This window comes from Scyliorhinus canicula, chromosome 12, assembly GCF_902713615.1.
Source record: "Scyliorhinus canicula chromosome 12, sScyCan1.1, whole genome shotgun sequence".
Classification (NCBI taxonomy): Eukaryota; Metazoa; Chordata; class Chondrichthyes; order Carcharhiniformes; family Scyliorhinidae; genus Scyliorhinus; species Scyliorhinus canicula.
Genome location: NC_052157.1, coordinates 93,711,879 through 94,000,236, shown reverse-complemented (window position 1 = coordinate 94,000,236; position 288,358 = coordinate 93,711,879). Strand labels below are relative to the sequence as shown.

At 45.4% G+C, this 288,358-nt stretch overlaps 1 protein-coding gene across 1 annotated transcript; it reads right to left on the bottom strand.

Moving 5' to 3' along the window:
* Nucleotides 1–72,693: 72,693 nt before the first annotated feature.
* Nucleotides 72,694–261,681, bottom strand: LOC119974298 (trichohyalin-like). The gene is made up of 25 exons (XM_038813070.1): nucleotides 259,308–261,681; nucleotides 255,295–255,330; nucleotides 249,635–249,661; nucleotides 249,503–249,529; nucleotides 233,508–233,534; nucleotides 208,110–208,145; nucleotides 205,616–205,642; nucleotides 205,479–205,505; nucleotides 166,705–166,731; nucleotides 166,408–166,440; nucleotides 164,303–164,329; nucleotides 162,815–162,841; nucleotides 161,659–161,685; nucleotides 142,737–142,772; nucleotides 140,341–140,367; nucleotides 139,411–139,437; nucleotides 124,306–124,341; nucleotides 122,540–122,566; nucleotides 110,533–110,559; nucleotides 101,647–101,673; nucleotides 100,418–100,444; nucleotides 95,030–95,065; nucleotides 78,120–78,143; nucleotides 77,752–77,778; nucleotides 72,694–72,764 (listed from the first exon to the last, which is right to left on the bottom strand). The coding sequence occupies exons 1-25, from the start codon at nucleotides 259,315–259,317 to the stop codon at nucleotides 72,694–72,696; spliced, it is 750 nt and encodes a 249-aa protein (XP_038668998.1). The 5' UTR covers nucleotides 259,318–261,681.
* Between the last annotated feature and the right edge of the window lie 26,677 nt (nucleotides 261,682–288,358).

Genomic DNA, 288,358 nt, shown 5'->3' with positions numbered 1-288,358 from the left:
TATTCTGCTAATCCCCTCTGTTTGAATACATTGATCCACTCCTCAGTCCAAAATAACTTTCCCTTATTTTGAGGTGGAGGATGGCACTGTGGCACAGTCGGCTGCACTACTGCCTCACAATAGCAGAAATTAGGATCCAATTCCATCACTCAATCACTGTCTGTGTGAAGTTTGTAGGTTCTTCCTAACTGAGTGGGTTTCCTCCCACAGACCAAAGGTGTGCCAGTTAACTGGTTGGCCTTGCTACAGTGCCCCTTGGTGACCAAAACGTCAGGTGCGGTTATTGGGTTTTGGGAATGTGATGCGGGCGTGCGCCGAGGTAGGGTGGTCTTTCAGAGCGTTGATGCAGACTCGATGAGCCTAATTGCCTTTTCCTACTCTGTATTGATTCTGTGGTTCGACCACATATTCTAAACTACCCCTTCATCCCAAGCCACGGAGGAGAAATATTCTCCATGGGTTCATTACGCCCAAGATTCTCACAATTGTATGTGTGTTTGGTCTCTCTCATTGTTCAGACTCTAGTTGCGCTAGACCTCGTTGGCCCCATCACACGTCGTACGGCAATGCTCCCCGCCATAGGAATCAGCCTGCTTAACCGTTGCTGACCTCCATTTGTTAAAAGCATACATTTTTTTGATTGACGGGCCAAAACTGCACATAATACACAAAGTATGGTTTTAGCAAGGACATATACAGCTAATGTAAGATATCATTGCTCCTGTAGTCGGCTTTACAATTTGCTTTCCCAACAGACTGTTGCATCGTCATGTTCAATTTAACGTTGTCAGTGCTTACGCTGTTATGATTCCCTTGTGTATTTTGCTTACCTGTAAGTCTGAGGGAATTCGCTATTTCCTTTAGTTCTGAAAACATAAAAATACATGTTTCAATCATCGCCTATTAGGAAATACGAGAAATGGCACTAAGTACTAAGCGCAATCAAGTGGAAACTAATGTACAGCTTAATAGATAAAACATCAAAATAAAGTTTAAAATCGGTTCGCGACAAAACAAGTAACCTCCGTGAGTAAGCTGGGCACCCGTCTACACTTCTTGATGGGCGGCAATGTCGTAAAGTTTCTATCACTGTTGCTTCACAGCGCCAGGGTCCCGGATTCAATTATCCCTGTGCTTCGTCTGCACGTTCTCCCCGTGTCTGCGTGGATTTCCTCCGGGTGATCTGGTTTCCTCCCACAAGTACTGAAAAACCTGCTATTAGGTAATTTGAACATTCTGCATTCTCCCTCAGAGTACCTGAACAGGCGCCAGTGCGTGGCAACTATGGGATTTTCACAGTACCTCCATTGCAGTGTGAATGTAAGTCTACTTGTGACAGTGATAAAAATGATTATGAACACTTCCTGAACGTTTGCAGGATGAGGTGGAGTATGGAAGACAAACAAACATTTGTGGTTAAAGGGATATAGAGGTCTTCGTGGGATGATTCAATTGGCATCGTGGAAGGAATGTGAAATATGTGAGGGCTTATAAATTGTTCTCCATCCTTGACGTCACGAGGAGACCTGCCGCTTTGACATATGCCCCAGATAGTTAATTGTGAAAATGGATGCAGATATTGCACCTCTTTGAAACTCAGTTGGTAAGTTTTTCTGTACATGCATGGCGTTAGAGGACTTGCACTGTGCTACAGTTGAACTTTTTACAAATAGCAGAAATACACCACATCCGAACAGGCCTTCAACCTTTAAATAAAAGGCAAGATAAACATTCTGTCCATGAACAAGTATTGGCGCATTGTAGAGATTGGGACATCGACTTGCAGGCTTCATGCAGATAGCAGTAGGATATTTCAAGACAGGATAGAGAGAAACATGGCGTTCTGTCCAGTGAAATATGATATAACAAATTTGGGAGCAAACTCATGAACATAAAATCCATCTTACCCCAGGTTACGTCCCGACACACCCTCCCGTCTGCATCAATGGCTCCGAAGTGGAGTTGGCCCATGACATTAAGTTCCTGGGATCCACCTTCATCAAAAGTCTGTCCTGGTCCACTCACGTTGACTCAACAGTCTAGGAAGCCCAACAACGTCTCTACCTCCTCCAGAAGCTAAAGAAATTTGGCATGTCTGCATCTACTGTCAGAAATGTCTACAGATGTGCGACAGAGAGCACCCTATCTGGTTGTATCACAGCCAGGTATGGCAACTACTCGGTCCAAAACCGCAAGAAACTGCAGAGTGTGGTGAACTCAGTACAACGCATAACACAAGCTTGTAACCCACGAATTGCTTCTGTATACATCTCCTACTGCTTCAGGAAGGCATACAGCATTATAAGAGACCCCTCCCACCCAGTCATTGCCTTCTCCCAAGATCCTTCCATCAGGCAGAAGGTACATAAGTCTGAAGACTCGTAAATCCAGACAGAGAAACAGCGTCTTTCCCACTGCTACAAGACTCCTCAATGACCCCCCCCCCCTCTCGGACTGGCCTTGTCCCTGTGCCAACACTATTTATGGTGCCCGATGCTGCTCTTGCTCCCTCGGCCGCAGATAAATGTGACAATAAGTCAAATCAAATTAAATCAAATCAAATGTAAGTGCAGAGTAGCAGGCACAAATTTGAGAACACGGTCATGTATCGTTGAAGGCATCAAGGAAGGTTGATGGAACGATTCAAGAGGCGACCAGAATTATTTCCTTTATTAGCCAACGTATGCCATGGGCCAAAACACTGGAGTGGGTATATTCTGGCTGTATAGTTCAAATATGAATCATAGATTTCATAGAATGTACAGTGCAGAAGGAGGCCATTTGGTCCATCAAGTCTGCACCGGCTCTTGGAAAGAGCACCCTACCCAAGGTCAACTCCTTCACCCTATCCCCATAACCCAGTAACCCCACCCAACGCTAAATGCAATTTTGGACACTATGGGCAATTTATCATGGCCAACCCACCCAACCTGCACATCTTTGGACTGTGGGAGGAAAACCGAGCACCAGGAGGAAACCCACACACACACGGAGAGGATGTGCAGACTCCGCACAGACAGTGACCCAAACCAGAATAGAGCCTGGGACCCTGGAGCTGTGAAGCAACAATGCTAACGTGCTGAGCGATCAAATAATCTGATCACCAATTGGCATGAAGAATGTGATATAACGAGAGCGAATACCAAGGTGATTGATATGAATGATAACAGAGCAGTAAAACTTTAGCTCCAATGATAATTCGGATAAGGCCAACGTTCTTGATGGATTGTTTCGATACATAGACGGTTGTTATTTGTGAAGTGTATAATGTTACGCGGGCTGTTGACAGAGAAGGCAGACACTTTTCCTCGGCATAGATTGAACAAAAAACTGTCTAATTAGTGTTAAGCAATGGTTGGATGAAATATTAGTAAATTCAATTGTTTTTTTTCCAAGAGAACGCTGCTCATTATTATGCTTTAAAAGCAGGCACTTTCACCAACGCTAAAACATTATTCGAATTTGCGCTTGCCGTACAATAATCCACCAAATTCCCGACAAAGAGGTAAAAATTGATTTGACTGGATTTTTATTTTGCAGTCTGCACATACCCAACTGGAGGAATACACTAATTCTTTGGGAACTAATTCTATATTTCGTTATAATCGAACATTTTACAATTTGAATGTTGCAATGCGAACCATGCAATGACATGGTGTGTTGTTTTAAGAACAGACCACATGCTCTTTTAAGACGTATTGTTCACGCTACTCTAATGTTTCCAAAGTAAAACGTTGTATATGTATCCCTTCTATGCTGATCTGTACTTACTTTTATCCATCATTTTTGTTCACCTGGACGAGGAAGGGTTATCGCAAATTTCACGATCTTACCACGCAATAATTTAAGCTGAAGCTATTGAATTGACGGCTGGATATATTGTATCTGATTTCAAAGCTAAACACAAAAGACAAGCAGAAGTTAACGTTGTGTGGGTAGGGAATTTGACGTTTTAAACATTTTGTGACATTCAGGAAAACAATCGAAGCTTTTCATATATCGAAAGCGACGATTCCACGGTGAAGGACTTAGTAAAATTGAGTTAGTGAGCAGAGAGTGGCAGGCGAACCAAAGAGTATACATGATAAAGAAAGCCAGACACCTGCTGAATTTGCAACATGTGACTGCATGCACATTAAGTGATGGGGACAGCATGTTGAAGATACCTCGAAGCAATACAGCAAACTATGAATCAAATAAATGTTGTGCTATCCTGGCACCTCCAGCTATGAATTTCAGTAGACCATAAAACTTCCAATCAGAAGGAGGAACTGCACCAATTTCCCATCTTTAATGTCAGAGAAGGCCCAGCCATCAGTTAAAAATAAATAATTGAAGCATTTGTGAGGAACGTTATGCAAAATGCAACTTCGATAATGCATCTAGCATTGTTCTTGAGATTCCCATGATCAACGATACCAGTGGTCAGAACGCTGTTTTGACTTGGTATGATCTTTTCGGAGGTCAAAGCTCCTGGATGCTGCAAAATTCCTGTTTTTGACCACATCTTGTCCACATAACGTGCGCCCAGTACATAACTAGTGCCGGTCCACCGCAGGTACTAAAATGGCATCTGTGCAATGTTTTTAAAATGTTAGTTACTTTCAGAAAAATGAGGACAAATAGATTGCAGACAATTATCGTCCTATCCATCTACTTTGGATCATCGACAAAATGATGGAATACATTTGGTATCAGTGGCACTAAGCTGGCAACATATTTTTCACGAAAACCCAGGCTGTGTTCCACCAGTGACTCACTGCTCATTAGACGTTTGAGCGTTGGTGGTCCTGGTCAAAAAAGCTCAATAAAAACTGTGATGCGAGCATAACGTTCCTTGGCCCCAACATATTACTTTTCCAAGTGTGAGATGAAGGAGCCCGAGTAAAATTAAATAAAATTGGAATTTAACTGTTCCTTTGTCGCACTTGAGATCTCAGATTTTATTACATTAGTATGTTCCCCCCAAAAATGGCCTAATCAGAAACTGCGCAACTCGCAGATCAACTGAAGTGAAGCTCTAATTTTCCTTTTGTTGAATTATGAAATATTATGATATTTTACAATGCGTACAAAATGATAAACATTTAGCAAAATAAATAAATACCACAATTTTGAAAAAATCGTGACGTGCAAGTCATTGTGACTTACATGTGCATCCGTTCTTCCTTATTTTACATGCGCGACTCGATATGAAGAAGCGCCGAATTTTGCACATTTCTCTCCGTCTTCTTTGTTGAACTCCAATTATTAATCAATTACTCATATAAAATAAATCGTAGAGATTTTGGAATAATTAGCTGAATTATTAGAGAGGAAGGATTTGTTTAACACAAGTTTTTATTGTCATACTAAAAGCATTTCCAGATTATAGTGTACATACATAGATACATAGAACATGTAGTGCAGAAGGAGGCCATTCGACCCATCGAGTCTGCACTTAAATCTGCATTTCCATTCTATCATCATACACCAATAATCCTTCCCAAACATTTTGTACACTAAATACAATTTAGCATCGCCACTCCACTTAACCTGCACGTCTTTGAACTGTGGGAGGAAACTGGTTCACCCGTAGGAAACCCACACAGTCATAGGGAGAACGTGCAGACTCCGCACAGACAGTGACCCAGCGGGCAACATAACCTGGGACCTGAGCGCTGTGAAGCCACGGTGCTAGCTGCTATGTTACCGTGCTGCTCATGCAGATTAAAAATGCAGATTAAAAATGAGACTTGTACATTTTGTGCAATTGCAGCAATGGCTAAATTCTAGCAACGTAACGAATCACTTTCCCGCCGGCACTGCACTCCCATCAATTAATTTTGCCACAGATTGTGGTTGTTTCAATTCGAAATCCCATTATCAACCGAAGGAAAGCCTACAGCGAATGGATCAATATTTATCGGGGTACGGAGGAAGATTTTTTTTCCCTTTACGCAATGCATGCTATGTCCTCGAACTTTCCACCAACAGAATTTAGGAAATTGATCTAGAAAGTATATGCAGTGCAGAATGAGGCCATTCGTCCCATCGAGTCTGCACCGGCACGTGAAACGTACATTGATTATTTCAAAAGGAAATTCCATGGACACCTGTAGGCGATAATTTTAGATTCGTATCAGAAAATATGAGTTAGACTGACTACATTTAGTTATGATGAGCTGGCTTGCATTGGATAAGAGAAGAATTACTACTTTCCTGTTGTATTGACGCAAAGTGCATTAATTTCACACTTGAATCGAAGTGTGTGTTCTGAAAATTAACAACAGATACACTACGATCAAATTACCTTTTGTGTTGCTTCATGTACGTTGAATAGCACTGAAAGCTTTTCCAATGTAAAGCGGAACGTTCGCCGGCGGCACTGTGCCACCGATTTTGCGCTAACAGAGGAAATACATTAAGGTTGTGTTATAATATTTTGGTTACAATTTTCGTTTGCAACAAATGCATTGGTTGTAAGGAAACCTGCAGTTAACATATATCGTAATTGTTATTGCGTTTTGCATAAATCCACTCTTTTGCTTTGCTTTATTTTTAGAAGTTTAGAAAATTAGTCTTATACAACGGGAATGACTTTTATTGTAACATGGTGAAAGCTTTGAAATTTCCACTAAAATCAGATGAGCAGTGTAAACATCGGCCGCATTGCTGGATTAAAATTTAGCTTGATCTAAAGAGTGAAAATGTTGTGTGCTGCATGTGTTCAGGGAGATATCGAATTCACAAACTTGCACTCACTCAAAACAAGTCATATTACTTTGTACATTGATGAATAAAAGTTGTCTTTAATGTTGTAAACATGACATGATGTTTCCCCAAGAATAGTAATACATGCACACAGCCTGCGGAGTTAAGGACGTCAGTAAAAACTCTCTTGAAGTTCTTAAAGGTTCCACATTAGTAGACCTCACATTACGTCCTTTTGGCATAGTTGGCTGGAGTATCGCAATTCAACATGATTCAGTTGCCACTCAGAATGGTAAATAATATCAAGACAATTGATGATGGCGAGTTGGTAAACCAACAATGTGTGAGGATCCTGGTTGAATCATAACACAATTTGGTATCAGTTTGTCAAATGTCCCATAGCAATAAGTCTGCCTGAAAGGAGTTGTTGCACGTTACATGACTTTCTCATCTATATACCACTGTATCCACACTTTTGTTTCTTGATCCGTGTTTGTAAAAACACGGCCTGCTCAAGCACCAACGATATTTTCGAACATGTCCCTGGCTTTACAATGGAAAACTGCCATGTCTAAATATCCAGCACATAATCGAACATAATCGAACCCTGATTACGCAATTCAGACAGAACGACTATCTGATGCACCGCAACGCATTTAAGATTTGACTTGGCTGTTATAATTTAAATGTTGCCTCTGCACCTCCTTACAGGGTTTTGCAGGGCAGAGGAATACTCATTCTATTGCATCTTTGTGTTCTTCATCTGTCATTCAACCTTAATACTCAAAAATAGCATAAAGCATGTCCATACTGAATATGTGCATATCGTCCACCTCCATGGGTGCTTTCCCACATGTTTTAAAACACGTAATTAAACAAAACCATTGCATATGGTAGCTTCACTTCTTAGGAACGCTAACAACAATAGGGGGCACATATTTTCCTTAGAGTAACCTAGGTAGTCCTCGTTGGAGTGCTCTTCCGGAGTGTCGGTGCAGATCTGACGGGCCGGATAATCTCTTCCTGTGCTGTGGTTGGTCTATAATTTTATGGAAATATCCACATGCGTGCAGTAAACATGGATCTTCTGAAGTGTCTTCAGTAATGCCAACTAACGTCTGAAAACATTCTCCGGAATAATATCATTTATCCTTGCGCTCGAATTAGTACAGGTATAATTAATCAAACATACCAACATGCTTTTAACACCTAGGTTCTGAAAACAGATGTTGGTGGCATTGCATGTGTGATGAATGGCTGTTGCAGTGATAGTTTCCTCCAACAATATGTTCCAGATATAACAGGGGGGCAATCAATATTTGATTTACTTATAAGTAAATACACAAATTTAATTTGTCGACCAGCTGTGCATGAACATTTATCAGATTGTGATTACAACATTATCGAATTCAGTGGAACGTTTGAAAGTGAAAAGCACGCTTCAGCTTCGAGAACTTTGCACTTCGGGAAGGATCACTTTAACTGAATGAGACAGACTCTGCGGTAAACTGAGAAGATCTGTTCCTGGGTCAAACGATGGAAGCGTAATGGATGATATTTAAAGCAACAATAAACGAATGGGCCGCAATCCTCTGGGTTGGAAAATTGCACAAGACACTCTACATTTTAAGGAGCGTGAAAGTGGGAATCCATCAGCATAACATCGGTGGTGGGGAAATTTCTGCAGTCTATTATCACGGATAGAGTAACTGAACATCCCAAAATTGTATGGTCTATCAGGGTGAGCCAGCCGGGTTTCCCGGAGTGCAACTTATGTCTGACTAATCTGAATTAATTTTTTGAAGAGGTCATAAGGTAGTGGAAAGGGGAATGTCAATGGGTGTTATGTTAATGGACTTCCATAAGAACAAGGGCAGAAAAATGTCATATATAGCGAATGAAATTATATCCTTAATATCTAGAGAATTGGAGTAAACAGACATAGGCGTTAAGCTGCAGTTGCACAAAACGGGGTTAGACCCTATTTGGAGTATTATTGTGGGCAGTTCTGTGCACCAGAGCGTAGGAAGGGCATAGTGGTCTTAGTCAGAATGTACCGTAGGTTTACAAAACATGTACTTGCACTACACGGGTTAAGATACGGGGGTGATTACACAAATTGGGCTAGTTTTCGCGAGAATTTAGAAGAGTAAGTGGTGTTCTAATCAAAGTCTAGATGTTGTTGGGGGAACGCAGGGTAAATAAAGATAAACTAATTCCACTTATTGCAGATTGTAACACTACGTGGCAGAGTCGAAATATTATGGTGGAACGGTTCATGAGTGATGGTCGGCGCAAGCTTTTAATGCAAATGATGATAGGTATTTGGAACTTTCCAAATAAACAACTGTTGAATCACGGACTGTTGTTATCGTGAAATTAGAGCTAGAAATATGTTTTGTTCAGCAGAGATATGAAGGGGAATGGAAAAAAGGCAAAATAAATGTAGAGTTCGGACTCAGATCAGCCATGATATCACGCATGCCGGGGCGTGCTCGAAGGATCGAACGGCCACTTCTGTTCCTATGATGCATTGCAAGATGGTGGCGGACCACTCCCTTCTCAAGATGAAATAGGCATGTTCTATACATTCTCAACTTCCCATAACTGTTTTTTATGGCCGTGCAAAACAGTATATTGCCGAACTGTATCTTATTCAAAGACTGTTATGACTGACGGTTCAAATCAAATGATGGTCCGTTTCTCTATCAACCTTAGTCGACAGATCATCTACAAATTGTTATGGCTATCTGCACTAACAAGGATGATATGATTCTACCCTGCCAAAAGTTCGCTGAAGTGTTTTCGACATTCCATCATTTCAGTAACGGGGCTAAGTCCCAGCTGACATTTTTCAAAATTCAGCGAGTGACAGCCTTATACCATTTCCTACGTCGCTTCTGATGGATACCTTTCATTTGGCAACAGGGTGAGAATCGATTGTTGGAATGAATGGTGTGTTCATGAACGAATTCTCAAAGTCTTTATGACGAGGACTTGACTATATTTATCTGTATATGCAGCCAGTTCAAAACAAAGAGTGGAGTGGGCGGCACGTCAGCACAGTGGATAGCACTGTTGCTTCACAGCGCCAAGGACCCTGGTTCGGTTCGCGGCTTGGGTCACTGTCTGTGCGGAGTCTGAACGTTCCTCCCGTGTATGCGTGTGTTTCCTCCCAATGCTTCGTTTTGCTCCCACAGTCCAAAGATGAGCTGGTTAGGTGGATAACGTCATAACATTCACACACGTATATGATGGTGCACAGACAGGCATTGATTGGCACAGAGGATGACCAATGAACACACAGAACACAGCAGCCAATCACCAGACATGACACGGCCACTATAAAGCCAGGGGGGAGTAGTTTTCCCGCTCGCTTGGGATGCAGCCTCTGAGAAAGTCAGAGCCCGTGAGCAACAACTAGAACATCCACCATGTAGTAGTAAGATAGTATGATCAGTTTACCCTCAGGTCTCCAGTCAACTCAGCATTGTGTCAACCCATAGTTAAAGTACGTATTATAGTTAAGAGTTCAATAAAATAGTGTTGCATTTCTTCAAGGGTTGGGAGCCTGACACTCTCACTGCTGCAGTAAACGCAGTCCTCGCAGACCCAGCTTACCTAACACATCATGGTACCAGTGAGCCATGTTACAGTTTGATGGATATACCTTGAGATGGTCTGCCTTTGGTCAGTAATCATCCATCCGGCAACATGGACAGCGTCACCGTATCACCGGCAACTGCGGTGCAAACTGGAAGATATGAAGTAGTTGTTTCAGCTGTATCTTGAAGCCACAATTTTGAAATTGTAGAGTCAATCAATGCTTCCTTGCTCGGTGCTCAGGTCTGCAATATCCTGAATCTTTTGCAACGGGTTCACACCATGTCGCCCGCTGAGGCATCGACCTCGCCAGATGCCAACTTCCAAACCCAGTTAGATGACATCATAGCACACTACCAATACCTCAGCGTCTTAGAAGGTATGGGAATACTCCCTTACAGATACAAGATACTTCTGAAACCGAATGCCAAACTGTGGTTCATGCACCAAGCTGGGTGTCGCCAGCCCTTACGGAACGCCTCAAGCAGCAGCTGCAAGACCTCCAGGACCAGGGCATAATTTCTAAGATCACGAAACCCACGGACTGGGTCAGCTCCATGATTTGTCTCAAAACACCTTCAGGGGAACTTCGCATTTGTATCAACGCCAAAGATTTGAACCGAAGAATCATGAGGGAACACTAACCTCTCCCTATGCGAGAAGAGCTCACGCCACGTGGATGCCTCCAAGGGGTTTTGGCAAATAGAGCTGGACGCGTCCAGTTTAAAGCTCTGCACAGTTAACAACCCGTTTGGTCGTTATTGTTACAACCGGATATCCCTTTGGCATAATCTCCGCCTCGGAGGTGTTCCACTGAATAATGGAGCAAATGATGGAGGGCATCAAGGGGATACGAGTGTAGGTTGATTACATCATTGTCTGGTACACAACTCCTCAGGAGCACATCGATCACCTCAAACGAGTTTTCCAAAGGATCCACGAGCATGGCCTCCGAGTCAACAGAGCCAAATGCTGGTTCGGTGAAGCAGAAATAAAGTTCCTTGGCGAACATATTTCACAGTTCGGTGTGCAGCCAGATGCAGACAAGTTGTCGGCGATCAAGACTATGAAGACACCGGAGGAGAAGAAGGCGGTCCTCCGCTTCCATGGGATGGTCAACTTCCTTGGGAAGTTTATCTCCAACCTTGCGTCTCACACACAGCTCTCCGCAATCTTGTTATAAAAACTACCGACTTCCAGTGGCTCCCCACTCATGAGCGAGAGTGGCGTGAGCTCAGGGCGAAACTCACCAAGGCCCCGGTACTGGCGTATTTCGATGCTGCCAAGGAGACAAAGATGTCCACCGACGCGAGCCAGGCTGGCATAAGGGCAGTACTCCTCCAGCAGGACGAATCCTCCTCCTGGGCCCCAGTCGCACATGCGTCTAGAGCCATGACACCTACTGAGCAGTGATATGCTCAAATCGACAAAGAATGCCTGGGCCTCCTCACGGGGATTGACAAATTCGATGATTCCGTGCATGGCTCCCCAAATTCACGGTCAAGACTGACCACAGACCATTGGTTCACATCATCCAAAAGGACCACAATGATCTGGCGCCACGCCTGCAACATATCCTCTCCAAACTTCGATGCTACGATTTCGACCGGGCAGGAGCTCATTGTGGCCGACGCACTCTCTCGTTCCATCCCCACGCCATGCGAACAGTCCGACTTCGTCTGCCATATCGATGATCATGTTAAACTCTGTGTATCGAACTTTCCGGCCACTGATGAAAGGGTCCTGCAGATTCGTCAGGAAACGGCCAGGGATCATTAACTCCAACGGGTCATGCGCCATCTCACGGATGGCTGGCAAAAGGACCAGTGCCCACAGTTCTATAATATAAAAGAGAATCTGGCAGTAGTCGCTCATCCACTAATGAAACTGGACAGGATAGTAATCCCACAGAGTATGCGAGTGCTAGTACTCGGCCAACTCCACGAGTGTCACATGGAGGTCGAAAGATGACGCCGTCGAGCCCGAGAGGCAGCATATTGGCCTGGCATCAGTCAGAACAGCGCCTACACTGTCATCAATTTCCCTACGTGCCAAAGGTTCCAGTCGGCCCAGCCGAATGAGATGTTGCAGCCGCATGAACTGCTGTCCTCCGTTCCCCTTGGACCAAGGTTGGCATTGATCTCTTTCATGCAAAGGGCCGGGACTATGTCCTCCTCGTAGACTATTTTTCTAACTCCCAAGAGATGGTCAGACTGAATGACCTCACATCAGCAACAGTCATCAAGGCATGCAAAGAGACCTTTGCCCGCCATGGCATTCCACTTACAGTCATGACTGACAATGGCTCTTGTTTCTTCAGGCAGGAGTGGACGTACTTTGCCCAGCAGTACAATTTTACGCACGTCACTTCAAGCCCCCACTACCCCCGTTCGAATGGGAAAGCTGAAATAGGTATCCGCATTGTTATAAAACTGTTGTGCAAAGCTGCTGACTCGGGTTCAGATTTTTTTTTTCTTCTTTTTTTTAATCGGGTTCAGATTTTAACCTAGCGCCGCTAGCGTACAGAGCGACTCCTTTGTCCACTGGCCTGCCCCCAGCATAACTGCTAATGAACCGCACACTACGGACGATGGTGCCGTCTATCCACATCCCGGAACTTGACAATTTTCCAGTCCTGCAAATAATGCAAAGAAAGTCTCGGCCCCAATGCAAGTCAGCGTATGACGCCCAAGCCACGGATCTCCCTGCTCTTCTCCCTCCTCACCGAATTCGTGTTCAGCTACCTGACGGTGCTGGTCTGCAACAGCTGTGCTGATCAAGCAAGTGGCCCCCAGACCATTTCTCGTTCGCATGCATGATGGCTCTTTTCTTCAGCGTAATAGGCGGGCACTGCGGTTGCTTCCACGCTCGCCACCTGAACGCGATGCCCCGCCTCGCCTGCTGATTCCTCAGGACGCTCCCTTCCACGAGATAACCGATCTGCCATTTATCTTAACACACTCTACATTGGAGGCATTTCCGCCCGTACCAGTGCAGATGGCCTCTGACCCACCCTTGAGGCGGTCAACCAGAATTTGTCGCCCGCCACAGAGACTGAACTTATACACTGAATGTTGCATTGCCTTGTGATCCGTTTACACATCTGTACATATTGATTTTTTTCTAGTTTGTTGTATGCCCTCTGTCTGCACTAGACACCTTCCCATGTAAATACGTTCACGTACATTGTATATAGCCAGGCTCCTACTCATGTAAATACGCTCACACACCTTGTATATCATCATGCTCTGACACACACTCAATATTCATTGACCTATACACATTTTGTAAAAGAGCAGAGATGTCATAACATACACAAAAGTATGTAATGTTGCACAGACAGGCATTGATTGACACACAGGATGACCAATGAACACACAGCCAATCGCCAGACAGGACACGGCCACTATAAAGCCAGAGGGCACTAGTTTTCCCGCTCTCTTGGGATGCAGACTCTGAGACAGTCAGAGCCCGTGAGCAACAACTAGAACATCCACATTGTGGTAGTAAGATAGTCTGTTCAGGTTAGCCTCAGTTCTCCAATCAACTCAGTATATTATCAACCCACAGTTAAATTATGTATGATAGTTCAGAGTTCAATAAATAGAGTTCCATTTCTTAAAGGGTTGGAAGCCTGTCTCTCTCATTGCTACATTTAACGCAGTCCTCGTAGACCCAGCTTACTCAACACATCAGATTGGTGACGCTAAATTGCCCCATCAAGTCCAAATGTTAGGTGGGGTACTGGGTTACGGGGATAGGCTGGAGGTGTGGGCGTAGGATGGGTGCTCTTCCAGGAGCCGGTGTATTGTCGATGGGCTGAGTGGCCTATTTCTATATGTAAATTATATGATTCTATGAGTGATTCCGATAATTCATCCATGTTGTTCATTCTAATTGTCCCATGATGCTGTTGCTGCACTAGACAATCAACATAGTGTGTCTAATCACGGAAATTCCATTAGTAGCCCAAATATGTAATTGTCTTTATTCTGCACAAGGCTGCATGAACAATATGTACTAGCACAATACGTTTCAAATGTCACAGTTACATTGTACTGGATGACCAGTTTTTCATAAATGTACGCACAACCAAGAATCCCGAAATTCCCGCAGGCGTCAGTTCTGGGTCCTCTGCTGTTTGTGAGGGAGTTGAAGGGTGGGTCAGTAAATTTGCAGATGATACGAAGATTGATGGAGTTGTGGATAGTGAGGAGAGCTGTTGTCGGCTTCAAAGAGACATAGATAGAATGCAGAGCTAGGCTGAGAAGTGACAGATGGAGTTTAAACCTGACAAGTGTGAGGTTGTCAATTTTGGAAGGACAAATATGAATGCTGAATACAGGGTTAACGGTAGGGTTCTTGGCAATGTGGAGGAGCACAGAGATCTTGGGGTCTATGTCCATAGATCTTTGAAAGTTGCCACTCATGTGGATAGAGCTGTGAAGAAGGCCTATGGTGTGCTCGAGTTCATTCGCAGACGGATTGAATTTAAGAGCCGTGAGGTGATGATGCAGCTTTACAAAACCTTGGCCAGGCCACATTTGGAGTACTGTGTGCAGTTCTGGTCGCCTCATTTTAGGAAGGATGTGGAGGCTTTGGAAAAGGTGCAAAGGAGATTTACCAGGATGTTGCCTGGAATGGAGAGTAGGTCATACGAGGAAAGGTTGAGGGTGCTAGGCCTTTTCTCATTAGAACGGAGAAGGATGAGGGGCGACTTGATAGAGGTTTATAAGACGAATAGGGGAATAGATAGAGTAGACAGTCAGAGACTTTTTACCCAGGTGGAACACACCATTACAAGGGGACATAAATTTAAGATAAATGGTGGAAGACATAGAGGGGATATCAGAGGTAGGTTCTTTACCCAGAGAGTAGTGAGGGCATGGAATGCACTGCCAGTGGAAGTAGTTGAGTCGGAAACGTTAGGGACCTTCAAGCGGCTATTGGATAGGGACATGGATTAGGGTAGAATAATGGAGTGTAGGTTAACTTCTTAAGGGCAGCACGGTAGCATTGTGGATAGCACAATTGCTTCACAGCTCCAGGGTCCCAAGTTCGATTTTGACTTGGGTCACTGTCTGTGTGGAGTCTGCACATCCTCCCCGTGACTGCGTGGGTTTCCTCCGGGTACTCTGATTTCCTCCCACAGTCCAAAGATGTGCAGGTTGGGTGGATTGGCCATGAACAATTGTCCAAAATTCTATGATTAACCTAGGACAAAAGTTCGGCGCAACATTGTGGGCCGAAGGGCCTGTTCTGTGCTTTATTTCTCTATCTCTATCTATCTATCCTTCGTATGCCAGGTATATGCGGCACAGTCCTTTGTTCGGACCTGAATTTGCACCGGTTACTTGACTGAAATTTGTAAATAACCACTACTGGAGCAACTGAAGCCAATCAGTGAAATGGTCACCGAAGTCGGACCGTAGCCAGTGAAAGTGGATCATTCTAAATTGGGGCAGGGGCAATTTCGAGGGTATTCGGCGGGAAATTTCAAAAGTTCATTGGGGCTGCCTTTTTGCAGGCACGAGGGCAGCTGAAAAGTGGGAGTCTTTCAAAAATGTGTTAGCTAGGGTTGGAGTGAGCACATTTGTCTTGGAGTGACACAGGCTGGTAGAAGGACGGAACATTGGGTGACTCGGGATATTGAGGCCATGGCCAAAAGAAAGTAGTAGGAATTTTCAATGCATAGGCAGATGGGATCAAGTTGATTCTTTTAAGTGTACAGGAATTGTCGGTGTAGAGCTAAGAGCCAAATTAGGTGGGCAAAATGTGAAATGAGATTTTCTTTGCAGATAACTCAAAGGAAAATCCAAAGACATTTAAATAAAGGGTAGACGTGTGACTGCAGAGAGTGTAGGCCACTTCAGGATAATCAAGTTCGTCCATGTGCAGATCCACAAGGGATCATGCACATATTAAATAAATAAATAAATATTTCTCGTCTGTATTCGCTGTTCAGAAAAGCACGAATGTTAAGGAAATTGGGGAAATAAATGTGATGGCTTGAGGATTGTATATATTACAAAGAAGGATGTGCACGAGGTATGAAAGCGCATCAAGATAGATACATTCCTGGGACATGATGAAATCATAGAATCATAGAATTTAGAGTACATAAGGAGGCCATTCGGCCCATCGTGTCTGCACAGGCTTTTGGTAAGTGCAACCTACCCAGATCCACCCTTTCTCCATAACCCAGTAATCCCACACAACACTATGGGCAATTTTGGACACTAAGGGCAATTTAGCTTGGCCAATCCGCCTAACCTGCACATCTTTCGACTGGGGGAGGAAACCAGAGCACCCGGAGGAAATCCACGCGAACACGGGAGAACGTACAGGCTCTGCACAGACAGAAACCCAAGCTGGGAATCGAACCTGGGACACAGGAGCTGTGAATAAATTGTGCTATCCAGAATGCTATCGTGCTGTTCTAATATATGGATGTTGTGGGAGGCTGGGGAGGAAATTGCCGGACCCCCTCGCTGAGATATTTGAATAATCGACAACAAGAGACAGCTGGGGAAAGTCAGCATAGCTTTGTAAGGGGAAGGTCATGTCTCACGAATTAGATTGAGTTTATTGAAGGGGTAACTCAGAAGTTAGATAAGGGAAATGAAGTCGACGTTGTCTGCATGGCCTTTAGCAAGGCCTTTGACACTTTACCACGTGGTAGATTGTTGCAAAAGATTAAATCTCACGGAATCCAGGGCGAGGTAGCCAATTGGATACAAAATTGGCTTGGCGACCAAAGCCAAAGAGTGTTTGTAGAGGTTTGCTTTTCAAACTGGACGGCTGTGGCCAGCGGTGTGCCTCAGGGATCGTTGCTGGGTCCTCTGTTACTTGTTATAAATATTAACGATTTCGTTCAGAATGCAGGAGGTATGGTTCGTAAGCCGGCCGATGACACCAAGATTGGTGGCATAGTAGATAATGAAGAACGTGACATAAGAGTGCAACAGGAGCTTGATCAATAGGGCTAGTGGGCTGATGAATGGCAGATGGAGTTTAATTTTGATAACTGTGAGGCACTAAATTTTGGTATATCGAATCAGGGCAGGACCTGCTCAGTTTATGGTAGGGAGTTGGGGAGAGTTACAGAATAAAGAGACCTAGGGGTACAGGCTCACAGGTCCTTGAAGGTGGAGTCGCAGATGGACAGGGTGGTGAAGGCAACATTCAACATGATGGGTTCTATCGGTCAGAATATTGAATACAGAATTTTGGCCGTCTTGTTGACGTTTTCCAAGACTTTGGCCAGGCCACAAATGGAATAATGTGTTCGTTTCTGTTTAGTCTATTATAGGAAGGAAATTGTTCAACTAGAATGAGTTCAGAAGATATTTTCGAGGATCCTGACAGGACGTGATAGTCTGAGTTATAAGGAGAGACTGAGTAGTCTGGGACTTTGTACCTTGGAGGGCAGGGGGCTTAGGGCTTATCTTATATAGGTCCATAAAATATTGAGCGGCATAGATACGGGAGATAATCAACATATTTTACCAAAGATCAGGGAGTCCAGAACTCGAGTGCATACGTTTAAGCTGAGAGGCGGGATATTTAGTTGACATCAGAGGGGAAATGTTTTCACACAGAGGGTGGTGAGAATCTGAAGCGCGCTGCCAGAGGCAGTGGTACAGGTGGGTACACTGTTTTTCCTTTAAACAACAATTAGACAGTTCATGGCCAGGGTATGTATAGAGGAATCTGGCCAAATGCGGGTAAGTGGGAGCGGGTTAGTGATAAAAACTGGGCGGCATGGACAAGCTGGACAGTAGAGCTTGTTTCCTCCTCTCCTTAGAACTCACACCATCAAATCCTGGTAGCATCCATGCTCTAATCATCAATGACTCTCGGTGACCGAGCCCAAGGGCCACCATAAAATAAGATGTCAAGGTGTATGGCGCTGCACGAATATAAAATCTGCGGGATAAGAGTTGCTCTTAAAAAAAGAAATATAGCTGTATGATCACAATGACGTCATAGAAACATAGCAAATCCAAGCATCAGAGCCCAATCTGCCGTTCGGCCCGACACCACCATTCATTATCATCATGGTCGATCATAAACGTTGGCATTCTGATCCGTCCTTCCCCATATCTCGTAAAACGCTTAGCCTAAAGAGCTAATTCAAATTACTTCTTGAAGTTGCACAATGTTTGGTTTTGAACTACTTAGTGCGGTAGCGAATGCTACAGATTCTGCACTGTCTGGGTGAAGAACTATCTCCTCACCTCACTTCTCAAAGCTTTACCCCTTATTCTCAAACTACGATCCTGCGTTCTGGCCTCCCTCACCATCGGGATAATTTCTGAATCGACCCTGCCTAATCCTATTCGAATTTTATAGATTTCTATGAAATATCCAATCATTCTTCCAAACTCCAATGAATGTAACTGTAACCGATTAAGTCTCTCCTCTTGTGACAGTCCTGCCATCCCAGGAATCAACATGGCAAACCTTCGTTGCACTCCATCCATAGCAACAATATCCTTCCTCAAGTAAGAGTCGCGAAAACTGCAGACAATACTCCAGGTGTCCCCCACCAATGCCCTACAGAATTGCAGTAAAACACCTCGAACCCTTTAATCTAATTTTCTCGCTCTGAAGGCCAACATACCATTTGCCTTCTTTACTGCCTGAACGCTTACTTTCAGCGACTGGTGCATGGGGACATCAATATCTTTCTGAGTATCCATCTCTCACAGATCACATCTATTCACATTATAATCTGCCTTCCTATTTTTGCTGCAGAACGAATAACCTCATATTTATCCACATTATAATGCATGAGTCATGCATGTGCCCAATCACTCACCTTGTCCAAATCCCGCGGAGGCATTTTTGCGTCTTTCACACGGCTCATCCTCATACCCAACATCGTATCACTGCAAATTTTGAGATAATATATTTAGTTCCTTCGCCCAATTTATTAAAATATTATGTGTTTATGCCCGAGCATATATCCATGCGGGAGGCCACTAGTCACGACCTGCCAATCAGGAACAGATCATTTATTCCAACGTTTTGCTTCGTGTCTCCTAACCAGCTGTCTATCCATCGCAAGACGCGAACATAATTCCATGCGTTTTTACTTCACGTATTAATCTGTGATTTGAGACTTCACGAAAGCGTTCTAGATGTATAAGTAAACCACATTCATCCGCGGTGATCTCTACTCGTTACACCAGCACTGCTTCTTCACTGCTCCAGTGTCGGAGGTACGATTCCCGGTTTGGGCCACTGTCTGTGCTGAGTCTGCACGTTCTCGCTGTGTCGTGTGGGATTCGAATGGGTACTCCGGTTTCCTCCCAGAAAGTCCCGAAAGACGTACTTCGTCGGTAATTTGGGTATTCTGAATTCTCCCTCTGTCGAACCGAAGAGGCAGCGCATTGTGACGATTAGGGGCTTTTCACAGTGACTTAATTGCAGTGCTGATGTCATACTACTTGAGACAATAAAGGTTATTATTTATTTATTTTATTTCGAAGAATTTAAGTAGATTTGTTAAGCTTGATTTTGCTTCCGAATTTCAAGCCGACTTTGACTCAATGCTTTTGCGTTCCAAATGCTGAGTTTGAAATCCTTCATAATCGACATCTGCAACTTCCCTACGACAGACGTTAGGCGTACTGGTCTATCGTTCCCTGTTTTCTCTCAAAATTGTTTCTTGAATAGTTGGGTGACAGTTGCTGCACTCCAATCTGTTTGAAACATTCCAGAGTCGAAATAATTTTCACAAATGGACACCAATGTATCTACTATTTCCCGGGTCACTTCCTTAAGTACTCTATAATAAAGATCACAGTCCCTGGCGATTTGTCCTCCTTCAATCCCAGTAATTTCCCAAAAACAATGTATTTACTAATACTAATTTCCTTCAGAATCTGAGTAACATCTGTGCTTATCACAACTATCGGTACTTTATTGATATCGTCCTTTATGAACACAGAAGCAAAGTACGAATTCTGTTCCTTGTCCATTTATATGTTCGCTGTTATGAATTCCTCCGTATATGCCTGGAAGGTGCCGAAATTCGTTTTTATTTGTCAGTTTTCTCTGAGTATACCTAGTGAATCATTTACAGTCAGTGTTTATGGTCCCCCCCCTTGTTTATATGAAATTTAATTTTCCACTTCTTAATCAGTCCCTTGCTCTTTATTTGTTGTTCTTTTTTATCTGCTCCCAATCTTCAGGATTGTTCTTTACTCGCTAATTTGTATGCCTCTTCTTTGAAGTTAATACTATCTCTGAATGTCCTTGTCAGCCATGGTTGGACTTGAGTTACCTTTCATTTCTTTTCTAATTTGAGAGTACACAATTTGTTTTCCAATTAAGGGGAATAAAGCCTGGCCAATCCACCTATCTGCAGATAGAACATAGAACAATACAGCACAGGACAGGCCCTTCGGCCCTCAATGTTGTGCCGAGCCATGATCACCCTACTCAAACCCACGTATCCACCCTATACCCGTAACCCAACAACCCTCCCCCCCCCATTAACCTTACTTTTTTAGGACACTACGGGCAATTTAGCATGGCCAATCCACCTAACCCGCACATCTTTGGACTGTGGAAGGAAACCGGAGCACCCGGAGGAAACCCACGCACACAGGGGGAGGACGTGCAGACTCCACACAGACAGTGACCCAGCCTGGGACCCTGGAGCTGTGAAGCATTTATGCTAACCACCATGCTACCCTCCTGCCCAGGGTAAATGATGTTTGGGTTGTGGGGGCAAAACCCACGCAAACACGGGAAGAATGTGCAAATTCCACACAGACAATAACCCAGAGCCGGTATCAAACCTGGCAACCAAGTTGGAGGAAAAACGTGAACCAAAGGACACCATCCCTGATTAAAGGGACGATCCTTTAAAACAGAGATGAAGAAGATTTTTTTTTAAAGCCAGAGGGTGGTGAATCTGTGGAACTCTTTGTCCCAGAAGGCTGCGGAGGCCAATTCACTGATTGTCTTTAATGCAGAGATAGATAGGTTCTTGATTAATAAGGGGATCAGGGGTAATGGGGAGAAATCAGGAGAATGGGGATGAGAAACGTATCAGACATGATTGAATGGCGGAGCAGGCTCGATGGGCCAAGTGACCTAATTCGTCTCCTATGTTTTGTGGTCTTATGGTCTTAATCTTCTGTCGTGAGGCTAATACTAACCACTGCGCCACCATGCTGCCGTTACAGTTACCTTTCTCCTCTTGCACCAAAAAGGTATAAACAACTTTTGGAGTTCACCGTTTCATTTTTGAATGCCTGTCATTACCTATCCGCTGTCCTTTCTTTCAGCAATGTGTCCCAGTACGACGTGGCCGGCTCATTCGTCATACTATCGCAGTTACCTTTCTTGAGGTCCAGGACATTGATTTCAGAATCATTTCCCTCACTATTCACCTTGATAAAGAATTCTAATATATGTGGTCACTCATCCCCAATGGTTCTCTCACAACTGGATAGCTGCCTGATCCAATTCAAGATAGCCTGTTCCCTTCTTGGTTCCTCAACGTTCTGATTCAAAAAAGAAACCATGCCGTATACACTCCAGAAATTCATCCTCTTTTTCACAGTTGTTACTTTGCGTCACACAATTCTAAGAAAATTACATCGTTTACAATTACAGATGTTACTTTATGACATGGATCCCAGATTTCCTGTCTAATGCTATTCCCAACATTGCCGTTACAATTTAGTGACTGTATTGCACCCCTACAAATGTTATTTGCCCTTAATGCTTCTTAATTCGACGGAGACAGATTCCACATCATCTGCAGTAATACAGTTTCTTAATATTGCATGAATACCTTCTTGAATAAACAATGCATTTGCCGGGTGAATGTTTGGGAATTATTGCTGGTTGGTAACTGCATCCAGACACGTTTGAGTTTAAAATGATAAAATAATGAGCAATAATAATATTCAACATGTTGCTGACAAATAATATTTTATCGCTCTATATGCGAGGGTTATGATTACAATAATAGATTGAGGATTGTTGATGTCCGCAAGGTTTGTGAATGGCAGGAGGGTATGTCAGTATCATTAAGTTTCCTCAGCCCGTTAATGATTTATTAACAGCAGTGCGGTTAATTACTGTGATTGAAAATTGCTGAGCTGCTCTGACTTCTTTAGACTTTGGGGATGACAGGCGCTTCTCCTGTCCATGAGAGCTGTCGTGCAGGGAATGCCATAAGGTGCTGAAGCTTGGTTCTGCTTTGCAGAATCGAGCAACAAATTACGTCGTCACTGTATATCGTGAGGTTACGATTTTCACGGACAACACATTGATATATGTAGTTACACACAAACGTCAGACTTTGAATGGCATGATAGATTGAGGTATTTCATGGTATTCGTAACGGAGCCGACAGGTAATTTGGTATGCCTCTTGAATGCATCCTTTCATCCCACCAATATTCAGTTACGAATATTAATGGGACCTAGGTTTCTCTGTAGAAAGCAGGTGGAGCCAAGCCACGTTCTGCCTCGTGGGAGGAGGAGGGGGTTGTATTGCGGGACTATGTTTAGACGGAAGACGGGGCGATGAGTGATATGTGACTCGGGGCTGCATTCTATTTTAAGACTCCGTCCTTGTACCTCTGCTGGTGGGGAAAGTTAATATGGGTGCGCCATGCACTGGCGACGGGACTCTCCACAACCGCCTCTTGCCAATGGGTAGTAAGCCACCCTAGCCGCAAACAGACAGCGGGCAGGGGAGTTCTCTTAGCACAACAAAATAATGCCGCTGTCATTGAACGGCTGAATAATTCAGAATTTGATTTTTATGGAAATCGGTGCGGATCAATGTGGCTACAGATGTGAATCCAATATAACTTGGTTTCGTTGCAGTAGCAGGGTCTAGTCTGTCAATGAGCTGTCGAACAGAACCATGAGCGGGCATTGGAACAGCAAATATTCATAGTACACAGTGAATGCAGTAAATTAAGAGGGTGATTGTCCCTCCGCACGTGGCACTTGTGCTCCCTGGTTCAGCTGCAGCGAATGGGAGATCTGGCTGAGCGCCAAACTCTCCTTCCTCGCTGACGGCAGTAGCAATGCGGACAGGTATCAACGAATCTTGGCCTAAGATGTAGCAGAACACAATCTGTATCCTCTGCGTTATATCCCTCCCCATGCGACAGTGAGTATCTAAACAGGAGGAGAAATCAGACGAACCCACGGAGGAAAAGATAGTGCAGGGAAAAGTGTTTAGTAGTCGTTTAACAAAAGAAGCCACTGCGGGCAATTTGCACCTTAAAACAAGAAGTGCCTTCCTGACTGGAATTTTGGTAGCGCCATTCGGGACAATTAATCATAGAGCTCATAGAGATCATATATCATAAAGTGCAGAAGGAGGCCATTCGGCCCATCCAGTCTGCAGCGACCCACTTAAGCCCTCACTTTCACCCTCCCCCCCCCGAACCCAATAACACCTCCTAACTTTTTTCAACACTAAGGGAAACTCTGGATGGCCAATCTATCTAAGCTGCACGTGTTTGGACTGTGGGAGGCCACCGAAGCACCCGGAGGAAACCCCTGCAGACACGAGGAGAACGTTCAGACTCGGCACAGAGAGTGACCCAGCAGTGAATCGAGCCTGGGACCCTGGCGCTGTGGAGACACAGTACTAGCCACGATGCTACCGTGCTGCTCTAATTAAGCTAATTAGGCAGAGGCATGGGAACAAATACATAATTGGCGGGATTCTCCAGTCCCCAAGCAGCATGGTTCTCTGCTATGTGTGGTTTGCGGGGATATTCATTTTCCCCGTAGCCTGTCAATGGGATTACCCATATAAAACACACCACGAGCCCCGGAATCCATCGATGTGGGCTGCAGGAATACCAAAGACTGGATAATTCCGGCCAAGATAACAGAGGGATATTAATATAAATGAATTAGTTCGAGATAGTTATTGCACAAGACTAGGACATAATGACCAAATATTTCCGACCGTAGTGGTTCTCTTCTCCCGCTGGAAACCAACGACTGGCCATGGGTTTCTAGTGGCGTGCTATGCCTTGATTGGAAAATCTCACTGGCTAGTTGTGCTCAGAGAATACCTGCTCTCAGCAAATGTGTGTCGCATGGAACAACGCGGCTGGACGATTGCAAAGTCCAACCCAATAATTTATGTGCTGTGGGCAGATTGAGTGGTGCAAATAATAGGCTCCTGATTGGGCTCCGTGTGCATGTATTTCAATTCACAGTGTTATAAATAAGATGCAAATTGTAGTCAAGAAGTACTTAGGAAAGTTATTTTGTTCCCCCACCTTCAGCGGAACACTTTTCGCCAGGTGTCGGATTCGACAATCCCACCACTAATCAGTGAGATTTATCATTGATGCCACACCACGCACCCGGAATCTGCACGTAGCGGTGGTGCGACTGGTGGGAAAAGTAAATCGTAACAATGAAAGAATTTCGCGCGCCAATTAAGTTAGCAAGGACGGATTCATCACAGACGTCGGGGTCGAAGTGTTTACTAATCCTGGACAGTTCCGGAAACATGTGGGGCAGCGACGCTGCAATCGCAAGCCAGTTGAAAATTGAGATTGATGTCAGGAGTACAAAGGAACACCATTAATTAGCGCCTCGATATTAGCCTAAATAGTGGGGGGGGGGGGGGGGGTTGCTGGACGTTGCGCAGTGTGCTCCTAGACTGGCGAAAACATATGCTGTGGGCATCGACAACCTCCCAGGCACAGTGTCCCTCACAGTGCAGACGACACTCAGTAACACACTCAGCTAACCCATCTCACGGAACCTTCGGCTCACAGCTAACCCTGCCTGTCAACTGTGTCGCTAATCAAAACTTCCTGCCCGAGACAAATAAAGAAAGCTGGTACACCGCGCAAATGACTCACGTCACATAGCACATACGATCGTTAAAGGTTGACATACCCTGGCGGTACTCTAGCCGTGGGCCATGCCCGCACACTTGCATTCAGGCATGGCGATAGTGGTTGGTGCAGGGCACTCACAAGCCACATCCAGCCGCCCTCCCGCACCCTCCCCCCCCCGCACAAGCTGGCGACATACATCTGGCGGGGTAGCACACGACCCACCCAAAGTATACCCCTCAGGAGGACCGAGACCTGGGCCATAGAACATACTGCTAGAAAAGATAGCACCAGCCTCCGTTCCCCTGCCTGCGCCGATGGGTGTGTGTGTGTGTGTGTGGGGGGGGGGGGGGTTGGACAAACATTCACCAGTGCCAGACACGGGGAGGGCCCGGTGTGCCGTGCAGAGGGCGACGTGTCGTCAGCAGCTGGGTGTGGGGTTGGTATGCGTTCACAGCGGTTGAAGTGCAGGTGAGGGCCACCGTTGGGCCCCATGGACCTGGGAAGGCACTGGAGTATTCACCGTGCTAACATGTCCGCCCTTTATCTTAAGCAGAGAACGGACTTGGTATCGAGCCGGGTGTTGTTCGTATCTGCCTCGTGGAAGCACTGTGGCTGCATGAATAGGAACTGCGAGGGGCAATTCCTCACAAGAGGTGCCTAAGCCAAATGGGCTTGAGCCAGATGGTGAAGATGGAGGGCCGGCTATCAAACAGGTCGTGGTGGAGGAGGGACAGAAGTATCGCCTCAGGCTTCGTCTGTATCAATAGCAATAGCATCAGGTGAACCTGATGACCGAGAGTGCCCCTGATGATTGTGGCTGTGTACAGAGACCGTGAAACGTCTGTGCCGGATCATGCCGGATCTGGCAACATGGGCTTCAGAAGAGGCCTGCCACCCCCGCGATCTGTCAAGGCGATGGTCGCCCTATACTTCAACCGTGTTCTTCCTGGCTCTCTACAAGGAACGGTTGGGATTTTCCACACCTCCGTGCACAGGTGCATCAATGCCTTTACAGCATCCCTTATTGCCCTCATGCAAAATACATCAATTTGGATACGGACCGAGCCCACCAAGGTATCCATGCAGCGTGAGTGTCTGCCGTTGCCTGGATACGTCAAGTCAAGTGGTGACCGATGGGATGCCTGTCTCCTGACAAGAACCCCTTGCATGAGGGCGTGTCCTTAAAAAAGCTGAATGGGATTTCACTCACTGAATGTACAGCTGGCGTATTACGTTTGGCTGCACATTACGCGATACTGGGGCAGCACAATGCTTTCATCCTCGAGCACTTGAGGGTGCCCGACACAGTGAGAACGATTCCGCAGGGTGATGGGTTCTCTCCTGGATGACAGCGGTTAACTGCTTCAATCGTTGTTCACTACGCTTATCAGTCAGCTACAGACCAACGTGAAGAACGACACTCACAATGCAAATGCTGCGACGAGCAGCGTGGTTGAGCGATGTATCAGATTGTACAATATGTGGTTCCGTGAGGCGTAGACGGTCGACAACAGTATCACGCTAGAATGGCCTCCCAGATCATGGTGGCCAATTGGATCGTCACCCAAAAGTGGGGGGAAATACTATATGAGGAGAATGAATGCGAGGCCTCGTCAGAATAGTGCAATGCGGATGAGGCCTAGGACAGGAAGGACATGGGGCCCTGGCAGCCCCAGGACCATAGCACATGTGACAATCTGAACACCTACAGGTTCACCGACTAGTGACTCTGTCTACCTGCAGATCGAGCGTCATAGGTTCAATCCTACTGGATTCGAGACTTCTGTCTGTGGCTGGAAGAAAAACGCCTTAGAACTTGACCTTTGTCTGAGCCACCAGGACCTTTGATTGTGAAACTACGTTACCCAACCAGGATAGGTGGTTTAATAACTGGATCACATCATCCCTGTTACTAGGATCGTCGGTATTCGCCACCAATAGGTCACCTACTTACTGCACTGTAGTGGAACCATGCTCGAATGTCAAGGCCTGGAGTTGGGTCTGAAGACATCTGGAGAAGAGAGAAGGTGCGTTGACGAATCCCTGATGCAGTCGGGCCCAGGTATACTGCTGTCCATTGTAAGTGAAGGCTAACAAATATTGGCTTTCATATGCGAGTGAAACGGCAAAGAAAGCGTGCTGGAGGTCAACTATGGCGAGGACCTGGGCTCGAGCTGCAATATGAGCCAGTATGTTGGCAGGATTAGGGACAAGAGCATGTAACGGCTGTGCGACGGCATTGATTGAACGTAAATCCTGTACTAACCGGTACTTGTCTGGTTTGCCTGGCTTGGGCACTGCAAGTATGGGGTGTTACATTCTGATTGGGAAGGGACAAGAATATCCTGTTTCAATAGCTCTCGGATTAATTTGTCTGTAGACGGGGCAGCTTGGGGTTTCAGGGGGTATTTTAGAATGGAAGGCAGCGTTACATGGTGCTTAATCGTTAACTTAATGGGTGTAACATTTGCCTGACCCACTTGTGATGGGTATTCTGCCCAGACCTGTGGGTTGACATATTCCAAAACGTCACGTCCCAGGTGATGCTGACGTCGAGTGTTAATCGTTTCACGGACCTCAAAATATTTTATGGACGTGCCGTCTATCATGACTTGAAGTGCGCACTCTGTTGTATCTGAATAATCCACTGCCCTCCTTACCATAGGCCCCAGATCCTTTGCATGGTACTGGTCGTGGGCGTGACGTGTAATATGAGGGCCTACAGAAGCTGACTGTGGCCATAAATGTGGTGGTATTGTAACAAAATCGTCTATACCTTCTTTTCCCGTGACTGTGGCTGTAAACTTGACTGGCCATTCGGTCCCAATTAACAGCCGGTATTTGTCCTCCAACTCCCTGTTCTGCCCGGTTCTGTCATAGGCTAGGATAATGTGGTGCAGTGAATGTTCAATGTCTAACGTCCAACACTGGGGTGTGATAGAAATATAGCACTGTTGTCTCATCCTCCATGATTTGACCGTTACCCCTTCGTCTCCACACTCCAGCTGTAGCTGGAAGATGCACAGTAAATCTCGGGCCAACAAGTTACAGTCCAATCCAGTAGTCACGACAAACTGATGATCTGTAGACTTATTCTCATAAGGGACTGTCACACGTTCAGAAATAGGAGACTCACACACCTGTCCTTGAAACCCGAGAAACGCCGTGTGTGGTCGGATAGTGGTAGCCGAGGTTCTGATTGCACCGAAGACAAGGCTGCTCCAGTGTCGATTACAAATGGGTAATGTCGATCTTCTATCTGCAGAAAGATAATAGGTTCCCTGTCCGATTGGAGAGTCCTTATGACTAAATTAGCTAGTCAATCTTGTGTTGGGAAAGGGTTTCTCTGGGAGAAATCCGTGTACCTCGTCTGTCCTCACCATGGTGGGTACCCCCTCATTTGCGACGGGTAGTCTCCTTCTGCTACCCCTCTTTTAAAGGGGCATTCCTGATGCCAGTGATCTGTGCGGCCACAATTAAAAAATGCATTGTTCCCTCTATATCCGCCCCGTCCTCTTTTCCCAGTAGACCAATGGCCCCTCAGAGGGGGCGGCAGTTGTAAAGCTGTTGGTGCATACGATGGGCCATAAAGAGGGGCTGTGGGTCCATTTGAGTGGGTTTGATATCCTCCCCCGTGTTGATCCACCCACCCAAGGTCACAATATTGGGTTTCCAGCTGGTAAGCCACTGTATCTGCCGCTGGTTGGTGTCTCAGATTATCCTTTTTCATCACATACTCAGTCTTAAACCTTGTAACTGAGCCTACATCCCTCCTACACCCTCCTTCCACTAAAATCTGACTGCCTGAGCCATCTGGGAAGGGTCGTTCTCTGTCCAATTCATATTATTACATTTCACGGCAGTGGCAACGGAAGGTGGTAAGCTATGCATTAACATAGCACAATATTGAGGGGAATTCGGACCATTTTGGTACAGCAAGTGGGCTGAATGCCCACAGGAGATTTCATTAAAGCGTTCCAGAAATGTCTCTGGCTCCTCAGTCTTTATAGTTTTGAGGTATCAGATAGCAGCGATGTTTATGGGCTATAATCGTCAAAGGCATGGGCTTGCTGATGTGCGGCGTGGCTAGCATAATTCAAGTTGCTGAGGTGACTGCGGTACTCTGCTGGGGTTAAAACCTGCTGGACTATGGCCCAGAGTTCCCTAGAATCAGCTTGAAAAACTGAGATGGTAGTTGGTGACTATCTGCTCCGCGATGAGCTCTGATTCTCTACATCGTTTAAAAATGTCTGACTCCTGATCTGGTGTGGTCCCTGCAGACATGCCGGGAATTCCATCTCCCGGTCCCATCCAACCCCTGGCGTGGTTGGTTGGGGTCGGGTTCCGTAGTAGGGACGGGGGCAACGGGGAGACGGTGACCGGGAGTCGATGGGTTTGGGTAGCGGAGCGTTATGAAGGGCTGAGTCACTCATCGGATAGACCATAACACACGGCACCCCTACAGACCTGGTTGCATCCCCTGCCGCCTCCGAGTGCGACCCCGGAGGTCGCTTCAGAATACACAGGGGCCCTGGCCTCTGTCCTCCTACAACACCTGTGCCCAGCACCACCGGCATAATCTACTTGGCTCACCTTCTGAATCCATGCCAGCCCATCGCCAACACCGTTGGGGCAGAGGATCGAAGCAGTTCAAAAATGCGTGAACATATGTTTATTGAGATAGATACAAGTATTGTGACCTAGACTTAACCCTACTAATTATATTTCACCCGTGGTTAATTTTCTATTAATTTGACTTTCTAACATTACGTTCCCGAACTTTCCTTCGCGTGGGTCCCCAATGCCGTACATTAGAATTGGATGCAGCCTGCTGCGTATCAATCACTAGAACGTAGGTCCCATTTAGAAAACGTTTTTTTTTACAGAAAAAGAGAACACGAATGGCTTCCTGAATAATAACCCATAAAACTTCGGACTTCGTCTTGTCTCCCGCCACATACACATCTCGGTCTTCACCGTGTTCAGAGTCGGCATGACCTGGAAAGGAACGTGCGTTTGAAAACTGACTTCAATAATGGCAGGAGATCTATTTTCTTTGGGAGGAAAGCAATGTCGACATCGCAGGGCGGAAGTTTTAGACAACTTGCGGTCCATAAAGTCCTCAGCCGCAGAACGGGTGGTGAAAGACTACCATTGCGGGTTATTTTCGCTCCGGCAGCACACCCCTGCCGGAGGGGTTCCCGCCGGAATGATATAGCCTAAATGGGAGATTTCAATGACAAGTCTCCAGGGAACGGCGCGCCGTCTAGTAACATGTTGATCGGAGACCGGAGACCCTGCCCGACATGTCTGAATACACGTCCCCGCCGGAACAAGTTGTTGTGGTGATAAGGTGCTTTGTTACTTGGCAGATACTTGAGCAGGAAGCAGACAAGATCAAACGACAATAATGCAGCACAAAAAATGTCGAACGAAAACCTCAGTAAATTCAACCTTCACGAGTGCCGATGTGACAAGCGGCACTATGGCTGGCGATTTGCGAAGTGGGTATCACTGTAAAAGTGACCGTCTCCACTTAATCATCCTCACTTTTGGTAAATATTCTTGAAGGCCGTCCGCCCACATGTATGGATATTTCTGGGGCCAGCAACATTTCTGACTGAGGCACTGCATTTGAAGATCCCTTTGCTCACTAAACAAAAGGCATCTGAGAAACAGTGGCATAAGCAAACGCTTCGCTGCTCTCTTCCGTTCGATGTCAGCGCCAGTTCTCACCATAGTAATATTTAGCCAATCTTAAAATAGAGGCCTCCAAATCTGATTTTCCTTTACCACAGTACAATATTTCATTTAATGATGCAACCTAAGTCCCATCTTCCTTCGTCAGTACACCACGTAGCACCTCAGAATAAGAAAAGTTTAACTTGCATCAATATTTTTTTTGGAATGGAGATAAACAATGCTGCGCAAAATACCAAAGTATATTCACCTTGCCCAGACCAAGAGAAAACCTGAAACATGGCCTTCCGAGTCGGATTTCATCCAATGGTTAAAGGATTCTGAGAAGCATCTATTATTGAATTCTGGCTTAACATCCCATATTGACATGCCAATCAAGGATCAAGAATTTGAAAATTCTGCACTGCATTCGTGCGCATTGCCAAAGCATTTGACTCAGACAATCGCGTTGATCAGTGAATTGTGCTTGGATAATTGGAGTGCATTCTGGGGAAGGTGGGAACTGTACAAGCAGGATGGCTTGCATCTGAACCAGAGGGGCACCAATATCCTGGGAGGAAGGTTTTCTAGTACTCTTCGGGAGGGTTTAATCTAATTTGGCAGGGGAATGGGATCCGGATTTGTAGTCCAGCAACTAAGGGAGCCGATATTCAGGATGCCGAAGCGTGTGGAGACGCAGTGGGGTAGGTAACACTGACAATGGAGAGTACTTGCAGGCAAGCAGATGGGTTGAAGAGTGTGTACTTCAACGCAAGAAGCATCAGGAATAAGGTGGGTGAACTTAAGGCATGGATCAGTACTTGCGACTACGATGCGGTGGCCATCACGGAAACTTGGATAGAAGAGGGGCATAAATGTTTGTTGGAGGTCCCAGGTACAGATGTTCCAACAAGATTAGGGAGGATGGTAAAAGGTGGCAATATTAATTAGAGACAGTATAGCAGCTGCAGGAATGCAATTCGAGGAGGAGCTGCCTACAGAGGTAGTATGGATGGAAGTCAGAAATAGGAAAGGAGCAGTCACCTTTTTGGGAGTTTTCTATAGCCCCCCCCCCCCAAAAGCAGCAGAGATGTGGAGGAACAGCTTGAGAAACAGATTTTAGAAAGGTGCAGAAGTGACAGCGTAGTTGTCATGGGTGACTTCAACTTCCCAAACATTGAGTGGAAACTCTTGAGATGAAATAGTTTGGACGGGGTGGTGTTGTGCAGTGTGTCCAGGAACCTTTTCTAACCCAGTATGTAGATTGTCCGACCAGAGGGGAGGCCACATTGAATTAGGTACTTGGTAATTAATCAGGGCAAGTGGTAGATTTGTTAGTGGGGGAACATTTTGGAGGTAGTGACCACAATTCTGTGACTTTCACTTTCGTAATGGAGAGGGATAGGTGCGTAAAGCAGGGCAAGGTTTACAATTCGGGAAGGGAAATACAATGCAGTCAGAAAATAATTGAAGTGCATAAGTTGGAAACACAGGCTGTCAGGGATGGACACAAGTGAAATCTGGAAATGGTTCAAGGAACAGTTACTGCGTGTCTTTGATATGTGTGTCCCTGTCAGGCAGGGAAGAGATGGTCTAGTGAAGGACCCATAGTTGACAAGAGAGGTTGAATGTGTTGTTAAGAGGAAGAAGGAGACTTACGTAAGGCTGAGAAAACAAGGTTCAGAAACGGCGCTGGAGGGTGACAAGGTAGCTAGAACGGACCTGAAGAAAGGGAGTAGGAGAGCTAAGAGAGGGCATGAAACATCATTGGTGGGTAGGCTCAAGCAAAACACAAAGCCCTTTTTAACATATGTGAGAAATATGAGAATGACTAGAGCGAGGGTGGGTCCGATCAAGGACAGTAGCGGAAGATTGTATATTGAGTCCGAAGAGATAGGGGAGGTCATGAACGAGTACTTTTCTTCAGTATTTACAAACGAGAGGGGCCATATTGGTGGAGAGGACAGTGTGAAACAGACTGGTAAGCTCGAGGAGATACCTGTTAGGAAGGAAGATGTGTTGGGCGTTTTGAAAAACTTGAGGATAGACAAGTCTCCCGGGCCTGACGGGATATATCCAAGGATTATATGGGAAACAAGAAATGAAATTGCTCAGCAGTTGGCAATGATCATTTCGTCCTCATTGTCAACAGGGGTGGTACCAGGGGATTGGAGAGTGGGGAATGTCGTGCCCCTGTTCAAAAAAGGGAATAGGGATAACCCGGGAATTACAGGCCAGTTAGTCTTACTTCTGTGGCAGGCAAAGTAATGGAAACGGTACTAAGGGATAGGGTTTCTGAGCAGCTGGAAACACACTGCTTGATTAGATATAGTCAGCACGGATTTGTGAGGTGTAGGGATTGCCTTACAAGTCTTATTGACTTCTTTAGGAGGTGACCAAGCATGTGGATGAAGGTAAAGCAGTGGATGTAGAGTACGTGGATTTTAGTAAGGCATTTGATAAGGTTCCCCATGGTAGGCGTATGCAGAAAGTAAGGAGGCATGGGATAGTGGTAAATTTGTCCAGTTGGATAACTGACTGGCTAACCGATAGAAGTCAGAGAGTGGTGGCGGATGGCAAATATTCAGCCTGGATCCCATTTACTAGTCGCCTTCCGCAGGAATCAGTTCTGGGTCCTCTGCTGTTTCTGATTTTCATTAATGCCTTGGATGAGGGAGTTGAAGGGTGGGTTAGTAACTTTGCAGATGATACGAAGATTGGTGGAGTTGTGGATAGTGGAGAGGGCTGTTGTCGGCTGCAAAGAGACAATTATAGGATGCAGAGCTGGGATGAGAAGTGGCAGATGGAGTTTAACCCTGACAAGTGTGAGGTTGTCCATTCTGGAAGGACAAATATGAATGCAGAATACAGGGTTAACAGTAGGGTTCTTGGCAATGTAGAGAAGCAGAGAGTTCTTGGTGTCTATGTAAATAGACCGTTGAAAGTTGCCGGTGAAGTGGATAGAGCTGTGAAGACGGCCTATGGTGTGGTAGCGTTCATTAGCAGAGGGATTGAATTTAAGAGCTGTGAGGTGATGATGCAGCTTTACAAAACCTTGGTAAGGCTACATTTGGAGTACTGTGTGCAGTTCTGGTCACCTCATTTTAGGAAGGATGTGGAAGCTTTGGAAAAGGGGCAAGGAGATTTTCCAGGATGTTGCCTGGAATGGAGAGTAGGTCATACGAGGAAAGGTTGAGGGTGCTAGGCCTTTTCTCATTAGAACGGAGAAGGATGAGAGGGCGACTTGATAGAGGTTTTATAAGATGTTCAGGGGAAAAGATAGAGAAGACGGTCAGAGACATTTTCCAGAGGTGGAACAAACCATTACAAGGGGACATAAATTTAAGGTAAATTGAAGATATACGGGGGATGTCAGGGGTAGGTTCTTTACCTAAGAAGTAGTGGCGGCATGAAATGCGCTGCCTGTGGAACTAGTTGAGTCGGAAACGTTAGGGACCCTCAAACTTCTATTGGATAGGTACATGGATTATGGTAGAATAAAGGAGTGTAGATTAAATTGTTCTTAAGGGCAGCACGGTAGCATTGTGGATAGCACAATTGCTTCACAGCTCCTGGGTCCCAGGTTCGATTTTGGCTTGTGTCACTTTCTGTGTGGGGTCTGCACATCCTCTTTGCGTGTGCGGGGGTTTCTTCCGGGTGCTCCGGTTTCCTCCCACAGTGCAAATATGAGCAGGTTGGGTGGATTGGCCATGATAAATTGCCCTTAGTGTCCAAAATTATATGATCTATGATTAACGAAGGATAAAGTTCGGCACAACATCGTGGGCTGAATGGCCTGTTCTGTGCTGCATTTCTCTATGTGCTTCAATGATTTGAATATTTTGGGGAAACTGCAACCTGACAATGTCGTCACGATTTTCCGTATTAAGTCGAGCTGCTTTGGAAATGTGCCTTTAAAGTGGACATAGTTGAAGCAAAGGTCGCGTCGTAAATCTTGCTCTCACCCCACCCCCCCCCCCCCTCACCACCTCGCTCACCCTCATGATAGTTGATGGTGGTTGTCGAACTCGTGAAATATCATCTGGGATCCCTTCCCAGATCCGAGCCACTTAGAAAGGAAAAGGGTTCAATCCTGATAATAATAATTGCTTATTGTCTCAAGTAGGCTTCAATGAAGTAACTATGAACAGCCACGAGGCACCACATCACATCTGAGGTGCAAACTTTTGATAACTTATCATATCCCGTTTGAGCAAGAGTGAGTAACCATGGGAACTCAGACGTAATTGTGCGTCCTACGGTTATCACTTAAGCCATCCGTACAATACATAATGAACTATTGGCAAACAAGACGATTTCATAAGGCAGAACGTGGCTCAGAGGTCTTCTCATTTGCCCCGTAATCTCAAGACCGAGGCTGAAGACCAGGCTGCATGCGTTCAAAGCCCGTGGGAGCTGGTGCAATGTCACTTGAATAAACTAATTTTGAATTAAAACGCTTAGTCCGAGCAAAAAATAACCAAAAAAAGCTGGCATTAAGGATACTCTTGATTCAAAGTCTGGAAATCTGGTTTACGTTCATCAACTTAGGGATGTAGCTTCGTGCTATTGTTACTGAGTTCAGATAATCAAGTAATACTCTGAGGAAACGGTTTCGGGTTCCAACGGAGCACACAGAGAAATTTAAATTGAAGTCAATTCTGGAATTGAAAGTCTACTGATGCCACGAATCCACTGTCGATTATTGTAATGCCAGGTTAAAGTCCAACAGGTTTGTTTCGAATCAGGCGCTTTCGGAGCACTGCTTCCTCCTCAGGTGAATGCATCAAGAATATTCGCCTGAGGAAGGAGCAGTGCTCTGAAAGCTCGTGATTCGAGGAAAACCTGTTGGACTTCAACCTGGTATTGCACGACTTCTCACTGTGCTCACCCCATTCTAAACCCGGCATTTCCACATCATGATTAGTTTAATAACGCACGTTGTTCACTTACGGCCTTTCGGAAAGCAAACTCACCTGATCTTCTCTGATCGACTAATGCTTCAAGAGCAAATTAATCTGGTGCAGTCTTAACTGATCTCAGGAAAGGCACACAATTTGTGGACAATTGCGTATGGCAATAACCGCTGGCTTTGTGAGCCTCGGCAGCTTGTGTTTGACATAATAGAAAACCTACAAGAAAGCACGCATTCTACTCCACAAAGGAAATGTGATCACCACGATACTGAACACTGAGGGAAAAGATCAGCAATTCTTCTGTTGCAAGTTCCGTCCAGTTGCTCGGTTAGCTCTGGTAGGCTGTTCGACAACTATACGGGGATAGCGCCTGCAAATTAAATTCTACGGGAAGACGGTTGCGTCAAATGGCCGAGTTCTGAACAACGTGCCGAGCCTCTAATTCAATTAGTGAGAAGGACTTGATGCAATTTTTTCAGAACAGGCAAGGTTTACATTCAGAATGCACCACGTGGCGTTGCAGCACTTATACTCAAGGCAGTTCGTCAACATCACCATCGAATCAATGGATCAACAGGTGACATACCTTGGCCTGTTGTCAGTATCACCATTTTGCGTTTGAAACGCTTTGCAAAGCCTGAGATAACTTCAGTATAAATGCGAGAATTGCTCAGCGGGCTAGGCAACTTCAAAAAGGCCACGGATTGAATTTTCAAAATATATTTCTTTCAATAGTTATCAGTGACCTGCTGAGTATTTGAAGCATTTTCTAACCACAGAAAATAGGTTTCCGAATGCATGTTGTTTCCTGTAACATTGATGTTCAAATACGTGGCATTGGCATTTTAGTTGTGCAATTATATATCTTTAGCCAAGGTGATTCTTTACTTTCTCCGGCTATGCAACCATCATCACTTCGGAACATAGTAATTTGGAGTAGCATGGGGTATTTAGCCCTTCGAGTCTGTCCTGCAATTCAATAGAATTAAGGCTGATCTTGTTGCGTTGCATGTACATTTGTCCTCCTCCCATCAGTTGTTGAGTTAACTTCAGGTGAAATGCTGCTAATTCCATTATTTATGTATACATTTTGTCCAACAGAGGGGCCAAAACCGTGTAGACTATTTCATTTGTGCTGCCACCATTGCCTTTGTCACGAATTACCATTCATGAAATCAGAAAAAAAATGAGCGATTGCATTCGGGTATCAGCAGGAGGACAAATGGGCATATGTTACTTCCAATGTTAATTTGTCATGGGAACTTACACACTCGTGATCATTTAATTAATATTGAGTTTCTCCGCCAGGCCGCTGATCTGAATAATGCATGTATGGCTATGTTAATATTAGAATAACGCCCAACTTAGAAGGATGATATGCTATCATTTCCGACAATTACGGCAGCACGGTAGCATAGTAGCATAAGTGCATAGTACTGTGGCTTCACATGCGCCAGCGTCACAGGTTTCCCATTCCCCTCTGGGTCATTGGTCTGTTCTAGGGGCTGGATTAGCACAGTGGGCTAAACAGCTGGCTTGTAATGCAGATCAAGGCCAGCAGCGCGGGTTCAATTCCCGTACCGGCCTCCCCGAACAGGCGCCGGAATGTGGCGACTAGGGGCTTTTCACAGTAACTTCACTGAAGCCACTTGTGACACTAAGCAATTATTAGGGGCTGTTTAGCTCACAGGGCTAATCGCTGGCTTTGAAAGCAAACCAAGGCAAGCCAGCAGCGCGGGTTCAATTCCCGTAACAGCCTCCCCGAACAGGCGCCGGAATGTGGCGACTAGGGGCTTTTCACAGTAATTCATTTGAAGCCTACTCGTGACAATAAGCGATTTTCATTTCATTTCATTTCATTTCATTTTGTGCGGAGTTGGCACGTTCTCCCCCGTGTCTGCGTGGGTGTCCCCCAGGTGCTCCGGTTTCCTCCCACAGTCCAAAGACGAGCACGTTAGTTGGATTGGCCATGATAACTTTCCCTTAGTGACCAGAAAATATTGGTTGGGGTTATGGGATAGGGTGGAAGTCAGGGTTTATGTTCTCGTTGCAGACTCGATGGCCGAATGGGCTGAATGTGCCACAATTGTTAATTTTCAAAACTTATAGTACCCAATTCTTATTTTCCAATTGAGGGGCAATTTGGCGTGTCCAATCCACCTACTTTGCACATCTTGAGTGTGTGGCGAAATCCACGCAAACACGGAGAGAATGTGCAACATCCACATGCACAGTGACCAGAGCCGGCATCGAACCTGGGACCACGGCGCCGTGTGACCGCAATGCTACTACTTCTCAACCGTGCTGTCCCATGTTCTACAATAGTAGCCAATTGTTGTATTTGCATTTCTGTACTTATATACCATACATTATAGTTTACTACCGGTGTATTGTGAGGGATGGTGTGTCGTCTCCTTGTTAATACACCGTGTTCAGCCATAGAAAATCAATTTTGATAAATGATGCTCCCCAAACTCTGTAGGTAGAATGGAAATTACAAGAAGATCGAAATCATCGTTTGGTGGGCTCTTATCCCCCAATCGTGAATGCGGTCACGTGCCATGCATTACATCCAAATCCTTATTACTCGATACCGAGCATTCAAAAGATATTGTCATTAGTTAACTATTACATAACTAATTTTCAATTACGTCACAGTTTTCAATGTTCCAGTACATCTTCGATTCAAGACTGTGTTAGTGTTTTTTTAATCTTTAGGGATGTGTACACCTGATCAACATCACATTTCGTCACCACTAATCAGTAGCTCACTTTTGTGACAAATCACCTCACCCATCCTACATGGATTTTACGGCATTTGTGCACGTTTAGTTGGTTAATTAGGAGCTAATTATCGTTTCATTTCGCAAAATGATTAATTTTTGAAAAAAAGGTTTATTGCATATGTTTGTCGCTGGATAGATTGGCATTTATTGTCCATCGCTAGTTGCATTTGAAAGGGTGGGGAAAGTTGTCTTCTTGAACCACCGCAGCCCCTGAGTTGTATGTTAGGGAAGGAACTCCAGAAATGTGTCACAGCGCCCCTGAAGGAAAGGAACTCCAGAAATGTGTCACAGCGCCCCTGAAGGAAAGGCCGATGTACTTTAAAGTCAAGATGTTGAGTGACTTGGAGGGAAACCTCCAGAGAGTGGGCTCATAGGTGCCTGCTTTTCTCGTCCTTCTAGGTGTAACGTTCGTTTGTCTGGAAGGTGCTGTATAAGACTACTTGGTAAGTTCCAGTCGTGCGTCTTGTAGATGGTACACAGGCTGCCACTGTTAACATGTGGTGGAATGCTTGGTGTCAAGTTTCGTATGTGTTTAAGGAGCTCCGTTCATCCAGCCGCTGTGGAGAATATTCTCTATCAACTGCTCTCCCAACAGGGTATTTCTTCCATCAAAGGTAGCACAGAGTTGGTGTTGTTTACTGCATACCTTCGTATGCCATTTAATTCATCATTACAAAAAAAAACTGCGCCATTTGGATATTTTATTGATCACTCACGATTGGTGTGTGCGGGATCGTATTGCTGTTGGTCACAGAATTCGATAATTAGTATCATAGAATCATAGATATTTACAGCATGGAACCAGGTCCTTCGGTGCACCTTCTCCATACCAGAAAGTTTCCATCACTAAGCTTGTCCCACTTGCCTGCATTTGGCCGATGTCCTTCTGTGCCCAAACTGCCAATCTAACAGTCTAACTGTTTTTTAAACGACACAATCGTATCCGCCACGACGACTGTCGCTGGCAGCCTTTTCCAGCTGCTGACCACAATCTGTGTGAAGAAAATTCCCCTCTCGTCTCTTCTATATATCTCCCTTCTTACCCCACTTGTTCTAGACTCCTCTCACTTTGGGGACAGATGTCGACTATCTACCTTATCTATGTTTATCTTTACTTTATATACCTGTAGAAGATCATACGTAAGCCTCCTGCACGCCAGGGAGAAATGTCCCAGACTATCCAGCCTGTGATTATCACTCAGACCGCCACTTCCTGTTATCATTCCCGTAAATCTCTTCTGCGATCTTTATCGCTGAACAAAATCCTTCGTATAATAGGATGACAAGAACTGAATACAGTATGCCTTGTGCGGTCTTACCAATGTTTTTTTTAAAACTTCAACCAGACGTGCCAACTCTATGTATTCAATATTCTGACAAATAAAACCTAGCATGCCGAATGCCTTCCTCACCACCCTGTCCACCTGCGACTAAATCTTCAAGGAGCTATGAAGCTGTATCCTAAATCTCTTTGTTCTGTAATTCTCCCCAACTCCTTACCATTAACGGAGTACGTCCCGCACTGATCTGATCTTCCAAAATGCATCACCTCACATTTATCCAATATAAACTCTATCTGCCGTTCACCGGCACAGCTGCCCATTTGGTCCAGATCCTGGTGCAGATACATATAAACTTCTTCACTACTGTGATCAGTTTAAAATCGTACTGCAGTTACACCTGAAAATGTCTGTCGTTCGTAGCCCAGATAAAGTTTCCCATGGCAGTTGATGGAAAAAGTGAAGTCGTGTGGGGTTCAGGGTGTACTAGCTAGATGAATAGAGAACTGGCTGGGCAACAGGAGACAGAGAGTAGTGGTGGAAGGGAGTGTCTCAAAATGGAGAAAGGTGAATAGTGGCGTTCCACAGGGATCCGAGCTCGGATCACTGTTGATTGTGATATACATAAATGATCTGGACGAAGGTATAGGTTGTCCGATAAGCAAGTTTGCAGATGATACTAAGATTGGTGGAGTTGCAGATAGCGAGGAGGACTGTCAGTGAATAGAGAAAAATATAGACAGATTGGCGAGTTGGGCAGAGAAATGGCAGATGGAGTTCAATCCAGGCAAATGCGAGGTGTTTTATTTTGGAAGATCTAATTCAAGAGCGGACACTACGGTCAATTGAAGAGTCCTGGGGAAAATTGATGTACAGAGAGATCTGGGAGTTCAGGTCCATTGTACCCTGAAAGTGGCAACGCAGGTCGATAGAGTGGTCAAGAAGGAATACAGCATGCTTGCTTTCATCGGACGGGGTATTCAGTGCAAAAGTCGGCAGGCCATGTTACAGTTGTCTATATAAAAACAATTTACTGCGGATGCTGGAATCGGAAACGAAGGGGTAAATGCTGGAAAATCTCAGCAACGCAGACGCTGCCAGACTTTCTGAGATTTTCCAGCATTTTCCCTTTCGTTTCAGACAGTTGTATAGGTATTTGTTTGGGCTACATTTAGAATACTGCGTGCAGTTCTGGTCGCCACATTACCAGAAGGATGTGGATGCTTTGGAGAGGGTGCAGAGGAGGTTCACCAAATGTTGCCAAGTATGGAGGGTGCTCGCTATGAAGAAAGGTTGATTAGTTTCGGATTGTTTTTTTGGAAAGATGGAGGTTGAGGGGGACCCAATCGATGTCTACAAAATTATGAGAGCTATGGACAGTCTGGATAGCAACAAGCTGTTTCCAAGAATGGGGGTGTCAATTACAAGGGGTCACTATTTCAAGGTGAGTGGGGGAAAGTTATGGGAGATGTACGTGGACAGTTTTTTACGCAGAGGATGTTTGGGTGCCTTGAACGCTTTGCCAGCGGAGGTGGTAGTGGCGGGCAAGATAACAGCATTTAAGATGCATTTAGGCAGATATATGAACCGGCGGGGAACAGAGGGAAGTAGATCCTTGGAAAATAGACGACAGGTTTAGATAATGGATCTGGATCGGCAGAGGCTGGGAGGGCCAATGGGCCTGTTCCTGAGCTGTACTTTTCGTCTTCCTTTGTTCGTTGTTCAGATCGAGCCAGACGTTCCGTCATCGAGGGTATGTACTGTTACCTTATATGGGAACAGATCATCTGCAGCGCTTACCACTAGAGATGGTATACATGGGTCGGGCTCAGGAGGCCTGTGAAACGGTCATCAACAGGACCATTTACTGATGCGACGCCCGCCCGAGAGCTAATTGAGGCAGTTTCTGGAAAGGCGGGAAAGCGAATAAAGTAGGCATCTCAGACACCCGAAGAAGAAGACTAGCAATAGATTCGAAGCAAAGACTCGGAGCAAAGACTCGAAGAAAAAGACTATAAGCAAAGACTCTAAACAAAGACTCGGTGTGTAAGGTGGTCCTTACAGGTCCCGAAGGAAGCAAGCAACCAAGAAACAGCCAGCGAGAATAACCTTTGCAGATAGGAATAAGAGGGACTCATGGATTGTATCTACAACTTACCGAACCACCTTTGCGGATAGTATATTCGAATCCTGGGTGTTTCTTGCATGTACAGTAGGTATTTTACGGGTTAATTATATTTAATTACGTGTGTTGAACAAATAACATGGAACATAGAACAGCATAGCACAGTACAGGCACTTCGGCCGTCGGTGCTGTACCGACCATTTGCCCTAATCTAAGAGCAATCGAACGTAAACCCCTTCAATTTACTGCTGTCCATCTGCCTGTCCAAGAGTCGCTTAAATGCCCCGAATGACTCTGACTCCACCACTCCGCTGGTAGTGCAATCCACGCACGCACCTCTCTGTGTGTAAGAATCTACCACTGACATTTGCCATATATCTTCCTCCAATCACCTTATAATTATGTCCCCTTGTGACAGACATTTCTGCCCTGGGGAAAGGTCTCTGGCTATCCATTCTATCCATGCCTCTCATCACCTTGCACACCTCTATCAAGTCACCTCTCTTCCTTCTTCGCTCCAGTGAGGAAAGCCCCAGCACCCTCAATCTTTCCTCATAGGACATGCCCTCCAGTACAGGCAGCATGCTGTAAATCTCCTCTGCATCCTCTTCAAACAATCCACATCCTTCCTACAATGGGCGATTGCAACTGAATACAATATTGCACTTGAGGTTTAACGAGAGTTTGATAAACCTGCAGCAAACATCGCGAATCTTAAACTCAATCGCTCTGTTAATGAAAGTCATCATATCATATACTTTCTTAACCACCCTATCAACCTGGGTGTAGACTTTGAGGGAACTATGGACGTGGACCGCAAGAACCCCTGTTCCTCCACACTTCCAAAAATCATGTCCTTAACCTTGTATTCAGCATTTATATTCGAACGCCCAAAACAAATCAATTCACATTTATCGAGTTTGAACTTCACCTGCCTCTGTTTAGCGCAGCTCCGTCTCCTGTCATGTCCAGTTATAACCTGCAACAACCGTCGACACTATGAACAGCTCCACCAAACTCCCTGTAATCGGAAATGTCTTTACTACACTTTCACTTCCTCTTCCAAGTCATTATAAAAACCACAATGAGCAGAGCTCCCAGAACAGATCTCTGCGGGACCGGTCACCGACCTCCAGCGGAATGCTTTCCATTTCTGTTCCACTTGCTGTCTTCTTACGGCAGCCAATTCTGTGTCCAGAAAGCCAAATTTTCCATGTTTCCATGCCCCCTAACTTTCGAAATGAACCGATGGTGGGGAACCTATTCAAATTATTTACTGAAATCCATCGGCAGCAGGGTAGCATGGTGGTTAGCATAAAGCTTCACAGCTCCAGGGTCCCAGGTTCGATTCCCGGCTGGGTCACTGTCCTGTGTGGAGTCTGCACATCCTCCCCCTGTGTGCGTGGGGTTCCTCCGGGTGCTCCGGTTTCCTCCCACAGTCCAAAGATGTGCGGGTTAGGTGGATTGGCCATGCTAAATTGCCCGTAGTGTCCTAATTAAAGTAAGGTTAAGGGGGGGGGGGTTGTTGGGTTACCGGTATAGGGTGGATACGTAGGTTTGAGTAGGTGTGATCATGGCTCGGCACAACCATTGAGGGCCGAAGGGCCTGTTCTGTGCTGTGCTGTGCTGTACTGTTCTATGTTCTATGTTCTAAATACACCCACATCCACTGCCCAATTCTCATCTATGTGCATATATCTGAGTCCGTATTTCGTTTCTACTCATTCACTCAGTGCAAGTGGATGCAAAGTATTTCACCTGAAGGTCGCTGAACACTAGTGTCCCGCAGGGATCTGTTGTGTGACCTCTGCTGTTTGTGGTTTTTATAAATGACTTGGACAAGGAAGTGGAAGTGTGGTACAACACTGTCCACTATGCCACTAATCTTGATGACATCTGTAAACTTACTAACCATGCCTGCTCATGCCTTACTAACCATTCTCATCCAATTCATTTTTTATACAACAAGTAATAGTTTATCCAGCACTGATCCCTGAGGCACTCCGCTGGTCAAAGGCATCCAGTTTAAAGGACAACCTTCCATGAACACTCTTTGCCTTCGGTCGCCAAGTCAATTTTGTATCCAATTGGCTACCTCGCCCAGGCTTCCTTAACATGTAACATATTTCAAAAACCTATCATGCGGTACCTTGTCAAAGGTGTAGCTAAAGACCATGTCGACCGCACTGCCCTCATCTACCTACGTACCTACCCCTTCAAAAAACTCAATAAAAGTCGTGTGACATGGCTTTCTATTTGAAAAGCCATGTTAACCTTCCTTTATTAGCCCTTGCCAGTCTAAAGGCCTGTGGATACTGTCGCTGAGAATACCTTCTAAGAAATTACCCACTACAGAAGTGAGGCTCACCGGTCTGCAGTTCTCAGAGCTAACCCTACAGCCGTTTTTAAACAAAGGCACAACATTTGCTACCTTCTATTCTTCAGGCATCTCTCCTGTGGCTTACGAGGGTTGCAATCTATCAGCTAGGGAGCTAACAATTTCCTCTCTGGCCTCTCACAGCGTCCTGAAATGACGTTTATCAGGTCGTGGGAATTTGTATTTTTTGATCTGCTCTAATACCGCCAGCACCTCCGTCTCTGTAATATGTACACTCCTCAAGACATCACTCTTTTTAGCCAATTGCCCTAAGATTCGTGCCTTTCTCAACAGAATATACTGACGAGCAAAATCACTTCGGACCTCTGATATCGCTTGTGTGTCCGCACATAGATGAACGTGTTTATCCTTAAGAGTCCCTACTCTTTCCTATTCACACTTTTACCCTTTTTGAGGTGCTAGTTTAGCACAGTGGGCTTAACATCTGGCTTATAATACAGAACAAAGCCAGTAGCGCTGGTTCAATTCCGTACCGGCCTTCCCGAACAGGCGCCGGAATGTGCCGCCGAGTGGCTTTTTACTGTAACTTCATTAAAGCCTACTTGTAATATAAGTGATTATATTATATATATATATATCTATATATTAAATCCTTCTTGATTTCCCTTCGCCTTACCTGCCAAGACAATCTCACGTCCTCTTTTCGCCCTCCTAATTTCACTTTGAACTCTACTCCGACTAGTCCTGTGTTCTTCAAGGGATCCACTTGATCCCACCTGCCCATGCATGTAATATGACTCGTTCTTGCATTTGACCATTTCCCCAATATCATACGCTCCATAATTTATGGGTTTTCAGAATCCTACTAACTGTCCTAGCTTGAGACAATTGACACCTTGATCACCTGTGATTGTTACCCACTCCACTCGCACTGTCTATTCCTGTGATGATAGGTTTACCTGTAAAGCCTCACATTCCAACAGTTCGTCACCTTCTAACCTGCAAAGATCTTACCATTGTGTCTTTCCTATATATGCTCTGGTTGTGCATCTGCGTTCATTTCAACTGATGAAGGAACAGCGCTACGAAAAATTATTATTTCATACAAACCATATGTGAGACTCGTACAACATATGTAGTCTCCGTGGTGTAGATTCAAATACAATGCCGAGAGGAAACCCAGGTGTTTGAACTGTAGTGTTCCCATTTCGGGAATGTGCCTTAAAAAATCTCTCAGGAGTGAAATACCGATGCATTTCCACCCAAATCCGTCTCATCATATTGACAGCGTGTGCATTGTCAGTAGAATGTAACGAAAGGAAATGTGATCTGATCGAAGAGAAAACTGGTCTCAGCTTGGTCCCTTGCTTCCCAAGGTGTGGGTGCAAATAACCTCTTTATGTTTTGAATCTGGAAAAAACTGTGGGAAATAAATGTAAAGTTTTTCTCTAATGTTCTACCTTCTCCAGCATTTTAGAAGTTGCTGCACTTGGTGGAACCACAATCCAGCTCTTCTCCGTCCATTGTGTCCTGGCTAAAAACTGGAAAATAATCGCATTTCGTTCCCATATTGATAGATGACCAATTTGGCAACTCTTTCACCCGCACCTTGATTTAAATCTCATACTCTCCAATATATATTTGCATTTCCTTCGACATCGATTTAGTTTAGGTAGATTCATTGTTGGCACGAGAGCATAGTATTACTGACAAAAGCCTCACGGCTCAAAGGACCTAGGTTCAATTACAGCCTTGACTATGTGTGGAGTCCCCACTTGCTCCATGTGCTTGCACGGGTTTCCTTGGTGTTCTCCGCTTTCGTCCCACAGTTCAAAGACTTACAGGTTATGTGGATTGGCTGTCCAAAGGTGTGTAGTTTGGATGGAGTTACAGCGATGGGCCGAGCTACGGTACTGTTTTGAACGGCGATAACAGAATTAATGGACAAAATGTCCACCTCCTGTACTGCAGCAATTTGATGGTTCTTTAATGATTTTCACCCTGGTGTCTCAGTTTTACGAGCAATCTCAATAGACTGGACGCTTTGAAAATAGTGCTTTATGTTTCCTTCGAATAAGCGAATCAATCACAGGGGGGAGTTTTTTTCTAATTAGTGCACATGGCGGCAGTGACACTGGCAAGGCCTACAGTTGTTCCCAATACCGAAATGTCCTCAGAAGTGTTGAGGTTACGAACGTTTTTGCTGCCAGTGCGATGCGGGAACAAGAGTGATGTTGTGACTGCATTTGTATGAATTCAAGCCCAGTGGCAGCGATTGCCTGGTGATCGAATCCCATACTCCGTATGCTGGGGTGATTGGGAGAGGAATTTGCCGAGGACGGTGTTCTCTGCATCTTTTGTCGTTGTCTGTTGAGGGATAGAGATCACGGTTGTCGTGAGTGGTATTTCTTTAAATTATTTACTGGATGTGGGCGTCTCTGGTTAGGCCATCAATCAATGCCCATCGCTAGATGCCCTTCAGAACGTTTTGGTGTGTTTTCTTCTTGTTATTAAAGTGTTGGCACAACCGCTATGCTGTAAGGCAGGGAGTTCCAGAATTTTGCCCAAGTGACAGTGATGGAGCGGCGAAATATTTCCAAAACAAGCTGTTGAGTGACTGGTAGATGAACGTCTAGCTAGTAGGGTTCGAAGGTATCTGCTGCTCCTGTCCTTATAGATGGCAGTGGTCGAGAATTTGAAAGGTGCTGTCGAGGGAAATTGTTTTGATTCACAGAACTGCATCTTGTATAAGGTACACACAGCTGCCATAGTTCGTCGATGGCGGATGGGTTGAATCATATAATCATAGAATAATAGAATTTAGAATGCAGAAAGAGGCAATTTTTCCATTTGTGTCTGCACCAGCCCGTGGAAAGAGCATCCGAGTTAAACCTATGCCTAGGTTATTTCCCCGTAACACAACCTAATCCTTTGTATACAAAGGGCTAATTTCGCATGGACCATGGACCTCATCTGCGCATCCTTGGACTGTGAGAGGAAACCCACGCAGATACGGAGAGAATGTTCAAACTCCACACAGTCACGCAAGGCCGGAATTGAAGGCGGGTTCCTTGTTCTGTGATGCAGCTGTGTCAACAGGTGTGCCACCGGACTACTGCTTGTGGAAAGGTGATAAATCAAGCGGGCTGCCTTGTCTTGGATGCTGTCGAGCTTCTTGAGTATTGCTGCAGCAGCGCTCATCCAGGCAACTGGTGACTTTTCCATTATGCTCCTGACCTGTGCTTTGTAGATGGTGGTCAGACATTGGGGAGGGGGTGACAGAATATGAGTTACTCGCCGGAGGGTTCCTTGCCTTGGACCTGCCCTGTAGCCTTAGTATTAACATCTCTCGTCTAGAACAGTTTCTGGTCAACTGTAACTCTCCCGGATATTGATTGTGGTGGAGTCAGCCATGGCAATACCACTGAATGTCATGAGGCCACAGTGAAATCCACTCTGATAGGAGATGCTGATTGCCTGGCACTTGTATAGAGCGAATGCAATGTGCCACTTGGCAGCACAAGTCTGGATATTGCCCATGTCCTGCAGCTTTTTTGACATGGATGTTTCATTTTTTCAGGAGTCAAAAGTGGTGCTGGTCACTGTGCAGTCATCCGCTAACATCCCCACTTATATCCTCATGATGAACGAAGGTCAGGTTAACTGATGCGTTTCTTCAGTGTGCAAACTGTGGAGCTTGGTGTCCAGTTGTTTTGGATGTCAATTTCCAGGATGTCAATATTGCCTGGATCATCGGCGGGAATGTCAGCTGTATTAAAACAAGAAAGAAGAAACGTTATATCCTAGATTTATAGGGTCAAGCAACGACTGATGGTATGTCAGCCCTTGATCTGCACATGGATTAAGTGGATGAACGCGGAAGCGTGATCATAGAGCGACTGTGCTTACATCAAGCAGGATGTGAACAAGCAATGCACCAAGTAACACTACAAAAACTGCAATCAAGGTGAAACGGGGGGAAATTCTCACAGGATGGTCGTATACCACATTGACGGTTGCTTCTTTCAATCCCCAGTCATATTTGCAGGCTTTACTCAGTGTTGTACAGCAGGCCTATCGACCTTCCGCTGTTACATCAATTACTTCCATTGTCAACTGATAAATAAGAATGCTCGTTGATGACCACTGCTCCCCAAAACCTATTCACCATCCAAAAGGCATAAGTCAATAATATGATGGAAGAATTTTCGCTTGGCTGAATGAGGAAAAATTGAAAAATACTGAGGAAGCTTGGCACCTCACAAGTCAAATGAGCCTGTTGACTCGAAATTTATCCACCACAATAAATAAACATCTGCTCAATCGCGGAGGTAAGGTATTTACTCTTATTACTCAATGACTAGAGAAAGAATAGAGCCAGTCAAGGACAGTAGTGGGAAGTTGTGCATGGAGTCCGTGGAGATAGGAGCGGTGCTAAATGAATATTTTGCGTCAGTATTCCACACCAAAAAAGACAATTTGTCGTGGAGAATACTGAGATACAGGCTACTAGACTAGAAGGGCATGGGGTTCATAAGGAGGAGGTGCTAGCGATTCCGGAAAGTGTTCAAGTAGATAAGTCCCCTGGGCCGGATGGGATTTATCTTGGGATTCTCTGGGAAGCTAAGGAGGAGATTGCTGAGCATCTGGCTTTAATCTTTAACTCATCTTTGTCTACAGGAATAGTGCCAGAAGACTGGAGGATAGCACATGTTGTCCCCTTGTTCAAGAAGGGGAGTAGAGACTACCCCGTTAACAATATTCCAGTGAGCCTTACTTCTGTTGTGGGCAAAGCATTGGAAAGGTTTATAAGAGATAGGATGTATAATCATCTGGAAAGGAATAATTTGATTAGAGATAGTCAACATGGTTTTGTGAAGGGTAGGTCTTGCCTCACAAAACTTATTGTGTTCTTTGAGAAGGTGACCAAACAGGTGGATGAGGGCAAAGCAGTTGATGTGGTGTATATGGGTTTCAGTAATGCGTTTGATAAGTTTCCCCGCGGTAGGCTATTTCAGAAAATACGGAGGCAGGGGATTCAGGGTGATTTAGCAGTTTGGATCAGAAATCGGCTAGCTGGAAGAAGAGAAATGGTAGTGGTTGAGGGGAAATGTTCAGACTGGAGTACAGTTACTAGCGGTGCACCACAAGGATCTGTTTTGGAGCCACTGCTGTTTGTCATTTTTATGAATGACCTGGAGGAGGGTGTATAACAACGGGGGAATAAATTTGCAGATGACACTAACGTCGGTATTGTGGTGGACAGTGCGGAAGGATGTTACAAGCTACAGAGAAACATAGATAAGCTGCAGAGCTGGGCTGACAGGTGGCAAATCACGTTTAATGCAGAAAAGTGTGAGATGATTCACTTTGGAAGGAATAACAGGAAGATAGAGTACTGGCCTAATGGTACGATTCTTGGTAGTGTGGATGAGCAGAGAGATCTCGGTGTCCATGTACATAGATACCTGAAGGATGCCACCCAGGTTGAGTGGGTTGTTAAGAACGCGTACGGTGTGTTAGCTTTTATTGGTAGAAGGATTGAGTTTCGGAGACATGTGGTCATGATGCAGTTGTACAAATCTCTGGTCCGGCCGCATTTGGGGTGCTGCGTGCAGTTTTGGTCACCGCATTATAGGAAGGATATGGAAGCATTGGAAAGGGTGCAGAGGAGATTTACCAGGATCTAGCCTGGCATGGAGCTAAGATCTTATGAGGAAAGGCTAAGGGACTTAAGGATGTTTTCGTTAGAGAGAAGAAGGTTAAGAGGTGACTTAATTGAGGCATACTAGATGATCAGAGGATTAGATAGGGTGGATATTGAGAGCATTTTTCCTCGGATGGTGATGTCTAGCACGAGGTGACGTAGCTTTAAATTGATGGAAGATAGATATAGAACAGATGTCAGAGGTAGGTTCTTTACTCAGAGAGTAGTAAGGGCGTGGAATACCCTGGCTGCAACATTAGTGGACTCGCCAACACTAAGGGCATTCAAATGGCCAAAGGGATAGACATATGGGCGATAAGGGAATAGTGTAGATGGGCTTTCGAGGGTTTTCCCGGGTCGGCGCAACATCGAAGGCCGAAGGGCCTCTACTGCGCTGTAATGTTCTGTGTTCTATGTTTCTATACTTAACTATATGCCACCAAATACTTGCTGCCATGGCCTACAGTTGAGATGAATGAGCTGCAGCAAACAGATATTTTTTCCTATGAACGAAAGCAGTGTATATTCTTCTCTCCGTTTCTTTTGAATTCTAAGTGCTTGTGCAGCTACATGCGACACTGGGCCAGGGCAACACGGTGGCGCAGTGGGATAGCACTCCTGCCTCACGGCGCTGAGGTCCAGGTTCGATTTGTGGCTCTGCGTCACTGTCCGTGTGGAATTTACACATTCTCCCCGTGTTTGCGTGGGTTTCGCCCCACAACTCAAAGATGTGAGTCTAGATGGATTGGTCACGCTCATTTGCCCGTGAATTGGAAAAACGAATGGAATTAGGTACACTAAGTTTATTTTTTTTTCAAATGTGACACTGGGCAATATGTTGTCCTGATGTGAAGGGGATGCACCCTCAATTAACATTTTGAGTTGTGGCCTGTTCACCATGCTTGGAGCAAGACGTTAGTGATTCAGGAGTTGGGAGGCTTAGGGAAAGACCATAAATTAGGCGTTTTCAGATTTTCAAAGAATTATATGCGACTTTTCGAAACTCCACCCATTAACATGGCTATTGTTCTGATGATCGAAAGGTGGTTTGTGTTTGTTGTGCCTTTTTACTTGTTTTATTGTGACGAAGACATATCCGGGACCAGGTTTGTCTTTGGAGCAAAGGAATATTGGAACTTGTAGAGTCTATTCGGCCCCTCAAACCTCTCCCACCATTTACCAAGATCCGGACTTACCTTTTCCCTGAACGCCGATTTCCAACATTCTCCTCCTATCACTTGATATCTTAAATATCTGGAAATCTATTCATTTCGACCTTGGCCGTTTTGAATGATTTAGTCTGTTAAGCAATCTTAAATAAATACTTCTAAACATTTAGCAGTCTCAGATTTATGAACTTTCTCCGGGCATCAGTCCCTAAGTGACCTATCGTCTCGTTTGATGCTGTTTTCTCTGAATCTGGAACAGATAGCGAGGTGACATATCTGTGCTGCATCTGCTTTGTCCCGCTCTGTACGAACATGGTTCATCACCACGATATCATGATTGTTCCACTAAACTCGAGAAGAATGGCCCGTTCTCCTCAATCCCTTCTCGGAGGTCAAATAAATCGACGGAGAGAGCATACATTTAGCCTTCAGTAATCAAAAATATGTAATGTTCGTTTTGCATCACCCTGTTTCACTTTTCTGTAACCGGTCAAACGCTAACCGTTCCCTGTGGTATCATTTCATGCAAGATCAGCCGATTCAATAATGAACTTTTGCATACTCGATACAACATCAACGCTTCAAACCGATTACCCAAGTGAAACAGCCATTTAATTCTACGGCCTTCAATATGTCATTTCATATTCACTGCTCACTCAATTGTCAATATTTGGGCGAAAAAACGCAGGGATCTGCGCTGATGGAACAGGCCATTCAGTCGACGACAATCACCCTGAACTTCGTGTCGCTTCTCATTCTGGCTTTCTGCCGAGCTTCCGCCATTTTGATTTTTGAGAATTTAATTTTTGACTTACTCCAATCAATCTCAGTGCAATGTGAACCAGTAGCACCTTGTCATTCGCCTCGACACTCTATCGCTTTCTGGATTCAACACACATTTCAAGCTATCTTTGTAATCCCGTTTCCCACTTTTGTCTGGACGCCTTTCTTGGTTTCGAAAGACATTATTTCATCAATTCACATTCGAGAGGCTGTCATCGAACTATTCACGAGAAATGTTGCACATTTCATTGAATTTCTGCATTTTCCTCTTGCAAGGCGACGCCCTGTTTATTCCCTTATTTCCTTTCATATATTTTGGCCGTGGCTGTTTTGATCCATTGATCACTAATGGACAGATCTCTTTAACGCAAAATGCTGTTCATTATTTCAAGCGGAGGACTCAAGAAGTAACAGGAGAAATCACTTGCTGGTTTGAATTGGACCTGCAGGCCTGTTGGAACCAGCGTTAAAATGGAGTTGGGGCTATGGTTAATTGATTGGCTGGTAGTCAATGGATTGGTCCAACAGGTTGTGTTTTGCTTATTAAAAGCATGCTTTTCAATGTCCATAGTTTTTGGCAGTACGGAGAAAAGATCCAGCTCACTCTCCCCAGAAATCTGCTGTAAGTGTGATCTCTCCCTCTCCAGAACGCATGTAAGGCTGTATTCCTGAAATTATTGAAGCCCGAACACAAACCATGAGCTGAAAGCAATGTTTGAAGAAAAATAATGTGCCTTTCCATGAACTTTGTAAGTGCTAGAAATCTAAACTACAGAGAACTAGAATGAATGGTCTACACAGACGATCGTTACAGACGCAAACTAAAGACTTTAATCTGCAATCGTACTGCAAAGAGACGTGTGCTGGAACAATAGTGGGCAGCACGGTAGCATAGTGGTTAGCATCAATGCTTCACAGCTCCAGGGTCCCAGGTTCGGTTCCCGGCTGGGTCACTGTTTGTGCGGAGTCTGCACGTCCTCCCCGTGTGTGCATGGGTTTCCATCGGGTGCTCCGGTTTCCTCCCACAGTCCAAAGATGTGCGGGTTAGGTGAATTGGCCATGCTAAATTGGCCGTAGTGTCCTAAAATGTAAGGTTAAGTGGGAGTTGTTGGGTTACGGGTATAGGGTGGATACGTGAGTTTGAGTGGGGTGATCATTGCTCGGCACAACATCGAGGGCCAAAGGGCCTGTTCTGTGCTGTACTGTTCTAAATAATCTGTAACAAAAATTAAAGTCGATTAATGAACGACTTTCGCCATTTCCACCATTTTCTTTGCAAATTGCGTGTGCATAGAGGGGACGCCCGTTTATTCCCTTATGTCTCTTTTATATTATTGGGGCCGTTGCTGTTTTGTAAAAGCGAGAGTTATGCGTGTGTGAATAGTTAGCCGAATTTGTCTGCTGTGTATTTAATCATAATTCGTGTTATCAATAAAAAGTAGTTCTGCTTACATTTACAAACCAGATGATTTTAATATTGGGCAGCCGCGTGTCAATGCTTTCGCGCATTTTTACACGAATCATTGGTTACTCAACAGTGTTGTGAGTCCGCGGCGCATGGAGCTCAAATTCATCATGCAGTGTCGCAGCTTGCGGGAACACACTTTTGCAAGCACCTTAGTATTGGCACCATGACACCTTTCGTTATGTCATCTTTCCCGCCTTCAACCCAATCGCAAGCATTTTGGTTTGCTCTTCCCTGTTCTCCTCTCACTTCCATATACTTCTGCGCTTGAAAGGGGCGTCTAACAGATGTGAGTTTTTTTTCATCTCCAATGCTTCTCCCTGATTTTATGAGTACTACTAAGATCGTTATCTGATTAAAGTCAGATATAGTAGATTTGTGATACCACAAAGCGGGAGCCATTTCATTAAACTCTCATTTACATAAAAAGATGGAAAAATGAAGTAGGAGACGGCCATTCGGCAATTCAATCCTCCTCCGCCATTCAACAGGACTATTGCTGATCGTCCATTTCAACGCCATAATGCTGGTCTCTCGGAATATCCCATAACATTTTTAATTATAGGAAATTTACCGATTCTCTTCTTAAATATATTCAGTGAAGTGGCCTCAATGAACTTCGGTTCTCAAAAATTCAGCACGTTCAGCATCTTGTGAGTGAATAAATATATGGCTGGGCAGCACGGTGGCGCAGTGGGTTATCCCTGTTGTCTCACGTCGCTGTGGACCATGGTTCGATCCCTGGTCTGTGTCACTGTCCGTGTAGAGTTTGCATTCTCCCCGTGTTTGCGTGGGTTTCGCCCCCACAACCCAAAAAATGTGCAGGGTAGGTGAATTGGCCATGGTAAATTTCCCCATAATTGGAACAGTACAGCAACCCTCCACTTATACTCACGTCCACTTCCAAAGAATCGCAACGTACTATTTGCATTCAGAAATGCTTTCTGTTTTTGCACGTTTGCTTTATTGACTGGTTTACAAGGATGCCCTAGATTGCATTTGGATTTCAGTTTATTGTCAAGTGTATCGAGGTATAGTGAAACCAATTGTTTTGCGTATAGTTCAGACAAATCATTGCATACATGAAAATCATCGGACATACGACAGGCACACAATATAAATACATAGACACAGACATCGGGAGACGGATATTTTCAGATCCCTTTTGAAACACGACTGGATTTACTCCGAATTGATATCTTGAAAGAGGACAGGCTGTGCACAATATTAGCACTGATGCCTATCTTTATTCCCGCGGGTCGAGAGTTTAAAATCAATTAGTGTCTGTCTATATCACACAATTCTAGAATCTAGGAATTAATAATGTTCGGTGTGAATTAGCTTTGCGGGTACACTGCTTGATACAAGTTAATTACACATCCCGTCGAATAATTCGGTTAATGCTACAGTAATCTTGAGCAACGCGAATTGTGAGGTAATGACTATCTTCCCTTATCTCAATTAATTGGGTTTAAATTTCACCTTTTCATTTTTTTCCATTTCATGGTACGCATTGTGGGTATAGTGCTCTAAATATTTTAATATTTCACGTGAATCTGCATATAGCTTGTGCTCTCAGCTCAAGGCCCAATGTTTCTTAAACATCCAATGTCAGATATCTGCAATAATCAACATGTGTACCAACACGTTATTTGCCTTAAATAAATTTCCAGCGGGACGTTACCTGAATCAGGTTTGGAGGACAGGCGGCCTGTAAGGCAAAAAAAAAAACACGTTCCTGCAGCTGCAAGGTGTAACATTCTGGAAGATAGACGGATAACGTTAACATAATTGAAGTAGATAAGTTCCGAATAAAGAGGAGAAATTGATTGGCTTTGAACGGTGTTCAAGGAATAACGTAGCAGCAGGAACGTCGGATTGAATATCGCTTTGTACAACAGAATGTAATACGATATGATAGTTATTGGAAGAAAATTGGAATTATGGTATATGTCCTGCGTAATCTTAAAAATGGCAGTGTATCGCTCCGGTTTAAAAGCATCAAACCTTGACTTAGAAAAATAGCGTATTGACCAGATTTCGTGGTGTTCCTCCGAATTTGGAAGGATGAAGTGTGATGTAATCGGGATTCGAATGATACAATTCCTCAAGAAAAAAAAGAGGTAAAGTATATATTGCTTTTCGTGAAAGCACAAAAAATGGGGTCATGATCTGACATTCAGTTTCAGACTACATTGGAGGGAGATTTGAAAACAGACATTCAGACAAAGGACATTGGAATCCTGGAGAATTTGTTGTCACTCAAAATAACCTATATACGGCAGAGCACTTGGACACTTCAAAATTGACGAGAATAAATTATGTTGGAAAATCAGTGCCAAAAGGGTGCGAATCAATAGATATTTGGATTGAATTAACCAATACCTCATCCGTATATTTCTTTTCGGCATGTCCTTTTCTGCCAGCGGCATTATGTCTTTCAGCTGTTTGTCAATGGACTTTGCCATTGTGATCACCCTATGCCGCCGTGAAACTAGCGGGCAGATGTTGCCTGCGGGCGGAAAAGTAAATCGTTGCAATTGGAGAATTCGCCAATGAAGTCGAAAAAATTAGCATGTACTTTTAACCAAATGGAAAATGTGAGTTGGTTGGCTTCAACTCTTGTTCTGTTTCGTGAATTTCGTGAGAGTGTGCAAACTAAAGCAGCAACTGCTTGTATTTATGTAATGTTCTGTGACACAATTTTAAGTAAAGTGACTTTTCTCACGTACGTCGTAAATCAAGATAGCATTTCCGGACGGAGTGACTTGAGCGCTATATTTCCTGGACAAGCATTTTCGCTACTTGAGGCCTTAACGCCGTCACTATACATTGCAACATTTCAACAAAGGGAAGGCCTTGATTACCGTCTGACAGGCCACATGGGAATGTACGGAGTCTGCACATTCTCCCTGAGTCTGCGTGGGTTTTCTCCAGGTGCTACGGTTTCCTCCCACAGACCAATGCTATGCAGGTACGTGGATTGGCCATGCTAAATTGCCCTTAGCTGCGGATCTGGTGATATGGTGGAGGTGTGGGGTTAGGGAGGGTGATCTTTCCATAGGCCTGTGCAGTTTCGAACGGCCGATTGACCTCCTTCTTCCCTGTAAATTCTATGTCTACGTCTGTGTGAAAACAAACTTCTATTCGTAGTCCAGATAGAGCCAGCGTTTCTGTCACCGAGAGTATCTCCTTGTGCCTTATATGGAAACAGTTCATGTGCAGCTTAAACCACCAGAGATCGTACACCTGGGGTGGGCTCAGGTTGCCTGCCAAACAGTCATCAACCGGACCATTGGCTGCTCGGTCCCCTCTGAGAGACCTCGTTTGCCGAAAGCCAAAGAGTCTTCTGGAAAGGCGAGTGGACGGAGGATAAAAATATACATCTCAGAGACACGAGGGGGAAGATGAAAAAGAGCAGAGGAAGAAAAAGAGACAGACGGAGCAGAAGAGCAAAAGACAAACAGAAGACAATAAAAAGACTCGAAGCACAGACTCGGTGTGTGAGGTGACCCTGTCAAGACCAGAAGGGAGCTAGCATGCAAGAAACAGCCCGCGAGCATCTCCTTTCAAATAGGATCGAGAGGGACTCAGTGATCCGATCTACAAACTTACAAACCACCTTTGCGGGGAGTATAGTCGAATCCTAGGTGTTTCTTGTACGTGTAGTGGGTAATTTACGGGTTAATCATATTTAACTAATGCGTTGCATTATATCCGTGTCCTTACTTTTAAATACTCATGAAGAAAGACATCTGGGTAAATTTTAATTAAGGAGCTGGTTGAAGTTTTGAATAGGAAAGAGTCAATATTTTGGCACCCCAGAAGGTCCTTTGAAAATAAGTGATACATTGCTCCAAAATCGGACCTTCCACCCAGCATCTGCAAACTATCCATATGAGCCTGAATTAACAGGACAGATGCCCCACGTAAAGCAGCCTTAAGGGAGCGAAGGACTGATAGAGATTCGACCAGCTGATTGGGCCATAAACCAGCTGTCTGAAACATCAGTGTTACAGACTTCAGGAAATATCTCGAAGAGTTGCGGGTCTTGGAAAACGTTGTGTATGGGAATTGAGTGCAAACTACACCCTTCGCCCAAATGTTTCCTCACACGACTACCACCAAACTCGAGAAGAAGTGTGATGGGCAGTCGTGCCGAATGTGAGGATATCTTTCACGCTTATATTAATAGGGAATGGCCTAAGTGTTTACAGTGGGGCGAATCCCCACACGCGGAGCTGGATCCGAAGGTGAATATTGGTGGAGTGATTCTCTGGCTCTGCTTTTCTATCCTTCTTTGGGATTGTTGCTGGTGATGGCCATTTTTGTTGCCATTCGTCGTTCATCCAATCAAATTAAAGCAGAAAAGTATAGCCAAATAATTAATACAGGCGGAGCCGAACAAATGCCTGATTCCCGCACTAAAGGATCCCTAATGGGTCATTTCTGCCTAAACAAATGAGGAGAAAAGGGTGGATGGTGTAGAAAGCATGGTAACTAGTCAGACTCAGAACAGCTTAAATATTTATGTTGATGGATTCCACATTGTGGAGGACGAAAACATGAAAACGCGTTGTGGCGTCTATGTGGAAGACGATGAAGACAAGCCCCTGAGGGAAATAGCCCGAAAACGTCCGGCACACATGAGTGCCCAGGCGTCAGGGCAATAGTTTACATAGTCAGCCAACCCGACCTGTTTCCCACTCTAGCAGACACACATTCAGTTATTATGTATATCTGCAACAGTTTGACGAATGTTATGTACCTATGGGCCGCAAGCGGATTTATCTAGGCGGATGGAAAGCCTTTGCCATCAGCCCCGCTGTTGGGATTCATTTTCCGAACCACCCAATGCAGAGAGTATGGAAGAATACACGTCAAAGCCCACCACCGCACCACTTGGGAATGTAAGACAGGATGGATTACACAAACATGATCCCGGGCGGGGGAATGTTGGCAAACACCCGTCACTGAACGTATTGAGACAGTTAGTGCCCGTCAGACCAATGTCGAAGATCTGAAACAGGCCCAAAGAAGCAACAGGCACCTGTAACAGATTCAGGTCGGAGCATATCCCGCCCACTTTGACAAATGGCTGAGCACAAGGGCTAGTCCTCAAGGATGGCAGATACGTGGTTCCGACCAGCGGAACAAAATCAAATTATTTTCCAAAATCACGATGTCAAGGACCATCAGGGAGTGGAGGGCACAAGCGAATGAATCCTAGGATTGTGCTGGTGGCCAACTCAAGAACAGGATGTGAGACATGATGTCGACAATTGTATAATCTGCGCACAACATAATCTGAATCAATATGCCCAAAAGGCAGATATCAGGTGTCCAGCACCCGCCCAGTAGATGAGCCCTGGACAAATCTCCAAATCGACTGCTTCGGTCCTCTACCACCAGGTTCAGTGGGGTTCAAGTACATGCTGCTTGTCATGGATACTTTCATCAAGTCGGAGGAGGCTTTTCGAACCCGCACCAACACTGCCAAGGTCACGGCTGACAACCTTGTGCAACACATATTTACTGGGTGGGGTCTACCCCGCAGCATTGACTCCGACCAGGGCACTTACTTCACAGCCCAGGTAGTGCAGCGGGTGATGGGACTGTTTGGAGTAAATCAGCGGCATAGACTATTTTATAAATGGGGAAATGCTTAGGAAATCAGACGCACAAAGGGATTTGGGAGTCGTTATTCAGGATTCTCTTAAGTTTAATTCGCATGTTCAGCCGGCACTTAAGAAGGAAAATGCAATGTTGGCAGTCATGTCAAGAGGGCTAGAATACAAGACAAGAGATGTACTTCTTTGTCTGTATAAGGCTCTGGTCAGACCCCATTTGGTGTATTGCGAGCTGTTTTGTGCCCCGTATCTAAGGAAGGATGAATTGGACTTGGAGGGGGTCCAGAGGAGGTTCACAAGAATGATCCCCGGAATGTATAACTTGTCGTATGAGGAACGGCTGAGGACTCTTGGTCTGTACTGCTGAAGTTCAGAAAGTTGAGGGGGGATAGTATAGTAACATACCAGGATACTGCGAGACCGTGATAGAGTGGACGTGCAGAGGATGTTTCCACTTCTAGGACAAGAAGAACAAGAGGTCATCATCTCAGACGAACGGGACGATCCTTTAAAACAGAGATGAGGAGGAATTACTTCAGCCAGAGAGTGGTGAATCTGTGGAACTCTTTGCCGCAGTAGGCAGTGGAGGCCAAATCACTGAGTGTATTTAAGACAGAGATAGATAGGTTCTTGATTAATAAGGGGATCAGGGGTTATGGGTAGAAGGCAGGAGAATGGGGACGAGGAAATATCAGCCGTGATTGAATGGAGCAGACTCGATGACCCGAGTGGCCTAATTCTGCTCCAATGTCATACGCTTTTATGGTCTCAAGGTTTCACTCCCCACGTCATTATTACCGGGCGGTCAAAGCGGGTTGGATGTACGAGGGCCCGAAGTGACGGCCCTCACCCACGAGAATACCAACAAAGTAATAAAAAAAAACTTAAAGGCAGCAAAACAGGCCTCCGCGATAAAGGTGGGCAAACGGAAACATCTAATCAAGGACCTCTTCGACGGGAAAGTAAACCCGTCGAGTACGAGGTGGGAGAAAAGGGAATGCTTAGAGTTCTCCAGCAAGGCATCTTCTCAACCCCCAAATACCCTGGACCCTATCCGGTGACATGTTTGGCCAGCCGCTCAGTATACAAGCGATTGGCAGGCCCCAAGAAAGCCGGATGGCAGCCTATCAACCAGATGAAGGCTTTTGGTTCACAGCAGAAGTTCCACCAATGCCACATCACACTAACGGGGATCTTCGAACCCCGAGAACCACTAAACACACACCCTGTACTCCAGGCCGCAAACTTCCACTCCATACCTCCGGAATTTTTACCTCACCCCCCCCCCCCAACCCCCGATTCACCAGACGTCAGGAAGACGACAGGTCTGAGCGGACGTCGTCCAAAAGGACGAGGGGAAACCAGGAAATGTCACTTGCTGTGACGTCACTGGTACAGTGATCCGCAGAAATCCCCGACCAGGCGGTCACTACCAGAGATGGTACGCAGCGGGTACCCGGTAGCCAAAGCCCTCCAACTTCTGTTCCCTCCACTGGGAAAGACTCAGGACATCACGGTCCAAATTGTAAATAGCTTAATCCGGCTATTCCACGCATCGCCTAATTGGAAAGGGCTTTTATCAGCCACATTGTATTGTTTCCATTATCTCCCGAACAAACACAATTTGGTTGTTTGGTGTAAAAAAATATAATGTTAGTGATTACTGACCAATCCTCCCAATGACAATAGGGCCTTCATTACTTACTTTCTTATTTCGTTGGCAATTTTAAAAATGCGTCATGCGACAAAAGGGAAAAGATAACAGATATGAATAGTAATCTGCAGGTATTGGTTTTTTTTTTCACTGAATGCTGAGCTTGTTGCATTACAGTGCGACACTGAGAGATTAGTGACTGGGGGAGTGCAGAGCTGGTTGCATTTGAGTGCTACAGTGAGAGTTTGGTGACTGAGGGAGTGCTGAGCTTGTTGCTATTGAGTGCTACAGTGAGAGTTGGGTGACTGAGGGAGTTAGGTGAGGAGGGAATAAGGTGCTCCTTACATTTCATTTCCTATAATTATCGAAGAGTTTGTGTGTGTGTGCCCATGTGCCAAAGGCTGGCATCAGACATCTCTGTGCTGACATGCACGTCATGCGTGTCTTCCTGCTCGATATGTATATGTTTATGTGCCTGTGTAGCTGTCTCCCTCAGAAACAGTCTCAGAGTGTGCGTGTCTCTGAGTACGGGGGTGACTATAGTTATGAGTGTGATTGCCTCTGTGACATGATCTCTCCAACTTCCATTTTCTAAAAAAGGCTCATAAATTTAACACCAGTTTGCACGTTTGATTCTCGCTCCTCTGTTACGTTATCAAAGAGCGTGAAGGGAGCCAGGAGTTTAGAGTACAGCTGACTGGAAGCAGAATCGGAGTGCGGAGGTCCAGTTGGTCTACGGGGCAGCTAATTCTGTAATGCAAGAGGGGATGGTGGCTAGGGCAGTTGCATGCTCCTCCTGTAGGATGTGGGTGGTGAGGGATACCACTGGCGTTCCCGGTGATTATACCTGCGGGAAGTGCACCGAACTCCAGCTCCTCGGAAACCGTGTTAAGGAACTGGAGCTGGAGCTGGATGAACTTCGGATCATCCGGGAGGCAGAGGGGGTTATCGAGAAGAGTTACAGGGAGGTAGCCACACCCAAGGTACTGGACTAGAGTAGCTGGGTTACAGTCAGGGGAAAGAAAACTAACAGGCAGACAGTGCAGGGATCCCTCGTGGCCGTTCGCCTTCAAAACAAGTATATCGTTTTGGATGCTGTTGAAGGGATTACCTACCGGGGGAAGACCCCAGCGGCCAGGTCGCTGGCACTGAATCTGGCCCTGGACCTCATAAGGGAAGGAGGAAGCATAGAAAAGCAATAGTAATACGAGATTCAATGGTTAGGGGAATAGATAGGAGATTATGTGGTCGCGAGCAAGACTCCCGAAATGTATGTTGCCTCCCAGGTACCAGGGATGTCTGGGATCGTGTCTTCAGAATCCTGAAGGTGGAGGGGGAGCAGCCAGAAGTAGTGGTGCACATTGGTACCAACCACGTAGGTAGGAAAAAGTGTGTGGAGGTTATAAACAAGTTTAGGGTGTTAGGCTGGAAGTTAAAGGCCAGGACAAACAGAGTTGTCATCTCTGGTTTGTTGCCGGTGCCCCGTGATAGCGAGGCTACGAATAGGGAGAGAGTGCTGTTGAACACGTGGCTGCAGGAATGGTGTAGGAGGGAGGGCTTTAGGTATTTGGATAATTGGAGCGCATTCTGGGGAAGGTGGGATCTGCACAAGCAGGACGGGTTGTATCTGAAGCAGAGGGGCATCAATATCCTGGGGGAGGGGGGAGGTTTTCTAGTACTCTTCGGGAGGGTTTAAACTATTTTTGCAGGGGAATGGGAGCATTTGTAGTCCAGCAACTAAGGAAGCCGATATTCAGGTCGCCAAAGCACGTAGTGATGCAATGGGGAAGGTAACACTGTCAAAGGAGAGTACTTGCAGGCAAGAAGATTGGTTGAAGTGTGTATACTTTAATGCAAGAAGCATCAGGAATAAGGTGGGTGAACTTAAGGCATGGATCGGTACTTGGGACTACAATGTGGTGGCCATCACGGAAACTTGGATAGAAGAGGGGCAGAAATGGTTGTTGGAGGTCCCTGGTTATAGATGTTTCAACAAGATTAGGGAGGATGGTAACAGAGGTGGGTTGTGGCATTGTTAATTAGAGATAGTATAACAGCTGCAGAAAGGCAGTTCGAGGGGGATCTGCCTACTGAAGTAATACGGGTTGAAGACAGAAATAGGAAAGGAGCAGTCACCTTGTTGGGAGTTTTCTTTTGGCCCCACAATAGCAGCAGGAATGTGGAGGAACAGATTGGGAAACACATTTTGGAAAGGTGCAGAAGTCACAGGGTAATAGTCATGGGTGTCTTCAACTTCCCAAACATTGAGTGGAAACTCTATGGATCAAATAGTTTGGATGGGGAAGTGTTTGTGCAGTGTGTCCAGGAAGCTTTATCAACACAGTATGTACATTTTCCGAGCAGAGGGGAGGCCATATTGGAGTTAGTACTTGGTCATGAACAAGGGCAGGTGACAGATTTGTTAGTGGGGGAGAATGTTGGAGTTAGTGGCCACAATTCTGTGACTTTCACTTTAGTTATGGCGTGGGATACGTGCGTGCAACAGGGCAAGGTTTAAAATTGGGGGAAGGGTAAATACAATGCTGTCAGACAAGAATTGAAGTGCGGAAGTTGGGAACATAGGCTTTCAGGGAAGGGCACAAGTTAAATGTGGAACTTGTTCAAGGAACAGGTACTGCGTGTCTTTGATATGTCTGTCCCTGTCAGGCAGGGAAGAGATTGTCGAGTAAGGGAACCATGGGTGACAAGAGTGGTTGAATGTCTTGTTAAGAGGAAGATGGAGACTTTTGTAAGGCTGAAGAAACAAGGTTCAGACAGGGCGCTGGAGGGATACAAGATAGCCAGGAGGGAACTGAAGAAAGGGATTAGGAGAGCTAAGAGAGTACATAAAAAATATTTGGCAGGTAGGACCAACGAAAATCCCAAGGCCATTTAGACATATGTGGAAATATGAGAATGACTAGAGCGAGGGTAGGCCGGATCAAGGACAGTAGCGGGAGATTGTGTATTGAGTCTGAAGAGATTGGAGAGGTCTTGAACATTTATTTTTCTTCAGTATTTACAAACGAGAGGGGCCATATTGGTGGAGAGGACAGTGTGAAACAGACTAATAAGCTCGCGGAGATACTTGTCAGGAAGGAAGATGTGTTGCGCGTATTGAAAAACTTGACGTTAGACAAGTCCCGCGTGCCTGAAGCGAAAAATCCAAGGATTCTATGGGAATCAAGAAATGAAATTGCAGAGCCGTTGGCAATGACGTTTTCGTCCTCGCTGTCAACAGGGGTGGTACCAGAAGATTGGAGAGTGGCGAGTGTAGTGCCCCTGTTCAAAAAATGGCATACGGATAACCCTGGGAATTACAGGCCAGTTAGTCTTACTTCGATGGCAGGCAAATTAATGGTCTGGGTACTGAGGTATAGGGTTTCTGAGCATCTGGAAAGACACTGCTTGATTAGGGATAGTCAGCACGGATCTGTGAGGGGTAGATCCTGCCTTACAAGTCTTATTGACTTCTTTGAGGAGACGACCAAGCATGTGGATGAAGGTAAAACAGTGGATGAAGTGTACATGGATTTTAGTAAGGCATTTGATAAGGTTCCCCATTGTAGGCTTGTGCATGAAGTAAGGAGGCATGGGATAGTGGGAAATGTGGCCAGTTGGATAACAAACTGGCTAACTGATAGACGACACAGAGTGGTGGTGGATGGCAAATATTCGGCCTGGAGCCCAGTTATCAGTGGGTGACCGCAGGGATCTGTTTTGTGTCCTCTGCTGTTTGTGATTTTGATTAACGACTTGAATGAGGGAGTTGAAGGGTGGGTCAGTAGATTTGTAGATGATACGAAGAGCGGTGGAGTTGTGGATAGTGAGGAGGGCTGTTGTCGGCTTCAAAGGGACATAGATAGGATGCACAGCTGTGCTGAGAAGTGGCAGATTGAGTTTAACCTTGACAAGTGTGAGGTTGTCCATTTTGGAAGGCCAAAAACGAATGCGGAATACAGGGTTAACGGTAGGGTTCTTGGTAACGTGGAGGAGCAGAGAAATCTTGGGATCTATGTTCATAGATCTTTGAAAGTTGCCACTCAAGTGGATATATCTGTGAATACGGCCTATGCTGTGTCAGCGTTCATTAGCAGAGGGACTGAATTTAAGAGCAGTGAGGTGATGATGCAGCTGTACAAAACCTTGGTCAGGCCACATTTGGAGTTCTGGTGGCCTCATTTTAGGAAGGATGTGGAAGCTTTGGAAAAGGTGCAAAGGAGATTTACCAGGATGTTGCCTGGAATGGAGAGTAGGACATACGAGGAAAGGCTGAGGGTGCTAGGCATTTTCTCATTAGAATGGAGAAGGATGAGCGGCGACTTGATAGAGGTTTATAAGATGATCAGGGGAATGAAAAATGAAATGAAAATCGCTTATTGTCACGAGTTGGCTTCAATGAAGTTACTGTGAAAAGCCCCTAGTCGCCGCATTCCTGCGCCTGTCTGGGGAGGCTGGGACGGGGATCGAACTGTGCTGTTGGCCGGTTTGGTCTGCTTTAAAATCAGCGATTTAGCCGAGTGAGCTATACCAGCCCCTGGGATAGATAGAGCAGCCAGTCCGAGACTTTTTCCTCGGGTGAAACACACCATTACAAGGGGACATAAATTTAAGATAAATGGTGGAAGCTATAGAAGGGATGTTAGAGGTAGGTTCTTTACCCAAAGAGTAGTGGGGGCATGGAATGCTCTGCCTGTGGAAGTAGTTGAGTCGAAAACGTTAGGGACCTTCAAGCGGCTATTGGATAGGTACATGGAGTATGGTAGAATAATGGAGTGTAGATTAACTTCTTCTTAAGGGCAGCACGGTAGCATTGTGCGTAGCACAATTGCTTCACAGCTCCAGGGTCCCAAGTTCGATTTTGACTTGGGTCACTGTCTGTGTGGCGTCTGCGCATCCTCCCTGTGAGTGCGTGTGTTTCCACCGGGTACTCCGGTTTCCACCTGCAGTCCAAAGATGTGCAGGTTGGTTGGATTGGCCATGAAAATTAGCCCTTAGTGTCCAAAATTCTATGATTAACCTAGGACAAAAGTTCAGCACAACATCGTGTGCCTGTTCTGTGCTGTATTTCTCTATGTACCCTGATCTCGTGAGAAACGCATTCTGTCACAACTCGACCTTACATGACCACTCGAGAATGAAGAACCTTGATGCATTGTTTCTTCATTGTTTTACTTTCAATGTTTTGTTATTATTGTGTGTTCGGGATCATACTGTAAAACCCGGATTCGGGGTGCCTAAGCTTTGAGATGGTTTGACAAGTATTCTCTGATCCGGTTCACTGACGCTCACTGGATCAAGAGCAGGGGCAGTGATAATTTTAAAATCATACTGCAAACCTCAAAAAGTCTGATGTTCGGAGCCCAGATCGAGCCAGTGTTTCCGTATCTGAGAGTTTCTAATGTTGCCTCATATGAATACAGGTCATGTGCAGCCCATACTACAAGAGATAGGACAACTGGGGAGGGCTCAGGTGGATTGTCAAACAGTCATCAACCGGATCATAGGCTTCTGGGAACCCCCTCCTGAGACCTCATTGGTCGAAATTCGGAGAAGTTTCTGGAAAAGCGACTGGACGCGGGGGGGGGGGGGGGGGGGGGATAGGCTTCTCAGAGACTCCGGGGCAGAAGATGTAGAACACGTGGAAGAAGCAAAAGTGCAAGTAATGATAGCAAAGACGCAGGCAGAGCAGAAGAGCAGAAGACCAGAAGACACACAGGGGACAAGCAAAAGACTCGAAGCAAAGATTCTGTGTGAGGTGACTCTGACAACATCAGAGGTAAGCAAGCAAGGAACAGCCATTGATAATCACCTTCACAACGAGGAACCAGAGAGACTCAGAGATCGGATGTGCAGCTTACCAGACCACCTTTGCGGGTAGTGTAGTCGATTCCTGAGTGTTTCTCGACATAGTGTCTTCTGGACATAGGGGTAGATGGGGCAAGGAATGGTCTAAGTGGAATATTGTACGTCGTGCTTTAGGATAAAGCAACAAGATAACTTATTGTCATGCTTTTCTGGTTACTATCACATAGTAATGAAACCACCTGAGATTAATCCCGCATAATTTGTTGGCCATGGAGTGACATTGGAGGATATGTGCTAGGCCATTTAAAAGACAGGACAGAACCAAACACTAGGACATATATCATCTTATTTTTGCATCAATTTAACGCATTGCCCGATTTTACAACAGCTATGTGCTGTTCGTGTAGAGTGGCAAGCTGAGGTTCCTGACTGGAAGAGTCGCACATGGGAACCCGTTTGTTGTTGCGCCAAAGCAGGTTGCACGTTGGTGTGGAAAAGACGGTTTGCAACGAAACGGTATTTTTTGGCCGATAACTAAAAAGTTTTGTTTTCTAAACGAATGCGCTGAAGACGGCCGGATTAAAGGAGAAAAGGCAATGCCATGAAGGGTAGGAAAACATAAGCTAATGTGAGGATGGTTTGAAAAGCGTTTTTGCAGGCAAAGGGTCTGCCGATTATTAGTCTCATGGAAATGATGAGCTCAATGATGGGACCAGTGACGGATTGATGGCAGCTGATGTCAATATGTACTCGGGTCTCGGGCAGAAAGCTTAATTTCATGAAGTTAGCACAGGTGAACTGTGCGAACGGGCTGGGGGCGATTGTGCTTTTGGAAGCTAACGGAATTGCGCTGTGACAAAGAATGTAATGAGCACTTCGCATTTCTTCCTTTGTATTAGTTTGTAACGAATTGGGAGGAGAGCTGTAAGAATATGAATATCTTAGACTAAAACACGTGAGGCTTTATTCTGACTTTGCAAAACCTTGCTGCAATGTTTGGCTAAGATTGTGCATTGTCATTTATTGTATTCCCGTGTCCCTGCTAGATACGCAACTTCCGTGCAATTTGTGGCCTTCGTGTTTCTCCTTCCACTTGAAACACCTCATAATTATCTTTGCACATGATTTCCCATAGTTCTATTCATTCTCAAGTACCCTACTCCAATTGTTCATCGCTTCAGTGTTAATTAACTAATTTCACAGTCCCGTATCACCTGCGGATTAATAATTTGTGGTTTCAGTCGCAAATTCTGATTGGCTGTTCCGGGGAGATTTGCATACGTACAGTGCGGTCAACGTAAGTTGAAGGTGTACCTGCGCAAGTGACCTGACGAGTTCGAGGGAAAGCAAGCATCGAGCAGAGTGCAGCAGAGCTTCTGATTGGCTGTTCCTGGGAGATTTGCATATGTGCAGTGCGGTCAGCGTAATTTGAAGGTGTACTTGCGCAAGTGACCTGAGTAGTTCGAGGGAAGGCAATCATCCAGCAGATGGCAGCAGAGAAGAGCTTCTGATTGGCTGTTCCGAGGAGATGTGCACACGTGCAGTGCGGTCAGCGTAAATTGAAGGTGTACCTGCGCAAGTGACCTGAGGAGTTCGAGGGAAGGCAAGCATCCAGCAGGAGGCAGCAGACCAGAGCTTCTGATTGGCTGTTCCGGGGAGATTTGCATACGTGCAGTACGGTCAGCGTAAGTTGAAGGTGGTTTGTTAAGGGGCTGTTCTCGAGTGACAGCTTTACCCGAAGCACTACTTACGTAGTATCTCCCACCCATCCTCTTCCTCTAACGAAAAAAAAAAGTTCTGTCCGTCGGATTGCTAAACTAACAAGTTTTGTTTTTAGTTTTCAGCAGTTGGGAAGTTAGTTCAGTGGGAATGGAGGCTAGGGCAGTTGAATGTTCCTCCTGCAGAATGTGGGAGGAAAGGGTCATCTCGAGTGTCCCTCCTGACTACATCTGCTGGAAGTGCACCCAACTCCAGCTCCTCGAGAACCGGGTTAGGGACCTTGAGCTGGATGAACTTCGGATCATTCGGGAGGCAGAGGGGGTTATTGAAAGGAGTTATGGGGAGGTAGTCACACCTCAGGTAAAAGAAGAAGGTAGATGGGTTACCGTCAGGGGAGGGAGAGGAAAACGGCAGGCAGTGCAGTGATCCCCTGTAGTCGTTTCCCTCTATAACAAGTAGACCGTTTTGGATACTGTTGCGGGGGACGACTTACAAGGGGTAAGCAATGGGGCACAGGTCTCTGACACAGAGTCTGCCCCTGTTGCTCAGAAGGGAAGGGAGAAGAGGAACAGAGCATTTGTCATTGGGGACTCCATAGTTAGAGGAACAGACAGGAGGTTCTGTGGGAACAAAAGAGACTCACGGTTGGTGTGTTGCCGCCCAGGTGTCAGGGGTCGTAATGTCTCTGATCGTGTTTTTGGGATCCTTAAGGGGGAGGGGAGCAGCCCCAAGTCGTGGTCCACATAGGTACCAACGACATAGGTAGGAAGAAAGATGAGGATTTCAGACAGAAATTCAGGGAGCTAGCGTGGTAGCTGAGAGCTAGAACAAACAGTTGTTATTTCTGGGTTGTTACCCGTGCCACGAGCTAGCGAAGTGAGAAATAAGGAGAGAGAGGAGTTGAACACGTGGCTACAGGAATGATGCTGGAGAGAGGGTTTTGGCTTCCTGGATAATTGGGGCTCATTCTGAGGTAGGTCGGACCTCTACAAACAGGATGGTCTTCGCCTGAACCAGAGGGGTACAAATATCCTGGGGGGGGGGGGGAGATTTGCTTGTGCTCTTCGGGTGGGGGGGGGGGGGGTTTAAACTAATTCAGCAGGGGGATGGGAACACAAATTGTAGTCCCAGTGTACAGGATGGTGAGAGTAGTGAGGTCAGGGATAGGGTTAAAAGTTCGAAAGAGGGCACCGGCAAGGAAGACGCTGGTTTGAAGTGTGTCTACTTCAACGCCAGGAGCATCCGGAATAAGGTGGGTGAGCTTGCAGCATGGGTTGCTACCTGGGATCTCGATGATGTGGCGATTTCGGAGACATGGGTAGAGCAGGGACAGGAATGGTTGTTGCAGGTACTAGGATTTAGATGTTTCTGTAAGAACAGAGAAGATGGTAAAAGAGGGGGTGGGATGTCGCATTTTTAATCAAGGAAAGTATTACGGCGGTAGAAAGGACGTTTGAGGACTCGTCTACTGAGGTAGTATGGGCCGAGGTTAGGAACAGGAGAGGTGAGGTCACCCTGTTGGGAGTTGTCTATAGACCTCCGAATAGTTCCAGAGATGTAGTGGAAAGGATTGCAAGGCTTATTCTCGACAGGAGCGAGAGTAACAGGGTAGTTGTTATGGGGCACTTTAACTTTCCAAATATTGACTGGAAATACTATAGTTCGAGTCATATAGATGGGTCAGTTTTAGTGCAGTGTGTGCAGGAGGGTTTTCTGACACTGTATGTAGACAGGCCAACAAGGGGCGGGGCCACATTGGATTTGGTACTGGGTAATGAAACCGGTCAGGTGTTAGATTTAGATGTAGGTGAGCACTTTGGTGATTGTGAGCACAATTCGGTTATGTTTACTTTAGCGTTGGGCAGGGATAGGTACATACCGCAAGGCAAGAATTATAGCTGGGGGAAAGGTAATTATGATGCTATTCGGCAAGATTTAGGATGTATAGTATGGGGAAGGAAACTGCAGGGGATGGGTACAATCGTAATGCGGAGCTTTTTCGAGGAACAGCTACTGCGTGTCCTTGATAAGTATGTACCTGTCAGGCATGGAAGAAGTTGTCGAGCAAGGGAACCGTGGTTTACTAAGGAAGTTGAAGCACTTGTCAAGAGGACGATGAAGGCTAATGTTAGGATGAGACATGAAGGCTCAGTTAGGGCACTTGAGAGTTACAATTTAGCCAGGAAGGATCTCAAGGGAGAGTTAAGAAGAGGGAGGAGAGGACACGAAAAGTCGTTGGCGAATAGGATCAAGGAAAACCCTAAGGCTTTCTGTAGGTATATCAGGAACAAAAGAATGACTAGAGTAAGATTAGGGCCAATCAAGCATAGTAGTGGAAAGTTGTGTGTGGAATCAGAGGAGATAGGGGAAGCGTTAAATGGATATTTTTCCTCAGTGTTTACACTGGAAAAAGACAATGTTGTCGAGGAGAATACTCGGGTTCAGTCGACCAGGCTAGATGGAATTGATTTTCACAAGTAGGAGGTGTTAGCAATTTTGGAAAATGTAAAAATAGATAAGTCCCCTGGGCCAGATGGGGTTTATCCTAGGATTCTCTAGGAAGCCAGGAAGGAGATTGCAGAGAATTTGTCCTTGATCTTTATGTCGTTTTTGTCGACAGGAATAGTTCCGGAAGACTGGAGAATAACAAATGTTATCCCCTTGTTCAAGAAGGGGTGAAGAGACAACACTGGTAATTATAGACCTGTGAGCCTTACTTCGGTGGTGGGTAAAATGTTGGAAAGGTTATAAGAGATCGGTTTTATACTCATCTTGAAAAGTACAAGTTGATTAGCGATAGTCAACACGGTTTTCTGAAGGGTAGTTCATGCCTCACAAACCTTATTGAGTTTTTTGAGAATTTGACCAAACAGGTGGATGAGGGTAAAGCGGTTGATGTGGTGTATATGGATTTCAGTAAGGCGTTTGATAAGGTTCCCCACGATAGGCTATTGCAGAAAATAAGGAAGTATGGGATTGAAGGTGATTTAGCGGTTTGGATCAGTAATTGGCGAGCTGAAAGAAGACAGAGGGTGGTGGTTGATGGCAAATTTTCATCGTGGAGTTCAGTTACTACTGGTGTATCGCAAGGATCAGTTTTGGGGCCACTGCTGATTGTCATTTCTATAAATGACTTGGAAAAGGGTGTAGGAGAATGGGTTTGTAATTTTGCACATGACACGAAGGTCAGTGGAATTGTGGATAGTGCTGAAGGATGTTATAGGATACAGAGGGACATAGATAAGCTGCAGAGCTGTGCTGAGAGGTGGCAGATGGAGTTTAATGCGAAAAGGTGTGAGGTGGTTCACTTTGGAAGGAGTAACATTAATGCAGAATACTGGGCTAATGGCAATATTCTTGGTAGTGTAGATGAACAGAGAGATCTCGGCATCCAGGTACATAAATCCCTGAAAGTTGCCACCCAGGTTAATAGGGCGTTAAGAAGGCATATCGTGTGCTACCCTTTATCAATAGGGGGATTGAGTTTCGGAGCCACAAGGTCATGCTGCAGCTGTACATAACTCTGGTGCGGCCGCTCCTGGAGTACTGCGTGCAGTTCTGGTCACCACATTATAGGAAGGATGTGGAAGCTTTGGAAAGGGTTCAGCGGAGATTTAGTCGGATGTTGCCTTGTATGGATGGAAGGTCTTACGAGGAAAGGTTCAGGGACGTGAGGTTGTTTTCGTTAGAGAGGAGAAGGCTGAGAGGTGACTTAATAGAGACATATAAGGTCGTCAGAGGGTTAGATAGGGTGGACAGTAAGAGTCACTTTCCTCGGATGGTGATGAGCAACACGAGGGGCCATAGCTTTAAATTGAGGGGTGGTAGATATTGGACAGATATCAAAGGCAGTTTTACTCAGAGTAGTAGGCCTGTGGAACGCCCTGCCTGCAACAGTAGTAGACTCGCCAACTTTAAGGGCATTTAAGTGGTCACTGGATAGACATATGGATGAAAATGGAATAGTGTCGGTCAGAAAGGCTTCAGATAGGTTCACTTGTCGGCGCAACATCGAGGGCCGAAGGGCCCGTACTGCGCTGTAATGTCCCATGTTCTAAATTGCTCAGTGATTATCCATGTGCAGTGCTGAGAAAATCCAGAAAAATGAAAATGATACTCGACCACATTTATAATTGGCATAGTTACCGAACCATTTGAAAAGAGATTTAGAGTACCTAATTGATTTTATCCAATTAAGGGGCAATTTAACGTGGCCAATCTGCCTAATCTCCACATCTTTTGGTTGTGGGGGGCGAAACCCACGCCAACACGGGGAGAATGTGCGAACCCCACACGGCAGTGACCCAAAGCCGGGATCGAAACTACGACTGCGGCGCCGTGAGGCATCAGTACCATCCACTGTGTCACCGTGCTGCCCTCTACTGAATCATTTTGGGTAATAATTAGTAGGATTGAAATTTCGGATGCGGCGATGATGAGATAGCTCCAGGTTTAATACATATATTTTACGATTATATTTAGAAATCATTTATTCCAGTGCCATGTTGCGCACCAATCTCTCTTTTCTTTCTTCCAAATATGTTCATATCTGAAAATAATAGAGGAGGAAACGTTACTCATTTCCTTCAATGTTGGATTCAGTACTCGCAATCCAGTCTTGACTGGACAATTGATACACTGTGTATTGAACGTATGTTTTTGTGGAGAGTTATATTTGATGGCACTGGCTGTGTCATTACTGAGAGCGCACTGAATGACAAGATTTTTTCAAATGAATCTTTATACTTACACCATTCAGCATCGTTAGTATAAAATAAACCGTGCGATTTTGGAGACAAGCAGCTAGGCAGGATACGTCAGTCAAGCACAATTGAAACAAACAAAATAAAAACAAAAAACTGCTGACGCTAGAAATTTGAAAATAAACAAACAATGTGGTAAATCTGATCAGGTCTTGCAGCATTTGTGGGGAACTAAATAGCGTTCATGTTTCGAGAGCCTTTGTTTTATCTTTAGACCGAGATAGAGGGAGCCATGTGATGTGTTGTTTATTGTATAACCGGGGATGGAGCAACGTCGACCCATTTGTTTTTATTTCATTTTAACTGTATTTTACAATTTCTTTCTTTCTTAATATACATTTAATTCCCCCCCCCCCAATCTACTCTTTGATTCCCCCTTCCCCTCCCCCCAGACCCACAGTTCATCCTCTGATGTTAGTTTACCTGCTGTTTGATCTTTCACATATTTTGTCCTCTCTGGGGACTGTCATTAACACTCTTCCTTCTTGGTATCTGTGGCCATTAGCACCCAGTTTCCCTGGGTTTCTCTGGGTATGGCTCATCTTTCATTCTCACTCCACAGTGTAAATATTTCCCACTTTCTCTGTCTGTTAGCTTTGACAAAGAGTCATCGGACTCGAAACGTTAGCTCTTTTATCCCCCTACAGATGCTGCCAGACTTGCTGAGATTTTCCAGCATTTTCCCTTTCGTTTCTGATTTCGGCATCCGCAGTAAATTGCTTTTATATAATGGAGCAACTGGAGCAGTATAAAGGTCATTGATAGTTACAGTTGGGAGAGAGTGCACCAAATATGCATAGTTTGCGGGCACTGGAAAATTTAACGGCAGTAGATGTAAAAGGGGCCAGAAAAAGCAGCAATATGAGATATAGTACTGCATTAATAGGAGAGCAAAGTTCAGTAATCGGTGCAAGAAAAACTAATAAACAAATGACAGATGGCCCAGTGGGGGATGAGCGTGGATGCTTCATTGGGAAACCTGTATTTTTTTTTTAACAAAGGGTGAGAGTAAAACTGTTGAACTGATTGCTGAGTCCTGATGTGTTTAATCTTCGGAAACGGAAGATAAGGTGCTGTTGTTGCTGTTTACGTTAGGCTGCACTGGAGCATTTGCAGCATGCCAAGAACAGACATGTGGGAATGACAGCATGCTTCTGAGTGGAAATAGTAAGCGACAGGAAGGCTGATACCCTGCTTTCTTATGAACGTGCGTATTTTGAAAAGCGCTCATAGCGTGTAGACCTCACTCTCCTACACCCCCTCCCACACACACAAAAATGGAGAGCAGCCCGCATTGGTGCAGTCAATAATAACAACACATTGACCAAATTGATGGACGTTCAAGTGAAGTGATGCCTCATCTGACGCGAATGTTCGGTGCATTCAACTGTGAGGACCGAGGACGTAAAAGGCATAACACGTGTTTGGTGCCTTGAACGTTGAGAACTGAGGACGGAAAGGGCAGTTGGTATCACTTATTCTCCGGTGAATGCTGTAGTTTACATTGTTCGATCAAAGTGTGTGACTAGAAATAAATTATATGGCCCGCTGTATTATTGATGCGATTACACTTCAATTAGATTGAACGATATGTTAAAATACTGTGCCAACAGTTTTGGTTGGAGTATTTACGAAACCAGTTAAATGGGTTCGATATGGTTCAGAGAACGTTTACTCTGCTGGTACCTTGGCTGCCTCAAAGAGTCCGTATTTATGAAGTTGGACCTCTATGCAATGGAGTTTAGAATACTAGGTCGTGATATTATTAATAAGTGTAAGATCCAGGCGCATTAAACAGAGTGAAAACCGACATTTACGTAGGTAGGAAAACGGGTGTGGAGGTAATAAACACGTTTAGGGAGTTAGGCTGGAAGTTAAAGGCCAGGACAGACAGAGTTGTCATCTCTGGTTTGTTGCCGGTGCCACGTGATAGCGAGGCGAGGAATAGGGAGAGAGTGAAGTTGAACACATGGCTGCAGGAATGGTGTAGGAGGGAGGGCTTCAGGCATTTGGATAATTGGAGCGCATTCTGGGGAAGGTGGGACGTGTACAAGCTGGACGGGTTGCATCTGAACCAGAGGGGCACCAAAGTCCTGGGGGGGGGGGGGGGGGAGGTTTTCTAGTACTCTTCGGGAGGGTTTCAACTAATTTGGCAGGGAAATGGGAACCGGATCTGTAGTCCAGCAACTAAGGAAGCCGATATTCAGGACGCCAAAGCACATGGTGATGCAGTGGGGAAGGTAACACTGACAAAGGAGAGTACATGCAGGCAAGGAGATTGGTTGAAGTGTGTTTACTTAAATGCAAGAAGCATCAGGAATAAGGTAGGTGAACTTAAGGCATGGATCGGTACTTGGGACTACGATGTGGTGACCATCACGGAAAGTTGGATAGAAGAGGGGCGGAAATGGTTGTTGGAGGCCCCTGGTTATAGATGTTTCAACAAAATTAGGGAGGATGGGAAAAGAGGTGGACGGTGGCATTGTTAATTAGAGATAGTATAACAGCTGCAGAAAGGCAGTTCGAGGGGGATCTGCCTACCGAGGTAATATGGGTTGAAGTCAGAAATAGGAAAGGGGCAGTCACCTTGTTGGGTGTTTTCTATAGGCCCCCCAAAAGCAGCAGAGATGTGGAGGAACAGATTGGGAAACAGATTTTGGAAAGGTGCAGAAGTCAAAGGGTAGTAGTCATGGGTGACTTCAACTTCCCAAACATTGAGTGGAAACTCTTTAGATCAAATAGTTTGGATGGGGTAGTGTTTGTGCAGTGTGTCCAGGAAGCATTTCTAACACAGTATGTTGATTGTCCGACCAGAGGGGAGGCCATATTGGATTTAATACTTGGAAATGAACCAGGGCAGGTGATTTGTTAGAGGGGGAGCATTTTGGAGATAGTGACCACAATTCTGTGACTTTCACTTTAGTTATGGAGAGGGATAGGTGCGTGCAACAGGGCAAGGTTTATAATGGGGGGAAGGGTAAATACAATGCTGTCAGAAAGGAATTGAAGTGCAGAAATTGGGAACATAGGCTGTCACAGCTCCAGGGTCCTAAGTTCGATTTTGACTTGGGTCACTGTCTGTGTGGAGTCTGCACATCCTCCCCATGACTGCGTGGGTTTGCACCGGGTACTCCGGTTTCCTCCCACAGTCCAAAGATGTGCAGGTTGGGTGGATTGGCCATGAAAAATTGTCCATAATTCTATGATTAACCCAGGACAAAAGTTGGGAGCAACATCGTGTGCTGAAGGGCCTGTTCTGTGCTGTATTACTTTATCTATCTCTATGATGTTTTCCCCTCGTGAGAGAGACGATAACAAAGCGCCACTGTTGGGAAATAATAATAATCTTTATTTTGTCTAAAGTAGGCTTACTTCCACTCTGCAACGAAGTTACTATGAAGAGCCACTAGTCGCCACACTCTGGCCCCGATTCTGGTACACCGAGGGAGAATCCAGAATGTCAAATTCACCAAAAAAGCACCTCTTTCAGAACTTGTGGGAGGAAACTGGAGCGGCCTGAGGAAACCCACACAGACACAGCGAAAACGTGCAGACTCCACACAGACAGTGAACCAAGTTGGAGTCGTACCTGGTACCCTCGCGCTGTGAAGCGACAGTGATAATCACTTTGCTACTGTGCCTCTCACAGGGTCATTCAATTCATTTAAGACGATGTGGCCTGTTTTCCCCCACGTCTGTCTCAGAAAAATCGCCGGAAGGTGGTGGAGTCATTATTGTTTGATATTGTGAGGAAGTGTTGGATATATTTCAGAGATACCTATCTATCAAGTGTTAGGACGGGAGGTAAGTAGATTGTGAAATTGGCTTTCAATACTATTAACCATAACTTCAGTGACTGTTGGTCTGAGCTCTACAATCCTTCTCGCCTGATAGTCCTCCTAAATTGAATCTTGCTACTAAACGTGTCGGGTCATCCTCAGGTCGTTAGACGCGAATAACGCTCCACATTATTTTTCTAGTTCCCGTTATTGGCAATTTACATTTGGCTCATGGTCCATAAATAGGCAGATTTTCAACAGTCAATCATACACCATATTCTAAAAGCTCCTTCTGAGTTCACGTTTTCCATGGGTCTGACTTGTTGCATTCAATATATAATTCCGACGTTTAGTTTGGTGACGTTGTTGATTAAGAGAATGTTTTTTTCAGAGCTGCTGTCTTTTCCAAAATTGTCATGATCATCACTTGTCAAAGTTCCGACCTTTGTTCCCTTTGTCGACATCCACGTCTTGAATCATCCTTTCCACACCTCTCATCAGGACATTCAAATGTATTGACAGCGTGGTGGTATATATCCGCTCATTGTTTTTTCCATTTAGGAAATTCATCCCAGACTCTGTAGTACCTCTGGTCCTTGTTACAACGGAGCTAAAGCCACAACTAATAGCCGATTGAAGTGAAGTGACGTTGCCTAAAATGCATCTCTGTGCACAACTCTCATTTAGGGAGGGAAATAACAGATGTATGGGGTGAATTCAGAAAGTATGTTGCCGTTCTATTTTTTTTTGTTGCAAAGTGTGAGATTATTACCAAAGAGAAAATGCTGGAAAACATCAGCAGGTCTGGCAGGATCCACAGAGAAAAGAAAGCGCCAACCTTTCGAGTCAAGATGATTCTTTGTCAAACCTGACACTTCTCAAAGTGAAATTTTTACACATTAGTTCGGAATTATTGCACGTTAAAACATTCTATAATCACAGACGAATAAGGTACCCATTATGGCACGAGGCACAATTTTTCACCACTACTTACCATCATTCCCATTCGTTGTCTCTTCCCCTAAATTGAATTATTATGAACAAAGAAGAGAAAATAAATATCAGAGTAGTTTTAGGCACAAGTGCCCTGAATATGATTTAGCAGTGCCAGTGCTTCACGCAAATCGATATTCTGAGAAATTAATCGGGAGATTCAAAAGCTATCTGTATACTGAATGCACATTGGTCGGTTGAATTCGTCAGCTGAATCAATCAGATGTTATTTTCTTTCCCTAAGCTATGGTTTTGCATTGACTCTCACGGAGATGATTAGCAAGTAACCACATTTCTAACAACATTTAAAAATTATTTTTATTTGATTTCAACACCGCGAACAAAATGTCTCCGCCTCTTCATAATTACCTGCCGTAAATTCTCTATCTCGCTCTGTAATTTGGGATACATATTTTTAGAACACATCATAAATATGTCAAATCAATGAAGGTGTCCCCGGCCATCTGAAAATGCAGGAACATCGTCACAGCCAATGAAATAAATCAGAACAGTAGTCTTTGTCGTTAATTGAGTTTTGTGCTGAAAACATCTCACGGAAAAGGACGTGAATAAGAACAGGAAATTTAAACTTTTTGGTATTTATCACATATTGTGAACATTGAAATACGTTCATCGGTTTATTTGTTCCAAAATTAAATTCGCGACACACAAGTGCCAGACAATGGCGGCTCCAACAAGCAATCATCTAACTATCATTCAATGGCATTGCCACTGCTAAATCTACCATTATCAACATCCTGGCTGTTACCATTGACCGGAAACTGAACTGCCCGAGCCATATAACTTCTGCGGCGAGCAGAGCAGGATAAAACTTCGATTCTTGCGGTGAGGAACTCACCTCTGAACCCCAAAATCCTGTCCAACATCTACAAGGCACAAGTCATTAGTTTAATGGAATTATCTACACTTGTTTTGATGAGGGAAACCCGAAAAACATCATGAAGGACGACACCATTCACAACAAAGAAGTCGGCATGAGTGTTAACCATTCCGAAAGTATGCAGTTTCTCCACTACCAAGTCATAGCGGCAATGAGTGTACCATCTGCAAGATGGGCTACAGAAAATCAGCAAGGTTTCTTAATCAGCACCTTCCAGGCGCAGGAATATTACCATGTAGAAGGACAGAAACAGCAGATAGATGAGAACGGAACAACCCGGATGTTTGCCTCCATGTCACTCATCTTTCTGACCTGCAAATATATCGCAGCTCCTTCACTGCCGTCGGGTCAACATCCTGGGATCCCCTCCAGAAGAGCACTGTGGGAGCAGTTATGCCAACGAGACTCCAGCGATTAAACAAGGCAGCTCACCACCACTTTCTAACGGGCAATAAATGGTGGTCGAAGAAGTGACGCTCCCATTCCTGAAATACTTTTTTTCTGAAAAAGTATTGTTCGCGTTAGATAAAGGACGATTTTTCGTTTTTCCTTCTGCTCCACAGGGAGTCAACACCCAGAGATCGAAGTCCGAAATTCTGGCACTTTGAATGGCATCTGACACGTTGGACGGAATTTCAAGACCCCGTTTCTCCGGGAATGTAAGCGAAAAAGTCGCCCAACCGTTCAAACATCCTTCAACATAATTTGAGGGGATCGTTTTTTAGTTTGAGGAAGCTATTGCTGATAATGCTTTCAGTGTTATTGAAGCCATGCTCTATTGCAGGGCTGACACATAGCCAATCCCCTTCTCAGCGGTTATTAAAACTAAATATGCAACTATTATAATGCAATTAAATCGTGACTTTAAAGCTAATCCATTGACCGTGCCCATTTCTTGCCTTAATTTGTACACAATGTGGCATAAATAGTACAACATGAAGATAAATAGACAATGAAGAAACTCAAGCTTCTACTGTTGTCCAATTATAGCATAGTGCCGGTTCCGGCTCTTTGAATCAGAGATTCACACAGTAGCACTCGCCTGATGTTTGGACGTACCCCTGCACATTATTCCGTAACAAATACTGTACCAATCTCTTTTGAGTGCTTCGACTCAACCTCCCTCCATTACCCTCGAACATATGCATTCCGGATCGTAACTATGCACTGTTCGCTAATGTTTCTTCTTTGTTTTAATTACTTAATTTGACAATTACACCAAATGTGCTAATTAACCTTATTGTATTGCATATCAACCTACGGAGCCTTGCACGATAACCCATAATGTTAAAAAAATTGTAAGCCAAAAATCTAATCAAATTAGTTTTGCAATTTTGAATTCAGATAGCCTGATTTTAGATTGTAGTGGAGTTGCATATTCCATGCATTTTACAGGCTGTAAATAGTTACACTTAATAATTACTCTCATTAAGAAACGGAAGGTTTTGGAGTGAAAATTCAGGTGATGGTTAATACGTTTTGACATAAGAGTGTAATTAGGCATAATGTGGAAAATTCAAAGCTTAATTCTACTTCATGAATAACCAAATTTAACTGGACGTTTATGCGTCATTCTATTCAATCCAGAGAACATAGAACATTACAGCGCAGTACGGGCCCTTCCGCCCTCGATGTTGCGCCGACCCGTGAAACCATCTGAAGCCTATCTGACCTACACTATTCCATTTTCATCCGTATGTCTATCCAGTGACCACTTAAATGCCCTTAAAGTTGGTGAGTCTACTACTGTTGCAGGCAGGGCTTTCCACACCCCTACTACTCTCTGAGTAAAGAAACTGCCTCTGACATCTGTCCTATATCTACTACCCCTCAATTTAAAGCTATGTCCCCTCGCGTTGGTCATCAACATTCGAGGAAGGAGACTCTCACTGTCCACCCTATCTAACCCTCTGACTATCTTATATGTCTCTATTAAGTCACCTCTCAGCCTTCTCCTCTCTATCGAAAACAACCTCAAATCCCTGAGCCTTTCCTCGTAAGACCTTCCCTCCATACCAGGCAACGTCCGAGTAAATCTCCTCTGAACCCTTTCTAAAGCTTCCACGTCCTTCCAACAATGTGGTGACCAGAACTGCACGCAGTACTCCAGGAGCGGCCGCACCAGAGTTATCTACAGCTGCAGCATGACCTTGTGGCTCCGAAACTCAATCCCCCTACTGATAAAGGCTAGAACACCATATGCATTCTTTTTTTTTTTTATAAATTTAGATTACCCAATTATTTTTTCCAATTAAGGGGCAATTTAGCGTGGCCAATCCACCTACTCTGCACATTTTTGGGTTGTGGGGGCGAAACCCACGCAGACACGGGGAGAATGTGCAAACTCCACACGGACAGTGACCCAGAGCCGGGATCGAACCTGGGACCTCAGCGCCGTGAGGCGGTTGTGCTAACCACTAGGCCACCGTGCTGCCCTACCATATGCATTCTTAAGAGCCCTATTAACGTGGGTGGCAACTTTCAGGGGTTTATGTACCTGGATGCCGAGTTCTCTCTGTTCATCTACACTACCAAGAATATTGCCATTAGCCCAGTATTCTGCATTAACGTTACTCCTTCAAAGTGAACCACCTCACACCTTTCTGCATTAAACTCCATCTGCGACCTTTCAGCCCAGCTCTGCAGCTTATCAATGTCCCTCTGTATCCTATAACATCCTTCAACACCATCCACAACTCTACCGACCTTCGTGCCATCTGCAAATTTAGTAACCCATCCTTCTACTCTCTCTTCCATGACGTTTATAAAAATGACAAACAGCAGTGGCCCCAAAACAAAACATACACCACCAGTAACTGAACTCCAGGACGAACATTTTCCATCAACCACCACCCTCTGTCTTCTTTCAGCTAGCCAATTCCTGATCCACACCGCTAAATCACCTTCAATCCCATACTTCCTTATTTTCTGCCATAGCCTACCGTGTGGAACCTTATCAAACGCCAAACTGAAATCCATATACACCACATCAACCGCTTAACCCTCGTCCACCTGTTTGGTCAGCTTCTCAAAAAACTCAATAAGGTTTGTGAGGCACGACCTACCTTCACAGAACCGCGTTGACTATCGCAAATCAACTTGGTATTTTCAGATGATTATCAACTCTATCTCTTATAACCTTTTCCAACATATTACCCACAACCGAAGTAAGGCTCACCGGTCTATAATTACCAGGGTTGTCTCTACTCACTTTCTTGAACAAGGGGACAACATTTGCTATCCTCCAGTCTTCCGGCACTATTCCTGTCGACAAAGACGACATAAAGATCAAGGGCAAAGGCTCTGCAATCTCCTCCCTGGCTTCCCAGAGAATCCTAGGATAAATCCCGTCTGGCCCAGGGGACTTATCTGTTTTTACACTTTCCAAAATTTCTAACACCTCTTCCTTATGAACCTCAATTCCATCTAGCCTGGTCGACTGAACCCGAGTATTCTCCTCGACAACATTGTCTTTCTCCAGTGTAAACACTGACGAAAAATATCCATTTAACGCTTCCCCTATCTCCTCTGATTCCACACACAACTTCCCACTACTATGCTTGATTGGCCCTAATCTTACTCTCGTCATTCTTTTGTTCCTGATATACCTATAGAAAGCCTTAGGGTTTTCCTTGATCCTATCCACCAACGACTTTTCGTGTCCTCTCCTCGCTCTTCTTAACTCTCCCTTGAGGTCCTTCCTGGCTAACTTGTAACTCTCAAGTGCCCTAACTGAGCCTTCATGTCTCATCCTAACATAAGCCTTCTTCTTCCTCTTGACAAGTGTTTCAATTCTCTTAGTAAACCACGGTTCCCTTGCTCAACAACTTCCTCCCTGCCTGACAGGTACATACTAATCAAGGACACGCAGTACCTGTTCCTTGAAAAACCTCCACAATTCGATTGTACCCATCCCCTGCAGTTTCCTTCCCTATCCTATACATCCTAAATCTTGCCGAGTAGCATCATAATTGCCTTTCCCCCAGCAATCATTCTTGCCTTGCGGTATATACGTATCCCTGCCCATTGCTAAAGAAAACATAACCGAATTGTGATCACTATCACCAAAGTGCTCACCTACATCTAAATCTAACACCTGGCCGGTTTCATTACCCAGTACCAAATCCAATGTGGCATCGCCTATTGTTGGCCTGTCTACACACTGTGTCAGAAAACCCTCCTGCACACACTGCACAAAAACTGACCCATCTATATTACTCGAACTATAGTATTTCCAGTCAATATTTGTTTAGTTAACGTCCCCCATAACTACTACTTGTTACTCTCGCTCCTGTCGAGAATCATCTTTGCAATCATTTCCACTACATCTCTTAAACTATTCGGATGTCTATGGACAACTCCCAACAGGGTGACCTCTCATCCCCTGTTCCTAACCTCGGCCCATACTGCCTCAGCAGACGAGTCCTCAGACGTCCTTTCTACTGCCGTAATACTTTCCTTGATTAACAATGCCACACACCCCGCTCTTTTACCATCTTCTCTGTTCTCACAGAAACATCTAAATCCTAGGTCCCAAGTACCAACCCATGCTGCAAGCTCACCCACCTTATTCCGGATGCTCCTGGCGTTGAAGTAGACACACTTCAAATCAGCGTGTTGCTTGCCAGTGCCCTCTTTCGAACTTTTAACCCTATCCCTGACCTCACTGCTCTCAACATCCTATACACTGTGACTACAATTTAGGTTCCCACCCCCCTGCTGAATTAGTTCATTGAGTTATATATGCAAACATGGAAAAACAATTGTGGGAACTTGATGATGTTGAAATATGATCAATTCCCAGTGTCTCATAATCTACATACCAAAGCATTTAAGAATGTGGCTCTAGAAATAGCGGATGCATTGATGATTATCTTTCGAGAGTCTATAGACTATGGGACAGTTCCAACAGATTGTTAAGTAGGTAATGTAACCCCACTATTTAAAAAAAGGAAGTCGACTGAAAACAGAGAGTCATGGACTCGTCCTCCTCACGTCGCTCGTATGGAAAATGCCGAAGCCATTATCAAACACGTTTATGACAGGGAACGTTGGGAAAATTCGTATGATCGGCAGAGTCAACATGGAATGAAGGAAGGGAAATCATGCTCGACAGAACTACTGGAATTATTTGAGGATGTAACTCGTAGATTTGATGAAGGAAAGCCAGTGCAAGTGGTGTATTTGGGAGTTGAAGAGGCTTTCAATAAAATCCCAGGTAAGGTATTAGCGTGTGAAATTAAATTGAATGGAATCAGTAATATGAGCTGCCCTATTTCTTAATGGTAGCTTGCTTAAACATCCATTTTTTAAAGACACGCTCACATGACACCTCCCCCCAAGAAAAGAATAAACCAATCACTTCAAGATGGTTTCATTTTTCACTTTTGCACCATCCACTAAGAAATGTAAGCAGTAAATATAATTTGTCGTTTCACAAAAACAACAATACACTCAAACAGGCATAATAATAAATTCCGTATTTCCCGTTCAGTCTCTTTGAACAACAAAGTCCATGCACGATCACTCCATGCATCTACGCCTCGGCAGTTCCCTTTAAAGTTCGATGCTTCAGTTCAATCTGAACACAGAGTCCCTTGCAATTCTCCAATATAGGAACATCGGTTATCACAGCTTTCAGGCAGTCACATGCCTGTTGAAAGTCCACTGTCCTTTGACATTTTTAACGTTTGTTTATCAAGTCCAGCAGTGGAGTAATCACAGGAATCACGCCACAAAGCTGTTGCACATATGTTCGACCAAATCCGAAGAAATCGCATTATTTCCCTTCGTCTTGAGGGTTTTAGAAACTCCTCAGGGAATGTGATTCGGGCTTCTCCAAATTGACTTTCCGCTAGTTTCATCACCAAACCCGCCTCATGAAGTCGATCGAAGAACTTCATACGATGTTCAAATTGTTTTTCCATGTCTGTAGGTTGGAAATAAAAGCAGATTGTCCTACTTTCTCAATGCAATCCTAAACGTGGGATAGAATAAGAATCCGCTTTTATAACTGCATTCACCTTTCGATAGTCCACACACAACCTTTGGGTAACGTCTGGTTTAGGTTCCATCACTATGGGTGAGCTCCATTGGCTACAACCCACTTCAATTATGCCATTTTTCAGCACACTCTCAATCTCTCTGTCAACCTGTGCCAATTTTAAAGGATTAAGCCGATATGGATGTTGTTTGATCGGAACAGCATTTCCCACATCTACATCATGTAAAGCCATTTTCGTGCTTCCCAATGTATCTCTACAAACATACGCATGTGATATCAATAACTCTTTCAGGTCAGTTCGTTTTTCCTCTGGACGGTAACTTAACAATTCATCCCAATTTTGAAGAACATCCTAATTTTCCCATTTAATTTGAGTATGTCAAATTCACAGTCATCTGGATTTGGTTCGTCACTTTGACTGACAATCCCTAAAACTTCCTTTTTCTCTCCGTCCCTTTTAAAGTACATTTTAAGCATATTCACATGACACAGGAGTTTTTACCACATAATTAATCTCACTTAATTTCCTTTCAATCTGATACGGTCCACAGAACGTAGCTTTTAAAGGCTCGCCTACCACTGGTAACAACACTAAAACTTAATCCCCACTGATAAAACTACGAACTTTGGATTTCTTGTTCCCGACCGGTTTCATCCGATTTTGTACAACTTTCAACTGTTGTCTAGCTAATCCACATGCTCGATTTAATCTTTCCCTAAAATTTGACACGTACTCCAATAGTTCAATTTGCGATTTCTCACCCACCAATTTTTCCATCATCAATTTAAGTGGCCCTCTTACCTCATGACCAAAAATGTGTTAAAAAGGACAAAATTTGGTAGACTCATTAGGTGCATCCCTAATTGCAACCAATACGAATGGAAATCCTTTATCCCAATCCTCTGGATAATCTTGACAATACGCCCTCAACATTGCCTTTAAAATCTGATGCGACCTTTCTAACGCTCACTGCGATTCTGGATGATACGCAGTTGATTTAAATTGTTTTATTACGAAGCTATCCATAACTTCTTTGAATAACTTTGAAGTAAAATTTGATCCTTGATCGGATGAAATTTCTGTGGGTAGTCCATATCTTTTTTTTATAAATTTAGATTACCCAATTATTTTTTCTATTAAGGGGCAATTTAGTGTGACCAATCCACCTACTCTGCACATTTTTGGGTTGTGGGGGCGAAACCAACGCAGACATGGGGAGAATGTGCAAACTCCACACGGACAGTGACCCAGAGCCGGGATCAACCTGGGACCTCAGCGCCGTGAGGCGGTTGTGCTAACCACTAGGCCACCGTGCTGTCCCGGGTAGTCCATATCTAGTAAAGAATTGAAGCAGCTCCTCCACAATCCTTTCAGCTGTAATATTACGTACTGGAATGGCCTCTGGAAACCTAGGAGCCACATCCATTATAGTCAAAAGATATTGATTCAATTTTTTGTTTTATGAAGCGGTCCTACACAAACAATTAAGACCCTCGTAAAACGTTCCTCAAGTGCTGTAATGGGTATTAAGGACGCTGATTGCATCACTGACTGAGGCTTCCCTGTCACCTGACATGTGTGAGATGATTGACAAAATTTCACTACATCCAATAAAAATGTTTCTGGATTTTGGCTGGAGTTTTACTGACTCCCTAATGACCTCCCACTGGTACCTCAAAGGCAACTCGCAACAGCTAATTTCTGTACCCCACCGGCAATACTACTTGATGAACTTCTGCCCACTTTTCATCCGCCTGCATAGGTACAGGTCTTAATTTCCTCATGAAGACATCACTTTTACGGTAATAACACTCTGGTATACTCACAGACTCCTCTTCCGTATATGCTTTCTGATATAACCGTTTTATTTATACATCTTTCTGTTGTAACTCCGCCAATTTTCCTGAACTAAAAATATCCGCCTCATCCTCCACCTGTTCTTGTTCTTTTTCAACCATCTGATCAAAAATCGTTTCTCATAATTGCACTTTAACGTCATCTTTACTCTTTCATTTCTCCTCTTGTCTTAACCTGTGACGTTGCGACTGGATAACGACACAATCCGGACAAATCCCAGTATATTCGTCCTTCAACACTTCAGTTGTCTGATTTTCCACTGGCATATCAACCATAATAGGCATCATTGCCACCTGCGATCCAGCAATATATTACCCAAGATAAACTGTATTCCTGGACAGGATAGTTTCTCAATTGCTCCGAGTACCACTTCACCACTCTTCACTGGACTTTCCAACCTTATCATATATAATGGAACGCTACTCCTCTCACACTGAATTCCGCATATCACCACCTTTTCTGGCAACATTTTTCCCAAACTACATCATTCCTTATCTCTTGCCATTAAAGATTGACTAGCCCCTGTATCTCTTAAAATTGTGACTTATTTACCTGCTCGTCCTGATACACATGAACAAACTTTACCCACACAAGTAAATTATTTAAAGACAGCTGGCATGTTCTTAACAATTACTTCTTGAACAGGCTGTACAATCGTTTGCACCTCCTTAGCTTCCCTTGGACTTTCCTTTACGCTCTAACAATCCCACTGTCTTATCCTGTTTTCCCACAACAGCCTTTCCAGTGCATTTCTTCAACCACCAACACTGTGACTTTATATGGCCTAGATTATCGCAGTGAAAACATTTGAAACTTTTCATTTCATTTCCACCCTCCTGTATTTCTTTTTTAATCTGGGGTACACTCTCCTTCTTGTCTCCCATCAGATCACCATTACCTTGACATTACCTTTACCACTTGAGTGTTTCTCATGTCCCCAGTTTCGATCCCTCACCGGTTGAAACTGATGTCAGAAACCAATCTTTGATTTATGATCTAATTCGTAATCATCTGACATTTCTGCTGATAATCTTGCAGTTTTAACCCTTTGTTCTTCCACAAGAGTTCTCACTACATCAGGAATTTAATTTTTAAACTCCGCCAAAAGTATAATTTCTCTGAGAGCTTCATACGTTCGATCTATTTTCAAAGCCCTTATCCACATATCAAAATTGCTGTTTGAGCCTTTCAAAATGCAGGATGTTTGACCAAATTATTTCCTTAAATTTCTGAACCTTTGTCTGTGATCTTCAGGCACTAGCTCATATGCACTTAAGATGGATTTATTCACCTCTTCATACATTCCAGATACCTCCTTCGGCAGTGATGCAAACACTTCACAAGCTCTACCTACCAGCTTTGTTTGAGTCAGTATCACCCACATGTCCTGTGGCCATATCATTTATTTAGCTACCTTCTTAAATGAAATGTAAATGGCTTCCACTTCCTTCTCGTCAAACGTTGGCAATGCTTGGACATATTTAAATAGATTCCCACCAAGCCTTCGTCTATGACGCTTTTACTCACTATCCTCATCACTATCATCCAACTGTACGTTTCGCTTTATGTTTGCCAATTTTAATTGACTCTCATGTTTCATGGCCATTTTCTGAAGTTCAAACTCCTTCTTCTTATCTTTTTCATTGATCTAGATCTCCCTTTCTTTTTCTTTTTGTTCTGCCAGGGCTATTCATTCTTTTCTCCTTTCTTCTCACTGATTTTCTTTTTCCTCTCTCTCTCTGTCTCTCTCTCTTTCTGTTTCCTCTCTCCCTCTCTCTCTTACTTTTACCTCTCTCTCTCCCTCTATTTCGTATTCAAGCCGTTTTAATTATTGATCATGTTCCAATTGTTTAATTTGCAAAATAAATTTTACCATTTCCAATCAGCCAAACTCTATCTCAGGCAACTTCAAATACTTAACCACCGCCAGAATTACCTTATCTGTTCCCATTTTGTCAGGTGATGTTAACTGCATTGTTTTTGCCAAATCTAACAGTCTGCTTTTCGCCTCAGTCCGTAATGTACTGCGTGTGACATTCTCCACCCCCAAAAACTTCTGAGCCTCAGAAAGAGCCAATATTCACAACACTCTCCCCACTTAAACAAAAATACTACACCGGAAAAGCAACAACCCTTCTCTTACTTTAAGTTCAAAAAAGCCAATCCAATAGATAGACTTTGATCCCCCTTGAGGCCTTAATTTTTATGGGAGCCGTGTTTTCAGAACCCCAAAATGTATCATGGAGTTCAACCAACCTCTACCTTTAATGTATTGTTGCTTTTGAAGCACGTGGCTTGGTCTCCAGATGTGGTATTACAATTGTGGACACGTGGGTTATTAAACACAAAACAATGTTTATTCCATGAATTAAACTTAACCTTTTAAAATAAACATTGGATCCCTTAACACACCTTACTTCAAAGCTAACACCTAAAATAATGCAACACTAAATAATCCCTGAAAATGTTCATTCAAACCTCCAAAAGAGTTAACACCTTTAAACAGAAACACATCAGGTTAAATACATTACTATTATGAGTTTAAATCACCCAAATGATTCAGAGATATTCTTTCCTGGCAGAGATCACAGCAGATCCAGCTTACTGCAAGCACAGAAACACCCAAGCTCTTTTTAAATCAAAACTGAAACTAAAACTCCCAAAAAGCAGAAGTGCGCTAAACTCAGCTTAGCCCACCCTCTGACGTCACTTCAGTAATATCAGCTGCTCCATTTCTTAACGGTACGGTGCTTAAACATCCATTTCTTAAAGGAACGCTCTCATGACAGATAACAAATGTGTTAGTGAGGGTTCATTTACGGACCTGTGACCATAATTCCATTCGTTTTAAGATATCTACGAAGAATGATCATTCTGGCCCAAAATATACAATGCTAAATTCGAATGTGGACAATTTCGATGGTATTCGGCGGGAACGTTCAAAAAATGATTGAGCAGCCTTCGTAAAGGCAAGGGGACAGCTGGTAAGTGTGAGTATTTCAAAGGTGTGATAATTGGTGTTCAGCGTGAGATCTTTTCTCTTAGTGTGAAGAAAAGGCCAGTAGGAGGAGAGAACTTTGGATGAATCGGGATATTGAGGACATGGTCGAAAGGAAGAATGAAGCTTATACAGGCATAGGCATCTGGGACCAACTGGATCCCTCGAAGTGTATAGAGCTTGGCGAAGTACAGTAAAAAGAGAAATCACGAGGGAAAGATGGGACATGGAAAGATGGGACATGAGATTGTCTTGGCAGAAGAGTCAAAGGAAAATCCACAGAGATTTTAGACATTAATACAGGGAAAAAGAGGGACTATGTGCAGCGTTGGGTCTCTAACGGGTAAACAAGGACACATTGTGCGGGTCTACAAGGCATGGGAGAGGTCCAACATGAATATTTCTCGTCAGTATTTACTGTTCAGAAACCAACGAATGTCAGTGAAATTGGGGAAATAAAAAGTTGATGTCTTGAGGCGGTGTACATATTACAAATCAGAGGGTGCTGATATATTACAGGGGGTCATGGTAAATAAATCGCCTGGACCTGATGAAATATGTGTCAGCATATTGTGGGCGCCAAGGGAGGAAGTTGCGAATCCCGTAGTAGAAATAGTTGAATCATTGATAGCCATAGGAGAGATGCCTGAAGAATGGAGGGGAGCAAATGTTGTGCCCTTGGTTCAGAAGAGCAGTAATGATCTGGCGGGGAACTATGGACTGGTGAGCATTACTTCTGTAGCCGGTAATTTGTCAGAAGGTGTTCTTAGGAAAAGGATTTACAGGCATTTAGACAGGCAAGGGACAATTAGCAAAAGTCCAGTAAGAAGTGTGACAACACCAGGTTAAAGTCCAAAAGGTTTGTTTCGAATCACGAGCTGTTGCAGAACTGCTCCTCCCTCAGGTGAATGAAGAGGTGGGTTGTAGAAACATATATATAGACAAGTCAAAGCTGCAATACGATACTTTGAATGCTTGTTTTCTCCGGTAATTAAGTCTACATGTCCAGACGCAGACAACTGGAGAGAGGGGTAATCACAGGTTAAAGATATGTAAATTGCCTCAAGCCAGGATAGATAGTAGGATTTCGCAAGCCCAGGCCAGTTAGTCGTGGTGGATGGGGGGCGGGGGGGGGGGGGGTGTGAACGTAATGCGACATGAATCCAAGGTCCCGGTTGAAGCTTTACTCATGTGTGTGGGACGTGGCTATGCATTCCTGCTCGGCGATTCAGCATTGCAGAGCTCCCTGAGAGACGCTTTGGAGTATGCTCACCCGAAGATCAGAGGCTGAATGCTCTTGACTGCTGATATGTTCCCCGACTGGAAGGGAATATTCCTGTCTGCCTGCTTAGGAAAAGTCTGTATTTCTTTGTAAGGGGAAAGACATGTCTCACGAATTGGATTGACTATTTTGAATGGGTAACCAAGATGGTAGATGAGGGGATTGCGGTCGTCGGTGTCTAAATGGTCGCCACACTTTTGGGAAGATACTGCATGGTAGGTTGCTGAAAAACGTTCAAACTCAAAGAATCCAGGGCGCGGTGGGCAATTCGATACGAAATTGGGTTGACGATCAAAGCTAAAGTGTGGTTGTGGACGGTTGTTTTTCAAACTGTAGGCCTGTCTGCCTCAAGGATCGGTGCTGATTCACTTTTATTTGTTATGTATATACATGCTTTGCATGAAAATGTAGGAAGCATGGGTAGTAAGTTTGCAGATGACCCAACGATTGGTGGAGAGTGGGTAGTGAAGAAGGTTATATACAATTCCAACTGGATCTTTACCAATTGGGCCAATGGACTGATGAATGCCACATGGAGTTCAATATGGATACATGTGAAGTGATGCATTTTGGCATGTCAGATGAGGGCAGGACCTACTCAGTTAATGGTAGGGAGGTGGGAGAGGTACAGAAAAAACAGATCCACGAGTACAGGTTCACAGATCCTTGAAGGTGGTGTCGCAAGTCGACCGGGTGGTGAACAAGGCATTCAGCGTTCCAGGCTCTATTGGTAAGAATATTGAATATAGCGGTTGTGACGTCTTGTTGAAGTTGTGCAAGGCATTGGTAAGAACACACAAGGAATATTGTGTTCACTAATGGTTACCATATTGCAGCAAGTATATTGTTAACCCAGAACGTGTGCAGCAGAAATTTACGAGGGTGCTGCCAGGACTTTATGGTATGAGTGAGATGGAGAGTCTGGATTTTTTTCCCTGGAGCGTAGGATGATTAACGCTGATCTTGTAGTTGTCGATAAAATAATGAGTAACATAGGTGAGGTCAACATATTTTCCCAAAGATAGAGGATTCTACAGCTAGAAGGCATAGATTTAACGTGAGGGGGAGAGATACAAAAAAATGAGAACATCTTGATCGGGCTGCTGGAGACGTATTTTTTGTTTTCAAAAGTAGTTTCACATTTGCATGGGCAGGGTGGGTATAGAGCGATATTGGCCAAATGCGGGCAAGTAGGACTTGCTTAGTGATATAAAGTGGAAGGCATGGTTATGCTTGGCCTAAGGGACTGTTTCTATGCTCTAAACACCAATGACTCTATGATTGGCAGACAGGAAACAAAGGGTATGAATAACTGGATATTTTTGCAAGTGGCAAACAGTGACTAGTGGGATATCGGAAAGATCGGTTAGGACTCCTGATATTTGCAAGTTATATTCATGACTGTTATATGGAAACTAAATATATTGCCGCCTCATTTGCAGATGGCACAAAGCTGATTGGGCTGGTAAGCTGTGAGGAAGATTCAGAGGTGTTTGAGTGATTTGGGCAAGTTTACGTGTGGGGCAGATGCAGTATAATTTGGATAAATGCGAGGTTATCCACTTTGGTTGCAAAAACAAGAAAGCGGGTTATTTTCTGAAGGGCTATAAATTATGGGATGGTAATGTGCGACGATATCTGGGTGTCCTCTTACTCCAGTGCAGCTGGCGGTAAAGAAGGTAAATGGTAATTTGGCCTTCATACCGAGAAGGTGAGAGTACAGGAACAAGAATATATGTCCGCCTGCAATTGTACATGGTTGTGGCGAGGAATCACCAGGAATACTGTGTGCAGTTTTGTCTGCTTATCTGAGGAATAATTTTAATGCTTTCGAAGGAGTGCTCAGAAGGTTTGCCAACTTGTGACCGGGTATGACACAGCTGATGTGTGAGGAGAGATTGAGGAGGTTATGATTGTATTTGCTGGAGTTTTGCAGAATCAGGGGGGATCCCGTAGAAACCTAATGATATTCACGCAGGCCAGGTAGTGTGGATGCAGGACGGAGGATCCCGATTTGGTGGGGTCCCGAAGCAGAAGTCATAAGCTACCGATATGCAGTAAACCTTTGAAGATGGAGATTAGGAAAAGTCACGAAGAAAGTGTTGAGCCTGTGGAATTATCCAGCACAGACATCAGCTGAGGAAAAACATTGTATGTTTTCAAGAAGAGGTTTGGTAGATTTGAGCCAGAGGGATCAAAGTATATGAGGGAGGCAACAAGATCAGGCTATCGAATTAGATGGCCAGCCGTGATCAGAATCAATGGTGGAGCAGGCTTTCGGGACGAATGGCCTACTTATACTTATATGTTAATATCACCATTTCAAATGAATCGACCCCACCATCAGATCATCATTATAGATTTTCGTTCTAATTTTCGAATTGCAAACGATTATTTTAGCGAAATAATGTGTACAATTGGTGACACGAATTATTTACAGAACTTCAAGTGCATCACTGTTTAATTTACTATTAACAATAATCTTTATTATTTTCACAAGTAGGCTTACATTAATACTGCAATGAGGTTATTGTGAAAATCCCCCAGTTCCCACACTTGGACGCCTGTTCGGGTACTATGAGGGCCAATTCAAACTGTTCAATTCACCTAACAGCACGTCATTTGAGACCTGTGTGAGGAAACTGGAGCACCCAGATGAAACCCATTCTGACACGGGAACACTTGCACAGGGGCAGCAGGGTAGCATGGGGCAGCAGGGTAGCATGGGGGGCAGCAGGGTTGCATGGTGGTTAGCATAAATGCTTCACAGCTCCTGGGTCCCAGGTTCGATTCCCGGCTGGGTCAATGTCTGTGTGGAGTCTGCACGTCCTCCCCCTGTTTGCGTGGGTTTCCTCCGGGTGCTCCGGTTTCCTCCCACAGTCCAAAGATGAGCAGGTTAGGTGGATTGGCCATGCTAAATTGCCCGTAGTGTCCTAATAAAAAAGTAAGGTTAAGGGGGGGGGGGGGGGGGGTTGTTGGGTTACGGATATAGGGTGGGTACGTGGGTTTGAGTAGGGTGATCATGTCTCGGCACAACATTGAGGGCAGAAGGGCCTGTTCTGTGCTGTACTGTTCTATGTACTATTCTATGTTCTACAGTGACACATGCCGGGAAAAGAACCCGGAACCCTGGCGCTATGAAGCAATGTTGCTAATCACTGTGCTGCCTATTGGTGACATCAGCTTTGTGTGGGCGTGCTATCTGTATAATCTATACTGAAATTCAATGTATCCTCATCATACGTTTGTGCGCCACACTTATCTTTGCCAATGCCGTCCTCCTGAAGAACAGTTCTATTACAGAATGGAAATCAATACGCTTTTTGGGAATCTAAGCTGGCATACGTATCAATGAAACGCCTAATCCATACATTGGTATTCAACTGACTTAAGATAAATAAGTGAAATGTTCGAGAATCTGTACTGGAGTCATCGCTATTCAGATCTATGCTGTATATCTTCATGAAGGGGATACTAACATTGTTATTTTGTGGTAGCATAGAATCATGCAGGAGAGAAGCGGGCCTTCAGCGCATCAAGGCTTCACCAAACAAGCAATAACTACTCTAATCTACACCATGCACACTCCCAATTATTGTTTCCTAGTCTGAAATAGAATTATAACATCCCTACAATGCGGAACGTGGCAATTGAGCCCATCGAGTTTGGACCCCATCCCCGATAGATAACATTCCGTAGGCATATTCCACCGCCCGATCCTGTAACCAAGCGGATTGACCATGGCCAACCTATCCATCATTGGACACGAAAGGGGCAATTTGGCATGGCCAATCCACCAACGTTGGGCATTCTATGAATCCGAAGATCTGGATCACGAATATGTAGATGTAAATTGAAGCTCAATTTTTAATAACCGGTTGAATAAAAAATAAAACTGGAGTTTGAGAGGTCCAGTAATATAGGGAAACTGTCCACGAGATTATCATTGTGCCTGATGGAGAGGTTTGGGGAAAACATGTGTTGCTTTATTCATGCTACAGTTTCCGTGAATCGAAACAGCGCAGCATTTCAAAAAATAGCATTACTAGTGTCGTGTTTTATCAAGTTGATCATCTGGCACATATGCATTTCACACACAAATTGACAGCCGCTATTAGAAATTCAAAAACATGCTGTTTATTTTGCGGGCGTGCTCACAAAGTGCCGTTGCATATAATCCAACATCAAACAATGCCACTGTGATGGTCTCATCGGCCATATTCAGTCTTCACTCACCTGACTCCGCCAACTTCTTTTTCAAAATTTCAATCTCTGTAATGGAAGTATACAAGACATCGATCAGTTCTACTCAAGAACCGAAATAACAGCAAGAACAACGAATTATTTGCTCACATTCGCGTTGATAACAGCCCATGTCGTCTCTAAAGTGCTCTGCTGTTTCCAGATACATATGGCAATTTGAAAATAACAAGCATTTCAGAACAATTAACCAATTAGGACGGCGCCCGGGACTGAACATGAAGCGCAACAGCAAACGAGCGACTGACTGGATGTAGCGAGGAAAGGATTATTGCAGCGACACTGGGGAATGACAGAAACCATTATTGGAGGGCTGTTTAGCTGAATCTGGAGCGGCGAAAATAATGTTTGCGCATGGACTGGGCGAGACATGGTTGATCTGAGCACATGAGGTTCTGACCATGAAAACACTCCACAATCATCGTACAATATTGAAGGAATAGGAGAGATCAGAAAAGTATCCCGCACAGACCCTTCGCCATATTAAATGAGGGAAGGAAAGGGAAGAATGGCACTTATGCCATCGTTAGATTAATCGAGGGAACGCAATTCTTCATTTCAGCAGCCCACTTTGGGCCGACATCATCTGTAGCCCTCGCGCTCAGAAACTCTGCGAGCACAGTAATCGCAATCACTCTGATGGGATAGTCCACCATAGCCAAACACGCACACATATTCTGCAGTGAGCAACGTATTTAACTCAATCTCACTGATCAACTGTATTTACTCCCTGGCACGTTTTGAATGCAGATTTGGCTAACGATCATTTTTAGAAAACTGTGCTAATAACGCTCACTCGATTATTAACTGAGCCACACACACCAGTTCTGAAACTGTATTTCAGCTGAAACTATCCAGGTTTGACGTATTCGTTGCAATTCAACATCATGCGACTTTAGTCACACTGCGTTGCGAGAGGATAGTATTGATTTGATTCGTCAATATTCGGTTGTGTTCATCTTCGGATGTCCGTGCGTATTGCAATAAAGCTCGTCAAAGCGTGAGTTCATACATCTGAAAAAAACAGCCAATATTTCGACTGTGTGTTTAACGGAGAATGCTGAATGGACGAAATTAACGCGGGTATGCATGTGATTCGCGTGGGTAGGGTTCAGAGGAAAACTTTGAAAGACAGTGGAGGTTGTGCGATTGGCGACAATGACGTGTGAAGTCAGGAATGATCGGAAGTGTCAGGAGTGATTGAATAAAGTGATGGAGAAGGTGTCATGGGAAATCTCAGTGGCACAAGCGAACTAATAAGCGCAACGTGGAAATGGTAGGTGTGGAAGAAGACATGGATGGAGTATATATCAAGAACAGTGTATCGACACTTGTTTGCGCAACAATATACTGGGAAGCCGGAACTGAAGGAGGAATGGAATACGTGATGAGAGGGTGATCAAAGCTGGGTGAGTGGCTGGGGTTAGATTGTTTTCAACGATGCAGGAAAATGTGAATAGAGAACATCTAGAATGTATGGAAATGCTATGTGTAAAATACTTTGGTGTTGCACAAGTCGCTGGTCTGGAGATGTTGTAGGTGTTTGAACGAGTTCGGGAGGAGCACCTTGCAAATGTTAAGCAATTCAACCACGGTGTTGTGGTCCTGGAGGGACTTGATTTTTACCATGGAGAGGGAGAAGTTTCTAGCGAATTAAGCGTGTCCGTCCTGATATAGGCCTTTTACACTGCTGTCTGAGATGTCCTCATTTGCCGGTGAGGATTTTCCAGGCCGTTCTTCAAATCTCCCCTGAGATTTTGTATCCCTAATGCGCAGGCAGCTGGTTTGTTTTCCGGTGCAGAATTTCCAAATGTTGACCTCTCCCTCACTGGATATCAATACAACCGATTCAGTTAATTTTCTGTTTAGTGTTAACGAACTATACAGCAGCACTGGTCCCTTGCGGCACCGAGGATCTGGGTTCGGCCGCGGGACACTGTCAGTGCGGAGATTGCGTATTCTCCCTGCGTCTACGTGGGCCTCACATCCACAGACCAAAAGTGCGTGGTAGGTTAATTACCCATGCTAAATCGCCCCTTAATTAGAAAAAGAAGAATTAGCACTCTAAATTTAATTTTGAAAAGTGTCATATTGTTCCTGGGAGATTCATGATGCAAATGCCACTAAATGTTTCGGGCAGTTTCAGATCGTTCTTTTTGGATTTGGTAATATGTTGGCAAATTTTTGCGCGAATTTTAACTGCTCGTTGTCAGCGCATTCCGTATTACTGCACAACTCATCCTGCATGCTCGAATGGACGACGTCCCCAATGAAGGAGTGAGAACGTCAGGCGAATATTCTGAAAATCCCCACATCAAGTTCCATGCCAATGGCCATCGATCCCGCAACTGAAGATGTTTCTTCGGAGGTCAATGATATAAGATGATCAGAAAGATATCTCCCTGCAGTTAAGAGGTCTGGCATATTCGTTTATGTTCGTATTATGTCCATAATATCCCATCCCCAATAGGCCTGATAATCGTTCGTGCTTTTTGATGTCGCACTGTTTCCTTGATGTCAAGCATCGGAACATCTATAACCATAGCGAACGTTCGCATGTTCGACCTAGGAGACAAAGACGTTTGAATACGATTGTGCCCAGAGGAAATAAAAGCATGCTATCGTCGTCCATTTTTCTGCTACGTAAGTACTGTCTGATATCACTGTTCACGATACATACTTGTACTTTGTTGTTGTTATTTGCCGATACATTTGTTGGTTGATGCGAATTTGTTGGTTCATGCGATCACAGCGCCAACGAGCCATGGAGTACAAAAGTCCGACAGAACAGAAATCGCTCTTTGGCGCATCAAATATGAGCCGTTCTAAATTAACCACCTAACTTTTCTTGCACTTGTGTGCCTTTTGGACATATCTAAACACTTCTTAAATATTATGAGCGTTTTCGCCTGCACCACCCTTTCAGGTCGCGACTTCCAAATTCCCACAACCCTCTGGCTAAAACAGTTTTTTCTTCAGATCCCCTCTGAACCGCCTGCTCGTTATCATATATCTAAGCCAACTGGTCATTTATCCCTCCAGCAATAGCAAATGTTTCTCCCTGTCTACTATCTCTATGCCACTCATAATTTTGTACATCTCAATCATGTCCCGTACCCTCCTCAGATTCCTTATATGCAATCTATTTTCATGTTTAAAATTCTCCAGCAGACGCAAAATACTGGTGACTTCCCTCTTCACCCTTTCCAGTGCTATCGCATCCAGCCTATGATGTTGATTCCAGTACTGCAGACAATATTCTAGCTGTGGCCGAACCAACGTCTTGTACAGTTTTAGCTGAAGTTCTTTGCCCCAAAACCTGTTGCATTGCCTAATAATGTCAATGATACTACATGTCTTCTTAATCACTTTATCCAGCTGGTCTGCGACCGGTGTACGTGCACCGGTGTACATGCACAAACATTTATCTCTGATCCGCGGTGCTTCCCAGGTTTCTGCTGTCCATCATGCATTCCCTTGCAGTGTTTGTTCTGTCCAATCCATGACCTCACACCTCTCCTGATTGAAATCCATTGGCAAATTTCGCCGGCTGCTTCAGGATGTATTCCCCTTGAGAAGGTCTTCATCAGGTGCTTTCCTGATCCACTGAAATCTATGTGGTTGGTGCGTGAAATACGTAAAGTGTTAGGGCGTGAATTCCAGACATTTGATCCAGCGACCGTGAAGACCAGGCGATACATTTCGAAGTCCATATGTTGTGTAATGCCTAGTGGCGATCGTCAGATAGGTACTGTCCTACTCCTTGTTGATAGGAACGGACGTGGGTTTGGAAGCCTCTGTATGAGAAGCTTTGGCGACTCACTGCGTTTTGATGCGCACACTATTGCAACTGTACATTGATGAGGGAAGGAGTTGATGTTTGTGAATGGGGAGCTAATCCAGCGGGATGCTTTGCTCAGCAAAGCGTCGAGCTACTTGTGTTTTATTTGACATTCCCACATCAGGGGAAGTGGAAGGATTTCAACCACGCGAATAACGTTTGTCTTGTAGATGGAGAAATGGTGTTGATGAGTCATGTTTTCTCGCCGGAGGATTCCTAAATCGGACCGTCTCTTGCAGCGATCGAAGGTATTGCTCATTATATATGTTGGTCAATATGGGCCCCGCGGATGTTGACAGTCTGGGATTCAGAAATTGGACGCCCTGTTAATATTAAATGATGTTGGTTACATTTGTCTTGCTGGAGATAGTCATTTTCTAGCACTTGCATGTCAGGTCGGGGATGCGCTGCCGCACATTAGAGTGGCAAGCGTATTGTCTGTGACATATGCGTGATATGTTGAGAGATCATGAGTAATTAGTGACCACAATTTATACGTGAGAATTCACGTATGTATATAGAAGACGCTTATGTAACTTCGGAGAATAGGACATGCTGATTGAAAATGTATTGCCAGGATCAATTTAACATGCGACGTTCAAGAAACGTTAATGAATTAGAATTTAGCTCAATAAAGTGAATCATTCTCGGTTTGAATTAAAAGAAAAGCCTGTTTCAATAAGTTCATAGATTTTTGAATAAAGTGAAAAGTGGAAAGGCTGATCTGGGTAACGCATCTGAGGACGTCAACGTGGATTTTCAACAACCTAATCAATGGATTAATACAACGGTTGCAATGCCCACATGATGTGCAGGCAAGGCAGACTGGCCACCCTAAATTGACGTTTTGTTTCCAAATGATAAGGTGGGGTTACTACGTTACGCGGAGGAGTTCCGCAGAAGTTCAGAATTGGAAGAAAACACTGTTGCAGTAAACAATAAAATGGTAGTCAACGCTTATTGGATTTTGGACTTCATAATTGAGGTATTAACGACTGAAGCAGACCAATCTACTGAAAATTCATAATCCCTCTTTAAGCCACAATTGGAGTATTGAATCAAATTCTTATCACGACTGGTCAGGTACTAGATCATTGAAATGCGCAGCGTAATGTAGTTGAATAATTTCAGGGAGGAAATAACGCAACTGCAAGTCATACACAACGGGCTGTCGCTGTTCCTTCGAAGCTCAATTAATGAATGGAACATGTTATGGAGGTTTCCGTCAGTATGGCGGATTAGGTAATATGGGGGAAAAAGCAATGTGTTGGGGGAGGCTCTGAGGAAGAATTATGTTAGCCAGTGAGTCGCATTGGCTAAGTGGAAACAGAGACGACAAAGTGTATCAATCGAAAATGTCTGGACAAATGAAGAAATACGATGGCCTAGGAGCCGAGAAATAAATGGGGATTGAGAACTACCAGGCATTCAATGGAGAGAAAGTATGCATTCAATGAACCTGATTATCTATTGCGGTGTCACAAAGGCGACTTGACTTTATATCAAATGCAATATCCACGTACCTATCTCTTTTGCAAGGATTGATTTAGCTGAAAAGAAACAGTACAATTAATACAACAGTTCTTTCTTTTTCATTATTCTAAAGAAAATTGAAGTTATAGACTTCAGTACATTAGAGAATACAAAGCATGGAATCGCTTCAGTTGGGTCACCAGCCGCATATCCCCGTACTGCAAATATGGAACTGTATCTAATCGGGCAGTACTTTCAGAACTAATTCTGAAGGGGCGAGTACACAGGTGAAACGTGCATTTGGGTGGTGTACCGTGTGAGTCCAACTGATTTTCGATCAGAAACATGAAAGTATCAAACATAGATGCATTCAATTGCGAATAAACTGATTCATTGCTGATAGCTTTGTCGGAAGCACTCGCTCAGACAACGTTTTGACAAGTGTCACAATCTTAAAACGAATCGCACGAGGCCAAGATTCCTCGATGCCGATGTTGATCAAAACTGTCACCACGATGTTGAGCACACTGTGGCGTGTTTCTCCTGTGCCTGACTGTAATTTCCATTTCATATTCTACGGTCCAAGCTCCAGGCAACCTTATGTGTGCGCTCCCCCAATGATACGCTTGGGACACATTTCCTCATTTCATCCCCCCCCCCACCCGTAGGTCCACAGATAACGGTAGCATTGCAATGGCTCTTGAAATTGAACTGCTGCTGCACAAATTCCGTGCAATTTAAAACTTGAAAATTCGAGTTAATTGCAATGTCGCATAGTCTCAACTACCATACACTAATAGTTGCTCATAAATATTTAGAGGAAGCAGAAGCATTCCTAGCTTATGAAGAAACAATTGCAATATCGTGCTCCGAAACTCCCTGGATTCTGACCAACCACAAACGACACCGCCGCCACGACCCCCTCCCCCCCGCCCACAACCCAATGCAACGAACCGAGCAGATCCACGACGGCATAATAGCATCCCGCCACCGCAAGAGACCCCGACAGCACCGCAACATATCTCCCGATTTTTAATCTTTGAATGGAATTCCATCTTACAATGTTAACTTCTTCGCATTAGCAGAACCGCCAGTAATGCTTACTTTTCATGTATTCCAAACTATTTCAACTGGATTTCATCTTCTGGAACTTCAACTTTGTTTGCTCCATAATTCACTCTCTAACATAAAGTATCAAATAAAATTAATGAACAGCCACGTATAAATGGTCGCCAAGTAAGTACGTTGTGGAAACAAATGAAAAAATAATACTGTTTACCTGTGTCATGAAGAAGTACGTCAAGATCTTGTGAAAATGAAAGATGGAAAAATATAGTCTAAAATTAAATAGTGCAGGCACCAAAACACAATCCGTGTTGTCCATTGACTTTGAAATAATTTTTCATATGGCTTTAATGGATCAATTTCCAAATTGATGTGCAATCACTGCTTTAGTTTCTAAATTAAAATATTATTTGCCATTTGTTGTGATTAGGCAGCAGCGATATTTAAAGCCGATTAAATTGGATGCTTCAAATTAAAGAACTGGGTTCTTTAATTTGAAGCATCCAATTTAATCGGCTTTAAATATCCATTTTAAAATTATACTGCTGTCAAACCTCAAGAAGGCTGTTGTAATTCAGACTTGACAAAAGTCAAACACACAACCAACACATAAACTGTTAGAACCAGTCTTAACCTGCCCCGGCAATCACACATCAGGAGATCATGCGGAACTTATTACATTCACAGTTCTATTGACAGGAGCGCAGAACGGGCCAGAGTTTCTGTTTCCCAAAGTCTCTACTCCTTCCTTTTATGAGAACAGGTCATGTTCAGCCCAGACTGCCAGAGTTGGGAAACTAGGAGTGGCTACGGGTGTCCTGTCAAACGATCGTCGATCGGACCACTGAGTTCTCGGACAGCTTCCAGAGATATCATTGGCATCTATCCAAAGGAAATGGCAAAAATGTCCGACGGAAGGCAAATCAGCATCGAAGTTACGGAGTGCGAGGTGACCAACGCAGACCAAAACTTTGGAGGGAGGGCAGGGAGGATGCAAGAGAGGAAGGGAGGGAGAGGGGGAGAGAGGGAAGGAGCAAGTGGGTCCGTAGAAAGGCAGAAAGGCAGGAAAGAACGAATAAAGGAGGGAAGGGAGGAAGGACGGAAGGTAGGAAGGAAGGAAGGCATCTCCAGCGAGGAAGGAACGAGCCGCCAGTGAGAACCACATTCGTCAAGTTTTCTAAAGGAGTTCCAGGGCTCATATCTATTGCCGACCAAACCAGATTTGCGTGTCGTAACACAGACCTTGGGTACTTTTCGCACATTGTGGTCAATGTAAGGGTTAATTGTGTCGCAAAATATTATTGGATTTTGAACTTGTGTTTGTGATTTATTCCTCGTAAGTAAAGACACATCCAGTAATAGAATTGCATAAATAAACTAGTCAAAATGCCTGAAGTTTTTGGCAGCACGATGCATTGGTTAGCATCGCTGCCTCACGAGGTCCCAGATTCGAGAACGGTGCTGGGTCACTGTACGTCGAGAGTTTACACATTCTCGCCATGTTTGCAAAGGTTTCGCCCCCCCAAACCCAAAGATGTGCAGAGCACGTGGATTGGCCACAGTAAATTGCCCCTTATTTGGAAGAAATGAATCGGGTACTCTAAAACAAAAAAAATTTAAAGTAATTTTTATCCAAATTTTCACATTTTCACAAAAAAGAAAACAGTCACAGAAAAATCTAAGAAGAAAAAGAACGAATACACCTGTCCTCGGTCCCAAAAAAACGGCTTATCCTTGTACCGATCATATGAGCCCTATGCAGTAACTTAAACTGTATGAGTCTAACACTCGCACATGAAGAGGATGAGTTCACCCTTTCTAGGGCATCCGCCCACGTCGCCTCCTCAATCTCCTCACCCAGCTTCTCCTTCCATTTATCTTTCAGCTCCTCCACCGAGGCCTCGTCTACCTCCTGCATCACCTGGTACACTTCCGAGATCCTCCCCTCTCCAACGCATACCCCCGAGAGCACCCTGCCCTGAATCCCATGCGGCGGCAGCAGAGGGAACCCCGCCACCTGCCGCCTGACAAACGCCCTTTATTACATGTACCTAAAGGTGTTCCCCGGGTGAAGCCCAAACTTCCCCTCCAGCACATCCAGGCTCGCAAACTTCCCGTCTATGAACAGGTCCACAGCCTCCTGACACCTGCCCTGTGCCAACGCAGGAACCCGTCATCAATTCTCCCCGGAACAAACCATTAGTTCCCCGTATCGGGACCCAATCGAGGCCCCTACCTCCCCCCTTTGCCTCCTCCATTGCCCCCAAATCTTGAGGGTAGCTGCCACCACCGGGCTCGTGGTATACCTCGTCGGAGGGAGCGGCAGCGGCGCCGTTACCAGCGCTTCCAGGCTCGTGCCCGCACAGGATGCCATCTCCATCCTCTTCCATGCTGCCCCCTCCCCATCCATTACCCACTTACGCACCATTGCTGCGTTGGCAACCCAATAATACCCACAGAGGTTGGGCAACGCCAGCCTCCCCTTCCCTGCCCCGCTCCAAGAACACCCGGCTCACCCTTGGAGTCCCATGTGCCCACACAAACCCCGTAATGCTCCCGTTATCCCGCCTGATAAAGGCCTTCGGGATATGGATGGGGAGGCACTGGAATAGGAACAGAAACCTCGGGAGCACCGTCATCTTGACTGACTGCACCCTACCCGCCAAAGACAGCGGCAGCATGTCCCATCTCTTAAACTCCTCCTCTATTTGCTCGACCAGCCTTGTGAGGTTTAGCTTATGCATGGCCATCCAGCTACTGGCCACCTGAACCCCCAAGTACCTGAAGCTCCTCTCCGACCTTTTCAGTGGGAGCCTCCCAATCCACCACTCCTGGACCCCCGGGTGTACCACATACAGCTCGTTTTTCCCAAAGTTAAGCTTATACCATGAGAAATCACGAAATTCCCTGAGAATCCCCATCACCACCGGCATTCTCCCCACCGGGTCCGCCACATACAACAATAGGTCGGCCGCATAGAGCGACATTCGGTGCTCCTCCACACCCCGAAACAGCCCCCTCCAATCCCCCGACTCCCTCAGCGCCATAGCCAGGGACACCCCAGCTTCGTCCCTCGGTATAGTCGAAAATACTCCGACCACCTCTTATTCGTGGTCACACTCGGCATCGAGGCCTCATACAACAGCCTCACCCAACTGACAAACCCCACCCAAAACCCGAACCTTTCCAGCACCTCCCTCAAGTACCCCCACTCGACCCTATCAAAGGCCTTCTCCGCATCTCGCGCCACCACTATGCCCGCCTCCCCTTCCATCGCCTGCATCATAATAACGTTCAAGAACCTCCGTATATTAGTGTTCAGCTCCCTCCCCTTCACAAACCCCGTTTGATCCTCGTGGATAATCTGTGGCACACAATCTTCTATCCTCGTGGCTAAGATCTTTGACAACAACTTGGCGTCCACATTCAGGAGTGAGATTGGCCTGTATGACCCACACTGCAGGGGATCCTTGTCTCGATTAAGGATCAAGGGGATCAGGGCCCAAGACATAATCAGGGGCAAAGTCACCCCCCCCCCCCTCGCCCTGTTGAAGGTCCGAACCAACAGGGGGGCCAGCAGGTCTGCATACGCCTTGTAAAATTCAAACGGGAACCCATCTGGCACCGGCGCCTTCCCCGAATACGTGTTACCTATCCCTTTAACCAGCTGCTCAAGCTCAACTGGCGCCCCCAGACCCTCCACCCGTCCCTCCTCCACCCGCGGGAATCTTAGCCGGTCCAAAAAGCGCCCCATCACCCCCTTCTCCGCCGGAGGGTCGGACCGACATAGTCTCTCATAAAAGTCCCTGAAGGCCCCATTAATGTCTACCCCCCTCTGCACCACATTTCCTCCAGGGTCCTTAACTTCACCAATCTCCCAAGCCGCATCCCGCTTACGGAGCTGGTGTGCCAGCATTCTACTCTCCTTCCCCCCATACTCGTACACCGCACCCTGAGCCTTTCTCCATTAAGCCTCCGCCTTTCTGGTGGTCAACAAGTCGAACTGAGCCCGAAGGCTGCGCCGCTTCCTCAGCAATCCCCCTTAGGGGCCTCCGCGTACCTCCTGTCCACCTCCACCATCTCCCCCACCAATCTCTCCCTTTCTCTCTGCTCCCCTCTCTCCTTGTGGGCCCGAATGGAGATCAACTCCACCCGAACCACCGCCTTCAGCGACTCCAACACCGTCCCCACTATCGTTGGCCTCCAGGTACCTCTCGATGCAACCTCGAACCCACTCTCACGTATCATCGTCCGCCAGCTGCCCCACCTCCAAGCGCCACAACGGGCGCTGGTCCCTCTCCTCCCCCAGCTCGAGGTCAACCAAATACGTGGCATGGTCAGAAATGGCTATCGCCGAGTACTCAGCGTCTACTACCCCCGCAATCCGCGCCCTACTCAAAATAAAGAAATCGATCCGGTAGTAGGCCTTATGCCCATGGGAGAAGTAAGAACATTCCCTGGCACTCGGCCTCGTGAAACTCCAAGGATCCACCCCTCCCATCTGGTCTATAAACCTGCTAAGAAACTTAGCCGCCGCAGGCCTCCTACCCATCCTGGAACTGGATTGATCCAGTGGCGGATCCAGCACCGTGTTGAAATAGCCCCCCCCCCCCCCCATATCAGGCCCCCCACCTCCAAATCTGGAATCCGGCCCAACATGCGGCGCATTAAACCCGCATCAACCCTATTCGGGGCATCTACATTGACCAGCACCACCCGCAACCTTGCAGCTTGCTGCTCACCATCACGTACCTGCCGCTGCTGTCTGCCACCACACTCGACACCTCAAACGACACTCTCTTCCCCACCAGAATCGCCACCCTTCCCCCCTGTTTTTTGCATCCAACCACGAATGAAACACTTGGCCCACCCACCCCTTCCTCTACCTAACCCTATCCGCTACCTTCAGGTGCGTCTCCAGAAGCATAGCCACCTCCGCCTTCAGCCCCTTCAGGTGCACTAACTCACGGGACCGTTTGACCGGACTATTCAGTCCCCTCACATTCCAGGTGATCTGCCGAATCCGAGTGCCACCTGGCCCCCTTCCCCGTCGACTAGCCATCACCCTTCCGTAATCCGCCACGTGCCCGCGCCCCGGATCAGCCCGTTCCACACAGCGACAGACCCCCATCCCGACACCCTCTGCACGCTCCAGCTCCTTCTTAGCCATTCCACCAGCAACCCGGTATCCCCCTCTTCTCCCCCCACCCCACCCTACCCCCCCCCCCCCCCGCCAAGCTAGCCCCCCCCCAGCTGCGTAACTCCGGTCATTGTACTTCCGTAAGTCAGACGACTCCTGCTGACCCTGGCTGCACCCGCCACCCCAATTACCCGCCCACGTGTCCCCCAACCATTCCACCAATGCCGATCCCGCCTCCTGCTTCTCCAACGCGGGAGAGAGGCCCGCGTCCCCATCCCAAGCCCTGCCCCACCGACCCAAAACGCGGGAAGATAGGCATATGACCCAACAGGGCCGCAAACCTCATCCAAACCCGCAACCAGTGAAATAATAAAAATCCCAACATGGTAATCCCAACATGATATGATAAAACACCGAAGTAAATAGATAACAGTCCCGAAAAGCAGAAAAGAAAAGGCAAGACACCAAAAACAAACATCGTCCAATAGAACCAAAAAGAGCGAAAGGATATCAAGGAGGACAAAGCCTCCGGGCTGCGTACAATTTTCCCGAGCCCCCAGTCCTCAGTTGAAGTCCAGCTTCTCTGCCTTGACAAAGGTCCAGGCCTCCTCCGGGGAGTCAAAATAAAGTTGTCGGTCTTTAAAATTGATCCACAGGCGTGCCGGCTGTAACAGGCAAAACGTGACCCCCTTCTTGTGGAGCACTGCCTTCGCCCGGTTAAACCCAATCCTTCTCTTCACCACCTCCGCACTCCAGTCCTGGTAGATCCTGATCTCCGTATTCTCCCACATACTACCCCTCTCACTCTCTGCCCAACGACGCACACACTCACGGTCGACCAAGCATTGAAATCGGACCAGAACAGCCCTGGACGGCTCGTTAGGCCCGTGCTTCCGCAGCCGCACCCCATGGACATTCTCCAGCTCCAGTGGTCAGCGGACTGACCACGCGTCCATCAGCGAGTTCAGCATCAGGACCACCTTGGCCCCCAAATCCGAAACGTTCAGCCCCTCCGGGAGGCCTACAATCCACAGATTCTTCCGGCGAGAGCGGTTCTCCATCTCCTCCATCCTTGCCAACCATTTCTTGTGAAGCGCCTCGTGCGACTCCACCTTCAGCACAGGCCGAGGAGTTCGTCCTCGTTCTCCGAAGCCTTCTGCTGCAGCTCCCGAATCTCCGCAGCCTGAGCCGTCTGAGTCGCCCCGAACCTGTCCAGCGATGCCCTCAATGGATCTAAGATCTCAGCGTTTAGTTCCTGGATGGAGCGTAGCAGCAGCTACTGCTGCTCCCTCGCCCACTGCTGCCACGCTGCCGGTTCCCCGCCCGCCTCCATCTTGTCCTTTTTGCCTCGCACCTTCTTCTGCTGCAAAGTTGATTTTCTGGTTGCTCCGCTTCTAGTCCAGCCCATCCACCTGGCGCCAAGCACAGTGGCTGCGTTCCCACGGGGGGAAATTAAATCAGCGCCGGTGCGGGCCCATAAAAGAGCTCTTGGTGAGATATTTTCCCAGTTGTTCCCTCTGCTGCTAGAATTCAGCTTTCATAGGGCCCTCAGGTCAGATTCAAGCCTTTAAACTCGCCCTTCCCCCGCCTGCATGCTGGAAGAGGCTTTTGTCTCTCTGCTGTAGCTCCAGCCAATTCTTTCACTGCTTCTGCGGATCTGGTAACCAAGAAACATACCATTCCTGGGGGAAAGTACTGCTCAAACATTCACCTATGCTTTTTCATAAAAATTCCACCCCATATTGCTTAAAAAAGATTTATTTCCTGTAAACTTGGGGAGGAGCTGCCTTTTGTGTGCACTTACTCCATGGTGCACACCGGAAGTCCAGTACACTAAATTAATACATTTTTTAAAATAAATACGTGAAGTTTGACAGGTGCAACATATTCGACGATCTGGAAGGATTGCGTGCACATTTTGTTTTTCTGGCGCATATCTGTGCTTTGTTCTTCCTGCATGACCTCCTCTGTTCGTAGTTTTACAGAGGGACAATAGTCTACGTGAGGGCAATTACAGAGAGAGAACAAAGGTGTAGTAAGTGGGAATTTCATATCAAAGTATTTGGCTGACATGAGGCATTGTTTGAACAAGAGGAGAGAGGCGACAGGAGCACGGAACAAGCAGAAAGAACTGAAGGGATATCGAGGGTTCCGGAGATCACTCTTCGACTTGGACATGGATGTCCGGATAATCACTGACTGACATGGCTGCATAGGCATTGTAGGCACCATAAGTGGAAATCGTAAGAAACACACTGCACCATTGGAGGTAAGAGTAGTAAAATAATTGAAGACGCCATAGCTAATGCCCTCCATACCAGGCAGTACCTTGGTAGATCTCATCAGCCCCCTCTCTAAAGCCTCCACATTCTTCTGGTATTGTGGCGACCAGAATTGAACACTATACACCAAGGGTGGCCGAACTAAGGTTGTATACAGCTGCAACATGACTTGTCAATTCTCATAATCAATGCCCCGTTCAATGAAGGCAAGCACGCCGTATGGTTTCTTGACTAACTTCTCCACATGTGTTGCCCCTTTCAGTGACTTGTGAACCTGTACACCTAGATCTCTATGACTGTCAATACTCTTGAAAGTTCAACAAATTCACTGTGTATTCCCTACCTCCATTAAACCTTCCAAAGTGGGCACTAGTTGGGTTTCGGGAGGTAAGCTCTTCGTCTCTCTTTCCTTTGAACCTCACTTGTTGACAAGATTTTTAGAAGGGACATCAAGTTCAGATTCTGGTCTAAGATAACTTCCATGATTGTGACAGAAGGCTTCAACCATGATACGCCATTTGAATATGAAGAAACGATGTTAGAATTCCCTCTTGTTGGATATAGTTATTGGCTGGCAATTGAGTGCTCACAGGTTAATTGTCATTGGTAAATCCAAACTAGGTTTTGCTGGCTTCGGGCATGGACTGCTTCGGTCTCTGAACCCCCACGGACCACGCTGCATTGTGCAATTATCAGCGAACATCCCCAAATGGAACGGCTGAAAGTAAGGACATTGATGAAAAAGCAGACGAATTTTCAGCTCGTGAGAGGCTGCGACAGATATTAAATGCCAAAAAAGATGATTGACGTCCAACAAAAACAACCTGTGTTTGGAATGAATGCATTCATCGGAGAGTTGCCCCGTTTTCCCATTTATTCCAGTTTTGCTCGGACAGTTTTGCAGGGCAGCACGGTAGCATAGTGGTTAGCACAATTGTTTCAGCGCTCCAGGGACCCAGGAGCAATTCCCGGCTTGGATCACTGTCTATATGGCGTCTACACGTTCTCACCGTGTGTGAGTAGGTTTCTTCCGGGTGCTTCGGCTTCCTGCCACAGTGCAAAGATCTGTCGGTTTGTTGGGTTGGCCATGGTAAATTGCCTTTTGTGTCCATATTTGCCTTGGTGATCGGTGGGAGTGTGAGCTTGTGTAGCGTGCTCTTTCCAAGAAACGGCCCAGGCTCGATGGGTCGAATGGCCTCGTAATTTATATTATTCTATGATTATATGACCCCTTGAAGACAAACTCTCTGTAATGTTGCTTTTATATTAAGGGCAATCACTCGCACCACACACTGGAATTTAACATTTTTGTCCGTGTTCAAACCAAGGTTATGATATCTCAGGAGCTGAGTGATCTTGGTGGAATGAAAACTGAGCGCCGGCGAGCATGTCTGCTAATGTCAGGGAGTCAATAGTCAGTCACATTCAAACAATGCATTTTTCTCTACCAGTCGTATTCAATATCCTAACCAATCATCACTCTCGTCTCATATAATATAAATTGTTGTTTCTTGCTGATAATTGAATTCATGCGAAGTGTCTTAATGAATGCAGGATAGAGCTTTTTTTCTGCAATACTCATAATTAATTACGTAAGGGGAAATTATGCATCAAACGTTTCACGGTTATTTTATGGCTGTTCAGATATGTAGAGACAAACTCTGACGTGCAGTGATACCTGTTGACATCTTGGGTGGGATTTCGCCTGTAAGATAAATTGCGGTAACAACAATTGCATGCCAAGAGGGGGAATGAAGACATATATTCATGGGTTGCTTTTCGAAACGAATGACGTACAAAATAACTTAGAACCGACTGCCTTAAGCAATGTACCTTTAAGAAACTAAGCATCTCATATTACTGAAGTGATGTGAGAGGGTGGGGTGAGCTGAGCTCACTTCTGCTTTTAATTTCGGTTTGAGAGAGAGCAGCTGAAAAGTGCCTGGCTAGATTGCTGTGAGCTGTTTGAATACGAGAAAGCCGGGTTGTGAGAAAAAGAACTTGGGTGTTTCTGTGTTTTCAGTGAGCTGGATCCGCTGTGATCTCTGACATGAAACCTATCTCTGAATCATTTTGGTGATTTCAAATCGTAATAGTAAGGTCTTTAACCTGATGTGTTTCTGTTGTTAAAGGTCTTTGGAAGTTTGAAGGAACATTTTGAGGGATTATTTAGTGTTGTATTATTTTCGAGTGTATCTTTGAAGTAAGGGGTGTTAAGTGATCCAATGTTTATTTAAAAGGTTAAGTTTAATTCATGGAATAAACATTGTTTGTGTTTAAAAACTAACGTGTCCATAATTGTAATACAACACCTGGAGAACAGGCCATGCGCTACAGAAGCCACACATTAAAGGGGGAGGTTGGTTCAACTCCATAATACATTTTAGGATGCTGAAAATGCCTCTCCCATAACAATTGGGGGCTCGAGGGGAATAAAAGTCTATGTATTGGTTGGCTTTTATGAACTTAAAGACAGTGAAGGATTGTTGCTTTTCCGTTGTGGTATTTGAGTTTAAGTGTGTTGTGGACAATGGCTCTTTCAGAGGCTCAGAAGTTTTTGGGGGGTGGAGAATGTCGCACGCAGTGCCTTTCGGACAGAGACCAAAAGCAGACTGTTAGGTTTGGCAAAAACATTGCAGTTAACATTCCCTGACAAAATGCAAAAAAGATTATGTAATTATGGCGGTGGTTAAGCATTTAAAGTTGCCAGAGAAAGAGTCTGACTCATTGGAAATGGCAGAAATTCAGTTGCAAATTAAACAAATGAAACATGAGAATGAATTAAAGCGGCTTGAATACGAAAGAGAGAGAGATAGGAAAAAGACAGAGAGAGCGAGGAAAAAGAATGAGAGAGAGAACAAAAAGAAAAGAAAGGAAGATACAGATCCAGGAAAAAAGATAAAGAGATGGAGTTTGAACTTCGGAAAATGGCCTTGAAATATGACAGTCTATTAAAATTGGCAGACGTAAAGGGAAACGTACAGTTGGATGATAGTGATGAGGATAGTGAGAAATAGCGTCATAGTCGAAGGCTTAGAGTGAATCTATTCAATTATGTCCAAGCATTGCCAAGGTTTGGCGAGAAGGAAGTGGAAGCCTTTTTCATTTCATCTGAGAAATTAACTATACAAAGAAATGGCCACAGGACATGTGGGTATTACTGATTCAAACAAAGCTGGTAGGTAGAGCTAGTGAAGTGTTCGCATCACTACCGGAGGAGGTTTGGAACGTATGAGGAGGTGAAGAAATCCATCTTAAGTGGATATGAGCAGTGCCTGAAGCTTACAGACAAAGGTTTAGAAATTAAGGAAATAATTTGGTCAAACATACATGGAGTTTGAAAGGCTCAAACAGAGTAATTTTGATAGGTGGATAAGGGCTTTGAAAATAGACCAAACGTATGAAGCGCTCAGAGAAATTATACTTTTGGAGGAGTTTAAAAATTAATTCCCCGGGCAGCACGGTGGCCTAGTGGTTAGCACAGCTGCCTCACGGCGCTGAGGTCCCAGATTCGATCCCGGCTCTGAGTCACTGTCCGTGTGGAGTTTGCAGATTCTCCCCATGTCTGCGTGGGTTTCGCCTTCACAACCCAAAGATGTGCAAGTTGAGTGGATTGGCCACACTTAATTGCCCCTTAATTGGAAAAAGTAATTGGGCATTCTAAATTTATTTTAAAAATAAAAAGAAATTGAATTCCTGATGAAGTGAGAACTCATGTGGAAGAACAGAGGGTTAAAACTGCGAGATAGCAGCAGAAATGGCAGATGATTATGAATTAACTCATAAATCAGTTTCAGCCGGTGAGGGATAGAATCTGGGGACATGAGAAGTAGAAAGATAGAGAAATACAGCACAGAACAGGCCCTACGGCCCACGATGTTGCGCCGAACTTTTGTTCTAGGTTAATCATAGAATTTTGACATTTTTTAATGGCCAATCCACCCAACCTGCACATCTTTGGACTGTGGGAGGAAACCGGAGCGTGTCGCGTCTTTTCGTCTGACGTCACTTCGTCCAACGACACTTCGTCCACGTCATTTGGTCCTACGTCTTTTTTTCCGCACGTCTTTTGGTCCAACGTCTTTTTGTCCAATTACAAGTAGAAAACCAGGTATAATATATTCAATGATAGATTCACAGAACTAATAATTCATTATGAGAATTGTATTGATAAAATGCAAGTAAAATACAACAAATAAATCTAAAAGTTTACTAATTACTTAAAATTCCCGAAAGATATCATAGCAAGTAAATCTAAAAGTTTACTAATTACTTAAAATTCCCGAAAGATATCATGTCACTTAGAAAAGATATCACTTAAAATTGATGTAAATATGCAAAATTCCTCAAAAAAAATCAAATTTTGTTGTTCAATCATATTCAGTGGCCAATCTTTTGAGGCGTTCAGTTATTTTTTTTATATCGTGAACATGAATTCGACTGATCTCCCCGAAGAATTTGAGCCTTTTTGCCTATTATGAACCCTTCCTCTTCCTTCAGAGTTTTGATTAACCTCCAAATATTCAAATGAGCTCCACCCGCCGAACGCTTTGTCGCAGAATGAAACCCCTCAGCGGCATTATTTGTTATTGGTAGATCTTGTAGAACACGCTGATTAATATTCCATACAGCTGCCGGGAATGTAGGTGGTTCTCTCCTTCGTCTAGCACTACATCCTCTCACAATGCCTATGTAAGTCAAGTCAAAGTAAACGATGAATTCAGCAGGTATTTCTTCATCGTCTATTAAATCTTCATAAGCCTCTTCGACATCTTCAACGGGGAGGAAAGCTAATGCTGAAAAACATCGAATTTTAAGACAGAATTCAGAGTCTGTATTGTATTTTTCTTTGAGGCCTAAATCTGTAATTTTTCTAGTAAGCGCTGTTGATCCTCGGTGCCCGAATCGTATCTCAGAAACTGTTCGCCATTGTCAAGTTCACAATATTCGTCAGGTATTTCAAAACCGTGTCTAGCCGCTGGATTAGCGGGAAATCCAGATTTTTTTTGTTAGCACCTTTGAATAGTCCATGAGACGACGGGCAACCTAGGAAGTTGAGAACAGGTATTTTCTGATAGTTGCGTAAACTTGGCCGCTAGTATGCTACGCGAACTTGCTGCTATGTTTTCCACTGCTTCATGCTTTATTTCTGCAACTGCTTTTCTAGAATTTAACGAATCAACATCAGCTGAATGAAGGTGCTCATTAGAAAAATAAATAATTTTCGGCTCATTGTTTTCCGTTACCGTGTGAATCCGCACTGAACACAGCCTACTTTTCTCACATCTCCAGTATTCTTTTCCTAGGTTTGTACTGCTTGAATGAAAATCGTAGATGTAATTACTTTCATCAGCTACCTTTCTTTTGGTCTTCGTCGACACAATGAACTTTGCCATTTCGGAATGGGCGAATTAAGAAAGAGAACGATAATAACTATCCTTTAACGAGGCTTGATCATGGTGGGCCGCATAAAGACCTTTGGCGGGCCGCATGAGGCCCGCGGGCCGTAGTTTGCCCACCCCTGCCATAGGCCTTCTTCACAGCTCTGTCCACTTGAGTGGCAACATTCAAAGATCTATGGACACAGACCCCAAGATCTCTCTGCTCCTCCACATTGCCAGGAACCCTACCGTTAACCCTGTATTCCGCATCCATATATGTCCATCCAAAATAGACAACCTCACACTTGTCAGGGTTAAACTCCAGCTGCCACTTCTCAGCCCAGCTCTGCATTCTATCTATGTCTCTTCGACGCCGACAACAGCCCCCCGCACTATCCACTACTGCACCAATCTTCGTATCATCTGCAAATTTACTGACCCATCCTTCAACTCCCTCATCCAAGTCGTTAATCAAAGCCACAAACAGCAGAGGACCCAGAACTGATCCCTGCGGTACGCCACTGTTAACTGGACACCAGGCTGAATATTTGCCATCCACCACCACTCTCTGTCTTCTATAGGTTAGCCAGTTGGTTATCCAACTGGCCAAATTTCCCACTATCCCATGCCTCCTTACTTTCTGCACAAGCCTACAATGGGGAACCTTATCAAATGCCTTACTAAAATCCATGTACACTACATCCACTGCTTTACCTTCATCCACATGCTTGGTCACCTCCTCAATGAAGTCAATAAGACTTGTAAGGCAAGACCTACCCCTCACAATTCCGTGCTGACTATCCCTAATCAAACAGTGCTTTTCTAGATGCTCAGAAATCCTATCCCTCAGTACCCCTTCCATTACTTTGCCTACCACCGAAGTAAGACTAACTGGCCTGTAATTTCCAGGATTATCCCGATTCCCTTTTTTGAACAGGGTCACGACATTCGCCACTCTCCAATCCTCTGGTACCATTCCTGTTGACAGCGAGGACGACAAGATCATTGCCCACGGCTCTGCAATTTCATTTATTGCTTCCCATAGAATCCTTGGATATATCCCGTCAGGCCCGGGGGACTTGTCTATCCTCAAGTTTTTCAAAACCGTCAACACATCTTCCTTCCTGACAAGTATCTCCTCGAGCTTATCAGTCTGTTTCACACTGTCATCTCCAACAATATGGCCCCTCTCGTTTGTAAATACTGAAGAAAAATACTTGTTCAAGACCTCTCCTATCGCTACAGTCTCAATACACAATCTCCCGCTTCTGTCCTTGATCGGACCAACCCTCTCTCTAGTCATTCTCATCTTTCTCACATATGTGCAAATAATCAAGTGGTAAAGGTAAACGTAATCTGATGTGAGACAATAAAGAGAGTGTACCTCAGATTAAAAAATAAATCCAGGAGGGTGAAAAAGATTTGAAATTTTCAAATGTTTTCACTGTAATACACTAGGCCATGTAAAGTCACAGTCATGGTGGTTGAAGAAAAACACTGGGAAGGTTGATGTGGTAAAATAGGACAAGACAGTGGGATTTGTTAGAGTGGTAAGGGAAATGAACGATTGCACAGTCTGTTCAAGAAGTAATTGTTGAGAAGGTGCCAGATGTGTTTAAAGAGTTTACTTGTGTGGGGAAAGTCTACTCATGTGTATCAGGAGGAGCAGGTAAAGAAGTCACAATTTTAAGAGATACAGGGGTTAGACAATCTTTAATGGTAAGAGATGACGAATTAAGTAGTTTGGGAAAATGTTGCCAGAAAAGGTGATGATATATGGAATTCAGGGTGAGAGGAGAAGTGTTCGATTATATAAGGTAAGGTTGGAAAGTCCAGTGAAGTGGTAGTATCTTGTCCCGGAATACAGTTTTTTGGGGGAATGATATAGCTGGATCACAGGTGGGAGAGATGACTACTGTGTTTGATACGCCAGTGGAAAATCAGACAACTGAAGGGTTGAAGGACGAATATCCTGTGATTTTTCCTGATTTTGTAGTAACCCAGTCGCCAAGTGGGGTAGCAGGGTAGCATGGTGGTTAGCATAAATGCTTCACAGCTCCAGGGTCCCAGGTTCGATTCCCGGCTGGGTCACTGTCTGTGTGGAGTCTGCACGTCCTCACCTGTGTGCGTGGGTTTCCTCCGGGTGCTCCGGTTTCCTCCCACAGTCCAAAGATGCGAGGGTTAGGTGGATTGGCCATGCTAAATTGCCCGTAGTGTCCTAATAAAAGTAAGGTTAAGGGGGGGGGGGGTTGTTGGGTTACAGGTATAGGGTGGGTTTGAGTAGGGTGATCATGGCTCGGCACAACATTGAGGGCCGAAGGGCCTGTTCTGTGCTGTACTGTTCTATGTTCTATGTTCTATGTCACAGATGAAGACAAGAGGAGAAATCAAAGAGTGAAGATGAAGTTGAAGAGCAATTATGAGAGACGATTTTTGATCAGAGTTCCAGCTTTAAGTCTGCTACGCTTCACAGGTTGGAGGCAGTACGACGAGGTAGTGATGAAATGCATTCCTTTCTTGTTGACAATCACAGACAATCACATTCATCAAATCTCTTATTCTTTTTATTTTGATAATGTGAGGCGATATATATTGCGTTTGCCTGGAGAGTCTACTTCTTGCATGTAATCAGAAAATTCTGCAAAACACACCCTTAGAGCTGACACTGAAAACTGAACACTGAACACTGAACACTGAAAACGTATGCCTTACGTAAAACAGATGAACTGGGATAAAATCAAATTATTGCGGATGCTGCAATCTGAATCCATATGTGAAAATGCTGGAAAATCCTGCCTGAGTTACTGAGATTGTACAGCGTTTACTCAGATGAATTGAGCTATTGGATTACTGCATTTAACTGTTATTTAATTTCGATTATGGAGATATGGTTAAAGGTGGGACAGGACTGGCAACTTAACATTCCGGGATATCATTGTTTTCGATGGGACAGAAGGGAAAGAAAACAGGTGGTGGAGTTGTGTTGCCGATTTGGGAGCATATCACATCTGTGTTGAGGGAGAACACATTGAAGGGATCGTGCCCTGAGTCATCATTGGTGCAGCTCAGGAATAAGAAAGGTATAATCACAACGTTAGTAGTACACAATAGACCTTCCATTGGCCGGCAGGGAACAGATCAACAGATGCGCAGTCAGATACTGAAAAAGTGTGGAAAAATCAGGATAGTTGGGATGGATGCCTTTAACGGCTCCATATTGACTGGGAATACCTTACAGCCAGGGGCTCGGATAGAGAGTAATTTCGTAGACGTGTCATGGTTTGTCTTTTTATACAATATGTGGACAATACAACCAGGGTGGGGATCATACTAGACTTGGTATTGGGAGAATGAGCAAGGTCCGGTAGCTGATGTTTCAGTGGGGAGCATTTTGGGCTTAGCAAACATAATCCCATAAGTTTTCGAGTATTCATGGATAAGGACAAGACTGGCCCGCTGGTGTGGGTGTTTATTTTGGCGCATTTGTAAGTAACTGGAGAACGTAGATTGGGAGCGGCTGCTTGTAGGCAAATCCACGTCTGACATGTGGGATGTTTTTGAAGGCCAGTTGATTGAAGTGCATGATAAGCATGTATGCTCAAAAATGAAAGATTGATATAGAAAGATTCTGGAAACATGTCTGAGCAGTGAAATTTTAAGCTTTGTCCAAAGGAAAAGGGAAACGTAAAATGGATCTAATAATCTCATAATTGACAAAGCACTCGAGGAGTAGAGAAAGTAGGAATTAACTTAAGTGTGGAAGTAGGAGGTCTGAAAGGAGCCATGAATTGTCTTTGTCTGTGGACATACATTATTAGAATCAAGAACGCATTTTATTCCAACTTATATTTTGAGTACTTGCAACAGAGGCATGGCTGCGTGATACACCACCTGCGTTCTTGCAGACAGGGACCAGAAATGCGCGAACCATTATCAGGAATGTAAAACTTTCATATGTGATCACGTGTTCACCATTCGATTCACTTATGCTTTTCTTCTCCAAAGATAATTCAAAACAACAGCATTCAGATACTGTAACTCTGCATCCTTAATTTTAATGCAGCCTGTCTAACTATCATTGAGCCCAGCAAGAAACACAAAACCAGCTAATGAAGTTTAGCCTTATTGTGTTAGTTCACGAAATGGTTCTATGTAGCAGACACCTGGAGATCTTTTGTACCTCCGATGTAAAGAAAGTCGAAGGGCATCACGACTATATCCACCAGTGACTCCATACAAAATGGGTTGATACGACAGATACTAAACATATGTAACGGAAGGGTGCAAATGAGCAGGTCAGGCTAATACGAAAGCCGTATGCGTATCAGGGACATATGAACCGATGCTCATAGTGTCGATACATTGCATTGGTATGGTTGGAGAAACGCCATGCATGCACAAACTGACGGAACGCTCAGGTGAAGTAAACGGCAACTTGTGTCTGCTTAAGTATCATGTCTTGCACTGAAATCGATGTTGCAATTTACAGAATGTTCACAGAATTCTGTTTAGCTCACTAGAATTTAGCTCACTGGGCTAAATCACTGGCTTTTAAAGCAGACCAAGGCAGGCCAGCAGTACGGTTCGATTCCCGTATTAGCCTCCCGGGACAGACGCCGGAATGTGGCGACTAGGGGCTTTTCACAGTAACTTCATTGAAGCCTACTCGTGACAATAAGCGATTTTCATTTCATTTTTTTTCAGAATCAAAGATCTATGGTAATTTATAGAACAAAGTGCTGGCCATATTAATCGTACGTCCTGGCTTGTGGACCGTGGCTTCTGAGTTTACGACAGCAGAAGTAATTATTTATCCACATATTCAATGTTAGGAGAGGTTCTGACTCAACCACAATTTCAGCACAATGCGGTCCAGGCACCCGCGCCCGTTCCATGAAGGTGTGTCTGAGCCGTCTCCAATTTTGCTTGAATCTACGCCCCTTGTTTATAAACCAGTGAACTAATGCAAAAGGGTGCGTTCTTATCCACCCTGTGTATGGCCCTGATAATCATATGCACTTACAAAGAACATAGAACATAGTGCAGCATAGTACAGGCCCTGGAGCCCACATAGTACAGGCCCTGGAGCCCACATGTTGTGCCGACCATTTATATTAATCTAAGATCAACGTAACCCTCAACCCTTCAATTTACTGATGTCCATGTGCTTGTCTCAGAGTCGCTTCAATGTCCCCAATACCTCTGACTCCACCACCTCTGATAATAGTGCATTCCACGCACACGCACCACTCTCTGTGTAAAGAACCTACCTCTGACATCTCACCTCTACCTTGCTCCAATCACCTTAAAATAATTTCCCCTCATGGAATACATTTCAACCCTGTGGAAAAGTCTTTGGCTGTCCAATCTATCCATGCCTCTCATAACCTTATAAACCACTATGAAGTTACCTCTCTGCCTTCTTCGCTCTAGTGACAAAAGCCATAGCCCCTCAACCATCCTTCACAAGACATGCCCTCCAGTCCAGACATAATCCTGGTAAATCTCCTCTGTACCGTCTCCAAAGCATCCACATCCTTCCTATAATAAGGCGACCAGAACTGGACACAATATTTATTGGGTAGCAGCAGGGTAGCATGGTGGTTAGCATAAATGCTTCACAGCTCCAGGGTCCCAGGTTCGATTCCCGGCTGGGTCACTGTCTGTGTGGAGTCTGCACGTCCTCCCCCTGTGTGCGTGGGTTTCCTCCGGGTGCTCCGGTTTCCTTCCACAGTCCAAAGATGTGCGGGTTAGGTGGATTGGCCATGCTAAATTGCCCGTAGTGTCCTAAAAAAGTAAGGTTAATGGGGGGGGGGGGGTTGTTGGTTTACGGGTATAGGGTGGATACGTGGGTTTGAGTAGGGTGATCATGGCTCGGCACAACATTGAGGGCCGAAGGGCCTGTTCTGTGCTGTACTGTTCTATGTTCTATATGTTCTATTCCAAGTGTGGTCTGAGTAGGGTTTTATGAAGACGCAGCAAAATCTCGCGGCTCTTAAACTCAATCCCCCTGTTAATGAAAGCCAATACATCATATGTCTTCTTCACAACCCGACCGGCCTGGGTGGCAACTTTGAGGGATCCGTACGTGGAGCCCAAGATCCCGCTTTTCCTCCACACTTCCAAGAATGCTGCCTTTAACCCTGGATCAGCATTTAAATTCGACCTTCCAAAATGGATCACTTCACATTTATCAAGGTTATACTCCATCTGCCACTTCCCAGCCCAGCTATGCAAGGTGTCAATGTCCTGTTATAGCCTGCAACAACCCACAACACAATCTCCAACTCCCCCAACCTTCGTATCATAGGCAAACTTACTAAACCACGCTTCCACTTCCTCATCCAAGCAATTCATAAAAAACACAAAGAGCACTTCTATCTGGTCACTTCTGGTCCTTCGCTAATGCAAGAATAAAAACGCCCCAGTCGATACAATCTAACCTCATCGTTCACAATATACATATGAGGACAGCACGGTGGACAGTGGTTAGCACTCCTGCCTCCCCGTCACCGAGGTCCCACGTTCGATCCTAACTGTGGGTCACTGTTCGTGGGCAGTATGCACATTCTCCCCGAGTTTACGTGGGTTTCCCCCGTACAACTCAAATGTGTTCAGGGTCTGTGGATTGGCAACGCTAAATTGTCGCTTAATTGGAAAAAATGAATTGGAACTCTACAACTCTACATTTATTTTAACAAAATGTACATATGAGAAAGCATCCAAATAGCTCCCTTCTTCACCCGCTCAATTGCGTCACATTCTCCTTTATCGTGGTGAATATACCTGCACGCACTACTCAAATTGTGGCCGAGCCAGTTCTAGCCGGACTTCCGCGATACCTTCGATAATAATGGCAAATAGCTCATATTCGAACTGAATAACACATAATTTCCCTGCCCTGCCACATTCAGGGATCTCTGGATATGGAGATCAATTTCCATCTTTTCTTCAGTATTTTGCAGGGTCCCACCATTCTTGTGTAATCCTTTGTCTTGTTACCTCTCCGAAGTGCATTTCCTCACACTGTTCCAGATCGCACTCCCTATCCCACTGACTTGAATACCTGGCCAGTTGACTGCCGTCTTACAAACGGACCTGTGACGTAAAATAATTAACACTGCAATTAAGTGTCTGTGAAAAGGCGTTAGTAGCCACACTGCGGCGACTGTTCAGGTGCATTGGGGGAGAATTAAGAATGTCCAATTCACCTGAAAAACATGTCTTTCGGGAAGAAAGCGGAGCATTTGGAGGAAATCCTCACACACGGGAGAACGTGGAGACTTTGCAGAGTTAGTGACCTGAGCCAGGAATCGAACCAGGTTTCCTGGCGCTGTGAAGCAACAGAGCTAACCACTGTGTCGCCATGCCTCCCTACGTCTATACTCCTCACTATTTACCAACTACAAATTTGCCTATCGAGGGCGAGCTTCTTTTAATAGTCACTCCATGTAAATTGCTCACAAGAAAAATACCAAGATCCGCAGCGCCAAGCCCTCCAGAGGCCACTGCAAACAGCCTTCCAGTTGCAGAAACATCTCAATAACAATAACCACTGCTTCCTCCTTCTACCAATTTGAGATATAATGTGCCAGTTTTCCGTAAATTATATACTCCCTTACATTCTTGACATGTCTGCCATAAAGCAACTATCGAAATCTTTGCTGCAGTTCACTTGGCCCATTTGAACTACATTATCCTTCTCAACACACTGTACTACTTCATCAAAAAAAATCGATTAACATTGTCAATCACGACCTTCCACTTGCAAGTAGATGATGACTGTCTCTGATTAATTGGTGTTTATCAAGGTACACTTATTCTGCCCTCAGAGTTCGTTTCTGTAACCTCCCGATCAACGAGATTAGACTCCATATAATGACCTTGCCTAGATTAGTGTAATTTAGTTCGATGAACTAATTACCCAAACACATCTTATATGTCAGGTGCGCTGCGGGTGAATTATAAATGTCCAATTCGCCTGGAAAACTTCTCTTTCTGGAAGAAAGCGGAGCATATGGAGGAAAGCCTCACATTGACGGGGATAACATATTGACTCCGCATAGACAGTGAACCGAGCCAGGAGTCAAACAGGGTTTCATAGCTCTGTGAAGCAACAGTGCTAACCACTGAAGGGCACCTACTGCATGCTTACGTCCAGGTCCGTTTGTTTTACATTTCAGAGCCAACATGAAACGGCCATTGGCTTATAAACAACCATATAATTCGTCGTATGAAAACATGCAAGTGGCAATTACAGACATGCAACGAATGTGAAATGGTTCTTTCTGTCGTTGTATTTACCGTTGTTGAACTTATCCAGTTTGTCTTCTAAATAATTTAAAGTAAAGTACGTTATCATCTGAACGTGACGCCAAAGGCTTGCGCATTTCACATGATATTAATCGTCGCATGGAATCAATCAATTCATTTTTATGCTTAATCTGTCCTCCATGTATCAGTCTTCCAGTGAGGAAGATTGGCAACCATCAATTTTTGGATCCGACGCTGAGATGCATTTCTTCCGGGACCGTCCCATGCTGGCTCAATGCCAATTACTTTTCTCAAGTGTTTTTACAATACGCAGCAAGCGCAGTTAAATCGGGAGGACACGGCCCTTTTCTGCAGCAATCGTTGTAGAATTCGGCTTATTTCAACATCCAGTGAATGGTTGTGAGTGAATGAATGTTTGTGGTAGGACGTGAGTGGATTAAAAATACATGGGCAATTGTTTGAGTGAGTAAGTGAATGAACAGTTTTATGAATGAGGTGGTGGTTCAGGAGCGCAGCTGGATGAGTGTGTGAGTGGATAGTTGTGTAGCTGGATCAGACTGACAGGTGGGTGATGGATAGCTGGTATTTTGATGACATTGCTTTCTAAATGGTGTGGTTGAAGTGGCGAAAATGGCCGTTTTATGGATGGTTGACGTAGATGAGGTAGTTCGGTGTGTTTTTGTATGAGAAGACTCAGTTGGGTAAAGGGATTGTTGGCAAGAGGTGGCTTTTGTCTCAATGGCACGTGATGGTGTAGTGATCATAATTTTCCTGTGCTGATTTGGGTGCAGTGTCGCGCTGGTAGATTCTGTCAGGTGGCTAGTTTGTTCGGCGAAAGGCGTCGTCTGATCATCTCGTGTTCTGCTTGACTGACGCAGATGTATCCGGTCGGTGGGCTGGTTATCGGGTCGAGTTTTAAGTCAGGTGGGGGAAGCATGTTTGTCTATGCTACGGGGGTGGCGGAGGGCAGCGGGGTGGGCAATGTCGAGACTGATCGGGGCAAACATTTTCATCCTCGTGTGTGGTGTAGGCTGATGATTTAGTGTGTGGATGGGTATCAGGGCTGGCTTAGCACAGGGCTAAATCGCTGGCTTTGAAATCAGACCAACGCACGGTTCAATTCCCATACCAGGCTCCCAGAACAGGCGCCAGTATGTGGCGACTCGTGGCTTTTCACTGTAACTTCGTTTGAAGCCGACTTGTGACTATAACCAATTTTCATTTCTTTTTTTTTTCAGTGGTCGAGTGGCAGTTGTTGACTCAGCCTATTGTGTTTGATCACTTTTTATCCTACAGAATATTTCCTGAATAATTCTGAAATGAAGTCGTGTGGATTTGGCCAATGGGTGGCGTCGAATCCCGCCCTCCACCGGTTTCTCAGATGAGAGGCCGCGTAGCCACCACTGCCATGAAGAACGGATTAATCATTTTCCATTCCTTGCTGCAGCATCAGAGAATCTTGTTGTGAACGAACGGAGAACCTCATCCCGAACTTAATTTAATACATTCCCCAATGAATTCAATGTGTAATTCAAGAAACACGACGTAATTACTTTGATTGTGTGCAGGATATGTTGTTACCCCGAGATGGTTTTATTCACGTGAACAACCTGGACACAATGAGGCAGAAGCACAGTGAATGCAGGTAAGAGCTGGTGGATAGCCGTCGCAAACTTAAGCTGGGACATGGCTTGCATCGAGCACAAAAACTGGCCCAGAGCAATTTGCAAAAAATGGCCTCTTCTTACATTGAAACTTGCATTAATTATTTTCACAAAAATAACATGTTTACTCACTTGCATCCTTAATTTGCAGCTTCATCTTTTCTAGTTCTGGAAGAAGAAACAATAAACTTTCATGCCTCCAATGGGGCCACATGCCAAATACCAAACATTCCTAACTTTAAGTCAAATAGATCACATCTTATAATTGCAATTAATGTTTGATTTGAGAAAATTGTTCTAATGTTGGTGATATTGTACGAATATTGTGTGGACAATGTAATGTCCTGAATGGTAATGCATCTATTTTTATTCAATTGCCGAATCAAAATTTTAAAAACTGAAATCCAAATCACGTAATTCTGTGAATGAATTAATATTGATTCTCATAACAACCGAACGACAAGCAGTCGTTAGCACCACTGCACCACAGTACCAAGGACCCGCTTCGATTACGGCCCTTGCTCTGTGTGGAGTGTGTACGTTCCCCACTTGTCAGCGTTGGTTTCCTCTCTTAGGCCGAAGGTATGCAGGTTAGTTGGAGTAGCCATGCTCTATTGCCCTTGTGACAGATGATATGCGATTATGCTGGAGCTACAGGTATACGGCGTGAGAATGATCCCAGGTGGGGTGCTCTTTCGGTGGGTTGAATGGCAACCTTGTGCACGGGAGTCATGCTATGCATTGTACGAAACCTGCTCAATATTTATTTTCGGGAAACAAACCTGACGTCCTACCTCGTCTTCCCTACATGTGATCCTAGTGGCAAATAATAATGTTTGACTCGGCGCCGTTGATGGCGAATCATCGTGAATGACTATGATTTAGTGGCCATTACTGACGCATGGTTAAAGGATGGTCACGACTGGGAGTTAAATATCCGAGGGTATCAAACTATTTGGAAGGGCAGAGTGGATGGCAAGGGAGGAGGTGTAGCTCTCTTATTTATGAATGCCATCCGGGCAACATAAAGGGATGGCATTGGTGCTATGGAGGGTAAGGTTGAATCTATTTGGGTTAAAATCAGGAACAGTAAGGCGAAAAAGTCACTGATAGGGGTAATCTATAGGCCACCAAATAGTAACATTATGGTGGCGCAGGCAATAAACAAAGAAATAACTGATGCATGTAGAAATGGGACAGCAGTTATCATGGGGGATTTTAATCTACATGTCGATTAGTTTAACCAGGTCGGTCAAGGCAGACTTGAGGAAGAGTTTATAAAATGTATCCGCGATAGTTGCCCAGAACAGTATGCAATGGAACCTACGAGGGAACAAGCGGTCCTCGATCTTGTCCTGCGTAATGCGACAGGATTGATTCATGATGTCACAGTTAGGGATCCTCTCTTAAGGAGCGATCACAATATGGTGCAAGTTAAAATGCAGATGGAGGGTGAGAAGGTAAAATCAAATACTAGTTTTGTGCATAAACAAAGGAGATTACAATGGAATGAGAGAGGAACTAGCTAAGATAGACTGGGAGCAAAGACGTTATGGTGGAACAGCTGAGGAACAGTGGAGAACCTTCCAAGCGATTTTTCACAGTGCTCAGCAAAGGTTTATACCCACGAAAAGGAAGGGCGGTAGATAGAGGGAAAAGCGACCGGGGATATCAACGGAAACAAGGGAGAGTATCAAATTGAAGGAAAACGCATACAAAGTGGCAAAGATTGGTGGGAGACTAGAGGACTGGGAAATCTTTCGGGGGCAACAGAAAGCTACTAGAAAAGCTAGAAAGAAGAGTAAGATAGATTATGAGAGTAAACTTGCTCAGAATATTAAAATAGATAGTAAAAGTTTCTACATCCAAAAAACCCCCAAAATTAGTGGCTAAGGTAAATATTTGTCCTTTAGAGGATGAGAAATGAGTTTTAATAATTGGAGATGAGGGAATGGCTGAGGAACTGAACAGATTGTTTCGCTCGGTCTTCACAGTGGAAGACACAAATAACATGCCAGTGACTGATATAAATGAGGCTATGACAGATGAGGACCTTCAGAGGATTGTTATCACTAACGAGGTAGTAATGGGCAAGCTAATAGGGCCAAAAGTAGACACGTCTCCTGGCCCTGATGGAATGCATCCCAGAGTTTCTAAAAGAGATGGCTAGTGAAATTGCAAATGCACTTGTGATAATTTACCAAAATTCACTAGACTCTGGGGTGGTCCCGGTGGATTGGAAATTCTCAAACGTGACACCACTGTTTAAAAAAGGAGGTAGGCAAAGAGTGCGTAATTATAGGGTACTAAGCTTAACTTCAGTAGTAGGGAAGATGATTGAATCTATCATCAAGGAAGAAATAGCGAGGGATCTGGATAGAAATTGTCCCATTGGACAGAGGCAGCACGGGTTCATAAAGGCCAGGTCGTGCCTAACTAATTTGGTGGAATTTTCTGAGGACATTGCCAGTTCAGTAGATAACGGGGAGCTAATGGCTGTGGTATATCTGGATTTCCAGGAAGCCTTTGACAAGCTGCCACACAAAAGGTTGCTGCATACGATAAAGATGCATGCCATTAAGGGTAAAGTAGTAGAATGGATAGAGGACTGGTTAATTAATAGAAAGCAAAGAGTGGGGATTAATAAGTGTTTCACTGGTTGTCAATCAGTAGATAGTGGTGTTCCTCAGGGATCAGTGTTCGGCCCACAATTGTTCACAATTCACATAGATGATTTGAGGTTGTGGACCAAGGGCAATGTGTCCAAGTTTGCAGATGACACTCAGATGAGTGGTAAAGCGAATGGTGCAGAGATTACTGGAAGTGTGCAGAGGGATTTGGATAGGTTAAGTGAATGAGCTAGGGTCTGGCAGATGGAATACAGTGCTGACAAATGTGAGGTTATCCATTTCGGTTTGAATAACAGCCAACGGGATTATTATTAAATGATAAAATGTTAAAGCATGCTGCTGTACAGAAAGACCTGGGTGTGCTAGTGCAGGAGTCACCGAAAGTTGGTTTACAGGTGCAACAGGTGATTAAGAAGGCGAATGTCCTTCGTTGCAGGAGGGATGTAGTTTAAGACGAGGGAGTTTATGCTGCAATTGTATAAGGTGTTAGTGAGGTCACACCTGGAGTATTGTGTTCAGTTTTGTTCTCCTTACATGCGAAACGATGTACTGGCACTGGCGGGTGTGCAGAGAAGAGTCACGAGGTTAATCCCAGATCTGAAAGGGTTGGATTACGAGGAGAGGTTGCGTAGATTGGGACAGTACTCGTTGGACTTTAGAAGGATGAGGGGGATCTTATAGAAACATATAAAATTATGAAGGGAATAGATAGGATAGATGCGGGCAGGTTGTTTCCACAGGCGAGTGAAAGCAGAACTAGGGGGTATAGACTCAAAATAAGGAGAAGTAGATTTAGGATTGCGTTTAGTAGAAACCTCTTTTCCCAAAGGGTTGTGAATCTATGGAATGCCTTGCCCAGTGAAGCAGTAGAGGCTCCTTCATTAAATGTTTTTAATATAAAGATAGATAGTTTTTTGAAGAATAAAGGGATTGAGGGTTATCGACATCGGTCCGGAAAGTGGAGCTGAGTCCACAAAACATAAGCTGTGCTTTCATTGAATGGATGAGCAGGCTCGAGGGGCCAGATGGCCTACTCCTGCTCCTAGTTCTTATGTTCTTATGTTTTCAACGAAAATAAGAAATTAGCACCAAAGGCGGTTTTCCCGCTGATGGGCAGACAACATAAAATAATCCACATAGCTTCCAAAGAACAATATTCAATAATTGTACTGATAGTTCCGCATTTGTCAGTCGATAAACGATAATATAACTGAGATACCCAGATAAGAAAAGTTGTGTACAAAATGGTACAGATAATATCGGCTAACTTTCACCTGGGATGAATGACTTGAACACACCAAAAACTGTCATTATTCGAAATATATTCAGAGCTTTTTTTTAATTAACATTTTAATTTTATGCTGGATTACAGGATGGCAGAATATTTCGGACTGTACCTCACGGCGTCGAGGAGCAGGTTTCGATCCCTGCTCTAGGTCATTGTCCGATGTGCAGTTTGCACATTCTCCCCGTGCCTGCTCGGGTCTCACCCCCATAACTCACAGATGCAGGGCAAGCGGATGGGTCACGCACAATTTCCCCTTAATAGGAAGAAAATGATTGGGTACTTTCAGTTTCATGTTGTTGCGCGAATTAATGGTCCAATATGGAACTGCATTCGGACGCATTTAGGAATTCCGGGATGCTTCCAGAACAAGAGCATATGCTGATAATTAGATAACGGATGGGATTCTCTGGTTCCCGGGCCGAGTCGTTTTGGGCCGTGTGTCATTCGCTGGCGACGGGATTCTGTTCATCTTGAGATTGACATTGGAAGTTTCCACTTACTCCACCCCCCAACCCACGCCGCCGTGAAACACGCTAGCGGGAACGGGCAGCCTGCGGAAAGTTCGATCGGACCACAGGAGAATTCCACGAAATATTCAGCAGATCGCTCACCAATTTCGGATCATGAGCAGCTGCTGGATAAATTGTGGTCTTCCTTCAAAGTGAAGGGTTTCGTGACTGGGCGGTATATTATCCGAATACTTCGTAGCTAAGCACATGGAGGGCAGAGAGAGGAGACGTAATTGCTTGACAATCAATACGAACAGAACTATTAGAGCTGCATGCTGACTGCATCATGCCCTGCAATGCGAATTAGTTTCAGAACACGGGAGGAAACGATCATTTCTCTGAGAAAGTTCTCAGAAGTCCGAAATCAGCTGTATGTCTGGTTGCAGGGATATTAGGAAAACACTCATTGCAGTCGAACCTTGGCCAGAATTCGCTGGTTGTTGATATCGGCTTTTTGTGATGAAAGATCACTCGCTCGAGTTTAACGACTGCGTTGGGTGGCGTCAATAGGAATGTCATTGACAAGCTGCGTGACAGTGAACATTACCACCAAATACGACGGCTCAATATTCGTTGTCCTCGCTGGCAATGGGGCGAAATCTGGCGGCAGATTCCAGCCAGCTGTTTAGGATATCGAGCACCACACTTCGGGGTACAGCATGGCTTGCAACAGACGAGGACAGTAGTCATGTTAACATTCGCTTTTAACAGCAAACACATATTGAGTGATGAATTGCTTCAAGCGGGTATTCCGTGTTGGGCCGCAGGAGGAAAAGAGAAGGCAGCAGGATCTCTGAGGCATTGATCTCTCGGTACAATTATTCACTCGGAACAGTGATGAGAATGTGAGGAGGACATTCGTAGCGGGACATTCTGCAGGAGCGAGGGCAATTGATTCCTGTAACGTTGGGCAGGATCCCCCTGTCCGCCAGTCGCTTGTTTCCCGGCTACGGACTGATCGCACGCGGTTAGATTTATCTTCCCATCGTGTGCAGCTCAAATTTTGGCTTTAAGTTTCCGTTCATTGCGATGGAGATTTCTTGAAGGGAGCATACCTGGGCCCACGGATGTGCCGGGGACGTAGGGAGGCTAATATGAGAAATGCCATTTCCAAACAGCTGGAAGAGTCAATCCCGAAGCAATTGAATGGTAAGCCATCGGGATATAATGGGAGACAGTGGAAACCAAGGGCAGAAGTCTCCGTTGCCGACGCCGAAATCGGGGATTGGGATTGGGCGGATAACCGGTCCCAACGCCGAAATCACGGCAAGCGCCGACGTCATGCAAAATCACCACGCTCCAGCACCTCGACAGTGGCAGCAATGCGTTCCGGAAGTTGCGTACAGTAGACACCATTTGCATAATATTAGCGGACCCAACCCGGTAGTTTCGGGTGCCCTCGATTCTCCGCCTCTAATTTACTGACGTCCCGACCGCGTGGTCTACTTGTGCTTTACAAAATCGTAAATCCGGCGTGGCTGATGCTGAAGAGTGGTGAGGGCACAGAGATGTGTCCAATAGTTTGCTGACAGTCGTGCCGCTGGCCGGGGTGATTCTGCCGGGGCCGGTGGAATAGTGGGTGGACAACTAGGGCTGAGGCCCGGAGAATAGTGAGAGGGGCCCACTAGGACCTCGGGCCGGAGTAGTAGTTTCGGACAAGCTGGCTCTTCAAGTGTATGGGGACACTCCAGCGCATCCGGTGCCACCTTGTTGGCTGGGAAGAGTGTGTGAGGGGATTAGGATGTGTAGTACTCCCATGATTACACCATGGTTACAGAAACCCTTGAAATCTGTATAAAACCTGAATATCGATCCAAACCGAGCGACCATGTCCCTTTACACCAAGAAACATCGTGCTGGATTTTCCGATTTTCTGGCTATGTCCGGAGTTTTGTCGAGTATGACGACGAAAATGACGGCGGCGCCCCCGCAATGATGGTCCGCCCGTTTAGCAGTCACGCCAACTAAAACCCTTGGCCATCCGCGGAGACCATTCTGTAGATACAGGCCGTAGCAGCCATGTGTGGTTGATTAAACCACAGACCACAATTGATTCACACTGTGGGGAAGTCGACCCATCTTGGGCGGGGCATCGCGGGGGACGGGGCCTTCAGGTGATGTCCGGAGTCTATCCCAACGCCGTGTGGTGTGCCTCAGATGTCACCATTTTGGAGGGAGTGGAGCTTCGGAAAACAGGTGTCGCCCTTAATTTTGGAATAAAAAGGGATTCTCCGCCCAATCGCCGAATGTGTAATTCCGGCTGCGACAATCGGAAAATTCAGCCCAACTTCTCAGCATCCCGATTATTAATTGCAGGCCCGGCGAATCTCATACCGATTGTCATTGGAATCGATTGTGTTTCGCAGAGCATCGGTGCTAGCCCCTCAACGGTAGTGGAATCGGGCTAGGTGCGACGGTGGTCTTCCTGTCTTTAAAGTCCATGGATTCTGCATTAGCGTCAAAACCTATTCACAGAATCGTTGAATCCCACGCTAACTTTTTATTAACCTGCGCAAAGCACCACAAAACAAGCTGCCAGCTGTGCGCTGCCTGCGGGAAACGTGACAAAATTCCGGCTGTAGTCTCTTGCTGACAGGACATGGTTGGTCGTCTTCGAATTGTTGAGGTTTCAAATTGCAAATTGCAAGGGTTATTATAACTATGGAGCCCAGAAAGCAGCGGGAGTTCAGAGACAGAGAGCCCAGAAAGCGGCGGGAGTTCAGAGACAGAGAGAGCCCAGAAAGCAGCGGGAGTTCAGAGACAGAGAGCCCAGAAAGCAGCGGGAGTTCAGAGACAGAGAGCCCAGAAAGCGGCGGGAGTTCAGAGACAGAGAGCCCAGAAAGCGGCGGGAGTTCAGAGACAGAGGGAGCACATAAAGCAGCGGGAGTTCAGAGACATAGGGAGCCCATAAAGCAGCGGGAGTTCAGAGACAGAGGGAGCCCAGAAAGCGGCGGGAGTTCAGAGACAGAGGGAGCCCATAAAGCTGCGGGGGTTCAGAGACAGAGAGCCCAGAAAGCAGCGGGAGTTCAGAGACAGAGAGCCCAGAAAGCAGCGGTAGTTCAGAGACAGAGGGAGCCCAGAAAGCAGCGGGAGTTCAGAGACCGAGGGAGCCCATAAAGCAGCGGGAGTTCAGAGACAGAGGGAGCCCAGAAAGCGGCGGGAGTTCAGAGACAGAGGGAGCCCATAAAGCAGCGGGGGTTCAGAGACAGAGAGCCCCGAAAGCGGCAGGAGTTCAGAGACAGAGGTAGCCCAGAAAGCGGCGGGAGTTCAGAGACAGAGGGAGCCCAGAAAGCAGCGGGAGTTCAGAGACAGAGGGAGCCCATAAAGCAGCGGGAGTTCAGAAGGACATAGGATAAAAGAGCGCGAGGAGAGCGGCAGTGAGTCAGTGAAAGAGCGCGAGGGGACACATTGAGAGCGGCGGGGTGCCAGTAGAAGCAAACATAATATAAGGCGGGAACCGGAACTACGACCCACGGACTTCTGGGAAGGATTTTCTCCAAGCCAATAAATTCTGTTGGAGAGGATACCCGAGACACTATACCTGTGGTGTCTCCCACCCGCCCTCCTCCTCTAACCTAATAATAAGACCCATTGGTGTGAGCAGGTAAGTGCTATATTATATTATTATTTTTTATTTGTTTTATATTTGTTTACCAGAACTTGGTTGAAATTAAGTGGGATGGCAGGGAAGATAGGGCAATGTTCCTCCTGCAGGTGAGGGATGCCGTTAGTGTCCCTGCTGATTTTACCTGCAGGAAGGTCTCACGGTAGCATGGTGGTTAGCATCAATGCTTCACAGCTCCAGGGTCCCAGGTTCGATTCCCGGCTGGGTCACTGTCTGTGTGGAGTCTGCACGTCCTCCCTGTGTGTGCGTGGGTTTCCTCCGGGTGCTCCGGTTTCCTCCCACAGTCCAAAGATGTGCGGGTTAGGTGGATTGGCCATGCTAAATTGCCAGTAGTGTAAGGTTAATGGGGGGATTGTTGGGTTACGGGTATACGGGTTACGTGGGTTTAAGTGGGGTGATCATTTCTCGGCACAACATCGAGGGCCGAAGGGCCTGTTCTGTGCTGTACTGTTCTATGTTCTATGAAGAGCAGCCAGCTCCAGCTCCTACAAGACCGAGTTATGGTACTGGAGCTGGACTTGGATGAACTTCGGATCATTCGGGAGGCAGAGGTGGCCATAGATAGGAGCTTCAGGGAAGTAGTTACACCAAAGACTGGAGATAGATGGGTAACTGTAAGGGGGTCTCTGAAGACGCAGTCAGTGCAGGGACCCCCTGCGGTCGTTCCCCTGAGTAACAAGTATACCGTTTTGGATACTTGTGGGGGGACGACTTACCAGGGGTAAGCCATGGGGTGCCGGACTCTAGCCTGTTGCTCAGAAGGGAAGGGGGAGATGAGCAGAGCATTAGTAATTGGGGACTCAATAGTCAGGGGCACAGATAGGAGATTTTGTGGGAGCGAGAGAGACTCACGTTTGGTATGTTGCCTCCCAGGTGCAAGGGTAAGTGATGTCTCGGATCGTGTTTTTCGGGTCCTTAAGGGGAGGGGGAGCAGCCCCAAGTCGTAGTCCACATTGACACTAACGACATAGGTAGGAAAGGGGACAACGATGTCAGGCAGGCCTTTAGGGAGCTAGGATGGAAGCTCAGAGCGAGAACAAACAGAGTTGTTATCTCTGGGTTGTTGCCCGTGCCACGTGATAGTGAGACGAGAAATAGGGAGAGAGAGCAATTAAACACTTGGCTACAGGGATGGTGCAGGCGGGAGGGATTCAGATTTCTGGATAACTGGGGCTCTTTCTGGGGAAGGTGGGGCCGCTATAGACAGGATGGTCTACATCTGAACCTAAGGGGCACCAATATCCTGGGGGGGAGATTTGTTAGTGCTCTTTGGGGGTGGTTTAAACTAATTCAGCAGGGGCATGGGAACCTAGATTGTAGTTTTGGGGTGCGAGAGATTGAGAGTAGAGAGGTCAGGAGCACAGATTTGACTTCGCAGGAGGGCGGCAGTGTTCAGGTCGGTGGTTTGTAGTGTGTCTATTTCAATGCCAGGAGTATACGAAATAAGGTAGGGGAACTGGCAGCATGGGTTGGTCCCTGGAACTTCGATGTTGTGGCCATTTCAGAGACATGGATAGAGCAGGGACAGGAATTGCTTTTGCATGTTCCGGGGTTTAGGTGCTTTAGTAAGGTCAGAGAAGGGGGCAAAAGAGGGGGAGGTGTGGCGCTGCTAGTCAAGGACAGTATTACGGTGGCAGAAAGGGTGCAAGATGGGGACTCTTCTTCCGAGGTAGTATGGGCTGAGGTTAGAAACAGGAAAAGAGAGGTCACACTGCTGGGAGTTTTTTATAGGCCACCTAATAGTTCTAGAGATGTAGAGGAAAGGATGGCGAATATGATTCTGGAAAAGAGCGAAAGTAACAGGGTAGTTGTTATGGGAGACTTTAACTTTCCTAATATTGACTGGAAAATATATAGTTCGAGTACATTGGATGGGTCGTTCTTTGTACAATGTGTGCAGGAGGGTTTTCTGACACAATATGTTGACAGGCCAACAAGAGGTGAGGCCACTTTGGATTTGGTTTTCAGTAATGAACCAGGCCAGGTGTTAGATCTGGAGGTAGGTGAACATTTTGGAGACAGTGACCACAATTCGGTTACCTTTACATTAGTGATGGAAAGGGATAAGTATACCTCGCAGGGCAAGAGTTATAGCTGGGGGAAGGGCAATGATGATGCCATTCGACATGACTTAGGATGTGTAGGTTGGAGAAGTAGGCTGCAAGGGTTGGGGGGTTAGGTACTTTTTGGCGCAGCCATTTGGGCGCGGCCGTTTTGGCGCGGCCGTTTTGGCGCCAACCCGTTTTGGCGCCGGCTGTTTTGGCGCCGGACGTTTTGGCGCCAAAATAACATTTCTTTATTATTAGCCTCAGGTGAGTTGGCTGGTGTGGGTGCGTTAAGTTGGGTGCTGGTGCGTTCTATCACCATCTGTTTATATATTGGCGTTATATATTGGCATTATTGACGTTTTGGCACCAAAATAACATTTCTTTATTTGTGAATTAGCATCAGTTGAGTTGGCTGGTGCGGGTGCGTTGAGTTGGGTGCTGGCGCGTTCTATCACCATCTGTTTATATATTGGCGTGATATATTGGCATTATTGACGTTTTGGCACCAAAATAACATTTCTTTATTTGTGAATTAGCCTCAGTTGAGTTGGCTGCTGGTACGGGTGCGTTGAGTTGGGTGCTGGTGCGTTCTATCACCATCTTTTTATATATTTTGTAACTAAACCAATTCGCATACCCATATGATGGCTGAGGCAGTATCAACGAAACGTGGTAAAGAAAAATTTGTTCATAACGGATTCCTTTACGTCTTTGGCAAAACAAGCAAAGGTGACAGCGAAGTGAAATGTTGGCGTTGTGAGCAAAAAAACCGGTGCAAAGCACGTCACCATACTAAAGCTGCAAACGTGGTGAGGCAGCTGAACAGCCATTCGCATGATGCTTCTGCTGCACAAGTAGAGGTTGCACTCGTGAAAACTAAAATAAAAAAGAGAGCACAGGAAACCCTTGAGGCACCGACTGTAGTTGTTAATGAATGTTTGACAGACATATCCCAAGCTAGTCTACCAGCCATTCCTAATATATCTGCTTTGAGGAGAATGATAAGCAGAAAGCGTAATTATGTATTGAACGCCCCCACCAATCCAAGTGATTTACAACAATTGATTGTGCCAGAATGCTACAGGATATATGTCCCTCAACCAGGAGTGGAAGAAAATTTTTTACTTTGTGATAGCGGACCAGGTCACGACCGGATATTAATCTTCGGAAGACAGAGCTGGCTACAGCACTTATTGACATCTGATCTGTAGTTTGCAGATGGCACATTCAGTATTGCTCCCAGCCTCTTTTCTCACATATATGTAATTATGGTTAAAAAAAACACGGAGGAGTTACTCCTACGGTTTATGCTCTTTTGCCCAACAAGCAACACACCACATATACGAGAATGTTCGCATTATTGAAAGAAATCGAACCCAACTTGAAACCCAGTTCAATCGTCTGTGATTATGAACAAGCTGCGCACAGTGCTATGAAAGACATATTCCCTGATGTTCAAATAAAAGGATGTTTTTTTCATTTAGCTAAAAATATACAAAAACATCTAGCTAGTATGGGGTTCCGTAGTTTGTATAACACTGATCCAGGTTTCGCGTTAACAGCTAAAATGATTATTGCCATTGCCTTCGTCCCTTTGAACAAAATCGATGAATATCTGGATGCTTTAGCGACCCAACTGCCGCAAGAACTTCAAGATTTACTGAACTGGTTTGAAGATACATATGTTGGTCGTCTGAACAGACGAGGAAATGGTAGGCGAACACCTTTATTTCGCCCTGAGATTTGGAACCTTTATCAGAGAACATTAAACGGGGAAGACCGCACAAACAATAATGCGGAGGCAGCCCACCGTCGATTGAAATATGAACTTGGCATGCATCATCCCACCATATGGAAACTAATTGATGGCCTGCGTAAAGTACAGAAAGGTAGAGATGCATATTATGAAAGGTTACTAGCCGGCCATGAACCGCCACAAAAACTAAAAAAGTATAGAGATGCAGATAAAAGAATACATGAAACTGTTCTTAAATTTGAAACATGGATGCTATCGAGTACTTGAGGAGCCTTGCTCATAATTACCAAATGAACTAAACTAAAGGTTTTTTAACTTTAGTTTTTAACTAAATGAACTAATTTAAGGTTTTTAACTAAATGAACTAATTTAAGGTTTTTAACTAAATGAACTAATTTAAGGTTTTTATTTTAATATTTGAAAAGTTGAGTACTTGAGGAGCCTTGCTCATAATCACCAAATGAACTAAACTAAATGAACTAATTTAAGGTTTTCTGTCGTCTGCGCCCAAACGGCCGCGCCAAATTGGCTGCGCCCAATTGTCCCATGGCGCCCAAACGGCTGCGTCCAAACGGCCGCGCCAAAACGGCCGCGCCCAATTGTCCCATCCCCGGGTTGGGAACACTGTATATGTGGAGCTTGGTCAAGGAACAGCTATTGCGTGTTCTTGATCAGTACGTACCAGTCAGACAGGGAGGAAAGGGTAGAGCGAGGGAACCGTGGTTTACCAAGGAAGTGGAATCTCTTGTTAAGAGGAAAAAGGAGGCCTATGTGAAGATGAGGCGTGAAGTCTCAGTTGGGGCGCTTGATAGTTACAGGGAAGCGAGGAAGGATCTAAAGAGAGAGCTAAGACGAGCAAGGAGGGGACATGAGAAGTCTTTGGCAGGTAGGATCAAGGCAAACCCAAAAGCTTTCTATAGGTATGTCAGGAATCAAAGAATGACCAGAGTAAGAGTAGGGCCAGTCAAGGACAGCGGTGGGAAGTTGTGTGTGGAGGCTGAGGAGATAAGCAAGATACTAAATGAATACTTTTAGTCAGTATTCACTCAGGAAAAAGATAATATTGTGGAGGAGAATGCTGAGACCCAGGCTATTAGAATAGATGGCATTGAGTTGCGTAGGGTAGAAGTGTTGGCAATTCTGGACAAGGTGAAAATAGATAAGTCCCCGGGGCCTGATGGGATTTATCCTAGGATTCTCTGGGAAGCCAGGGAAGAGATTGCTGAGCCTTTGGCTTTGATTTTTAGGTCATCATTGACTACAGGAATAGTGCCAGAGGACTGGAGGATAGCAAATGTGGTCCCTTTGTTCAAGAAGGGAAGTAGAGATAACCCCGGTAACTATAGGCCGATGAGCCTAACATCTGTGGTGGGTAAAGTCTTGGAGAGGATTATAAAAGATACGATTTATAATCATCTAGATAGGAATAATATGATTAGGGACAGTCAGCATGGTTTTGTGAAGGGTAGGTCATGCGTCACAAACCTTATCGAGTTCTTTGAGAAGGTGACTGAACAGGTGGACGAGGGTAAAGCAGTTGATGTGGTGTATATGGATTTCAGTAAAGCGTTTGATAAGGTTCCCCACGGTCGGCTATTGCAGAAAATACGGAGGCTGGGGATTGAGGGTGATTTAGAGATGTGGATCAGAAATTGGCTAGTTGAAACAAGACAGAGAGTGGTGGTTGATGGGAAATATTCAGAATGGAGTTCAGTTACGAGTGGCGTACCACAAGGATCTGTTCCGGGGCCGTTGCTATTTGTCATTTTTATAAATGACCTAGAGGAGGGCGCAAAAGGATGGGTAAGTTAATTTGCAGACGACACTAAAGTCGGTTGAGTTGTAGACAGTGCGGAAGGATGTTGCAGGTTACAGAGGGACATAGATAAGCTGCAGAGCTGGGCTGAGAGGTGGCAAATGGGGTTTAATGTGGAGAAGTGTGAGGTGATTCAGTTTGGAAAGATTAACAGGAATAACGAATATTTGGCTCATGGTAAAATTCTTGGTATTGTGGATGAGCAGAGGGATCTCGGTGTCCATGTACATATATCACTGAAAGATGCCACCCAGGTTGATAGGGTTGTGAAGAAGGCCTATGGTGTGATGGCCTTTATTGGTAGAGGGATTGAGTTCCGGAGCCATGAGGTCATGTTGCAGTTGTACAAAACTCTAGTACGGCCGCATTTGGAGTATTGCGTACAGTTCTGGTCGCCTCATTATAGGAAGGGCGTGGGAGCTTTGGAACGGGTGCAGAGGAGATTTACCAGGATGTTGCCTGGTATGGAGGGAACATCTTGTGAGGTCAGGCTGATGGACTTGAGGTTGTTTTCGTTGAGAGTATTAGAACTGTTGGAATGGAACCGTCCCAGAGGCACATACAATGAATTGCATCTCGGAAAGGCCTCAATTAATTATCAAAATCAAAGCAGTGCGAGATAAAATGCATAAGGAGGATAGTTTCTGATGACGTTCAGGCGAATGTCCTCTCTATTATTTTCGGGACACTGGGGAATTGTAATAATTTTACCTCTGGTTTGGAGAATAATGCGGGGCAAGTCCATCAAGTGACAAACGGAGCGCAGTTGGACGACTAAATCATAGAATTATAGTGTTTGCCTTTGTTAAAAAATGGAGATAACGGAACAAACACTGTAATTATTCTACTCGTTGCCCAGTCGTGTGCTTCTGTGCCGGCTATCGTTCGTTTGTGACGGGATTCTACAAACTTGCTGCTTGTCATTTGGAATGAAACCACCCCACGCTCCCTCGAAACTGGCTGATGTGGATGCGGTGCCAGTGGAAAAATTGATTCCGATGACCGGACTGAACTTTCCAATTCTGCTTTATAAAAAAAATGTTTTGAGGCATTGTGCGCGCTTGTGCCTTTGTGGAGAAAATATTTTTGAGAATGAATCTAGACATGATTGGCATACTGCAGTAGCTCTGAATGTCCTTATTGAAAAAAGGAAGTTTCACTAAATGATTGATAGACGTTGTCCATATTACGGGTGTGGTAAATATCAGTTGGCTCGTAATTGCTGCGATTGACAGAAGTATTGGATTTCAAAGGCATCGATCGCATGCGACTGGCAAAAGAAGCAACTGCGACAAAAGGACAGTCCTTCACGAGACCACCATTGTTTTGGACCTGGAAGGATTTGTTTGTGAGCAACGTGAGCAGATTCTCTTATGTGAGACTATAAATTTAAAAAATGAATGGCCTGATGTTTTGTTTTTTTTCAGTGGAAGAACAATTGTGTACTGAGGTTGTGGCAGAATCTTATGCGTGCAAAGAAAATCATCTTGACTTAGCGCAGTTTCCTCAGAATAGTTCAGCCACTAGTTTATTCCGCATCTGGTACATGATGGGAATTAATGTACCTATAGATTTCTCAAGGAGCAGTCGGTCTGTAACACAAGGAAGTAAAGATTAATTAATTAGTTGAACTTGTCTTAATCTCTGTTTAAATACAAATTTCTGCAGAAAATTAGACAACACTTTTGAACTCGTGGAACAAATCTTCCAGATCGGTTAAGAATTATTATTTTTTGTTTAATTTTGCCGAGGGCGTAATGAAGCTCAAGATTAAAATCTATGCTGTCACAATATGAAGCACTTTGTGCCCTTTTTCTTCGCCTTTTGGGGTAACCCAACTGCGGGGGGGGGGGGGGGGTTGGTAAAGTGCTCAGTATCACTAACAATGCTGGGTACGCGAGCTTCATTCTAGCCTTTTACATAGAACATAGAACAGTACAGCACAGAACAGGCCCTTCAGCCCTCAATGTTGTGCCGAGCCATGATCACCCTACTCAAACCCACGTATCCACCCTATACCCGTAACCCAACAACCCCCCCCCCTTAACCTTACTTTTATTAGGACACTACGGGCAATTTAGCATGGCCAATCCACTAACCCGCACATCTTTGGACTGTGGGGAGGAAACCGGAGCACCCGGAGGAAACCCACGCACACAGGGGAGGATGTGCAGACTCCACACAGACAGTGACCCAGCCGGGAATCGAACCTGGGACCCTGGAGCTGTGAAGCATTTATGCTAACCACCATGCTACCCTGCTGCCCCTTTTGTGACTGTTTGTGTGGCGTTTTCACACTCTCGCCCGTCTGGGTGGCCTTCCTCCCACAGACCAAAGATGAACGTTTTAGATGGAGTGTCCCTGCTAAAAATTGCCCCTTTGTGTCCGAGGATGTGCAGGATCGGTGGATACGCCATGCTAAAATGGCGCATTGTGTTCAAGGATGTTCAGTTTTCGGTGGATTGGCGATGGTAAAATACATTGTTGCCACTTGCCGTCTGGTTTCATCTTTCCATCCTTTCCTTAAGGAAAAAAAAAACATTGTTGCTCATACTTGCGAAACTTGAGTTCATTACTACAAATCGGCTCTCCGGCGGTGCTATTCACCAGGGAAATGGTGCATGTTACCAATAGCAAAGGGAGACTGCGAACAGATCCAAAGCAGGTCAGTCGGGCATTCGAGACATTCTACCGGAGACTGTACACCACAGAGCCCCCCGTCGGGATGCGGGAATGAACCAGTCCTTGACAGACTGAAACTGCCAGTGGTTGGTGGAAGAACAGACGGGGGAGCTCGAACCACCAATAGACTGGGGGAAATCATGGAAGCATCAGCTCCATGCGGCGGGTATTTTTCCCGGGACCCGATGGGTTCCTGGTGGACGACTACAAAACATTCGCACCAGTCCTGGCCGCACACAGAAGGAACATGTTCGTGGATTCGCTGACAGTGGCATCCAAACCCGACGCTAGCGCAGGCCACAATCTCACGAATACCCAAAAAGTTAAAGACCTGATGGAATGTGGATCATTTAGACTCATTTCACTACTGAACGGGGATGCAAAATACTCGGAAAGGTCCTGGCAAAAGACTGGAGGGCTGCATTTCCATAGGTGGTCGCAGAGGACGAGACGGGCTTTTTCAGGGTAAGCAGCTCACAGCGAACATCTGGCGGCTGCTGAATGTGATAACGAACCCCTCCCCCCCCCCACCGGTCTCAGGGAGAGAACACCTGAAGTGATCGTCCCCCTGGATGCAGAAAATGAATTTGACCGAGTCGAATGGTGCTGCCTCCTCGAGGTACTGGAACGATTTGGGCGAGGAGCGGGATTCACTGCCTGGGTGAGGCTCCTGTACAATGCTCCTAAAGCGAGTGTCCGAACAAACAGCAACCAGCTCTGAATGCTTCCAGCTACAGAGAGAAACATGACAGGGCTGTCCCCTGTACACACTTTCGTTCGCGCTAGCGATCAAACCCCTCGCCATTGCCCTGCGGGAAGCAAAACGCTGGAAATGAACCCGGAGAGAAGACAGAGTGCACCAGTCTCCATCTTTGCAGATGACCTGCTCCTCTTTCGCTCAAGGCCACAGGAGGGACTGAAGGCAATACTGCAGATACTGAACGAGTTTGGAACCATCTTGGGCAACAAATGTAACCTGGGAAGAAGCGGGATATTCCCAGTGACGTCAGAAGCGGGAGGGAGAGAGGTGAATGGACTGCCGTTCAAAATGGCCCAGAACAGATTCCGTTACCTGGTAATCAGAAAATGGGAGGGCGAATTGTGTACAGAGGTGGGATAGGGACTCTGGAGCGAAGCACTGAGCAAGGTGATCTCCACCTCCTCCTGCCCAATTCTAAGCTTAATACAGCTCAATGTAGTGCACAGAGCGAACCTGACCAGAACCCGGACGAGCAGGTTCTTCACTAAATTGAAGGACAAATGTGAACGATGCCAGAGGGGCCGGGCCAACCATACCCACATGTATTGGGCTTGCCCAAAGCTTGCTGGATTCTGGACAGACTTTTATAAAGCAATGTACAAGTTTGTGGGGGTGAGGGTGATGCCATGCCCAATCGTGGCAATCTTAGGGATATAGAAGCAGTCAGAGCTAAGCATGGGGAAGGGGGCCAACGCCCTTGCTTTAGCTTCCCTAATGGCATGCTGCAGAATGCGAGGGTCAGAGACAGGCTTCCTGGATACGTGGGGGCAGTTCTTCGGCCTGTTACAAACCTGTCGAGGCCAGTGACGAGAGTAAACCAGGGGAGAAAAAAGATGAACAACCAAAGGACTGTGCAACCCGGGGAGACGGGGGGGGGGGGGGGGGGGGCTCGCGGGGGGTGGGGGGGGGTTGGGGGGGGTTTGGGGGGAGAAACATGGGGAAACCACGACAAAAGAGAAAGGGTGTTGAAACCAATGGGGGTGCGAGGGAGGAGGAGGGAGGGTATATCATAGACCGAACCATAGAGCAGCAAAATATATATACAGTTAGTCAATTGAAGGACAAAACAAACCTCTCTGTAAAATGAAGCAAATTAGCGCAGGCAAGAAAAAATTAATGTATATAAGTAACAACTAATTATAAATATGAGAAAAGCCAATAAAAAGTTTTGGAAAAAAAGACATGCATGTTTGCCTGGTAAGTCATTTGAAATGCTTCCGGTCATAGAACCTCAATGTAATGCAACAAAAAATCTGGTTCATTCTCCACGAATTGATGCTCGCAATTGATCCCTCTTAATCATTTATTTGATGGAGGCACTGTTCAATCGTCTTTGGATACAAACACCATTCATTGCCGATGCTACTGTGCCTCTGACATTTCACATCTCTGGTTGAACCAAAGTACTACTTGCAAGGTAACAAAATAAAACATACAATTACGCCTTACCCATGCCATGTATAATATCTGTCAGCTTCTTCACCTCTGAAATAAATACAAACGTCTCCAAATTAGCACGCTCCCAATGAGGAATTGAACAAACGTATGTGACATAAAATAGGATAATTAGTTAGGATAATGTAGAGGATAGAGCCGGTCTGTTGGTAGTGAGTTAACAGACAAAGAACAACGAAATTGAGCGAAGCATGGCCATAAAGGGGGTGGGGAGCCTCGTGCAGAGGATGGCAAAAATAATGCTGTGTAACAAGAAGCCCAGGTTTGAGGAATGCGAAGTGAGCCATTCAGGATATATGGCCAGGTCAGGTGGTGTATAGGATGACCTATGGGAATCTTGTATGTGAAACATGATGCCATTTGAATATGTGCAGAGATCACTTTGTCCTCGGCCTCACTTGGCCCTAGGAGCTTCAGGAGACTATGTGTTCTGAATCACTATAGAGCGGGTCCGCCTTGGGAGTTGTTTAAAAATAAATAATACCATACCTTCAGATCCCTCTCGAGTTTTATTGGGACCAGACTGACGGGTAAAGAACTTAATTTGTCAACCGAGAACCAAAAACGAAATTAGAAAATAAGAGAAAAATAAATAAAATGGGAAGAAACAGCAGAAGTAAAATAAATACCTGAATTGAAAATGGATGGATGGAACAAATGATTAAAAAAATGAACGAAAGAATGTGAGGAATCAAAGAATGAGAAAGGGGGAAAGAAAGATGGAGATGAATAAATGGACGCCATGATTGCATAACAAGTAATTAATAAATCACGAAAATATGAAGAAGAAAAACATAAATAAAAAAAGAAAGAGAGAACGAAAAAAGAAAGAAAGAAAATATAGAGTAAACCACACTGTAGATTTAGTATCAAGAAAGATAAACATTTTAAAGGTTATCAGTGGCAAATTCACCTCATGCTCTTCAAAGCTATCCACGATGGAATTTGCCATGGTTTACAGCATCTTCATCTGACATATTTGCAGACACGAGGAGAAGTGAGTTGGTCAAATATGGCTTCAATTTGAACTGGGAGTTGGGTGCACCGGGCGTAAAACTATGTTTCCTAGCTCTGTATGTATTATTTTGGACAGAGAAAGAAGCTGAACTCTGTTTACTTTCGGTGGTCGCATCCAGGGAGTGGATAACATAGTAGTCAGTACCATCAGTATCAATTACAAGGGTCACGATTTCAAAGTGAGAGGGGGAAAAGTTTAAGGGAGATGTGTGTGGAAAGTTTTTTACGCAGAGGGTGGTGGGTGCCTGGAATGCTTTGCAAGCGGAGGTGGTAGAGGCTGGTACGATAGCATCATTTATGATGCATCTGGACAGATATATGAACGGGTGGGTAAGAGAGAGAAGTAGACCTTGGATAATAGGCAACAGGTTGAGATAAATGATCTGGATCGGCGCAGGCTGGGAGGGCCGAAGGACTTGTTCCTGTGCTGTAATTTTCTTTGTTCTTTCTTTCTTTAAAAATAAAAGTGGCAGCGCAATTCTAAAAGTTTCAATGCTAGTGGTTCTGGAAGCCTCATACAGAGGGTAGCTGAGGCCGAGGGCTCTTTTTTATATTTATTTACGGGATACGAGCGTGGGTCATTCGATCTGCATTTATTGCTTTCCCTGTTGACCTCAGAAGGTGGTTTTAATTTGCCTTCCTGAACCGCTGAAGACATTGGGAAGAAGTAACAACGTGTTGTCAAGCGGCTGTGAAGGATCGGCCAGATATGTCTAAGTCAGTGTGGTGAGTAACTTGGGCGGGTATCTGCACGTGGTGTGGTTCCCAGGTATCTGCTGCTTTTGGTCTTCTTGATGGTAGTGGTCGTGAGTTTGGAAGGTGCTGTCCATGAAACCTTTCTGAGTTACTGCCGTGCATATTTTTGATGGTACGCATGGCTGCCACTCTTCGTCAGTGGTGGAGTGTTTGAATGTTTGGGGCCTCACGGTAGCATGGTGGTTAGCATCAATGCTTCACAGCTCCAGGGTCCCAGGTTCGATTCCCGGCTGGGTCACTGTCTGTGTGGAGTCTGCACGTCCTCCCCGTGTGTGCGTGGGTTTCCTCCGGGTGCCCCGGTTTCCTCCCACAGTCCAAAGATGTGTTAGGTGGATTGGCCATGCTAAATTGCCCGTAGTGTAAGATTAATGGGGGGGGATTGTTGGGTTACGGGTATGTGGGTTTAAGTAGGGTGATCATTGCTCGGCACAACATCGAGGGCCGAAGGGCCTGTTCTGTGCTCTACTGTTCTATGTTCAGAATGTTTGTGAAAGGGGGAGGAATCAGGCAGACTGCTTTGTCGCGGACGGTGCCGAACGTCTTATAATCTCTATTGCCACAGGTAGGCATGCATTAACACTGCAATGAAGTTACTGTGAAAATGCACTATTCGCCACATTCTGGCGCCTGTTCGGGTCCACAGAAGGATAATACAGAACGTCCAATTTGCATAATCTTCAGGGTTGTTGGAGCTGCGCATCTCCCGGCGAGTTGGGTGTATTCCATTGCACTCCTGACTTGTGCCTTGTAGATGGTGGACATGCATTTTATTGTGGGAGGGGGTGTAAGGCGATGAGTCACTCCTCGTAGGATTACCAGCCTTTGACCTTCCCTGGTCGCCAGAGCATTAATATCGCTCGTCCTGTTCAGTTTTCGATCAATGGCAACCGCAAGTATGTTGATTTTGGGGGCTTCAGCAATGCCAATGCCATTGAACGTCAAGGAGTAGTGGTTCGATCATCTCTTCTAGGAGACTGTCATTGTCTGGCATTGTGTTGCACAAATGTAACTTGACACTTTTGTGCTCAAGACTGAATATTGTCCAGGTCTTGCCGCAATTGGACATGGTCTGCTTCATTGTCTGATGTGTCGCAACTGCTGCTGAATATTATGTAGTCATCCACAAACATCCATATGTCTGACCTGATGATGGAAGGGTGTTCATTGATGAAGCACTTGAAGGTGATCCAGTCTAGGACACGACCCTGCGGAACACCTGCTGCGATGCCCTGAAACTGAGATGATTGACCTTCAACTACTCCAACCACTGACCTTTGTTCCAGGTCTGACTCCAACCAGCTGAGAGCTGTTTCGCTAATTTCCATCGAGTCCAATTTAGCGAAAATCCTTTAATGTCACATTCGTTCAAACGCGGCATTGATGTCAAGGGCCATCTCTCCCACCTCATCTCTGGCATTGAGCTCTATTTATCATATTTGCAGTTAGGCTGCACTGAGGTCAGAAGCTCAGTGACTCTGGCGGAACCCAACTGAGCATCCGTGAGCATGTTATTGCTAAGGACGTGTCGTTTAATCGAACTGTTGATGATTTCTTCCATCACTTTGGTAATGATGGAGAATCGACTGGGCGGTAATTGGATGGGTTGGATTTTTCGTGTTTCGAGTTTATAGGGCACACCAGGCAAATTGTCCAACTTGACACATCGATGCCAGTGTTGTGAACAGTCCAGGGAGAGATTGGCTTGTGGTAGAGCACGTTTTGGAGCACACATCTTCAGCATTATTGCCGGGATATTGTCAGAACGTTCGTTGTGGAATCGCGTATATCTGTCTGTTACTTGCTGCTAATGCTGTTTGGCACAACAACTTCCTGTTTCACAGCACCAGCTGCTGTAAAGTAGTTGGGAGCAATGATCCCGGCTTCTGTTGACTCGGGTATAAAGGGACTCGATTCCCCGGCGTGATTCTCGGTGGCACGCCTTCCGCTGGTGCTCTTCCCTACGTTTGCCAAAAGGATGTCCGAGTGAAACCACTCCAGGCATTGCGAAAGCCATGAATGGAGGTGCGGTTGTCGTGGAAAATAAATTCAAACGACCAGAGAATTCAAAATATGCTCGCTAAGTATCTTGTAGTTTCTTGCAGGAAGAGACGGTGACGGAATATTCTGAAGGATAATCAATGGTGGGCGGGATGGATATTCGCTGATTGTCGATTCCTCAGTGTGGGGACGTCTTCGGGAATTGGTCAGTGGGAAACCGCAGGGTGGGTGAGGTGTCCAGTACGGATGTTTTCAGTTGTGGGAGAGGTCGGCAGCACCGACGAGAGTTCACGCTCGTCAGGGGTGGGTTCTGCAAGGAGTCTGGATAAGTCATCAGGTCGTTAAAGGTTGTGAGAGCACTAGTGTTTACATCCAATATTAGATCGTGTGGCAGTGGTGGTTACTGGGGAGGATAGATCAGGGATGAGGGTGTTGTCAGAGTGCGGGTAGCGTATTCCTGGAGCGGTTGAGTAGATGAGTGGGGAGAAAGTTTCGCGGGTGGTTGTGCAATTGTTTTTTTCAGTGAAGGGAGTCCCAGAACGAGTGGTCGTTTAGAACAAATATAAAGGAGCGGGGATAGTTGGGATGTAATTGTGGTTGGTGAGGTCAGGTGCCTTGATGTAGCCATGCCTGTGTTAGGTGACCGTTCAGTGTGTAAAGATGTTCAGTGGGAAAGACAGTTTGGAGATGGGGTTCAGTCTGGTTCTGGGGAGCGCAGTAGGATTGTTGGACGTGCAGTCAGGGATGCAAAGGTGTCGTCGCTGTGACAGGGCGCAGTGCAGGGTGAGGAAGGTGGAAGCGGACGGCGATTACCGGCAGGATCTTGGTGTTGGGAATTGCGGTTTGCGGCAGGGCATCTGGTGTATATTCACACAGACATTGGAAGTATTTTCACTTCTCCAAACATTTTTTCGTGTCACTATTATTGGACAGCTGTCAGAATATTCTGATGATTGGAATTTTAATCAAAGTAATGAATTGTTCCCATTGGTAGGCGATTTTCAAACTGAAGCTTGTACTTCCTGTTAAATTGCGGCTACATCGTCATCCTGTGTGCCGCCTCCATCCCTCATTTTTGCCAACGCACCACTCTCCCATCCTCCTCAGTTTGGAACACCCTTGTACCGATTTCATCAGCAATCGCAACCAGCAAGTTACTGCCATTACACAAGCACACTGAGAATTGACATTTATAATTGACTCGGCGTGATTTTCTTATTTATAATTCTGGAATTGTACAGATCTAAGCGTAGCGTATTTCACAATTATAAATACGTATAAAGCACATAAACTTGCGAATCGTTCCAATGAGTTCACTCCATAGAAATGTGAGCTACTGCATTTGCCCGCTCTGTTACCGTAGACCTGGAACTTGATTTGCTCTCTTATTAATTTCAAGTATGTATCAAATTACAGCTGTAAGCTACAGATCCCCTCTACTTCCACTGCCGTCGTAAACATCGAGCTCACAGGCACTCGCAGAGTATCTGTAAAATAAAATCTCTGACATCCATCTTACATCGCCACCGAAGACCATTGAATTGTTAGTTATTGTGCGATGAATTCTGAGGACATAACTGCATTTTATAACCCATAAACCAGGCAAGAAAATGTTACACTGCGATCAAATCTCCCATCAATTTCATTCGTGCAATGGAGATGAGTCTCAGATTCTCTATTTACAGTGGGCCTGATTCGCCATACCCCTGGCGCATGTTTTTCGGCGGCGCTCTGTTCGCTGGTAGAACGTGGGGATTGGGGGCGGGGCGCGTATGGCGCTGCGCGGGTCGCTGCTAGCGGGACTTGCAGTCATGACATGCTGACTATTAGCTCACTATATGCTTCCACTATCAAAGTTCGAAGAACATGCAGCCACCTGCCTCGTCCATATCTCCAGGAAACCGTTTATAAGCCTTCCGTGAAGAAAACATTACAGTCGCCAATATTTTCTGCGAAATTCCATCATCTGACACATCAATCTGTGTAATTCGATGTGTCATATGTGTTACAATTCTGCTGAACCTATTCCGTGTTTAGTTTAATTTGCGATCGCTCAAACACACAGGCGCACACACGCAGCGTAATTTTAAGAGATAACACCTTTGGCTCCAGGCTGACTTATTGTCAATCTTGTTAACCATGTTATGAGTTTATTTATACTTAATTCGTTAGTTACAGACCCTGGCACATGCGGAACACATGGCGTTTGACCGTCTAGTATATGGATAGGCTTTTCATTCTCTTCAACATCGTGTTTTCCTCTCCATGTATTGCGGATCGAGTCCACGGAAGCGTTGAGTGCCTTCAAAAATAAACGTGCAAAGTGCAGCATTTTGAGCAACGACGAGCCAGCGCCGGGCATGAGGTAACAGCGAGGATTTTGTTCACTCTTTCCCAATATATTTCTGATCACCCCGACGCGTGTTCTTTGTCTTGCTGAAGAATCCTCAGATCCCCGACGTCAGAGAACAACAGTTGTTTCGTGATTCTTATCTTTGCTATTTTAGAGACATATCGCGGCCATCGATTTGGGTTGAAGTGGCAAACGGCTCAATTCTTTGCATGCCAGCTTGTTCGGGTCCTCTCCTCTTTATTTGGCCTGCCTTGCGTCTGAACTCTCGTCTTATCAATGAACCTGGAGAACCATCACCGCCGTCCATCCTCTCCAAGGAAAACAAATACATACCTAACGGATTGTTAGCTGCTTTCCTGATTAGTTTTGACAAATTAAAGGTCGCAGTAAACCCTTTTTAGTTAAGGCTTACTGCCGTTAAATAACCTTTTGACTGGTGCTTTCATCGATGCTTTCTTAAAAATGCGTATTTAAAACAGGTAGCAGTTTCCCTCCACCATCCTTGTATATTTCTTCATCAGAACAATAAATGATATTGCGCAACCATGATCTGGCTTTTAGCAATCCATTGCGGATATTCTCACGAACTCCAAAACGCCCAAGTCGCTGTTACTCTATTTCCATTGTTGTTTGTTTTTTTACTGCATGCTGCCCACGGTAATCTGGCGTGCTCCTATAAATTGTGACCATAAATGCTTGGTTATATAAGGATCTCACTTAAGCCACCGTGCAAACCTATTCCACCTGCAATTCTCAACATAGTATTGAAGAATAATGTGAACCCTTTTGTTGCTCTCTCTAATCCACCTACTGTTATAAATTTTCGATGCAAGCCCTTAACACGAAATTACTTCTCAGCTCTCAGCCTATCCAAAATTTTCGGACTTTGTATCTCGCAATTAGATCGGCTGCCTATGTTTCTAATGACATTTGTGAACCGCGTTCTCTTCTTCATTTACATCAGTTATGTATTAAAATGATAGGACTGTTCATCCGCTCTATTCATATAGACCATAATCATATTTGTGGCTCATTGTAGCACACTGGCAGTGTTGTCATTCTGTTGGAAAACGTTTTGGTTCCACCTTTTCTTGACTTTTTGATGTAGCGGTCAATTTGTATATTTCCGTCGTGGCTGTTAACCAAATAAGATGCGATATTGTGAGTTGTAAGGAGGATTCAGAGGTTTGAACTGGATTTAGACAGGCTCAGTGGTTAGACAACAACGTTACAGGTAGACAAATATGTAGAGGAATTATCAAGTCATCAGCTGTGTTAGGAGAAAACCGAACTGCAAATAAAATGTTACAGAGTAGCAGATTGATGTTCTCTGCGAGGTCGATGCCCTTGGTTTTGAACTATTAAAATGTAACATGCAGCTGCAATAACATATTGGGAAGGCAAATGTTATGTTGGCCATTATTGCATTCAGCAGAGAACAAAGTGTGTCTTCCGCACATTGTATAAATCTTTGCAGACGCGAATAATGCACCACTGTGTAATGTTTGGTCTACTTATCTAAGGCAAGATATGCTTGCGAGTGAGTAAGTGGAGAAAAGTCCCATTAGACCAATGGCCCTTTGAGGGGATATTGATGATGTGTTCTCCAGACTTTTGAATACTTAGAGCTGATGCCATTGATGAAATCACAATCCGTCAAAACTTGACAGAATAGATATTGGAAAGATGTTTCAGCTTGAATAGTCGATGAAGAGAATATAGTGACTCTGAATGAACAATTCGATATTTTGGGCTGAGAGGGATAGGACATTTTTCATTAAGAGTGTGGTGAAAATTTTGATGCTCCACATTAGAGACGTGGAGTCATTGGAGAGTCACTAACGATGTTTATGCGGACCGAATATTGCTATAAGAACATGTTAATATACGAACTCGGAGCACGAGAGTGCCATCTGGCCCCTCGAGCCTGCGCCGCCATTCAATTAGATCATGGCTGATATTTTTTGGACTGAGCTGCAATTTCTGGCTCGAGCACCATAACCCTTAATCCCTTTATTCTTCAAAAAGCTATCTATCTTTATCTTAAAAATATTTAATGAAAGAGCCTCAACGGCTTCACTGGGCAAGGACTTTCATATATTCACAATCCTTTGGGTGACGAAGTTCTTCCTAAACTCAGTCCTAAATCTACTTCCCCTTATTTTGAGGGTATGTCCCCTAGTTCTTCTTTCTCCCGCCAGTGCAAACAACCTGCCCGCACTATCCTAATCGATTCCCTTCGGATTTTAAAAGTTTCCTATAAATCCCGCCGCATCCTTCTAAATTCCAACGAGTACATTCCCAGTCCCTACCTCAACCGTCTCCTCGTAATCCAACCCTTCAACTCTGGGATTAACCTAGTGCATCTCCTCTGCACACCCTCCAGTGCCAGTAAGTCATTTCTCAGGTAAGGAGACCGAAACTGAACACAACACTCCAGGTGTGGGTTTCATTAACACCATACTCATTGCAGCATTACCTCCCTAGTGTTAACCTCCATCCCTCGAGCAATGAAGGACAAAACTCGATTGCCTTCTTAATCACCCGTTGCACCTGTAAACCAACTTTTTGCGACTCAAGCATTCAACCAGGTCTCTCTTCACAGCGACGTGTTTTAATATTTTATCATTTAAATAATAATCCCTTTTTGCAATTATTAACACCAAAATGGATAACCTCACATTTGTCAACATTCTTTTCCATCTTCCTGACCCTTGTCCATTCACTTAACCTATCCAAATCCCACTGCATTCTTCCGGTATCCTCTGCACACTTTGATTTACCACTCATCTTAGTATCGTCCGCAAACATTGCACTTGGTCCACAACTACAAATCATCTATAAATTGGGAACAATTGTGAGCCCTACACCGAACCCTGAGCTAATGATTGCCAACCAGAGAAACACCCATTAATCTCCACTCTTTGCTTTTTATTTATCAACCAATCCTCTATCCATGCTACTAATTTATCCATAATGCTATGCATCTTTATCTTATAGAACATAGAACATAGAACATAGAACGATGCAGCGCAGTACAGGCCCTTCGGCCCTCGATGTTGCACCGACATGGAAAAAATCTAAAGGCCATCTAACCTACACTATGCCCTTATCATGCCATGTGCTTATCCAATCAATTTTTAAATAATGCCCCAATGTTGGCATGTTCACTACTGTTGCAGGTAGGGCATTCAACTGCCTCACCACTCTTTGCGTAAAAAAAACCTACCTCTGACCTCTGTCCTATATCTAGTACCCCCTCAATTTAAGGCTATGTCCCCTCGTGCTAGCCACCTCCATCCGCGGGAGGAAGGCTCTCGCTGTCCACCCTATCTAACCCTCTGATCATATTTGTATGCCTCTATTAAGTCACCTCTAACCTTCTTCTCTCTAACGAAAACAACCTCAAGTCCATCAGCCTTTCCTCATAAGATTTTCCCTCCATACCAGGCAACATCCTGGTAAATCTCCTCTGCACCCGTTCCAAAGCTTCCACGTCCTTTCTATAATGAGGCGACCAGAACTGTACGCAATACTCCAAATGCGGCCGTACTAGAGTTTTATACAACTGCAACATGACCTCATGGCTCCGGAACTCAATCCCTCTACCAATAAACGCCAACACACCATAGGCCTTCTTCACAACCCTATCAACCTGGGTGACAACTTTCAGGGATCTATGTACATGGACACCGAGATCCCTCTGCTCATCCACACTACCAAGAATTTTATCATTAGCCAAATATTCCGCATTTCTGTTATTCTTTCCAAAGTGAATCATCTCACACTTCTCCACATTAAACTCCATTTGCCACCTCTCAGCCCAGCTCTGCAGCGTATCTATGTCCCTCTGTAACCTGCAACATCCTTCTGCACTGTCTACAACTCCACCGACTTTAGTGTCGTCTGCAAATTTACTCACCCCTCCTTCTGCGCCCTCCTCTAGGTCATTTATAAAAATGACAAACTGCAACGGCCCCATAACAGATCCTTGTGGTACGCCACTCGTAACTGAACTCCATTCTGAACATTTCCCATCAACTACCACTCTCTGTCTTCTTTCAACTAGCCAATTTCTGATCCACATCTCTAAATCACCCTCAATCCCCAGCCTCCGTATTTTCTGCAATAGCCGACCGTGGGGAACCTTATCAAACGCTTTACTGAAATCCATATACACCACATCAACTGCTCTACCCTCGTCTACCTGTTCAGTCACCTTCTCAAAGAACTCGATAAGGTTTGTGAGGCATGACCGACCCTTCACAAAACCATGCTGACTGTCCCTAATCATATTATTCCTATCTAGATGATTATAAATCGTATCTTTTATAATCCTCTCCAAGACTCTACCCACCACAGACGTTAGGCTCACCGGCCTATAGTTACCGGGGTTATCTCTACTCCCCTTCTTGAACAAAGGGACCACATTGCTATCCTCTCAGTCCTCTGGCACTATTCTGTAGCCATGAAGACCTAAAATCAAAGCCAAAGGCTCAGCAATCTCTTCCCTGGCTTCCCAGAGAATCCTAGGTTAAATGCCATCCGGCCCCGGGGACTTATCTATTTTCACCGTGTCCAGAATTGCCAACACTTCTTCCCTACGCACCTCAATGCCATCTATTCTAATAGCCTGGGTCTCAGCATTCTCCTCCACAATATTTTCTTTTTCTTCAGTGAATACTGACGAAAAGTATTCATTTAGTATCTCGCTTATCTCCTCAGCCTCCACACACAACTTCCCACCACTGTCCTTGACTGGCCCTACTCTTACCCTAGTCATTATTTTATTCCTGACATACCTATAGAAAGCTTTTGGGTTTTCCTTGATCCTACCTGCCAAAGACTTCTCATGTCCCCTCCTTGCTCGTCTCAGCTCTCTCTTTAGATCCTTCCTCGCTTCCTTGTAACTATCAAGCGCCCCAACTGAAACTTTACGCCTCATCTTCACATAGGCCTCCTTCTTCCTCTTAACAAGAGATTCCACTTCATTGGTAAACCACGGTTCCCTCGCTCGACCCCTTCCTCCCTGCCTGACTGGTACGTACTTATCAAGAACATGCAATAGCTGTTCCTTGAACAAGCTCCACATATCCAGTGTGCCCAACCCTTGCAGCCTACTTCTCCAACCACACATCCTAAGTCATGTCTAATGGCATCATAATTGCCCTTCCCCCAGCTATAACTCTTGCCCTGCGGGGTATACTTATCCCTTTCCATCACTAACGTAAAGGTCACCGAATTGTGGTCACTGCTTCCAAAGTGCTCACCTACCTCCAGATCTAACACCTGGCCTGGTTCATTACCCAGAACCAAATCCAATGTGGCCACGCCTCTTGTTGGCCTGTCAACATATTGTGTCAGGAAACCCTCCTGCACACATTGTACAAAGAATGACCCATCTAATGTACTCGAACTATATCTTTTCCAGTCAATATTTGGAAAGTTAAAGTCTCCCATAACAACTACCCTGTTACTTTCGCTCTTTTCCAGAATCATTTTCGCCATCCTTTCCTCTACATCCCTAGAACTATTAGGTGGCCTATAGAAAACTCCCAACAGGGTGACCTCTCCTTTCCTGTTTCTAACCTCAGCCCATACTACCTCAGAAGAAGAGTCCCCATCTAGCATCCTTTCCGCCACCGTAATACTGTCGTTGACTAGCAGCGCCACACCTCCCCCTCTTTTGCCCCCTGCTCTGAGCTTACTAAAACACCTCAACCCCGGAACCTGCAACAACCATTCCTGTCCCTGCTCTATCCATGTCTCTGAAATGGCCACAACATCGAAGTCCCAGGTACCAACCCATGCTGCCAGTTCCCCTACCTTATTTCGTATACTCCTGGCATTGAAGCAGAAATCTTTTGTGTAGCACCTTATCAATCGCTTTCTGGAAATCCAGATATATCACATCCATTGGCTCCTCGTTATCTACCGCAATGGTAATGCACCCGAAAAGTTCCACTAAATTAGTTAGGCACGACCAGCCCTTTATTAACCCATGCTGCGTCTTCCCACTGGAACAATATCCATCCAGATGCCTCGCTATTTCTTCCTTTTCGTGTTTTGATAATAGATTCCAGCATCTTCTAAACTGCCGAAGTTAAGTTAACTGGCCAATAATCACCGCTTTCTGCCGACCTGCTTTTTAAAACAGTGGTGTCACGTTTGCATATACATCTTCTTGATTGGCGGAGTTGCCTCGAGAGACATAATTTCATATTATTGCACCTATTTTTGATGTTGCTCCGTCTGTTGTCATTTTGTGTTATAGGCTGAACGGCATTCAATTCAAATTGCCGTCCTTCCCAGCAGCCTCTCGCATACATACCGAAGATGCCTTTACTGCCTGCTCCGTTCAATTCTTCGGAATGATCACCGATCTAACATTCTGCATTTTTACTCCCTGATGATTAGCCAAGTAACACACAGACCATGAATCTTTATCTTGTGATGCATTGTGGAGACTTTCATTGCTCCTCAATCTCGACAATCCAGAGCTGGAACTGAAGCAGCTATACCCATTTTCTACACCCCTATTCCCTGAAGACACGTGAAGAGTGCTAAGCAGCAAATGGTCTAAGCATGAGAATCAAAAGTTTCAGACGCCCCTACGGAACCATCCACCTTATCCATGGATAATTTAATTTGCCACATTTTGTAGATTATTAGTGTCTTTTCATGCTTCCCTATATGCTGAAGTATGTTACAAGCCGTATTGAAGCATTTAAATTAATATCTACTGTGACTGATTCACTGAACTTATGAGTTGCTCATTTGAGGGACGTCTCCAGTTTACAGATCGTCATGCTAAATCCTCATCAAATGGTCCTTTACCCCCTTTGCTGTGACGTGGCAATTTGATTTTTAATTCTAGAACAGATACGTCCGGGTTTCTTCAACTGCTCCAGCCGTCTGTTAATCACCTTTCATGTTACCACCCCGTGGTGGATAGGAATCATAGAATCCCTACAGCGCAGAATGTCGCCATTCGGCCCATCGGGTTTCCTCTGGCCCTTGCTTTGGGAGAGCACAATTTCTCGGTCCACTCCCCCACCCCCATCCGCGTAACCCCACCGAACGTGTGGGCAGTATAACGTGGCCAATTCACCTAACCAGTACGTCTTTGGTCTCTGGGAGAAAACAGGAGTACCCGGAGGAAACACACGTGAAACGGGTAGAACGTGCAAACTCCACGCAGATAGTCACCCGAGGTCATTGCTGGCGCTGTGAAGTAACCCTGCTTACCAGTTGTTCGGGTCAAGCACGCTCGCCATATTAATTTCAACCCAATTTTCCTCGGCACATTTCCGTTCTGCTATAAAACAAATTTAACGCCACTGTGTCTGTTTTCTAAGGATGATTTGTCTGCTATCACAGTTCAGTTCTGAGCCCCAATTGTACGTAATGAAATTGCGTCTACAATTGGAAGCAGAACAAGTCAATTAGTCATGTACAGCTTAGTCACGCTTGAATCCTTGAAAAACATTCTGCAAGTTTATCTTGAATCAATGTACTCCATGTCGCATTGAAGATAACCTGGTAAATGTTCCGAAGGTAAATAATGCTGGATGATCTCAGCCGGTCTCACAGCATATGTGGTGAGAGAAAGGAGCTAATTAGCTAGCTAATAACCTCGCTCTCCGGAGGTCAAGGAGACACATCCTCAGTGAGTAAGACATATCCAGAGTGGGAATTGGAACTTGGAAATTTGGTGCAGTGAGGTAATTCGGTGCAGAGTAGGAGAAGCTGCTTTTCCCCTCCTGTTTTGTTATCTTTCTTCTGGCCTGTAACTGTTAATCTGCAGGGAGAGAACCAGAGAATATCCGGGGATGGTAAGTGATTTTTATTTTTATATTTGTTACCTTTTCAAATTGTGTTGGTTTTTTTATTGGACGGGGGGGGGGGTGGGGGGGTCGGAACCTGAAGTGACATCACATTAATGCTGTGTCCTCATTGCCTGGTTGGGAATCGGCATTAAATTTAAAAATTAAACATTTTAAACTAATAAAATAAAATAAATCAATTACTTAATTGTAACTTCTAGGAGATCGGAGAGTACTGTATTTAGCTTTCACATTTATAGTAGAAATCTAGTGCTCGGAAACATAGTTAACAGTAACTTTAAAAAAAATTAAAATTTACTAATTAATTAACGCAATGTCAATTAGAGGGGTACACTGCACTAATTGTGAGATGTGGCAGGTTCGGGCGGCGTCCAGCGTCCCGGATGACTTCATCTGAACAAAATGCACACAACTGGAGCTCATCATAGACCGTATGGTTCGGTTGGAACAGCAGTTGGATGCACTGAGGAGCATGCATGTGGTGGGAAGAGTCACAGATTGCAGTTATATAAATCTGGTCACATTCAGTGTGCAGGCAAGGAAATGGGTGACCACCAGAAGGGGCAGGCAGTCAGTGCAGGAACCCCTTGTGGTTTCCCCCTCTCAAAGAGATATACCCCTCAGGTTACTGTAGGGGGAATAGCTTATCGGGGGAAACTGCAGCAGCCAGAGCAGTGCCACCATGACTGACTCTGATGTTCAGCAGGGTGGGTGAAAGCGATGATGAGCAATAGTAATAGGGGAATCTCTCGTCCGGGGCACAGATAGGTACATCTGACGGCGCGAAAGAGACTCCAGGATGGTCTGTTGCCTCCCTGGTGCCAGGGTCCAGGAAGTGTCAGAACGGGTAGCGGGCATCCTGAAGGGAAGAGCAAAGAGGCAGGGGTTGTTGTACATCTTGGTAGTAACTACGTAGGCAGGATGGGGCATGAGGTCCTGCATCAGGAGTTCGGCGAGCTCGGAAGAAAGTTAAAGGACAGGACCTCTCGGGTTGTAATCTCGGTATGACTCCCTGTGCTACGTGCGACTGAGGCTAGAAATAAGAAGATAGAGCAGCTACACACGTGGCTAAACAGCTGGTATAAAAGGGAGGGTTACCGTTATCTGCACCAGGGGAGCTCTTGCGAGGCAGGTGTGACCAGTATGAGGAGAACGGGTTGCATCAAAACTGGAGAGGCACAAATATCCTGGCCGCGAGGTTTGCTTGTGTCACACTGGACGGTTTAAACTAGTATGTCAGGGGGGTGGCTACCGGAACAATAGGTCAGAGGGTGAAAGTGTTGAGGGAGAACTAGGGATTAGGGCTAGTGTGGCTCTCAGGAACAGCACACAGGGAGATGTTGTTGAAAATAGTGGGTCTGGTGGCCTGAAGTGCATTTGTTTCAATGCAAGAAGTATTACTGGTAAGGCAGATGAACTTAGAGCTTGGATTAGTGCTTGGAATATTGATGTTGCTGCCATTACAGAGACCTGGTTGCCTAAAGGACAGGATTAGTAGCTAAAGGTTCCAGGATTTAGATGTTTCAGGCGGGAGTTGTAGAACTGGTTAGGGAGAATATCACAGATGCACTACTGGAGGATACCTCAGAGGGCAGCGAGGCTCTATGAATAGAGATCAGGAAAAAGAAGGGACCAATCACAATGTTGGGGCCTCCCAACAGCCAGCGGGAGATGGAGGACCAGATAGGTAGACAGGTTTACGAAACGAGCAAAAACAACAGGGTTGTTGTGATGGGAGACTTTAACTTCCCCAATATTCACTCGGACTCACATAGTGCTAGGGGCTTCGACAGGGAAGAGTTTGTATGAAGCATCCAGGAGGGCTTCTTAAAATATTACGTCGCTAGTCCAACGAGGCAAGGGCCTGTACCGGACCCGGTATTGGGGTGAGCCCGGCCTGTTGGTAGAAGATTTAGTCGGATAGCATTTCGGGAACAGTGACCAAAATTCAGTAAATTTTAATGTGCTGGTGGCCAAAGATAAGAGTGTTCCTAGGGTGAATGTGCTAAATTGGGGGAAGGATAATTATAACAATATTAGGTGGGAACTGAAGAATCTAGATTGGGGGCGGATGCTTGAGGGTAAATCAACATCTGACATGTGGGAGGCTTTCAAATGTCAGTTGAAAGGAATTCGGGACTTGCATGTTCCTATGCTGAAGAAGGATAAATGCGGCAAATTTCGGGAACGTTGGGAAAGTGAGATACAGTAGGCCTCGTCAAAAAGAAAAACAATGCATTTTTCAGGGATGGAAGGCTGGGAAGAGGCGAAGCCTGTGTGGAATATAAGGAAATTAGGAATGAACTTAAGAAAGGAGTGAGGAGGGCATAAAGATGTCACAAAATGTCATTGGAAAATAGTGTTAAGGAAAATCCCAAGGCTTTTTACAGGTACATAAAAAGCAAGAGAGTAGCCAGGGAAAGGGTTGGCCCACTGAAGGATAAGCAAGGTAATCTATGTGTGGAGCCAGAGGAAATAGGCGAGTTACTAAATGGATACTTTGCATCAGTATTCAGCAAAGCGAAGGAATTGGTGGATGTTCAGTCTGGAGAAGGGTGTGTAGATAGCCTGGGTAACGTTGAGATCCAAAACGACGAGGTGTTGGGCTCCCTCAAACATTTTAAGTTAGATAAGTACCCAGGGCCTGGTGGGATCTACTACAGAATACTGAAGGAGGCTAGAGAGGAAATTGCAGAGGACTTGACAGAAATCTTTGAATCCTCACTGTCTCCAGGTGGTGTTCCGGAGGACTAGAGAATAGTCCTTTAAGGTGAGTAGCAAACTGGCAGCACGGTGGCGCAGTTGGTTAGCCCTGATGCCTCACTGCACCGAGGTCACAGGTTCGATCCCGGGTCTGGGTCACTGGCCGTGTGGAGTATGCATATTATCCCCGTGTTTGCATGGGTTTCGCCCCAACAACCAAAAGCTGAACAGGTGAGATGGATTGGCCTCGCTAAATTGCCCCTTAATTAGAAAAAATGAATTGGGTGCTATAAATTTATTCAAACAAAAAGGTCGTAAGGATAATCCAGGGAACTACTGGCCGGTGAGCCTTACGTCAGTGGTAGGGAAATGACTATAGTGAATTCTTCGAGATACGATGTACTCCAATTTGGAAGCAAATGGACGTCTTAGCGAGAGGCAGCATGGTTTTGTTAAGGGGTTTTCATGCCTCACTAACTTGATAGAGTTTTTCAAAGAGGTCGCAAAGATGATTGATAGATGTAGGGCAGTGGATGTTGTCTATGTGGATTTAATTAAGGCCTTTGACATGGCCCCTCGTGGAAGATTAGTGCAAAAGGTGAGGTCACACGTTATCAGGGGTGAGCTGGTAAGATGGATACAGAACTGGCTCGGTCATAGAAGGCAGAGAGTAGCAATGGAAGGGTGCTTTTCTGATTGGAGGGCTCTGACTTGTGGTGTTTCGCAGTGGTCAGTGCTGGGACCTTTGCTGTTCGTAGCATGTACAAATGATTTGGAGGAAAATGTAACTAGTCTGATTTGTACGTTTGAAGACGACAGAAAACGTGGTGTAATTGCAGACAGCGATGAGGAATGTCAGAGGATACAGCAGGATTTAGATCATTCGGAGACTTTGGCAGTGAGATGGCAGATGGAGCATCATCCGGACAAATGTGAGGTAATGCACTTTGGAAGGTCTAATGCAAGTTGGGAATATACAGTGAATGGTAGAACCCTCAAGAGGATTGATAGTCATAGAGGTCTCTGTGTACAGACATACAGGTCACGGAAAGGGTAACACAGCTGGAGAAGGTAATCAAGAAGGCATACGGTATGCTCGCCTTCATTGGCCGGGGCATTGAGTATAAGAATTGACAAGTCATGTTGCAGCTGTATAGAACCCTACTTAGTCCATACTTGGAGTATAGTGTCCAATTCTGGTCGCCACACTACCAGAAGGATCTGGGCGCTTTAGAGAGGGAGCAGAAGAGATTTACCAGGATGTTGCCTAATATGGAGAGCATTAGCTATGAGGAGCGGTTGAATAAACTCGGTTTGATCTCACTGGAACAACGGAGGTTGAGGGACGACCTGATAGAGTTTACAAAATAATGAGGGGCATAGACAGAGTGGATAGTCAGAGGCTTTTTCCCAGGATAGAGGGGTCAATTACAAGGGGGCATAGTTTTAAGGTGCGCGGGGCAAGGCTTATTGGAGTTGTACGAGGCAAGATTTTTACACAGAGGGTAGTGGGTGCCTTGAACGCGCTGCTGGAGGAGATGGTGGATGCAGGGACGAAAGTGACATTTACGGGCATCTTGACAAATACATGAATAGGATGGGAATAGAGAGATAGGGACCCGGTTGTGCAGAAGATTTTAGTTTAGACAGGCAGCATGGTCGAAGGGCCTGTTCATGTGCTGTACATTTCTTTGTTCTTTGTTGTTCTTTGAGTCTGAATGACTCCGTCAAATTTAGAGAGAAGTGGGATTAGAATGGTATTTCAACTATTGGGGGTGGTTGGGGGCGGGGTCAGTGGGGCGGTATAATGGACCAGCAACATATGGATATTGGAAAAGATGCGATGGTCAAAAAAACTAATCCTTTTTCCAGTTCTCTCTATCTTTGACAATGAGTCATCCAGTTTCGAAACTTTGGCATATCTCTACACTCTCAAATGATCTATGACTGTGGTTCTGTGTCGATTTTAGATTCCAGAATCCGCAATGATTTGTTTTTTCTTTGCTTTCACCTGAATATTTCAACGTTCTCTCACATTCTAATTCTACTAACTCCGTATCTTTTTTATAAATTGGTGCATCAAACATTCGAAGGATAATGTAGTTGTCGTGTTCTTCATTTTCGTTAAGCATAACGTCGCGTTTGTTGATGAAGGTGTCTAAACCTAATAATATCACTTTCAAAATCATGATCAATTGCATTTCAGATAATGTATGCAAATCATTTGTCATAAACGATTTACCTAGCTCTTTCGCAAGCACTGATTTGCCTAGGGTGAAATATGCAGTTAATAGCACCAATGTAAGATATTGCAGATGTATGGAATTTTATCTGATCATGAATCCTTGTATTTTGCTCGAATTCTTATTTTTGCATTTTAAAATGGGAAAGACCACAGTTTTTCTTTCTATGCAACTGTAACAAGCAATTTCAGGTCATGATGTAATGCACAACAAATTACCAAACTGCATGTTTGGATCTTTACGTTCAGTTAGGTTGCAAAATTGTTCCGAATGTGCTGGAATAAATTCAACTCAGAGTCCCACCAGCAAGCCCCAGTTGGCACGGGAATGGGTTTCTGGGATATTGTAAAAGGCAAAGGGATATGAAATGAAATGAATGAAAATCGCTTATTGTCACGAGTAGGCTTCAATGAAGTTACTGTGAAAAGCCCCTAGTCGCCACGTTCCGGCGCCTGTCCGGGGAGGCTGGTACGGGAATCGAACCGTGCTGCTGGACTGCTTGGTCTGCTTTATAAGCCAGCGATTTAGCCTTGTGAGCTAAACCAGCCCCTAATATGTAAAAGTAAGGTTAGGGGGGGGGGGTTGTTGGGTCACGGGTATAGGGTGGATACGTGGGTTTGAGTAGGGTGATCATTGCTCGGCACAACATCGAGGGCCGAAGTGCCTATTCTGTGCTGTACTGTTCTATATTAATCCAAGTGCAATATTCCTCAATCAGCCTGGTTGCATTTTAAATTTGGAGTTGGCTTCTATCCGTTCTGCCTCAAGGCATTGTACAATTATTTCAGTTCTGCAAAGATACATACTCATTTTAATATTCGACGTCGCGGACTGTAATGAAATGAGGATCTATTCATCTGCAAGAAACACCTGGGTGAATGCAGTAGTTGTGTTCCTTTCATGAGCCTCGACAATTGACTGACCTACGGAACACTGAATATTCAAGATAGTATAGATGTTGATGTTAATATTAATGTTACTGCCCGAGAACAATTGCCACCGGCAGTATCAAGTTTCTCAAATTCCTGGCGGGATCATAATGTACACCATTAGGACAGAGATAGGATTCTCTGCCTGCCTATTATATTTCTTCACAGCACATGGAATGCATGGACGACGATTATTTCCACGAAATGATTGGCTGCTGTTGCTTACTCAAGTCTTGAATTAGTTTCTCGATGTCTGCAATTTATAGAAAGTTCAACAGAGTGTAGAAAATCGACGTACATTCGTCCCCTGTTAACGTCTAATCATATGATTTCATCACGATATTCATTTCATTGGTCTGTCGCTATCAATTAAAATATTAAAATATGATTGAGGTCCATTCCTCCAACAGATGCCAAAGATTTTTGAATTTTTGCAATTGTGTTATATTTAAATGAATAGCTCGCTGCCGTACACAACGACCCTCATCATAGATGATTTGCAGCAGTTAATAGTCATTCCATCCACAGCTGCACAAACTAAGACCATTAATTTAGTTTACTTCCGTTAAAGTCCTCTTCTACTACGTCCGATGCCCTTTTTATATTCAATAGACTTGTTTTTACTCCAGGGTACTCAATTCACTTTTCCAAATTAGGGGCAATTTAATATGACCAATCCACCTACACTGCACATCGTTGGGTTGTGGGGGCGAAACTCACGCAAACACGGGGAGAATGTGCAAACTCCACCCGGACAGTGACCCAGAGCCGGGATCGAACCGGAGACCTTGGTGCCGTGAGTGAAATTCAATAAACCGCCGCATTTCTGCCAAATACTTTAATTTCACTGGCATATGGTAGGATTGTGATTTTCATGTGCCGAGGTGTGCGAGCAGCTATCTGACTGCATTTCACGTTTACCACAGCAATTGAGCGTGCTGTCTGCAGCAGTATCGGTTACAACACTAACAGGTGATGTTCACATAACAAGAAAACCCTCAACATATCAATTGCATTGATGCAATTATGGCATGAACACTAAATTTTGAACGACAGCAAATCCTTGATCTTAACGGAGGATCGTTAGGATAATACCATGGCAGGCAAGGCGACAGAAGCATGGAAAACTGCTGACCGTTGCAATTCCGTGCGTTGAAAATTAACGTGGATGCATATTTGGAGGAATATTGGAGTGGAGAAAATAACTGTTGGTGCGATTACAAGATCAATTCGATCTTCACACGGCTCATATGATTGGCTACTGCATTGACTTCACATTGTCTTCTGAGACTATTGTATTTATTATTTCCTGGTACGTTGGTGTCGTAGGCCCACCTCGAATGATTTGAATGACTTATTTTACATTACACAGAAAAATCAGGAAGCAATCACATTGATGTGCGTCTAGAGTTCTACATAGTACGAACTTGAAGGGAATTCCCGAAAGAACCGGGTGGTTCAGATAATCCATTGGGCACACTACTAATGTTTCATGTTTATTAATTGAAATTAATTTCCGCCAAGGTAGTATAGCGGTTTGAAGTAACTTCCCCAGGTATGTGCGCAAACTTCTGCATTGCGAGTATCTTGGCAAAACTACTTCGCGATCCCTCGTAGTTAGCACGTTGTTTTCAGCCAGCAAGGTTAACACAACCCCCCAGAGTGGCACAGCAGATATTGCAACATACCGCAGACATGGATATATTAATGTTACCTGGATCGTATACACCTTTGCACTCTCCTTTCAAGAAAGACAAAACGGTAGAATTCATGTTCATGGGCCTCACGGTAGCATGGTGGTTAGCATCAATGCTTCACAGCTCCAGGGTCCCAGGTTCGATTCCCGGCTGGGTCTCTGTGTGGAGTCTGCACGTCCTCCCCGTGTGTGCGTGGGTTTCCTCCGGGTGCTCCGGTTTCCTCCCACAGTCCAAAGATGTGCGGGTTAGGTGGATTGGCCATGCTGAATTGCCCGTAGTGTAAGGTTAATGGGGGGATTGTTGGGTTACGGGTATACGAGTTCCGTGGGTTTAAGTAGGGTGATCATTGCTCGGCACAACATCGAGGGCCGAAGGGCCTGTTCTGTGCTGTACTGTTCTATGTTCTATGTACACGCACATACATTACTTAATGGATTTAACTCTGGTCTTCGCCGCTGTTTATAGCCTAGAATACAATAAACCTCTCACAACATCTGCCAATATATGCAGATTTTTAAAAATTGTCTGACCCTCATGCTTTTAGCATAACGTGCATAACATTTTCTCCATCAATACTTCCTGGTGATTGAAGTTTGAACTTCAGGCAAGTCTCTGTATTTAACAGTCCTCGTTGTGAAATATATATTGAGTGCATAAACTGAGGTTGTTTTTGTTTTGTTTTCAGGTAGTTGAATGCGAAAATACTGGCAAGGGAGATATTTATATTTGCCATGAAGTGTGGAGAACTACTTTGCGACATATATTCTTTATTTCTTCATTGTGTCTTTTTGAAAATCTGCAACCGCCAACGAAACACCATGGCATGAAGATCGCACATAAACTTCATAATTTTTTCAAACAAAAAATGTCTAATTTAACACGGAGCTTAAGTTCTATTGTAATTATTTTCCGGATTCGTCACATCAATGAACTGTCTGAAACCGACTTCCAACATGGAGAAAGGGAAAGTCTGGGAATAGCATCGGCAGTTGTGTGTTTGGTTCAATTATACCGACACGATCAATCGAATACAAGACCGATTTGCCAAGGCCCTTGGTCGCTGTCCCTCTGGAGTTTGCACGTTCTCCCCGTGTCTTCGTGGGTCTGTCTCCACGACCCGGGGGTGTGCAGGGTTGGCTGAATGACCACGCTATGTTGCACTTTAATTGTAAAAAAAAAAATTAAAATAAAATATTTTTATTTCTTTTTCTCCACAGATGCCCCCAGAGCTGATAAGGTTTTTTTCCAGCTTGTTCTGTTTTTTTTTTCAATTGATGATCGGCTTCAGTTTTTTCCGTAGGAACATGAAAACACGTGAAGAGGATGCTGGTGCATTAACGCAAGGGAGCTTAGTTGGAACCTGAACAACAATCTTCACGACTGTGAAGATATTGATAGAACGACTCGTACATTAAAAGTACCAGTTGTCGCGCAGTTTCACGTCAAAGGAAAATATTTATTGCAATGGACAAAATAACCAGATCGGAAAGCAAATTCACTGTGTTCGTTGCCTCCACAGGAACAGGAACATATTGACTGCTTCGGGACTAGGAGCACACTATGTCATTACAAGAAGCATCCCTAGGGATGTCAGGAAGGAGTCCCTTATTGGTACTGTTTGTATCTGGCATCGAGAATTGCAGGACCAATGGCCGATTGTACAGGACGATTCAATTATCGTCCTCTGCAGAGAAACACACATTGCACGGACCACAGTTCGTTGCATTTTAGATGGATTAAGATTTAACAGATGAACCCAAAGACATCTCGTTATCTCCTGTCTGCATCACTGGTGCTCCGGTTTCCTCCCACAGTGCAAAGACTGCAAGTTAGATGGATTGTCGGTGATATATTTTCCATTTGTCTGTGTGTGTATATGTGTGTCTGCTTGTATTACAGTGTATGCGGTTTTGGCTCTGCTTGATGCTGTGTAATACCTCTGAATCCATAATTCCCGGGCCAGAGAAAGACGAAACCTGTGGCAGCACACATTTGCTACTGAAAAAGACGGAAGTTTGAATTATGCGCAGTCAGGTTGAGAAAATTGTGAGACTCACACATCCTCACGCCAGCAAATCGAAAGTATTTAAAGATGCATATGCTGTTTAGATATTTTTCTCACCTGAATTAATAGTCATCTTCAGCCTCTCGACCTCTGGAAAAAATAATAAAATGTATCGTCTCTTGCAGAACTCTTAGGTAGAAATATCCGTCAGCTCGAATCGCTGAACTGTTGATATTGTGTCGTTTTTTAAAAACAGTAGCTGTTTTTATTTATTTATTGTTTGAAGTTTTTGAAAGGCCTGACCTATTATATTGGGGGTGGATTGTGGAAACGGAACATGGCTCTACCTTTCAGCGTTAATATCAGTCACGACGTCTGTACCTATCGAATCATAATTTTTCTGAAGGTATTTACCCATTTCTCTTTCGGTCAGCCTTTCATCTGCATGGGTATGAAGAAAAATAGCTCTTTAAAATTAAAAATGTATATTCTACGACATGGGGAGTGCGACATATCCGACGTTAGCAATATGGTTCACACCAAGAAGAGCAACCTTGATGACTATTCCCACTGAATTCAGTAAATCAAGACATGGTGCGTCCCAGAAAAGAAATGAATGAAAATCGCTTACTGTCACAAGTAGGCGTCAAATGAAGTCACTGTGAAAAGCCCCTGGTCGCCACATTCGGGGCCGCTGGTACGGGAATTGAAACAGGCTGCTGGCTCTGCTTTCAAAATCAGCGATTGAGCCCGGTGCTAAACCAGCCCCTGACTCTGAAATAACATTAGAAACAGAGTCAATTTTTTCTGGCATTACAGGAGACACAAATTCCAAAAAAAAAGAGGAGGTCAAAACATGTGACTGAAGAAGCGGAAATGCAACGAGTTGGTTTGGCATTAACGTTCTGTTATTTTGGAAGCAAGATCCACCTGATAAAAAAATCGGTGATTACCAACTGACCAATTTAGAAACCAGAAAGGAAACCAAAGGATGGAATTTTTGCGGGCATTTACTGAGTACGGATAAGGAAAAATAAACAAACGTTCAGTGACTTCTGCACAACACCAAATATCGACTCAAATCGGGCAACGTTATCAATCAAACAGTACATTCAGTAACTGAAATTCCGACTTGACTCACTGATTCATTCCGCTAAAAATGATTGAAATAAATACCCTGATTACCAACGTAATTAAAATGCCGAAAGTAAGATAATTTATTCGCAGACGTTACGGCATCCGGTTAGCCACTCTGAATAGTTATTAATGAATATGTGCCATACATTACACTGAAACGGAATTTGCAATCGTCTGTTTTTAGGCTACCCAGTGGTTATCGAATTCTGAGGAATTATATTAATCATCCGAGGTTTTATTAATTTCACCAACGCAGCATGTAAATGAGCAGTTTTAGCAATTCATTCTCAAGGCATTACCACATATTCCCTATTACTTGGAATTAGAAAGCGTGACCGAACGCATGATGTTTCCTGTTGATTTTTTCAGCAACAAAGTGCATGCTGGTTTACTTCACCTTGTTGTTGCATGTTGTTGCATGCAGAAATTTCAGTTTAACTGCATTTCTAGTTTTAAAAAGTAACTTAAATGTTAAGAATGGTCGTACGCACAACTGCTAGGTGTCCAGTACGATTCGCAGAAATTCATCAATGACTGGCATTCTGGGCCGATTGACGGGGCTGATTTATGGCCGCTTTAATTCAGACTGACACCGAGTAACTTCATCCAATCACATTCAAAAATAAGTAAAAATACAGGACAAGAGCAGACACTTGTGGCCCGCCAAGTCTGTCCCAAGCACGATGCCCTGACTAAAAAAAAGAAAATGTTGCCCTTACTCAGTCCATATCCCTGAATTTCCTCCATTTTCATGTAGCTATTAGGTGCCTCTTAGATATAATGTCTTGCGAACGACATTATATGGCCCCTTTTGGCCCTTCTATTGCCACTTTTAAGTGCCTACCTACTTTCAGTGTACTCCACAAGGGCTTCATCAGTTTTTAAATGCGTCGATCTATCATATGCTTCCTTTTTCCTTTTGAGCAAGCTCACAATTTCTCGTGTCATCTCGGGTTCCAGAATCCTTCCCTTTTTCCCCTCCATTTTTGCGGCGACATGTCTGTCCTGCTGTTCAATAAACTGGCCTTTAATGCCCATCACATGTAAGATGTGCACAGCAGAATAAACCAGGATTGAATAAAAACATATGTAGCTGAAATCCTGTGTTGACTTTTGCCGGAATTATGCAGCAATCTCGAATAAAGTCACCAGAGAATCACATCCATCATTTAGTTTCTGTTCTTCACAATGCCCATCTTCGTTAATATCACGGCAACTTAATAGAAAAATGAAGGGCCAATAACATTTCCCATGCGACTTTCACCTCTAAAGCAATATAATCAGCATTGGAAATATTCCCCAAATTTCTCACATCCATTCTAACGCATTGTAATATTACTTTTGTAAAATCATGCTTAAATTTTAAGTTTGATTTGATGCATGCTGTGACCAATGCAGGAGGGTGGCCTAAACATAAGGATCTGGGGATTAATTAATCGGATTGATACGTCTTTAAAATCACTGGTTAGATGTCAGCAGCAGAATTGTGTCCAATGCCGGCCATAGTACCTCGGTCAGAATATGTCGAAATTAGAGAAGATGTAGACCAGAATTCTTCCAAAGTTTACAACTCACTTAGAATTCAGTAACGGAGGAGAATTAGAAAATTTGCTGTTTTATTCCTACCATTACGAAGGTTCACATGCAAATTAAAATATAAAATCAAAAAGGTTAAATGGGATGTATCAGATAAATAACACTCGTCTGATTCGACGAGGAAGCCTTTTTTCAAATCTTGCCATGCCAGATAGAGTGGGCAAATTAAATTGATTAAACTTCAAATCTATTCTTTTACCTGCCAGTAATATTGGACATGAATTTGATTCATTTCCTTACAATTAAGTGAATTCACAAGGGAACAATGTTTCTTGCCGTCATATTAAAGGCAATGTGAGCGCTGCGGATTTACAGCCAGTGTCGCAGGTTCGGTTTCCGGCGATCTCACTGTCTGTACGGAGTCTGCACATTCTCCCCGTGTCTGCGTGGATTTGCTTCGGGTGCTCCGGTTTCCTCCCACTCATCCCCAAAGGCGTTCTGTTGAGTAATTTTTCATTCTTAATTCTCCCTCCGTTTGTCAGAGCAGGCGGCGGAATCTGGCTACTTGGGGCTTTTCACAGTAACTTCACTGCAATGTCAGCCTGTTTGTGACAATAAATATTATTATTATTATGAGGTTTCCATGTGGGTGCACAGGATCAGAACTGTGTGATTGCCTTTCACGTTCTTCTGAAACGGCAGCTACCATCTTGTGCTTCTTCCCTCGCTTTTGCTTTGGCATCGCAACCACATTATTACTCGCCTCACTCCTGGTCCAGGCCATATACTACTGGGGAAAAGTTGCTGACTCCTTCCCAAGTCGGGAAACGTCGAAAAAGTACCATTGGTCCCCCCAAAAAGAGCCCAAAAGTCCATTCCTGGCGGTATGCTGTAAACCATGCAGTAAAGCTCATACAGCGATGATTTGACGTGCATATACCGGAACCAGCTTCCTTTGTGCATGCTTTGAATCGAAAAAAATGGAGTATTTACCAGAATATTCCTGTTGACCGATCTGCATCCCAAGTGTCCAGCAATCTCAGCTACCTGCTTATTTCAGTTAGCTTGAGAACTGCTTTATGCTGCACAGGGATGCGAAAAACGCGGGCTCAATTTCTGTCCTGGCTGAGGTTCTGCCTGTCGTCCCGGCATCTCAACATTGTCCATCGCCTGCAGTTTGGTGATGCTCAGGTTAAATCAACAACAGTCGGCATCCACCGCCTACCCCCCCCCCCAAAGTGGATGGAAACATATGATAATTTGAAAAGATGGCAAAATTGCTTTACATATAAATGGATCATATATGCAGCGTTGAACACAAAAAATTATATTGCCAGTCAAAACATTCCCGCAGTTGTAGTAAATGAAATGAACTGAAAATGAAAATCGCTTATTTTCACGAGTAGGCTTCAAATTAAGTCACTGCGAAATTCCCCTAGTCGCCACATTCCGACGCATGTCCGAGGAGGCTGGTATAGGAATCAAACCGTGCTGCTGTCCTGCTTGGTCTGCTTTAAAAGCCAGCGATTCAGCCCAGTTAGCTAAAACAGCCCCTACTGAAAAGGGCGTTTTAACAAAGAATATGCCTCACGGTCTCAAGTGATATTGACGACTTCCGTAACAGGTTAATTGCAAAACGACAAAAGGGTTGCTCGGGAGAAATTGCGATCAACGTCGCTGAGTTTGTAATTAAGATGTGGTAACCACGAGTTCCGAGTTCAGCACAATGAAAAATAAAGATTATATTTCGGAAATTAATGTTCAAAAAGTGTGGTATTATGTGAAGCAAATAATGGCCTATTGGGAAAACTAGTCAAGTCTTCTTGGTACAATTGAATTTAACCTAAGACACAAATACAAAATACACAGAGACAGCTAAGGTCAGCATGACCTGAGAACTGGGTGACTCTGAGAGTCTAGATAAGGCTTGTTCGTCATGAACCTAGAAGTAGTCTCAATACATACCAAGCTGATCAATTGTCTCTTCCTGTATGTAAACAAGTTTATCCAGTTCTTAAAACAAAGACAAGATAATGATATGAGACTCCAGTCCCCTAAAGGTCAGCAAGGTGACGCCATTGTAACGATTATTACTTATGTTTTACTTTCAATCAAATTCCTGACCAAGTTGTATTCATGTTATGTTGTTCCTATAATGTATAAGAATCGCCTTCTTTTTCTTTAATATCGCAGACTAGGGACGGACACCGCAGTTTGTAACTGACTGCCTTCCGAATTCAAGTCTCAGCCATTTACTGCTAGCAGTCAGTTCTAATTCGGAAATAAAGTTCAGTTTTGCTTACCTAATGAATCATGTTTATATTTCTCTATCACAGTCAGGACGCGGGGAAAATATTGAATACGACATTTGGCGCTGCGAGAAAAAATCCAATATCCTGAAATGAGCTTCCGTGAGGGACTGAGAAAAAGTAATCAAGGCCATGACCGGAGTAATGAGACAGCCGCCGGCACAAGGTAAGGTTGACCTTGGTCTCTCTCTCTCTCGGATCTGTGCTGCGACCCCTCATCCCTGTCGGAAGTAACTAAACAGGTGAAGGTTCTCGAATCTAAATTTGACTGTGAGTACATTTTTTGTGTAATCAGCCACAGGTCAGGGACCTTTTTTGATCTCGTTTTTCATCCGCATCAGATTTATACAGGCTGTCAATAAAATTTGGTGTCAGGAACCCTCCCAGTAATTGTTTGGGGTCAGGGACCCTCTCAGTAATATTTTGGGGTCAGAGACCCTGTTAGTAATTTTTTGGGGTCAAGGACCCTCCAATTTGATTTGGTACCAGAAATTTTGTTTGAGCGCTTTTTTTGCCGGGGCACATTTTTACTGACATTATGCGACACACTTTAGATAAAAATAGCGGCAATTCCCCTCTATTTTTCATGTGTTTAGAACCCCCTTCTCAAGAACGTAATATTCGAAGATTGGCTGCAGCGCTGCTTTAAACAATAAATTAGGTAACGATATCTGGCCACGAGGTTACACAGGGATCTTGGAACTTTGACAATAACATTGATGCAGAAAAAAAAGCAATCTGGAGAAAATATGACGGTTTCAAATTGTTTAATTTTACAGTGGAAAAAAAACAGTCCACTTAACGTAACGAACAATCACTATTAATGAGTTGGAGAGATAAAGCCCGCAAAAGAGATATTAATGAGTGTGTGAACGGTAAATTGAAAGATTGGAAGACTTTAAAATTGTAAAGTGAGCTTTGGGATAGAAAACAGTCAAAACATTAAAAAAACAATTCGGCAATAAGAAACCTCCTCTCACCAGACAAATAGGGCTAGCTCGTAAGATTATAGGAAAGGAGGATCCTCCCAGTTCATAAAGGTCAACGACAAGTCAGATTTTTGGATGTCCTAATAAATGCTACTGATCGTTCCCTTACTCAGGAACGCATTACTCCTATATTGCAGACCCCATTTCCTACATCGCCCAAGCAGATGTGAGCCTTTTTAGAATTTGTGAACTTTTGCAGACAATGGATTCTGAATGTTACTGTATATACTAAAGAATTAACTCCGTACTCCTCTCAAAATGCTCCTCTTACGTTTGAACTACCTGATTCAGCAAAGCAATATTTTATTCCTCTGAAAAAATGCCCTGGCTACCGCCCCAGCACTAGGACGACCTATGTATGACAGACCTTTGCACCCAAAGTCTTACTGCTGTCCATTTGTTAGCACAGGCAGCCTCTAATCTAACCCTTCACCAACCAGTACAAGTGCATACTTCACATTATATCGTGGCTCTCCTAACGTCTCAGCAAACCCAGCATTTGACTCAAGCGCGATTGAGCCGCTATGAGGTTTCACTATTGCAACACCCCTGCCTCTCTTTTCATTATTGTTAAACTTTAAATCCTGCTGTGTTCCTTGAACAGCCCCCCGATAACCTTGAAGACCCACCACACGATTGTTTGCTTCGGAATCACTTCCTTACTGCACCTCGCCAGGATTTAACCGACAGGCCTATTGATAATCCAGATCAAATTTTTTATGTTGATGGCAGTTCTTCCATTTCCCCATTTGGCGTCCCACAGTCGGGATATGCAGTGGTAACCGAAACTGACGTGCAGGAAGCAGCAGCCTTCCGGACCCCTGTCTCTGCACAAAAAGCCGAGCTATTCGCCCTTACTCAAGCATGTATTTTGGCCACAGACAAAAGTACTAATATTTACAATGATTCTAGATATGCCTTTGGCGTGACCCCATGATTTTGGCCGCCTCTGGCAACAGCGAGGTTTTCTCACCTCTGTGGGAATTCCCATTCAAAATGCTCTTTGGGTTAAAAAATCTCCTCGATGCCATTCAGCTACCCCGTCAATTGGCAGTTATTAAATGCGTTGCCCACACAAAGGGTGACACTCCTGTTCAATTAGGAAATGCCCGTGCTGATTCAGCTGCTAAAACCGCAGCTTCATCAACCTCTTTAATTGTTCCCAGTGGGGCTAATCAGGCTCTAAACCAGGTACCTGTATTACGAAAGACGGGCATGCCAGAGATAGCTGAAGTTCAAAATTTGCAGAGGGACGCCTCTGATTCTGAGCGAACACTATGGAAGTCAATGAGGTGTTCGCACCCCTTGACACGAGACCTCTGGCTGACTCCAGTTGCTCAAGTTTGTATTCCGAATTCTTTAGTGCCGTTACTTGTTGATTATTTGCATTCTTGTACCCATCTTGGCAAGGAGGGAGTGGTACAACTACTCCTAAAACTTGGTGGCACCCAGATTTGAATACAGCAGCGCAAACGCGGCTGGATCGATGCGTCATTTGCATGAAACATAATAAGGGTAAAGGTATTAAATGCCCTCCGGGAACCACCCCCTTGCCAGATGATCCTTTTGCTTGTATACAGCTTGATTTTATCGAATTGCCAAAAGCACAGTGCTATAAATATTGTTTAGTAATAATCGATGTGTTTAGTAAATGGATTGAAGCCTTCCCCACCACTAGTTGTATGGCACATACAGTAGTGAAGTTGTTGTTAACGGAAGTCATTCCTCATTTTGGGGTACCCAAAATGGTGAGCTCAGACAATGGACCACATTTTGTAGCTCGGATCAATACTGAATTGTGCAAAGCACTTGTAATTAAACAGCAACTGCACTGCGCGTATCACCAGCAGTCAGCAGGAATTCTGGAAAGAGCCAACGGGACTTTAAAAGAAAAATTATCTAAATTAACTGAAGAAACTGGGTTAAATTGGCTAAAAGTATAACCCTTGGCACTGTTTCACATGCAAGTGACTCCCCATTCACGGACCGGACTGTCAGCTGCAGAGATAGTCTATGGTCGGTCAATGAGGTCTCCCTGGGATGCTCATGAAAAACTCCTAGAGGGAGTAGACCTCCATGTGATGGGGGAACAAATGCAGAACTATTTGAATCAATTAACACTTTATTTGAAGTTTCTTCACTCACAGGTAAAACAGGCACATCTCCCAGTAACGACAGGGATAGCCGTCCCTCGATATTCAGTGGTCAAACCCGGAGACCTCGTGTTGGTAGAAAAACTGGGACAGAAAAAAACTAGGACAACGCTGGAGCGGACCCTTCCTCGTACTACTGACGACGCCAACTTCGGTCAAACTTGAAGGACGTTCAAGTTGGATACATCTATCCGATTGCAAGAAGATAGTCTCCAACCCAGACGAGAACACAGGATGAAGATCTTCAGTATAATTTTTGGACTTTCTGGACTACTTAGCCTTAATGGCCACTCGGTAGTAAAAAAACGAACTAAACGAGACCTGCCTTCCAATACCTATTTACATATGTCATATATTTACGCAGAAAAATTGAATATTAGCAAGTGTTGGGTTTGTAACCATATCCCCGTCCATTCAAGGGAAGGAATACCTCTCCAATCCCTCCCCTTTCGTACCACAGAAACAGTTGAATGGATTTTACGACAAAATCTAACAGGCATTAGGGGAGATAGGGGGAATATGAAAATATGGAGATCTGTTGGCTATGACATGACTAAATTTTCAGCTTCATATCAACCTACCTATAATCATGCCTTAACTCCACCCTCCCTCACTGTCCACTCGTATAATGTTCAAGGTTCCATATGTTTTAATAAATCAGGGGAAGGAAAGTTAATGGAGCAAAGTAGGTGCAACCTACCAACACCATCCCCTGGATGACATCAGCTGTTGATTTTACAGCCTACAATGGAACCTAGTTCATATGTGGCACTAAATCATATCCGTGGCTCCCTATTAATTGGACAGGGTCCTGCTTTTTGGGATATGTCATACCCCAAATGCGTCACCTAACCACCCTTAAGCACTCCCCCTCGCGAGCAAAAAGAACAATTTCTAAAACGGAACGGGCAAGGCATCCAACGAACTGATCTACATGGCCTTAGCATTGGAAAATCTGGCAAACGTAACAGCAACAGAAGCCAGGGACACTGGACAGGCACTGGCCGAGGTCCCAGCTGAGCTAGTGGCTGTCCGGACCGTGGCATTACAAAATCGACTGGCTTTGGGTTATCTGTTAGCCTCGCAGGGAGGAACGTGCGCTATCGTAGGCCAAGAGTGCTGTACTTACATTCCAGATGGTTCTGAAAATATCACTAACCTGGCCGACCATATTAAGAAACAGTCTGCTCAAATTCAAGAAATTGGCAGCGAATTTCACGACTATAATCCGCCGGGTTGGCTAGGGTGGTTGGGTCATGGATTATTTGACTGGATCTTTAAGGCCTTTATTCTACTTCTACTAATGCTACTAGGGATATGATTGCTTGCCTGATTGTGTAAATGCATTTTCAAACGAATCATGGATAGACCTATTTAGCTGGTTGTCATGAAATGACAAAAGGGGGGAGTGTGGTATTGTGTGAAGTCAATAATGGCATGATGGAAAAACTAGTCAAGTCTTCTTGGTACAATTGAATTTAACCTAAGACACAGATACAAAATACACAGAGACAGCCAAGGTCAGCATGACCTGAGAACTGGGTGACTCTGAGAGCCTAGATAAGGCTTGTTCGTCATGAACCTAGAAGTAGTCTCAATACATACCAAGCTGATCAATTGTCTCTTCCTGTATGTAAACAAGTTTGTCCAGTTCTTAAAACATAGACAAGATAATGATATGAGACTCCAGTCCCCTAAAGGTCAGCAAGGTGACGCCATTGTAACGATTATTACTTATGTTTTACTTTCAATCAAATTCCTGACCAAGTTGTATTCATGTTATCTTGATCCTATAATGCATAAGAATCGCCTTCTTTTTCTGTAATATCGCAGACTTGGGACGGACTCAGCAGTTTGTAATTGACTGCCTTCCGAATTCAAGTCTCAGCCATTTACTGCTAGCAGTCAGTTCTAATTCGGAAATAAAGTTCAGTTTTGCTCACCTAATAAGGCGACTGAATGTGCCGGTCAAATGGGCCCGCGTGTTTGCGCACCTGAAGGGGCTGAAGGCGGATGTGGCCATGCTTCAAGAGACGCACCTGAAGGTGGCGGATCAGGTTAGATTGAGGAAGGGATGGGTAGGCCAGGTGTTCCATTCGGGGCTGGATGCAAAAAATCGGGGGTTTCCATTCCCGGTGGGGAAGAGTGTGTCGTTTGAGGCATCGAATGTGGTGGCAGACAGCGGTGGGAGGTATGTGATGGTAAGCGGCAAGCTGCAGGGGGAGCGGATGGTTCTGGTCAATGTATACCCCCCGAATTGGGATGATGCGGGTTTCATGCAGCGCATGTTGGGCCGGATTCCAGATTTGGAGGCGAGGGCCCTAACAATGGGGGGGGGGGAGGGGATTTTAACACGGTGTTGGATCCGGCACTGGATCGATCCAGATCCAGGACGGGTAAGAGGCCAGCGGCGGCTAAGGTGTTGAGGGGATTATGGATCAGATGGGAGGGGTGGACCCATGGAGGTTTACGAGACCGAGGGCCAAGGAATTTACATGCTTCTCCCATGTGCATAAGGCCTATTCCCGGATTGATTTTTTTTGTTATGAGTAGGGCACTGATTGCGAGGGTGGAGGTTGCTGTGTATAGACATTTCTGACCATGCCCCGCACTGGGTGGACCTCGAGCTGGGGGAGGTGGGCGCTTGGAGGTGGGGCTGATGGCGGACGAGGAGATGGGCGGGCGGGTTTCAGGATGTATCGAGAGGTTCCTGGAGGCCAATGGCAATGGGAAGGTCCGAGTGGGGATGGTCAGGTAGGTACTGAAGGCGGGGGTCACGGGGGAGTTGATCTCCATTCGAGCCCACAGGGAGAGGAGAGAGCAGAGAGAAAGGCAGAGACTGGTGGGGGAGATGGTGAGGATGGAGAGGAGATACACGAAGGCTCCGGAGGAGGGATTGCTGAGGGAGCGGCATAGTTTCCAGGCTAAGTTCGACTTGTTGACCACCAGAAAGGCGGACGCTCAGTGGAGGAAGGCACAGGGAGCGGTGTATGAATATGGGGAGAAGGCGAGCAGGATGCTGGTGCAGCAGCTCCGTAAACGAGATGCAGCCAGAGAGATAGTTGGAGTTAAGGATAGGGGAGGGAATGTGGTGCGAAGCGGGGTCGACATTAATGGGGTCTTCAGAGATATTTATGAAGAACTGTATCGGTCCAAACCCCCGGCGGAGGAGGGGGGGATGGGGCGCTTTTTGGACCGCCTGAGATTCCCGAGGGTGGAGGAGGGACAGGTGGAGGGGCTGGGGGCGCCGGTTGAGCTGGAGGCGCAGGTCAAAGGGATAGGGAGCATGCAGTCGGGTAAGGCGCCGTGGCCGGATGGGTTCCCGGTCGAATGCTATAAGATGTGTGCAGACCTGTTGGGCCCACTGTTGGTTAGGACCTTCAACAAGGCAAGGGAAGGGATGGCTCTGCATCCAACGATGTCTCGTGCGCTGATTTCCTTGATCCTTAAGTGGGACAAGGATCCACTGCAGTGTGGGTCATACAGGCCTATCTCACTCTTAAATGTGGACGCCAAGCGGTTGGCGAAGATTTTAGCCACGAGATTAGAGGGCTATGTGCCGCAGGTTATCCACGAGGATGAAACGGGGTTTGTGAAAGGGAGGCAGCTGAATATTAACATACGGAGTCTCTTGAATGCTATAATGATGCCAGCAGTAGAAGGGGAGGCGGAGATAGTGGTGGTGTTGAACGCGGAGAAGGCCTTTGATAGAGTTGAGTGGGCCTACTTGTGGGAGGTGCTGGAAAGGTTCGGGTTTGGAGAGGGGTTTATCAGGTGGGTGAGGCTGTTATATGAGGCCCCGATGGCGATCGTGGTCACGAATGGGAGGAGGTCGGAGTATTTTCGATTATGCCGAGGGACGAGGAATTGGTGTCCCTTGTCCCACCTGATTTTTGCACTGGCAATTGAACCCCTGGCCATGGCACTGAGGGAGTCGATTGGTAGGCTCCCACTAAAATGGCTAGATGGAGCTTCAGGCGCTTGGGGGTCCAGGTGGCCAGGAGCTTGGGGTGCCTTGCATTAGCTTAACCTCACAAGGCTGGAGGAGAAAATGGAGGATCAGATTAAGGTATGGGACATGTTGCCGCTGTCTCTGGCGGATAGGGTGCAATCAGTCAAGATGACGGTGCTCCCGAGATTTCTGTTTCTGTTCCAGTGCCTCCCCATCCTTATCCCGAAAGCCTTTTTCAGGCGTGTTAACCTGGGCATTACGGGGTATGTGTAGGCGCACCAGAACCCTAGGGTGTGAAGCGTGTTCCTGGAGCGGGGCAGGCATGGGGGGGGGGGGTCTGGCACTGCGCAACCACTGTGGGTATTATTGGGCTGCCAACGCAGCGATGGTGCGTAAGTGGGTGATGGACGGGGAAGGGGCAGCATGGAAGAGGATGGAGATGGCGCGCTGTGTGGGCAAGAGCCTGGAGGCGTTGGTAACTGCGCCGATGCCACACCCTCCAACGAGGTATACCACGAGCCCGGAGGTGGTGGCTACCCTCAGAATGTGGGGGAAACAGAGACAGCACAGGGGGAGGTGGGATCCCCGATGGTGTCCCCAAACCGGGGGAACCACCGGTTTGTCACGGGGAGAATTGACTGCGGGTTCCTGAGTCGGCCCAGGGCAGGTGTTAGGAGGTACAGGGACCTGTTTGAAGACGGGAAGTTTGCGAGCCTGGGTGAGCTGGAAGGGAAGTTCGGGCTATCCCCGGGGAACACCTTTAGGTTCATGCTGGAAAGGGTGTTTGTCAGGCGGCAGGTGGCGAAGTTCCATCTGTTGCCGCCATGGGGGGTCCAGGACAGGGCTCTCTCGGGGGTGTGGGTTGGAGAGGGGAGGATCTCGGAAACGTACCAAGTGATGCAGGATGTAGACGAGGCCTCAATGGAGGAGCTGAAGGGTAAATGGGAGGAGGAGCTGGGCGACGAGATTGAGGAGGGTATGTGGGCGGACGCCGTAGGAAGTGTGAACACCTCCTCTTCTTGTGCAGGGCTGAGCCTCATACAGTTTAAGGTGCTGCAGAGGGCTCTCATTTCCGGGACACGGATGAGCCGGTTCTTTGGGAGAGAGGACAGGTGTATTAGGTGCTCAGGGAGCCCAGAAAACCATGCCCATATGTTCTGGGCATGACCAGCGCTGGGGGAATTTTGGAAGGCTGTAGCAAGGACGGTGTCGAGGGTGGTAGGATGCAGGGTCAAACCTGGCTGGTAGCTCGCAATATTTGGGGTTGCAGAGCAGCCGGGAGTGCAGGAGGCTAAAGAGACCGGCATTCTGGCTCTTGTGTCCCGAGTAGCCCTGCGGAGGATTCTTCTTCAGTGGAAGGATGCGAGGCCTCCAAGCGTGGAGGCCTGGATCAACGATATGGCGGAGTTTATTAAATTGGAGAGGGTGAAACTTGCCCTAAGGGGATCAGTGCAAGGGTTCTTCAGGACGTGGCAACCATTCCGAGATTTCATGGCAGAACGGTAGAAAAAGGCCAGCAGGAGCAGCAACCCGGGGGGGGGGGGAGGGGGGGAGGTAGTCTATTTGTTTTGGGCTGATGGTACTTGTACATTTGTTCTTTGCTAATGACGGGCGTTCATTTATTTATTCCTTTTTGTATACACGGGGCGGGGGGCTTGTTCTTTCTTTTCTTACTATTTTTTGTTATTGATATTTTGTGAAAATTTGAATAAAAACATTTTTAAAAATAAGAAAAGTGAACTATTTATATTTATTTCAAACGTTGCAAAGTGACAGACGTTGTATTGGCGTGGAGGAACAGAAAGTACAAAGGAAAGTAGATTGGAGGAAAAAGGTCAACTATTTCAACATAGTTTTATTTAAAATTGCCCAAAAACATGTGTGTACATTACTTCATACAATATGAAATTGTGGATTTATTGAAAATTCAGTAATACCAGTTAAAAGTAGAAATGTTAAGCATGCTCTGTAGGAATTGGCGATAAATGCTGAGAATGCTTTTGGAATATCACATCACCCCATGAGGGAACAAAGGTTTGATAGCTCATTATATGTTTGCGTGAAATGCCTTTGAGATTTAAATTTACTGAAGGATAGGTGATGTTTATGAAATCAGGTGTTGAGCTTTGGCTTAAATGAAAATAAAAGTTAAATATCAAATAAATCAAATAAATAGTTTGAGTTTTATATTGAAAAAGGGTATTTTATTATTTTTAGACAAAAGAGTGTCAGCTTGCAGTGCAAAAAGAGAAGACTGATAATTATCTGTTAACTTTATGAGGAAAAGTATCGTCTTTAGTTTGTTTTGGGGAGATTCGCAGAGTAATAACATCACTGTGGTTAATCTTTCTGGGGAATTAACCTTGAGCGTTTTTAAATTTCAGATGCCAGAAATGTAGAGAAAAAAATGCAAAGGCATTTATGTAATTCATGTTGGTTATTTTCATTTCAAAACACTTGCTGTCTAAAGTTGTGATTTTTAAAGTTTAATTATTTAAGTGATTTAAGTCAAAAACCTGCAGTGATGTTTTCTGGCCGGGATCATGATTCCGGGATATTTTTGAACAACATGTAGGAATTTTAATCAGCGTACAATTTCAAAAAAGTAAGAATGAGACCTGTTCAATTTAGTACGATCGATGTGAGTTTATGTTATCTAAAATGATTATGGCTGATTCTGTGTTGGATTAATTTTGTGTTAAAACTTCGGGACAGGTTGATTAATAATTATTACTGACACAACTGATATAACCAGGAAAAATGAAACAAATTTAGAGGGAGGAGAATTGCTGTAAAGTCGAGATTAATGGCAAAACCGTGTTTCTGGTTATGTCCAACAAAGGAGTGTGGTGACGGAATGACATCTAGTGAAATACGTTTACCCCGCCTCTTGTCACACAGAAGAGAATCAAACCTTCCCTATTAACAGCTGAAGATGTTTTTAATACGGGAATTGAGAATTTCAACTTTGAATTATCAGATATGTCCAGACTAATTAACCCTTGCCTCTTTACAGCTAAAGATTTTTTTTTTAGGAATTGAGAATTTTAACTTCGAATTGTCAGATATGTCCAGACTAATTCACCCTTGCCTGTTAACAGCTGAACAGGCTTTTTTTTAAATAGAAATTGAGCATCTGTACTTTGAATTGTCGGATATGTCCAGACTAATTAACCCTTGCCTGGTCATGTAAGGGAATTTGTACTGGATATTGTATGAGTTAGGTATGAAGTTCAGCATCATAGGTTTTAGTGAAATGATAAAGTAGATTTAGGTGAAGTATTGAGATGAATATGTAACCTAGGGTAACCTCGTGTGACCTAATGTAATCAAGTATAGTTAATATACCTCGTGTGACCTAATGTAATCAAGTATAGTTAATATGATTAGAGCAGCAGACCCAGAAAAGTAGTATAGCATTTACTAACTAACAAAGACAAATAATAGTCACTTGGGAGAACAATGAATACGGCTCAGTGGCTCAACTTAATGGTTGACCATAAATAATGGCCATAAAAAGACAAGAATAGAGTGAGCATGTTTTTCTGTACATTCGGCCTAAGTCAGCAAAACCACAATTGTCTCACAAGCAAGGAAGTTTACACAGGAACAAGATAAGGACAAGAGTTATAACCACCATGGTTTAAGAAGCAAAGAGAGGAAATAGGGAGCGACCAATCTCGAATGGGACAGATAAAGGGCCAACTAAAAACAATGGTGGCCAAAGCAAGGACAGATTGGAAAGCAAGATAAGAGGGCTGTGAACCAAGATAAGAGTTTGAGATATGGAGTTGAAATATACATAAAAGACAGCAAGCCCTGAGGCTCTTCGGATTGTTCCGGACATCCCAGCTTTGTTTTTTCTTGTGCTAGGAAAAATAAAGTTCACTGCTTGGAAGATCGCTTCTCAGACTCTCGGTGTTTTAATCGGTACGAACAAATTGTCGTCCTGGGGAACCACGACAAAATTGGCGCTGCGAAGCAGGGTTGGTGAGAGATCGCCCAGAAAAGCATCTGGAAAGAGTGGCGGAGGCGAAGGTCCGACCGGGGCTGGACATCCCAAAGCCGGTATTCTGACAACAAGGTAAGCAGATTTGTATTGCATGTAAATCCTTGTTGTCGGAAAAGGGATCTCGAGGCCCGGCGCACCCGGCTCTTTGCTGGTCCTGGATCTCCCCAACCACAAAGATATCCTGCATAACTAAAACCAAATTGTGTAAAATAGTATTGAGAGACTGAGTCTGATCTGAAGAGTAGAGTTTTGCATGCAAAGCGCACTGTAATACTGTATTGTCTGTGAGTGGGTAAAAAGTGAGACGGGAAAAAGGCCGAACGCTAAGGTAATGCAATTAGGTTAAGTCAACCGGTTTGGAGCGGGTTTTTCCAGGTTACGACTTGCCCTGAAGAGAGTAAGTGTGGGAAAATCTGCCAGTCCAAACCTACCCAGGACCTCGGGTAAGGGACGTCAACCGAGAGGGAGAGAGATCAGTGAGAGATCGCTCTCTGACCTAATACGGTAGTCAAAAGCACAGGAGGGGAATCTAACCCCGGAGAGGGGAATTAACAGCTAGAATAGAGAAAGTAAAAGACCAAGTTGAACAAACTGGTCTGAGGCAGCAGCGTGGAGGACAGAAATAAGAAGGAGAGTCGGAACACAGGTAGGGTAATAACTAACAACTTGGAAAGGTCACACTGACAAAACCGCCTAGCGGCGAGATTGGTACAATCGGTTGGGAAGGAAGATTAGTCAGGGGGTTAAGAAAGGATAATAACAGAAACGGAAGCAACACTGGATTGGGGAAAAATTACACATATAACTAACTTAGAAGAGGTAGAGAACGAGTGGCCGTATGTAAAATGGGAAAGAATAGCCGATAGGAATTGGATAGACGAAATAAACTTGGAAACTCTAGAGAAATTAATAAAGGAATCTGATCGATATAGGGTTTCTATACACATAGACGAGCAAGTAAAAACCTACTACCCTCTAGCCCGGGAAAGGAAGATAGTGCCGGGACAGGGGACTACGGGGAAGTGGATATCGGGACCCCGGTTAGAGTTACAGATATTGGCAAGGGAAACCCAAGGTAAAGGTAAACAGGGGACTGAGCACGGAAAAACAACACAGCAAGTAATAATCACTGTGATACCTAACTCTGACGGATTAAGTGATAAAAAGTGTGACAGTAATCCAAAAAAACGAGTAATGGCACACAAAGGTAAAACACCAGTGGAAATATTAGGGGATAAGTTCCCAGCCCTCAGGGGAGATATAGAACACGTCTCTGAAAAATGGGCCAAAAGAACAAGTAAAACTAATACACAGTGGCCGGAGGAAGGCACATGGTGCGTAGAGAGGTGTGAGGACCAGAAGGGAATAATAAAGAACTATAAAATAAAAGATAAATCTAAGAAAAGAAAGGAGAAGCGAGAAAAAGAACTAGAGATACTGGCATTGTTTGAAAAGGAAGGGAGAGAAAGGAGAAGGGCATGGAGGGAAGTATGGATGCAAATGCCAGTGCAACTTCAGGAAAAAGCAAAATTGGAAGATCCAAATGTAGCCCCGCCCCCATACTCAGAGGAACAGGGTTCCACGGGACTGTACCCAGTTATATCAGGCACGATGAATTTTGAGGGAGTATTTGAAACAGAAGAGGTGACGAAGGAAGAATGGGCACGAAGGCAGTTAGAAAAGAAACAAGGTGTAGAGGAAGAGGCTAAGAAAACAGAAGAGGAGTTGAATGAGTTAAACCAAAGGAGAAAGCAGTTGGAGGAAGAAGTAAATGTAATAGACATTTTGGAATGGGTAAAGACGGTAATGAAAAAGGAAAAGGAACGAGACGAGGAAGAAAAGAATGGTAGAAGAAAATGTGAGTGGAAAACAAGTCATGATCCTTGCGAGGGTGAAAGTAAGGCGTCACAGGGAAAAATAAAAGAAAAGAGAGTCGAAGCCAGCAGAGAGGAAAGAGAAAGAAAAAGAAGCATAAAGGAAACATGTTGGCAAGGGAACAAAGAGGCAGACAGACGAGAAGTGGGGAAAGCATGGAGGTGGAAGTACCCAGAGAGAATCGAGGGAGAGATGGAAGGAGAGACAGAAGAAAGTAGTGACGACGAAGGGGGACAATCAGTGTTAGGGGAACAAAGAAAATCGACACGGGTAAGACGCCAAACTGTAAAGTTTCCAGATAGGGAGAAAAGAGGGAATAAGATACTCCCGGTGATTCTGAAGGGTGGCAGACCGCAGTATATCCCTTGGTCAGGTCAGGATTTGCCTAATCTAATTAATGAATTACCCAATATTTTGGAAGGAGCTGGAAGGTGGATTGGACAGTTGGAGGCAGGAATGGTGGGAAAAAGGATGGCACTGGGTGACATCAAAGCTCTCCTGACAAAGGTGCTAGGAATGGACCAAATGGCAGAAGTAATGAGACGTGCCGGCATCCCGACCGCAGCTTATGACCCAGAGGTAGATGGGACACTAATGGACATGTACCGACAAGACATCTGGCAGGCACTGAGGAATATGTACCCCAATCGAATGGATGTAAAAACCCTAAGGGGAGAGCCATTGGGTGAGGAGGAGAATGCAGCTGTGTATGTGGAAAATCAATTAAAAAGGTGGAGAAGGGACACGGAGAGGGACATTCTAACAGACCCGCTGACCAACTCCATGTTCCGGCTGCAATTCTAGAGGGCCTGCCAGTCTCAGCTAAGACAAGACTGGAGGATGTGGTGGGCTTGGACTCAAAAAGCTACCAGGAGTTTGTGGATTATGTTGCCCATGCAGTAGAAAGACATCGCAAAGATGAAAAGAATGCAGACAAACAGCTGAAGGAGATACAACGTAAACTCCTTCAGGCACAATTGGAGGAGATCAAAAACAAGGATAAGCTAAAGGCAAAAGAAGATCTCACACCCAGAAAAATAGCACCGATGGTGGTGGAGCAAAAGCCAGGGGAAATTCCTGCACTAACAATAGGGGGGAGCGGAGATGGAGGCCAGCCCATCGTAACCTATAACATTTCTGCCTTCCCACTGTCCATGAACCCACAAGCCCATGGCCTAAATTATCAAAATCCGTACGCCCTGCAAAATCAGACTGACTGGAATAAAAATGGGAAAGGACAGGGAGGGGGTAGGCCACCCTTTCAGAATCAGAGAGGGCAGGGACAGGCTAATTATCAGAATCAGAGACAGGGACCACTGCCTGGCCCTCCAGGTGTGTGTTGGGGGTGCGGGGAGACAGGGCACATAAAAAGGAATTGCCCGCGGAGTTCCACCAGACAGGGAGAAAACCAGCAACAGGCAGGCCAACAGCTGATCCAAGGGTCGCCGAACAGCATCCCGATGTTTCAAGGGCCGGTGAACCATCAGAGTTTCGCATAGAGAGGCCCAGAGAACCCCGAAATGGTAGGACAGTACGTACAAATAACAGAAACCGCAGAGCAGGAACCTATAGTTAATGTTAGAGTAGGCGGGATCGAGGTCCCCATGATGATAGACACCGGCGCCACGTGTACGTGCATACAAACGAAATATGCGGATCACCTACCATTGTCAAACCGGTTTGTAAAAACTGTGGGGTTCTCGGGGAAAATAACACTAGCTCGAATGACGACGCCGGTGCCTGTTACCATTGGAAACAAAACTACCCATGTACCTGTTTTAGTATGTGATAAAACTCCTTTAAACCTATTGGGAAGGGATGCAATCCTAGGTCTAGGACTGAAATTAGAATGCACCGAACAAGGAATTGATTTGATGGGAATGTATTCACTTGAGATACCAGGAAAGGAAGGGGTTAATGTATATTGGCTGGGAGATATAGAGGAACAAATTAAAAAACAGATATGGGAAGTTTGGGGAAAACTTATAGACACTTGGGTTCCACAAGCCAAATGGCCGAGAACAGAATTACACAGTACAATGATATTTGATGAAGGGCAGGAACCTGAAATACAGGAGAAATGGGAAAAGGAGGCGGGACGAGAGCAGGAAATAAAGTCAGGAACTATTTTAATTGGACTAGAGGGAGTGGCCCTCGCAATCGTTAGGAATGAATGGATTGACAAATGGTTCTCTGTACCTGGGGCGGAGCCACATGTCACATTGAAAGTAAATCCGGGATATAGATCAAAGGACCTAGGACCAATGGTGTTGAGAGCACAAGACTTAGAATTTGTCCAGACAGACAATGTAGATATTTGGACGTCCAGCGATGGACAAATGACGAAAATAATTTTGGATGTTAAGATGCTTGGGAAACCAAAGCAGATAACAGTAGGAGTGCAAAGTGAGAGACAGGAACTGGAATGGAGAGAGAGCTTAGAGCAGGATTTGAACTCCCTCCCACAGGAATTGTGGTCCAGACAGGACACGGATGTAGGGAGGGTTAAAAACACTAATCCAGTTGAAGTCAGATTAAAGACAGGACGCCAGGGGCCCTATAGGCCACAATACCCAATCAAGACAGAAGCAATAGAAGGAATTAGAGAAACGATTAAGGGATTGATAGAAGCAGGGGTATTAAAGGAAACCCGGAGCAGGTGTAATACACCGCTCCTACCAGTAAAAAAGGCAGACGGAGAAAAATGGAGATTGGTGCATGACCTAAGGGCAATTAATGAGGTAGTGGAAGATATGCCAGTAGAGGTTCCAAACCCTTACACCTTGTTGGCAAATATACCACCTGAAAGTAGATGGTTTACTGTAATCGACCTATGTTCGGCATTTTTTAGTGTGCCACTAGCTCAAGAAAGTCAGTATCTTTTTGCATTTACGTACGAGGGGAAACAGTACACATACAATAGAATGCCCCAAGGATTTAAACATTCCCCACATGTATTCAATCAGGTGTTGAGAGCAGATTTAGAAGGAATACAGTTGGAAGGAACACTGATACAATATGTGGATGATTTACTATTATGCGCAGAAACACAAGAACAATGCAGGAAGGATAGTTTAAAACTTTTGAAAAGACTAGCAGAAGGGGGTCATAAAGTATCCTGGAAGAAGCTGCAGCTGTGCCAGAGAAAGGTAGAATACTTGGGGAGAGAAATATCAGCAGGGCAGAAGGGGATAGCTTCACAGCAAATAGACGCAGTACTAAAAATTCCGAAACCACAGACAGTGGGACAAATTATGACATTTTTGGGAATGACAGGATTCAGTTCAGAATGGGTGGAAAGCTATGCAGAGAAAACGCAGGCACTACGAAAGATAATGAAGGAAGCAGGGTGTGAAGAATTAAAAGCCAAACTAACATGGGATAAAGATGCGTTAGACGCATTTGAGAATATAAAGAGAGAAATGGCACAGGCACCAGCATTGGCTTTACCGACCTATGACAAACCCTTTGACTTATTTGTGAGTAACAGAGAAGCCGGATTTGCTACAGCAGTGTTAACACAGGAAAATTGCAAGGGGAGGCGAAGGCAGACTGTAGCATATTATAGTACCAAGCTAGATGACGTAGCAATGGGATACCCTCCGTGCTATCAAGGCCTGGCAGCAGCTTGGTGGGCGTACGAAAAGGCAGCTACGGTCACAATGGGATATCCGATAAACATACATGTACACCATAAAGTAGCTGAATTGATTGAAAAAGGGAAGTTTGTTCTGACGCCGGCTAGAATTCACCATTTTCAAATGCTGACCACATTCCCGGACATTACGATAGTGAAGTGCAATAGGGCCAACCCAGCTGAATATATGCCATTGCCACATGAGGGAGAGGAGCATGAGTGTGTAAGAGAGACAAAAGTGTTTATGAAACTGAGGAAAGATCTGAAGGCAGATAGGTTAAACACAGAAGAAAAGAGAACGTTGTATGTTGATGGCTCGTGTCATAGGGATTATAGGGGAAATCATGCTGCCTATGCAGTAGTTGAACAGAAAGGGAAAACATTTGAGGTACTGGAGGCAAAAGAATGTGAGCAGCCATGCTCAGCCCAGTTAGCGGAGCTTGCAGCACTGACCAGAGCATGTGAGTTAGCAAACGGGGAAGCAGTGGAAATTTATACTGATTCGGCCTATGCCCACGGGGTTTGCCACCTGTTTGGAGCAATATGGAAGCAAAGGGGATTTATGAAAAGCGGAGGAGGACCAATTCAACACGAAGGTCAAATCAGGACTTTGATAAGGGCTATGATGGGTCCAAGGGAATTAGCCATAATTAAGTGTCAAGCGCATAAAAAGGGGACGGATAGCATCACACAGGGAAATACCAAAGCCGACAAGGCGGCTAAAGAAGCGTCAGGATACATTGAGGCTACGATAGCCCCAGTAGAAATAGCAAGGTCGCACCCAGGGCCAGGTGTGGGGAATATCGAACCTCAAATCACATTAGAAGATGTGGCACAGTTACAGGAAGAAGCCCCTGTAGCTGAAAAAACAATGTGGAAAGATAGAGGAGCACTACAGGGACAACATGACAAAATATGGAGAAATGGGGAGGGGTTGGTCATAGCACCCACATCATTACTAACCGTTCTAATTAGTGAAGCACATGGAGTGGATCACTGTGCAAGAGGAGAAGTGGCTAGGAAGATTAAGAAGGAAGGATTCTGGTCACCATACCTGCAAAACTCAATTGACTATATACTAGGTCTGTGTGAGGTGTGTGCTCAGAATAATATCAGGAAGGGCATTACTGCCCCAATAGGGCATATACCCATTCCCGAAGGGCCGTTTAAACATCTATGCATGGACTATGTGGACATGGGAAAGGTGGTAAGGGGAAAAAGATACATGCTAGTGATTATTGATAGATTCAGCAGATGGATAGAAGCAACGCCATCCAAAGATCAAGGATCTGGAACGGTAATTAACTTCCTGTCAAAAGAAATTATCCCAAGATTTGGCATACCCATGCAATTAAGTTCAGACAATGGATCTGCTTTTATAGGGAGGGCACTGAGAGAGACACTCTCAGCACTCCGAATAAAGCAGAAGTTTGGATGTGTGTATCATCCTCAATCCCAAGGAATGGTGGAGAGAGCAAACGGAACCCTCAAGGCTAAAATAAGCAAAATTTGCAGCGAGAAAGGAAAAAACTGGATAGATGCTCTGCCATTGGCTCTAATGCAATACAGGAGTCAGGAAAACAGAATCACACATTTAAGCCCACATGAGATGATGACAGGAAGAGTAATGCCGGTGCCAAAGATCGGGGGAGCAGGGGGCCCCGCGTTGGAGTGTTTAGATCAGGACACAAGAGAGTATGTACGACAATTAACTTTTATACATAGAACTATTTTTGAACAGGAAAAGGCCAAGGAGGAGGAGAGCCCTGCAACGGAACACCAGATCAAACCGGGAGATCAAGTATACATCAGAAAGTTCCGGAGACATTGGCATGAACCCAGACGAGAAGGACCGTTTGACGTCACCAAAGTATCTCCCACGGCGTTGCAAGTAGAAGGCAGTACACTGTGGTATCACTTGAACCATTGTACCAGAACGGTACCCGGGGTAGGGGAGAGAAGGGAGACTGAAGATAGTGGCAGGGCGGATAGAAGTAGCAGCGAGGAAGAGATAGCACTACACGAGGAGACTCGTGAGGAGGAGGAGCAGAGCCAAAGTAGAACAGAAATAGTAGCAGATGATGAGAGTGGTTCTGTGCATGAGCTGGCTGATGATACAAATGTCCAGCCTGGGCCTGTTAGTCAAGGTGCCGAGGGAGGTGAAAACAGGGAAGGGGCCTCGTTCCCCACCTGGGACTTGGACACTATTTCCCTTGAGGACTTCCTTGACCCATAAAAAAGGAAAGTGGGATGCAGAGGACATAGGGGTGCAGAATCAGGCAGGTACAGTATTAAGACAAACGAGACGTAGACGATTAGTGAGTACGAATACTGTGTGGGAGAAAGCAACAAGAAACAAATGGTGGAAATGGGCTGAGTATACAGGTCAGAAAAACAGTGAGGGGAAAGATTGCGTGGTATGTGCATCAGAGAGACCTGACACCCAAGTAATTGATGTACCATGGGGATCAGGAGAATGTAGAACCATGCTGCAAATCTGGAAAAAGAAAAATTGCCGTGCACACACCACATATACACAGACATATAAGACAGGGACTAGGACGCTCACGTATGAGACGATAAACTGTTCAGGATCCGCATGTATTGACTTTTGTAAAGGGAAGATACCGATGTGTCACTACCACTGTGTCCTGCTTGCTGGGGTAAAAAAGGGCATGTACCATATATCCCACGATTGTCCAAATTGGCCGAGAACGACAATGGACGCGGCCCCAAAGGAATGGAGGGTGCGGCCTGACTTACGGGTCCAAGATTGTTATTGGAGGGGAAGCAGCACGGGGAATAGTTTGGGACACTACACAGGAGAGTGTGAAAGAATTTGGAATATAACTGACGCCCATAGTCTGTTCATCCCAATTGATGGGGGATCGCCACCCCCTCCTTATGTATTAGACTATCAAGTAAACCAACTGGCCGATCTCTGGTGGCTTTGTGGCCCGGAAAAAGGGCTGCTGGCACACTTACCACTGAATTGGGGGGGACTGTGTGCCCGAGTTATGTTGGCCCAGAGCACTGTAATACTGCCGGTGGAAAAAGGAATTACATCACGAAAAGTTAAGAGGGCTTATACCCCTGACCCTAGGGTACAACTAGACGCAATCGGACAGCCCCGAGGCATTCCGAATGAGTTCAAAGCTAGGAACGAAATAGCTGCAGGGTTTGAATCCATCTTTGTTTGGATCACACCCAGCAAAAACACTGAGTGGATCAATTACATCTATTATAATCAGCAGAGGTTTATTAATTATTCGAATGATGCCCTGGAAGCATTGGGAGAGCAGTTGGATGCGACCAGTAAAATGGCATGGCAAAATCGACAGGCATTAGAATGGCTCTTGGCAGAGAAAGGAGGGGTCTGTGTTATGTTTGGAGACCAGTGTTGCACATTTATCCCTAACAACACTGATCCAGAGGGGTCCTTTACACAAGCCATGAATAAGTTGAAGAATCTTAGGACAGAAGTGAAAGAAAATGCTGGGTTTGGGCATGAGGCGTGGAGTTGGTTGGATAGAATGTTAGGAAGATGGGGGGCATGGTTTGCCAAAGCTGGAGCTGTAGCAATCACAATCATAACCATTCTAGAATTCATATTTTGTTGTTTTCTACCCGCCCTGAGATCCTTCCTTACCAGATTTGCAGCACGGCAGATGATGGTGACAAGCAGCTCACGCTCACGAGGAAAAACAGAGGAACGGGAAAACCTTGAGCTGCCTCCGATGAGTGGATTCACTATGACCTTGGTCGAGATTGAAACTCATCACTCTGTGAAAGGACTATAATAATGGAAGATCGCTTTGTAACAACAATAGCACCTGGCTGAAATCCGCAAGAGACTCGGATACCTTAGTCTGTACACAGGAATCAGTCTTTTTCCCTTCCCTTGCCAAGGGTGGGAAGGTTTTTGGCTGATGACTGTCAGGAGCAGGCAATCTGGGGGAGCAACCTAAGAATCAGAACCTGGATAGATCGATTATGATAAAGATGGAATGGGGACATTGATCCCTGACCAAATTATTCGGCTCCTCCACATTGCCTGCAAAAAGTGATTAAAATAAAATGTAAATGGGATCAAGCAAGGGGATTATTTGAGCTTGGTAATTGGTATGAGGCTAGGGAATAGCCTCAAAGGGGGGACATGTAAGGGAATTTGTACTGGATATTGTATGAGTTAGGTATGAAGTTCAGCATCATAGGTTTTAGTGAAATGATAAAGTAGATTTAGGTGAAGTATTGAGATGAATATGTAACCTAGGGTAACCTCGTGTGACCTAATGTAATCAAGTATAGTTAATATACCTCGTGTGACCTAATGTAATCAAGTATAGTTAATATGATTAGAGCAGCAGACCCAGAAAAGTAGTATAGCATTTACTAATTAACAAAGACAAATAATAGTCACTTGGGAGAACAATGAATACGGCTCAGTGGCTCAACTTAATGGTTGACCATAAATAATGGCCATAAAAAGACAAGAATAGAGTGAGCATGTTTTTCTGTACATTCGGCCTAAGTCAGCAAAACCACAATTGTCTCACAAGCAAGGAAGTTTACACAGGAACAAGATAAGGACAAGAGTTATAACCACCATGGTTTAAGAAGCAAAGAGAGGAAATAGGGAGCGACCAATCTCGAATGGGACAGATAAAGGGCCAACTAAAAACAATGGTGGCCAAAGCAAGGACAGATTGGAAAGCAAGATAAGAGGGCTGTGAACCAAGATAAGAGTTTGAGATATGGAGTTGAAATATACATAAAAGACAGCAAGCCCTGAGGCTCTTCGGATTGTTCCGGACATCCCAGCTTTGTTTTTTCTTGTGCTAGGAAAAATAAAGTTCACTGCTTGGAAGATCGCTTCTCAGACTCTCGGTGTTTTAATCGGTACGAACAAATTGTCGTCCTGGGGAACCACGACAGTAACAGCTGAGGATGCTTTTTTTTCTACAGGAATTGACAATTTTAACTCTGAGACACATGAGACGTGAGGAAAGCAGATTGGACGGAAATGTATGTTCGAGGTGGATTGGTTTCAAAAAGAGTGCGGAGAAGCGCTGCAACGTATCGAATAAAATGGACTCCACAGATGGTCGAGAGCAGACAGTTCTATTTTGGAGTACAGGGAGTGTAGATAACGAGATAACGAAAGCATTAAGGGATATTTATTTGCGGGAGACCTGAGACTGGAATTGAAAATGAAAATAGCTTATTGTCACAAGTAGGCTTCAAATGAAGTTACTGTGGAAAAACCCCTAGTCGCCTCATTCCGGCGCCTGTTTTGGGACGCTGTTCGGGGAGGCTATTACGGGAATCGAACCGTGCTGCTGATCTGCTTGGTCTGCTTTCAAAGCCAGCGAATTAGCCCTGTGCTAAATAGCCCCTGGAGTGAAGTTAACAATCTACAGTGCTTTATGTAGGTTATAATATGAATGATGTAAATATGAGGTACGAAGAAAATCACGGGGACTAACCTGCAAGCAATTCTGCTAGTATACATGTTGAACAGAGGTGGCACGGTGGCGCAGTGTTTTGCACTGCTGCCTCATGGCACCGAGTACCGAGTTTAGATTCCGGCCCATGGTCAGTGCCTGTGTGGAGTTAGCACATTATCCATGTGTCTACCGTGGTTCTCATCCACACAATCCAAAACGATGTCCAGCTGGATTGTCCATACTAACTTGCCATTTAATTGGGAATAAAAACATTTGGTATTCTAAATTGTTTAAAAATATTCTTGTTTGGAAATCCCAACAACCGTTATCTAGAAGGAAGGAGTCAGTAGCTACCGGGCAGACATTGGAGCGTGCCTGAGACACAAACGCCTTGCTTCAGAGAATCCAAGAATCGTTACAGCATGAAGAGTGGCCATCGTGGTTTGTGCAGACTCTCAGATTTCTTTTTGCATCTAGTATAATTCCTCACGACCTCCCTATTTAACCATGCACGGTTGCAAATTGTTTAGCACAGCTGCTTCACATGACCAGTCCACAGAATCCCTAAAGTGCAGGAGGAGGGCATTCGGCCGACCGGGTTTGCACTAGCGCTTGATCTTATGTGGCTCACTACCTCGGCCCAATTCCCCCGCCCCTATCCCCATAACTCCACCGCACATTCTGGGCAATATTAGCATTTCCAATCCACCAAGCCTCCTCCTCTTTGGAGCGTGGGAGGAAACCAAACCACACACAGGAAACCTACGCAGGCACAGTGAGAACCTGTAAACTCCATAAAGACACCCGACGTCGAAACTGAGCTCGTGTTATTGGCGGGGTGAGTCAGCCGTGGTACCAACTATGCCGCCTTCCCGCCCTCCTCGTCAAATCTCATCCCACATTTTTCTCCACCAATTGAAAAAAAGATCCAAATCTCTGCAATCCACCTACAACACTGAAGCTCATGATCTGTGGAACGATGGTCGTCAATATTTGCTGTACTCTCTCTGGCTCTCCTGAAATCCTTCAGAAATATCATGAACTGATGTTCAACAGCACAGGATGGATCAACAGCACAAGATTGGTTGAAAACTGCGTTTCGGGCGCAAACCGTGTAGTGCTAAGACGTATCTGGTGCAGCATTCTGCACATCCTTTCCTGGCATACTGACCAAGATTCCTAGCGTGCAGAAACAGTGGTGAAGTTGAGAGAGATAGTGGAGAAGTAGATCGAGAGCCGTCAGAACGCTTGCGAACATCAATGGCAAGCGTTTGGAGGATGGGTCCAAGGGGATAAAATGGACGTGAAATAGGTTTCGTTTGGCGATTTTTCCTTGAAGAAGCAAGCGGCAACAGCCTGGTTGCAGGAAATGGTGAAAATATTTATCATGCCATGATCTGATGTATGATAATCGAAACAGCTATAAACAATTCACCCAATTGGACGGAAATTGAGAAAAGTTGGAAAGGAGGATATGGTCAAAATAAAGTAAGGTTTCAGACAAGTGCGTGAAGGCGTGACATAAACGTATACGTTTGTCACAATGCCGTCTAATTTCTCACAATGCATCGAGTTAAATTGTTGTTCTGTCAGGCGGAACAAAACAGATGGGGCGGAATCGAACATATGATTCTTTGAAGCAGAAATGTGATCGGATTGGAACGGCAATAAGCCAAGCAGGAACACGGCAAAGGAAAGAGGATTAAGGATGGAATGGTGATTTGAAAGCACGGTGGGGTGAAGAATGTTTTGAATCTACACTTTTGATACTTGTTTCACACAGAGTTTCGCAAGCGCAAGTCATACTTTGCAGCCAAGGAAGTACGTAGATGTGCAGCAACTTGTATATTATCGTATTCGGCGTAACATGTCAAATTAAAGCCCAACACGCTCCCAGGATCAATAATATAATTATTGACAGTTTTGTAATGTGGATTATGTTGTGCAATATTCATAAACATTATTGCAGTCACGAAGGATGCTTTCCCTGACCGTCGTCGAAACTTTTTCGATCGGTTGCTTTAGACCAGTGCAGGATCTCATTTAGCGAAGCATCCAGAAAAGTTGTACGGAAAAGTCCAATGCTCCATCAACAGTCAGTTTGTGAGATCAATAATCAGAAACCTATGGAAACATAATTTCCAATTGATTACTCATCTGATTTATCGCACTTCCCGCATTCTTTACATGTGCAGTATGAAATGCACAGCGTAGCTGCAGACGTCCGACCTCAGATCAATCAGAGAGGGAGGCAACTGTTTCACGAGTCTGTTATAGTCCTGCACCAAATGTTCCTCTGCAGAAAGTATGTTTACTAACATTTTTTTAAAAATCACATTGCCCCGTTCGTGCCCAGAACCCTAAATGAATGCAAGCAACAACAAAAAGACCAGCAGCCCAGTAGCATTCCGATTTTTTTTTGCACAATTGATAAATGTTGTCCCGATACCAAGTCCTCTGCAGCAGTTGTATACCAGTCAATTCCTGATCCAATTTTCCCCATAGATCCCCGAAGAATTCTAAGCTAATGCTACCATTCATTTGGCATGGGTGTCGCTGTTTCTGCTGCATGTATTGACAGCTCATGTACTGTTGCACGTCTTGTCGCACCAACGGTTCGAAGAAGGAAAGAGTTCAGATTTTGAGCAAGCGAAAGAGAAGGATCGACGAATATTCCCCACTCAAGATTGATGTTTTCCTGGGAAGGGGGCGCGATGCAACAAAACTGGTGTTCCCAAATTTCTGCTGCCCATGTTCTTTGGGATGTTAATGGCCGTGGTATGCGGACACAATCGTCAAATGTTATTTCAAGGTTTGGTCCAGCATAGTTTGGAAATGCAATATTCATTCTGCTGCCCCTCTCACCAAATCTATGGCGGTAATTCACTTTTTCCACTGGCAGAAAAACCGCGCCATCGGGTTTCTTGGTGGCGTTGGAGAGTTTAAATAATTGTCCCTTTTGAAATGCGGCGGGAAGTAACAATTCCGCCGTCGGCGGAAATCGCGCCGCCGAGAATCACGGGGCAGGCTTCACCTCAGTGTCTCGCTCAAAGAACGGGATTGTCCGTTGACCGACGCTGAAATCTGGAAAGGCAATTGGGCAGAGTATCGGTTCCGACGACAAAATCGCGGCAAGCGCCGATTTGACGCTAAATTGCGAAAATACCTCGACAGAGGCATCAATGTTTACCAGAATGCACATACAGTAAAAACAGTTTGAATGTCATTAGCAGACCCTATCCAGTGTTCTCCGGATCCTCCGCGATTATACGTCTCCAATTCCATCTCCATCTCCGTTCCCTGTAGCACGGTTCACGAGTGCTTTTAAAACTCATGAAATCGGCGTGGTGGCGACTGATGGAGAGAGAGAGGAGGTACGACCTGGAGAGGAGCAACTGCGGGATTCGACCGGTACACTGACCATTCCGTCTTGTGTAGGGTGGGGCCCTTCCAGGGACGTGGGAGTGGTGCGGATGCCACTCACCCGTGGCGCAACCAGAGCGACATGTAAGTAGCCTCTGGCGAGGGCAGTGCCAGCCAACTCTCCTCTTAGCGTAGGAACCCTAATGTGGAATGGTTGGGACGGTCCCGGATGGGGGAGAAGGCTCGGCAGCCCGAGTTACCTAGAGGTACACAAATGACGCCCTCGAACATCCGAACATTTCCCCTCACCCCACATCCAGCACGGATCAGCCCACCATTCACACCCATCTGGCAGAGAATCGAGGCAGGTTGTAACCTCATTAACTGGTGTTTATTGTACACAAAAGCATGTAGGTGTGTGCCCCAGCCCCTATAACTAAATTGTGCCTTGCAACTATGCTAACTTAGCTGCTGCCTACTTTTCTGGACTTAGCGGCACTAACACCACGCCCAGGTTACAGCAGGAGTAGAGATGGCATGCTGTGAATCCAGGCCTGCGACATGGACCACCGTTTTGCGGCATTATTCTGGGTGAACAGGGCCTGGATGGTTCTCGATTGTGTTCGTATTTTCCTGCCTGCTGCCAAACGAATGTGTCAGGGACAGGAGGAGGGATGATCTTGGTGCTGCAGGTTTCCGGCGCATCCCCTGTGGCAGTCACCAGCACGGGCCCCCTCACCTCCTGCTCCCTTGGGGTGCCGGATGGCCCTTGGGCTACGGCATTGTACAGGTTGACAGCGGAGCTATCCCCAGCGTATCGCCCGACATTTGGAGTAGTCCTGGAGAACCGCTCTCGTGTCGACCAGAATCTTGATGCTCAGGACCATGGAGCAAAGGGAGTGGACAATCACTGTCCGCGATTGCTCACATAGCTGCCACTGTGTCACCAGCGTCTGGGTTTCTGTTACATCAGCCAGTGACTGTGCCATATCCCTCTGGGACTGCGCCACGTTGGCCAGCACCTTAGCAATGCTGCCGACGTTCAGAGCCAAGGCATGCTGAGACTGGGCGACGCTCAAGTGCGGCACAGAAATTTCCAAGTAGCTCTGGGACATCATCGCCTATGAGGCGGGAGCACTGTATTGAACCTAGGCCGGCACCTGTACAGAATGACCCAGAGCTTGAGCATTCTGATCCATAGCCGAAAACATCGCCCCCCATGCAATCACCGCAGGCGCCACCGTGCACTGTTCGTCTGGGTGATGCACGCGCCATGCACTTGCAAGAACTTAGATTTCTCCAGCTGTCCAGTAGGTACTTGATGCTCAACTACAAGCCTTTGTGTCACCACGGGCTGGGCGACTGTATCTCCACAAACCATAGGACTGTGTTGCACAAGCCGGAGACCCGACTGGATGACAACTAAATCCAAGAGATGCCCTCTCCTCAGCCTATCTGCCCACTCGGGTGTTCTTAACACCACCTGCTGTATTACAGTAGTTCTGTGTTGGGCGCCAGAGAGCGTCCCAGGAGCCTCGTCACTAAAGTGCCCAGCGGAGCTGAATGTCTCTGGGTGGTGCAGGGTGTGGGAGAGAGCTGTGCTGGCAAATCTGTGTCACTCACCGACCCGAGCCCTGAGGTGTCCACTCGACTCATGGGGGGCTCCAGCTCTGGCACTGTCGTGGGCCGTTGACGCCAGATTGACCGGCCACATCTCCAGCATGTCCAGTAAAGCATACGATAATACATATTATTGGACGGCTGGCCAGTGGTGATGGGGATAGGGGTCGTTATGTGGGTGTGATGTAGGGTGAGGATTTGTGTGGGGATAAGGTTGGTGTGGGATGAGCGTGGTATAGGTGTGTTGGTGTTGTTCGGCGGTCTACGCACACGTTTACAGGGAACCATATCTCAGCAGGGTCTCACTTCTTGCCCGCGGCTGCGCTCCACCTGGCGATACCCTTTCCTCTGAACCTGGAACCACGTTAAATGTCTTCTGCTCTGCCACGGTCAGGGGCAGAACGTCCGGCGGAACCAATCGGTCATCTCTAGCTCACGGCGGTTCTGCGTGGCCTCCTGGTGGTGGTGGGGGGGGGGGGCACATAAAACAACAGTGTAAGACAATCAGACACACACTGCCCCGCGTGTGGGTATGAGGCGGTTTCAGAGGCCAGCACAGCTGGCAATCTCAAACAGTCGACGTACCGACCTGTCAGACCTATTGGGGGATCGGCAGCGGCTGGATGATGGAAGGGTTATAGCTTTATCGGGAGGGGTTCGTGCCAGGAGCACACTGCTGCCTTATCATCCTGCTCACGTTGGGTGGGTCCAGCATTTTTTTCCGCCACTGCTGGCCCTACAGGAAGTTGCCTCCTTTGATGTCCACGGCCTCTGCCACTTGTGTACAGGCCTGTCGAATGGCGACGAGTATAATATATTTCCCGAGCTCGGGTGCTGCGTTACCGTTCTCTCCTCCATGGCGTCGACGCGTGGCTCTAGCTCAGCATTGGTAAATCTCGGGGCTGCTCTCCTTGCCTCCATCTTGTTTGCTGCGATGATGTGTACGGAGGGAGAATTGTGCATTGGTGGCTGCAGCTTCTCAGCCTTTGGGTACCATCGCTATACCCGCAAATCTGGCACCATTTAACATTTGAATCAATTGTGTTCCTCGTGGCGCCGGTCCCAACCCCTTAGTAGTAGTGGCGTCGGTACTGGTGTGGCGCAAGTTTTTCGGGCGCGACAGTCAACAAATTCAGTGTTGACATCAGGACTTAGCAAAAGTAATAGAGAATCCTGCCCAAAGTTTATTTGCGAAACTACAGTTAATTCTCCCTGGGCGGGATTCTCCATTTGCCAAAATACAAAATGTGAAGCGCCGCGATGCGGTGGAGAATAGCCACCAATCACGAAAGGCGCCGGTTGGACGCCAGATTGTGATGCTATGCAACCCCAAAAATGGCATAAATGTGTTGCTCACCGTGCGCCATTAAGGAACAGCACTCATGTCATTTGCAGGTCTGACACCATATTCTCCGGGGCCTCTGAGATTCACGGCATCTGATGGGCCGAGTTCCGATGGTGTGTTTCATTTGTGGTTTCAAACGTCACGAACTTGGCGTGGCGGCAACTCAGTGAGAGAGAGAGGTGGTCCCACATGAAGTGAAGTGACAGTGGGCTTCCGGCCCAGATGCTGGTCGTGCTGACTTTGATGGCGGAGTCCCTGCCAGGGCCTGGCGAGGGGGGAATAGCCTGAGCAGCCGAGGTGCCCCCCATAGGACTATAATCAGGCACTGACCGACATTACGGCGGTCAACGTTTTTAAAAATATAAATTTATAATACCTAATTATTACCAATTAAGGGGCAATTTAGCGTGGCTCATCCGCTATCTGGCACATCTTGGGGTTCTGGGGGTGAACTCCACGCGGTCACGGGGAGAATGTGCAAACTCCAGACGGACAGTGAACGAGGACCGGGATTTGAACCAGGGTCATTAGCGCCGTACTCCCATGATAACAACTGCACCATGTGCCGCCCTCTTCTGACTGCCATCATGTTGCGCACCCACTGACACCTGGGCCCCTAGTTCTACACTGTGCCACAGGAAGTATGGATGCGCTCAAACCGCACCCAATTGCCCCCGCCACAGCGCCTTCCCCTCGCCCCAAATATTCCACCTAACCAGCCGCTCATCCCACGTCACCGGCAAACGGTACCCGTGGTATCTGGGATGTACTGTCGGCTCAGACCTGGGCCTCCCATGGTGCCGGACACAGACAGGGCTGTGGTGAGGGGTTGGGGGTAGCAAATGCGGGAGGGCAGCCAACAGTGACAACCGGGCCACCGTGTAGCCCATGGAACCTTATTGGCCACATACCAACATGTTGGCCTTTCACCCCTGCAGACAATGTCGTTTGGAGGTCAACAAGCAATGTTGCCCACCCTGGTATTGGACGCACCGCTGCGGGATGCCCTGCGTCTGCGTGAGCGGGAGTCGCTCGGAAAAGAGAGGGAAGCTGCAGGGTTGGCAGCAGCAGAGCCGGCAGCAGACGAAAATGCTGCAGAGTAACACGTTGCAGAAATGCTGGTGGTGGGACCACTGGTTGGAGAGCCGGCGGCACTACTCGTCTCGGAGGAGGAGTTTGAGGTGCCAAGGATTTGCCGCATGACGCCTTATGGCTACTGGCACCGCCTGTCGTTCGTGAACAAGCCGGACGGCACATGCCGTCGGAAGTCTGCGGTTGAGAGAGAAAATGCGGCACATCTATCTATGATAGGACACCTGGCACCGCAGGGGAATGGGAAAGGCCACCCATTCCGCGGTGACGGTAAACCTGGAAGTGTACATGAAGGGTTACGTCCAGTCGCCAAGTAATAATCTGTCCGGGATCACACAGATCTCAGTGCACAGGTATATTCACGCGGTCATGGAGGACCTATCTGCTCAGATGGAGCAGAAAATCCATTTCAACGTGGACCTAGCTCACCAGGATGCACGGACTGTGGAGTCTGGTGCCATCGCCGGGATGCCCGAGTCGAAAAGGCGCTAGACAGGATGCATGTCGCCAAAGGTCCCCTGTTGGCAGCAGTCCGCTCTGCACCTACCGAACTTACCAGTCAATGAACGTTCAGCTGGTCTGTGACCATCAGCAGCGCATCATACACCACTGTGCCCGATACCAGGACAGTGTGCAAGCGTGTTTCATCCTTGCATACAGGTTGATTCCTAACATGTTCGACCGGCATCTAACTTACTCAGGGGCTGGTTCCTGGCTGACAGGGTTTACTGATGACACCTATCCGGAGGCTACAGAGCAACGTGGACATGGACTACAACGAGGCGCATACAGCGATCAGCAATGTGATCGAGGAATGCTTCCGACTACTGAGGATGGGCTTCAGGCAGTTGATCTGCTTTGGAGGAGCCCTGAAGTATGAGGCTCAGAGGGTCGATGGCATAGTGGTGGCCTGCTGCATCCTTCAAAATATCGCACATCAGAGGTGTGATGCACTGGATGAGGATAAGGAGGAAGAGCAGGCCTCATCCAACGAGGTACTACGGTGGAGGTGGCGATGAGGAGGCCATGGGGCCCAAGCATGGATGGAAGGCCGCATGAAGCGTGTGCCAGGGCCAAAGCGCACGGGAACCTCTTTTCACCTACAGTTTAATTAACGAGGAGGGAGGGGTTGGAGGAGGGATGCTGGCCAGGGGCAGGGATACCACTTCCTAAAATCGCACCCGCTCAATTTCCGCACCACCAAAGCCCCACTTACACATCCTTTCGCTGAACACACATTCAGAGCTACGAGGAGGGGTACCTGGGTTGGTAATTACAGGAGGTGTGGTCCGTGTGATGGAGGAAGATGATGACAACCCTCTCTGCGATGAACTTTGGTGCTCCACGTCGTGAGGAAACGTGTAACTCATGCCCACGGTAGGTTCTTCCACCTTGGTGGTCCCCGCATGCGAGCTGCCCAGGCCACCACAGGGCCCCGAGCAATCCCTGGGATAGGTTGCTGTGGTCGAAGCGGGCGAAGATAGGGGTGTGGAGGGAGGGTTGGGAGTACAGTCATCACAGATTGCGTGCACTAGTCCCTTTCCCCCACAGACATTCGATCAGCCTGGGCCAACCCACGCCAACACGTATCAGATGGACCCCCGAGGCAGGATTTAACGATGTTAACAGTTGTTTATTGTGAAGCAAGATATACATCATTTTTCCCTAGCCCCTAAGACTAAACTATGCACTGCTCCAGTGCTAACCTAACTGGTTCTGACATCATGGCCTTGGAGGTCTTAACACTAAGCCAGGGAGGATCACCAGCCGGCAGAGCAAGGTTGAGGGCCGGCTGCTGTGACTCTTACGCTGGGACAATGGTCCCCGTTGGTGCGTGTTTCCTGGGGTAACACGGTCAGAATGGACCCTACCACCGATAAGGTGTCCCGGCTGGCAAGGGGATGCCATATTCTTCTTGCTGCCCACCAGATGCACCAGAGACAGGATGGGTCAGTCCGAGAGGTGGCAGAGTTCAGGGATCTCCCCTGCGAGAGTCAATGGCGTGCAGCACATCACCTCCTCCTCCCTTGGGGTGCCCGATGGACCCGGCTACTCCATGGGACAGGAGTAGGAGCGGAGCCATCCCCTGAGGCTCCATATCCTTCTTGCACTACACAGTATCACGCTACAACAGTGCCAGAGACTGGGCAATGTCGCCGACGTTCTCAGCTATAGAATGCTGTGACTGGGCCATGCTGAGGAGCGCCACTGCAATGTCCAAATGGCTCTGGCACATGGCTGCTTGTGAGGTGGCAGCCCTATCCGGGGCCTCGGCCAGCGCCTACACAAAATTCCCAGGCCTTGGACACACTGATCCATAGCCGAAATCGTCGCACCAGTGCCTTTATCACGGAAGCAAACAGTACGCTGTCGGCCTCGGTGGCAAGTATGGCCGAACTGCCATCCTGTGCCTCCATGTGGACGGAGTCCTCCACCGGCACTGCAGACGCTATATACTCAGTGCCATCCACCGTTGCCGCCCCTGGCTCTCTCACTGCATCTGCAATGTGGCTGGGCCTGGAAGTTCCTTGAAGCACAAGACTGGTCAGGACAACAGCTGGCTCGTGTGGCCGGGCCTGCGCTCCGACCGTCAGCTCCCTCGTGTGCTCCTCATAAATGTGTGTTGCGCACCATATAGTGTTCGGGAGCCTCGTAACTGTAGTGCCCAACCGACCTGATAGTCTCTGGGATGGTGGAGGATGTTCAAGGCAGTTGTGGTGGAAATCACAGCAACCTTCGACCGGAGCTCCATGGTGGTCCTGTGTCTCCGGCAGCGGGCGAAGTTAGGGTTGATCTCCTCGTCTGCTTTCTGCTGTCCGGGCGGCACCGGCTCTGTAACTGACTGGAGACAGAGCGTTCCAGTTGGCCGGGCCGCTTCCCCGGCAGGTCCTGGAATAGACAAGACCACATGTGTGATGAGACAACGGCCGGGGGGCGGGGGGCGGGGGGCATTGGGGAGTGAGGAGTGAGGATGGTGATTGCGTAGGAGGGCGGGTGATGTGCTGAAAGGATGGGGGTTATAAGTTGTGACGTTAGAAGTTGGAAGGGTGATGGTGTGAGGGGGTGCTGGTCAAGGATTGAGGGGCATGGAGGTCTGGGGCGAGGGTGTGTGGGAATATCGACACTTGTCTCATGGGCAACTGCAATTCAGCCGTATCTCACTTGCTCGCATGTGACGTGACTTGGGGGGGGGGGAGAGAAAGAGAGCCAGGTTCCCAGCTGTGAACTCCTACCACAAATATTTTCTATTTCTTTATTTATTCTCTCTTCAGTTTTTATTAAATTGTTGTTTCTTGGTGACGCCGGCGACATCCATTTGTTCTGGGCCATTGGACACGTTCAGGGTTCTGTGCATGGGCACGGTGATGGCCCACAGTTCTGCTGGTCCACCCCCGGTCGTCCACTGTCTTGTTCTGTGGTGGCGATGGGAGGATGGACGGAAAAACAGACAACAAAACCGAAGACGGTCCGACTTTTGCTTTCCAGGAATTGGGCAGATGGTGGACACAGTGGCCAGGGTACCCGTCCATGACGGCTGGCATGTGTGGCAGTGTGGGGGTTCTGCCGACACCGTGGGGGTGGGCGGGGGGGGGGGGGGGAGGAAGGGGGAAGGGTCCGTGATACCGGTGTGCAAGGTGGTTGCCATCGGTACGTGCTGCCGACTCACCTTGGCCGGCCTGATGAGTGCGGATATTTGATTGCGACACTGCATGCCAGTATAGGAGACGTTGCCCGCGGGACGACGAGCGGCAGTGCGTGGTGGACTCCCACACGGACAGGGTATAGGTTCATCCTTCTCTCCATCATGTCATCGCGGAGGGTGTGCAGCTCAGCGTACCTGTACCATGATGCTGCCTTTAGTCCAGCCATCTTGTTGGCTGGGACGGTGTATATGGGGGGAAGCACTGTATTCGTGCGGCGTGTGAGCCTCAGGAGTGCCAATCACGGGCCCGACGAACCCGGCACCATTTGTCATGGAATTTATTTTGTTCCATGTGGCTACATTTGTAGACCATTTAAAGTAGGTGAATCAGCGCAGGTGTTGCGCCAATTGTCCTGTCATAAAACGCCAAACATCGTCCGCGTGCGTCATTACTTAGGCTCCGAAACCAGGAATCCACCCCCCCCCCCATTCTTCGTCGGTCCTGTGTCGACATGATAATTTCATTGTGGTTCTTCGTTTTTCATCAGTCTCAGTTCATCAATTATCCTGTCGCTGAAGCGAGCTGCAGCTTTGTATGACATCCTTAATATTAGTCCCAGAGCACCAGCACCACTTAATACATTATACATTATACATAATACATTATAACGATTTAATTCAATCTCTTTCCACTCTCACTGTAGTTTGTTTCTCCTGCAATTAATGGTCTTCCCTATGTTATTTCTTCATCTTCCACCAAATCCTCTTTTAAGATGTAGCTTCCTGAACTTATAAATAGACATTTCACCCCTCGTCTCATGTAACTCCTTTGCACGTCACAATTACCCTCTTCGGCAAGGACGATGTTCACTTCCGGTGCGGCTGTACCCTACACCTTCTTATTTCCCCATATCTGGTGCCATGCAAGCAATCTGACCGTTCAATTGCTCCAATAGCGCTCCATAAAAAGGACATGGTCTTGTCTTTCTTCATCCCGACTTAATTGACAACAACACATTACATCTGACTCCCACTACGATGTAAGTTTTCCACTGATGAATACATTGATGTTACTCACCGTAATCTTTACATGTCTGCATATTTTCTACGGATATGTACATAAAATGTGGTTCAAACCCACGAAGCTGGAAATGCAATATCAATTATTCAGTTTTGCGAATTCAAGAAAATCAAAGTTCACTGCATTTAATTTACCTTGCTGACACTGGTAAAGCTTTTGCTCTGATAAAATAAACGGTATTTATTCACTCCACAAATAGATCTTCGATGTAATTACACAAGCATAAAATATCACCATCACGGTGGAGCACTGGTGCACAACTTTCCCCCAGCTCTAGGAACCCTCGTTTAATTCAAGACTTGCTGACTGTCTTTGTGGAGTTAGCGCATTCTCTCTCCCGCTGTCTATGTGGGATTAATTCAGTATGTTCGGTTTCCTCCCACAATCTAAAGTTAACTGATGGGGTAGATTGAGGATGCTACAATTGCCCTTTAGCGCTCAAAATGTGCCCGTTCAGAGGGTCGGTGCAGACTGGATTGTCAAAATATGACAAGGAACTACGTGAGATATAATTACGTTCAACAAAGCGGTAATGAGACAGATATTTTCTAGGAACATTCTTTAAAAAGGCGAGATATAGATAGCTCAAGTGGGACGGAGATCAATCGAAAACATTGCGACCAAGGGTCGTACGTTAGTGGTTGCAGCGTTTGAAAATTGAAAATGGACCTGAAAAAGGCTCTAATTTTGAAGAATGGTCACAATCGTCTTCAAACAAAAACGAGATTTTCTGAACTAAGTTCAAGGAGAATCATTCAATATAATAATTAGACGAAGCTAATACTTCACTTTCAGTGAGACAGATTGTGCGATTAATACACACAAGAGCAGTGTGATGATCTAATTTCATCTTTGCCGTTTTGACGCTGGTGTGTCCACTCCTTCTCGAAAGGAAGTCTTTGTTTTGCACTGTTGTCTACTATGAGACCTGACTATTCGAATTACGCATTCACTCAGTAAAGTATCAGGCGTTCAATTCATTCTCTGGTTGGCAATCAGTAGCTCGTGGCATCTCTCAGGGGTCCGTGTTGGGCCCACAATTGTTCACAATTTACATAGATGATTTGGGGTTGGGGACCAAGTGCAATGTGTCCAAGTTTGCAAATGACACTAAGATGAGCGATAAAGCGAAAAGTGCAGAGGATACTGGAAGTCTGCAGAGGGATTTGGATAGGTTAAGTGAATGGGCTAGGGTCTGGCAGATGGAATACAATGTTGACAAATGTGAGGTTATCCATTTTCGTAGGAATAACAGCAAACGGGATTATCATTTAAATGATAACATATTAAAGCATGCTGCTGTGCAGGGTGACCTGGGTGTGCTAGTGCATGAGTCACGGAAAGTAGGTTTACAGGTTCAACACTGATTAAGAAGGTAAATAGAATGTTTCCCTTCATTGCTAGAGGGATAGAGTTTAAGACCAGGGGGGTTATGCTGCAATGGTATAAAGTGTTCGTGAGGCCAGAGCTGGAGTATTGTGTTCAGTTTTGGTTCCCTACTTGAGAAAGGACGTAATGGAACTGGAGGGTGTGCAGAGGTGATTCACTACGTTAATCACAGAGTTGAAGGGGTTGGATTACGAGGAGAGGTTGAGTAGAATGGGACTGTGCTAGTTGAAATTTAGAAAGATGAGGGGGGTTCTTATGGAAACAGATAAAGTGGGGCAGCAGGGTAGCATGGTGGTTAGCATAAATGCTTCAAAGCTCCAGGGTCCCAGGTTCGATTCCCGGCTGGGTCACTGTCTGTGTGGAGTCTGCACGTCCTCCCCCTGTGTGCGTGGGTTTCCTCCGGGTGCTCCGGTTTCCTCCCACAGTCCAAAGATGTGCGGGTTAGGTGGATTGGCCATGCTAAATTGCCCGTAGTGTCCTAATAAATGTAAGGTTAAGGGGGGGGGGGTTGTTGGGTTAGGGGTATAGGGTGGATATGTGGGTTTGAGTAGGGTGATCATGGCTCGGCACAACATTGAGGGCCGAAGGGCCTGTTCTGTGCTGTACTGTTCTATGTTCTATGTTATGAAGGCAATAAATAGGATAGATGCGGGCAGGTTGTTTCCACTGGCGGGTGAAAGCAGTACTAGGGGCATAGCCTCAAAATAAGGGGAAGTAGAATTAGGACTGAGCTTAGAAGGAACTTCTTCTACCAAAGGGTTTTGAATTTATGGAATTCCTTGCCCAGTGATGCAGTTGAGGCTCCTTCATTAAACGTTTTTATGGTAAAGATAGATAGTGTTTTGAAGAATAAAGGGATTAAGGGTTATGGTTTTCGGGCCGGAAATTGGAGCTGAGTCCACAAAAGATCAGCCATGATCTCATTGAATGGTGAAGCAGGCTCGAGGAGCCAGTTGACCTACTACACCTCCTAGTTCTTATGTTCTTATAACTTGCAATGAGAAATAACAGGAGGTTGACTCAGACTAGAGTGTTTCAACATAAAATCACAACTGACAATAGGAAAATTTGGCAACGTAATTTAAATGGACACCTTATTCGATGATCATTTTTGACTATTCTACCATCGAAAAATATATGAAACCGTCAGTTGCATCGCCTTCCTCTTGTGATTCGTTAAATATTAATTATCATGCAGAAAACATATTGGCATGTTTTTACATAATTACTTTGACGCACCTGTGAATGTCAAAGCTTGTCTCAAATGTTCCAATTCTGAAACGCAAAAATAAAACTGCGATTTTTTAAAAATTTATTTCGAATCCAGTAACATGTTCAGCACAGAAATTGCCCACTACATCAATGGCTGTGACAGAAACCCCATGCAGGTATTCTTTGTCTTATCGATAAAGAACCGAAAAATGGATTTACCGGTCAGTGGTGATGTTGAAGCAGAGAATGCTAATGATGAGCAAAACTGCTCCTGAACATTATTTTCCCCATGGACTTCCAATCTTCATATCCATGCTCTTCATATCCAGCAGGGACAAAGAGGGCCCGGAAATATTGTTTTCTCCGTCGGTCAACACCTAAATCGGGAAACACGATTGGGCGAAGAATCACGTTGGCTGCCGATTTCATTCGAAATCACAACTCTCCATCGCCGCGAGGTTTGAGTCAATGTATTCCATAAGACCATAAGACCATAAGACATAGGAGTGGAAGTAAGGCCAATCGGCCCATCGAGTCCACTCCGCCATTCAATCATGGCTGATGGGCATTTCAACTCCACCTACCAGCATTCTCCCCGTAGCCCTTAATTCCTCGCGACATTAAGAATTTATCTATCTCTGCCTTGAAGCCATTTAGCGTCCATGCCTCCACTGCACTCGGCGGCAATGAACTCCACAGGCCCACCACTCTCTGGCTGAAGAAATGTCTCCGCATTTCTGTTCTGAATTTACCCCCTCTAATTCTAAGGCTGTGCCCACGGGTCCTCGTCTCCTCGTCGAACGGAAACAGTTTATTTGCGTCCACACTTTCTAAGCCATGTATTATCTTGTAAGTTTCTATTAGATCTCCCCTTAACCTTCTAAACTCCAATGAATACAATCCCAGGATCCTCAGCCGTTCCTCATATGTTAGACCCGCCATTCCAGGGATCATCCGTGTGAATCTTCGCTGGACACGCTCCAGTGCCAGTATGTCCTTCCTGAGATGTGGGGCCCAAAACTGGACACAGTACTCGAAATTGGGCCTAACCAGAGCCTTATAAAGGCTCAGTAGCACATCGCTGCTTTTATATTCCAACCCTCTTGAGATAAATGACAACATTGCATTCGCTTTCTTAATCACGGATTCAACCTGCATGTTTACCTTTAGGGAATCCTCGACTAGCACTCCCAGATCCCTTTGTACTTTGGCATTATGAATTTTCTCACCGTTTAGAAAGTAGTCTATGCTTGGATTCTTTTTTCCAAAGTGCAAGACCTCACATTTCCTCACGTTGAATTGCATCAGCCATTTCCTGCACCACTCTCCCAAACTGTCTAGATCCTTCTGCTGCCTCCCCACTTCCTCAGCACTACCTGCCTGACCACCTAACTTCGTATCATCGGCAAACTTCGCTAGAATGCCCCCAGTCCCTTCATCCAGATCATTAATATATATGGTGAACAGCTACGGCCCCAACACTGAACCCTGGGGGACACCGCTGGTCACCGGCTGCCATTCCGAAAAAGAACCTTTTATCCCAACTCTCTGCTTTCTGTCAGACAGCCAATCCTCAACCCATGCCAGTAGCTCACCTCGAACACAATGAGCCGTCACCTTACTCAGCAGCCTCCTGTGTGGCACCTTATCGAAGGCCTTTTGGAAATCCAGATAGACCACATCCACTGGGTTTCCATGGTCTAACCTACTTGTCACCTCCTCAAAGAATTCTAACAGGTTCGTCAGGCACGACCTCCCCTTACTAAATCCATGTTGACTTGTTCTAATCCGAACCCTGCTCTTCCAAGAATTTAGAAATCGTATCCTTAACGATCGATTCTAGAATTTTACCAACAACCGAGGTTAGGCTAATTGGCCTGTAATTTTCCATCTTTTGTCTTGATCCTTTCTTGAATAAGTGGGTTACAACAGCGATCTTCCAATCATCCAGGACTTTCCCCGACTCCAGTGATTTTTGAAAGATCTCAACCAACGCTTCCACTATTTCTTCAGCCACCTCCCTCAGAACTCTCGGATGTAGCCCATCGGGGCCAGGAGATTTGTCAAGTTTAAGACCTTTTAGCTTTTTTAGCACCATCTCTTTTGTAATGGCAACCACACTCAACTCAGCCCCCTGACCCTTTATAATTTTTGGGATATTACTCATGTCTTCCATTGTGAAGACAGACGCAAAGTACTTATTAAGTTATCCAGCCATTTCCTCGTCTCCCATCACTAGCCTTCCAGAATCAGTTTGAATTGGCCCAATGTCTACTTTGGTCTGTCGTTTGTTTCTTATGTATTGAAAAAAACTTTTACTATCATTGCTTATATTACTGGCTAGCCTGCCTTCATATTTGATCCTCTCCTTCCTTATTCGTCTCTTTGTTAACCTCTGTTTGTTTTTGTAGCCTTCCCAATCTTCTGATTTCCCAGTGCTTTTGGCCACTTTATAGGATCTCTCTTTTTCTTTGATACATTTCCTGACCTCCTTTGTCAGCCATGGCTATCTAATCCCTCCCCGGGTAATCTTTCTTTTCTTGGGGATGAACCTCTGTACAGTGTCCTCAATTATGCATACAAACTCCTGCCATTTTTGCTCTACTGTCTTCCCCACTAGGGTCTGCTTCCAGTCGATGTTCGCCAGTTCCTCTCTCATGCCCTCGTAATTACCTTTATTTAACTGTAACACCATTACATCCGATTTTGCCTTCTCTCTTTCAAACAGCAGACTGAACTCAACCATATTATGATCACTGCTTCCTAAGTGTTCCCTTACTTTAAGATCTTTTATAAAGTCTGGTTCATTACATAGCACTAGGTCCAGAATAGCCTGCTCCCTTGTGGGCTCCATGACAAGCTGTTCCAAAAAGCCATCTTTTAAGCATTCCATTAATTCCTTTTCTTTGGATCCACTGGCTACGTTATTTACCCAATCCACCTGCATATTGAAGTCCCCCATGATCACCGTGACCTTGCCTTTCTGACGTGCCTTTTCTATTTCCCGGTACATGTTGCGCCCCTGGTCCTGACCACTGTTAGGAGGTCTGTACATAACTCCCATTATGGTTTTTTGCCTTTGTCGTTCCTCAATTCTACCCACACAGACTCCACATCATCCGACCCTATGCCGTTTCGTGCCATAGATTTAATTTTGTTCTTAACTAACAAGGCAACCCCACCCCCTCGGCCCACCTCCCTGTCTTTTCGATAGGTTGTATATGTTTAACTGCCAGTCCTGAACCCCCTGCAGCCATGTCTCTGCGATGCCTACCACATCCTAATCATTCACGATGATCTGTGCCGTGAATGATTACGGATTGCACGTGCAGTGAAGACCGGTTGCAAATCAGTATCAGGCCGAACCCATTATTCTCATAAGCCTCCATGATCCAGGCCATCTGATGGGCCAAATGCCCGAGGGCGCAGTTCACGTGGGCTCTAAAACATCATGAAACGTGTGTCGTGGCTGATAAGAGTGATAAAGGAGGTACGAGACGGAGAGAAGTGACTGTGAGCTGCCGGGATAGACATTGGCGGGGGGGGGGGGGGGGCTGGCAGGGCGCGGGGGCGGGGGAGGGGAAATGTGGGGGATAACAGGGTGATCGGCCCCATGGCTGTGGTTGCGCCCAACAAGAATGTGGCGGTGGCCAGACACCGACCAATACTTCAACCTGCAAGGTACCCATTTTGCTGCGTACCCGATTGACCAGCCAACCTGGCCCTTGGTACTGCTGAATGACACATGGAGTATGGTTGCCCTGCCCACCTCCTCACGCCTCTGTCATACACGCTATCACCCACCAACTGTCACAGCGCGGTGGTGGATCAGACTGCCCACCCAAGGACAACATCTCCTGTCGCAACTTTGGGCACTCAGGTCTGGTGCGCCGGCACATACTGATGGCAAGGGCAGCACCTGCCGATGTGACCCATGCTTGCTGGGATAAAAGACTTCCTGTCGGCGAACGGAGCGGTCGCAGGGAGAGGGGCTTCCGCATGCGGCTGAGAACAGGGAAAGGGAAGGGACCCCCCCCCCCCCCCCCGCAGGCCTGTCGGCGGCGGATCCTCGGCGGCGACAGCGGCGGCGACAAATGGGCTTGGCGGCAGCGGCGTCGGCGACGGAGGGGCTTGGCGGCACCGGCGACGGAGGGGCTTGGCGACGGCGACGGAGGGGCTTAGTGGCAGCGGCGGCGGCGACGGAGGGGCTTGGCGGCAGCGGCGGTAGCAGAGGGGCTGGGCGGCGGCAGGATCGGTGCGGCAGCGGCAGCGGCAGCGACAGGTCAACCCCCCCCCACCCCCCGCCCCCAAACGCAGGCCAGGAGCGGTGCGGCAGGGACCGAAGGGGGGCCCAGCCGGTGGCAGTGACCAGGAGGACGCGGGGTGCAAAGTGCGGCAACGGGGACCGGCCAAACCCCCCCCCCCCAAACGGCAGCAACCACCACGTGGCAAGAACAAAGGGACTGGGCAAAAGCCTCTCTCTCCTGGGTGAGTGAGGAGAGAGGAAGGGGGAGAGAAAACAACAAAAGGACTTTTATTTCTTTTATTTTTAAAAATCCCAAAAGAAAACTGTTAAAGAGAGAGGGAGGGGTATATATACTATTTTCTCTCTTTTTACACCCGCTCCCAGCAAAAGTATGTCCATCTGATAGGAGTTGCATAAAAGCGGGGGGGAGGAGAGAAAATAATTTTAAAATAAACAAAATAAAGGGGTAAAGGAAAGAAGGGAGGAGAGGTGTGGGGAAAAAAAAAAAATAATAATAATAATAATAAAATAAAAATAAGGTGTGGAAAAGGGGGGGGGAAACAAGGGGAGAAGAAAAGATGAAAGGGAAGGGGGAGAAAAAAATGCCAGAAGGGAGCCAAGGGAAAGGGGGCAACAGAAGCAGACGGGTCAAAGGTCAAGCCAGCTCAGGCGAACGAGTCAGCACACAAAGCGGCGGGTCGGATGTATCGCCGCATCAAAAAGCGCTGGACAGACAGGTACCCTCTCCCCTGGGGTTAGAGGGGGGCGTGAATTGGAAGGCAGCTTTTGCCGAGCAGCTGCAGGCAATCAAGGCAGAGTTGAAAGCGACGCAGAGGCCACAGTACAAGCAGCAGTGGCCAGGGTCATGTCAGGGGTGCAGCAGGCTCTGACCAGATTGGAGGAGAAAGTGGATGCCCAAGGGGAGAACCTGGAAGCCCATGAGGCAACCATTAAAGAGCTGGAGAAAGCAGCGACTGACATGAGCGACCGGGTCACGTCCCTGGAGAGGGAAGTGGCGAGACTGGGTGCAACACAGGGGACCCTGAAGGGCAGGGTAGACGACCAGGAAACCAGCTCGAGAAAGCAAAATGTTAGGATAGTGGGCCTGCCAGAGGGGATCTAGGGCAGAAACCCCACAGCATTCGTGGCTGCGATGCTGGGCACCTTAGTGGGGAGGGAGAATTTCCCTACCCCACCGGAAATGGACAGAGCTCATCGGGTGCTGCGCCCGAAGCCGAAGGCAGGGGAACAACCGAGAGCAGTCATAGCCAAACTGCACCGGTACCGGGATAGGGAGACAATCCTGCGCTGGGCCAAGGAAAATAGATCCTGCAAATGGAGAGGGCACGCCATCCGAGTCTACGAGGATCTTGGAGCGGACATAACTAAGAGACGGGCTGAGTTCAACAGAGCGAAAGCAGCTCTCTACAAGAGCAAAGTGCGTTTTGGTATGCTGTACCCAGCAAAACTCTGGGTCACATACCAAAACAAGGAATATTTCTTTACAGCCCCTGCTGAGGCGAATAGGTTCGTCGAGGAGCACGGGCTGGAAAAACGCCAGGGGGGGGTAGGGACGAGGGGCCCATGGCAAGGAGAAACGGCACGCCGACGGGGGGGTGGGGAGGGGCGAGGCAAAGCCAGCCCCCTCCCCCCCGGCAGGAACACCCAGAACAAAAACAACCCACTGCCCAAGGGACCGCTCCAGGTAGGAGGCCAGGCCCCAGCACGAGGGAACGGGAGTGTTGGAGAAGGGAGAGCAGGCGAGAGGGGCGCAGGGTAATGTGGAGCAGGAGCGGGCAGATAACTGTAGAGGCCAGGCAGAGGAAAAGCGGGACAGCAACCTCTGAGAGGGGAGCCACTGTACTAGCAGGAAAGCTAGCGACGGGGGCATGCAACAAAGCAGGGCTGCGGCGCACCCCAAACAGGATGGAAGGCGCCAGGCAGGGGAGGGGGGATCACGCATCAAAGCCGGGAGAGCAAACGGGGACAGGAATAGGGGATAGAGGGGCAAAGGAGAGGTATACAGGGGAGGGGGGGAAAGGGAGAGAGTGGGGGGGGGGGGGGTCACTCAGGGTGCGAGAGACCAGGGAGGGGAAATGCAGGGACAAAGGGACAAAAGAGGCCAGAAAAGGAACAGGGCCACAAAGTGCCACAACCAAGGGCTCGAAACAGGGAACCGCTGCAAGCACCCACCCAGTACGGTCTGTGGGCGAAGGGGAGTGCAGGGGACTACCCGCCTGGCGGACACACAGTGGACGGCCATGGCGGGTGCCCCCGGGACAAGGGAAAACCCCGGAGCGCAGAGTTCCGACCGCATGGGGAGAGCAGTGATAGTGGCCATCCTGGACGGCCCCCTAACAAAGGGAAACCCCAGAGGACAGGGGCGCGTCCACCGGACAAATATGGTTAATCCCACAGGAGCGAGGGGGCAGAAGTGAAGAGATCTAGAGACCTCACCCACCTCAGAAACATGAGGGCTGACATAGTCTTCCTCCAAGAGACGCACCTGAGGGAGCAGGACCAACTGCGGGTAAGAAAGGGCTGGGTGGGACAAACCTACCATTCCTGTTATGGGACAAGGGCCAGGGGGGTGGCGATCCTGATCGGCAAGAGGACAAGGTTTAGGGCGACAAAGACGGTTACAGACCCAGGGGGGAGGTATGTAATGATCAGCGGGGCCCTAGATAGGGCGCCGGTAGTTCAAGTCAACGTGTACGCGCCCAACCTGGACGACACGAGCTTCATCCAAAAGGCCATGGCAGAAATCCCGGACATAGCGACGCACTGACTAATCATGGGGGGGGGGGGGGAGGTGGGGACTTCAACTGTGTACAGGATCCAAAGACGGACAGATCAAACCCCAAAACGGGGAAAACCTCACGCATGGCAAGGGAACTCAGTCACTATATGGAACAGATGGGAGCAGAGGACCCCTGGAGATTCGCCCACCCGGGGGAGAAATACTTCTCCTTCTTCTCCCCAGTACACAACGTGTACACCAGAATCGACTTCTTTGTGGTGTGGAAAACGGTGCTTCCAGGGATAGATAAGGTGGAATACTCCGCAATTGTGATATCAGATCACGCCCCACACTAGATGGACGTGCGGCTGGAGACGGGAAGGGCCCAGCGCCCCACATGGAGGTTGGACGGTGCCTTACTAGCTGACAAGGCCTTCAGCGACAGGATAGCGCGGGCCATAGCGGAGTACGTGGAGAACAACCAGAACGGGGAGGTCTCACCCTCCACGTTCTGGGAAGCGCTAAAGGCCGTACTAAGAGGGGAAATCATTGCCTTCAAAGCACAAAGAGATAGGGAGGAAAGGGTGGCTAGGCAGAAGCTGGTCGACTCCATACTGGAGGTAGACCGTAAATACTCCGAGGCCCCGACCGTAGAGCTCCTGGCGGAGAGAAAAGAATTACAAAGGAACTTTGAACTGCTCTCCACCAGGAAAGCAGTACACCAACTCCGCCAGGCACGCGGGGCCCTGTACGAACACGGAGACAAAGCCAGCCGCCTGTTGGCACACCAGTTGAGAAAGCAGGCAGCCAGCAAAGAAATTGTGCAAATCAGAGGTACCAGAGGCACGTTGGAAACGGAACCAGAGAGGATTAACGAAACCTTCAAGGCCTTCTACCATGAGCTGTACACCTCAGAGCCCCCAATGGGGAAAACTGGGATGAACAGGTTTCTTGATGGACTGGACATACCAGTCGTGGGAGAGTGCATAAAGCGGGATCTGGAAGCACCACTAGCACTGGGAGAGATCATGGACAGCATTAGCTCCATGCAGACGGGGAAGGCGCCGGGACCGGATGGATTCCCGGCGGACTTCTACAAAACATTCGCGACTGCGCTGGCCCCGCACCTGCGGGAGATGTTCACAGACTCGCTAGCTAGGGGCACACTGCCATCCAAGCTAGCACAGGCCTCAATCTCGCTGATACCTAAGAAGGACAAAGACCCAATGGAATGTGGGTCATACAGACCCATATCACTGCTGAACGCAGACGCCAAAATACTGGCCAAAATCCTAGCCAAAAGGCTAGAAGACTGTACCTGAGGTGGTCACAGAGGACCAGACGGGCTTCGTCAAAGGTAGACAGCTTACCGCGAACATCAGGCGCCTGCTGAACGTGATAATGACGCCCTCTGGGGAGAGAACACAAGAGGTGATCGTCTCCCTGGACGCAGAAAAGGCCTTCGACAGAGTCGAATAGAAATACCTCATAGAGGTACTGGAGCGGTTCGGGCTTTGAACAGGGTTCACCGCTTGGGTAAAGCTCCTTTACAATGCTCCCATGGCGAGTGTACGGACCAACAATACCAACTCCCAATACTTCCGGCTGCACAGGGGCACCAGACAAGGATGCCCACTGTCCCCGCTGCAGTTCGCACTAGCAATCGAATCGCGCTCAGGGCAGCAAAAAATTGGAGGGGCATCCGAAGGGGAGGTAGAGAGCACAGAGTCTCACTCTATGCGGACGATCTGCTCCTCTATATCTCGGCCCCACAAAGCAGCATGGATGGAATCATTGCACTCCTGAAAGAGTTTGGAGCCTTCTCGGGCTACAAACTCAACATGAGCAAAAGTGAGATCTTCCCAGTACACCCGCAAGGGGGGGGGGGAGCACTAAAGGGGCTGCCGTTCAAACAAGCCCGACACAAATTCCGCTACCTGGGGATCCAAATAGCCCATGACTGGAAAGGGATCCACAAATGGAACCTCACCAGCCTGACGGAGGAAGTTAAAAAGGACCTGCAAAGATGGAACACACTCCCGCTCTCCCTCGCGGGGAGAGTCCAGACGATCAAAATGAACGTTCTGCCCAGGTTCCTCTTCCTGTTTAGATCCATTCCGATCTACATCCCCAAGGTCTTTTTCAAAGCGCTGGACAAACTTATCATGGCGTTCGTATGGGGGGGGGGGGGGGGTAAAAATGCTAGGATCCCAAAGAAGGTCCTACAAAAAACAAAATCCAGGGGGGCCAGCCCTCCCGAATCTACATTTCTACCACTGGGCTGCAACAGCCGAGCGAGTAAGGGGATGGATCCAGGAGCCAGAAGCTGAGTGGGTGCGTGCGGAGGAGGCCTCCTGCATGGGGACCTCCCTCCGGGCCCTCGCCACGGCAGCACTCCCATCCCCACCCAAAAAACACTCCAGCAGCCCAGTGGTGTCAGCCACCCTCCAATCCTGGAACCAACTGCGGCAGCAATTTGGCCTGACCAAAATGTCGGACAAGGCTCCCATCTGCAACAACCATAGGTTCACACCAGCACTGACTGACGCCACCTTCAAAAGGTGGAGGCAGGATGGGGGGACACTGACAGCCAGGGACGTATACACGGACGACAGGATCGCAACACTGGACGAACTGACAGAAATTTCAGCTAGCTGGGGGGAACGAGCTACGGTACCTGCAGCTCAAAAACTTCTTAAGAAAGGAGACAAGGACGTACCCACAACCGCCACGACAGACTCTACTGGAAGACCTACTGGACGCAAGTATCCTAGAGAAAGTGAACTGCAGCGACATGTATGCCCGACTGGTAGAAACGGACGACACCATACTGGATGCAACAAAAAGGAAATGGGAGGACGACCTGCGGATGGAGATAGGGTGGGGACTCTGGAGCGAAGCACTGCATAGGGTCAAATCCACCTCCACGTGCGCAAGGCTCAGCCTGACGCAACTAAAAGTGGTACCTAGAGCCCACTTAACGAGAAACCGTATGAGCAGGTTCTTCTCGGAGGTGGAGGACAGATGTGAACGGTGCCAAAGAGGCCCGGCCAACCACGCCCACATGTTCTGGTCTTGCCCCAGACTTGTGGATTACTGGACAGCCTTCTTCGAGGTTATGTCCAAAGTGGTGGGAGTGAGGGTGGAGTCATGCCCGATAGTGGCGGACTTCGGGGTTTCAGACCAGCCAGATCTATTCCTGGGGAGGAGGGCGGACGCCCTTGCCTTTGCCTCCCTGATCGCCCGCCATAGAATTCTGTTTGGCTGGCGGTCAGCAGCACCGCCCAGAGCTGCAGACTGGCTGTCCGACCTCTCAGAATCTCTCCAAATGGAGAAAATCAAATTCGCCATCCGAGGGTCAGACGACGGCTTCCATAGAACGTGGGAGCCATTCATGCAACTGTTCCCGGACCTGTTTGTGGCCAACGTACAAAAGGAAGAATAGCCGGTTGGCCAAGAATCGGGGGAAAATGGACGGGAATCGGGGGAAGATAGCCGGGGGGGGGGGGGGGGGTTACGGGTTCGTTATGGGGGTTTGATGGCAAGCTGAGGCCCAAAACCAAACTATAAATAAATGCCTATAAACATGTGCCTCGGCCATATTGGGGAATCTAGAATATGTATGCTGGCTAAAGGGGGCGGCCACAATTGTTATTATAAAGATGTTTACCTGTAAATATACATGTTACATTTTTGTGTCTTTTTTCTCTCTAACAATTTGTAACTTGTCATATACAAAACATGAAAACTCAATAAAAAATATTTATTAAAAAAAAAATGCTTGCTGGGATGGGCACTAGGTCCAGATACCTCATGGTGTCGGGGACTAATGGAGCAGGGGTGCTGAGGTAATGTGCACCATGCCTGAAGGTCCAAACGGGGTGACCATGTAGCCCGGCGGACCTTGTTGCACACGGGTGTACACACAATGCTAACGGATCGTTCTTTCAACCACTAAAGACAATGGATATTCATTTTCAACCTGCAATGGTGGACTTTCTGCTACCCGCCGCAGCCCTGAGAAATAGCATGCGGCTGAACGAGCTGGGACTGTCGAGAAAGAGCTATCTTCAGCAAGGCATAGTGCAGCAGCGGAGGGTGCAGCAGTGGAGCCTTCCCAGGAGGAAAAGGAGGCTGCCGCCCATGATGGCGAGCTGGCCGCCAAACAGGCCGAGTACGGGGACATGCAAATGAGGCACCGCATGAGAGCTCATGTGTACCTGCAGTGGCAGACATTAGAGGACCTGCCGGACGAGGCATTCCGTTGAAGACTCTAACTGAGCACGGAGACAGTGAGACATATCGTCCAGATAATGGCGCAGCAGGCACCATGGGAGAGTAGTGGTGGATACATACTACCGGTGGCTGCTAAAGTGATGGTGAACTTTTACGCTACAATATCGTTCCAGAAGGCGAGTGGGGACGTGTTCTAGACGTCACAGAGTTCGATGCACAGTAGTATCTGTGCCATTATAGAGGTCATATCTACCAAGTCTGCTCAGTACATCCATTTCAATGTGGACCGGACACACCAGGATGCCTGGGCAGCTGGGTTCTTCACCATCACCAATATGCCTAGGGACAAGACGTAACCTACCAGGTGCATGCCCCCCCATGGACATCTGCAGATGACATGCCCTTCTGTAATGACCAAAAGTAATTCCACTTGGTGAGCGTGCAAGTGATATGTGATCATCCGTTGTAATTCAAACACGTCTGCACCCATGCCCGGACAGTGCGCATGATGCCTACATCCTGGCACACTGAACGATTCCTGAAATATTTAGGAGGCCACACCGCCCCCCCCCCCCCAGGCTTGGTGCAGCTCCACAGAGGCTATCCATTCCGGTCGCGGCTGGTGACCCCTATCCGGATGCCACAGTAGGAAGCACGGACTCACATCAAAGATGACCATGCAGCGAACAGTGCTTCGGCTTCCTGAAGATGCCATGCACATGCCTGGTCAGCTCTGGCACAGATTGTTTCCGGAAGCGTGGCAGCCTGCTATGTCCTCCACATCATCACACAGAAGAGAGGAGACGTGCTGGAGGAAGAGAATGAATGCCACGCCATGACCGACGATGCGGATGCGCCGGAGTATGAGGACCAACAGATCATGTGGCCCAGGCAGGCAGGGGAGACAGCACGACGTGCTGGAATGCTCTGACTGCATCTAGGTTCATCGCCTGGGGGGGGGGGAGGGGGAGTAACATGTCTTTGGCATGGAAATGGTACTCCAGGTCACACCGTAGCTTCAACTCCCTCTAAATGAAATGAAAATGAATATCGCTTATTGTCACGAGTAGGCTTCAAATGAAGTTACTGTGAAAAGCCCCTAGTCGCCACATTCCAGCGCCTGTTCGGGGAGGCTGTTACGGGAATGATTGATATGATTGATATCTGCTACAATGCAGGATGCGGTCTTTGGATTGGCAATAACACCTGGTAAGGTCCAAGGGATGTAAGATGTAGGATGATCCACTCTTCGAATAACTCTTGTGCTTAGTATCCAGTGACAACATCTGACAGCTGCCCACAGTAGCACTTTCAATCATCCAACTGGGTGATCCTTGCATGCGAGCCGGTCATTGCATCACTCAGTGCCATCAGATCACTGGGGTGACAATGGTGGGGACGGTCGGGAAGGGCAGTGTGGAGAGCCCAAGCCACCCATAACGTCGTCGATTCGCCGTTTCCTCATCTCTCACTGGCTTGACCAGACCACACATCACACCAATCTGGCAGCGGCTAGACCAAAACTCTCCTGAACCCGAGCTGACATAAATGGTGTCTTACATTCTGGCCGGACTGGCCCTTTCATTATGTCTAGGTGGACCCCAGACGATCCAGCAGGATTGAAGGCCCGATGTGATTCACACCTCGCGATCTGGTTCACTCTTGGGGCTTCGGGGCCTGCATGGACCCGGATTATGCTTGGGTGCGCCACGTGGCGTGCTGTGATCCTTTGTGCACGCTGTCAACAAGATGAAACAGGATATTGGGGTGCTGGTGTAGTGGCAGTCCAAAATGCTTATGTGTTCTAGCACCTCACCTGCAGGTTCAGGGGCATGTATCCCATCACTTTCTCCTCCATCGGGTGTACGGTGGTCCCCGGGTTACTCTTTTGGATGGGGTTTGAATTGGCGCTATCCGCTGAATCTCTCCTGACACCTGTTTCTGTCTATCCTGGAGGCCCTCTCTGGTGTCGTCCAGGATCGGCATGCTGCTATAGACCATCACCACCTGGAACTGTTCCACATCACCCATTCAGTGCGCCACCACCTTCTGGGCCTGCGTCACAACAACCAGCGGCTGCACCATCTGCCACTGCGACTAGGTCACATCGCTGTTTCGTGCTGTGCCTGGGAGATGACCCAGGCATTGCCTTCTGTGACTGGGACACGCTTAGGAGAAACGCTGTAATTTCCAGGTGGCTCTGACACATGGCATCATGTGAGGCGGCTAGCCTTCTCTGGCCCTCGGCTAGCGCCTGCACAATGCCCAAGCATTGGACATGCTGATCCATAGACTAACTCCTCACCCTCAAATACTCCAAGGCAGACTGCACACGTGCAATGTTTTCCTGAGTAGCATGCATGGTCGGGACCACATCTTGCGGCTGCACGCGGCTGGACTCCTCCAAATTTACATGCAGGTACAGCATATTCAAAGATAACCTCTGATGTAGTCCCTGACGCTGCGAAAGCATCGCCATGACGAATTGGCCTACCCGTTCCAAAAGTCCGAGCCCCGTCTGACTGGTTGCACGTCCTTTGTGTCGGCCCACCCTCTGACTGTTCCCTCGGCTGTTCATATCACCATGTGATGAACCGGATCAGTAGTATGGTGCCCACGAGAAAATGTCCCACCAGCTTCTTCACTTAAGTTCCCAGTCGACGTGAGAGTCTCTGCGATAGTGGACCATGTGGAGATAGCTGTTATGTTATGTCTGCGTCATCCTCGGACTCGAGCTCCAGAGTGTCCTGGATCTTCCAGCCGTGCTGTTCTCCTCGTCGCTGAAGGACACATGGCTGTGGGACTGGCTGGGGGCGTGGAAACCTAATGGATTCGTCCCATCGCCATCATCTCCTTCACAATGCAAAACAATTTGGATGATGAGACCATAGGCCGGTCGTGTGAGGGGGATGGTGAAGGTGAGGGTTGTTTATGGTGCGGCTCAATATGGTTTTACATCCGCGCCCGTGTCAGATCTGCACCGTGCAACATCGCTTTTCTCGCGCAGTGTCCTCTGCTGAGCCGCGTTGTAGTACTGCTTGTCCGGTGGACCCTCTCTTGTTGATTCCATATCCGGGCAGTTATGGGCGGTCGTCTGTTGGGGCAGAAACAGAGTACAACAGTGATAGACAGTCCGATGCATGCAGCCCACGAGGCGGGTAGCTTCTGGCCTCGGTGACGGCCATTATGTGTGCCGACATGTGGTGTCGGTTCGGAGGCCAAATGCACTCTGGCTGGGGGCGGTCGTGATACGTGTGTCTAAGACGGGTTTCGTGCTGGAGGCAACACTCAACGTGGCTGCCTTGAGTTGGTTGTGCTACGTTTTACAGAACTTACAGGAATGTGTTGCTGGTGGCACTCACCACTTCTGACACCTGCGCCGAGACACCGGGAATGGCAATGGCTGGCGGCCTCCTTGCCAGGCCAGGGTACAGAGTTGGCCCCTCTGTTGCACCACGTCCAGGAGGGTCTACAGTTTACCGTCCGTGATCCGGTTTGCTGCTCTCCCCGCCCCCTGATTCGAATCGATTGTGTTCCACATGGCATCGGTGCTCGGCCTCAACAGTCGCGGAATTGTTCCATGTGCAGTGCCAGTTTTGCTGTCGTCGACGTTCACACATACTGCCCGGCGTCAACAGTCTCTGGAAAGGAGTATCGCACCATGTATGTAAAAGGTTTTTGAGAGCAGACCACTTTGTGTTCACAAGTGCAACGATGACCCTTTTGTTTTCAACCGCTTATAGATTTTCAGCCAGTTATATTTTGCTAATCTTTTTCTCAACGTTTTTCAAAATGATATTCTTCAAATTTCCCTCACTTCTGTATGTTACCATCACCATGTTTTGAATTGAATTAAAAGTAGTGTCAGTGATGGAAACGATTATGTCCCTGTGCACATTTATTCTTGCTAAATTTAAGTACATTTTAAGTACGTATCAAATTGAATTGGTCTTGTTTTTTTTACCCACCTCTATTCTTCCACGCAACTTGTACGACGCTGGCAAACTCCAGTGTTTGTTGCCCATCCATTATTGAACTGGTACTGACTGGTCCTTTCATACGTCAGCTAAGTGGTGAACACATTGATATGGGCTTCGGGTCACTGACAGGCCATGTCAAGAAACAATAGTCGAGTTATAGAACATAGAACAGTACAGCGCTGAATAGGCCCTTCGGCCCTCGATGATGTGCCGAGCCATGATCACCCTACTCAAACCCACGTATCCACCCTCTCCGCGTAACCCAACACCCCCCACCCCTTAACCTTAGTTTTTAGGACACCACGGGCAATTTAGCATGGCCAATCCACCTAACCCGCACATCTTTAGACTGTGGGAGGAAACCGGAGCACCCGGAGGAAACCCACGCACACACGGGGAGGACGTGCAGACTCCACACAGACAGTGACCCAGCCGGGTTATCGAAACTGGGACCCTGGAACTGTGAAGCATTTATGCTAACCACCATGCTACCTTGCTGCCCTTAATTCCCGGGAGTTAATTCCCTAAATGAGTGTTATGCTGCCAACCTTCAAAATACCAGTGTGATGCTTCGCCTGATTAGGTGAAGCACCATTTTGTCATTACAGCCTCGGCTGCATTTGTAGAAGAGTGAAAAAGTGTGTTCAACAATTTAAAGACGCACTCGTCACTGTGGCTGGGTTCCTCCAGCCATTAACGCCGGAATCGAGAAACACGATAGCATGGAGAATTCGGCATGTCGTGAAATAAGAAGTTGGCGCTGGCGCCAAAATAGAATGGCATGGCCTTCCACAACTGCGTGACTGTGTTCTCTGCGGCACTCTGGCGTGGCCATGCAAATTATACCGTAAAGATGTTGGCTTATCATTAACGGGCCCGCCCGGGCTGTTTTCTGCATTCTGCGATGCTACGCATCCGCCAGGAGGAATTACCGATGGCTAGGGTCACTCATTGTATTTCAAATCCGGGAGCAGGCACTGAGGTTGATGAGGGTACGGGACTGATGGTTACACACTGTGTCTACCACCATCACTACATGTCCTGACAGTTGTGCCGGTGGTCGGGGGACGTCTGTTGCGGCCGGGTGTAGAGCGGGTGTTGGCCAACGGGAGGGCTGTGTGGTCCAGTTGAACGAGCAGCATGGTCAAACCTCGCAAAAAATGGCTGAGCGTCAAGGACGCCATGTGTCGATAAATGAATACACTTAGTGCAATAAAATGAGATGCAATGATTAGCATTATTCGAATATGGCTGCCATATTTATATTCTTGCAGGATGTTAATTTCAGAAGAAAATATAACATCCTTGACGTGTTTATAACTCTGGACGGCACCAAATGAGAAGTACAAATAAAATAGAGAATAGTGGGTAAACTCAGCCGATCACACAGCACATGTGGAAAGAGGAAGTGATTTTTTCAAGTCTGTACGATGCTTCTTCAGCGCTTAACTGCAACAGTTTTTTAAACTAAGAACATTTCAGATGCATGAATGGCTCCCACGTTCTGTGGAAGCCGTCGTCCGACCCTCGGATGGCGAATTTGATTTTCTCCATTTGGAGAGAATCCGAGAGGTCGGACAGCCAGTCTGCAGCTCTGGGCGGTGCTGCTGACCGCCAGCCAAACAGGATTCTACGGCGGGCGATCAGGGAGGCAAAGGCAAGGGCGTCCGCCCTCCTCCCCAGGAATAGATCTGGCTGGTCTGAATCCCCCGACTGTGGTGGTGCTTGACTGGGACCGCAGCAGCCTCGTGAGTTCCTGACAGGATGGGATCACATCTGACACACCAGTCGAGGGTGGGGCATCCGGAGCGGGTCTCAGGCTTCGATACGTGGCTCGCCATATACTGCGATCCCCCGCTTTGATCGGGCCGAGCATCATGAAAGCGGCACTGCCGCCAAAGCGGCAATGCCCCCAATGTTTTCGGGAACTCTGCGGATTGCCAAACGCGATTTCAGAATTGGAGGCCAGAGAATATAGCCCCAGTTTTCTGACGCGACGCGTCCCCGCCTGAGGTGGTCTTCTCCATCCAGCCGGCCGGATAATCAGAGGCTGCATTCTCCAATTTTCAGACTAAGTGCTGGCGCAGGCCTGGGAACAATGGCGCTTTACACCAGAAAAGATGGCTCAAACACTGCTGCGATCATCCATTGTGTGGGGGGCGAGACCAGCCTGCCATATACTGTTCGCCAGTAACCTCATCGCCATGCCCAGACTGACGCCCACCAGTGCCTCCAGCACCCTGCCAAATCCCCGTCTGCCCGCGGAACGGCTCTACACACGCCCCCCCCCCCCCCTCGCCCGCCCCCGACTGTAGGGGTGCTTGACTCCTTCGGTAGACTCCATGCTGGGTTCAAGAGAAGAAAGCAAAATTGGCGCAAACGGTCGGGAACTCACCGCATCTAGGGCAGATTGATGACTCAGTTGATGACCTGAGGCCGTCCTTATGGCATGCGGCATACTCTTTGCGTAAGCTCTTCTCTGAGGGTGGAGCATGGCAAATACGATGCAACCCCTGATTTCAGCACAAATGGGGATTCGACGACCATGCTGCGTACACGATCTCTGCGTCGGCGACTGGAGAATCTCGCCCGAACTTTCTCATTGTGTGCAGCTTTGATGTCCACCGAGTGTGGGTGTCCTCCCGCGTACACCGTGAAGCCAGCTGACGATCGAATGCCAGAAATGTCGACTGTGCACATGCTCAGCTGGACTCCTCGAAGTCATGCCCGGTCTGGCAGATTCTCGAGTGTCGGTCGAGGCCAGTGTACACAAGACTTAATGTCGCGCCTCTTTGTTTCTTCCTCCTACTCGGCCGGTTGATCAGCTCCGGTTCCGTCCAGGGCGATTGCCAACTTTTCGCTGCCGCATGCTCCGCTGCTTAACGCTCGCATGCTGCAGCTTCCTCCCCCTCCTCGGCCAACGACCGCTTCTGAAGCAAAAGTGTTTTCCCCAGCGCTGTAGCGACCAGCACGAAGGCCACCACTACTGGTTGAATTATAATATAAATTGTCTGCCGAGGGAGAAAGGCGACTTACTTTGCAGGGTTTGTACTCCCTAGTGCAACCACGTGGCCGCCACAGTGGAGACATCTGGCGCTAGTCCCTGATGCTAGCGGGCCCATCGCGCCCCTCTGCCTCCGCCAGGGGTATGCACACCGGCACCAAAGTAGCTAATGTCGGCATTGCCCTGGATGTGCCGGCGGCGGGCGGTTGCCGGGTGGTGTTGTGTTGGGTGGAGTTGGGAGTCGTGGCGGAGGGTGAGTGCAACACTCTGAGCCTCACGATTACCGCCCAGCATTTGCAATATTCTTCAGCCTTAAGGTCCGATTAGATGATCGATCAGGGCTTTCTCTGCGGGTTCTCAGAATCTTCGATTGCAGTCTTCAGCCAATTGGATTTACCGCACATTATATCAAGAAACGGCTGAACCGACTGGGTCCTGCGATATATATGGGCCTTGACAATCTTCCGGCAATTGTATGGAGGACGTGTGCTCCAGAACTTCCTCCTCCCCCACCTAAGCAGTCCCAGTACAGGAACAACAGTGACACCTATTGGACAATGCGTAAAATTACCCGTGTAAGTCTTGTACACAAAAGTCAGGACATATCCAATCCGATCAATCACGAGAATATCAGTCTACTCTCAGTCGTCTGTTATGTAATGAAAAGGGTTCACAAAAGTGCTATAAAGCGGCAATAACTTAGCAATAACCTGTTCACTGGCACTCAGTATGCGTTCTACCAGGGTACCAAATAACCTGACCTCATTTCAGCCTTGGTTCAAACATGAACAAGTGAGCGAATCACCAGGGATTAGTTGAGAGTGAGTCCCTGTGACAACAAGGCAGCATTTACCTTGGGATAGCAACTGAAATCAATGGAAATGCAGAGACAATTTTCCACTGTTTATCGCCATGCCACCACATTGGGTAATGGTTGTGGTTGGTGTACGTTAATCATCGAGATTCAAGGATGTCACAGTAAGATGTCTTGCAACAATAGGTTAAAGTCCAACAGGTTTGTTTCGAATCACTTGCTTTCAGAGCACTCTTCCTTCCTCAGGTGAATTAAGATGTAGGTTCGAGAAACATATATATACACAAAGTAAAAAATGTAAGGCGATACTTTGAATGACAGTCTTTGCAGGGAATTAAGCCTTTCCAGGTCCACATGGAGTAGGTTAAAGAGGCGTAAATTGTCTCAAGCCAGGGCAGTTGGATGTACTTTCCAAGCCCATGCCAGAAGGTGAGGGGAGGGGGGGGGGGCGTGCATGTAATGCAACATGAATCCAAGGTTCCGGTTGAGGCCGTAATTATATGTGTGCAACTCGGCTACATGTTTCTGCTCGGCGAATCTGCATTGTCACGCATCCTGAAGCCAACCTTGGACAACGCTTACCCGAAGATCAGGGGCTGAATGCCCTTGACTGCTGAAGTGTTCCACACTGGAAGGGAACATTCCTGCCTCGCGCTTTTTGCGAGATGCAAGTTCATCCATTGTCGCAGTGTCTGCATGGTCTCGCCAATGTACCACTCATCGGGACATCTTTTCCTGCGGCTTATGTGGTAGATAACATTGGCAGTGTGGCACCAGGATATATCTCGTACCTGGTGGGTGGTTTTCTCATCTGGAATGGTGGTACCCATGTCGATGATCTGGCACAACTTGCAGAGATGGAAATGGCAGGGTTGCACGGTGTCGTGGCCGCTGTTCTGAAGTTTGGGTAGTTTGTTGCAAAGAATGGTTTGTTTGAGGTGGTGAGGTTGTGTGAAGGCAAGTAGTGGGGCTGGGCAGATGTGAACTTGTAAAAATGTTCGTCTTGATCAATGAAGCGTTGAAGGCTGTGAAGAAGATGGCAAAGTTTATCCGCTCAGGGGAAGTACTGAATGACGAAGGGTACTCTGACGGTTGTGTCTCGTCTTAGTCTTCTGAGGTGGTCCGTGCGGTGGTTTGCTGTGGCGTGTTGGAACTGTCGTTCGATGAGTCGAGCACCATATCCCTTCCGTACAAGGACATCTTTCAGCGTCTGTGCATGTCTGTTACGCTCTTCCTCGTCTGAGCAGATCCTGTGTTCATGGAGGGCTTGTCATTAGGGGATGGTTTCTTTAATGTGTTTAGGGTGGAAGTTGGAGAACACCACCCACCAGTTACGTGGCACATACTCGTGGAACTCGACCAAAGCGTCTACCTCATAAGGGGTGCTATCTTATCGTGGAAAAACGTTCTCTTGCTGCTGGTTGCACACAGCGCCTCAATAATGCCAAACGTTACTGCTACAAATATATGCAATTTCGCATAATAGTCTTGCAACTCAGTACGTTGGAGTTAATCCGTCCTGGGAAACTGTAATAGTACTCGTCACGGACAATTTGTTGGTTCCTCCAGCCACAGCTATAATTCGCAAATATGTGAACGGCAGGCATTATTTTGAAAGATCCTTTTTTTTAGATTTATTTTTTCCAGTGCGTCCTGCTGAATGATAATTTTATCCTTGAAATTCATATTTTCTGAGCCCCTGTCGAGTCACTGTTGGTAATGGGACATGCTGATACACCCAATGTACTTAATGTACCATTTCTAATCTCAGTGCTACTTCGAGGTAGTTATCCAGATGATATAATACAATTTTGTATTGTTCATTTACAGAGTAAGGAGTGTCGCGTACCAGACCAGCGTTTATTGTTAAGCTTGAGTTCCCAGTGAGAAGACGCAGTTGAGTTGCCTTCTTCAAGACTGCTTTCTATAATCACTGGTACACCCACAATTCCGCTCCGGAGGGAATTCCAATATTTATTTCACCCATGGACAATGAAAGAAAGGCAATATATCGCCAAGTCGACGGGTTATTTAAGTGGTGGTGTTCATATATATATATTGTCCTTCCCCACCTCGATGGAAGCTTTCCTGAGTTTGGAAGAAACCTATATATGACACCTTGGTGAATTCCTGTTCTCCCGTCTGTAGATAATGCACACTGCTGACACTGTTATTCGGTGGTGCAGAGATGTAATGATTAACAAGTCATGCAAGCTGCACTGTTGAGAGGATACTTTTGAGTTTATTGAGTGGTATTGTAATTCACCAATAGAATAACATGATTCGCAACTTAATTTGCTGATTGATCGCCGACTAATATATAGGCTCGTTAAGTGTGGAACTGATGGTAAAGTGAGAACAACTCCCTCACGGCTATGCACAATTTGCAATTATGTATGGTGCCTATTACATCCACAAACCGAAGGATGTTCTTTGAGATGTCTGCGACGTGGTTGAATCCATAAGGTGTGATGTTGTTACAACTTGTTTACTGCTTTTCGAGAACTCAAAGTGTATTTTCTGCCGCTGATGGCGCAGCTTGCAGGTTTTCGTGAGAAAGACTTTACACAGTTCAACAATGAATTGTTGTCATGCACTCGTTCAGCGGTGCTTATTTTTCCTCTTTAAAAGTTAGCACCATGTGACAGCTTAGGTATCGGCTGTAATCAGTACATAGCACATAGAACTTACAGTGCTGAAGGAGGCCATTTGGCTCATAGAGTCGCCACGGGCCCATTGTAATGAGCACCCCACTGAAGCCCCACACCTCCATGCTATCCCCGCAACCCTGTCACCACCCCAAACTTTTTGGTCACTAAGGGCAAATTAGCATGGCCAGTCCACCTAACCCGAACATCTTTGGACTGTGGGAGGAAACCGGCTCCGCCCGTAGGAAACCCACGCAGACACGGGGAGAATGTGCAGACTCCGCACATAAAGTGACCCAAGCCGGGAAACGAACCTGCGACCTTGGATATGTGAAGCATGCGTGAAAACCACTGTGCTGCCGTGCTGTCCTAAATACTAATTAGCGTTGTGTGGAACGGAAAGCAAAATTATTGGCCCTTTATTAAAATTGTGAGGTGCCTGTGTTTTCGGCCCACTCTCAACATTTCTAACTCGTAAATGATGTTTGTCATGTAACATTTGCCTCAACTCATTCTGGTTTTTTTTGCCACGAACACACAATGGGACAGGAAACTGTATGTTGCAACACGGTTTGAATAAATGAGTATTTCTAGATTTTCCTATCGTTCGTGGCGACCTGCCATATATACTCCATGACTTTGACTTTCCCACGAGTGCAAAAACCTACTCTTGGTTTTCCAATCAATGATAAATCATAATGTTAGTGTTCAGTGTTAGGCTACTTGTCCGCTTGCCATTGAAGAAAAATAGTACCGGCGTCTGTCATCCCTTGTCATATTTTAAAATGACTTATTTGTGCAGTTATCGATGACACACATGTGCTTCAGTGGGGACGAATACATTTTTCAAAATCGCTAAGGAAGGCGTGATTTTAATCACAGTTAGAAACACGACAATCCCACACGATTCCACAGTTTCTAAAAAAACATAATAAATGTTCCCATTCAACAGCCAATGAGAGGGAGTAGTCGGCATTAACTAATTTATACACCAATGCCGATCTCGAGCATGATGTAAGTCTTCTCTGGTCGAACACAATTCACAAGTTGCACAAAAAAATCAATCGGCCCCAAACAGGTCAAATCACTTTTTCAACAAACCGGATCAGTCTCAAGCACACATATACTTTTCGCTGTGTGTTATTCTGCATGGATATCATCACATCTTCGTCGTGGCCAAAGCCTCAGGTTTTCCAAAGGTACAGCTCCCACCGATCTCGGAAGCCAATTTGCTTCTTCTGTCTGTAATCAATTGTCAGGAAATCGGGCTTTCACACAGTCACCTACAATAAAGGTTTAACAACTAAACAGTCAATCATTTCGTCTGCGATTTCGTCCTGCGGAATTTGGCAGGATGCAAGACAGTGACTACAGCTTCGCGACCTTTCCTGAAACTAAATTCCCAACAACACCAAGGCACATGTTGCTCCCCGGTATGCTGCAACACATACGTTGGAATAATACAGCTGCAACTAATCGCGTCGGCATTCATTACGGAGAACGTGGTTTAGAAGCCATGCCTTCTCTCACGGTGTTTAACACTCTAATTAAGCATTACAGTCAGAAAACCTTTGTTTGTTTCTTTGTGACTGCTGAAAAAAAAAATGTCATTGTCCCTCTTGGAGCCAGACGACTCACGCTGCCATCCCACTTCCCCCACAACGACGGCAATTATCAGTAGAATTCAAACCCCGCCTCTGCAGACGGTGAAATTTGAATTCAATGAAAATCTGGAATTAAACAGAAATTCCAGGAATGACCATGAAGCCATTTTCGATTGTGTAAAAACTCAACTGATTGACTAATAAAACATAGAACAGTACAGCACAGAACAGGCCCCTCGGCCCTCAATGTTGTGCCGAGCCATGATCACCCTACTCAAACACACGTATCCACCCTATACCCGCAACCCAACATATTAAATATTAAATGGAAAATTTGAATCAGCAAATATCATGCAGATCAACGCAAATTACTGAAATCTGAAATACAAATAGAAAATACTGGACAATCGAGGCATCTCCGACAGCATCTGTGAATATGGAAGGTAGCTAACTTATCGATTCTAGATGATTCTTTGTCAAAGAAATTGCTGGGTTTGTGGAGCAACATTAGTGAGCTCTAGAATATCAAACCAAAGCTTGGAGTCAAATTTCATCAGGAGTGTTCAAAATATGTTTGCCAGTAAAAATAACCAGGGGAAAAATAGCTATCATGAAGCAAATTCTCGAAAATTAATCTTATGTAATGTCATAAATGAAGCAATGAATCAATGATGTTTAAAAAGCTCATTTATGGGATGTGGGGACGCTGGTTGTGCCAGGATTTATTGTCATCTCCGGTTACCATTTAGAAGATAGTGGTGAGTTACATTCTTGAACCGGTAACGTCTCTGAAATGTAGGTACACCCACAGTGCTGTTCGGAAAAATGTTCCAGGATTTTCATCAGCGGCAATAGCCGAACAGCGGTATATTCCCAAGTTGGAGGGCTGACCGACGTGCATGGCAACCTCCAGGCGGAGAGGTTCCAGGGCGTTCGCTGCTCTTGTAATTCAAAATAGTAGTGCTCCTGGGTTTGGAAGGTGCAGTGCATCTTGTAGATGGTGCATATGTTTGCCATTGTTCGTTCATGGTGGAGGGTATGTCTGTTTGTGGCAGGGGGAGCAATCAAGCGGCCTGCTTTGTCCTGCATGATGACGAGCTTCTTGCGCGTTGTTGGAGCTGCACTAAGTCATGCAAGTGAAGGGGGTCCCATTACACTCCTGACTTCTGTCTTCCAGATGGTGGACAGCTTTTAGGGGGTTAGGAGACTAGTTGGTCGCCGCAGGATCCCAAGTGTTTAATATGCCCTGTTTGTCAAAGTAGTATTACGGCTAATCCAGATAATTTTCTGATCAATGGTAATCCCCACAATGTTGATTGCGGGGGATTCAGCAATGGTAATGCCATTGAATGTCAAGGGGTGTTGGTTAGATACAGTCTGCTGGATGATGGCCATTGACTGAGACTTACGTTACATCAGATGACGTCAGAACATGTTGTGTTTCAAAGATTAATCATGTTTTTCATGCTAGAGATATTCACCCACATTTTACAAGATAGCAGCAGAAAGTAGAAATATACCCACAGAATCTCTACAGTGCAGAATGAGTCTGCAGCGAAGTTGTGAAACAGCATTCTATCTAGTGTCCAAGCCTATCCTCAGCCCTGAAAACAGCAACCCCACCTAAACGTTTTAACGCTAATGGACAGTCTGGCATGGCCAATCCACTTCTCCTGTACATCTTTGGACTCTGAGAGGAATCCGAAGCACCGAAGGAATCCGCAGGATGCCCTCTCAGACACGGGGAGAATTTAGAAATTCCAGACACAGTTATGAAGGATAGAATTGAACGCAAGTCGCTGCAGTGAAACAACAGTACGAACCATTGTGAAACCGTGCTGCCCGTGCTGAACATTCTGAACAGATTATTTATTCATGTAAATCGAGAAAATATTTTGCTGTAGCACTGGGGAGAATGTCCCTCACTGTCATCAAATGTGGGCAGCCGAACATTTTGTTACTAACGAGGGCATATGCATCTGGGTTTATCATTCCAGGCAAAAATGACTTTCCGGCAGTGCTATACTTCTAACAGCGACGAGATTTGTCGCATTTATGGCAAAGACATAAAGAAATGGCTAACCCTCATTATACATTAATAATGGCTTTGCGGATTATGTGCACATTCACGATGTTCAAGAAACACGTTTTACCTATATTTTTTTGTAGTAGTAATGTATCTGTAAATTGTGATGAAGAGCAAGTCAGTGTTGACATAAATACATTAAATGTAATCTTAGCAAATAGTATCTTTTTTTTAACACAGAGAACCAGATCACAAACTATTTCGGTGGACTCATCAAAAGGGCAGCACGGTAGCATTGTGGATAGCACAATTGCTTCACAGCTCCAGGGTCCCAGGTTCGATTCCGGCTAGGGTCACTGTCTGTGCGGAGTCTGCATATCCTCCCCGTGTGTGCGTGGGTGCTCCGGTTTCCTCCCACAGTCCAGTGATGTGCAGGATAGGTGGATTGTCCATGATGCATTGCCCTTAGTGTCCAAAATTGCCCTTAGTGTTGAGTGGGGTTACTGGGTTATGGGGATAGGGTGGAGGTGTTGACCTTGGCTCTGGTGCTCTTTCCAAGAGCGGGTGCAGACGCGATGGGCCGAATGGCCTCCTTCTGCACTGTAAATTCTATGGAAACGTATGAAATTTCCAAGGTGTTATACCAGGTAACCTGAGGTAGGAATCCTTTTCAAGCAATATACAATGCTATTCTTATTTGCTGAATGCACAAATAATGAACTTTAGCGGTGCTTATAATGAACGTTTCATTGGGGTTAGCAGTAAGGCACGACGGATATAGAAAAGACTTTTGAATTCCTAATGCCTCCACAGAAATGTACGAATTGTCAATATCTCAAAAAGCATATGGTTCATATATTCCAACCAGTACGGGACACGTGCCTAATGATGTTTAGCACGATGGTCAGACTCGTGAAAGTTAATGTTGCTCATAGCCTGGTAACTCGGGATGGTTACCCACCCCCCATCCTTTATTGTTGCAGCCGAACAAGTAGACTGGTCGGTACATGGGCATATTAGTTAGTATTATTGCGTGACTGCGCCGGGTACGGGGGTTTAATAGCCGGCTTGGCTAATTGTTTGTGTAGACTTTGTACGTTCGCCTCGTGTCTGCGTGGGTTTCCTCCAGGTGTTCAGCTTTCGTCCCAACGTTCAATGATGTGCAGGTTAGCTGCATTCGCTCTGCCGAAAATCGCCCCTTAGTAGTCAAAGGTGTCCATGTTAGATGGGGGTTACATGTTCATGGGGATAGGGTGGGTGAGTGGGTCTTGGTAGAGAGCCCTTTCAGAGCTTCAGTTCAATCTCTGTGGGCCAAATAGCCTCCTTCTGTACTGTAGGGATTTTTTATGTGGTGTATACTTTTGGAACATCAGCCAATTGACATTTAGGAAAACACACTGTGACCGTCAAGTCAGAAGAACAGACAACTGGCTGCATCGCGATGTGCGTTTAAAACTTAATTTGTATAGCTTCTTTAGCGACTCCTTAGAAGCAACGAAGCCCCAACATTCATAGCTACATCTTTTCAGCTGTTGTTCGTGTGGGACACGAAGAACTGATACAATATTACCTGCCCCAAATGGGACATTGGGAATCGTTTGTTAAAAAACTTCCCCTCTTAAATACAGTCAAAGTGCAGTGTGTGCAGCAAACAATGTTAGCCAACATTTACGAATACACAACTTGTGCCAATGGCATGAGGTCAAAAAATAATTCGAAATGTGAAAACATTTATTTCTCTGCCATAATGATCCGCACACACACACGATCTCAGGCTCATGGTCAACTTCCAAAGGCCTGGGAGAATATACTGTTTGTATCCTCATAGGCCGACTGATTGAACGCTTGTAGACAGAATGCAGTTATCAGCAACATGGAAATGGGGAGAAAAATAAAGGATAAACATCTTCCAGTCAACGATTCAAGTTGGTCAAATTTCTTTTTCTCCTTTCTGACTTATCATTGGAAGAAACAAGAATACTCAAAGTATACTTTAAGATGCAGGTAACTTGGAAAAGCAAAATTAAGGCAATCACAATAATTGCATAAAATTGCCAATTAAACTAATAGGGCTAAATGTTAACAAGCCTTTCAAGTCTGAAAATCAATGAATAAATAACTAATGAATTGATTTTAACATTCGAATCCGTTCTTCATTGATTAAGAGTCTCAGTGATTGTTGTACCGGGTGAACGTAGCACCTGTATTTGAGAAAGTCGGAGGCAGAAAACAGGAGCACATTGAAATAAATCGAATAGCATTAGTCGTTTCAAAATGCCTGAATCCATTACTAAAATGATCGCAGAAGCATATTGCGATAATCAGAACAAAATCGTTGTTGCACACTATTGCAGCTCAAAATGTACGGGTGGTATATTTGCGTGTGTCGCATATTGGAATGCGACAAAGGAACAGACTGTTTATGTAAATGCAGTTTTCAGTTTTCAAAACCGAAAGTAGTGAAGTGAAACAGGGACCATTGCTGGAACATTTCCTCTGCAAATTATCATCTCTTTTAACAGGTTAATGAAGGGTCCAACTGCATAGCAGCCACATTTGCAGATAATTCAATGATAATAAGGAAAGCAAGTTCTGATACGAATTAAAGAAGTCTACTGGGCCTCCGAAAATGGTGAGGAGCAAGGGATGCTGGGAAAAGTAGTCAAGGGTATGGACAAGCAGGCTGCAGGCAGATAAAACAAAGCTACACGAAAAGGCTTTGCAGACGTAAAACTACTTTACAGCTTGATGCGAACAACAGAAGTAAACGGCTACCTCCAGGCCACCAACTGCATTGATATAACCGTCCTGTTAATCACAATTGTTTACCAGACACAGCGGCACCTAACTGCCTCATTTGGAACGGCCTACATTTTTGCAACAACTTCAAGTATGGCCACTGAGTTCCCACTCCGAAATTGATGTGTCAGCCCCTGATTTGACTTTATCGTTCTGGCTGATCGAGCCCTGCTCAATTGATTGAAAAATGGCCCAAAGACCGACAAGCAAAAAAGTCACGAAATTCAAACGGCACGGATTCATTATTTATTTGAGCTGCTGTAAATAACAACGGTGAATTCCACCGGCCGACGAATGAGGCCCTTCACACTACCAACAGAAGGAAGGCCAGAGCCGAAAGAGAAACATGTTGATTAACAACTAACAGAGGACTACAAGACCGGAACTACAGATACCAGGCCCGTATCTGCCGGGTACTTGTCAGTCACTGCCAACTTATGATCTTGGAACTATTGGTGTATAGTGTGCCCTATGATTGAGAGTGGGGGTTTGAATAACCATAACAATTGTGTGCGTGTGAATAAATATTGTTCTGTTTTATAAACTGAGTGTCATAGTCGCCATAGTCATTTGTCCACCGTTTACGAGTTAACACAAACTGTGGTTTAGAAAGGGCAACAATAAAAATATAAATAAATAACATTCATGCATATTTTTACAGAAAAGGGCCAATACAGCGCTTTTCTGGAAAATGTGGCTTTGACATTTTGGCACGAGGAATATCAATTCAGAATATTATTGTCAGGGAGAGGGCTTGCAGTCTACTCCACTCAAGAAGGGTTATGCTACACTTGAACTGGATCATAAAAAAATAAGGAATACGTAGTAAATTATTCTGAAGGCAAATGAAACGTTGGAATTTATTGCAAGAGACATGAAACAAAATTGGAGAAGCTTTGCCAGAAATGCAGAGGGTAATGTTAAGACTGCACCCCGAGTAATGAACATGCTTTGATGCGTTGTCAATAGTATAATTAACGATGTATAAAACTTGCATCGTAGGATCGTAATGAAGATAATCGTAATCTAATTTCATTTCAATAAGCACATATCAAACTGACCACGTTCAGAAAATCCCTGTGGTAATTAAGTTAATTTGTCTAATTGGGGATTAATACCAAATAATCTGTGTTAACAGCTCAATAGTACAATATTAGACGTTCAGCGCTACCACGGACGTCCTAAAATGTTGCCACAATCTTGGGGACTGCTGTGCTTTTGTGATCTTGTGCAACCCATTTGATGTAATCTCTATGTTTGGGTTTCCAGAACATTAGTTTACGATGCTCAACTCTGTCAAGAAATGAGGTTTTAAGTTAATGTGCGCAGAGGCTGCTGTGGAACAAGGAAAAATTTCTACAAGAAAAAATTATTTTAATATAATTAGCACGATATTCACGCTGTTGCCCACTGTGACTTTGTGGACGGAATAATGTTATCCTAAAGGCAAGACAATTGCCAATGGAAATATCATGTTTAGCTTATTTATATACACACACATATATATAATTCATTTGCATTCAGTCTCGCCAAACTCACAAGAATTTCCCCAGCAAGCACCACCTATCGTACACTAAATATCTGTCATCCCACCCGCAATTTCCGTTTCGGGTCAAAGGAAGCCTTTGTCAGAAAAATGGTGTGGCAGAATAATAAAAAATGTTTTGAAAAAAATCATCTTTGTTTATGTTGTCTGCAGCTGAACACTCATATTAGTCTATCCACCACAAGGATAGTTAAATGTTGTATTCCAGCTACTTGTTGTCATATGAACGGCTGTTGACACAAAAACCTAGAGAACGGTATGTATTCGGCCTGAATAAAACGTACGCAAGATGGAACCCAGTAACCCCGTATTCACTTACGGGTCGGAACAAGGAGCTGACGTTAATACAAATAGCTCATAATTATAGTGTATTTTTCCGATTGTACGACATTCCAAGCACTTCCCTTCCATGGATACACTTTTCATTTCGTTCTTGTAATGGAAGCGACGCGGGAACTCCGCACACCAATATAGCCACCGAAGCTGGCCACTTCCTGACATAAAATGGAACATTGAGTTGCATGCAGGGAAAATTGGACAATGTCAGAGAGGCAAGCAGGTTGCGGAACCTCTCTGTGGATTATGTCTGTGAAGAAACCAGACACCATTGAAACTAGCAAATTTGCATCATAATTGAGCGATTCACGGTGATTCCCGGGCACAAAGGACACAACAATTAGCTGCAATAGAAAAAATCTACAGCAGGTCAGAATTATCAGCGCCAACGGAGTCTAAAACAAAAGGACACAAACATGTTAAAAAGAACCGCCCCACGATCGAGGAACAGACTCAATATTGGGGGATTCGTATCCATCGATTGGGATGAGACCCAATCGATTGCCAGTGAGTTAGGGGTTCGCTCAAAAGGGCGCGAAGCCCCTGGGACCTATAAAAGTAAGGTCCCAAGACGATATTATATCTCTTAGCCGGCTGTCCCAGCAGAACACCTTTGCAGCAGCTCTCCAGGAACTTGAGCGTGAGAACATAGAACAGTACAGCACAGAACAGGCCCTTCAGCCCTCGATGTTGTGCCGAGCAATGATCACCCTACTCAAACCCACGTATTCACCCCATACCCGTAACTCAACAACCCCCCCCCCCCAACCAACCTTACTCTTTAGGACACTACGGGCAATTTAGCATGGCCAATCCACCTAACTCGCACATCTTTGGACTGTGGGAGGAAACCGGAGCACCCGGAGGAAACCCACGCACACACGGGGAGGACGTGAGGAAAGGCCTGGCCAATTGCTACACCGACAAGTAAGTGTCATACAACGCACGCCTCGAGAGTAGACACTCCTGACCCCTTTAGTCCACATCAACTGAAAGCCTGCAGATCTAGGACAAAGCCATTGTTCCCTGATCCGGCAGTTCCCATATTCCAGATAAGTATTGGCTCAGTAGTGGTAGGAACAGTTTAGTCTTAGTATTATATGCATGAGTAGCAAATAACTTTGTAATAATAAACGTGTCTTCTTTGAACTTACTAACTGGTGTATTGAGTCATTCATCTGAACTTGAACGTGAACTTCGTGGCGGTATCGTAAAGATACCTGGCGACTCTAGAGCTAAGGAATAAAACGGAGCCAATTGAGTGTAACGCACACTCTCCCAGAACGAGCAACATTTAGTGGCGACTCCGCCGGGACTCGACTAGAAGTGCCCCCCACCCCCTCACTCCGAGAGAACACAGCAATTTGAATCAGAAATCCAATTGGGAAAAGGAAAAACCACAAGTGTTCAAGTAGTTCACATAAATCCTCATAATTCTGGAGTGTGTTTTTGCATGCGTAACTAACAGGGTTATAAGGTAAAACCGAGAGATTTTTGTTGCGACAAACTGTCGGGAGTTTATACTTCGGAAAATAGCTAAAGCCGTACTCGCAATTTTTAACACCGCCATAGCATCCCTTGTTCAAAATTTAAGCGAGAGCATTGAGAAAGAGATGGCCGTGCAGGCAATGGAACGCCTCATGCACCCCCAAGAGTTTGTGGTCGCAGCGACCAGCAGAATAGGTCAGTGTCCCGTTTGGGAACAAGAGATCAGGAAGTACCTCAAAGGGAAAGGATGGCCCCTTTGGAGCGAATTCTGTTCGAATGAGGAAACCAGCCCCGGGAGCATAGGACATACTTGGTGGGAGGCCCTGAGCGCAATTCACAAAAGGAATCTAGGTAAAGCAAGTCAGCCGATGGCAATTGTGTCCTGTCTGGCACAATTGCGAGGCACAGAGGAGGTCGGCAGGACGCTCCGAGCAGAATTAGAGGAAAGGCATTGCATGAGTAAGGTGGATGTCAGTGATATAGAAAGAGATTATCTAGAATTAAGAAAGACGTTGGCAGATAAGGATAGAGAGGTGGATGATGCCAAGGGGGCACACCAGTCTTGTCGAGCCCATCTGAGCAGCTCCCAAGTACAATATTAAAAAGCCCTATCAGGATGTGCAGCGTGCAGTCTTGATAAGACAGGAATCAGAAAAGCAGGTAGAGGCATTGAAGAAGCAGTGCAGCGACCTGAAGGAAGCATTAAGAGCACTCCATGCTGCCACCCCTGAGCGAAGGCAAAGCACAGTGGACCATGCAAAGTGTAGGAAGCAGATTGCGGAATTGCAATCTCTGGTTTCTGTGCAGAATGGCTTCCAAGATACCTTTGGAACGCAACGAGAGGAAGATAATTGACAGGAGTTGAGCGAGACAGCGCAGCAATATGTTCAGGGAACATGCGCTCTAGAAAAGGAAAGCGCCCCAACCCCCCACAGATCAGATAGCACCCGCACCAATGAACCCAGTCACCAACAAACGAAAAGCAACCGCAGACGGCGCACCCGTGGTCTCTTACACCACGCCCTTAACCGTGACTCAAATAACGGACGCGTGTGAGAAAATCACCCCGTTTCTCCCCACTTCAGACCCCCATCAATTATTTGCGAAAGTTAAACAGCAGGCGACCATGTACGGCCTTGATGAACGAGAGCAGGTTTAGCTCACAGTTTTGAGTTTAGACTCGTCAGTAGTAGCAGCACTCCCCGACCCACAGAACGTTGGAGAATGTACCCTAGAGGAAATGCATACAGCTATTTTGGATGCGATAGTGTATAACAGAGGAGACTCAGTAGAAGGCCTAAACAGATGTAGGCATAAAAAGACCGAGCACCCCACAGCATTTGCAGGACGGCTGTGGATTCACTTCACTGCAGTTTTCTGTGAATTAAACCGTGCACATTTGACCCAAGGTAACATGGTTAAATGGACCCGCACTGTTATATCCCACGCCACAGAGGCAGGACAGAAAGCCTGCTCTAATGACGACCCCTCAGAAGAGGACCATAATGAAAAATGGGTCCTGAAACGATTGCCCCGCGTTTGGGTGCAATCTATTCATGGTAAGACAGCATTTAAGAAGACCGAGGAGGCGCAAACCGAGGTAGACATTCAATCAGTAAGAGCGCACCAAAACCCCACATGGGTAAATGAGGGACAGAACTGCCCCCCCCCCCCCCCCCCCCCACACACACAAGTCACAGGAATGTTTTAACTGCGGACAGTTAGGGCATTTTGATAGACAATGCAATGCACCACACAAATCAGAGAGAAGCCAACTGACAGGCACTCTGAACAGGAATAGAGTGAATCCCATTCACAGTATAGGGACTCAGTCAGGACAGACCAATGTGGACAGAACGAACTGACGGTGTTCGGGCTTGGGTCTGTGCCACCATCTGGGACAGATCTGGACGACCGGTTAACAGCGAAAATTCGGGGACAGCCCATAGAATTACTCTCGGAGACAGAATGGTCCCGCACGACCATTAATTCCTCCACCATGTTCCAAAGGGACACATGGCCCACTACAGCCACAATAACACTCAGCAGCTTCACACGCCACTCACAGCAGGGACACATTACAGCCCCTGTACCCATCCAGCTAGGAACCGGACACTCTGTTGTTTTCGTTGAATTGTCCCACACAGCAGAACACATACTCGGAAATGATTTCATGAATGCACACAGCCTGTCGTTCGACCCAGTCAATCAGTGTGTCCGGCAAATGGCAAGATCTGAAAGAGCCCCCGCAACTCTCACAGTAGGTGATTATGAAAACAGGATCAGCGTAGTAGGAGATTATTGCTTTGATCCAACCTCTCGCTCCACAGACACACAGGTTAGGGCAGTTTTAAAGAGCAGCATTTGCCAGTCACAGGCACGACTGCGGCAGAATGACTGGATTCGTTCAAATTACAGGACCTGATCCTAGACCACAAAGACAATACAGATTTCCCAAGGAAGCAGAGGGAGAAATCGCTAAAGTAATAGAGAGCTCATTAGCGCAGGGTGTACTTAGATCAGTAGCCTCAACTAACAATGGCCCGCTGTGGCCAGCGAGGAAGCCCGAAGGATCATGGCGTCTGACCATTGATTATCGGGAACTCAATAAAGTCACGCCCGCAGTAGCCCGCCCGATAGTCACAAGGACCGAGAACATGCTCAAGCAGGGACTCAACTCCAAGTACTTTACGGTTTTGGACATTAGCAACGGCTTCTGTTCAATCCCATTGGTGGAGGCGTGCCAGTAAAAATTTGCATTCACTTTTAAAGGTCAGCAGTACACGTGGACATGCCTTCCACAAGGATTCTACAATTTCCCCTCCATTTTCCACTGACAGCTGGTTAATGGATTATCAACATTTTCCAGACCGAATGTCTGGTACAATATGTGGACGACATATTACTGCAGACAGACACCAAGGCAAAGCACATCACGCTTCTTTCTGAACTCCTGGAACATCTGCAAAACATCGGATGTAAAGTGAACCCCAGAAAGGCCCAAATATTGGAGAGTAAAGTGATGTATTTGGGTACAGTCATCAAGCACGGCAAACGCGAGATCGAGTTCCAAAGAATTGACTCGATCGTCAAATTGCCTCTTCCCCAAAATATTTCAGCCCCCCGGTCGTTTTTAGGACTGGTTGGGTACTGTCGGAACCATATTGACGGTTGTGAGACAAAATCAGCCCCCTTTCAGAACTCCTTAAGAAAAGAGCCCCTAGGGAATGGCTTCCACAGTACACAGAGGCTGTGGACGATTTAAAGAAAGTCCTCAGCGTAGCCCCTGCACTACAAATTCCAGACCTGCTTTCTCCCTATGCAACTGAGGTAGCAAGCACATATCTGAACGTCTGGGCAGTACAGTACTTTTCGTACATTATCGGACTCAACCCCATAACGATTCTGACCAAACGCCCCCCACACAGCTTCTATTGGACGGACGACTGAAGGACGGTTCAGTTAATCAACAGTTAGAGCAGCTAGATGGACCCTTCTTTTACAGGGCCGTGACATCACAGTTAAACGGGCAAAGACAAACAGCTTCTTAGCAGACAACCTCCAATACACAGGACAACCCCATGAATGCGAGATAGTAGCCCCCCTCCACAACACAGGGACCTTCATTGCAAAGACCCCCCAAGGAAGATAGGAAGTTCAATCAAACCCCCCAGCACACAGACTCATGTGCCCCCTTGAAGATTTATTTGGATGGTTCATCCACTGTTTTAAATGGTGAGCTAATTACAGGATGCGGCATCTATGTAGAGGATGTGCAGGGACGCACATTAGAAGAGATAGCTTTTAAGTTACCCGGTCACTTAGGCGCACAGGCAGCAGAACCTGCGGCCATAGCATATATAGTGGACCACCCAATTACTACCCCAGCCCAGCAGATAAATATTCTGATAGTCTATATGTCTGCAACAGTTTGACAGATTTTCTTCCCCTGTGGAATACAAGAGGTTTTGTTTCCGCAGATGGAAAGCCCCTTCCATCAGCCCCATTGCTCCGCCATATCCTAGAACTGGCAAAGGATAGGATTTACGGGATAATTAAAGAGAGAAGCCATCATCGGTCATCCCCGCCTGAAAATGTGAAAGCCGGCGCACGGGCAAAGGCAGGTTCCAGGCACGGACATTTTTGGACACCCCCGGCTAGCGCTCCTGTGAGTTCAGTTCAGGTCTCACAGACAAACATTAAGGATCTAGTACAGGCCCAGAAACAGGACAGCAATCTCAGGGAGATTATGAGAGGAAAGTTTTCTGCCCCGTATGACAAGTTTAAACAGGCTCTGACCACACATGATGGTGTGGTGCTGAAAGATAAACTGTATGTGGTTCCTGAGAAGAACAGGAATCAAATGATTTGCCTATTCCATGACAGTCATGGACACCAAGGGATAGACCCCACCACAGCAGACCTGAGACAGCTCTGTTGGTGGACAGACTTGAGAGAAGATGTAACGTATTACATGGAGAATTGTTTAATTGTGCACAGAATAACCCGGAAAGGTATTCTAAGAAGGCACAGCTTGGTCACACTCACCCCGTTAATGGGCCCTGGACTAACCTTCAGATCGATTTTATAGGTCCATTGCCCCCATGAAGGAATGGCTATAAATACGTTATGGTGGTCATTGATACATTCACCAAACGGGTAGAGGCATTCCCATCACGAACTAACACGGCCAAAACAACCGCAAAGGTCCTGACACACAACATCTTTGCTAGATGGGGACTACCCAGAAGTATTAAGTCGGACCACGGATCTCATTTCACAGGACGTGTCATGAAGAATGCCCTGACCCTATTCGGCATTAAACAAAATTTCCACATTGCGTACCACCCGCAATCCAGCGGTATAGTGGAACGCATGAATTGGACTCTAAAATCGACCCCTAGAAAGATGGTCCAGGAAAATAATACGACTTGGGATTCGGTGCTCCCATTCGCACTTATGGTTTTAAGGAATACTGCTTCAGCTTCATCAGGTTTCACCCCACACACATTCATGACCGGATGCCCCATGAAAGGTTCTGAATTCCTTTTAGGACTCGACATGACCAGCCCAGAAGTGACGTCCCTCACACACGAGACAGCAGCAAAACAATTAGTGGAAAATGTAAGATCGGCTCAGTTAACAGCCGCAGTTAAATTGGAAAAGAAAAAGAAACAGAGCAAGGCTCTTTTCAACTGGACAGTACATTCCACAGAGTCTCAGGTTGGACAGCAAGTGATGCTGTCTGTTTATGCTCCCAGCAGATTTCTGGCCCCAAAGTACTCAGGTCTGTACACAATTGCGGAAAAAGTCAGCCCTTTGGTTTATAAAATAAAGTACCGCAATGGGAAGACTGCCTGGTTCCATATTAACCAGTTAAAGGCATATGGAACACAGTCCAACCACACACATCACGTCATGCTTGACGCAGCAGACCTCCACGCCCCGCCCACAAGAGACGCATTTCCACCCTCCCCCTCATAAACCAGCACCTGATCGGATTCGACCTCGACTCCGCCCATTGACTTTAGAACGCGTCCCGACACTGCCACAAGCTGCCACATCAGAGACAGCCACTGTGACTCTGACGACAGCCACAGCACGCGTCTGTACTGCCCCAATACACCAGACCCCACACACAGCGACTACGAAACCGACTCCAGTGATCCTTTTGAAATCACATACATATAGCCCCCAGACCCAGAACCCACGTCCCACAATGACGACCACACTTTCGCTCATTCAATTTTTGAGGCAACTCATTGGCACCGCGAAAATTCATCCAGCCTCGTCCGGAACGACGAGATGGACCCCCGTTCACACAATGCAACCATAGCACGCCTGATCCATACAAGGGTATGGGATCCGGGAGAAGAGGACGAATTTAAGTCTGACTGCCGACATGGGATAACCTTTGCGACCCTGTTCGTAGAGGATGATGATTGAGGTGTCCAGATGATGTAAAAAGAGGAATCGCTAGAGAGATAAACTGTGTCCTTTTCTGATGGAACCTGCAGTATGTTTGTTGCATGTGTGTTTGTTTGCGTTTTGTTTCTTTTTTCAGCAACAGTAGCTCTGTGGACACACACTCAATTTGACCGCCGATACCTTTGAGAATTTGCCAGACACCTTATCAGGTGAAATGTATGAAGTCCAGCCGACAGGCATATCGACCGAAACCTCTCGGCGCTTGCTAGCTCCAGTATCATAAATGCTCTTCTGTCTGGAGGACAGAAGAGGAAACCCCCATGATGACTACATTCTTTCCCATTCGTTTCAGGTCGCTCAGGCAGTGGAGAAACGGAATTGAGGACCTGCCCTGTCTGAGGACCCACCTCTGGTCAGCCTAAGCTCGGGTACAGCACAGCACACACTACCTGGGGATTCCATCCAAACCTTACCCGTCGCGGCCCATATGTACCTCATTTCGAAAGTCTAGTTTCTAAATGTTTGGTTTTGCATGTTTTATCTTAGGTAGCCCTTTTGTGCCATTCCACATGCTATTTACATCCAGGAACATTGGGATGGTAAATTGCAAAGCCTGCGAGACGGCTCGCAGTAGCACAGTAGTTAAGTGTATGTCTGGTACTAAATTTGATTTGGAAAAAAAATGAGGGAGTCACATGGAGTGACCAATCTTAAGTGGACACTTGGCATAAGATGACAGACATACTAAAATTCAAGATGTTAAACGGATCACTAGCAGACACTATGCTTGATCCCATAGCTTGGCCATTCAGAGGAGAGACCAAGAAAAGGATCAAAGCAAGAGAAGATCAAAGCACGAAAAGAGAAGAGAAGATGTAGCAGCTGTTTTTCATTTTTGTATTCTAGATTATGGGATCCATGTGGTTGCGCTAACGCGAACACCCTTACACCCAGTCCACCGGCCGTTAATGTTTCACTTCCACAGACGGCTCAAAGCCCAGTAACAAGCAACAGTAAATCGACCTGGTGTAACAAATTTATGAATTGGCACTGCTTTTCATATGTAGTGGAATCACTTTTGGCACTGGCAATTGGCTGCATCATAGTACAGACTTTTAGGATGAGGAAATGGCGAAGGAGAGCATACCGCTCTCGTACCTCGACGGTATATAGGATGAGATCCCCTATCTTCGGTATCCATCAGTCCCCCGAACCCCTTGAAATGTAATAAAGGATTTTTTCGTTGTTGCCATATAAATAAAGGAATGTGTTTTGAATGCTTATGTATCTCTGAGCTCGACTGCCGTGTCAGAGAAGTGTATCATGAATGTTGTTATAATTCTCTACTGGTAAGAAGAGAGAATGATGGAATGTAAGTTGAGTGTAGTTTATTTAAGGTGAGTTAGAGGTTCCTGTTGTGATTTGGTAATGCATGTCCCCTTATTACATAGCGCCAAATAGAGATTGTAGGTAAAATTTTCTGCATAGTTGACGAAAGTTCAGAGGCCATGGAACTCGCTGAGGTTAGGGAACAAAGACACCGTAGTTGTGTGATCCTTCACGCTATCGCGTTAGAATCACAAGGAGGGAGTGTAGCCACCGAAGCTGGCCACTTCCCGACATAAAATGGAACATTGAGTGGCATGCAGGGAAAATAGCAGGTTGCAGAACCTCTCTGTGGATTATGTCTGTAAAGGAACCAGACAGCATAGAATGTAGCAAGTTTGCATACTATTTGAGCGATTCCCGGTGGTTCCCGGGCACAAAGGACACAACAATTAGCTGCAATAGAAACATTCTATAGCAGGTCAACTTATCGGCGCCAACGGAGTCTGAAACAAAAGGACAGAAACAAGTTAGAGAGAACCGCCCTGCGATCGAGGAACAGCTTCAGTGTTGGGGGATTCGTATCAATCGATTGGGATAAGACCCAATCGTTTACCAGTGAGTTAGCGGTCCGCCTAAAAGGGCGCGAAGCCCCTGGGACCTATAAATGTAAGGTCCCAAGACGAATTCGATCTCTTAGCCGGCCCTCCCAGCAGAATACCTTTGAATCAGCTCTCCAGGAACTTGAACGTGAGAACGAGAGGCCTGGCCAATTGCTAGACCGACAAGTAAGTGTCATACAACGCACGCTACGAGAGTAGACACTACTGACCCCTTCGGTCCACTGAAAGCATGAGGATCCATGACAAAGCAAGAGGCCAATGTTCCCTGATCCGGCAGTTCCCTTATTCCAGATAAGTATTGACTTAGTAGTAGAAGGAACAGTTTAGTCTTAGTATTATATGCATGAGTAGCAAATAACTGTGCAAAAATAAACGTGTCTTGTTTGAACTTACTAACTGGTGTATTGAGTCATTGATCTGAACTTGAACTTGAACCTCGTGGCGGTATCTTAAAGATACCTGGCGACTCCAGAGCTAAGGAATAAAACAGAGCCAATTGAGTGTAAAGCACACTCACCCAGAACGAGCAACACGAGGCATCCACAAACAACAATACGCTTGTAAAAAAAAATGAAGAATGTCTGCTCGTACTGTTGGTTTAACCATTTGGCGTCCTCGAAAGAGCGCCGTGACTTTGCATAATTCTCTCATCTTTGCTGGACGTGTGTATGACACAATTTATCTCTGGTTCACTGACCGAAATTTTGTTGACATGGATTGTTTATTCTCCCATCAAGCATTACTGAATTTCGATTGCACTCCAAGCACATTTCAACCAAACTGCTGCCTTGATTCGCCCTAATCTTTTGGAGTAGCAAATGTAAACATGAGCATGGTTTACTTTTTTCGTCCCTTCCAGAAGTTTTAACTTTTTTTTGCAGGGACTGCCGCTTGACATCATTTGAAATGCGATTACACGGGGACAGATTCAGCGATTGTGTAATCAACATAGATGCATGACAAATAATAACAACAATGTATATAGCCAATCCTTCTCAGCTAACTGAAACATATTCATTCAAGCCTGTCGTTTGAAAACATCTCTGAGCACATTCATCCTTTGCAATTCACGTCAGAGATTGATACAGTCCAGAAGCACTGTCCATCGTGTCTGCACCGACAAAAATAGACTAAAACTATACAAGTCCAAATTTCCATGATTTGGCCCATAATTTTGAATGTAAGTGCTTAAACAGTTATTTTTTAAGGATTGTAAGGTTTCTACCCTCTATTATCCTTGCAGGCAGGGCATTCCAAACACTTACCACCTTTTGGAATAAACATTATATTCTACGATCCCACCTTAACCGCCTAGCAATCAACTAAAACTCATGGTCCCTCACTAATGACGCTTCAACTACAGGAAAAGCTGCTTCCTATATACGCTGATAATGCTCTTCATAATCTTCCCAGCTCAGTAAGGTCCCCTCTCGGCATTCCCTGGTCCAAAGCCAACTGCCTGAGTCTATCCAGCCTCTCTTCATAGCTCAAGTGTTCCATATCAGGCAACTTACTAGTGAATCTCCAGTGCACCTTCTCCAGTACGATCAGATCCTGCCTATTATGTAGAACTGTACACAATATTGTAGATGTGGCATAACCAGAAATGTGTCTTGCTTCACGTGATACTTATGGGGTGTAGGCAAGTTAAGTGGTTATATTATACAGCCATTCATGAATTCAAATGGTATTCCATACAGTATGATATGAAACATTGTACACATATGTGACATTTTGTGGAAAATATGTGTAAATTGAGGACTGTAAGAGAAAATACCACAGACTGAAAGTTGCTGAACTGTGTTTGAAGAGTAAGTGGTGAAGAAGGCTCCACCGGAGCTTTGACATTTCTATGATATTCTCCGATGTATGATGAAGAGTTGGAAGTGCATTACACACTACAAATGTTCTCCTTGAGAAACTTCAATTGCAAGCAAATTGATGCAATGTGCAGACTGATTAGCTAATTCAATGCCTTTAATTTAGCACCAGCGGTGAAGATTAATCTGGCAGACTCATACAATAGTTGCAATTCTGCAGTAATTTAGGGCAGAAATTATATTGACTTTCACTCACCATCTGCTTTACACTTTTCTCCAAATTCTGAGAAGACAAGCGTGACCACATGAGACATAGTCCAGAAGGCATCGCTCGGTTCGATTTCAGAAAGAACCATTCCGCGTGTGCATTCATTTCATAATTCATTACCTTTCTGACACTGCCTCAGCATATCTTCTGCAAGAAGAAAAGCAAAAACAGGAAAACATGAACATGTTGAAAATATCAGGAGCATGACTTTGGCGAACGTAATTTAGTTTGCAATCACATATCCCCTGATTGAGTCAACAATACCGGATTTGACAGATATAAGTAATTACATTAATTTGAAATCTGTTCTCACATTCAGTGTAACCGTTCAGGATAAGACTTAAAAATATGAACGATGCTGATAGAAATTATATGTTGTACCCTTCAGGTTATCCGAATTCATGTCCTACACTGATGTGAAAGTACAGCTGTTATGAAGATCAGGAAACATTTAAGAGAATATATAATTTCTCTTTGCAACAAATGAATATGTGAGTGACGCAGCTCTTTAAGCCTGTAAAAAGCACTGTTATTTAAAAACGAGAGTCTCCTTTGCAGTGTCGTCAAAATGAATTCAATTGCACCAAGATATCCAGCCTCAACATTTAAAGTCATATAGTGTCCATGATTTAGAAATTACCCCCAAAAGAAGTAGTGTTGTAAATATCATAGGATTATTCAGTGATAGACTATGCAGATACATGAGGGCGACATTGTAAAAATGCGGCATAAGAAACGACAGCAGATTAAACGAAAGATTCAGAAAATTTTCATGTTGGCAGACATTCAGTGTTGTCGTTAGCACAAAAATGAGGTCTTAGATTGTCAATGTTTCACACCAGCCGTGGTAGTGATCAGACAATTCATGTCGAGTATTGGCGCCAGTTGCCGTATGAGTCAATATCAATAACAGAGCATGATTAGAACACATGTTTTGTGTCAACCACTGAGCGAAATTTTGAAATCGGAATGTGCAATGGCAGACTCCAGTCCGCTACCACAGAATTATAGATAAAACGAGACAGACATCATTGTCTTTCCTGTTGTACCACGGACGGTAAAACAGCAGCCGAAAAATTATCATCGGATTAAGGAAATGTTCCTGGTGAATAATAAATAATCGAAATTACGGGACAGCACGGTGGCGTAGTGGTTCGCACTGCTGTCTCTTGGCAACGAGCTCTCATGTTCGATCCCGGCTCTGGGTCACTGTCCGAGCGGAACTTGCACATTCCGCCCGTGTTTGCATGGATTTCGCCCTCTCAACCCAAAAAAATGTGGAGGCTAGGTGGATTGGCAATGCAAAATTGCCTCTTTTTTGGAAAAAATGAATTGTGTTCTCTGAATTTATTAAAAAATATATCCTAACTTCAGACAGCAATATTATTAGTTATTAATTGTTGCAAGCAGCACAAACGCGAGCTTTGATGTGCTTCATACCGTCAGCGGCCAGGAAATGAGGTCCTACAAGCGGAATTCAGGGAGTTAGGAGTTAAACTAAAAAGTAGGGCCTCAAAGGTAATAATCTCAGGATTGCTACCAGTGCCACGAGCTAGTCAGAGTAGGAATGTCAGGATAGATAGGATGAATGCGTGGCTCGAGAGATGGTGCAAGAGGGAGGGATTCAAATTCCTGGGGCATTGGGACCGGTTCTGGGGGAGGTGGGACCAGTACAAACCGGACGGTCTGCACTTGGGCAGGACTGGAACCGATGTCCTAGGGGGGGTGTTTTCTAGAGCTGTTGGGGAGGGTTTAAACTAATGTGGCAGGGGGATGGGAACCAATGCTGGAAGTTGGAAGGTAGTAAAACAGGGACAGAAACAAAACGAAGTAAGGGGAAAAGTGCAAGGCAGAGAAGACATAGTCAGAAATCCATAAGGGCGACAGTACAAGGTACAGTGACTGAGGGGAGCACAGTGAATAGGCCCAGTAATAACAAAAGGAATAAAACTGGAGATGTTAAGATTCAAAACAGAGGTAAAAAAACCAACATAAGTGTACTTTACCTGAATGCTCGTAGTATTCGGAATAAAGTAAATGAGTTGATGGCACAAATCATCGTGAAGGACTATGATTTAGTGGCCATTACTGAAACATGGTTAAAGGATGGTCACGACTGGGAGTTAAATATCCGAGGGTATCAAACTATTCGGAAGGACAGAGTGGATGGTAAGGGAGGTGGTGTTGCTCTGTTATTTAAGGATGACATCCGGGCAATAGTAAGGGATGACATCGGTGCTATGGAGGATAAGGTTGAATCCATTTGGGTGGAAATCAGGAATAGTAAGGCGAAAAAGTCACTGATAGGAGTAGTCTATCGGCCACCAAATAGTAACGAGATGGTGGGGCAGGCAATAAACAAAGAAATAACTGATGCATGTAGAAATGGTACAGCAGTTATCATGGGGGATTTTTATCTACATGTCGATTGGTTTAACCAGGTCGGTCAAGGCAACCGTGAGGAGGAGTTTATAGAATGTATCCGCGATAGTTTCCTAGAACAGTATGTAATGGAACCTACGAGGGAGCAAGCGGTCCTAGATCTTGTCCTGTGTAATGAGACAGGATTGATTCATGATCTCATAGTTAGGGATCCTCTCGGAAGGATCGATCACAATATGGTGGAATTTAAAATACAGATGGAGGGTGAGAAAGTAAAATCAAATATTAGTGTTTTGTGTTTAAACAAAGGAGATTACAAGGGGATGAGAGAAGAACTAGCTAAGGTAGACTGGGAGCTAAGACTTTATGGTGGAACAGTTGAGGAACAGTGGAGAACCTTCCAAGCGATTTTTCACAGTGCTCAGCAAAGGTTTATACCAACAATAAGGAAGGACGGAAGAAAGAGGGAAAATCGACCGTGGATATCTAAGGAAATAAGGGAGAGTATCAAATTGAAGGAAAAAGCATATAAAGTGGCAAAGATTGCTGGGAGATTAGAGGACTGGGAAATCTTTAGGGGCCAACAGAAAGCTACTAAAAAAGCTATAAAGAAGAGTAAGATAGAGTATGAGAGTAAACTTGCTCAGAATATAAAAACAGACAGTAAACGTTTTTACAAATATATAAGACAAAAAAGAGTGGCTAAGGTAAATATTGGTCCTTTAGAGGATGAGAAGGGAGTTTTAATAATGGGAAATGAGGAAATGGCTGAGGAACTGAACAGGTTTTTTGGGTCGGTCTTCACAGTGGAAGACACAAATAACATGCCAGTGACTGATAGAAATGAGGCTATGACAGGTGAGGACCTTGAGACGATTGTTATCACTAAGGAGGGAGTGATGGGCAAGCTAATGGGGCTAAAGGTAGACAAGTCTCCTGGCCCTGATGGAATGCATCCCAGAGTGCTAAAAGAGATGGCTAGGGAATTTGCAGATGCACTAGTGATAATTTACCGAAATTCACTAGACTCTGGGGTGGTCCCGGTGGATTTGAAATTAGCAAACGTGACGCCACTGTTTAAAAAAGGAGGTAGGCAGAAAGCAGGAAATTATAGGCCAGTGAGTTTAACTTCGGTAATAGGGAAGATGCTGGAATCTATCATCAAGGAAGAAATTGCGAGGCATCTGGATAGAAATTGTCCCATTGGGCAGACGCAGCATGGGTTCGTAAAAGGCAGGTCGTGCCTAACTAATTTAATGGAATTTTCTGAGGACACTACCAGTGCAGTAGATAACGGGGAGCCGATGGATGTGGTATATCTGGATTTCCAGAATGCCTTTGACAAGGTGCCACACAAAAGGTTGCTGCATAAGATAAAGATGCATGGCATTAAGGGTAAAGTAGTAGCATGGATAGAGGATTGGTTAATTAATAGAAAGCAAAGAGTTGGGATAAATGGGTGTTTCTCTGGTTGGCAATCAGTAGCTAGTGGTGTCCCTCAGGGATCCGTGTTGGGCCCACAATTGTTCACAATTTACATTGATGATTTGGAGTTGGGGACCAAGGGCAATGTGTCCAAGTTTGCAGATGACACTAAGATGAGTGGCAAAGCGAAAAGTGCAGAGGATACTGGAAGTCTGCAGAGGGATTTGGATAGGTTAAGTGAATGGGCTCGGGTCTGGCAGATGGAATACAATGTTGACAAATGTGAGGTTATCCATTTTGGTAGGAATAACAGCAAACGGGATTATTATTTAAACGATAAAATATTAAAGCATGCCGCTGTTCAGAGAGACTTGGGTGTGCTAGTGCATGAGTCACAGAAGGTTGGTTTACAAGTGCAACAGGTGATTAAGAAGGCAAATGGAATTTTGTCCTTCATTGCTAGAGGGATGGAGTTTAAGACTAGGGAGGTTATGTTGCAATTGTATAAGGTGTTAGTGCGGCCACACCTGGAGTATTGTGTTCAGTTTTGGTCTCCTTACTTGAGAAAGGACGTACTGGCGCTGGAGGGTGTGCAGAGGAGATTCACTAGGTTAATCCCAGAGCTGAAGGGGTTGGATTATGAGGAGAGGTTGAGTAGACTGGGACTGTACTCGTTGGAATTTAGAAGGATGAGGGGGGATCTTATAGAAACATTTAAAATTATGAAGGGAATATATAGGATAGATGCGGGCAGGTTGTTTCCACTGGCGGGTGACAGCAGAACTAGGGGGCATAGCCTCAAAATAAGGGGAAGTAGATTTAGAACTGAGTTTAGGAGGAACTTCTTCACCCAAAAGGTTGTGATCTATGGAATTCCTTGCCCAGTGAAGCAGTCGAGGCTCCTTCATTACATGTTTTTAAGGTAAAGATAGATAGTTTTTTGAAGAATAAAGGGATTAAGGGTTATGGTGTTCGGGCCGGAAAGTGGAGCTGAGTCCACAAAAGATCAGCCATGATCTCATTGAATGGCGGAGCAGGCTCGAGGGGCCAGATGGCCTACTCCTGCTCCTAGTTCTTATAAGCTACATTAAAAAAAGAAAGAACTGGACACAACTTAAAATAAAATATTTTAAAAATCAGATTTTGCCAAATTCTAATTTCAAGAGGTTGATTCTGAATGGCATTCCCTGTTTTCCAATCGATGGAGGCAAGCAGCTGAAGCAGAGCTGACAATTATTATTATTTAAAAAAAAATAGAGTACCCAATTATTTTTTCCAATTGAGGGGCAATTTAATTTGGCCAATCCACCTAACTTGCACATCTGTGGGTTGTGGGGGAGAAACCCACGCAAGCACAGGGATAATGTGCAAACTCCTGACAGACAGTGACCCAGGGCCGGGATTCTAACCCAGGTACTGAGCACCGTAGGCAGAAATGCTAACCACTGGGCCACCGTGCTGCCCACAGCTGACAATTATTGATTGATTCGAACAGATCGCATGATCCAGAAGCCAGAGTTGGACGATCACAGTGAATGTGCAACCTTGCAATGCTTAAGAAACTCCACCAGGTAGAGACCATGAACATCTTCAATAACAGTCTCTGCAATCCTAACGGCAATTAAGGACACAAAAACGATGACCATGAGGGAGATGACAACCCTTAGGTAACGCCAGAAAACAAATGAAACCGTAACACGCTGCAAACATTAAGAATGACTGGAAGAAAGTATGTAACGTGTGAAAGATTAACAAGATTGAATATGTCATCAAGATGACACGTGAAATCCATTTTTGTCTCTATTCAGTTGTGTCTGCAGAACTATAGAGGGTTTGCAGCATATTCGTACATATTGGGCAGCTCAGGTCTTTGGTAGATACAACCACGCGTAGCGCGGATTTTACAATAATGCAGGGCTGTACATGTCGGATCTTTCTATGTACATATATATTGAATTTGACTTATGTCTGACCTGTGTCTTTTAATTTTCTTTCGAGTGCTTCCATTTCTACATATCAGTGGAATAATAGTAACAATGTCACCATTACAATAATCGCCATTCCCGTCATTATCATTGGACAGCACGGCAGCACAGTGAGTAGCATGGTAGTTTCACATCACCAGTGTCCCAGGGTCGATCCAACTTGGGCCACTGTCTGTGCGGAGTCTGCCCGTTCTCCCTGTATGTCTGTGGGTTTCATCAGTGTTCTCCTTTTTCCTCCCACATGTCCCGAAAACGTGTTTGTCAGGTGAATTGGACATTCTGAAATCTGCCGCTGTGTACTTTAACAGGCGCCGGAATGTTGCGACTATGGTCCTTTCACAGTAACCTCATATGTTAATGTAAGCCAACGCGTGACAAGTATATAAATTATGGTTTATATTATCATTATCAGCAACACCATCACCGGGATAATCACCACACCAATTATCGTCACCACCATCACCAACACCATCAGCAGCATTGGCGTCACCACCATTATCATCACCACCAATGTCGTCACTACCGTACTCATCATCATCTTCATCATCACCACAATCATAATAATCACCATCATCACAATACACAGTGTAAAAGCATCATACAGATACTAATAATGCAATAATAATCAAAGTTTTCAGCTTCTTTCGTTTGCATACTGAAGTTTAATTTCGTTACCATGGCTTTTTAAATTACACACTCTCATTTAATTCATAAATTTAGTTCACGTCACACTGTAGAATCTTGGGCACGTTATCCAGGCGGAGATGACCCATGCCATCACTGAAAAGATGAACAACACGTAGTAAGCCTTCTAGATGAGATGTGATCAAGTGAACATAAAGCACAACACTGCTTTACTTAAAATACACACAGGACTCCATACGTCATCCAATCTACATGAATATGGCAGAAAAATCAGGATAATTTTCCGTCATGCTCGACCAGTTTCCAATGGCACATTCGTCGCCTTCTGAGCATTTGTCGCACTTCCAAACTTCTTAACGTGTTTTCGAATGGATGTCAGAGACTCGGCAGGACCTTTCTACTTAGCACGTTTCCGGTCCCTTTATTTTATCTATTTTGTTTATCTCTGCATTACCTCTCTAGCGGGTGACAATGGTAGTGCCTTGCTCAATTCTCCAGACAATTAATCCAGAGACGCAGGGCAAAGTTCAGGGATCCAGGTGCAGACCTCTTCACGGCAGATTGATTGAATAACAATCTGTAAGAAAGTCTAATAATGCTGAAAAAAGTACTGTCTTAATTACTTATCTGGCTCACCAATATCCTTTTAGGAAATGATTATGTGGAATACATGTGGATTACATCTTTAGCTGTGACTTCAGATCCTCATCTTTGCTATTGCACTTTACCCTTTCCCTTTTGCAACTAATTCCTTTGAACTCATTAACAATAAGTAATGGGTTAGCACAGTGGCGGTGTGGTTAGCAATGCTGCCTCACGACGCAGAGACGCTGGGTCGATCCTGGCCCAAGTCACTGTGCATGTGACGTTTACAAATTCCCCCTGTGCTTGCGTTGGTCTTCCGCCCTCGACGCAAAAAATATGTGCAGGGTGGATCAATGGTCCCCCCTAAATTAAACTTCCATTTAAAAAACAGATTTGGTAACGTAAATTAACACAAATCAATATTTTGTGCTCTGTGGTATGCCTCCTCATGTCCCTGACTTCCATCGCAAATAACATGCTCTTAATTCAGAAATGTTAACTCTCCCCTGCTACAAGCCATTCGAAAGTTGCTATCGGCGGTCATTGTCAATTTGCGCTTCTCCTGCACCTGTTCTAGCGGCACGCCGTTACGGTTTCTACTTATTGTGCAACCATCTCGACATTAAAAAATGTTGAACTGACCTCTTTTCTCCACCAAGATAACAAATGCACAATCTCTTCTCAACCGTTTTCAAATCGGAAAACACGTAATAAAATATTGAATAAGACTATTCCGACTCCGGTGCATCCCTGCAGATTGAGGTCGCCCCCTTAAAACCATTCTAATGTACATTAAAGGGTGCACAGGTGAATAAGAAATTTGCAACTTATATTAGCGGTCAGGAGCTTTGGACAGGATGGATGAGACGAGTTTGATATCTGTTGATTTCATTTCCATGGGGTGTTTTGCACCACATTCCGCATGATAGTGTCAACGAAGCTTTCTCTTTTAAACCATTGGTATCCTAACACAAAGACTAAAATGTTTGTAATTCCTTAAGAAGGTATATCAATCTAGACCACATATGTTTCTGGCAGCCAAAATGCAACAAACAACCGGAACGGGGTTATGTCTAAAAATTGCACTCAATGCCCGTGTGGGTCGGTGCCGACGATTAAGATGAAGGCGGTGCTCAGATTCCTCTTCAGATTCACACAGATCTAGATAGCCAAGGATGTCTTTAACACAGTTAATGAACTGATTATGGCGTTCGCTGTGGGGGGAGGGGTCGAGTGGCTGGTGGAGAGGAGGATTCATTTTTTCCCAAAAGGATCCGACAAAGAAAAATATGTAAGGGAGCTCTGGCCATCCCAAACCTTCCTGACTGCAACTGGGTGGCAACAGCAGAGAGAGTGAGGTGAAGGGTGAAGGAACTAGACGCAGAATGTGTCAGGATGGAGGAGAGTTTCTGTATAGGGACGTCCCTTCGAGCCCAATACACAGCGGCATGCTGCCCCCACGGGCCAAACACAATAAAAGCCCACTGGCCATTGCCACATTCTGGATATGGAGACAAATCACACAACACTTCAGTCTCGCCGACATGTCAACATGGTCCCCATCCGCCATAACCACAGTTCTGCGCCAGTCATGATAGACGACATATTTAAGAGGAGGAGCCAGGATGAGAGGACGCTGACAGTCAGGGACTTCGATACAGACAACAGACTTGCGACTTTAGAGGAGCTGACGGGAATATGCCAATGTCCAATCGGGAAGAACTGCAAAACCTACAAGTCAAAATATTCCTCCCAAAGGAGATGTGATCATACCCACGGACACGAAGGAGCGGAATGAAATAGCAACTGTCGAACGTGAGCGCCCTTGCCTTTATTTCACCGATCGCCTGCGGGAAGAATCGTGACCGGCTGGCGATCAGCAGCACCATTAAAAGCTGCAGGTTAATTTGTCGGAATGTAACGACAGGGAAAAACTTTCGTACACCTTAGGGAGTCGGAAGAGGGATTCCAGAAGACCGGAAAGCTACTCACCAACTTGTTCCAGGTCCTGTTTGAACAAACGGCTTTGGGTGGAGTAGGCGGGGCGGTGGCACTGTAGCGGGGCCATAAGCGCCAAAGAATAAGGGGAGAGAATAATGTGAGGAGGAGTGTGGAATGGAGGGGGGAAGGCGTGACGGAAACCGCGGATGCTGAAAACGGAGGCCAAGAATAAGGACACAAAGAGGGGACCCGACTGAAAGGACAAAATATCCCAGATCAGAACAGGGGAATGCTCACGCCTAACTGACATTTTACGCGGATGGTTAACAACACCCGCTTTTCCGTCGACATTAAAAGATAAATGAACTGCGCGCGCGATCCGGCAAGGGGGGCATTGATCGAGGCGATGTTATCAGAGCAGACTGCATGCAGCTCATCCCTCTCAAGTTTTTGAAGAGTGCTGTCACATGCAAATAACTAAAGTACATGTAATATAAAATACGAATCTAATACAACACTAAAAAAAATAACTAGTAGGGGAGGTTGGGGGCGAACAGACAGGTGAAGCTGCGATTGGTGCCGGTTGGGGTGGTGGGGTGGGGGGGGGGGGGGTTGCAGCGAATCATTCCTGCTATTGTCTGTGATTATATGTGTTCATTTATTTTTCGTAAACTTACAATTTAACCGAAAGGTAACATTTAATTCTGCTGTTTGCTGCCTTCTCACAGCAGTTTTATTAACGTGTCGTTGACAAACAATACAGACGTTCTGCCGCAGCTTCAAAACAAGTAATTCCGTTTTCAGAACGTTACTGCAATTAACACGAGCACCTGTTTTCATATTTGATTGGCGTTGCTTGCATCCATTACTAAGCGTTTAACCAGGTCAGTGATGAGTTGCTGATGCAATGTTCTGCGTTGTACGCTCACTTCCAAGAGGCTTTTGGAACACTTTAACTCCTCCTTTTTCTGAGTGATAATTAAAATCCAACATTGAATGAAAAATGTCTTGCCCTTTGACATCGATTGCGGTGCACCGCAAAACGGAAGTAATAATCTATTGACTAAATGTCTTAACAAATCACTAGAGTGCGCAAAAGTAACAGAGTTGAATCATTGCTCCCGGATGAAACGCGGATCTTCAATTGTTTACACATTTCTAAGTGAAGTAGCACTGGAGCTAACCTGGATTAGTTTCATTGTTTGATCCCATTTACAAAACCCGACTTATCCAACCGTCTTGCATTCGTATACATTGCCCTCGAAATATATACGCCGGAGAAAGTTCAATGGTTGTGGTGAAAATAGGGTTATTAGCATGTTTTAACACTGCACATTTTGCTTCCTTTATTTTAAGTGGAGAGTATCATCGAAGTGGCGAGCAATAGTTGCTTTCTTACCGCAGTATCGTTTTCCACATATGTAAGCATTTATCCGTAAACAACAAATCATTGCAACTAAATAACAATTAACATATCTGCGAATCGCAGAATATTTACATTGCAGGACGAGGCCATTTGGCCGATGAACATCGCATTTGTTATCAGAATGAGGATTCTAAATGTTACTACTCCCCTGTCCTATTCGCATAACTCTGAACATTATTTATTTTCAAATAACAGTTATCTCCTGAATACCTCGATCCAACCTGCCTCAACCAGACACTCAGTTACTTCCTTCAATACTTCATTGACCCTTTCCGTGTTTTGGTTTTCTCAAATACTTTTCCATCTTTTGCCAATTACCCTTTTCTGAATAAAAAATGTATCCACTAGTCATTCATGCTCTCTTGCATGGAAACACTTTCTTAGTATTTTGTTTGTCCACGTCCCCCACGACGATCTATTAAATCTCTTTGTCGCCGACGTTTCTCCAAGGAATGCAATTCCAAGGTCCACAATCTGTCACTGCTGCTATAGCTCATTATCACGAGACATTCCATTTTACGCATGCCATGACTTTCCAGGATCTTTCAAGTTTGGCACTCTGAAATAGACGCAAAGCCCCAGATGGAGCCCAACTAATGTATTGCACAAATCCAACGTTACGTCCTTTCTAAGGTACTTGTAGCCCCAATTAATAAATCCGAAGGTGATATCTATATACAATGAAAAGAAAATACCCCGAACCTGACGCGTGCATAATTCCCCAATGAACATTGCTCCAATCTAAATAGCAGCCATAAATGATCAGTCTGTTTGCTGCAACCCACGCAATTTCCTATCCAAGTGCCTACATCCCCACACACAAAAAAAACATATGCAGGCAGTTCACCCGATTGGAACCGTAATATATTTGCTATCAAGTTATATAAGACAAACACGAACTTCCGTGCCTATAGATTTGGCGTTTCTTCCATCTGAAATAACTTTTCGAGATTTATTCTGCTATTTCTAATTAATTTGCTATATCTCTAAATCCTGCATGACCTTATCCCATAAGTCTCCAAACCTTCAGGTTCTGTACAGTCCTGCATGTTGGGCAATTTCTGTGTCAGCTGTCTTTTTACCAGCCTATTTCCATGGGACTGCAGTTTATTTCATTACTGTCGAAACCCATGAGATCACCTCCAGTGCTTCAATAACACAGCGGAAATTATATTTTTGAAAAAGCGTTCATTTGCTTTAGGAAAATATATGTGTGTGGTATCATTGCAGGGTTTGTTTAAAAACTCTTCTCTCATATGCTTTGCGACGTTTAATTATGCTAAATGCGCCGTGCAAATTTAAGTCACCAAAAGTATCTTATTGCTCTCCAAGGAAGTATATTTAGGCACTTGGCCTCAGTTCGTTTGCTCGACTGTTGATCTATTTATAATATACATAGTCATACTCTTTGTGCTATACCTCGCTGAAAATTATTCTGTCACCGCTGAACGCAACATCAAAATAGGCCTGCAATATGCTTATTTCCCTATTTCATGCAAACCTTTTAGTAGCTATTTCTTCGTTTGCAGTGATTAAACGTACCTGTCTGTTCTCTCTTTTTATTGTAATAGTACGAAATTCCACAGCATCCACGGATTAAACAAAAGTGCCTACACGATTAAGTTGTCGTCTGTTTCTGATTCCTAGTGTCCGCAAGGGTTTTGAGATGACACTGACATTCCACTAGAATTTTGAACATGGGTTATTAATTGTAAATTACATTTTTTACACATAGTGTCTCTCCGTGAATTTTGCTGCCAAGTCGTGTCAATGTGGAATCCTTCATTCTCTGCGCCCGGAATGTTGCAAAATCAGACAGAATAGACTGTCCTTTCCAATGTACAAAAAGCGTAACATTGTCATAATAAAGCTACATATTGTTAATCTGGTCATGGATATCCTGTACAGGGGAACGGAGGATAAATCCTGCTTCTTTATGGGAATGTGAAAAACAATGCTGTCATTGTCTACAACAGGAATTTGTTGCTGAAATTGTATCCCTCCAAAAGGCTTACACATAATTACTGGTTACAAGTAAATAGTAATTGCCAGAATGCATCTGTAACAGTATGAGGGAGCACATTGAGCTATTTTGTAGCAGAGGAAATGTAGAAGCAAAGTTTATAGCCCACATAAACAATCAATGCTGGGGAAACGGAGTAATATCACGAATCGTTTCACCTTTGGGACGGTCAAAGGTAAAGAAGTAAAGTTTGCAAACATATAGGGGCTTCCGAAAGCCTCAAAGCGTTTTGTTTCTCATGAAGTGCCCTTCACTTCAAGCAATCACTTCAATAATGTAATATAAATCAGTAAGTCAGAAATTTAGCCACAGCTGTAACTTAATTAAGCATATAACTTAATTTGAAATGTAATTAAAAACTAGAATTATGCAATGGCCAGGCCTTATTTTAGTTGATGTTCTGCACGTCATTTATCAATCTCAATGCATTGCAGTTCAAATAATGAGTAACAGTTGTGCAGATGTTCCACCGAGACTTGTGTGTTGAAGACACGGTCAGTATGCTGCCCAAAGCAAATGTAATCCATGTGATTCGTAGGGATTAAAATAAATCATTCATACAATTCCTCAAAATAGTTTTGAAACATACATTTCGTGATGGCGCAGCGTGAGGGCTTTGAATACTGGCATCAAATTCAGAGACTTTGTTTTAAAAAGAGAAACCACAGTAAACCGTTGCATTTACATGTTGCAGAAGGTATCCACGCCATTTACAGACAATTACGTTTTGTTGACGTTTAATAGGGGTTCTAATTTGGGGGTAATGTCAGCAAAAAGGTATGTATAGGACGTCTCCATGCGGATGTGATAAAAGCCGGAAAACCTGGTAATGTGATTTTCATTGAATCAGATTTACCAGTCGAAACACCGTGGCTGCCCCTCTTGTTTTTTGTTATCAAGTACAATGGGATACTTTCCACTACGTCTGACAACAGACATGATTGCACTTTATCATTTAATCCAAAACAAACACACCTCCTGAATACAGAATTAACGCTGATCAATACTTGTAATGGGCTTGGTTTGTTGTCTTTGGTAATGGATTTCAATTGGAACGGATCAGGAAAGAAAAGCAGAGAAAAGTTACAGGAACTGAAAAAAGGACACAGTTTATACGAAAGCACTGATCTCAAAGACTTTACAGAAACAAAAAGTAGCTTCCAAGGATTTTCCATCCTGCAGAGCAGGAGAATGAGATAGCTGATTGATGAAGTGAAATCCCTCTCGTCACCACATAAAAATACTATTATCTGTTTCTTCAAGGAGCAGTTGAGCCAGCCTACCTACGGACTCGTCATATTTCAAAACCGCCTCTACCCTCTTCCGACAATTTGCTTCTGCTTCCCAGCGTTACTGATCTCTAAATTGGACTGTGGCTGCAGAAATGAAATAAGTTCAGGTATGATCAGGTGTCTCTATCCCCTTCCTTGGCAGCATCGGCATCATTGCGAGATGACGCCGAAATTACAAATCAATAATAGAATGACAAGTTTGCTAAAAAAATAAGTTTTTCCACCACTGAATGAATGACCTCTATAGTGGTTATTTCGAATGCATGAACTTTATTTTTTCCCAATGGGATACAGAGGGGACGCACCATTTAGCAGTTGCTCTTCTTACCTCAATTCGCTGATGCAGCAGGGCACGGACACATGTACTTTCGAGTGACAAGGGCAGAACATGAAGTTGAAGCGCCAAGGTAGCGTTTTGGGAATTGTCGATACGATTGGTTTCTGCCAACTGAAATATCACAGTAAGTATTCATCAGTCCATGATCAACGGCGAGTAACGCAGATGACACTGTTGGAGAGGCCAATGCCTGTCTATAAAATTAACTCTTCAGTTCCAATGTCCTCAAATGGCTTTGGTGATCATTTAAATCTTTGTTCATGGTTCATATTGGAAAAAGAACATGATCAAATAAATGAAATGAAAATCGCTTATTGTCACGAGTAGGCTTCAAAGAACAAGTACAAGTAACAATATAGCACAGGAACTGGCCCTTCGGCCCTGCAAACCTGCGCCGATTACGTATTCTATCTAGACTAAACGTCTGCTAATTTGTGTACGAACGTCTATTCGTGTGCCTATCCAAATATTTTGTGGAGATGCCGGCGACGAACTGGGGTAAGCACAGTAAGACGACTTACATCACCAGGTTAAGATCCAACAGTTGTGTTTCAAATGACTAGCTTTAGGAGCACTGCTCTCTCCTCAGATGAATGAAGAGGTCGGTTCCACAAACATATATATGTAGACAAAGTCAAAGATGCAAGACGATACTTGGAATGCGAGCATTTGCAGGTAATTAAGTCTTTACAGATCCAGAGCGAGGGGTAAAAGAGGTCTGGATCTGTGAAGACTTAATTACCTGCAAATGCTCGCATTTAAGGTGCCGTCGTGCCTATTTGACTTTCTCTATATACGTGCTTCTGGAACTTACCTCTTCCCTCAGCTGAGGAAGGAGCAGTGCTCCTAAAGCTAGTGATTTCAAACATACCTGTTGGATTTTAACCTGCTGTTGTTAGATTTCTTACGCTATCTGGATAAGCCCGAAAGGTCGCTAACATATCTGCCTCAACTACCTCAATTGACAGTGCATTCCAGGCCACAATCACCCTCTCTGTAAAAAACGTCGCCTGCATGGCACCACTGAACCTATGCCCCCTCAGCTTGAATTTGTGCGCCCTTGTAATTTTCAATTCCGCCCTGGAAACAAATCTCCAACTGTTCACCCTATCTATACCACAAATACTGTTACAGACTTCTATCATATCGCTATTCAGACTATGTCTCCCTAAGGAGAACAATCCCAGTTTATTCAACCTCTCCTCATACCTAATCCTCTCCCTACCAGTCAGCAAACTGTGAAACCTTTTCAGCACGCTCTCCAAAACCTCAATCTCCTTCTGGTAGCATGGTGACAAGAATTGGACACAGTATTCAAAATTTGGCCTTACCAACGTTCAGAATAACCAGATTAATTTTCGAGGTTTTTAGTCTGTACCCCGCCCTATGAAGGCGAGCATGTCATATGCATTTTTTTCCACATGTCCACATGTGCTGTCACTTTTAAGGATCTGTGTACCTGCACGTCCAAATCTCTCTGTTGTTCTGCGCTGCTGATGGTTCTGCCATCTATTTTATAGCTCCCACTCGAATTGGTCAGCCAAAATGCATTCGCTCACATCTGTCCTTGTTAAATTCCATCTGCCATTCCTCCGCCCAATTTAGCAGCCTATCAGTATCCTGTTGTATTCTCTGAAAATCTTCATCACGATCCGCAAGTCTTGCAATCTTCGTATCATCCGCAAACTTACTAATCAGGCCGCAGCGTTTTTTCCCAACTCATTTATATACATTACAAATAGCAGAGGTCCCTGTACTGATCCCTATGGAGCGTCATTCGTTACAGAAAACCATTCGGAAAACACACTATTCCTCTGCTGCACTCTGTCTTCAATGTCCAGGCCAGTTTTGAATCCATCCAGCTAGTTCATCCCTGACCCCGTGAAATTTAAACCAAATGCTTTATTAAAGTCGATGTACACAACATCCACAAACCTTCCCTCATCAATCATTTTTGTCACCCCCCAAAAAAAATTCAATTAAATTAGTGAGACATAACCGACCGCGTTCAAAACTATGCCATATGTCGCTATTAACACAATTAACTTCGAAATATACATAGACCCTATCTCTGACAATATTTTCCAACAATTTAACTATCACTGACGTCAAGCTCACTGGCCTATAATTACCTGGGTCATCCCTTCAGCCCTTTTTAAACAACATTGCCTATCCTCCCATCCTATGGGATCTTTCCTGTGGCCAACGAGGATACGAACATTTATGTTAGAAGCCCGGCGAATTCCTCTCTTGTCTCCCTCACAAATCAAGGACAGATGCCACATGGCCCTGGTTATTTATCTACCCTAATGCTTTTTAACACTCCTTCCTCACCCGCAATAACGACCTGCTCTAAAGTGTTTACTCATCCGTTTGAGACACCACTAATCAATGTGTCCCTCTCCTTTGTGAATTGCGATTGAAAATACTGAATAAAAAGATTGCACCTCCGACCTTAGGTTCGATATAATTTCCCTCCTTTGTCCTTGAATGGGCCAACTTTTTCTCCTAATATACGTAGACAATGCTTTGGGATTCTGTTTAATTCTGTCTGCCAAGCACATTTACTGATCCCTTGTTGCCGTCCTAACTTGCTACTTGCTTCACAGCTCCAGGGTCCCAGGTTCGATTTCGATTTGGGTCACTGTCTGTGTGGAGTCTGCACGTCCTCCCCGTGGCTGCGTGGGTTTCCTCCGGGTACTCCGGTTTCCTCTCACAGTCCAAAGATGTGCAGGTTGGGTGGATTGGCCATGAAAAATTGTCCAAAATTCTATGATTAACCTAGGACAAAAGTTCGGCGCAACATCGTGGGCCGAAGGGCCTGTTCTGTGCTGTATTTCTCTATCTTGACTCATTTCTACATTACTGGTATTCTTCAAGTGCTTCCTTTATTATGAGTTGCCTGATCCTCGCGTTCGCATCATTTTTCGTTTTGCTTATTGTCGCATACCATTGTCATCCACAGTTTCTGAATCCCAATTTACTGTCCTTCATTTTTACCGGCACACGCCTGTCCTGCACTCCCATCAAATGCGCCTTAAAAGACTCCCACATGTTAAATGTTGATTTACCCTGAAACAAATTCTCCCAGACATCGGCCTCCAAATCCTGCCTAATCCTGAAAATTTTGTCTGCCAGTCCCGAACCTTTTGTGATCAGGCCCCCATTATAGCAATTACATCCAAGTTCCGCGCATGAATCTAGGCTAAGTTCATCAGTGTTTCCTGTTTACTGCTGTTTACTGCGTGCATTGAAGCAGACACACTACAGACATTCACGACCACTGAATTACTCCTTCCACCGCCTGCCCTTCCTCTGAACCAGTTTGGCGCTGGTGCCATACTCATCCCCAGTCTCAAAACGTGCTGACTTATTGTTCTGATGGGTACCCCCCTGCGACATTAATTTACTACCCGAACTATACAAGCAATCGTCCCAGATATAGGTGTCTCCAGTACAGGTGTAACACGTCCTTCCAGTACAGGCCCCACCTTCTCTGGAAGACATCCCAGTGATCCAAAAAACTGAAGGACTCCATTATGCACCAGTTCTTTAGCCAGGTGTTTAACTTCACGATACCATATTGCTATCCTCACCAGCAAATGGCACGGGGAGTAATCCTGATATTACAACCCTGGAGATTCTACTTTTTGAACTTCTACCCAACTCTCTACATTGTCGTTGCAGAACTTGGCTACTTTTTTTTTTTACCTATGTCATTCGTGTGAAGGTGGACAATGCTCTCTGTCAAATTCCCCTCCAGTTTTCGGATACTTTGATCCCGCTCAGAGACATCCAGTACCCTGACACCAAGGAGGCAATCCAAATCCCAAACTGCATTCTGAAATTTGTTCTGAGGCCACGGAGGAGCAGATATCTGCACCCAACAATTCAATCCCCTACTACTATTGTTTTTTACGCTTTATACACCCTGTCTGCGCAGCAGTGCTCGTCGTGGTGCCTTCGCTCTGGTTACTGCTGCTGTTGTCCCCTAACGGACCTTCGCCCTCATCAGTATCCAAAACGGCCCCCTTTATAAATTAGGGGACGGTCATAGGGGATCATTGAACTATCTGCCTACCCGACTGAGGGTCACCCAAATATCTTCCTGTATCTTGGGTGTGACCACATCTCTCTAGCTATTATTTATGACAATTTCAGCGAAGTGTGTGCTTCGAGCAGCTGCCCTAACCGATCCATGCATTTGTAACTGAATGCCCTTTCCACAGATCTAGTCCTTAGGGACACTTTAAGTGTCCATGATTCCCCACATCATGCAGGAGTGGCATGCAATCCCTCAAATTGACATATATTTCCCTCTTTTTGTTGCAAGGTTAACGAAAAACTAAATTCTTGTTTGGACATTGATAAAAATTTACGGCTGCTGCTTTTATGAATAGAAAAATAAAAATAAACATTCTCTTACCGTACAAAATGTAGCTCCGAATCTCTTCCGGTGAACCAAGGAATGAAAGAGTTAAGGAGACGAGTCACCTGATTTATTGGGAGCCAATCAGAAGTGGCTCTCCCTTTTGCAAGTGTGACGTCCGCATAAGTTTCACCTGGCGCTCAGTTTAAACACCACGAATCCCAGTTGCTCCTGGTATTCCTGTGAAGGTACGATCCCGAGCGAGACTAGGCACTAAATCCGCCCGCGCTCAATTTAAACACTTAACGGTCGTTAGGCTACTCCCTCTGGACACTGCTTCCGCGATTCCAGGCTGCTCCTGGGGTTCCTGCGAAGGTAAGTTCCCGAATGATATTCACAGTAACTTCATTGCAGTGTCAATGTAAGCCTATTTACGACACTAATAAATATATCAGTTTTATTATTATTATTAGGGAGAGAATTCCGTCGCTAATAGCACAGTGGATGCACCTTTATCTTAAGGACTGCAGCGGTTCAAGAAGACAACTCAACACCATCCACTGAAGGGCAACCAGTGATGGGAAAATGTTGATGACCGAACAAACGACGCCCACTTACCAAAAATTAAAACAAAATTCCGTTGGAACATCTGTTCTCGTTGTTACCCAAGCGGCCTGGCCAGAATGTGAACGCTCCTTTCATGGCTCATACGTTCCTATGGTGGACCTTTGATTTGCCCTTCTGGCTCAGAGTTACTCATCCTGCGCACTGCTGCCAAATAAGTCAAATGGGGCAGCAGGGTAGCATGGTGGTTAGCATAAATGCTTCACAGCTCCAGGGTCCCAGGTTCGATTCCCGGCTGGGTCACTGTCTGTGTGGAGTCTGCACGTCCTCCCCCTGTGTGCTTGGGTTTCCTCCGGGTGCTCCGGTTTCCTCCCACAGTCCAAAGATGTGCGGGTTAGGTGGATTGGCCATGCTAAATTGCCCGTAGTGTCCTAATAAAAGTAAGGTTGGGGGGGGGGGGGGTTGTTGGGTTACGGGTATAGGGTGGATACGTGGGTTGAGTAGGGTGATCATGGCTCGGCACAACATTGAGGGCCGAAGGGCCTGTTCTGTGCTGTAGTGTTCTCTAAGTCCATGAATGCTTTGAAAATACGTTCCAGAAAGTGATTATTTCGATGGTTTTGGAATCGTTTTATGGACAATTCGAGTGCTGTCTCTTCCAAACTCACGACTTCCACCAGTGAGAAGGGCACGGGCCGCATCTGCATGGAAACACCATCACGTGCTGGTTCCCCTCCAAGCTGCAGGTCATTTTGTTTCATTGTCATTTCGCTACCGTTGGCCAATGCACTTCCGGACGGAACTGTGCGGCGATGTTAATGGTACGGCCAGAGGTTGCTCAAAGCGATGAATCATCATATATTTTTAAATTGTAATTATAGATCAGCAATTAATGCGAGCTTAACCGTCGTCCCCCACAACCAGCGAAGGAAACAATGTAATGCAAACAATAAAAACGCATGCTTACTCTGGTGATGACCGGAGATGCCGGCGTTGGACTGGAGTGAGCACAATAAGACATCTTACAACACCAGGTTAAAGTCCAAGAGGTTTGTTTCGTATCACTAGCTTTCGGAGAACTGATTGTTCCTCAGGTCTTGTTTCCCTGTAATTTCACTGTTGTTGGCCAACGCTCTTCCGGACAGAACTGTGCGGTGATGGGAATGGTATGGCCAGAGGTTGCTCAAAGGGGTGATTGATCATTATGTTCTCAATTGTAGTTATGAATCAGCAATTAATGCTGGCTTAACCGTCGTCCCCCACAACCATTCAAAGAAACAATGTCATGCAAACAAAATGAAACAGCAGTGCTCCTAAAGCCAGTGATTCGAAACAAACGCGTTTGACTTTAACCTGGTGTTGTAAGACTTCTTACTTAATCCACTGAGTGTGGGATTATATTGTAGGTCAGATTGAATTAAGGACCTTGCTTCAAATAGAATATGGCGTCGCCTGTCTAATAGAGAATATTATGGCCATGGACTTTCCGTGATATCTTGGATACTTATCCTATTTCAATTAAGTAAAACCATTAGAGCACAAGACCATAAGTGTTGAAAACAGAATTAGGCGACTCGGGCCATCGCTTCTGCTCTGCCATTCAATCATAGATGATATTTTTCACATCCCTATTGTCCTGCTTTCTCCTGTGACCGCTGATGCCCTCACTAATCAAGAACCTATCTATCTATGTCCTCAAGGCGCTCAGTGATTTGGCCTCTATAGTCTTCTGGGCAAATTGTTCACCTATTCACCACCCTCTGGCTGTAGAAATTCCCGCTCATCTCTGTTTAAAATTATCTTCCCTTTCGTCTGAAATTGTATCCTCTACATCTTGTACTTCCTACAAGCGGAAACATCCACTCTATCCAGGCCTCGCTGTATCCTGCTAATCTCCAACTAGTACAGACCCAGTGTCCTAAACCGTTTCTCATACGACAAGCTCTTTATTCCAGGGATCGTTCTTGTGAACCTACTATGGACCCTTTCCAAGGGCTGCTGATCCTTCCTTAGATTCCGGCCCAAACTTGCTCACAATACTCCATATCTGGGCTGATCAGAGCCTTAAGCAACCTCAGAAGTACATCCATGAGCTTGAATTCTAGCCCTCCCGACATGAATGCTAAAATTCCATTTGCCTTTTTAACTGTTGACTGAACCTGCACGTTCACCTTAAGACAATCCTGAACAAAGACTCTCAAGTCCCTTTGTCCTTTTGATTTCCGAAGCAGGTACCCATTCAGAAAATAGTCCAAGCCTCAATCCCATCTTCCAAAGTGCATAATCTCACACTTTTGCACACTGTGTTCCATGTGACACTTCTTTGCCCACTCTTCCAGCCTGTACAAGTACTTCTGCAGCCCCCCTGCTTCGTCAGTCCTCCCTAGACCTCTACAGAGCATTGCAACTTCTCCAAACTAAGCAACAGTGTCTTCAGTTCCCTTTTCCAGATAATCAATGTGTATTATGAAACGTTGCCTCACGGCCTCACGGCCATGGGGCCTCACGGTAACATGGTGGTTAGCATCAATGCTTCACAGCTCCAGGGTCCCAGGTTCGATTCCCGACTGGGTCACTGTCTGTGTGGAGTCTGCACGTCCTACCCGTGTGTGCGTGGGTTTCCTCCGGGTGCTCCGGTTTCCTCCCGCAGTCCAAAGATGTGTGGGTTAGGTGGATTGGCCATGCCAAATTGCCCGTAGTGTAACGTTAATGGGGGATTGTTGGGTTACGGGTATACGGGTTACGTGGGTTTAAGTAGGGTGATCATTGCTCGGCACAACATCGAGGGCCGAAGGGCCTGTTCTGTGCTGTACTGTTCTATGTTCTATGTTGCGGTCCCAGCACATACCCCGAAGTCAGCGGCTGCCATTCTGAAAAATACACATTGAGCCCCGCATTCTGCCTGCTGCCAGTCAGACAATCCTCTGTCTATGCCAGGATCGCAACCTTGGCACCATGGGCTGTTAATGATAATAATAGCTTATTGTCACAAGTAGGCTTCAATTAAGTTACTGTGAAAAGCCCCGAGTTGCTACACTCCGGCTCCTGTTCGGGGAGTCCGGAATGGGCGTTGTTGCCTTGTTCTGCATTACAAGCCAGCTGTTTAGCCCACGGTGTTAAACCAGCCCCTGTTAAATTATTTACCAGTCTCCTGCCGGGCACCTTGTCAAAGGACTTCTGTAAATTTAAATCGATAACAACCACAGATTCTCCTTTATCTAACTTCCTCAAGAACACGAACAGATTTGTCACACATGATCTCTCTCTGACGAACCATGCTGACTCAGTTTTCTTTTATCATGCACTTTGAAGCACTCCGCGATCTCATATGTAATAATGGATTCTAAAACCTTACCAATGACCGACGTCAGGCAAACCAACCTATAATTTCGCGTCTTCTGCATCCATCCCTTCTAATACGGCAGTGTTACATGAGTCAAGTTGCATTTCTCTGGGACCCTTCCTGTCTCCAGTGATTCCTGAAAGTTCACCAGCAATGCCTCCACAATCTCGGCCACTATAACTTTTAGAACCCTCGGTTCTGGTCCATCCGGTCCAGGTGATTTATCCTCCTGCAGACATCTCAGTTTTCCATAAACTTCTCCTTAATAATGACCACTTCACTCTCCTCTGCCCCGTGATTCTCATGGAGCTCTGGTGTTTTCCAACAAATGCCGAGTGATCAACATGAGAGAGCTTCGAGATTCGAAACAACTGCCGTGCTTCAACGTGCACTATGCAAATTACGAGATGGAATATTGACCAGAACTGCACAGACGAAAAACTTTATTTGGTTAAAACTGGGTTGCGCGTTCGTATTATCTCGTTTTAATCAATCCACTTCTGATATCAGAACGCCTCCTCATAATCTACGGGACAAGTAACTAGACGGCCACTCAAAAAGGTTCAATCTCTGTTTACGAGACAACCCCAAAGGCATGAATAATCCACGTGAAATATAAATGAATAGCTTCCAGAACAACTATAATCCCTTATTAATTAATACAGGTTACAAAACAATGCCTGAATCTGTAAATTTGGCATACCAAGGCCTGCTGAGCTAGAACAAAGAACAAAGGAAAATTACAGCACAGGAACAGGCCCTTCGGCCCTTCATGGCCGCGCCGATCCGGATCCTCCATCTCAAACTGTCGCCTATTTTCTAAGGATCTGTATCCCTCTGCTCCCTGCCCATTAATGCATCTGTCTTGATACATCCTACATTACGCTATCGTGCCCGCCCTTACCACATCCGCCAGCAATGCATTCCAAGGCCCAACAACCTCTGCATAAAGACTTTCCACGCATATCTCACTTCAACCTTTCCCCTCTCACCTTAAACTCGTGATGCTTATTAATTGCGCCCCCCACTCTGGGAAAAATATCCTTGCTATCGAAACTGTCTAAACCTCTCATGATTCTGTAGACCTCAATGAGGTCCCCCTCAAACTCCCTCTTTCTAATTAAAGTAATCCTAATCTACTCAACCTCTCTTCATAACTAGCGCCCTCCATATCACGCAACATCCTTTTTAACCTCCTCTGCATTTTCTCCAATGCATCCACAAACGTTTGGTAATTTGGCGACCAGAACTGCACGCAGTATTACAAATGTCGCCAAACCAAAGTCGTTTACAACTGTAACATGACCTGCGAACTCTTGTACTCAATACCCCTTCCGATGAATGAAAGCATGCCGTATGCTTTCTTGACCTCTCTATCGACCTGCGCAGCCACCTTCAGGGTACAATGGATGCGAACACCCAGATCTCTCTGCACACCAGTTTTCCCCAGCGCTTTTTCATTTACTGTATAATTCGCTCTTGAATTGGTTCTTCCAAAATGCACCACCTCGCATTTGCCCGGATTGAACTCCATCTGTTATTTCTCCGCCCAGCTCCCCAATCTACATATATTCTGTTGTATTCTCTGACAGTCCCATTCACTATCTGCTGCTCCACCAACCTTCGTGTCATCTGAATACTGGCTAATCAAACCACCTTTCCCTTCCTCCATATCATTGATATATATCACAAACAACAGTGGTCCTAGCACGGATCCATGTGGAACACCATTGGTCACAGTACTCAATTTTGAGAAACTCCCTTCCACTAATACTCTCTGTCTCCTGCTGCCCAGCCAGTTATATATCCAGCTAACACATACACTCTGGACCGCATGAGACTTCACATTCTCCATCAGCGTACCATGGGGAACCTTACCAACTGCCATAATGAACTCCATGTTTATGACATCTACAGCCCTTCCCTCATCAATGATCTTCGTCACTTCCTCAAATAATGATATTAAGTTGGTACCTGCACAAACCATGTCGCCTATCACTGATAAGCCCATTTTCTTCCAAATGGGAATATATCCTATCCGTCAGTATCTTCTCCAGCAGCTCCCCTACCACTGGCATCAGGCTCACCTGTCTATTATTACGTGGATTATCCCTGCTACCCTTCTTATACAAGGGGACAACATTAGCAATTCTCCAATCCTCCGGCACGTTACTCGTGTTCAAGGATGCTGCAACGATATATGTTAAGGCCCCAGCTATTTCCTTTCTCTCGTCCCTCAGGATCCTGGGATAGATCCCATCCGGACCTGGGGACTTGTCCACCTTAATGCCCTTGAGAATACCCAACACATCCTGCCTACTTATGCCGACTTGATGTGGAGTAATCAAACATTTTTCCCTAACCTTAACATCCGTCATGTCCCTCTACCCGATGAATAGCGATGCAAAGTACTCGTTACGAATCTCAACCATTATCTCTGTCTCCACGCATAACTTCCCTTCTTTGTCCTTGAGTAGACCAACCCTTTCTCTACTTACCCTCTTGCTCCCAATATATGAAAAAAGGCTTTAGAATTTTCCTTAACACTTTGCTAAAGATACTTCATGACGCCTTTTAGCCCTCTTTAATCCTCATTTCAGATTGGTCCTAGATTCCCGATATTCTTCCAAAGCGTCGTCTGTCTTCAGTCGCCTAGACCTAATGTATACTTCCTTTTACCTCTTATTTGGTCTCCTAATTTCACCTGTCATCAATGGTTCCCTAATCTTGACATTTATATCCGTCCTTTTCACAGGCACATGTCTGTCCTGCACTCTAATCAACCTCTCTTGAAAAGCCTTCCACATATCAAATGTGATTTACGTACAAACAGCTGCTCCCAATCCACATTCCCCAGATTCTTCCGAATGTTCGTATAGTTGGCCTTCCCCCATTTTAGCACTCTTCCTTTAGGACCACTCTCGCCTTTCTCCATTTGTATTCTAAAACTTACGGAACTGTGATTACTACTCCAATGTAATCCACCAGGTCCAGTATGGACCCTGCCCGAGGTGGACTACTTACGTACTGCTCTAGAAAACTCTCCTGGATGCTTCTTACAAATTCTACTCCATCTATACCTCTGACACTAAGTGTATCCCAGTCAATGTTCGTCAAATCAAAATCTACTATCACCACCACCCTGTTGCTCCTACTTCTTTCCATACTCTGTTTACATATGTGTCCCACTATCTCACGCTCGCTGTTGGGAGGTCTGCAGTGCAGCCCCAACATTGATACCGCACCCGTCCTATTTCTGAGCTCTGCCCATATCGCCTCACTGCTCGAGTCCTCTACAGTGCCCTCCTTCTGCACAGCTGTGATACCCTCCATGACCAGTCATGCAACTCCTCCACTCCTATTACCTCCCACTCTATTCAGCCTGAAGCATCGATATCCTGGGATATTTCGTTGCCAATCATGCCCTCCCCTCAACTAAGTCTCAATAATAGCAATAACATCATACTCCCAGGTACTAATCCAAGCCCTAAGTTCACCTGCCTTAACTACTGCACTTCTTGCATTAAAGTAAATGCACCTCAGAACACCAGCCCCCTTTTGTTCATCATCTAGTCCCTTACAGGCTTTGGTACTAATTCCTTACTGTCGACTCATCTCTTCATTTGGTCCCATCCCTCTGCCACATTAGTTTAAACACTCCCCAACAGCGTTAGCAAAAGCACCTCCAAGGACATTGGTTCCAGTCCGGCCCAAGTGTAGACCGTCGAATATGTAGTAGTCCCATCTCCGCCAGAACCGATCCCAATGTCGTAAAAATCTGAACACCTCCCGCCTGCTCCATCTCTCAAGCCACGCATTCACACTGCCTATTCTTTCATTTCTACTCTGACTACCACGTGGTACTGGTAGCACTCATGAGATTACTCCCTCTGAGTTCCGACTTTTTAACTTGGCTCCTAACTCCATAAATGCTGCTTGTTGGACGTGATCCATTTTTTAACCTACATCAATGGTGCCTAAATGCACCACGACAACTGCCCGTTCACTCGCACCTTTTAGAAACTTCTGAAGCCGATGTGAGACATCCCTGACCCATGTACCATTCGACAGTCTCGTTTTAGACCACATAACCGCCTATCCACTCCCCATACAATTGAATCCCCTATGACTATAGCCCATCAACTCTTTTTCCCGCCCTTCTGTACAGCGGATCCAACCACGGTGCCAAGAACCTGGCTACTGCTGCGTTCTCCTGGTGAGCCATCTCCCCCAACTGTATCCAAAACGGTGTCCCTGATTGGAGGGAGATAACCGTAGGGGACACCTGTACTGCCTTCCTGCTTTTTCTCTGCCTGTTGGTCACCCATTCCCTTTTTCCCTCAGCAATCCAAATCTGTGGTATGACCAATTCGCTAAACGTGCTTTCCACGACTTCCTCAGAATCGCGGTTGCTCCAAAGTGCGTCCATCCGCAGCTCCAGTGCCGTCATGCGGTCGAACAAGCTCTGCAGCTGGACACACATACCGCACATGAAGGAGCCAGGGACATCAGCCACGTCTCTGAGCTCTCACATTGAGCAAGAGGAGCAGATCACGTGTCTGAGATAATCTTAAGCGTAACTTAGTCCAACTATAATATCAAATAACTGATCAATGAAAAATGAAAAAAAGAAGAAAATTACTGTTTCCCAATGACACGATAAAAACAATAGAATTAGAAAAACCTTAACTTATCAACACAGCACAGGGAAAAGAAAAACTACTTTCCAATCACCAGCCAATCACTTAGCTCCTGGCTGTGACGTCACCGTTCAACTTATTTCTCCATCTACCTGCCCTCGAGTCTCCCTCTTGACCTTTACTCGGCTGGGGTCCTTACAGTGATTGTTTTGGGGTTTTTTCTTTAGAAGAGTAGGTAGGGAGGGAAAAACTGAAGAAGTGTTTGGGGTTTAACTGTCACATGAAAATATCTCCTCTACAACCACCTTCTGGATACAGTGATCGCAATGCACTAATGCAACTTTTCTCCGCAACAGCCAATCAGCGGCTGTAGCAAACCTTCCTGACGTTTACAATTAAGCACCTTACAATAATGTTCAACATTTCTCTTACCTTCGGAGTTGTTTGTTGAACCTGGTTCACAGCATTTCGGGAGTTATAAACTGAACCATCATGACCCCTACTTACTGTCGAACATAAGAGTGTCCCTGCGATTATACAATATTCTCAATTGCTGCATGGACTGCCAATTTCTGCAAAACAACATCATTTCCACATAATCTACTAAGTGCCAAATGTCCCTGTTTAATTTAAAGCATCTGCATTGCAGACTCATTATATCTTTCGTATAGCATAATGTCTCATCTGTCCTTGCATTATCACAAGGTCGAACTAAATACTGTCGGTTCTTTCATCTCAGCTTCTCATCCGGAAAGGAAATATGTAAAGTGCTCTACGTTTATTGCTGTCAGCTCACGTTCACATATTGTAAATGATCCATTCATATGTTGTTTCCAAGAGTCAGATAGCCTTTTGGTAACGCAAATCGACGACACCTGCCGTCCTCTTCGACCCAACCTGCTGCTCCATTCTCAGACGATTCAAGTATATTTATCAAACCCATTTTCCGTTCAAGAAACCCATTTTAAGTCTGCCTGATTTTAATAGAATTTTGCTAAGTGACCTACGACTACCTCGAAAATTAGGTGTTTAGTGATTACTGCATATATATATATATTTATATGTTAAACTAACATGTCTCATTTTGTTCCGCGTCATGTATGTCTCGCCCCTCGCTGAATAGTGGCGGAAAATGTGTTGTTATTTAATGCATTGGGATCCTCCAATAACCTCAAGTATATTGAAAGATTGCAACTAATAAATACACAATCTAATATTTCTAATTATCGTCAGAACATTTCACATCGCGCATGGTTCCTGCTTTTTTATCGGCTCTGGAGCTACTATATGCATCTATTCAGATTCACCTTGTTTTCTGCTATTTGGCGAGGCAAATCATTTGTGAGGTGCAAGAGCTTGTATTCTCCTTCTTGCGAACCTATAGCAGATTTACAAAACATTCTCATTTTTAATGGCAGCCTTTTATTAAGTTGCACCTTGACCTGATTTTAATGTACCTGCACAAGATCCGTTCACGACCGCAGGCGATTTTCCTCCACCAATTAATAATTCTGACAATTTATTCACGTTTAGTATTTTGAATAGATAGCCTAAAATCTACTTTAAAAAGGCCTAATTCTCATCTGATGTTCAACTCAATTTGCCACATTATCAGAAAGAGACATTTTCAGGAATGGCACCCTTCGCGGTGGAAGGGATACTTTAGAGCATTCTCCTGGACGTGCTGCAAGATGTTTATTACCCCATCGCTATTACACCGTTACGATTGATGAGGAAAAGTAAAGTCTCCCAATATCCTCGAGTATTATAAACTCTGCAATATACTTGCAAATATGTTCCTAAACATATTTTACCAGAATTTGGTGACCCCTGGAAATCAAAGCTTTGCGTAGTTACATCTGTCATCTGTCTTATTCCCGAAGAACTGATTATGTACTTGAGCAATTTGAGGCGTTCTCTCTCAAGCACTGAAGCACATACACCAGCTTTTACTATAATCATGATAATCTCTCTTTTCACAGTATGCTAACATTGACGCTGCAATGAAGTTACCGTGAAAACTACTCGTTGCCACATTCCGGCTCCTGTTTTGGTACATGGAGCGATAATTCAGAATGTCCAAATTTGCCGAACAGCAAATCTTTCGGGACATGTGGGTGGAAACCGGAGCACCCGGAGGAAACCCACTCAGACACAGGGAGAACCTGCAGACTCCGCACAGACAGTGACCCAAGTCGGGCATCGAACTTTGGACACCGGAGCTTTGAAGAAACAGTGCTGGCGTGCCGCCCACTACATTACTTCCAATTTCTATATTTATTCTTCAGTTATTTACAAGAAAAATTTGTCACCAATCCTGTGCTTCTTGCATCTCATGAAGGTAATATTTGCAAATAAATAAATCAGATCTCTTGACTCTGCCAGGCCATCCTCGATCAAACATTACAATATAATTGTTAACAATACGGCCTTACCCCCTCCAGCGATTGCAGCAGGGTGTTAACTGAACAGCTTGTTTCCAGGAATATTTGATCACCGCTCCTGCTCATTCTCAGACAGCGTATATGTTACCGCAACTTGCACCGCACACTCAGTCATTAAAGACAAAATACAAACATACGCGGTAAGAATATAAGCTGACCATATGGCCCCGTGAGGTTTCTGCACATAACGTAATATATACCTCAACGCAACATTTCTGCCGATCACCCACACATTTGGACTCCCCTGTAAGTCAATAGTCTACATATATCGGCCTCAAAAGTAAATACTGTGATCATGTAAACATCCTTCTGTTTGGGAACATGAATTTGCAGGCGCATGGCTCTGTGCGAAAGCAAGATCGTCTCATCTCCGTTTTAAATGGGGAAAACAGTAATATTTTCAGCTCTGTAACGGTGTTCAGGTTTCTGCCACAAATGGAAACATCCTGTCAGCACATATTCTGTCAAAACACCATAGGACTCTATATATATTAAATCTTGAAACTGAAATAGATAAAATTCCTACTATGCCAATCTTTTATCTTGAGATAATGCCTTCATCGCAGATGTAATTCGACTGTCCTTTGTTTGAATTGATTCTAAAGCAACGATGTTATTTCTTATATCGGAAGACGAATATTTATGAACTAATACAGACGTGACCTCACAATTATGCTGCATGAATGCATCAACCCTTAAAAACTCATATATTGCTACCCACTATTAAAAAAACAACATCCATTTGCCACCCAAACCGCTTACTGGTTATGCAAACGTTTGATTGGCTATTCGTATATCGCCGCACTCAAATCCCTTCTGTATTACAGAGGTCTTCAACGTTCCGCAAGTTCATTAAAATTGCGTTTTTCTACTCTTCCTTTTACAGTTGCTAATCTCAGATTGTCCATTCGTATATTCCATACGCCAAACGTTGGCACAAATCTAACCTATCTGTTTCCCTTTGCTAACTCCCCGTGTTCCCCGCATTCCAAACTCCGTGGCTATCGTGATGTCACCAACCCAAAGTATCAACGGCGAATCCGAGTCAGTATGCAAATCGTTCTTGGAGTCTTTGAGAAGTTGACGCTCCATCGCTGATCCTTTTGCCATTCCACTTGTTGCATCTTGCCAACCCTAAAATGATCCATTAATGCCGAGTCTGTTTCGGGTTATCTGAAATATCCTCGGTCTATTTTAATAGGTTGCCCCTCAGATCAAGGCGCATTATGTTTGCAATAACTGTTGATGTGTTGAGGTACCTTTTAGAGTACCCTTTGGAAAGTCAAATCGGCCACATCTGCACGTTCCTTTTTTCTGAAAGTTCCTTGCCACATTTTCAAACATGATTGCTCAAAAATAATTAGATGCAGCTCTTGTGTTGAACAGACATGACAATTCTGCACGTCTGTCTCTCTGTAAAATCACATATTTCATAAGTGTGCACAAACGTACTTTATCGCCTTGTCACGTAAATACGTACCTACAATGTCACACGGAAAGGACACAGTGCGATTTAATTAAATTATTGCATAGAGAGCAGCATTAAAACTTCACAATCAGTACATTGAATTCATAACCCAAAAGTAATTATATAATTAAACAGATGTGACAGCGAATACTATAGAAGAGGCAAAACACAACGTCTTCTTGGGGAATAAGGAAGGTGGGTGAGGGATCACTTTGGGACCAGTGACCATAATTCCATTAGTTTTAAGAGAGCTGTGGAGACTGATAGTGCTGGCATTAAAGTTAAAATTCAAATTGGGGGAAGGCCAATTTAGATGGGATTAGGAGGGAAATTTCAAAACTTCAACTATTTACATGCAATGGGATAGCTGCTAAGTGGGAGAATTTCAAATGTGTATTAACTAGGGTTCAGGTTGAGAACATTCCTCTTAGAGTGAAGAGTAAGGCTGTTAGAAGTAGTGAAAACTGGATGACTCTGGATATTAAGACCATGGTCAAAAGGAAGATGCAGACATATGACATGCGTAGACAGCGATGATCAAGTAGATCCCTTGAAGAGTGCAGGAGGGGCTGGTTTAGCTCACAAAGCTAAATAGCTGGCTTTTAAAGCAGACCCAGCAGGCCAGCAGCACGGTTCGATTCCCGTACCAGCCTCCCCGGACAGGCGCCGGAATGTGGCGACTAGGGGCTTTTCACGGTAACTTCATTGAAGCCGACTCGTGACAATAAGCGATTTTCATTTTTCATTTTTCACCTGTCGGAGGAGAGCAAAGAGAGAATTCAGGAGGACAAAAAAGGGACAAGAGATTGTCTTGGTAGATGAGGCGAAGGAAAACGCAAAGAGCTTTTACAGATAGATCAAGGGCAAGAGGGTGACTGTGACTGTGGTGACGATCGGGCTTCTTAAGAATCAACAGGGTCATTTACGTGCGCATCTGCAAGGGATGGGGAGAACCTAAATGAATATTTCTCGTCAGTATTTACTGTTGAGAAAGGCACGAATGTTAGGGAAATGAGGAAATAAAACGTGATGTATTTCGGATACTACATATTACAGAAAAGGAGATGCGTTATTATAGCGTATCAAGATAGACAAATCCCCTGGACTTGATGGAATCCATCCCAGGACGTTGTGGGAGGCGAGGGTTGAAACATTCGACCCCTAGCTGTGATATTAAAATAATCGACAGCCACAGGAGAAGTGCCAGAAGATTGGAGTGCAACACATACACTGTCCTAGTTTAAGAAGGGCTGTAGGGAAAAGCCCGGAAACGACCGAACGGTTAGACTTAGTTCTGCAGTAGGTAGGTTGCTGGAAGTTTTTCTGAGGGACAGGATCTACATGCCTTTAGACAGGCGAGGGCTAATTCTGTGAAATCAGCATGTCTTTGTAAGGGGAAAGTCATATCTCACGAATTTGATTGAGTTTTTGAAGGGGTAACCAAGAAGGTCGATGAGGAACGAAAGCTTTGACAAAGAATCATCGGACTCGAAAGGTTAGCTTCTTTTCTATCCCTACAGATGCTGCCAGACTTGCTGAAATTTTCCAGCATTTTCCCTTTCGTTTCAGATTCCAGCAACCACAGTAATTTGCTTTTTTTCTCAGGTCGATGAGAAAAGTGCGGCCGACGTTATCTGCCTGGACTTTGACAAAGAACCGCACGTTAGGTTGTTGCAAAAGTTTAAATCTCACAGAAACCAAGGCCAGGTAGCCAATTGGATACAAAATTGGTTGTGAAAGTTGTTTTTTTTCAAACTGAAAGGCCTCTGACCATCGTCATACCTCAGGATCGGTGTTGGGTCCACTGTTATTTGTGATATATATATATATATATATAAATATATACAAATTATTTGGGTGGGTATGTAGGAGGCCTGGTTAGTAAGCTAGCAGGTGACAATAAGATTGGTTACACAATGGATAGCGAAAAAGATTATATAAGATTCCAACAGCTTATTGGCCAATTGCCAATTGTGCCAGTGGGCCGATGAATGGCGGATGGAGTGTAATTTGGATAAATGTGCGGTGGTGCATTTTGGTAGATCAAATCAGTGCAAGATCTGTTCAGTTAAAGATAGGGTGTTGGGAACAGTAGCGGAACAAATATATCCTGGAATACCGCTTCATAGCACCTTGAAGGTTGAGTCGCAGGTGGACAGATTGGTGAAGAGCGCATTCAGCATGCTTTACTTTATTGTCCAGAATATTGAAAACACGAGTTTAGAAGTCTTGTTGAAGTTGCACTAGACATTGTTAAGAACAACATGAAATACTGTGTTCAATTCTGGTCACAATAGCATAGGAAGGATAGTGTTAAACCAGAAAGAGTGCAGAGGAGATTTAAGAGGTTGCTGCAAGGACTTGATGGTCTGAGTTCTGAGAGACTGCATAGTCTGGCACTTTTTTCCTTGGAGTGTAGGAGGCTAAGGGTTTATCGTACAGCATTCCATAAAATAATGAGGGTCATCGATCAGTCAGCATTAGTGGAGATTGAACCAATGTCCAAATTATAAGTGGAAGTTGACTCTTCTTTTGAAAATTTCAAACTGGAGGCCTGTGACCAACGTTGCACCTCAGCGATCTGTGCTGCGTCCACTGTTGTTCGTGATGTATATAAATGATATATATAAAAGGCCGACATCTTTTCCCAAAGGTAGAACTAGAGGGCATAGGGTTAAGATGAGAGGACAGAATACAAAAGAGCCCAGAGGTTAAAATGTGTTTACAATGAGGGTGGTGATCATCTGGAACGGGCTGAGGCGGGTACAATTGTGTCCTTTAAAAATCAGTTAGAGAGTTACATGGGAATGATGGACATCTAGGGATATGGGTCTAATTCAGACAAATGGGACTAGATTAGTGATATAATCTGGGCGGCATGGACCATCTGGACCGATATCCTTGTTCCCATGCAGTATACATCTATGACTCTGATATAAACCCGAGGAGTGGTAAACACATGCTTAAACATTCCACATAAAGCATGTACAGACGAACACTTTTAATATAGACGTCAATCCTTATTCGCAGGTAAATTACATCTAGGCAAACCATCATTGTCATTATCTGTTACTGACCACTTATTTCCACAAGAACCATTTTAGCTTCCATTTCATAAATTACAAAACGTAACACAATACACAGTCATAGGAATTTAACCAATCTTTTTTTGTGCATTGGAAGTGTTATATAATTATTGTACGTATATACATACGTGGACACTCATACATACAACCCCACACTCAGGTACACATACACTCACACAGAAAGGGGCGCATTCATATTTTCGGCCTGATCAGGTTAAACAGTAACACATAAATTTAAAAAATCACAACCTTTTATTTAATATAACTCAGTTACTGGAGCTGTGCTCAGTGAGTGCCGGCATCACATTGCCATTGCAAGACATAATCGTCTCCCTCATAGCAGTTATTGGTCACCCATTAATCAGATTTTATATTCATGAGCACGCTCATTCAGTAAAGGCTCTGGTTACCCCGCAGGAAGGCGTCCATCTACCTCGATATTTGGCCCGATTCCATTTTCTACAGTTGTTGCCGAAGATATAAGATAGAATAATTGAGCATAGAATTGCTGAATATTTGTGTGGACATCTCTCCCGCTTAAACCAGGTTCATGAGCAAAACATTCACTCACGATATGTTAAGATAAACATACAACAATGTGCAAATGCAAATCGTTTCCACTTTCTCCAATCACCGCTCCGGTTGTGAGTTAATGATTGATCATCAGGAAATATTATTCCACCCAAAATCGCCAAGCATTTGAATAATACAGTTTATGATCAGAGGAATTTAAAAGATAGTCAGCATCTTCCTGCTTCGGATGAGTCGAGTATATTGAGAATTTAAGATGCAACTATTCCACTGGAACTGGAACTTTCTAGACAGTAATTGTAATTACGGGTCAATTACAGAGGAGCCGTTGAGAGAGGGGAGTTAAATGTTCTGGAATACTTAATTTAAATTATATATATATTGACGCATTATTCCATTTACTGAAGATAAAGTTCAAATACCGATACATATATATATATATATTTATATATCTATACATATGAATACATAAGATTCATCAGGGCTGGCAGCTCTATGCAGAGAGAGGAGTTGATGATTCGGCGCACCTCATCCAATTCTGAAACTTTTCAGAAGAGTCAACTTCAACATATCACTTTGACATGTGTTCAATCTCCACAGTTGCTGCAAGACTTGCTGAGTATGTACAGCAATGCCTATTTTATATTATGAGCAATTATTAAATTTCACGCATCTCTGAGTGTAACTGGGACTAAACGTGAACATGAAATCATATATTTAAGGAACTTTAACTCAGTATGTCTGACAACTATGTTGTTACTACCGTAAAATCGGTGGGATTTTAACAATCACAATGTTCTCAAGAATTATATGGAGGATAAAAAATGTATGCTTCTGCTAATCCAAACAGAGCTGGATGCTGGCAAGTCTTCTCTGTGCAACGTGATGTCTCAACTGATCTCCGCTGCTGTAGTTATGCCTTATTCTATCGTTTGCGTTTCTGTAGTTAGATGGGGAACATTCGAGGAAAGTTTCGAATCTAACTTTCCTGTAAACTCGCAATATTAATTGAATGATAAGGCACTGAGGCAGGAATTAAGCTCAGTCCTCTTCTGTGCATCAGTGCGAACAGGTTTTTTTATTTCTTACTTGGTAGGTTACGATTTGAGATTCCCCACCAGGACATGTTAACCACAATCTGAGGACGATTCCCACCGTTGTTATGCTGGAGCACTTTATTTACATGAACATCCATGTTCTGGGTGAAGCATTCAACAAAGATATGATCTGCACTTTACGGTGCCGACGTGGAGTTAATCAGCCACATCACTTTGAAGGAAAGAAGAGCAGTTAATGTCGAACCCTCAGGTCGTCTAGCAGCAAGCCATGGAGCAGTAATGAATGCATTTCTACTTTGATTTCCCTTGCGCGCCTGCAGCGTACTTACTTCTTTCCGTCATGTTTATCTTCTCGGCTGTGAATATAATTTGCAGTTAATTTACTCACCACAGAGCTTTTTGTACATCAAGTTGTGGCAACAATTCTCCACACAGTTGCAGGAGTCAAACAGGGATGCACGTGCCATGAATGTTGAGGGAACTGTACAACGTTTTAGATACGTTATACCCGTGCCTGCGTGGTCTCGCCCCACAAGTCAAATATGTGGAAAGCAGATGGAGTGGCTAAGCCAAATTTTCACTTGATTGGATAATCTAAAAACAAAAATCGTTAAAAGTAAAAGAAATAGCGTTCTTCTTCTACTCTCCAGGCCAATAATTTTTCTGAAAAATACGAAATAAGAAAAAGCAGACGATACATTTTTCATCATGTCGCCTCTGCACGACTTAGTTATGCGGACGTGGGTACCCACGTGCAGGAAGCTTAACAATGGTTGCATCTAATATGGTCAACGTTCTTAGCTTGCTGGCATCTCGAGCATTTGGAACGGATAGTGCGGAAATTAGAGACGAAATAATGAAAATGGAACATCCAGTGCAGAAGGAGGCATTTCGGCCCATCGAGTCTGCACGGACCTTACACCCTATCCCCGTATCCCGGTAATCCCTCCTGATCTTTCTTGACACTAAGGGCAATTTAACATGGCCAATCCACTTAACCTGCATGTCGTTTGACTATGTGGGGAACCAGAGAACCGGAATAAACCCATGCAGACACGGGGAGAACGTGCAGACCCCGCACAGACACTGGCACACCGGGGAGTCGTACCTGGGACCTGGCGCTGTGAACATGTGTTACAGTGCTGCCCTTATGCATTTGGGAAAGTAATTGTAGGAGGAGGTCAATCCCAGTACCACATGGGCACGAGCAAATTAACCAATATTTCTTGCGAAAATACCTGAAGTGTTTGTCCCTTTGTTTACCAATAATTAGAATCACCAGGTTTCTAATTTTAAATACATTTACTTTCTGGAAATTCATAACAAGAACTAAAAACGGCATATGCCGTAAATACGGCTAGTTAACAATGATCTAATGCCTATTCCCCACGTTTACTTGGTCACCACCACCCTGAACCTATAGTTTTCTCCATCTGTCTTCCATTTTCGGAATCCGTGTGAACTCTTATCAGTCCCATGGACTTTCCTTGAAACGTCCAACAGGTAGAACGGACGTGTCCTACCTTGTAACACCTACGTTTTCGAGTCTCACCGACAGTCTCAGTAACTTCTTCCATGTTCTGAGAGGGAGATGACGGGAATTAATGCCGATTTTTACCTTGTCTGCCCGCCGTCCTTTCACTTCACGTCCTTTCCGCAGATCCATCTGTGATGGAACAAATGTTTACATTCAATGATTTGCTCATAATCGATATCCATAATTGCTGCCTGCCTTGCCGTCTTCACCCACTTTTACTCAGCATGTGTTCTTCTTATAGACGGTAGGGGATTCTTAAGTTCCTCGAAGGGAATTGCATCTCTCAGAACCGCATAGGTAATTTCAATCGTAACCCTCGTGCCCATTGATCAAAGGTGTCCTGATTAACACTTCTCAACTTGTTATTCGCCTGTCACACCTGTCTTGTTAAATAAAAAAATACGTTTTCCTATCTGTTTCTGGGACAATTCATATGCACCAGAATAGGCTTTTTTTGTACCTCGTCATAATTCTTAAACACGCCCTCTGACGGGTCAGCATAAAGTTATATTTTCCACCTCGCTAATGTACTCTGTATTGGTAATGCCCACCTGTCTCATGGCCACTCCATTTGGGTTGCAATTTTCTTAAAGGAACTAAGACATGATTCCAGATCCATCTGTACGAATTTTGGAAGTACTTCTATTAATTTAAAATGCGCCAGTGGCCATTTTATGCAACCCATACAACTGGTTAACGATTATCAAATTCCACATTCCCGCTTCAATCGCCTGCCGACCTCTGTGCAAACACACAAGACAGACAAACACAGAGGGGACTGAAGGAGCAAAACCATAAATGAAAGTGAATAATTGTTTTAGTTCTGACTTGTTTTTCAAAGCACATTAATCCTCTTCCAAATCTACATACAGTTCGATGCTGTAATGTAAATTCAATCAGACCTTTGCAGTTCCGGAAGGGCAGCACTCACAGGCTTTCCGACGGGAGAGGATCCGTGCCTTTATTTGGAGCCTGTGATGATCGTCGGATATACGTACTCATTCGGTTTCTCTGCAGTTGCAGAAATTCAGCATTCCCAGCCTTTCTGGGGAAAAGAGGGAACAAAAGGTGCAGGTCCTTAAAACCATAAATAAAAGGAAATAATTGTTTTAGTTTTGACGGTTTTTTTTAACAGCACCTTACTCATCTTCCAAATCTACACACAGTTTGATGCTTTAATGTAGATTCAATCAGGCCTTTGCAGTTCCAGAAGGGCAGCACTCAGAGGCTTACCGAAGGGAGAGGATCCTGGCCTTTGCTTGCACCTGTGCTGATCTTCGGGTATACGTACCCATTCAGTTTCTCTGCAGTTGCAGAAAAACAACACTTCCAGCCTTTCTGGGGAAAACAGGGAACAATATGCGCAGGTCCTTGAACCTGTGCTTTCAGGTGGCAAACTGAAATTCTTGGACTCTGAAAATAACCCCACTGGGACAGAGGAAATTCACAAGCTGCTGTCGTGCAGAGCATGGACTGTTGGGCCAATTCCTTGACCCACAACCAATCAATCAAAACGAATCCCAGCCCATTACTCAGGTGCCTGAAGCGCTTGTTCAAAATACCAGCAGCCAGCGGAGTGTTCTTTCCTGTAACTTCTGATTTCGTTATTCTCTCTGCTGATTGATCTAAATCTTTATGGCCATTAATTTTTCCTGGTCTGAAATGACCATGGTAACATAACAAAATGGCGAAGTAGTGAATAAATAGGAAGGAAATTTACAGAGGGACAGGTTTAAAATATTATTAGGGTATCCAACTGATTT

Coding starts and splice junctions, on each gene's coding strand:
- LOC119974298 (XM_038813070.1), bottom strand. Junction 249,530..249,634: donor GCTGAGGCAGTGTCAGAAAG/GTAATGAATTAT, acceptor TTGTCTTCTCAG/AATTTGGAGAAAAGTGTAAA. Junction 140,368..142,736: donor AGATATTATACATGGCATGG/GTAAGGCGTAAT, acceptor TTTTTCCTTAAG/GAAAGGATGGAAAGATGAAA.